Below are 250,245 nucleotides of genomic sequence, written 5' to 3'. Positions count from 1 at the left end.
TGAATTTAATGTGCCCCCTTTCGGGCTGCGGAATGCACCCGCCACCTTCCAAAAACTTGTAGATAGTCTCCTAGCGGGATTGGGAGAATATGCAGTTGCCTACCTTGACGATGTGGCCATATTTTCGGATTCCTGGGCAGAACACCTGGAACAGCTACAAAAAAGTCTTCGAGTGCATAAAGGAGGCAGGACTAACTGTTAAGGCTAAGAAGTGTCAAATAGGCCTAAACAGAGTGAGTTACCTCGTACACCAGGTGGGTCAAGGAACTATCAGCCCCCTACAGGCCAAAGTGGATGCTATCCAAAAGTGGCCTGTCCCAAAGTCAAAGAAACAGGTCCAATCTTCTTAGGCTTGGCTGGATATTACAGGCGATTTGTACCGAAATACAGCCAAATCGCTTCCCCACTGACAGACCTAACCAAAAAGAAACAGCCAAATGCAGTTCAGTGGACCGAAGTATGCCAGAAGGCCTTTAACCAGTTTAAAGCGACATTCATGTCTGACCCTGTGCTAAGGGCCCCAGACTTTGACAAACTGTTCCTAGTAACCACAGATGCATCCGAGCGTGGTGTGGGAGCAGTCTTAATGCAGGAAGGATTGAATCAAGTGTTCCATCCTTTTGTGTTTCTCAGCAAGAAGCTGTCTGAGAGGGAAAGCCACTGGTCAATCAGTGAAAAGGAATGTTACGCCATTGTCTACGCTCTGAAAAAGCTATGCCTATACATTTGGGGACGGCGTTTCCACCTGCAAACCGACCATGCTGCGATACAGTGGCTTCATACCACCAAGGGAAATAACAAAAAACTTATTCGGTGGAGATTAGCTCTCCAAGATTTTGATTTCAACATACAACACAACTCAGGAGCTTTTAACAAAGTGGCTGATGCACTGTCCCATGAAAGTTTCCCAGAATCAACTGGTTAAAATTGTTCTTGAGATGTGGAAAATATTGTTAGTCTTTAAACAGTTAGTAGTATATTTAGAGGTGCATGTGTCTTATTAACTCTGTTTTCTCCTAGAGCTCCAGGAAAAAATCACAGCCAGTGTTTCACCCTCTCTGTGATTGGGGGGGAGTGTCATAAATATAAAGGGAAGGGTAACCAACTTTCTGTATACAGTGCTATAAAATCCAAACTGGCCAGAGGCAAAACCCTTTCACCTGTAAAGGGTTAAGAAGCTAAAGTAACCTCGCTGGCACCTGACCCAAAATAACCAACGAGGGGACAAGATACTTTCAAATCTGGAGGTGGGGGGACAAAAAGGGTTGTCTGTCGGTCTGTGTGATGCTTTTGCCGGGAACAGATCAGAAATGCAAGCCTTCCAACTCCTGTTAAGTTAGTAAGTAGTCTATCAAGATAATGCATTCAATTTTCTTTTGTTTAATGGCTGGTAAAAGAAGCTGTGCTGGAGGGAATGTATATTCCTGTTTTTGTGTCTTTTTGTAACTTAAGGTTTTGCCTAGAGGGATTCTCTATGTTTTGAATCTGATTACCCTGTAAGATATTTACCATCCTGATTTTACAGAGGTGATTCTTTTACCTTTTCTTTAATTAAAATTCTTCTTTTAAGAACCTGATTGATTTTTCATTGTTCTTAAGACCCAAGGGTTTGGGTCTGTGTTCACCTGTACCAATTGGTAAGGATTATTATCAAGCCTACCCCAGGAAAGGGGGTGTTGGACTTGGGGGGGATATTTTGGGGGAAGACGTCTCCAAGTGGTCTCTCTCCCTGTTCTTTGTTTAAAACGCTTGGTAGTGGCAGCATACTGTTCAAGGACAAGGCAAAGTTTGTACCTTGGGGAAGTTTTTAACCTAAGCTGGTAAGAATAAGCTTAGCGGGTCTTTCATGCAGGTCCCCACATCTGTGGCCTAGAGTTTAGAGTGGGGAAGGAACCTTGACAGATTACATTGCAACAAGGTTCCAATTGCCCTTCAGAGCTTGGGTCTCCTCAAGGTGTTCTGCTCTTGACCTACCTTACTTAATAAACATTTAAAACTTTGAAAGAAAACAAAACTAAGGATTAAAACTTCATTTTGTCCATTTTTGATGTATGCTGTTTTATATCTTTCTTTATGTGTACTCAGTCTTAACTCCATTTTAACAAACAAGCAACAAGAGGATTCTGAAATATTACAAGAATAAATTTGGAACCAGTTCTAAAAAAAAATAAAAATAAAAAAAAATGCATGGCCAGAATGGGGAACACATCTGGTAACTTTCAAAAAAAAGTTTAAAAAAATATTCAGATTATAAGGAAAATAAAAAATCAAACAAGTTGGGTTAAAATGATGATGAAAAACATTGTGAAATAATTAAAAATGGAACATTTTCACATTATTTAAGACATTTTCTATCACTTTAGAGTACATATCTTTCAAAATTGATGTTTTTGGACATTAAAAGGCAATTACTTACCACATTCATGAAGGAATAATAATAAGCATAAATGTTTTATTTTCTAAATCAAATTGAATTAATATTAAATTTTAAAGTGGTTGGTGTCTGCATCAAGTTATACCCATAATCATATACTGTAATACTTATCAAGCCAAGGAAATTTTACCACAAACACTACATATTGTAATTAACAGCTGCTTACCTGATATTAACTGTGGATCTTCACAATGCTCTGCACGCATGGATCCCACTTATGGGATCCATGTGCCCCAGCACAGGAGATCAGAACATTTTTATTAGCAGTGTCCAGTATGGGTCACACATGTGCCCTGCATGCCCTCGCATCGTCCTCTTCTTCCCGTCACGATGGCATAAAGGGCGCAGTGATCCCAACTGCCATTCAGTTCCTTCACTGCCCAGAATCCTCATTTCTAAGACTCTAAGCTCCAGGGACAGAGGGTGGGTCGTGAGATCCACATGTGCAGAACTTCTCAAAGAACCACAGTTACTATCAGGTAAGTTAACATTCCTTCTTCAAGTTACTGCATATGTGGATCCTGTGGCATTATACCCCATATTCTTCATAGTAATATTGTTATGATAGGCTTATGACATAACTATGATGTATTTTATGCAAGAAGGTCATGTAAGATATAATTGAAAAGGTTCTGATTCACTGAATATGATCATCCTATCTGTATGCATGTATCATTTTGGTAACTGAAGTTAGGAATATTATCTATACAACTATTACAAATGTGTTTGCACCTGGGGAACTCCCACTAGGCAGAATGCAATCAGTCTAGATGGCTGGCTGGGAAGGGCCATTAGAGAGAACAATAGGTCTTTGAAGATGCTAATCTTCCATAGGGGAGCCTTCCTGAGGATGCTACAAACAGTCATGGCTGCTGTGGCCCTACAGGGGCATCTGACCAAGTTACCTGGTCCTGGACTCCATCACAGAATACCAGTGTTTTTCCACTGAAAGGCGGGGGAACTAAAGTTGGAGAAAAAGGGTTCCCGCCATACGCAAAAGCTATTTAAAGCAGGGAAGTGACATCATCGTGGTTCTTCACTGACTCACCAACCAAAGGAGATGCTTGGAAACACCTGATAAACAAGGACTGAATTCGGGAGAAGGGCTGGACGCAGGTTAGAGGGATTTCTAGCCTGTGAAAAGAATACCTGGGGTTTTAAGCTGCAAGCAAGTGCAGCTTGCCCTTAAGAGCCTGAAGCCAGCTTAAATTTCATGAGCTTACACTGTACAGTTCTCTGTATAATTTTGGGTTTATACTCCAGAGGGGGGTGCATGCCTTAGGAACTGGGAGGTGCCTTAGCTGAGCCTTCCCATCCTGAGCTGATCTCAACATCTGTACGTAGCTGCAGCTGGGTGTGTCCCTACCTGTATGTGTGCTGGAGAAGGCTTGAGGGCCTGTCACCACAGTATAGTGTAAAGGGAGCCCAGGCTGGTGGATCAGGCAGGCTCAGTGGTGCCCCAGTTCAAGGTGGCACCCCCGGGGGAACCTGTCACAGATCCCACTTATAATGATTAACTAGCAGTCATTGTCCAGGAGGTGGGAAGTAGGAGTTATTTGAAAAGAGATTGCAAAACAGCTCTTCCAAATAAGGAGTCAGATCTTGAAGTGATGACTAATGAAGCGTTTCTGGGAGTGGGATGAGCCTCCCCACCTAGTGCTTAAAGTCCGCGGTGGCAGCCCTGCCTAATGGTTGTGAGGTAGGAGAACCCAGGCCCTCCCACTTCACTGGGTTCCAATCCAGTGGCTCCCTTTAGTCCAGCTAACACTCTCCCATGGACTGTTCCTAACATTCTGCCCCTCCCCTTAGGACACATCCTGGCCGGCTGATTTCCCTGGAGACCTAGTCCATGGGTCTCAGGAGAGAAGGGAATCTCAGTTACACACAGCGGACCTCTCCAAAGGACGTCTTCCTGACACAGTCCCTCTCTAGTGGTGAATGCAGATTTGCCTCTTTCTGTCCACCAACCCGCGGTGCTGAAGAGACTCCCTTTTAAGTCCCTCCTCCAAATGGAACATGCCCTGCAGGCCGGTCAGGGTGGGGTTTCCTGAGCCCAGAGTTGTTCCTTCACTCTTAACGCTCCAGCGTGGGGTTTATCCACCCCATCATACACACCCCTTTAGTCTGGTGCTGGGGTCCGAGTCCAAGTCTTGCAGTCCTCTGTCCAGGGAAAAAAAACTCTGCATTCTAGTGTTTATTCCCTGGCCTGTGGCCTATATGGAACTGAGCTAGTGGAAGGGTACATGAACCATTATAAAGAGCAAGGGATTTCCCAGTAGGTAATACCGTAATGCTTCTATAGGCCATTTTACCACTAAGATCTCTTTTTCTATACTCAAGTAAGCCTGATGAAGAGTATTGGATATTCTTCCCCCTCAAAGTCCTGGGACAGTACCGCCCCAACCGTACATCTGAACCATCGTCATGGAATATGAACCATTATGTTACATTCAAGTGGCAGAAGACTGATTCATTGCTCAGGAGATTTCGAGGTCCTTAAGACTTGGTCACAGGCTTCAGACCAAGCACCTTCTTGAGGCTAGAGTTCTTCACCAGGTACGTGAGGGGTGTGGCTATCATGGCAAAGCTAGATATGAACTGTCCATAGTCCTTGGCCCATCCCCAAAATTGTCTAACTTGCCTCTTTGTTGATGGGACAAGGAAGTCTATCAAAGCCTGGACTCTCCTGATTGAAGGCCTAAGTTTTCCCTTTCCGACAGCGTATCAAAGATACATCACCTCATGAAACCCCAGTCAGCACTTGGCTGTGTTCACTCTGAGGCCAGCATCCTCAAAGGCCTGTCTAACTGCCAATATATGCGCAAGATGTTTCTCCCAATCATAACTATTATATCTATGTAAGTTGCTGCACACTGATGGTACAATCGTAGGATTGCGTCCGTCAACGTTTGGAAGGTGGCAGCAGCCCCATGAAGGCCAAAGGGTATCATCTTGAAGTGTAACAAGCTGAAAGTTGTTGCAAAGGCCGTTTTCTCTCGAGATCCATATGTTATAGGAATCTGCCAGTAGCCCTTGGTCACATCTAGGGTTGCAATGTATTTCACGGCCCCCAATCACACTAAACAGCTTGTTGAATTGGGGCACGGGATATACCTTCCTAAAGTCAATACAACACTGAGTCGTTCGATTCGTCTCAAGCGCCAGGACAATAGGGCTCTGCCACCTGTGGTGAGATTCCTCTACCACCCCCCAGTGGAGCTAGTGGAAGGGTACATTGCCTGAAGCTCCTGATGTACAGTGCCCCACATTTTTCTGGCCAGGGGCAGTGGCTGTCCAGGACCTCCCACCCAGGCTGTTATGATGTGTTGAGAAATCAGCGGGGTTCTCTGGGGCTGTGCTGAGAAAACAGGGGACAGATCAGACCACCTGCAACATTGGAGCCCATGGGGATAGCTAGAGCCCTCCCCCCTGAAGAACCATGTCTGAGTCCTTGGATAACAAAGCCTGGGGGCCCAGTTCTGGAGGGGGTGGGAAGGATGTTATGAACATGATCTCATGGTCCTGCCAGGCCTTTAGAAAGCTTATCTGATAAATCTCGGTCTCTTTCCTCTTCCCTGGTTGCTGAATCTCATACTCCACTGTTCCCACCTGGCATACCACCTGAAGGGCCCTTGCTATCTAGCCATTAACTTTGACTCCAAGCTGGGCAGTAGTAGCAGTATTCTGTCACCGAGTTGGAATTCAGGTGGGCGGGCGACCTTGTCGTAGATTTATTTTGACATGCTTGGGCCCTTAAGAGATTTTCATTTGTGAAGGCCCCTAATATCTTCAGCTTTTCTCATAGCCAGAGAATGTACTGTACTACCCTGGTCCCAGATTTCCCAAACTAGATCTCAGATACCCTGGGGTTGACTTCTGTACAACAGCTTGAAGATCAAAAAACTCATGAAGGCCTGGGGGACTTTGCACACTGCAAATAGGACGTGTGATAATGAATGCTCCCAGTGGTGGGGGTCTTCAGCCACACACTTTCTTAGAGTCCCCTTCAGCTGAAGCATTTGACTAGCCCATCTGTTTGGGGGTGATAGATGAAGGTTCTCAGAGATTTGATTTTCAGCAGCTCACATACATTCATCATCAGTCATGAGATGAAGTTTGTCCCCTGGTCTGTTACTATTTCCGTGGGGATCCCCACCCTTGTGAAGACCTTCATGAGTTCCGCCACTATGGTCAACACATCGGTTGTGCAAAGCAGAATAGTCTTAGGATACAGTGTTGCATAGTCTATGATTATCACTGTGTGTTGGTGTCCAGTCATGCTCTTCTCTAGTTACCCTATCAAGTCCACATCAATTCTCTCAAAGAGTGCGTCTATTACTGGCATTGGGATCAAGGGAGCCCTTGGAGTGTTCTTGTGTCCTGTCAGCTGGCACTCCAGGCAGAACATGCAGTAATCTTTCACCTCTTTGTGGATGCCTAGCCAACAGAACTGGCTGGTAATCCCTTCCATTGTTTTCTCCCTCCCCAGGTGGTTGGCACATGGCACTGAATGCACAAGCTGAAAAAACTCCCTCCAAAAGGGACGGAGCACCAGGAGTTAGGCCCAGACTTTACTAGTCTGGGGGGTCACCCTATACCACGCAGTAAATGTGTTCCCATCTCAACTCAAAGTTTGGCCATCATACTGCCCTCTGTGGGTTAATTACCTCCCTGTTGACAGCAGCCAGCTGTTCATATGCCCGGCTCATGGTGCGATCCTTGTTCTGGGTCAGCCATTCCGTACCCATGGGGCTTTGAGTTAGTGGGTCCAGCTGGTCTTCCAGGGGCTCCCCTGTCTGCTGTGAGATCCCTTCCCTGGGATTTTTTCCACACTCCTGCATTAGCCAGTTCCACTTCTCCCATGGTCTCAAGCTCACGATCAACCCCTTGGGCTGAGTCCCTCTCCCACACCTGCAAGACTTCAAAGTACTTCCAGTCTCAGCCCAAAACTATGGGGGTAGGCAAAGGCAGCTCTGTGAGATTCTCCACGGTCAGCTGTAGCTTCTGTGTGTGGCATGGACATACGTCCCACATGTATACACTGAAGGAAGACTGCGTCAGACAGCTTCCCATGGGCCTAAATCAGCTTTTCCCTCACAAAGGTCTGACTGCAGTTAGCCTGTGTGGTTAGCCTCGCCCAAGTGCGAGAAGTCACGCTACAAAGCCTTACCTAAGTTAGTGTATCCTTGCTGATGCTGTGTTCCCCAGTGGGTTGCTAGGGCTTCTGGAGTCAGATCCCATGGTTCTGTGTGCTGCAGTAAACTGATCTTCTCTGTGGTTCTTTCCCAGTGAATTGTGGGAGAACTTGTCTGTCCTTCTGGGCACATGGAGAGGGGTGTGTGAGAATTACAGGAAAACATTGGAAATGATTTAACTTGTGTCCTCACTGCAAGGTGGGTGGCTTATCAGCCCACGTGAAAGCAGAACAGATACTCTAGCACCCCTACCCGCAGCTGTGCCAGCTAGCTGGGATTAAAAGCACCACTTTTCTCAGAAGAGAGGTTTTTATGTATGCATAGAAGGGTGACCTGGAGCAACATCTGAGCTTGAGCCCACACTAACTCTGCAGTGAAGATATACCCATAATAAGTCAATTTTATAAAAGAAAAACATGGCTTGAAAGAGAGATCAATAAACTAGGCCCCTGGTTTCTTGCTATGCTACTTGAGGGTTGATACGAACTGGCAAAGGAAACCACAAAACATCAACATTGATGCATGAAATCTTAGTTTTCTATTTTATAGCACTGTATATATCAGTTATCTGAGAAACAATTAGTATCATAAGAGCACCTGGGCCTAAAGTTTCAAGTTTCTGGAGAGTTAACATTTGTGCAGGTGCTGCTCAGAGCTACTAAAAAAATATCCAGTAATGATTCTGTACAGTAGAGTCCATCCCCCTGGTTGCCAGCAAGAAGTTACTATTATCCAGCAGTTGCTAATAAGTGAAAGATAGGTTTGTAGAGCTCCAACCAGGGACAGAAGTGCTTGGAAGCCTTCCCTGCCTGCAGCCCTGCAAACCTGCCTGCAGGGAAGGCAGCAGCCTAGCGGTTGGGACTTTCTACAGGAAACGGGAGTGCTGGGGCCAACAGAGCTGCACACCCATACCTCTTCCTGCACACTCCAGGGGGTTGGGGCTCAGCAAATCCTTCCTTGCGTGAAGTTCCCCAGCAGGGCACAATCTGGAGAGCACAGGTAGAGGAACCACAATGTTCCAGCATCAAGACTAAAGCCCCTCTCCCAGCCTGTATCCCCTTACTTCCTGGGTGCAGGCAGGTTTTCAGGGCTGCAGCCCCCTCCCTCCTATTGCCCTTCCCACAGCCTCTCTTCCCAACCCATAGCCCCTTACCTCCTGTGTGGTCCCTGGGGGCAGACAGATTTGCCGGACAGCAGCCCCAAAAGGAAGGTCTGGGGCAGGCTGAGCACTGACTGCGGGCAAGTTTGCATGGCAGCAACCAGAGAAGTCATGTCCCAGCACATCCTTCCCTGGCTGCAGCCTCCAAACTTGCCTGCAGGTGGCACCTTTCTTCCAAAAAAGGTTGCTAATAAGCAGCATGCCCTTGCCAATATCCAAATCCTGTTAACATTGATGTTAATGATATGGGATTGGTTCCCAGCAACATGTTGCCATTAACTGGAAGTTGTAAATATCAGGCTTTCTATTAAGTAGAATCTACTGTAGTTAGGTATATCAGACTACCCCTAAAAAGTCATTTTCAGTCAATTGTCATGCAATACATAGATTTTTAGCAGATTGTATTTGCTTCTGCTGCTCCATTTAAAATGAGGAACTCCGAGTATGGCTGGATTAGCAATACCTTTGTCAGATTTTCTTGTCTTCCACCCACTCTTCTCTTGGTCAAGCACAAAACTGAGTGAAGCAAGTTTTAATTTGATTTCCATTAACCAGTTGTAAAGGAAGGTGTTCATCCTATATGAAAACATCCAGACAGCATGAAACAGACTGTTAGATGAAAACACAATACAGTTACGTAACTATCCTCACTGTTCACTGATTTTTGCCCTAGTTTTAATCATGACCAGGAAAACCTAGTTGTATGACAGTTACATATAATCAGTAGCTGATAATTTATGAATTGGGTAATTAAGTGTAATACCCATGGTCTTCCAACGTAGTTTTATAAACAAAGGGAGGAGATCTGCATAACTTACACACCATGTAGTCTTTTCCTAGCGGCAGGATTTTGTGTGTCCTTTAAAGTTATTTCTCCCTTTCAACGGAAAAGGTTTAAGTACGGTGGTGTGCTTCACTTTGGCTTTTCTAGAGGAAAGAGCTAGCACTGAAACACTATGCTAAAGGAACTGCTCTCACTTTGCTTCAAAAAAGGAGAGGGCTGCAGATAATGAAGATATATCAGGCCAATCTTCTCAGCAGGAAGGTGTTCTTCACCTCTGGGTATCTCAGTACAGGAAGAAAGAAAGAACAAATCAATATCCCTTTCCTGAAACAGTTAATCCTCAAAGCTTAGTTACGGGAGTTCCATTTAAATCCTCATCCAGCAAAATCTTCCATTGTTCCAGACCGAACGGTTGTGCGCTATTGGTTTCAAACAGGTTTTTTAAAAATGCAGATAGTTCCTTGAAAATGAATTTGCCTATAACCTTGAGAAGGCAGAGCAATGAAGACTAGAATAAAGAAGAGACATACCATCTACTGAGCCCCACATACAGCTATTGTGTTTGATAGGAGTTCACATTTGCTAAGTGTACAGTAATGAGAACTGATCCAATAACGAAAAGGTGGACAAAGAGTGATGTTCTCCAATGGCAAGTGCATTTCTAAACGCCACATTTAGTATTTTACATTATACTGAAAATAAAATAGCACAAGGGAGTATATAATGCCCCAGGAGGTTGAGTTGACCTTTTGGGAAAGGCTGCTACGGGAGCTTTATAAGCCACAAGAAAGGAGGAAATCCACTGGCTGGGTTAACTGATTATCCCTTAAAAGGGTGTGGGGGCAGAGCCAACCGGGGGGCGGGTAGGAGAAGAAATGCTTAGCACACCACTTGGGTCTTCATTCAGCAAAGCATTTAAGCATATTATACAAAGGTAAATTAGAGTGAAAAGATTTTTGGAGAAAACTTCAGTCTCTTCCCTCACTCTTTGCACTTCTATCACTCACATGTACAAGAGGCATGAGTTTTTTGTTTTTTTTTTAATATTAGAAATATTAGGTTCTATTTCAATCTGTAGAGTCAAAGCTAAAAGGGAAGGAATGACAGCAGCACTGTGGTTGTTGCCCTAGCCATTAGGAAACAGTAAATGTCTATAAGCCTGGAGGAGAACAGGAAAGAAAATGGGTGGTGACTGAGATCATGGCTAGTCCGTAAATTCAGCTGTCATTACATAGGGAAGAAGAAAGAGCATGAGTTGTTAAATGTTTGGGGGCTGGGTTTTAGAATCTAGAAGTTTTTGGAAGGTGGCCTGTATACCTGACAGTAATGATCTATAAATATAAAACATTAACTCATTTTATTTTTCCCTAGGGCAGAATTCAGTAGGTGGTTTCTCATCCTAACTGTAGTAAGAGAGCTGCTGCTCAACACAGCGAAAAAAAGTTACTCATCTTCTCGTAACTGTTCACATCCATTCCACTCAGATGTGTGTGCGCGCGCACACACACTCAAAAGCTGGAAGATTTTTCCCTAGCAGCATCCTTCGAGTGGGCCTGGGCGCCCTCTGGAGTCACGGCTTCACGGTGCTCAGTATAGAGCCCTGCCGACCCACCACTCCCTCAGTGCCTTCTTCCTGGCTACTCCAACAGAGGAATAGGAGGGTGGGTATGGGAATGGACGTGAACACCACATCTCTAAGAACAGTTAGGAGAAGGTGAGTAACCATTTTTTCTTAGAGTGCTTGTTCATGTCAATTCCAATCAGGTGCTTCACAAGCCTAGGAGACGGATTGGCGCACTGCTCGTCCGAAGACCGCATTGTCTCTGGCCTGCTTGGTAATCACATAACACGTGATGAAAGTGTGGATGGAGGACCACGTTGTCACTCTGCAGATTTCCTGAGCAGTGACCTACACCCGGAATGCTGTTGATGAAGCCTGCGCCCTGGTATAGTGTGCAGTGATTGAGGGTGCAGGAACCCCGCCAGGTTGTAGCACTCACGAATGTAGGATGTGATCCATGACGAAATGTGTTGTGATGACACTGGCAGACCTTTCAGTCTGTCTGCCAGCCACGAATAACTGGACCAAATTTTCTGAATGGCTTCATTCTCTCGATGTAAAAGGCTAGCGCCCTGCGGACATCCAGAGAGTGAAGTCTCTGCTCCATACTGGTGGAATGTGGCTTAGGGTAGAACACCAGAAGTAAAATGTCCTGGTTGATGTGAAACTGCGATACAAGCTTTGGGAAGAAAGCAAGGTGAGGCCTGAGCTGAACCTTGTCCTTATAGAACATGGTATAAAGAGGCTCTGATGTTAGGGCCTTGAGCTCAGATACCCTTCTGGCCGAGGTTATTGCTACCAGGAATGTCACCTTGTAAGAGAGGTGGAGCAGGGAGTAGGTTGCCAACAGTTCAAAGGGTGGTCCCATGAGCCTAGAAAGGACCAGGTTGAGGTCCAGGTGGGGACCGGCTGACGGGGTACAGCCTGTCGAGCCCTTTCAAAAATAGTCTGACCATCGGGTTAGCAAACACCGAGCGGCCCCCTGCACCCGGATGGAAGACTGATATGGCGGCTAAATGCACGCTTATTGAAGACAACGAAAGCCCCTGCTACTTAAGGAGGAAGAGGTAATTCAGAATGAGCAGCACTGAGGCTAGTATCAGAAGTGAATGGCGCTGCGCTGACCAGATCAAAAATGTCTTCCACTTGGCAAGGTAGGTGGCTCTAGTAGAGGGTTTCCTGATGCCAAGCAGACCTAGTCGAACCTGTTCTGAACAGGAAAGCTCCATCAGGTTCAACCACAGAGCTTCCATGCCGTGAGGCGAAGCAATATGAGGTTCAGCTATTGAAAATGACAGTCACCTTGCATTAAAACATCTGGGAAGAGTGGAAGGGTGACCGGGTCTTCCACAGACATGTCTAGGAGAGATGTGTACTAGTGCTGACAAGGCCAGGCTGGTGCTATCAATATGACCTGAACTTGTTCTCTCCGGATCTCGAGGAGCACCTTGTGAACGAGCGGTATGGACAGAAAGGAGATGGCCTCCCCATGGAAGGAGGAACGTGTCCGCTCTGGATCCTGCGCTGTGATTCTGGAAGGAGCAAAAATGCTGGCATTTCCTGTTGTGTCATGTGGCGAACGGGTCTATCTAGGGAAAGCCACACCTCTGGAAGTTTGAAAATGCGACATCTGGGCAAAGGGACCACTTGTGGACCTGAAACGACCTGCTTAGGTCGTCTGCCAGCTCATTTTGTACATACACATTTTGTACATACTTCAATCCTCCTGAGAGATCTTGATTAAATGTTCACAGAGGTACTCTAATCCTCAGCCAAAGGTGTAAGGGAGGAATGCATTATTTTGTCTTCCATGGAGGACACTTTCCCAGCCATTCAGCAACAACTTCAGCAGGCACCATTACAGTACACAAGCTAGTAGCATTTGACCCAGGTGGCTTTGGGACACCAGCAGCAGCTGTGCTGACTCTGCCTGTGTTACCTTCAGGAGTGCTATATCAGCTAAAATCACCATTGCCTGTGGGAAATGGTGCCAGTATTCAGTGCCATCTACTACTAGAATCATGCAACCCAGCAATTTCCTCATTTCCCAACTCCTGGTGGGCCATACTCAACCAGGCTCATGCTGTGACTGGCACAGTACATAGGCAATTCCAAGCAGACACAAGAATGTAGTCTTAAAACTTTAGGGGAGCAAAGAGAGCGAGTTCAGCATCTTAAGTTTGTTTCTATTGTCACTGTAGCCTCCAGGGTCTCTCCCTTTACTCCTCTAGGATGCTTGAGCCAATAAGGAGAAAGAAGAGGACTTGGGATGACCTGTTCAATGAGATCTGCATGCCCATGCTGATTGGACCATGAGCACAGGGCCTGGATGATGAATGCAGAGGACAGCCTGGAGAAGGGGAAAGAGTGGGCAGGAGAAAGGCCCAGGAGTCCCAGCAGGAAAATAAGGAAATGCACCAGGACATAATGGGGCTTCTCAGGCAGCGAACACAGATGCTGTAAACTCTGGTGGACTTGCAGGTCCAGCAATCCCAGGCTTGCGTCCCTCTACAGTCCAATGAGAACTCAAATCAGGACTACCCTATTCCCCCCCTGCCCCCAACTTTTCACATGACAGTGGAGGTCACTGCACCACCCCTATCACTGCTCCCTGGGGGCCATTAAAGACAACCACAGCTTCATATGAACTGTGGCTTCCATATGGCAACGTGTGTATGTGTAAATGAAATAGAAATGAGTATCCTTTCCCTTTCATAAGTTCTGTTCTCTTAAGGTATTAAGTTTGGTTAATATTTTAATGTATTTGTTTTAAAATTGCCCATTTCGTGCACTGATTGTTACATAATACAATTTATTATTTGGAACATAATTCATCTTTATTAATTCAAGGCATGTGCTGCTGAGGGATCAGCAGTTCTGATCAATTAGCTGTTATTGCATAGCATCACACAACTCATAGGATCATTTACAAACAAAATTAATAGGTGCACTGACACACAGCAATCACCACATGACTCCTATGAGGCCACCAAAAAACATGGCCAGGTAAAGAACACTCCAAAACCTGGCTCATTGTTAAAATGGCCTTGCAAAGGCTCTGAGCCATATAGCTCTAAGTTGAGCTCTTCTAAGGACCCCTGTATCTAGCCCGTCTGCCCTCCACCCTGGCAGAAACTTTTCCTCATCCCTTCACACATAGCATGCAGGACACAGCAGATAACTATAATCAGTGGGATATTTTTCTCACCAAGGTCCCATCTTGCAAGTAAACAATGTTAGCAACCCTTCAAATAGCCAAAAGCACATTCAACTGTCATTCTGCACTTGCTGAGCCAATAGCTGAACTGTTCCTTGGTGCTGTTGAGGTGGCTGTTGTATGGCTCCATGAGCCAGGGGTAGGCTGGGTCACCAATGATCAATATTGGCATTTGAATGTTCCCAGTGCTAATCCACTGGTCAGAAGAGTGTCTTCGTGTAGCTTTCTGAACAGCCCTGAGCATCATGTGCCTTCCCTGACCAGCCCACACTGATGTCAACCAACCAGTGATCGACCAATGTTTCCATAACCATAGAAAAGTAGCCCCCTCTCCTGATGTACAGGGGCAAAGTGCTCTGGTGCCAAAATAGGAATATGCATGCTATTACTCCACTGCAGTTTGGGAACCCCACTGCAGTTTGGGAACCCCACTGCTGAAAATCCATCCATCAGGTCCTGCGCACTGCCTAGAGTCTCCATCCTGCAGAGCAGGAGGCAATTAAGGACCCCTATGATGGATTTCCTCACTCCAAATTGCTATCAGTCAGGAATCAATTTGGCATCACAAGTTTCACAGTGCAATTGCCACTCACTTTTCCACCATCAGTGCAGTTCTCATTTTGGTGTCCTTGCACTGGAGAGCTGGGGGGAGCTCAGGGCACAGATCCAGGAATGTGGTCTTGCACATCTGAAAGTTCTGCAGGCACTGCTCATGATCCCAAATCTTATGATCCCACAAGTTAGTGCTTGTATCTTGAGCCCAGAAGCAGCACTCCGCCATCTGCAGCTGCTCCATGAATGCTAATAACTTTGAACTGGTTCTCACTATGTCCCACAGCAATCTGTCCTCCAAGGAATCGTCATGTTCCCCACTCATTTGGGTCTTCTTGTGGCTCTGCAAATATTCCACGATTGTGTATCCTCTGCTTGCAATGCTCATGAGAACAGAGCTGAGTCATGTAGGCTCCATGCTACTGTCAGATGGCAGACAGCAAGTCAACTGCAAACTGTGAAGTTGACCCCATGCTCCTAGTCACCCCTGCATGACTTAATTTAGCCCCCTCATTCATTGCTAAAACTTCCCAAAACACATTGCACTGGACAGTGGTATAGCTACATTGCACTCTGTATTGATACAAGCCCCCTGGTGAGTATGTGCACCTCCAACACAAGGAGCCAAATATGCATATGCACAAGCAATGTACTAAATGTGGTGGGAGTATGCCGACGTAACATGAGTTGACATAAGTTTGTAGTGGAGACGTGACCCTAGAGCCACCCAGAAATTGAAATCAGAACTACGGGATTGTGCGCATACATATTTTCTCAATTACTTTTAAAGTTTAAGACATTAAATAACAAGGAGAATTTTTGGCAATATATCTGAAGCAGAGGTAACTAAAGACACTAGGTGACCATTTGCTGTGTTACTATTTGCAGTTAATCTGTGTTTTTTTTTAAAATGTCACCAATTAAGTGTTTTTTAAACTTGCATGCCAGCTTTAACATCTAATATAAGCCTTTTACTATTGGTGCACGTTTGACATACCTTTAAGTCAGAAAATCATCTGATTTGATATAACCAAACTAGTCTGTTCTCATACTTAAGAATTGTTGGAGTATTTACTTCCTTTGTACTTGTGATGGAATCTCTTAACTAAGTTACCTAAAGGAGACTATCAAGGAATTGGGACTACAGTGGTATATCAGACCAGAGTGTTAGTTCCACTTGAATTGACAATGCCTGTGCCCTTGTTGGCCAAGCTACTGCTCTGAATGATTCATATTAAAATAACTCATTATTTCAAATCCATTTTGCAACACTGATTTGCCTATTACACCACCATTCCCCACATCTGGCTCTGTGGTGACATATCTAGATTAGTTTGTTGTACAGAAAAAGTAATTGATCTTTGTGGAGCCTTCCTTCTCCTTCCATTCCACTTTAATAAAACGTATTTTTGTTAACTTTAAAAAGGGACAATGAATATATTGCAAAAGGGTTACCTAAATCTCCATGTTTAAAAATAATACAAAAGCTCCTAAATAGGGCAAATTAATTTTAATATGAAAATTTAGTCAAACCCATCTCAAATTAAAACCTGCAATGTTCTTAGAGGACACAAACGCTACAGCTAAAATAAATACTACTGACTGTGCCGTGGAGATTACAACTGAAAGATTCACATGAAAAACTAAAATTAACAATTTTACCTTTAACAGATCTATGCAAGTTTATTTCTTTATGCAATATTTTGTAAGCAGTTGTAATTAGAGCTGCAGAGATAATTTGTGATGTATACAAATACCTTTCAATTACTACTTACATGTTGTCTAATATAGCAGTTTCTATAATGTAGCAGTAATAAGTAATTTTAAATAAGCATCATTTCTACACTTTTCTTTACATGGATTTAGTAAGAAAGTCTAGTTAATACACGCTGGTTTTAAAGTTTCCCTCCCCAAAGAACAAGTCAAGCCAATTATTATTTAATTTTCATTTTCTTTGAACATTTTGCTTAAGTGTTCAACTAGTGCTACAAGTTCAGGGTTTCCCCCAAGTGACTCAATCTGTTTATATGCTTCAGATTCAAGCTTTTTCAGCGTTTGTCGAGTGTACTCAAAGGAACCTACATTCTCAAGGTAATGTACACAGTATTTTTTGATGTCTACATTTTCTGTCCTTTGACGCAAAATATTCTGCACCTGAGTGCTTTCAGGTCTGGACCAAATAGCATGAATAGTTGGGAATGAGAACTTTCCCTCAGTTAAATCTTCACAAAAACTCTTGTTCTCACTATATTCTTTGGAGTGTAAATTAGCATAGTCGTCTCGTATTTGGAAGAAGAGCCCAAGTGTATTAAGGAGTGGTTTTAAGTCTCTTTTATAATGGGAAAAGAGCTGCATGAGGCCCACAGCTAATCCAAAGAGACCACCTGTCTTTTGTAGTACCATGGCTTTATACTCTGCTTCTGTAGGACAGGTGTATGTATCTCTCCAGTAAATATCCAAACCCTGGCCCTGATGGAGTTCCAGCAGCTGACGAGTGAACACTTTCACAGCATCTGGGTGATCAAGTGTTAAAACCTTCTGTAGGCCAAGGAAATACACATAATTAGCAGAATTTATTACAGACGGAATTCCATAGATGCTATGAGCCACTGGAAAGCCCCGTCGTAGCTTTGAGTTATCTTCAATGTCATCTATGAGTAAGCTGGCATTGTGCAACATCTCTGTCACTTCAATAATAACCTAATAATACAAGAAGAGAAAAGTCTTACATTGTAAAATAAGTTCTAAATTTGTGGAATATTTTGCATTTGCACAGCATTAACTAGTATTTTGCTTATTTTTAGTTGGTCCACCTCCTCCCTCTGTTGAGAGGGGCTCCCTAGAGCTCCGTTATTAAACAAATTTTCATGCAAAAGGCCTTCTTGAACATGAGTGACCAGAACTGTACACAGTATTCCAAATTAAATCTTACCAATGCCGCGTACAATGGCATCAATACTTTTCTCTACTAGAAATGCCTTCCTCAATACAACCTAGGATCGCATTTGCCTTGGTTTTTTGTTGGTTTTTTTTTTTGCAGCCACATCACACTGGTAGCTCACTGTCATCATGGGATCGACCAACATATCCAGGTCTGTCCTCCTCTGTTTTCAACTGATGTGGGTCCAGACTGTAGCAGAAATTAGATCTTAAATTCATGACCTACATTTTTGTACTATTGAATTTCATCCCATTTCTGTCACTCCAGTCTTCAAGGTCATCCAGATTTTCCTGTATAACATTCTGATTCTCTTTCATACTGATGAGGCCTCCCAACTTTGTATCAGCAAGTTTCGTTAGTACACTCCTACCTTTTGTGCCAAGGTACTCCGAAAAATATTGAACTGGATTGGTCTTGGAACAAATCCCTGAGGAACTCCCACTAGTAACCTCCCTCCAAAACGATAATTCACACCTCAGTACAACTCATTGCCATCTCCTCTTTAGGCAGGCAAGGGAGAAGTGTGGTTCCAAGATGAGATGTTTGGAAGCAGATGAACAGTCAGTGGGAAAGCAAGTTTAAAATGGCAGAAACTATAGAGAAAAGACACCAGCTAGCATTGAGACTGTATGAAATCAGAGTACATTAGATGGGGGCGTGGCCTGCGAGGTAAGATGGAACAACTATTTTATGAGAGAAGACTAAGCAGTTGGCTTGTTTAGTCTAGCAAAATGAAGGCCAAGAAGAGAGAAGAATTGCTCTCTATAAATAGGATCAGGAGGTAAAAACCAGGGAAGATGAAGAGCTATTTAAGCTAAACAACAATAGTGCCACGAGGACAATTGGATATAAACTGACCATTAATAAATTTAGGCTGGAAATTATAAGGTTTTTAACCATCAGAATAGTTAAGTTTCTGGAATGGCTTCCCAATAGGACTGTGGGGGCAAACAACCTAATTAGTTTTAAGAAAGAGCTTGTCAAGCTCTATGAGTGAGACTGTATAACATGGATGTTTGGGGGGTGGGGGGTGGGACGGCCGGCGCAGGGCTCAGCCATCCTGGGCTCCCCTTCCAGTTTGTGTCTCTTATGTTCCTAAACCTCATGCTTCAGGGCTTCAGCTGGTCACTTGCAGGGGTCAGGAAGGGATATTCTCTCCCTTGCCGAAATGCATTTTTTGGATCTCCTTCCTCTGAAGCATCAGATGGCTCCAGCTGGAGATAGGACACAGAGCAGGGTGGGCCAGTGGTCTGAGATAGTATTGAGAATTCTCTCAGGTTCATGCTCACATGCTCAGAATCTGATCACCATATGTGGGGTTGGGAAGGAATTGTCCCCCATATCAGACTGGCAGTGTCCCTGGAGGGTTTTAGTCTCTACATCTTGGGCATAGGTAATCTGTGAGGATCAACTCGGTATCTTTCACTTAATTCCCTGCCATTGTATGGGGCTTAGGCATTAGTACATCTCAGTCTCTCCTATTCTCTTCCTATGAACATAGTAAGAGTCTCCTGAGAGTTGTAACACTTTGGTCTAATTTCAGTTGTTGAATTTAGATGTGTGGATGTCTGGATGGTGTTGGTGGCCTATAATATACAGGAACTAGGGCTATATAATCTGATGATTTCTTCTGGAGTTGAACTATGAACACCATGGAAGGTGTTTAAAAAAAATAAGCAGCAGCAGCTTTCAACTGGATCCTCGCATAAATAAGGAGACAGTGGAATTGACAGGATTGGGTAGCGTGGAAGTGTTTCTTTGTACTAGAGAGAAAAAGAGAAGAACATAATTTTGCATATTCTGAAATCAGACAACTAGGACTTGGGGAAGCCCTAGAGGAGAGAAATGGCAATAGTCTAGAAGAGACTAATAGAAATGTTCATCCATCCTAACCGGTGGAGCTAGTGTAGTAGCATTCACAAGCAATGGGGCAAAGGTGGTGGGTGAGATGTTGACTTGGAGATGCAAGATGCAGCATTCCTGAAAAAGGATGATATTTTCTGTCCAAACTTTAAGTAAGGGAACAGTTGTTTGACTGTGCCACTTTTGATCAGAAGTGATTCGGACATTTAGCTGACTGGTGAAGAAATTAAATGAATCCACAAGTGTATTTGGTCAAGACAGCCAGTGTGGTGCCAGTGAAGAACAAAAAGGTGTCAGAAGATGTAATTTGATTGTCAGTGGCTTAAAAGTGATAGCTAAGTTAGGGAAGAGGTAAACAGTCAGGAGATTGAAGACTGCAGTGCTCTGAGAAGTTAGCCTTGTAGGATCCCTTACTGGAGCCAAAAGAAAAACGCTTAATACAGGGGTTCTCAAACTGGGGGTCGGGACCTCTTAGGGGGTCATGAGGTTATTACGTAGGGGGGGGTCGTGAGCTGTCAGCCTCCACCCCAAACCCCACTTTGCCTTCAGCATTTATAATGCTGTTAAATATATTAAAAGTGTTTTTCATGGGGGGGGGGGGTCATTGCACTCAGAGGCTTGGTATGTGAAAGGGTCACCAGTACAAAAGTCTGAGAACCACTGGATTAATAGAAAGAGCTGAATGCTGCGGACTGCCCCATATTACAAGGCTTCATGCAGTTAGAGTCACAATGAATTACAGAGAGGTGGCAGCTGCTCCAAGCTAAGGCTGAAGCCAGCTTTCCATTCTAAGCAGGATTTTCAAATCTACCCCTTAAATTAAAAACAAAAACAAAAAAACAAAAACCCAACTCCCTGATATTTCATGTACTGTATAATCCCACTATAGAATCTCTGGAAAGTTTGGTACACCCAAAAAAAATAAGAAAAATCACTCAGAAGTTTGTGTTGTAGTTTTATTTCACTCATACACTGCTGTTCATTACGTTTTTGGGCTAGATCTCTCTGAAGTTTCTGTGAACCACATTCTCCTAAGGAGTCTTAGCCTTCCCTAAATTTTAAGATGATATCTGCAGGTATTGTGATAACATTTCAGGATGTTCTCTCAATAATAAAAAAAAGTCTATGTCTATATGCCCAAAGAGTATACTACACATTTGAAAGTTATACATTTTAATGTACTTTTCAAAACATGGATCGCCCATGGGCAGATGCTCATGAAGGGTGGAGAAGAGTAGCTGACAGGGAACTAGATAGAGTGTATGTGGGTTTGGAGTGAACGAATGCGATGAAGCCACCTGGGCACAAGTAGTATTGGGAAACGGAAGCCACATGGAAGAAAGGTTGGCTCAGAAGGAATGTGGCCTATTCCTGCATTGCTTCAACACTTCACTGGAATCCCTGTACTGCTTGAGGGGCCTACAGGAACAATCACTGACTAAGTTAAACATTTAAAATCCAAGGATGTTGATAGGACTTTTAAATTGCTAACTTTGAATGGAAACAAATATTGTTTCAGCAAACAAGAATACTGCCATGCTTTATATTAACACAAGAAAATGGAAATCACAAAATAAAGATTACACTACAGAAACAGCACATCTGAAGGTAGGCAAATACATAAAGTTCAGGTCACCCAACCAAACTTCATTCTGTCCCTAAAATACCACCCTCAGAAAAACCAGAAACAGATTTCTTTATCCACACACTGCATAGGAACTAGGACTGTCTATTAATTGCAGTTAACTCACGTGATTAACTAAAAAAAAAAAAAAGGCAAAAAAATTGCGATAAATCGCAGTTTTAGTCGCACTGCTAAACAATAGAATACCAATAGAAATTTATTAAATATTTTGGATGTTTTTCCTAAATTTTCAAATATACTGACAGGACAGGTCACTGATTCGAGCGGTCTGGATTGCCTGGTAAACTGGGTACAAGCAAATAATATGCGTTTTAATACAGCTAAATGTAAATGTGTACATCTAGGAACAAAGGATGTAGGCTATACTTACATGATGGGGGCCTCTATCCTCGGAAGTAGTGACTTTGAAAAAGATTAGGGGTCACGGTAGATAATCAGCTGAATATATAAGCTCCTAGTGTGGTGCTGTGGCCAAAAAAGCTAATAGGATGCTTGGATGCACAAACGGAACTTTTGATTATGAGTAGAGAAGTTATTTTACTTCTGTTTGGCACTGGTGCAACTACTGCTGCTATACTGTGTCCAGTTCTGGTGCCTACAATTCAAGTAGGATGTTGAGGAATTGGAGGGGGTTCAGGAACACCATGAGAATGATTAAAGGATTAAAAACTATGCCTGTGATAGACTCAAAGAGCTGAATCTAAGTAGCTTAACAAAGGGAAAGCTAAGGGGTGACATGATTAGTCTATAAGAATTGACATGGGGAACAAATATTTAATAATGGACTCTTCAGTCTAGCAGAGAAACATAACACAACCCAATGGCTGGAAGTTGAAGCTAGACTAATTCAGACTGAAAATAAGGTGTACATTTTTTTTTTACTGAGGGTAATTAGCCATTGGAACAATTTACTAAGGGTCATGGTGGATTCTCCATCACTGGCTATGTTTTTTTCTAAAAGATCTGCTCTAGGAATTATTTTGAGGAAGTTCTGTTATACAGATGGTCGGATGAGATGATTGCAATGGTCCCTTCTCTCCTTGGAATCCATGACTTGTCTAGTATAGTGTATGTCTTTCCCACAGTGTCTGACCTGTCATATGGATGAATTTACCATTTCTGCAGAATAGCTCTGTGATACTGTCCATTTGTTTGAAATACGAGTCTGAATCATGATTCTCCCAGTTAGTAGTGCCACATACTATTACTCAGTCATTGAACAATTTCAATTTGAAGCTGGGACAAGAAGTTAAAAGCAGGTAAGGACTGCGGTTCTAAAATCTTAGAGACTTGCACAGTTTAGTGTGGGAAGAATTGTGGCTTTAGCATTAATAACAGTAGTGTTTTGGTGATGTGGTTTTGTTTTTTTACTCTTTTCTTCATTCCAAGCAATGGTATCATGTGGCTAGCAATGTTTACTCTTTTATTCTTCCTCCAGTGATGATTTATTTCAAGCCAAGGACAAAGGCCTTCGTCAGATGTTGTCTAGCCTCTTGATACAGGCTGCTGTTTTTTGCCAGTTTTCTTGCTCTGGCAGTTAGAGGGGCACCAGAAAGTTAAGCCCAACTGGTTTCTAATTGCTTGTCCTATGAAATACTATTTTCTCCTCCCAAGTTACCGAAATGCAGTCAAATAAGAAACCTGTCATTACTCAGAGAGCAAAAGTCTCATGAGTTGCCATGACTGGGCAACAAAATGGCAGATGAAATTCAGTGTTGATAAATACAAAGTAGTGCACATTGGGGGGAAAAAAATCCCATCTGTACATATAAAATGATGGGGTCTAAATTAGCTGTTACCCCTCAAGAAAGATTTTGGAGTAATTGTGGATAGTTGTCTGAAAACATCCATTCAGTGTGCAGCGGCAGTCAAAAAAGCAAACAGAATGTTGGGAATCATTAGGACAGGGATAGATAATAAGACAGAAAATATCATAATGCTTCTATATAAATGCATGGTATGCCCACGTCTTGAATACTGCATGCAAATCTGGTTGCCACATCTCAAAAAAGATACACTGGAATTGGAAAAGGTACAGAAAAGGAGAACAAAAATGATTAGGTATATAAGAACAGCTTCAATATGATGAGAGATTAATAAGATTGGGACTTTTCAGCTTGGGAAAGAGATGAATAAGGGGGGATATGATAGAGATCTATAAAATCATAACTGGTGTGGAGAAAGTAAATAAGGAAATGTTATTTACTCCTTCTCACAACACAAGAACTAGGGGTCTTCGAATGAAATTAACAGGCAGCAGGTTTAAAACAAAAGGTAGTATTTCTTCACACAACGCACAGTCAACCTGTGGAACTCACTGTCAGAGGATGTTGCGAAGGCCAAGACTCTAACGGGGCTCAAAAAAGAATTAGATAAGTTCATGGAGGATAGGTCCATCAGTGGCTATTAACGAGGATGGGTAGGGATGCAAAACCATGCTCTGAAGCGTCCCTAGACTCTTTGGGCCAGATGCTGGGAATGGGCGACAGGGGATGGATCACTTGATGATTACCTGTTCTGTTCATTCCCTCTGGGGCACCTGCTGTTGGCCATTGTTGTAACACAGGATACTGTGCTAGATGGACCATTGGTCTGACCATTCTTAAGTTCTTATTCATGGTCTTTTCCATTGCCTTTCTAAGTGAAACATTACTCTTGTGCTACCAGCTTATCACGTTTCTTATTTGACGAAGGAAATTGCATCATCATTGCTTTTGTGAAAGGCAGGTGTACAAAAGACCTATGTATACCTCCCAAAAAAGAATATGAAGGGACTAGGGCTATCAAGTGATTAAAAAAATTAATCTCGTGATTAAACAGAATACCATTTATTTAAATATTCTTGGATGTTTTCCACATTTTCAAATATGTTTTCAGTTATAACAGAATACAAAGTGTACAGTGCTCACTGTATATTATTTTTTATTACAAATATTTGCACAGTAAAAATGATAAAAGAAATAGTATTTTTCAATTCACCTCATACAAGTACTGTAGTGCAATTTACAAATGTAGGTTTTTTTGGTTAGATAATTGCACTCAAAAACAAAACAATGTAAAACTTTAGAGCCTAGAAGTCCACTCAGTCCTACTACTCATTCAGCCAATTGCTAAGACAAACAAGTTTGTTTACATTTATGGGAGATAATGCTACCCATTTCTTATTTACAATGTCACCTGAAAGCGAGAACAGGCGTTTGCAGGGCACTTTTGTAGCCAGCATTGCAAGGTACAGTATTTACGTGCCAGATATGCTAAACATTTGTATGCTCCTTCATGCTTCAGCCACCATCCAGAGGATGCTTCCATACTGATGCACATTAAAAAAAATGTGTTAATTAAACTTGTGACTGAACTCCTTTGGGGAGAATTATATGTCGCCTGCTTTGTTTTACCTGCATTCTGCCATATATTTTGTATTATGGCAGTCTCGGATGATGACCCATTACATGTTCATTTTAAGAACGCTTTCACTGCAAATTTGATAAAATGCAAAGAAGGTACCAATGTGAGATTTCTAAAGATAGCTACAGCACGCGACCCAAAGTTTAAGAATCTTAAGTGCCTTTCAAAATCTGAGAGGGACAAGGTGTGGAGCTTGCTTTCAGAAGTCTTAGAAGAACACCACTCTGATGAGGAAACTACAGAACGCGAACCACCAAAAAAAAAAAAAAAAAAAATCAACCTTCTGTCAGTGGCATCTGACTCAGATGATGAAAATGAACATGCTTCGGTCCGCACTGCGTTGGATTGTTATAAAGCAGAAACAGTCATCAGCATGGATGCATGTCCTCAGAATGGTGGTCAAAGCATGAATCTTTACCACATATGACACAAATATCTTGCGACCCTGGCTACAACAGTGACATACGAATGCCTGTTCTCACTTTCAGGTGTCACTAAACAAGTAGTGGGCAGCGTTATCTCCTGTAAATGTAAACAAACTTGTTTGTTTGAACAACTGGCTGAACAAGAAGTAGGACTGAGTGTTTTATTTTTGAATACTAGTATTAGGTGAATTGAAAAATAAAATAAATAGTATTACAGTGCAAATATTTGTAATAAAAATATAAAGTGAGCACTGTACACTTTGTATTCTATGTTGTAATTGAAATCAGTATATTTGAAAATGTAGAAAACATCCAAAATATTTAAATAAATGGTATTCTATTATTCCTTAACGGTGCGATTAATTTTTTTAATCTCGACAGTCCTAACAAGAACCTCAACATCGAGGTACAGAAGTATGGTCACTAATGAAATCAACGTAGGGACTGGCTGGATAAGACTGTCAGAAATAAGAGTTGGAGAATTGATCTAGTCAGATATTTGGTGAGAAGCTTTTATACCTTAGATTTAGTTAATTTAGAAAAAATGCACTGCAGACTAGATTTCTGAAGAGAATGTTTGACTTGACAGACTCACATGGCGGGGGCACACAGCCAGACACCAAGGGGTTACTTTTTTGTGTCTAACATTTTGTGTAATGTTAATAAGCAGATGTTTTCCTTTTTATTAACATTAAATTCATAAGGCTGCAAGCCATAGCAAACTGCTTTCCAACAAGTCAAGCCACCTTCAGCAAAAAAATAAATGGAAGTGTTTGGGATTCATCAGTATTCAATACTATCTAAACTAACGGTATCCATCATCTCTATCTCTTCTAGTTTTAAAAATACCTCCTTTTTTAAGCAATACAGAGAAAGTAACTGGTACCTGTATTTTATCTTCTGGAACATTCAGCCAGTGATTAAAGGCCTGTGACAGTTTGGTTCTCACTTGCTTACCTGTAAAAAAGGTTTAAATATTGAGGAAGGCAATTCCATGACATCGAATAGACAAAAAGTCAAATACCAGTACAATTCCATGCCTCTTGTTCTTATAGTGGTGGCTGGTAATTGTTAGAAATATTGGTTCAATAACAACGTTGATCAGTAACAATGTCCCCAATGAGTTTTAACTTAAGAGGGCAGATTATAATAGCATAAGTACTGCAGGAAATAGGAAAAGGAGGACTGCTTCCATAACGTATAGAACAAACAGCATCTTGCTTAGTTATATCAGTGGCCTCACGTTAAACTCTCATGGTGCTATCTAGAAACAATGCTACACCACATATTGCTACCAGTTACAGTAAGTTATACTTAGACATTGCTGTAATTAAATTGGTAAAATGGTTTATAGTTGATCATGGTGGATGAAGGCCAGACTGCAAGTCTGTAGCTTATATAAATCTGACAGCAACTGACAAATATTATAAACCTAAATTTAATCAACATTAAGGACTTCTTTGGGTATGTAACAAGTTATAAAACAAGGTTTCAGAGTCAGACCAATCATTTAACTATCAAAACACCTTATCTGCTAGTGCAGTGGTTCTCAAAGCCAGTCCGCCGCTTGTTTAGGGAAAGCCCCTGGAGCGCCAGTTTGTTTACCTGCTGTGTCCGCAGGGTTAGCCGATCGCGGCTCCCACCGGCCGCGGTTCATTGCTGCAGGCCACGGGGGTTGTGGCGCCCTTCCCGCAGCCCCGTTGGCCAGTGGGAGCCGCGATCGGCCAAACCTGAGGACACGGCAGGTAAACAAACCGGTCCAGCGCGCCAGGGGCTTTCCCTGAACAAGCGGCGGACCGGTTTGGAGAACCACTGTGCTAGTGCACTGATCTCAATGTTTTATTTATTGATCATCCCCTTCATTTGCAGCTGGTCCTCCCACAATATACCAGGTCTTATTTTTTCCCCCTGGCTAACTGCCATCATAGCAGCCTGTATTCCAGCCAGGACAACAAAAGTGAAGTTTGACTTATTTCCGTTTCTGCATCGCACTGGAAATCCGCTAACTAGTTTGTTGGCACCAGAAAGGTGAGCAACAAGGCAGCAGAAATAGTCTGACAGAGCCAATACCAAAGAGATCCTTAATACACATTTTGAACAGAAGGGAAAATATTTTCAAAAGTTTATAAAACTATTTGTAGGCACTGATCCTGTGTTCTGGAAATCTCTCCCAAAAAACACTAAGCCCTGGTCTACACTAGGAGTTGAGATTGACTTTAGCAGCGTTAAATCGATTTAACCCTGCACCCGTCCACATGACGAAGCCCTTTTTTCCCCGACTTAAAGGGCTCTTAAAATGTATTTCTTTACTCCACTCCCGACAAGGGGATTAGCGTGGAAATCGGCCTTGCTGGGTCGAATTTGGAGTACTGTGGACACAATTAGATGGTATTGGCCACCGGGAGCTATCCCAGAGTGCTCCATTGTGACCGCTCTGGACAGCACTCAACTCAGATGCACTGGCCAGGTAGAGAGGAAAAGGCCTGCGAACTTTTGAATTTCATTTCCTGTTTGGCCAGCATGGCAAGCTGCAGGCGAGTGCAGAGCTCATCAGCAGAGGAATCCCAGAATTGCAAAAGAGCTCCAGCATGGACCGAATGGGAGGTACGGGATCTGATCGCTGTATGGGGAGAGGAATCCGTGCTAGCAGAGCCACATTCCAGTTTTCGAAATGCCAAACATTTGTCAAAATCTCCCAGGGCATGAAGGACAGAGGCCATAACAGGTACCCAAACACTGCCGCGTGAAACTTAAGGAGCTGAGGCAAGCCTACTAGAAAACTAGAGAGGCAAACGGCCGCTCCGAGTCAGAGTCCCAAACATTCTGCTTCTATGATGAGCTGCATGCCATTTTAGGGGGTTCAGCCACCACTACCTCAACCGTGTTGTTTGACTCCTTCAATGGAGATGAAGGCAACACGGAAGCAGGTTTTGGGGACAAGGAAGATTATGATGATGAGGTTGTAGATCGCTCACAGCAAGGAAGCGGAGAAACCGGTTTTCCCATCAGTCAGGAACTGTTTCTCACCCTGGACCTGGAGCCAGTACCCCCCGAACCCACCCAAGGTTGCCTCCCGGACCCACCAGGTGGAGAAGGGACTTCTGGTGAGTACCTTTTTAAATAGTATACATGGTTTAAAAGCAAGCGGGTTTAATGATTAATTTGCCCTGGCATTCACGATCAGTACAGCTACTGGAAAAGTCTGTTAATGTGTCTGGGGATGGAGCAGAAATCCTCCAGGGACATCTCCGTAAAGCTCTCCTAGATGTACTCCCAAAGCCTTTGCAAAAGGTTTCTTGGGAGGGTAGCCTTATTCCATCCACCCTGGTAGGACACTTTACCATGCCAGGCCAGTAACACATAGTCGGGAATCACTGCAGAACAAAGCATTGCAGTGTATGTTTGCTGCCGTTCAAACAACATCCGTTCTTTATCTCTGTGTTATCCTCAGGAGAGTAGTATCATTCATGGTCACCTGGTTGAAATAGGGTGCTTTTCTTAAGCCGACATTCAGAGATGCCCGTTCCTGCTGGGCTGTTTGCCTGTGGCTGAACAGAAATGTTCCCCATTGTTAGCCACAGGGAGGGGTGAGGAGTTAGCCACATGGTGGGGGGCGGCAAAATGTGACCTTGTAACAAAAGCACGTGCCATGTATGTAATGTTAACAGCAAGGTTTACTGTGGAAGAGTGTACCCATTGTTCTATAAAATGTGTTTTAAATATCACTGTCCCTTTTCTTTTCTTCCACCAGCTGCATGTATTTCAAGGATCACAAGATCTTCTCCTTCCCAGAGGCTAGCGAAGATTAGAAGGTGAAAAAACCGCATTTGTGATGAAATGTTCTCTGACCTCATGCTGTCCTCCCACACTGACAGAGCACAGACTAATGCGTGGAGGCAGACAATGTCAGAGTGCAGGAAAGCACAAAATTACCAGAAGAGGTGGCGGGCTGAAGAGAGGGCTGAAGCTGATAGGTGGTGGCAGTGTGATGAGAGGAGGCAGGATTCAATGCTGAGGCTGCTGGAGAATCAAACTAATACGCTCCAGCGTATGGTTGAGCTGCAGGAAAGGCAGCAGAAGCACAGGCCACCGCTACAGCTCCTGTGTAACCAACCTCCCTCCTCCCCAAGTTCCATAGCCTCCTCACCCAGACACCCAAGAACGGGGTGGCGGGGGTTGGGTGGCCTCCTCTGGCCACCCAGTTACTCTCCCCAGAGGATTGCCCAAGCAACAGAAGGCTGGCATTCAATAAGTTCTAAAGTGCTGTGTGGCCTTGTTCTTCCCTCCTCCACCACCCCTCCCGGGTTACCTTGGCAGTTATCCCCCTATTTGTGTGATGAATTAATAAAGAATGCATGAATGTGAAGCAACGACTATTGCCTCTGCAAGCGGTGATCGAAGGGATCAGGGGAGGGTGGTTAGTTTACAGGGAAGTAGAGTGAACCGGGGGGGGGGGGGGTGTTTCAATCAATGAGAAACAAACAGAACTTTCACACAGTAGCCAGGCCAGTCATGAAACTGGTTTTCAAAGCTTCTCTGAGGTGCACCGCGCCCTCCTGTGCTCTTCTAACTGCCCTGGTGTCTGGCTGCGCGTAACCAGCGGCCAGGCGATTTGCCTCAACCTCCCACCCCGCCATAAACGCCTCCCCCTTACTCTCACAGATATTGTGGAGCGCACAGCAAGCAGTAATAACAATAGGAATATTGGTTTCGCCGGGGTCTAAAAGTCAGTAAACTGCACCAGCTCGCTTTTAAAGGTCCAAATGCACATTCTACACTTGCTCAGCCTGTAGTTGAACAGCTCCTGACTACTGTCCAGGCTACCTGTGTACGGCTTCATGAGCCATGGCATTAAGGGGTAGGCTGGGTCCCCAAGGATAACTATAGGCATTTCAACATCCCCAACAGTTATCTTCTGATCTGGAATAAAGTCCCTTCCTGCAGCTTTTGAAACAGACTATAGTTCCTGAAGATGTGAGCTTCATGTACCTTTCCCGGCCATCCCATGTTGATGTTGGTGAAATGTCCCTTGTGATCCACCAGTGCTTGCAGCACCATTGAAAAGTACCCCTTGCGGTTTATGTACTCACTGGCCTCGTGCTCCAGTGCCAAGATAGGGATATGGGTTCCGTGTATGGCCCCACCACAGTTAGGGAATCCCATTGCAGCAAAGCCATCCACTATGACCTGCACATTTCCCAGAGTCACTACCCTTGACAGCAGCAGCTCAGTGACAGCGCTGGCTACTTGCATCACAGCAGCCCCTACAGTAGATTTGCCCACTCCAAATTGATTCCCAACTGACTGGTAGCTGTCTGGCATTGCAAGCTTCCACAGGGCTATTGGCACTTGCTTCTCAACTGTGAGAGCTGCTCTCATCTTGATATTCATGCACCTCAGGGCAGGGGAAAGCAAGTCACAAAGTTCCATGAAACTTACGCATGTGAAAGTTTTGCAGCCACTGGGAATCGTCCCAGACCTGCAACACTATGCAGTCCCACCAGTCTGTGCTTGTTTCCCGGGCCCAGAATTGGTGTTCCATCGCATGAACCTACCCCGTTAGCAACACGAGGCCTGCATTGCCAGGGCCCATGCTTTGAGAGAAGTCTGTCCATGTCTTCATCACTCTCGTCACTGCGCTGACGTCACCTACTCGCCAGGTTTCGCTTTGCCAGGTTCTGGTGCTGCATATACTGCTGGATAATGCATGTGGTGTTTAACGTGCTCCTAATTGCCAAAGTGAGCTGAGCAGACTCCATGCTGCCATGGTATGGCGTCTTCACAGAAAAAAGGCGCGGAACGATTGTCTGCTGTTGCTCTGACAGAGGGAGGGGCGACTGATGACATGGCTTACAGGATTGGCTTATAGGGAATTAAAATCAACAAAGGGTGTGGCTTTTCATCAGGGAGAAACAAAAACAACTGTCACAAAGAATGGCCCCCTCAAGGATTGAACTCAAAACCCTGGGTTTAGCAGGCCAATGCTCAACCCACTGAGTTATCCCTCCCCCAGTATTTCAGGCAGGACTGAATCTCCATTAAACTTTTCAAGGTGCCCCTGACAGACCTCACCAAAGCGATTGTCGACCGTTGATTTCAAGGAGGGAGGGAGGGGGGAGCAAATGAACACCAGATTTCTTTTGTACATTTCCTGTTTTGATTCACTCCATCTGTCTTTTACATCTTTGGCTGGCAGCAGACAGTGCAGTAGGACTGCTAGCCATCCTCATCTCCTGGCTGCTCACCAGAAGACGGTGCAGTAGGACTGCCAGCAGGACTAAAGAGAATAACCTGGTTGAGTGTCTTCTATTTCAGTCCCTGCGCCCATGTCTGCCCAGGCGCTCCTGACCGACCTTACTGAGGCGGCCAGGAGCACCTCGGACATGACAACAATGGTTATCAGGCCTATTGCACTGTCTGCTGCCACAAGGCAATGGGCTGCTACTGTGTAGCAATGCAGTACCGCATCTGCCAGCACGCAGGAGACGTACGGTGACAGTGAGCTGAGTGGGCTCATGCTTGCCGTGGTATGGCGACTGCACAGGTAACTCAGGAAAAAAGGTGCGAAATGATCGCCTGCCATTGCTTTCATGGAGGGAGGGAGCGAGGGCCTGACGACACATACCCAGAACCACCAGCAACAATGTTTTTGCCCCATTAGGCATTGGGATCTCAACCCGGAATTCCAATAGGTGGAGGAGACTGCGGGAAGTCGACGCTAGCCTTGATACCGTGGAAGCACTCCACCGAGTTAATGCACTTAGAGCATTAATTGACTATATAAAAACGCCTTCTAAAAAACCAACTTCTATAAATTCAACATAATTTCGTAGTGTAGACATACCCTAATAGTAATACTTGATTCTCAGAATGAATCAACATAGAGCAAGCAATCACCACTTTCTCAGAAAGATGAAAGAAGATTTAGAGTCCAAATTTCACTTAGAGGAGCCAAACTAGTAAGTCTAACTGCTGTTTTATCAGAAAGTAGAAAAATAAAATTTTAATCAGTTTAACGCACATTAATATGCATATGCCTATACTTTTTAAAAAAAATTAATAGTAACTGCCAGATCAATTAGTGATAACACTAAAACAGAGATCTTTTAATATAAAGAGAGAGTTCAGGTTATCCTGAGCTCAGCTTCCTGAAGGAACAAGTTTGTTTAAGACCCTTGACAATTTCAAAATAATATTAAGTCAGTGCTTACTAAGAGTTCCTGTGAAAATAGCTCTATACAAACCTCAAAGCTGGGCATGCCAGAATCATGTTTCAGGCTGTTTTTACCCTATTCTTTGCAGAGCAAAATTAAAGAAAGGACAACTTGAAACTGATCAATTTCACATGACAATTAGTTTTGGGGACAATGACCAACCTCTGAGCATCCTGCAAGTGTTTTAAAAAGTTTGACTGTTTAAGTTAAAGAGTGTGTCTCTCCTATTGCTGTGTGAAGGACCTACCCAGAACAGGGAGTATGAACAGTATGGGGCACCGGGAATTTTCACGAGAGGGTCAAAGCCCCTTGCTGTGCATGCACTCCCAGGAGGCAAAGGTCAGCCACCCCTTTCTTTAAAGGCCCAGCAGCTCTTGGCTCTTTTATTCCCATGGAAGATGAGTGGATGTTGGGTATGACAAAGTCCTTGTGCCCACCAGCCCTCCCAGACTAGCCTGTGCTGGCGGGGGGCACTCTCAGTGGTCTTCCCAGCAGGCAGAGGGCAATCTCTCCTGTCTTCTCAGCCTATCTGCTCCAGGCCACAGATTTTGTGGAGCGAGTTGGGCTGAGGATCCCTACTAGCATGCCTCTTCCAAACTCAACTCACATGGTCCAGGTTTCTTTATGGGAACAGGATAAACAACCCTGCTTCCTGGTCTCAGCCCAGATGCTCCCACTGTCCTGTCTCCTCAGGAGACTAGGACCCCCATTACCTCCTGTGCCCTGCTCCTTCTGGTTCCTCTTGTGAGTGTGGTCCCTTCCAGTTCCAACACTGCCTCTCCTCTGCTGGGGGAGACCAGTGCCGGGTTTGGCTTCTACTTTCTCCTACAAATCCACAGTCTCTTGGCTTCTGGACCTGTCCTGTGGTAGGGATCTTACTCAAGATAATCTACTTTTCAGGGGGGCTTGCTCTCCCCCAAACTACCTCTGGAACCTGTTGATGAGCACAGGGGCAAAGCACTAAATATAGTGCCCCATATCTATGTTGAGAGTCCTGGGGAGCAAAGAGAGGAGTTCTCTCTCCATCCTGTGCAGAGGTCCAGGAAAGTAAACGTCCTTCTGGTCCCAAACTTCAAAACAGCAGCAAAAAAGTTACCATGGTACTCACACTGCAGAGCCTGGAGAACAGCATACAGATGAGTTCCCCTCAGAGAAGTTCACAAAAGTAATCATCTTTCATATTGAAATAGCAACATTTATAAGTTAATAGAAAGGTCTGAAATCCATTTGACGGCCTCAGATGACGCGATAGCTCTTTTTCATTTACAGGTGGGGCACTTGGTTCACAGTTTGGAGGTCTCCACATTCATGCTGTGGCAAATCCTTGATTCTTCTTTAGTGCAGCAGGTGCACGCAATCCATGTAACGTCTCAATACGGCTGATACTCATCCATTGTCTTTAGCAGACCAAGACACCAGGAGAGGTTTAATGGTGGGATCATCTACATGGTGCATGTTATTTATGTCAGAGCCTGCCCATTGCATCTGCCAGGGTTGAAGTTGGATAACAGAAGAGCTTCTCTAGATGCTCAAAATGGTCAGCGGGGCTTAAGAGGAGTGTGAGGCAGGTGAAAAAGTTCAGGTTGTCATGGAGCGGGAGCTTTGGTTAGTAACAGCTTTCTTGTACTTATGCAACATATTCCTCTCTCACTGGCTGGTTGGAGGAAGGATGTTTGAGAGGCCTGGAAACCAAGGCATTACAATGGACTTCAGGGTGCCAGTTACAAGTCTCAGACACATTTAGTTGGATATCAACAAGGTCTGTGTGCAAGCTTTTTCCCTGAACAGGTACCCACTACTTGGCTGGGGAATAAACGGATCCCTTGGGAGGCCATTGTACAGATTCGCCTTTTTGCCAACCTGACTGCTGATGGAAATGGAACATTCTGTCCAAAAACCACTGACCTAATGAATCAAAACCATCTGATTGCACTGACCAGGTTGGATAGCTTCAGCAGAGCCCCTTATGCCAGACAGCATCACAGGCGGATGACAAGTTGCACTTGTTTAAAGTGCCTGCTGAAAGCTGGCCTCAATATCTGTAATCAGTGCAAACAACTGGTCACAGCAGCTTTGCCTTGCCCTGAAACCTGATCACTTTGCGGGAACCGTGGTCTGCCTTGCCAGGATTGCCTGCTCCAGTAATTTTCTCTCCTCTGTACAACATACACAGGGCAGTAGCTTTTGGGGGTCATCAAATGCTTTTCCAGGTGTGACATTGTGTAATTAAAATATAACCATGCAAATCATTATTTCTACCACTGTTATATACTTGCAACGATTCTTATAAAGAATGTAGCCCATGACCGGAAAGGGTTAAGTACCCTGTAGGCTAATTAACCCAGAGTCAGCCTGTAGAAACATGTTAGAAATGGTAATTAAGGCTGGATAGGCTAGAACTTTGAAATGCAAACCTGTATTAAAGAATTAGAGGTTATACTAATTGCATGTATCTTAGAGAACAGCCACATAAACAGACTGTTCCGGTCTGTCACTATCACTATTAATTCAGAGATCAAAAGGGAATATTAACATTTAGATTAATCTTGAGTGAAATAATGTCATTGTCTATATCTCTCTTTGAAGTCTGTAAAAGACTGTCTAATGAATAAATTGCCCTATGTTAATTTTTGTAACTAATTACTGGTGGTGTTCAGGAAACAGAATCGAAAACTTACTGTTTACCTAGGACTGTATGGGTAAACAGGCTGCTAGAAAATGATATAAAAAGACCTCTGGGTCCTGATCCTGTCATCTCAGATCTGCTTGAGGCTTCAATACAGGAGAAGCTTAAGCCACAAGATTGAGATCCCAGTGCTGACTGGTCCACCCTGAATATATTGGACATTGGACTATAACCTATGGACTAAAATAAAATAGAACTTTCCATCTATAAAGCTTACCATCTCTGCTATAAATCTGAACCTCAGGAATTGAACTCATGTCTGTATGTATACTGTTTTTTAAATAAATTTTAGTTTCATTAATAATTGACTGTAAGCGTGTATTTGGATAAGATCCGGAATATTCATTAACCTGGGAGGTAATGTGTCCGATCCTTTAGGATTGGTAGAACCTTTGCTTTTATATGATGAAATAAGAGTCTCAGAAATAATCATATTTGACTTGGGTACCTGGATGGAGGCCTGAGGCTGGGTTACTTCAAGGGAACTGTGTTGTTGGCTTCTGGGCAACCACTGAGGTAATAAAGAAGCTGTTTTGTGCTGGCTTGGTAAATGTAAGTACAGAAAATATCCACCAGCTTTGGGGATTATCTGCCCCATTCTTTGCAGTTCACCCTAATTGAGTGACCTCAGCAGCGCTCCCGGGAGTCCAGTCACACCAGGTTTTAAAATGGCGATGACCTTGGTGGCGATGGAGGACTTTAATCCCAGGTATCTGTTGGGAAAACAACACAGCAGGACACAGATTATCCAACAGGTTCTTGGAATGGATTGGAAACAATTTATTTTAGAAGGTGGAGAAAGCTCCTAGGGGAGAGGCTGTTCTAGATTTGTTTTTGACCAAACAGGGAGGAACTAGTTGAGAATTTGAAACCCGAAGTGGAAGGCAGCTAGGGTGTAAGTGATCATAAAATGGTAGAGTTCATGATTCTAAAGGATGGTAGGAGGGAAAGAGCCCAGTGGATTTCAATGGATTTCAAAAAGGCAGACTCAGGGATTTGGTAAGTAAGATCCCATTGAAAGCAAGTCTAAGGGGGAAAACCGTTCGAGAGTTGACAGTTTTTCCAAGAGACATTATTAAAAGCACAAAAGCAAACTATCCGAATGCATAGGAAGTATGGCAAGAGACAACCCTGGCTTAACCAGGAGATTTTCAATGATCTGAAACTCAAGAGAAGTCCCACAAGAAGTGGAAACTAGGTCAAATTACAAACGACGAATATAAACAAATATGCGTGTAGCGACAAAATTAGGAAGGCTGAGGTACAAAACAAGATTAAACTAGCTAGAGACATAAAGGGTAACAAGAAAACATTCTACAAATGCATAGAAGGAAGAGCAAGACCGAGGACAGGGCAGGCCCATTACTCAATGAGGGGGAGAACACAGTTACAGAAAGTGGGGAAATATCAAAGTACTAAATGACTTCATTTCAGTTTTCACCAAAAGGTTAGTAGTGCCTGGACATTTGACTGTGAATGCCAGTGAAAATGAAGCAGATTCAGAGTCTAAAATATGGAAATAAGTTAAAAATTACTTTAAGTTACAAGTTAGATGTCTTCAAGTCACCAGGGCCTGATTAAATACATCCTAAAGTACTTAAGGAGCTGATTGAGGAGATATGACCATTAGCGATTATCTTTGAAAAGTCAGGGAAGACAGGAGAGATTCCAGAGGACTGGAAAAGAGCAAATATACTACCAATCTATAAAAAGAGAAATAAGGACAACTGTAGAATTACAGACCCCAGTCAGTTTAACCTCAGGACCCAGAAAAGTAATGGAGCAAATAATTAAGCAATTTGCAAACACCTAGAAGATAAAGTGATAACAGTCAGCATGGATTTGTTAAGGAAAAAAGGTCAAAACAACCTAATAGCTTTCTTTGACAGGTTAACAAGCCTTGTGGATGGGGAAGCAGTAGATGTGGCACATCTTGACTTTAGTAAAGGCTTTTGATACTGTCTCACATGACCTCATAAACACACTAGGGAAATACAACTAAGATGAAGCTACTGGAAGGCAGGTGCATAGCTAGTTGGAAAACCATTCCCAGAGAGTAGCGATCAGTAGTTCAGAGTCAAGCTGGAAGGGCATACTGAGTAGGGTCGCACATGGCTCTTTTCAATATCTTCATCAATGATTTAGATAACGGCACAGAGAGAGTACACAAAAATTTATGGACGATACCACGCTGAAGCGAACATGATGAAATTCAATAAAGACAAATGCAACGTACACCACTTAGGAAGGAACAATCAGTTGCATACATACAAAATGGGAAAGGACTGCCTAGGAAGGAGTACTGCAGTAAGGGATCTGGGGTTCATTGTGGATCACAAGCTAAATATGAGTCAAAAGTGTAATAAGTGCAAAAAAAAAAAGCAATCACGCTAGGATGTATTAGCGGGAATGTTGTAAGCAAGACACGAGAAATAATTCTTCTGCTCTACTCCACGCTGAGTAGGCCTCAACAAGAGTAGTGTGTTTAGTTCTGAAGGCTACCTTTCAGGAAAGATTTGGACAAACTGGAGAAAGTCCAGAGAAGAGCAACAAAAATGATTAGAAGTCTAGAAAACATGACGTATGAGGGAAGTCTGAAAAAAGTTGGTTTGTTTAGTCTGGAGAAGAAAAGATGGGACATAACAGTTTTCAAGCACATTAAAAGGCTGTTACAAAGAGGAGGAGATAAATTGTTCTTGTTAACCTTTAAGGATAGGACAAGAAGCAAGGGGGCTTAAACTGCAGCAAGGGTGGTTTAGGCTGGACACTAGGAAAAACGTCCTGTGAGGGTAGTTAACCACTGGAACAAATTGCCTAGGGAGGTTGTGCAATCTCCATTACTAGAGATTTTTAAGAGCAGGTTAGACAAACACCTGTCAGGGATGGTCTAGATAATGTTTAGTCCTGTCATGAGTGCAGGGGACTCTACTGGATAACCTCTCGAGGACCCTTTCAGTCCTAAGATTGTCACAAAGTAGTTGGGAGTTTGCTGGCAGCGAGGACTACAATAAGTAGCGCTGCCATTAATTGTGCCATCTGTCAATGCCAGCATCAATCTCAGTTCTTGTAAAGACTGACAGACTTGATGAAGGGGCACTTTGTGGGCAGAATTCTGTAAGAGGTGTTTTTGCCTCTTTGTTTTGTCAGCTTACAAAAATTTTGGAATTTTTTGGTAGGTGGCTGGCAATGCTGCTAACAGTGACATGTGGTATGCGCACTACTTCACCTAGGTACCACAGAAGGCTCCGTGCTTTCCAGCTTGAGTGCACTAAGTTTGTGGCCTCCACTGTTGCTGTCCATTGTTGTCATCTTGTAGACCTGGGTGCCCAACCTATAGCCCGCCAGAGCATTTCAGAAGGCCTGCAGCCTGCTTCAACACAATATACTAAAGGGAGATTTATTAGCATTGTGTCACGTTTAGAACATTTTAGTTTACACAGGTGTGTAAACAGAAACAAGCGACGTACAGTATTGTCTATCTAAATACACACAAAATAAGATGAACTATAAATCAGTACAGGCAACTTTAAAGCTTATTCAAATATGTAGAATCTGTTTGGCCCACACAAGGTTGTGCTTAGGTTTATGTGGCCCTCTTGTGTAATAAAGTTGGGTACCACTGTTGTAGACTCCATTGTCAACTCCAGTAGAGCAGTGGCTAAGTCCAGGTCACCAGTAGCTTCATACTCCCTTAGGAGTTTTGCTCTCTCGACTCCATCATGACATAAAGAAGTTCCTGTAACCAAGGGTGATATTCTTCTTTGAGGCTTCAATAAGCAGCTTTGTGAAAGAGTCAAAGTTTTTAGAATTTTTTGGTATGATACTGATGTTTGAGACACTGGTAGTGACAAGAGTTTAAAAACAATGTATACCACCACTACTGGCCAGTGCTGACTGTGCAGGAAGTGGTCCAGGACAGTTTGAAAGGCAACAAGTGGTGATCTGCTGGAGTCAATGGACACAAAATGTAAGTCAAGTGTCTATTCTTTTTTCCTTCTTCAGGCTGAATGGAAGGTACCCTTTTGCTTTGCATTGAACAGCTCACTGAGCTGCTCACCTGCAGCACTATCTGTTAAATAGCCCCATGCTATATCGTGGCTATTAAAATCACCAGGGTACACAGATGTCTTATGATTGATATTATGATTAAGAATAAAGTCATCATGCTAATGCATAAGACGAAGTGCAATTGACTAGAGACAATGAAACAGTGCACAAATTTTAAAAAAAAGAGTCTCACCTTCTACCTCTTGTTATAAGACATTTCTGTATTCACTGTAACAGTAGTAGGTACACACTTAAGGATGATTTAGTTGGGGATTGGTCCTGCTTTGAACAGGGGGTTGGACTAGATGACCTCCCGAGGTCCCTTCCAACCCTGGTATTCTATGAAGTGCAAATACAATTTTCAAATTGGTCCTCAGTCACATTAAGAGGACTTGAGTTATAACAAACTTATCTGTACCAGACACTCAACAAATGGGACAAGCAAGCACATTTCAGCTATGTGCTGTAAGTTTTCACATTTCCTGATAAATGAGCTAAGAATTCTCCAACAAGGTGCTTTAAATTTTCTAGGAGATTTTCTTGGAGCAGATCAAACTGGGGAAAAAAAGCAGCACCAAGCCTGCAGTTTCAAGATACTGAATATATCCTACAACTGTGTACATTTAGTGAACAGTGTTGTCTGCTGGTGAAGTATTAATAAGTATTTCAATACTTCTATGGGGAGGACTATTCAAAGGTGATACTGCACTTGAGTAATTTTACTGCAATGTTGTAAGACACCTACTATACCAAACCCATAGCAACACTGTTTACTTGGCTTCCGCCTTAGTGAATTACATGCCTACGGAGAGAACAGTTGGTTTTAACACATTAGACAGCTATTTCTGCTGTTATAGCAGGTTTCCTAAAAATAAGCTTACAGAACATTTAATGTTCAATAACTGATTTAACCATGAGGTATACAGCTCTGCGTTAATATGAAATCTAGATGGACCCCTACATTATATGAAGGATTTAGCATATTTTAGTCACTTGTCCTAGACAAGTATTTGAATTGTTAAGACTAGTCTACCCTAAACAGTAAGGCTGTCTAGACACTGTATTCAAGGAGAAAGAACACTATCTGTACAGAAAAGCATTCATCTTTCCCTTTATTTTCAGATTTCCTGTGACCCACTTTTTGAAGAAACACTATCGCATCTCTCCATCTTGTTGTTCTAAGGAGTCAGTAAAGTCAGGGATACTGGTGTAGTTTAGTTTGTGTACTTGCTCTATTTCCCTGTTTTTGAAAACTGCTGACAGCTATAGCATAAAGGCAAGGAACGAAAAGCCTCTGAAAGGCCATACTAATATAATGAGTATATGCACAACAGCATGCCACTACCTTCCTTGCCGCCTGCCTGGACAATCAAATAGAGGAGAAAAGACAGACATTTAAGGAAAACATACAGATAGAAAACTGACAGGTCTGAAACAGATGTTTTAAATGGCACTGGGAATTTATCTGCGGGAGAGTGAAAGGAAAAGGAGTGTAGTTTTAGATTTTAAAGTCTTTACCAGATGTGTTCAGTCTCTTTTTTTTTTAAAAAAACCCACCATTGTGTATTATTACTGCTCTGTCAGTCACTCTGGGAAAAGCCAGACACCAGAGCAATTATCTAGCTGAAGGCATACTGTGGTCTACTCTTCAGAGTAGAAAGAGCTTATTATAAAGCAAGGCAGACCACAATGCATTTACAGCTGTAATTCTTGATGGCAACAAGCTGATTTTAACCAGAACACTACCAGCCACCTAATTTTATTTGCAAAAGAAAAGGAGTACTTGTGGCATCTTAGAAACTAACAAATCTATTTGAGCATAAGCTTTTGTGAGCTACCGCTCACTTCACTGGATCCACTGCATGCATCCGATGAAGTGAGCAGTAGCTCACGAAAGCTTATGCTCAAATAAATTTGTTAGTTTCTAAGATGCCACAAGTACTCCTGTTCTTTTTGCAAATACAGACTAACACGGCTGCTACTCTGAAACCTAATTTTATTTGAAAAATCAGAAGGCATTATTAATACTCAAACAAGTAGCAGCTCTGGATAAGAAGACAACCTTTCCAATGCTATTATTTTAAATACAAATTTTGAAAGAGAAAGTTAGCTAGCTTAAATAAAAATCAAACATATGAAACATCCAATATCTGGGAAGTATTTCCTTCTCCCTCTACCATCACTACTATAACAAGATGGGGCCCGGTAGGAATAAAACCTTAGCATTAAGAAAGGAGGATTAAGTTTTCCAGGTACTAGTCTAACAATTGGATGCCCATTTCACTCACATTTTCTATGAGAGTTTCCCACATCATCTTTTAGGGTAGATGTAGCACAACTTGATTGGCATTTCTTGATTCTTGCTCCTCATGCCTCCAACCCCCATCTTCCTCTCCCTAGAAAATCATGGGATATATTGCTAATGTGTGGATAGTTGCAGCACTTCAGCAACTTTCATATAACTTTGAAGAGGACAACTGAATAACACCCCCACACAGAATTTTCCTCACTGTCCTTTAGAATTAAGCCTCCAAAATAACTCTTTAAAGCAGATTTCTCCACTAACTGAGGCAGCTACCCAGGGTCATGGTCTGGTTGCATAAGACGCATCTATAGGATTCTTTTCCGTGCATTTGGTTCAAATCAGCAACAGCATTAAAAAAAATTAACACCTCCATTCTTTTATAACAGCAATCTAGAGATAAACTTAGTATTATATACAAATACATAACTAAGTTGGCATATGGAAATCCTTAAAGCTGTATTAACAAGTCCTGCTACTAGTCGCTTTCTTCAAACCTAGTGACGTTGATCACATTATGGTTGATGCTTTTCTACTGTCTTTTCTTTTTACTTGATAGTATCAGTTGAAGTCTCATCTCATGTTTATCTATAAATTTTTGCTTTTCTTACATTTACATGTGTGACCTGTTTCCTATCAAAACTCTACAGATGAAGCTTTTCTCCTTCTGCCTCCTTCTTTATTTTAATATCTTAATTTTGAGTTTAACTTTGGCTATTGTCAAAGGGGTTTCTCCCTTCATAGTCAAAAGTTTGTGTCTATGCCTACATCAACTTTTCATCTTTTCATTAACATAGCTATTTCCTCTAAGCTAGAGATTATATAGAATGGAGAGTAATCCTTTGTGTTTCACAGATGTAGTGAATAGTTTTTCAAATTCCATCAGTTTTCTGCTTAGGTTTGCCTTTTTGTGTGGGTGGGTATGCAAATTTCTCAATTATTGGTATTGATATATTGGAATTCTGGTGTCTTCTGGCAAGTTGTGTACCCTCAAGCAATCAAAATGTGTGGTTTCAAAACAGCTGGCCAAGTTGATATACCTATAAATTCCTAAACATCAAAACTTCCCAGGCTTTTACTGGGGTTAAATTCCGTATTATCTACTATGAGCAGTGGCTTAGCTTTCTAAATAAATTATCCCAAGTTTCTACTATTGCTTTCATAAAAGGGTGATTAAATAAATCTCTTATAGGTCAAAATCAATGTTTAACCAGGGAATCAGGTGAATCTGATTTCTCAAAATGAAATCATTCTGTGTCTACCTGCTGCTTATTAGGGTTTGGCATTAGCCAGTACATTAGGTTTCTAATTTGACTAGCTTTATAAATGGTGCTTAATGTTTGATAGAATAAATAGTTTTTGCCATGGTTTCTAAACTAGACTGCTTAACCCTGGATTTCTTATTTCCTCAATTTAGTTTAATCAGGAATTGCACAGAACTAAAACCAAAACTGTTTGGAAAAGGATGTTAATTTAGGGTAAGATACTCATCTTAACTGATGCAATTTTGCATAGCTATAGAATTCTGTATTTTGACCAATTTTCCAGATATGTTTTGATACTCAAATCAATGGAGCATAATTATGTCTTGCTAGCTTTTAGGAATGTGTATTCCCAGGTATTTTACTGAAGTAGTTACCAATTTGTATTTGGAATTATCTTTCATATCTTTCCATAGATCAGAGAGCACACTTATGTCTAGGAGCTCTGATTTGCCAGTTTTTTAATATCCTGATGTTTTGCCAAACCTTAAGATTTCTTCTTGAAATTCTAGTAGCGTTAATACCATAACACCATCTGCATAAAGTTTACTTGTGTTCGTTATGGTAACTTTATTTATATTAGGATTATTTCTGACCAATTAGATGAACGACTCCATTACCATGGTATGAAGAGATGAATAATGACATCCGGGGGGTGGGGTGGGATGTGTGCGCGCACCAGAAAAAAGGAAAATTTAATGATAAATATCCAGTTAGTCTTACAGTAGACTATCGGTTGGAAAATAAGAAATCCAATTTTGAAATTTAGGGCCTAAACCAAAGCATTCTTTACTTACAAAAATAAGAGTTAAACTAGCATGCTGACTATTGCTCTGCAATGTTAAAGGTTTAACAGATGGTGAAATAATTTTTAAGACTGTTAGATCAATGTGTCTTAATCCTAGTTCTGTGTTATGCCAGGTTTATTATAGTATTAAAACACCAGGGTGTCTTTTTGATTTAATAAATGCATTGTGATGGAGACAAAGCCACAGGCAGAGCACCAAACACCACCAGAAGCTTATATTAACAGTTCACTCCCTCTCATGTCTTAAGAGTTCTAAAAGTTATTTATGGTACCTTTTTTCCCCTCAACATACTTCAGAAGAGAGATTTTAGCAGACAGTATAAAGGTAACAGGCCTGTTTTCCACACTACTGTCTTAACATTATTTAATATTGTAGTACTTATCACATCACATTTTCAATGTATTATGATGACTCTACAGTTCTGAGAGTCAACTAACGGTCAACCCTCTCCCTCAAAAACAAACAGGTTTTCACAGGTACACCAAACTCCTTCCAATATTCATATTTAAAAAACACGTTACACCAAAAAAACCCTCTGGGCTACAGAGGGAAGTGAAAGTGTAAGGATCTGTGGACTATAACCTGGGACTGCCGATGTTCCACTGTGAGATCACGTGGAGCCACAGCCAGGGAGCACTATGGATCATAGGTGCCACAGGAAGTACCATGCAAGGAACCCAGGAGTGACAGTAGCCTGCAGATCTGAGTGGCCAAGTGCCCTATTTAATCTAGGAGGGTGCCCAAGGAAGTTGTCTGGGCAACCACACAGACTTTTGGCCTGTCGCAACTTCAGACCTCACCTCATCCCCCTCTCCGACCCCAGCTTGACTATGAACCTGACTCTTGCCTCCTGACTCCATCCTGGTGCTACCTCTAATTGGCATATGACTCTGACCCTGGCTTACTGAACCCGGCTCTAGGAATTCCTCCGACCCCTGCTCACCGACTACCATCCCTGATGTGCGGATCCTTGCTGAGCTGTAACTGCTAGGCCAGACTTCCTATGCCCCAGTCCTCTACAGAACGCAATTTCAAAGTCAACACATCCTGCTGGCTGCGTCCACTCTAAGCTTTTTCTGAAAAATCACCTAACTCTACTGGTAATAAGGAGCAGAAGACTAGTGTGAACTAGCCATTAATACTGGTGAAAAAAAACACTCCAAAAGAGGTGACCAACAGCACTAGGACCAATAGTTTAGTGCTTCTACTGTGGCTCATCCCAGTGGAGAGGACCTAATGCAAGATTTTTCAGGTGTGGCTCACTGCAAACAAGATCATAGTGCTTTCAGGAACATGGTGACAACCCTAGGTAACTTTCATACCAAGAAAGAACAGCTGGAGGCGGGGTAACATGTAGTTTTCTCCCAAATATCCAGCTTCCACGCTGTCATGCTTAACAAGAACTCCCTGTTGACGATGCAATTTTCACCATTTCTTTCTTAAACAATGGTAACTAATTTGGCACCATCTACACAACTTCCAACTTAGTTCCAAAAGAAAGTTAAAAGCTCCTAGGCTAAGCATACACTGCTAGAGAGCTGGAGAGTTCAGATTTGGGGATCGGGGGTAAAGAAGTAGACTTCAAAGAAAGGGATAAGAGTACCCGCAAAGGGAAATAAAATGGGTGTGTGCCTTTTTTGATTTATGATACAAAGCCTCAAGTTGGGTTTTAATGCTTTTAAATTAGAAGTGGCTCAGGTCTTGCCCATCATGTCTCCTCCTTTCCCACACCCACCAAAAAAAGATGAGAGAAACCATGCAAGTGAGGTATGATTGAGAAAAGATGTCTAAGAATTTACCATCACTCTCAACTGAAGACAGATATAGACTGAAGGTCTCAGAAAAAGCATACAAGTCCATAGCGAAACATCCAAGCCTTCTTTACATAAAATTTAGTGTCATTCTGTGCATGTAAATAACATTAAAATTGCAAAGTCAAACACATGCCAGAATTAAGGTTGCCTGTGCAACCTTAACTTGGCCCCTTTATGCATAAGAATACAGTCTAACTGCATATACTCCAAACCCTTGCCTCATTCAGTGCTCAGAATGGATCTGCTTTGGAGACGTATCATGGTGGTGTAGCGCAGGAGGCTCTTGTCTGTAGGACCCCTACCTCATTCGAGGAAGTCAGGTGTGTATCTGTTGTGGCAACTGGAACAGGCAGGCCTAAGCCTATCCACAACTAAGGTCCAAGCCCCTCAACTGAGGCTGTTAAAATGCCCGTAGGAAAGATCAGACTGCTCAGGCAACAGAGAAACAATCATGGACACCAAAAGTTGGTCCAAGAAGGGGGCCAGATGCACACTGGAGGAGTGGGCCCACAAGATGTTAAAAAACGGGAAATGTAAATGTGGTCCAGCAGGGAGTGGGAAACAGATGATTAAAGTGTGTGTGTAGCATGAGCGGGTTCTCTGAGGCCTTCTCAATTAGAGACTCCAGAGGATGGGTAAGTATTGTCCTGCTTTGCTACCAGAGTCTTCTTGGCCAGCTCCAGCTGCTGGACCTTCTCCTGGAGTGTGGAAGTAGGAACAGCAGTCCCTCCTCCCCCTTTTAACAGAGGGAGTTGCTAGGCCTGTGACTCGCATTTGCCACACTTGCCTCCATTCCCCATCACCAGTCTCCAATCCTCATTGCTGTTTGGAAGTGGGCTCACAAGGCAAGGGCGATCAGATGGGGACCAGATAAATGAGGGATAGGAAGATGGGAAAAGGCAGTCTCCCCTCAAGATGAACTGGCTCCCTGACATTGCTTCAACCCAACCTTCTGAGTACCCCACCTGATTTAACAGCTGAGTGGTCTGTCAGCTCAGTTAGAGGCAACTACCCCAGTGCCAGGGTGGATTTGATTTAAATCAAATTTAAATTGTGATTTAAATCACTAGTCAGGAAGACTCAATATAATCGTGGATTGCTACATAGAAGTGCATTCTTGTTGGTTATAACCTTAATACATATTCTTCACGACTCAGAGATAGATGTAGGTTTCATTTTTAGAAGGTACACACTATACATTTTTAAAATGATTTTGAAAGCTTTTCAGATTAGTTTTACAGCTATATCAGAAAATGAACGATTGTTTGGTTATTTCATTTACCAAAGGTAATTGAAGCAGATTTATGAAGTCATTGGGAGGTGAACGATCTCCAATTCAACAGCTTAATCATTAATATTTAGAGGATTTTCTTGCCATGCTGTATTAAGAAGAGACCACCACCAGACAGACATTTAAATTGTTTTATTCAACTAAAACAACGTTATGTATTCTGGATTTTTTCCTTCAACAGCAAACATAATAAATATTTTAACAAAACAAGCATATGAATTTTTGAATTTTGTTAAACATTAAAGTACTTTAAAATCAGGGTTGTTTGTTAAAATTGTTTTTAACTAAAATAATTTTTTTTTTTTTAAACCCAAGAATTAAAATAGACAATGTCAGCCAGGTCAACATGAGAAACTTAAAATACTGGCTTCTGCAGCTAATTCAGTCGTCTTCACCTTCATTTTCCTGTTTGTTCATAATCTGGAAAAGTAAAACAAGCTTGCCTGCTTTTTCAGGACCTAAACAATTTCTCAATTTGTAATGAATTCGTCCAAAGGAAGAAAATATTCTTTCTACACCAGCAGAAGCAGCGTTAAAAAGGGAGACCACCACTTCAACAGTCTCTGAATCCAAAGTGCTCAAGTGACTTCCACCAGTTCACTGGTGTGACTTTCTTTAAAAGAAACGTATTTCTTGAATGGTTCACCCTTAGGGCTGAAGTTTATTATAGTTGGATGGATGGACTGCTGGATGTCCATGTCATAGCCAACTCCTCTTCTTCAGCAGTTAAGGTTTGACTCTGATACAGAGTATTGAGAATATTTGCAAGAAAATGAGCTGAAGATAGTGCTTGTCCCAGTCGTTTTTTAAAATGCTTGTAATTGAACTCTGTCATTGCATATTTCTCTTTTTAAGAACTCACTCAGTTCCTTCCAAAATTTCAACAGCGTCAGCAATAAAACAGCTATTTCCCTGCATTTTCTTCAAGGCTACAGAAGTAGGCTTCAGGGTACCCAGCAGGTGTTCAACATTTCTCTTAAGCCCAATGTTGAGATCTTTGTGAACAAAATTGTGAAAAAATAAGTGGCATTGTCACAGCCAAACTGTCAGATTAGGCCAGTTCTTGATGTAGTGCTCAAAACAGTCCACTACGGAGTTCCATCGCATGTCTTGTGGGACAGTTAACAACCACTCTGCAGCAGTTAGCTACAGAAGTATTCTGCAATTTCAACAATATTAGCCTTTATTTCTGGAACACTGAAGTCTTTGGCTAGGAGGTGCATCAAATGAGCACTGCAATGAGAGTAGCTTGGGACTCTCTTCTAAATTTCGTCTCATCTTTGATATATTTGCAGCATTGTCTGTGACCAACCTGCGTACCAGACATTTGAATTTTTTTTTCCCCAAGTTTGTTATAGCTTTTACTGCTACTTCTTGTAAGTATTCTGCTGTGTGCGCATCCCTGATGTATCAATTGTTTCTGTAAGGAAGACATTCCCTTCTGTTACACAAGCACATACAACAGGATTGTGGAAAATGCTCCACCCATCAAGACTCAGGTTAACAATTTCACCCTCTAGACCTTTTGCAAACTGCTCAATTTCTCTTTCACACACACTGTATCCAGCAATTTGCCTGTGACACCAGCTCTGCTGGGTGGACTGTATCCTGGTCTTAATGACTGAACCATGTTAATGAAGTGTGGGTTCTCAATCATACGGAAAGAACAGCTTATTGCATAAACAAACAGGGCAATTTTTCCAATCAATCAATCACCTCTTTTTGTAATCTGCTGGTTCTTATCACAAGATTATCTATGGGTGGTTTTTTTTGGATGATGGAGTTTTTTCTCCTTTTTGCTACAGGTGACATACTATGGCTATGTAACATACATCATGTGACTGAAACACTCTCACTGGCAGATAACTCTGAAACTATAGAAAATGGTGATCTTGAAGGTTGATAATCTTCAGAATCCTGTAGGTTGACGATGGATTCTCCTAAACAAAATAAGTCAATGCAGTTATTTAATTACCACCATACTGCTCATTTAGTATCACTCATTGCGTTCACTGACACTCAGTGCTACTTTAGAGGTGAAATTGTAAAAGGAAGATCTGCCTATTTCAGCTATTTTTTAATCACAACTGCATTTAAAATGATAGTACCACAGAGTAACAACTGTATTTTTTGCTCAAACATGAGAATTCAAGAATGGCCAAGAAGGAAGACAGGCAGTCCTTAAGAAGGAAGTATGAAACAAAAAAAAAAAAAAAAAGTTTACCAACCTGAAGATCCTGCATGTTCAGACATGTTCCTTTCATCATCTTCAAAGCAGTTTTCTCCTGAGAAGGAACACTTCTCATAATGTTGTTTCATTCGGACAACCAGGGCTTGCATTTCTTTGTTGCACTGTTTGCATTTTGCACGCATGCCGGTCTTACCCACAGGTAGAGGAATTTCATTAAAAAATTCCCAAATTGGGTCTCTCTTACAGCCTGCAACCATTATAGGTTTTCCCTTTGAGTGAGAGAATGGTATGGTAGATCCCAAATCAATGAAGGCTACACTGAAAGACCACAAGACATCTGGAATATGCTTCTCAAACAGTTTCACATTTGTTTCTACTGCCTGTCCACCCCTTCTCACATTTATCTCCAGACTTCTTCTCTTTGTCCAGATCTATTTGTCCAAATCTTCTATTCACTGAACTTTTTGAAAAGTTTGCACTTTTAGAGAAAGGTAAGAGATTGACTCCGTGTACACAAATTTGCAGAGGGACAATAGGGTTGAGGTCTGTTATTTCTCACCTCTATATATATTTATTTTAAAACATTATTGCTGTTAACAAGCATGTTATCTCTGGAGACAAAACCAGAGTTTGAGAACTGCAAAACTAAGCATCTTTGATGGTATCTTCTAGACTGAGCACTGAGTTCCATTGGGTAGATAGAAAGATTAACCTAAATAATACAGAAGCCACTGGAACCCCATAAAATTGGGTCCCTAATCCATAAGCTATTGGAACTCATTTACAAATTTTTTTCTTAAGCATTACATGAATATATTCTCATATGACAGAATTAGAATTTATAATCCCTATTCCATGATGAAATATCTTTGAGCTATAACATATCTTAATTAAAGCTATCTTTTGATAAGTTTTCCTCAAAAAAAATCCAGTTTTGATTTTTTTTAAAAAAAAGCATTGATTTTTATCCACTCTGCCCAGTGCCTAAATTGGATTTGTCAGACACACAGGAGGAGGGAGAACCAAGCAGTTAGGGTCACTGGTGGTGGAAGGGCCAGCACCCTCCTGCGTGTTAGGGGTGCCCAGCATCTTTTGTCAGGCCAAGGCAAGGGTGGCCAACCTGAGCCTGAGAAGGAGCCAGAATTTACCAATGAACATTGCCAAAGAGCCACAGTACCATGTCAGCAGCCCCCTGCCCTCCAAATCAACTCCCCCCGACCCGCTCTCAGCACCTCCCACCCATCGGCAGCCCTGCCAATCAGCGCCGCTTCCTTCCTCTCTATCAGCTGTTTCACAGCGTGCAGGAGGCGGGGGGGGGAAGATGGAGGAGAAGGAGCAGCGAGGGCACTGCATGCTCAGGGGAGGGGGCAGGAAGGAATAGAGTGGGGGTAGGACCCGTGGCAGAGCCAGGGGTTGAGCAGTGAGCACCCCCCAGAACATTGGAAAGTTGGCACCTACAGCTCCAGTCCCAGAGTCAGTGCCTATACAAGGAGCCGCATATTAACTTCTGAAGAGCCGCATGTGGCTCCAGAGCCACAGGTTGCCCACCCCTGGGCCAATGGACAGTTATCTCCAGACACGCCCCAAAGCCTGGCAGAAAAAAAAAAGCAGTGAATGAATCCAGTAGAAGAAGCCCTGATAGAGTATTACAAAAGACCCCTCCAGATTCCCCCTGCCACTCTCTACCAGTAGCACCTGGGAGGATTACTCGCCAGTAGAACAAAGGCACGCAACAGAGGATGGGATCCTTGCAACCCAGGGGGAGGGGAGTCCTGGGAGAGGTGTTTTCCCAGGGATGCAAGAGAAAGCTAAAAAGGTAGCACTGAGGAGGAAGGACAGGACAGAGCTGAGGGCCACCCTTACAGCCAAATCCTCTAAGGACTTGAGAGGAACAAAGAGGCCCCCACCCAAAATGCCTCTCTCCACAACTTTGTGGACTGCCCGAGATGGAGGTGGTGGTGGGGGCCATAGTGGTGGTAGCGGTGAATGGAGGAACAATGGATGGCAATGGGACAGTAGTCACCTAGGTACATGCCTGGGGTTGAACGGCAGATGCTCCCACAGCCGGTAAAAGGGACAATGGGGTTGAGGTGGGTGGGAGATGTGGTAGCAGCAGCCATTGCAGATTTCTGGGTAGAGCTTGTTCTTGCCTGGCCCTCCTTGCTGATTAGAGGGGACTCTGCCAGTGGTGATGGTTTGGCAGGGGGTCCCTGCCTGTGCCTTCTGCTACAGGAAGTGCTGATGGTGCTGGCAGAACTGTTATTGATAGCCATGGGTAGGGCCCTACCAAATTTACGGACCATTATGGTTAATTTCAGTCTTAGGATTTGAAAATTGGTAAAATTTCATGTTTTCAGATTTTAAATCTGAAATTTCACAGTGTTGTAAGGGGGGGGGAGGGGGTCCTGACCCAAATACAGAGTGCAGGGGGAGTGGGTGGCGGGGGTCACAAACCTGTTGCAGGGTGGGTGTGTGAGAGAGCGCACGCGCGCACACCATAGGATTGCCACCCTCACTTCTGGGCTCTGAAAGGCAGCAACTGCAGAGCTTCCTGCAGCCGCAGGAGGTTCCTGGAGGTGGAGGTGGGTGTAATCTCTTCTGTGTTGTAGGAAATGCCCCATCCAGGAGCTCCTTGCTGTTAGTCCTGGCCGGCTTGGAAGAAGCAAGACACTGCAGACACATGGGGAGGGGTCACTGTACACAGTGCATCCCCCTTCCAGATGCAATTAGCAGTTTATTTTGGTAAAATAAAGAAAAGTCATGTGAACTCGACAGAATTTATTGACACTTTACAGCAACAAACTACGCTCAGTGCTCAACTCCCTGATTGGTAGATACAGCAACTGGAGACTGCTTTGTAGGGTAGAGAGCTCAATTGGTAGCCTCAAACTTGAGAGTCACAGCCTTAAGTTAACAAAAACATGTGAAACACAGTTCTGGTTTCAAATGTCTTTGATTTAATGTCAGCATAGAGCATCCAGCAACTGTCTTTCTTCATTCCCTGTCTCTGTACTGAAAACACCTGCTCGCGTTTAGACACTGCTCTCTCTGCATCCACAGTTTGTTGGAATTGTCAGACAGCCCTTAGCTAGCCTTGCAAGATGGGGGATTCTGCGGAGTTCCAAAACTGCAGTACAGGTAAATTACAAAAATATTGCAAAAGAAGCAGACTAAGTAGGCATCTCCAGCCTACAATTCTTATCAAAGCCAGGAATTGCATTAAGTGAGGTTAAATACACCATCAACAGATGCATTTGTGCAGGGTCAAAAATACATACTGCTTTTAGGAACCTTACTGCAGGTTGTGAAACTTCTGAGCCATTTTTGCTACATTGCTTGACTCTTCCCCGTAGTAGTAGTATTGTTTGAGCTTCTTTGCCATGCAAGAATACACCTGCTGAGCACTGCCATTTAACTCAGCATTGTCAGAGCGGTTTTCATTTGACTGTGCTTCAGCCCAGAACAGCATGTACATCCATTACTTTGTTGTATGCTTGGTAAATTGTGACATGTCGAGATTCAAACCAAATGATTAAGTCCATGAGTCCTGTGGCATTCTTGGCAACAAACTGAACATCCTCTTTCAGCTGAGCATCATTTAGAATGGTTGACAGTTTTGTTAAAACCTGTGTTTTCAGTGTCAGCTCTTCTGAGAGGAGCTCAGACTAGTACTTCAGGTGAGCTGCATGGTATTGTACAGGCCAAAACTGAATCCCAACAAGTAATTACTGGCTCTGGGGGAAGTGCAATTTTTTGTTCCCCAACTTCAGTCATGTTTGCAATGTGCTGCCTGTATTGAAGTTTGAGGTTAGGGTAGTGTTTAAATATCTTTTTAATATAGCTGACCAGTTTATTACCTTTACCAAACTTGCATCTGCACAGCTCACTGACAAGATAAATTATACGTGCATTACATGTAATATGGACAGCATTTGGCATTAGATCTCAGAGAGCCAATTTGAAAGATTGGCAAAGTATCTGCTTTCATAAGTGACAATGCAGCTTGTGACAAAGTTTGCACTGTATTTTGAAACTGTTAATTATCGCTTGAGAAACTGTAGTGTAGTTAAAAGCCCGCAAATAAATGCGGTTGGTGAGCACTGTTAGCTTTCTTGTCTATACATCTTTGATTTTTATTTCTGACAAGGCCAAAAAGAACATGTAGTACGTAGTTGTCTTGCTCATCTGAAATAATTGCAAAAGACTCCCATGAGTTAATTTGACTTAATCTCCTCAAAAGCCTTTGGAAGCAAAAGCCTTTGGAAGGTAGTTCTGTCATAGCTTATTCGCACTTGGTAAGTGACCAACATTTTGTACATTCTGTTGTATTAACTCATGCAGCTTTGGGTGATCAAGATTTCCAACCATATATTAGCACTTGCAAATGCATGCACAAGTTCCATTCTAGCTAAATGATGGGTCTCCGAGCTCTATTGTTTTCTTAAAAGAAGATTTTTTTAAAAAACCTTTTTGTGTACAATGTCCCCTCCCCAGGCAGTGGGACAGGAGGTGAATGAGGATGAGGGGGTGTGGAGCTATCTGCAGCCAGGAGAGATACCCAAGAGCAGTCCTGCAGAGAAAGAGGAAGTCCTGTCCTGCTCCAGCTCTGCCTGGATTAAGCAGCTAGGAGCCCTCTGCTTGGGCACTCCCAGCAGCACAGGGAAGATCAGACCCACTTCCTGGCGCCTCCAACAGCTGCAGGAACTTCTGGGTGCCTCCCCTTGCTGCAGCCCCAGAGGAGGGTCTGGTCTCCCCTCCCCCCCACAAATACCTGTGGCTGTACAGGGGGATGGACAATTCCTGTCCCTCCCCAGCCCAGATGGAGCTCGGAACCACCTTTGCTGGGGCTCTCCTAGCACCAGGGGGAGATCCAATTTCAAGGTCCATGACGCGTTTCACGGCCATGAAATTGATAGGGCCCTAGCGCTAGAGAAAAAAGCCAAGGTAGGTTGACAGAGGTGGCCAGGGATTTCCCCCCCTTCCCTCAGTCTCTCCCACCAGATAGACGAAGGTGCCAGAGCAGAAGCCTCACCCATTGCTGGGGTCCACCAAGCAACGGTGGTGAGAACAGCCACGGAAGGGGGAAGAGAGAGAGAGAGAGAGAAGGAAATATTAAAAAAAGGGGTGAGGAAAACGGATCTTACCCACTCCTCTCAATGGGACTGCACATGCAGGGAGGAGAGAACGAATGGAAACTAGAAGTAGTAATCAAACTCATGAAAGGGAGAATGGGGATTTACAGTCAGCACTGGGGAGCAAAAAAATCTAGCTCTTTGAGGTGCACTGTAAGGGGTGTATAAGTAAGTTGAGGGGGTGCAATAAATGGCGAGATAACACAAGGGCAGGGAACACACATGGGGAGAGCGAGGCCAGCTGAGGCAGTAGGCAACAAAGAGCAAGGGAATAGCTCAGACAATGAAATGTGGGAGAGGGAACAACAAGGGGGACTGTGATGTGGTGGGGGAGATCAGGAGCAGTGAACCACGGGGTGGGGATGGGGGGACTGGACTTGTGGACAGGCAGGGGGAGAAGAGGGCCCATTAGCCCAACAGAGCGAGGGAAATCTGAGGAGGAGCACATGTGCACCCACGTGAGCTTGCCTAGTAGGTAGGTAGGTAGGTAGGTAGGTAACTGCAGCCCCAGGGCAAGTGGAGACAGGCAGGTGGTGAGCAGACTCAATGTGGGAGTGGACAGAGGGGTCCAACATACCTCCTCCTGCCCTCCCAGCAGCAACAGCAAGCAGCCTCTTCCTCCAGCAGCAATGGGAAAAGGAAGTCCGTCCAGAGTGACAAGCACATCATGTCACTTTTCACAGGGGGTCACTAATTCTGTATCCAAATTGATACTTTATAGAGTCTTACTCGCAGGAGTTTTGGCACTCACAGCTGCAAATGAAGTCAATGGAGCTGTGCTTTGAACACAAAATGCCATATAATACTACGTACTCCAAAAACCTCAGGTCTGTGTCTCAAACAGGTCACCCAAGTTTAGTGGATACTGTTAAACTTAAGCTTTCTGTACTTCAACTCCCCATTTGTAAAATGGGGATACTACTACTCCCTTTCCCCATCCCGATCTCACAGGGAAAATAAATTGATCAATGTTTGTGAAGCACTCAGCTCTTACACTGATGAGCACCATGGAAGAGCCCACAATGACGTAATTCTGTACTGGAAGAAGGGTTTGAATAACGTGCTGAAAATAAGAGACCTAGAGTCACATATCAAACAATGAAAACAAGAAGATACATGTCCACTGTGGTGTTCAGGATAATCCTGTTCACTAAGTCAGGCAATCACATGTAGGAGAAGCAGCGTGTTCAGTGTGCACAGAATCTTTGGCGATTTTAGCAGCTAAAAATCTTAAGGCTTCTATGAGCATGTTTAAACAGGTTTTCCCAAAGGCTTCTAACTTGGTCAAGTTTGGGTGGATTGTCAGAGGATCAGTAAGAGGCATATCCCTGACACAAAAGCCATCCACCAGCCAAATTTTAAGTCCCTGCTCCGAAGCATGTGGACTTTAGAGCTTATCAAAAAAAGTAAATCAGAATTTTTTGAAATGGTAGAAAAGCATATTTTTCCTTAGCCTTTTTTCACAAACAGGTGAGTTGTTTTTGGCTGAAATTTTCAAAAAACTTAAGCCTGAAGTACACAGTTTCATCCCAAATGGCTTAAGTTTGGACAAAAAAATAAGCAACTGAGAACAGTCTTATAATGGGAAGGGTTGGGCAACTTTAGGTAGTGCTACTAGCCCCACCATAAGTAGATCCCCATAGAAGCAAATCTGATATTCTCAAAATCTTTCACAAAAAAAAAAAAAGTACAATATCAAAGGTTAGTAGGACTAAAAAGTTGTCAAGAGCACTTCTTCAGTATGTTACATTTACTTTGTAGTCTGGAAGCCAGTGATGATGCCAAGGGGTAGCTGGCACCTCCCTCTCACCCAAAAATATTTTTTACCCCTTCCGCCTGAAGAAACAGAATAGTAAGGGAACAAACCGCTTCTGCTGCTGTGGTATATGAGGTGTGACTGTGGAAGTGATTAGCGAAATACAAACAGGTACTTTCTTATTTCAGAACAGAAGACTGCTGCTGAAATGCACAGCCTACAGGACACACCATCTGAAGTGAGATTTAAACGGATGACCATTCCTTTGTCCCTGCTTGGCTGGGGAATATCTCTGAAGGCTATGACACTGCAATTCACAGACAGATACCTTGTCTTCCTCTCCCCACCCCAGCAAACAGAAGTCAGAGGAGTTAGCTGGGAGACAAGCTGCTCTCAGCCTGGCCAGATCCCTTAGGATCCCACACGCAGGGGGGCAGGTGCAGTTACACCCTCCCACCCCCCAAACTAGCCCAAAACAGTAGCTTCCAACAAGAGGGGCCTGGGACCCACCTGTGAGACCCTCGTTTCTGTACACAACTGAAGGAAAAAAAAAAGCACATGGTCACTGACAATTTCAGAACTTTTCTGAAAACAAAATTCAAAGAAAAGCAGCTACTCTAAAATTTGCCTAGACTCACCTTGAACTTCAGAAATAGGCCTAACTTTGGAAAAACCAACAGAGAGCACTCTATCAACATAATCTCTGAACTCTGTACCTTAGGCTATGTCTCTACTACAGCTGGGATCAACTCTCTGAAATCAATCCACTGGTGGATTTAGCGGGTCTAGTGAAGACCTGCCAAATCGACAGCAGATTGCTTTTCAGTTGACCCCTGTACTCTAACCCCAACGAGAAGAGTAAGGTAAATCGACGGGAGATTTTCTCCCATCAATCCTGCATAGTGTAGACCCCGCAGTAACTCGACCTAAGGTACGTCAACTCCAGCTATGTTATCCACATAGCAAAGGTTGACTTACCGCAATAGTGGAGACATAGGTTGTACCTTAAAAGAATCGGAAGTAGAACGTTCAGCATCAGATTCACCACCAGACGAAGATAATGTGGAAGGAAACGATTGGGTAACATGGTGAACAGAAGCTGAAATGGAACCCAGCTGATAACAAGGTAAATCCCAGGGAATAAGATTCCACCAGGACCAAGTTATATTGTGCAAGTTGTATCTGATGGCCCAAAGCAAACACACTTAAGATCTTATCCTCAAATAAAATACAAGAACGAGTGTAAGCAGTTTCAAAAGAGCAGCTTGGTTCATGTTCACGGATTGAATGTCGCAAAATACCAAATGCAGCTTCCTGCTTCCCATGCAGATTTTTTTCCAACCTCCACTGTGATAGAAAAATCTGTGTTTATTTGTAATGGCTTCAGCAACTGAAAAAAAAAAGCTCTGGAAAAAGGATACAGGACTCTAACATGAAAATGGAATCACAAGAGCTGTCAAGTGGTATAGGTAGACTTCATTCAGTCAAAAGATGGTCTTTCAGTTCAGTCACAAATTACTGACCCGCGTTTGCTTTACTGCAAGAGAACTGCATGTATATTAAAGTTGTGGCAGATGTCCTGCAACTAACTGCAGTCTGGGGAATTGCTGAAAAAGAGAAAGCAGCAACGACAAGGGCAACTTCCTCCAGCTCCCAACGCTAACAGCCAAATACAATGATGTGTTAAAGAAAACAAAAAGTGAACCATGCGATGCAAAATACACCCATTCATCAATACAATATGAAATAATTCAACATTTCTGACATTATATTTGAATGCATAAGCCAAGAAGTGAAAGAGGCTAATATTTTCTCTATATTGGTTGACAAAATTAAGAATGTTAGCAAAGCAGTTGCGTTGAGATACTATCTGCATAGCACTGTATGACAGATTTTTTGGTTTCCATCCTGCCAAGTCATCTGATGCAAAATCTTTAAATATGGGAAGAACACTTTGTCAGTGTGGTACTGATATACAGAACTGCATTTCTCAGACTTACGATGGTGCCAATGGTATGAGTGGAAATTTTAGCGTGCAAGTTCCTACGGGAAGTAGTATGGCAAACATTACACATTCACTGTTTCAACAACAGGCTCAATATAATTATTGCTGATGTATGCAAAGAAAACAAAACACTGGATTCCCCCATCCTGGATCAGATATACTCACTAAATTCACAGCCTTTCAAAAAGAAAGCACAACCCAAAGTTTCAGAATTGAAGTTGAGACACTCAATGAGCATGACAAGTTTCTGCTTGTAACGCTGTGAAAAAAACAGTTTAATCCATTCTTGTGTCACCAGCTGTATCAAGAGGTGACAGGGCAGTGGATGCACAAGGTGTTAGTTCAGACTGACTTTATTGTCCTCCTTTGGAAAACTGAACTTCTTAAAGTTACCTGACTACCTGCAAGCAGCTAAGTGTGACTTGTCTCAGGTATGCTTATCTGTGAACATTCATATCAGTGAATTTCTGAACATGAGTGATCTGGAAGAGGCATCTGATGAAATATGGAATCAAGTCATTACAAATCGCTTAAGAAAATGCTTTCAAGCTGCCTGAAGTTTGGGGAGTACAGAGCTGTGTATGAAAGTTGCCTAAACCCTCAGGAATACATTTTGTCTGAAGTATCAAGTGAAGAATAATCCCTTCTAGATAAAGAAGGTTTCAAGGTTACACACCTTTTTGACAATGCTTGATCAAATAATTGGAGAACTTAAAAAAAAAGATTTTCTGAAAATAAATCTGTTCTTGTTGGTGTTAGGTGCCTTAATCCAAAGTATGAAAACTATGACTTTCTAAAATTGAAGCCATTTCAAGAACACTTCAGATGCGATATAAACAGTGTGGAGACAGAGGCAAGACTCTTGCCAAAACTAACTGAATGCTATGTAGAGAAGGGAAGACTTACGAGACTGACCGTTTGTTGCAGCTATTAATTTTTGGAATAAATACAAACTTGCCTTCCACAAACTACACAAGTTATGTGTGACTGGTAGGATTACTCCTCTGTCAAGTGCTGCCTGTGAAAGAATATTCTCATGCCTTCCACGCATGAAAGATTACCTGAGGAACTGCATGACAAGTGACCGGCTAAGAGACCTGGCTACTAAAAAACAAAGTTGAAGTCTCTTGAACTGAAAAGAGCTGTCGACAGATTTGCTGCTGCTCACCACAGGCTCATTAAACTTAAGAAGGTAAATACATTGTCAGACATTTATCCCCATTCTATAAAGTGTGTGTAATAAAGTCTTTGCTCCCCCAATAATGGTTTGTCACCCCCCTGCTCCTCAAACTAGTTATACTAGAGTTGCCCCTGCTGGAAGCATGTGTAATTCTGTGGATATGTTAATGATAGAAAGGTAAAAGATGTCATTTGATTTGTTTAACAAAAAAAAAAACCCAACAATCACAATTTCAAATGATGTCATCCCCTGTGGGCTGGCAGGAAGGGGGAAGAATGAGACCCATCTCTACCGCAGCTCCCCACTCCAGGTCCTTCAGCTGGAAATTTTGATAATACAATGTCATTGGAAATGGACTAACTGCAGTTTCATTTGAAAGCCCTTTCTCCCACAAACACAATGGTACCAAACATGACAAACCTAGAACAATTCCATAGATATAGATGAGAAAATGTTTATGAATGTTTTTTAAATTATACTTTAATGCAGGCACAAACATACAGTTAACACAATACTGTCAGTTGAGGGCCACAGTTTATCAGTTAATCCTCAGAACACGATGCCAGGTTTTTTTGTTTTTTTTTAAAAAAAGATTACTATAATGGAAAAAGTGCTTTAAGTTTATTTTCTATCAGTAAAAAAAGAAGCAATTCAGTATACTGATCATCATCTTAGTATACTATGCCAAGAGCTGTAATGAGGCACTGGTTAAAATGTCAACATTCAGCCAGAAATTAGTAGAATCCATCCACAAAAAGTATGCAGAGTTACAGAAACATATATTTCATAAATACAATGCTAAAATAATTTAAAATTCCCTATTTTTAAGCATCACTGGGAAGATGGAACACTGACTAATAGCTGAATCTTTAAAGAATACCACTCCAAAGGATCTGGTTAAAAAACAATGCTCGGTGGCACATCATATGCTATAACAAGCACACCCACAAACTGAATTTGGAAGGTTGGAGAGGAAGTACACTGAGCATCCAGGAAAAAGTCAAAGAGGTCAGGAAAGTGCTAGCTGTGAGCGAGACTTGCCTTATACTAGGTCTCATGGCATGAGTTTCAAGAATACCTGCTTCTTGAAGGCAGCCATTAAGCACACTGTCAACATGTGTAACAGGTGAGAAACAGCATGAAGCAGTCACTCTTGTTAAACCAACAGCCACTTGTAATGGTAGATTACACATATACCCATACATGCATCCTGCCAACCACAACTCCTCACCTCACTGATTGCTCTGGTCACTCAGAAAAACTGCTACCAACAAGGGGGGCATTTATACTTATCAACTGGGCAAGTTATCAGAATGATAACACTAACAGTAACAGAATGACACTGGGTGATTGAGTGCATGCAAAATTATCCTCCTTCCTCAGGCTTACGTGAGTCTTGGACAATGGACTGATCAGATCATTTATGTATGAAATACCATGAGCTCACAAATAAATCCTTCAGCTAATCAAATGCTCTTATGCAAACACCAGATGCTCACTAGCCTGCGTATGTTTGGCCAGCTACTTACTTTGTACAGAACTTTGCAGTGCAGACAAAGATCAGCATGATGTTTTAGCAGCGGTGCCCCTGATGAAAATGACACCGACGACTACTTTGATTAATAATGTTTTCAATCCTCCATGTCAAGGCTGCCTTCCCTAGGATTAGCCAAAACCAATGGGTTTATGTGACCAATGCACTGCTGTGTTAAAGCATAACTAAAAAAAGAAAAAAAGTTGATTTTTAAAGTTTCTCAAATATCTATATAATTGTTCTAGGATTGTCATATTTGGTACCATGGTGTTTATGGGAGAAAGTGCTTTTGAATGAGACTCCTCTGAACCCATTTCCGACAACACTTATCAAAATTTTCACCAGCCAGAGGATGCGAAGCTGGGAGGAGTAGGGGGAACTCTTCCCCCTCCATGTCACAAAGGAGGACACCATGGAAATGATGATTCTGTAGATTTTTACAGGTCAAATGACAAATCCCTTGCCTATGGAATGAGGTTTTACTATACTATGCTCCCAGACTATTGTTATATCAGTGTGTTCTACAGAGTAGAAATGGAATCATATATACATATAAATAAATAAAAAAAACATACTTGATCAGACCTGCAGTCCACTTAATCCTGTATTCTGCAGTGGCCAGGTCCAGATGCTTCAGAGAAAGATGCAAGAAACCAGATAAAAGTGGGACCAGCTGCACCTCATGAAGATCTCAACCTAGTCTCTAGGGTATTTAGAGACAAACCCTGAGCCATGAGGTTCTCTCTTCCAGAACTCTAAAAGGAGAGAAACTAAAGATCTCTGGATATTCTTGTTACCCATATAATTGTCCAAAACTAATATGAAACCTTCCTGTCCTCAGTGACATCCTGTGGCTACGAGTTTCACAGTAATTACATACCAAGTGAGAAAGCATTTCCTTATTATAGAATTTGTCACATTTCAATTTCATTGAATGCCCATTTGTTTTAGGAGACCAGGACCTTCTGTTCTCCTGATCTACCTTCTCTAGATTTGTTATATCAATTCTAGTCTAAGGTACATAATCCTTGATTTTTCAGTCTTTAAGTGAGAAGTTTTCCATACCCCTAATCATTCTCATTAAACTTTCTTTGATCTCCCTCCTTTAAGATGCAGTGACCAGCACTGCCAAAGTATTCTAGATAAGGGCATCAACAACTGATTTATAGTGCTATTATATTTTCAGAATTGTTTTTCATCCCATTCCTTACACATATTGAAATTGCCTTTTTGATTGCAGCTGCACATTGATCAGAAATCTTTATTGAGCTGTCCATAATGATGTCAAGTTTCTTTCCCGACTGGATACTGTTTAGAACTCTCTAAGGTATGTGAGTAATATTCCACACACTCCTAAGTTTGCATTACTTTGCATTTATCAACATCGAACTTCATCTGCTGCTAAGTTGCCCATTCAGTTAGCTTAGTTAGGGTCCCTCTGAAGTGTTCTCTGGACTTGACTAACCTAAATAACTATCATCTGAAAAAGGTTTTCTACCTCACCATGCATCCTTCTTTCCAGGAAATTATTAAAGTGTATGGTAACACAAAAGAAAGGAGGCAGCAAAGCAGATGCACAAACAGAGCTGTGACACTCTGCCTGCTTCTTCCATGCTACAATAGAACCTCAGAGTTACGGACACCTCGGGAATGGAGGTTGTTCATAACCCTGAACAAGACACTATGGGATGCTCCTCAGGGCAGACTGCTTGGAGCAAGGGCTCACAGCTCTGCCTGGCAAGTGGGAGTGGGCAATGGCAGCTGGTTCTAGCCCCCTGCGCTACACGGGTGATGAGGCACCCTGGGGCACTGCAGCATCAGTGGGCGCACAGTGCAGGCTGTGGCCCTTTAAAACTGAGCCGCTCCTCTAGAGCGTAGCGTGCAAGCAGGAGTTCAGGCTTCAGTAGCTTACATTCCAGGCCAGGTTTCAGTAGCAACTTGGGAAGTTTCTTTCCTGAGCTCTGAGCTTGCAAGCTTGTCCCCCTTCCAGCCAGTGGGGGAAGAGGGGAAAACAGCGTTCACCACCTCTTACCTGTAAGTGGCTGCCCCACGCTGTGGCGAGTATGGGGTGGGGACACAGCCCAGATGTGCCTACCTTTAAGATACTGTACTGCATTGTGCCTGTATTGCATTTGCTGGTTTGTTTTTTATCTCTTACTTCTTACTTCTGTTTTTTGTCTCTTACTGCTTACTTCTGGTTCCCCATGGGTGTCTGGTTGACCAGTCAGTCTGTATCTTTCAGGTTCTACTATACTCTGCTCATGTCACTGACAAAACCAGTCATCTCTTCCATAGATAGAGGACTGCAGTCCGAGATGGGTCAATCCCTCATCTTTCTAAAGTACAGAATACGCTTAAACTTTAAAAAGGAATTACTAGTAATGTCCCCTACAGACCTCAGTCATAGCCAAGACCATATGCCTCTCCACACAGAGCAGGATAAAAAAAGATGTTATATCTGTTTACACTCTAGATGACCCCTTAGAGTTTTCTTTTGGAACAGCGTTCTGTCAATCTCAAAAGTATTATGATAATAAAGGAGATCAGCAAAATGGTCGGTTTCATAGCCAAAAATGTACAGGGTGAAAAGACATCACAGTAGAACCTCAGCGTTATGAACACCTTGGAAATGGAAGCCATTGATAACTCTGCAAATGTTCATAACTCTGAACAAAAAATTATGGTTCTTTCAAAGTTTACAACTGAACATTGACTTAATACAGCTTTGAAACTTTACTAAGGAAAATGCTGCTTTAACCATCTTAATTTAAATGAAACAAGCACAGAAAGTTCTCTTACCTTGTCAAGTTTAAAAAGTTTTGTTTTTAAAACAGTAAATTTAAGTTTAACACAGTACACCACTGTATTTGCTTTTTTGTCTCTACTGCTGCCTGACTGCATACTTCCAGTTCCAAATGAGGTGCATGGTTGACCAGTTACAGTTTGTAACTCTGGTGTTCATAACTGAGGTTCTACTGTATGTTTTAAAACTATTTAAAAAGAAAAAAACTGAGCTACATTTACAAGTTAGTTTTTAAAAGAACTTTTCTAGAGCCATTTTTGCTGTCCATTTCTGATTTCTCTTTAGGATGCTGAACTCCCATTACTGAGTTTCTGATAAACTAAGCTCCAACTACTACAAACAGTGTATGCATTAGCAAAAAGTTAGTTCATCTTCAGTATTTTAAGATGTAATACATTAAATGACCTTCTGGTTATAAGGAAAATAACTATTAAGGGTGGGAAGGAAGCTACATTTCCTTTTACCTGGGAGAGGGGGCAAGTAGTGGGTGGTTCATTTGCAGGAACTACTGGCAGCCATGGGGGGGGAGGGGAGGAGAGAAGCACGCTTTGAAATACCATAAATTCATTCTGATTTACTTCCTAATGGGAGATGCCGTATCATCAGAAGTCAGGGATTTCCCCTTAGGCTGGAGCAAGGAGCGTTACTGGAAATTTCTCTTCTCCTTCCCCACTTCAACCAGAAATAGTTGATAGTCACACTGGAATTATATGTGGCGCACAGATAATAACTGCTGCACTCGTAGGGTTTAACAATTAAAGTTCACCATAACCAAAGGAAAGTTTCACTACAAGACCCTGCCTACGTCAGATATTTGGCATTCTAAAGGACCATCTGTACCCAGAGTATGCCTATTAATGCCACCTGACCACATCTAAAATTTCTCTCAAGTGTGCACAGGCATTCGCATCATCTTCATTAGACTTACTTTTAGTCTTCAAGAGTTCACAGTACAAATTGGATGGAAGTCACTGCTGTAATGCGCTAACAGTTTTACTATTTCCTTCCTGTATGGGACTAGTCACTGCTTCGGTGGCTTCTCAGATTTATTTTCTACACTTCACTGCTCAGGGATGAAAGCTACAGAAGCCACTTACCTGTACACATGGCACAACATATGCTATGCTGTTGATCTGTGAGTTACTGTCCTAATGATCAGCTTCCTTCTGCCTGAAGTGTTACCATGTCTCAGAGGAGGCCCTCCTCTGAGCATATTACCAGCTGGCCTGAGACCAATATAAAACCCCTGGCTGACCATCTGGGGAGATTAAGTGACCTAGAACAGCAGAAATTGGTCCAAAGGAAAATTCTGGTGTATTACCAACTGTTTAAGCAGCATGTTGAGAAGGGCATAACTGAGAAACCAACAGTACAGAGAGATCAAAAGGTCCAAATACACCAAGGCACAGGTCAATAGTCGGCTCAGGGCTGACCATGTCCATTTCACAAGAGCTGGACCAAGTCTTTAGCACTTTCCCTTTCACCAACCGCAGATATATAGGACCAGTGGCTCTTAACCTTTCCAGACTATTGCACTCCTTTCAGGAGTCTGATTTCTCTTGTATATCCCCAAGTTTCACCTCACTTAAGACTTATTTGCATACAAAATCAGACATGAAAATACAAAAACGTGTCACAGCACACTATTACTGAAAAAAATATTGCTCTCTCATTTTTACCATATACAAATAAAATTTACATTTCAGTATATATAAACAAATTCCAAGAAATTTTAGTTTGTACTGACTTTGCTAGTGTCTTATGTAGCCTGTTGTAAAACTCAGGCTGTCGATTAATTGCAGTTAACTCACGCGATTAACCAAAAAAAAAAAAAGTTACTATTAAAAATTGCGATTAATAGCAGTTTTAATTGCATTGTTAAATAGAATACCAATTGAAATTTATTAAACATTTTGGATGTTTCTACATTTTCAAATATATTGATTTCAATTACAACGCAGAATATGAAGTGTACACTGCTCACTTATTATTTGATTACAAATATTTGCACTGTAAAAATGATAACGGTATTTTTCAGTTCACCTCATACAACTACTGTAGTGCAATCTCTTTATGGTGAAAGTTCAATTTACAAATGTAGGAATTTTTTTGTTACATAACTGCACTCAAACAAAACGATATAAAACTTTGGCTGAATGAGAAGTAGGACTGAGTGGACTTGTAGGCGCTAATCACTCAGACAAACAAGTTTGTTTACATTTACAGGTGATCATGCTGTCCACTTCTTGTTCACAATGTCACCTGAAAGTGAGAACAGGCGTTCCCATGGGACTTTTGTAGCAGACATTGCTAGGTATTTACGTGCCAGATATGCTAAACATTCATATGCTCCTTCATGCTTCAGCCACCATCCAGAGCACATGCTTCCATGTTGATGATGCTTGTTTAATAAATAATGTGTTAAATTTGTGACTGAACTCCTTAGGGGAAAATTGTAGGTCTCTGGCTCTATTTTATCTGCATTCTGTCATATCATCCGAGACTACTATAACATGAAATATGACTTGGCACATGCTGTTCATTTTAAGAACACTCTCACTGCGGATTTGACAAAACGCAAAGAAGGTACCAATGTGAGATTTCTAAAGACAGCTACAGCACTCGACCCCAGGTTTAAGAATCTGAAGCACCTTCCAAAACCTGAGAGGGACAAGGTGTGGAGCATGCTCCACACGCCTTAGAAGAGCAACACTCCAATGCAGAAACTACAGAACCCAAGCCACCAAAAAAGAAAATCAACTTTCTGCTGGTGGCATCTAATGTTCAGATGATGAAAATGAACATGCGTCAGTCTGCACTGCTTTGGATTGTTATAGAGAAGAACCTATCATCAGCATGGACGCATGTCCTCTGGAATGGTTACTGAATCATGAAAGGACATATGAATCTTTAGTGCATCTGGAATGTAAATATCTTGTGATGCCGACTACACCAATGCCATGGGAACACCTTCTTTCACTTTCACGTGACACTGTGAACAAGAAGGGGGCAGCATTATACCCTGAAAATAAAAAAAACTTGTTTGTCTGAGTGATTGGCTGAATGAGAAGTAGGACTGAGTGGCTCTAAAGATTTAAATGGTTTTGTTTTTGAGTGCAGTTATTTTTTTGTACATAATTCTACATTTGTAAGTTCAACTTTCATGATAAAGAGACGGCACTACATTACCTGTATTAGGTGAACTGAAAAATACGATTTCCTTTGTTTTTACCATGCAAATATTTGTAATCAAAAATAGAAAGGGAGCACTGTATACTTTGTATTCTATGTTATAACTGAAATCAATATATTTGAAAATGTAGAAAACATCCAAAAATGTTTAAATAAATGGTATTCTATTATTGTTTAACGGTGTGATTAATCACGGTTAATTTTTTGAATCACTTGAGAGCCCTATGTAAAACCAGGCAAATATCTAGATGAGTTGATGTACCTCCGGAACACCTCTGCGTACTCCTGAGAGACATATACTCCTGGTTGAGAGCCACTGCATTAGACAGTATATTGGCTCCTTAGAATGCAGTGGTGAGGGGAGGGGAAGAACAGTTTCTCTGAATTGGACAGACCAGAGGAACAATCTCAGAAGTGCTAGATTTCTTCTAAATAGAAAATTCTGCTCCTTTCAGTAAAAGAATTAAACTACTCAGAATCAAAGTCCATACAAGTCAAGACTGGACAAATTCAAAAGAATAAGAGGACAATTCTGATCAAGCTCTGAAAACAAGTAGAAAAACAGAACAGAATGGTAAAAGGACACTTGCCTGGCAGTTGAAGTAAATACTTGTATGGCTCTAAAAGAATTCTTTCAGATGTTTCTTCCATTCCCTCCATTTCAAGAAGCAGTGTTTCACTCTGTCAAAGAAAGGAGACTTCTTACTACTACAATCAAGGTTATACACATACATACATACATACACACACATATATAAAAATAAAATAGAAGCCAGACCCTAATTCTAAGAAAGAAGGGAAGAAGAGATAAGCAAGCTTAAGAGATTTAGGACAAAGGCCACTTGAAAGTGTTGCTTGAAAGAAACCTATCATTTTCTATCTATCATTGGCTTTACATTACAAAATGAAGGCGTCTTGCTGTTGCTTTATATACTTTAACCAGCACATTTTAAAAAACAGGGGAACTTGTTTTGATTTTTGAGAAAGCAAAGACCATTTAAATTGAAATTCATTATGAACAATTTTAGAATCTGCTTTGATGTTTGGGTCTTTAGACATTTTAGCTATTTTGGAGAAAACGGGTATTTAAAAATTAGCTAACAGAATCCCACACTACTATCAAGCACCATTATGTAGATCTTTCTAAAAGTTAGAGTCAGAATAATTCAAATTCTAAATGTATGTATTTGTTCCTGGACATAAACAATACAAATTTAGTCTAAAGTTTCCTGATTAAAAATAAAACAGACAACCTGAATTTGAGAGGCACATTTTAAAACAAATACTCTAAATTTTTGGTTTACCCATTCTTTCATATTTGTTTTAAAATCCATACCATTATGTCTGCTATGTCCTATTCTTTTAGATCAGTTTAAGTGTTTGGTTCTCTTTATCCTTATTTTTTCTACCATGTATTCCATTTGTGTCTCAAGTTCTCTTACCGCCAATCCTGGATTTGTCTGTATAGCTTATTCATCTTCTAAATGTTCATTTCTCAGTTCATGTCCGCTCTCTCCTCTCAGGCTCTCCATTTCTGTGACTTTTTTCAGATTTCTTTCTGTAATCCATTTTCTTTCCTCTCACCTCTAACCTTTCTTGCTGCACTGCAGATGCAGCAGCTCAAAACTCAATGCTTTTAATGTCATTTGAAGATTGGAGCTGCAGTGGTAGTATGAAGTTTCATTTTACTTCAGCAGCAGCCCTTGTCTGTTTAGAAGGCATCTTGTACGGAGTGTTTTGCCCTAACAATAGCTGAAGAATGTCCTAGGCTACCAGCCAAAAGCCTTGCTGCTAGATTTATAAATGTAATGTACTCATTTTGAAAATAGGCATATTAAGGAGAGTAATCAAAATTTTTGCTAAAACGTAAATGTATTCAATTTACTATTTCCAGACCATTTTCCTAGATGGCTCTTGGTAACAGTTTTCCCCAGATGTACAGAAAGACTTGCATTACAAAAATTATAAATTAACACTTAAGGTAGGACGGCCTTCTTAAGTGTTAATTTATGGGTAATCCAGACTGCAGTACTCTTCCTCACACTAAACAGAGTACCTTGCACCACCATTAGTTGCACTAAATTCAGTGGGACTACTTGCAAAGTAAGGATATCAATCTTACCCCAAAATAAGGATGTAATTGGATAAAGAACTAGAGACTAGGAAAAAAAGAGAAATGGGGATCCTGGAAAGGTAAGAAACAATTCTATGAACTGCATTATGAGATGCTATGAGTTTATCATATTGCCAAAAAACTGTATTCAATTGGTTATCCATCACATGCCCTTTTTGTAAAACCACAGAGCCAAAAACTAAGATTCTGAAAGTTGTTAATTTCAGATAATACGAATTTGAAATTTAAGATTTCCCCCCAGATGTTTCCCAGAGCTATACAATATGCAGAGTTGGTTGTGCACAGTTCCGCTACAGTAAGCGTATTTGGCAGTTATTGCAAAATGAGATTTCTAGAGAAAAAATTATTTTTCAATATAGAGTTCTTCAAAAAGGTGAGCATATAGGTTTACCAACTCTCCAACATGGATAAAGAAGTTGTTTTGTGATACCTTATGAAGTTTTCTATCAGTTACGAGATATTCAGAAAATTCCTACTCATACATTGCAATGACTTCAAACTGTTACATACATGCCCAAATGTAATTCCCCTGCCCTTTCACAACAAGAGGTCTCTAGTTAAGACAGTTTCCCATACTGATCTGTAAGCCACTGTGTGGTCCATGGAGAAGATGCCATTGCCTCTTTCTTGTTTCCAGATGCTTCTATGGGTGTCCAGACTACGCTTGACAATCTGGTCAACTGAGCAGTCAAATAATGTTAATTATCTATCTATTATTTGATCAAGGTCAAATATTGTTATATATTCCACCAAGAATGCCCCAATGTAGGCAGTGACCTAATCTATTGACAGCACCATTCTTCAGAACTTCACTTTATTGAGTTTCACATTTTTCGGAGTTAAAATAACTCCTTCAAGTAACTTGTTTTTTGTAATTAAGCATAAGAGTCTAAAGCTAACCCTATTGAAAATCATATAGTATTCTTTTGGTACTGCTCTAATAGTTAACACTTTAAAACATCTGACCGTTTGACATTTGACAATATTTGACCAATTACTTTTGGTCAAATGCCTAGCCTTAGATTGAACTAATTTTTGTCAAGAAGAGATGGGAATCCTACAGAAGCAGCTGGAAAAAAAACAAACAAATAAAAAAAAAAAACAGCCACCGCCTAACTACTTATAAAAAGAGAACAGGAACTGCTAGTCAATGCCACAAGAAGAGTCCCATGAAGAGGAGAACAAAGCAGTCGGCAGTAGATCCATTGCAAGAGGGTCAGGTGGCAAGGCAACACATCCAGTAGCATGAAGAACAGAGTGACAAGAAAGTCTGTGCAGGGGAAGGGATTTAACCCCCCCCCCCCCCCCCATACAGGCAACAGAAGCGTGTCCTCTTGCACAAGGTGGCAGAGAAACTTGTACACGGAACAAGAGAAAGAACACCACTAGAAACTGGAGAGGGAGATGAAGACTAAAAACAAATTCCCCACCCTGCCTATTGCATTAGACATGCCTTAGTACAAATACATGAAAAAATGAGAAAGCAAGCAACTGATCAAGTTATCATAAAGAAGTTATGCAGTTGGAAAAAGGATTGAAGGTGATCGATGAAACCTGCTCTATTAACATATATGGTCCACAATATGAAGGAGCTTGAGAGCCCCCAATTAGGAAAAAAGACTTAAACAACTAACATACCCCTTGACTGTTTCCCAATGAAAAACCAAAACACGGTCTCAGTCAGCTTCATGTTATCTCTGTCACCGAACACATCTCCAGGTCACTGTGAATTAAATTTGAGCAAACTAAGGCCACTTTACTTCTGAATGAGTGCATTCACAGGGATTTAACATGCCGTTTTCAATTAACGGAAGGTGTGAATTTAAGTTAAACTAATAGCAAAAAGAAGGATAAAAAGACGGAAGATATGAGCACTCTGCGCACAAACAAAAATATAAAAGACACTGTGAATAACATCAATCAAGGAACCAAAGGCTGCAGAAGAAATTCCTGAATTGCCTCTGCACTCATGCTAGGAGCTGGGGTAACAAATAAAAGGGTCTGGAATTGCTCATTTATGAGCACAAATTTCATCTGGTTGATATTACTGAAAACTTTTGGGATTATGTGCATGACTGGCATATTAAAACAAATGGCTATAACATATTTGAGAAGGATGGAGTGGGCAAAAGGAGAGGGGGAATGGCACTATGTCCAAGATAGCATTCCCTATTTCTGAGTCACTGATATCTCAGAAGACAGTAATCTTGAATACGTACGGATCAATGCCCTAACAGATGGGGGTATTAGTTGGTATCTGGTGCACATCACCAAATCACACTACGGAATAGGATGACCACCCCGATATGAACCTATTTATAATATTTAGGAAAAAAAGGTGCATGCTTACAGGGGACATCAGTTTGACTGACATATGCTAGGAGTCTCATGTTTCCCATACTAAAACATTCTTGGAATTTCTAAACATTACAGAGAACAATTTCCTAACTCAAGATGTATTGAAGCCAACACAGGGGAATTCTTTATTAGACCCTGACTGAACAGAAGAGGAAGTGATTATAGCACTAAAATTAATGGTAGCTTAGGTACAAGTGATCATAAATGCGCAAGCAGAATAAAGTCCAGACCAGTAAAAAAAAAAAAAATATATGGTTCTTTAATAGGTCCAATTTCACAAAGCTGAAAACAATTCTGAGCCAAATCAGCTGAGAGGAAGAATTTAATTAGAAAAAATGAATGATAACTGGAAATTATTTAAGAACACCTTACTAGATGCCCAAAAAGCCACAACCAAAGAAAGCAGCAGTTCTAGTTAAAAAAACAAAACTAATCTGCTTTATAGGGGAAGTAGAAGCATGCATATAGATATAGATAAAAACAAGTGGGAAAAAAAGGGAAAGTTGATAATAATGAATATAAGGCAGAAGTTAGAAATTATAGCAAGCTGATAAAGGAAGCTAAGGGACACAACGAAAAAAGAAAAATCTACTTCCAGCAGAGTTAAGGACAATAAGAAAAAAAAAAAAAAAAGAGTTTTGTAAATATATTATGGACCATTACCAGCATTCTTTTTGTTCTTTACTAGATGAAAGAGGTAGAATCAATAAAAATGCAGAAAAAGGCAAGAAGTGTTCAATAAATATTTCTGTTCTGTATTTGGGGGAAAAACAGATGATACAGTCTCATAAGGTGATAACACTTTCCATTTCATTATCTCTCTGGAGAATGTCTACTAAAGTTAGATATTTTTACCTTGGCAGCACCAGATAGCTCTTTTAAAACCTCTGGGATACAAGTTAATTGGGGAGCTCAATGGATTTTTAATGCTGATTTTCCAAAGTCTTGGAGCAATGGGGAAGGTCCAGAAGACTGGAAAGAAGCAAATGTGTGCAAATTTTTTTAAAAGGGTAAATGAGATGACATGGGAATTATAGGCCTGTCAGTTCGACACTGATCCCAGGCAAAATACGGGAGTTGCTGATACAGAACTTGTTTAATAAATAAAGGGAGGGTAATGCAATTAATGCAAAACAACATGGGTTTATGGAAATAGACCCTGTTAAACTAACTTGATTTTTTTTTTTTTATGAGATTACAAGTTTGGTTGAAGAAGGTAATGGTGTTGACACAGTATACTTTGACTTTAAGGCATTTCACTTGATACCGCAAAACACTTCAAAGACTAGAATGATATAAAACCGGCACATGTGAAGTGGATTAAAATTGGCTAATGGATAACTCTCAAACTGTAACTATAAACAGGAAATAGTCATCGATCAGTTGTATTTCCAGTCGTGTCCAGCAGGGATTGGTTCTTGGCCCTAAGCTTAACATTTTTATAAATGACCTGGAAGAAAACAAAATCACTAACACGGCCGTTACTCTGAAACCTGATGACACAAAAATTGGGAGTGGTAAATAATGAAGAGGACAGGTCCTTGATTCAGAACAATCTAGAGATCATTTGATAAAACACATTGTTTACTTGTGCCCAGTTTAATACAACTAAATGTAAATATATACATCTAACAAAGAATGTAGGCCATGCTATACGATGGGGGTGTCTTTCCCAGGAAGCAGTGACTCTGAAAAAGATTTGGGGGTTATCACAGTGGATAACCAGTGGAACATGAGCGTCTAGTGTGATGCTGTGCCTAAATGAGCTAATGTAATTCTGGGATTTATTAACACAGGAATCTCGAGCAGGAGCAGAGATAATTTTACCTCTGTATTTGGCACGAGTGCAACTGCTGCTGGAATACAGTGTCCAGTTCGGATGTCTGTACTTCAAGAAGAATGTTGATAAATTGGAGAGGTTTCAGAGAAGAGCCATGAGAACAATTAAAAGACTAGAAAACTTGCTCTATATTGATAGACTCAAAGAGCTCAATCTATTTAGCTTAGAAAGTTAAGAGGTAACCTGCTTACAGTCTACAGTATCGTGGGGAACAAATGTTTAATAATGAGCTCTTCAATCTAGCTGAGAAAGGTATAACACAATCTAATGACTGGAAGTTGAAGCAAGACAAATTCAGACTGGATTTGCCACTGGGACAAATTTACCAAGGGTCATGGTGGATTCTCCATCATTAATCCTTTTTCTATAAAAGATATGCTCTAGGAATTATTTTGAGGAAGTTATGGCCTGTGTTATATATATGAGATCAGACTACACAGTCACAATGGTCCTTTTTGGACTTTTAATCAATAAATTTAGCTTTACTGTCCTGAACGCGCCAGTGTAGATACACCTTAAAATATACGTCATTATGCCACCTAAGCCAGTGATCGAACAAGAGACCTCCAAAGAAAGTGGCAGCAGCAATTCAGCAGCTAAGATGATGAACCAGCAGGGTTAAAAAGCACATACAAGAGAGAGGCTCTATTTCAGACCTAATATAGAAAAGTTGTTTGCTCTTACAAAGAGGCTATGGAAGCTTTTATAACAGAGGTGTTCACAACGCTGTTTTGGTCAAATCCCAATTTTGTTATTATATTAGTTTACAATGTTTAGTTTCAGTCTGAAAATTTATTCTTCACTTTGCCTCCTAGACTGCTGCATGGTGGTGTTGGTACCAAAAGAGGTATGTTCCACTCCATAGGCAGCTACATATTTCACTTGTGAATAAATGATTTCTTAAGGATGGCAAGTGTTGCCAAAACAGCTCAGTAAATTATACACTTTAATAGAGTATTTAACTTTTATCTTAATTTTTGCACTCTCATTTTATTACCACCAATTCTATTACTTGTTTACATTAACATCCACAGTATTTAGCACTTTCCAAAGAGCTCTTAATTTAAAAGACAAAGAATAGAAGTAGACATGCAGCACAACAACTTAAGTGGTCAAGGAGGTACTAGACTATATAGTAATCTAATTGGCTAGCTCAATGCATTCTATTTTGTGAGTATCCCTTGCCAACTCCTTCAACATAAGGATCACTTCAACATTTAAGGGAACACAAAATGTAGATGAATGCAACTTAGATTTATTCAAAATGTCCTCTAAAATATTTTTATTTAAGCACATCACCTCCAACATTTGCAGTGTTGTTGTAGCTGTGTCAGTCCCAGGCTATTAGAGACACAAAATGGGTGTGGTAACATATTTTAACGGACCAACTTCTGTTGGTGAGAGACAATGTTTCAAGCTTACACTGAAAAAGTGCTCTGCGTAAGCTTGAAAAAACTTGTCTCTCTGACCAACAGAAGTTGGTCCAATAAATAATATTACCTCACCGACCTTGTCTCTGAATGCTGTCTGCAATTTGTAGAGCAGCAGCATCTAAGAAAACTAGAAATTAAAACCGGACTAGTCTCATTGTCCAAAACACGTGCATTACAAGTTAATTTCCAGTTTTAGCAATCTAAGCAGTTCAAGAATGCCAAGCAGTTTTTACTATTACTGTTTCAGCAGGACCTTGAAATGGCTCCTATTGAGCCAATTTACAGGTTTATCTTAAAAGTTTTACTCAATGGCATTCTGCACAAAAAAATTAAAAATTCTGCACACAATATTTTTAAAATATGCAAAATTCTGCAAGTTTAATTTGTCAATAAATAAATGACAGGCTCCAGCATGGCAAGTGGGGAGTACAGGCCACTGGCTGCACAAAGGCGGGAGATCACCCTACAGTCACCCCCAGACACGGACTCTGCGGTAAGGCTGCACCTGACCCCGATGCAGCAGAAGACTTGGGCTTGCCCCAGAAACACCCTGAGGCCCTGCCCCTCTGCACCACGTGTGGGGCAGGCAGGCTCAACCAGGCAGGATCCAAGTGTGGAGGGTCTCAATGTGGGGGATCCAGGTGTAGAGCGAGAGGATTCTGTGTGGGACAATCTGGGTGCAGACAGCTCAGTGGGGGCGGGGGTGTAGGTGTGGGGGGAGATCTGGCTGCATAGAGGCTCATTGGTGGTGGTGGGGTTTGCAGGTGCAATCGGACTCTGCAGGGACTTCCATGTGATGGTGGTTGGGCCTCAGTGGAGGGGTCTGAGAGTGGGGGGGGTATCAGCAGGGGTGGGGTTCTGGGTGCAGCTAGTTGGGGGTCACTGGCATGAGGATCTGGATGTGGGGACTCAGGGTGGCACGGGGCATCAGGGTGGGTGTTTGAGTGCAGGAAGTTCAGTGCGAGTGGCCTGGGTGCAAGGGTGGGGTTCTGGTATGGAGTGCTAAGGGGGGTTCTGGATGTACCAGGTGAGGTTTGGCAGGGATATCTGGGTATGGGAGGTCCAGATGCATGGGGGAGCAGCTCCCTGTACAGAGACCCCTCCTCCCACAGCTGAGGATGCTGAGCTTTTTGCAGCTGGGGAAGGTTTCTGGGGATGGGTCTGACACAGCCCCAGCAACTCCTCACAGGGGAAGAAGTAGTCCCATCCTCTCCTGCCTCCAGCCCAGCCAGGACTAGCAGCTGAGGCTGGCTCAGGGTAAAAGCCACTGGCTGGGGTGTCCCCAGCCCCGCGGTGATTTACCTCTCCACTGGCTGCTCTGGGTGCCTGAAACAATGTGCCTGCACTGCTAGGGAGTGGTGCGTGACTGCTCTTGCAGCTTCCTTTCGCCTCCCTGTCAAAGGAATTTTTTCTGCAAGGAAACAAATCTGCAGTGGTGCAGAATTCCCCCAAGAATTTAAGATTAGTCATGGTCAGAGGTTACATAAAAATACCATCTTATTGCAGATTTAGTATCTATTAGTAATGACTGAATACATAAGTGCAGATTTTTACTACTTTAAAGTCACTTTTAGCCCAGCAGCACCTACACAGCAATAAGCGGTGATGTCTTGGCAAACACTATCTTTGATCCAAGCCATCATTCATAGGGTTGTCAGGTGTAACTAAGGGCAGAATTTGGTCTACTAAAGTCTATTTTCAGTGGTAACAAAGAAAGCAGAGAAAGACAGTTCTGCTTTTAAAAACCTACATTAAATTTGCAGGACTGGAAATTCAGACATACAATCTTTTAACTTGTGAACTGAATGAAACTGACGTTAGAGAAATATCACCATGGAACCCAACTATGCCACAACCACATTATTTTCAGAGCTGAACTGCATTTTAAATATCATCACAAAGGAAGATAAATACTCCCATGGAACACCAAATGGCTGAACCTGCACTGACTTAGTAGCAAAACTCAACTACACACAGTCCATCTTGCATATCCCGAGGACCATCTATTGCTAACCTCTGCCAAAAGCTGGGTACATCAACTCCAGCAGTGGCTTTGATTACATATAAACGCTGTTGTTGCTTAAATTACAGCGCCATTTCAGCAAAAACCCGAGAGAAACCAAGCAGCGGCCCCTGCAGCCCCCGAGAAATCTGGAGCCAGCTCAGCACTGCCTCCCGCGGAGGCGCCAGCCTCAGAGGCTGAGTCCGCTTTCAGCACGACCCCCCCGGAACGAAGCGAATGCGGAGTCTGGATGCTGCCGGCCCTTTGCTTCCCCTCAGGTCTCCCTGCCGGCCGAGCGGTCAGGCAGGGCACGACCCGCTGCAGGCACCGGGCTGCGCTGTCCCCGGGGGCTGCGGCGAGACCCGCTTCCGCTTCCCGCAGCCCGCCGGCCAGGACCCGGGGAAGTCGGCGCGCAGCGGGGCGCTCGTGTCATAGCGCAACGTTGCCCCGGGGGGCGCGGCGCGGCGCCGAGCCGAGCCCAGCGGGCCGGGTAGGCGCCAGGGGGCTGGGCAGGTGTCGCTCCCCGCAGGGAGCCTCCCCCCGCAGCACAGAGAAGCCGGTCTGGCGACACGGACCGACCAGCGGGGAGACCGCGCCCCCAGGGCACGGGGGCTGGCGGAGGGGACCGGCGACGCCCGAACCTACCGCCGGCCGGGGGCACCATCCGCCGCCTCCACGTTCCCGGGCTGGGCCAAGACGCACCCCGTTTCGGCCCGGGCGGGCTCCCCAACTCCGACACCGGCAGCAGGGTGTTAAAAGCTCCACCCACTTCCACCTCAACTGCTGCCGCCGCCACCACCACCACCCTCCACTGTTGGGGGGAAAATGCGCCACCAGGGCTTCACTGCGCAGGCGCTAGGTCCTCCCACTTGTTTTAATTAGCCCTCTCTTCGCCCCACCCCCTGGAGGCCCCTCACGCGCGATGCATCATGGGATTTGTGGTTCGAGTGTGAAGCTCAGCTGCTTCACGGGCGCCGAAGAGCGGCAACGGAAAGAACCGCGTTACCCATGAGCCTTTGCGGCGTCATGTCTCTGTTTCCATAGAATTGGTGGAAAAATGACATTAGCGTTTCCGATATGGGGGCCAATGGTGCAGGGAGATGGGTGGGCCTTACCGGTTCCGGGCCAATAGAGAAAGAGCAGGGCGGGAAGGGGGCGGCTCTCTATCCGTCAGTCACTTTGTGAGGTGGGGGGAGGGGAGCGAGAGGCTCGGAGCGGAGCAGCCACCGCCAGCGCCGGGTCCGGGCACGGGGGGGGGATCGGCCCCATCATACGCAGCGCGGAGCTGCAGCCGTAGCCGGAGCCCTTGCTAGGGGATTGATCCGGGGCCAGCACCAAGCCAACGGGTCCGGAGCCGGGAGGAGGCTTCGTCCCCCATCTCCTCCCGGGTCAAGGGGAGCCGCGGGCGGGCGCCGCGGAACAAAGGTAACAGCGACAGCGGGAGAAAGAGCCGCCCCGGCCCCGCCGCCAGCGGCTGAGGGAGCGGGGCGGCTCCGCTCGGGCTCGGGGCTCGTTGCTTGAGGCCGCTCCGAGGCGGGAGCGGGGTTGTTTTTGTCCTGGCGAGACTGCGGCGGCACTCGCTGATTCCCCCCCGCGTGAGGTGGGGGGTGGGCGAAGGGCTGGAGTCGCTGCGGGGCGGCGAGGAGCCCGAGGGGGGCTGCCTCGATGCTGATCGGGTCCGGCCCGCTGCGCTGGGCAGTTGCGGGTGTTGCTGTTGCAACTCCTGTCGCGGAGTCAGCGCTTTCTTTTATGGGGGTGGGAGAAGCTGCCGCCTCTGTCGGGATCCACAGAGCCGCAGCCCCTCCAACGGGGAGAGCTGCCGCCACTCCCCCCCCCAGTCTCCTCCTCATACAATGGAGGAGCAGCGGCCTTCCCCCCCCCCCCGCCGCCGCCGCCGCAGCAGCAAAGTGGGGAGGGGGTTCCAGGGCTCAGACATCGCCGCCCCCCTCCAGCCCGCAGGCCTCTGGGGAGAGGATTGAGAGCCCCGACCCCCGTGAGCTGGGCGCGGAGCTGGGACTATCCTGGAGCAGCTGGAGAGGCTGGGGGTGGGTTGTTGTTGTGGCAAGTTTCTCCTCCTCTGACAGAAATGGCGTCAATGGCAGCGAGTGAAGGGGAAGCCGAGCCGCGGTGTGTGTGGGCTGGAGGGAAAGCAGTGGCCGAGCGGGGTGGGGGTGGGGGGACTGAATGGGGAGGTATCGCAAATGGGGGGTGGAGGGATCTGGGGGAAGGGGGTTTGATCAGGATCCCGGCGGCTCCCCTGCCCGATTCCCCCCCCCCCCCCCCCAGGCTCCGGTGCAAACGGCTGGTGCGCTGGCTCAGTGCTTTGTTTTAATTCCAGGTCCAGCCTCGGCCGCTCAGCCCCGATCGGGGGCTTTTTTCCGCAGCCTGAGCTCATCATGAAGGTAAAACCATCGTCTCTCTGTCTGGGAAGGGATGGGGAGAGGGTTGCATGAGGGAATGGTGCACGATTTGTCCCGGCCCCACTCCCCGGTGCGAGGCTCGGCGCTGGTTGGGATCTAGGCTGCAGGCTGCTTCGCCCCACTACCGTGGGGTGCCTTAGATGCCTTTGGTGTTTGCTGTGCAGGTTTGGCTCTGCCGGGTTTTGCTGAGGGACTGTGTAAGTTCACTGCGAGCAGGTCGTTCCCTTTCCGAAACAACCGTTTGTAGGGGAATAAGGACATGGCTGCCGGGCCAAGCTTGACGAAGGGATAGGGGACAATCACTCCGCTTCGGAAAGTAACCTTGCAGAGGAAATGTCAGCCAGTCATGTTTGCATTAATTGAGGTTAAATGATGGATTTACTTTCTGTGCCTTAACGGGAGTTCTGTAGAATTAATAATCGTGAGGTGGTGTCTGTACAAGGGTTGCTCTGCAGTGAAGGTAGTGCTGTAGGATGCAGAATGATTTTCAAACAGCTTTTTAGTTTCCTTTTTAGTGTTGTGTGCAGTATCCACATACACCATTGTCAGTCAGAGGCATTTGTAGACCATTGATACTTGGTATAGTAGGCAAGCCCTATTGAAGTGATTGTTCCACTCAATTTAGATGTTTTTGTGAAGAATCTTGCTTTTCATTAGTAGATTTAACAAGTGTGATTATTAGTCTTTTCCCTGATTTACTCTTGGTGAATACAGTGTCTTGTTTTAAATGCTGTTATTTGTATTACAGCAGCACGCAGAGTTCTTAATCAGGATCATGCCCTCATCATGCTGCATTAAATCTGGCTTCTAAGTTTTAGAAAACTTATTAACTACATTTGTCGTATAACTGCAGGAAAAAAATACTGGAATATATGTACAGCCTGTCAGCTTTAGTATTCATCGGGAAATACAATAATCTCCAGCTAGAGTCATACCTCTTTGGGGTTCTGTATATGTGTGCCCATATATATATTATATCAAATGTATATACACCATTGTATTCAGGAAACACTAGAAATAGCAGAGGATACAAATAGTTCTATTTAACTGGATTCAGTAGGCAATACTAAGCACAGTAAAGTACTTAACGTTCAGTACGTTCCTTTTGGTTACTAATGAAAGAGCCATAAAATGTACAGTTTTAACTATTATTCCCAATATCTTTTCTTTAATGGGGGGGATAACTAATGAGACCTAAAGTAGTGCGCCAATATTGGTATTTCATTAATAGGTTGCATCTAGTAAGTAATAAAAACTATAGTTAAACTTTTACGGCAGTGTTATATGGAAGTTCCCAAATTGTGTTCATGACTTGCTGGTCTGTGGAGTGTTGGCTAAATACATGGTGCTCTTTCTACTTGTGTCCATGTGGGGAGATGGAACAGATAGGGGCAGGAGACGAAATCTAGAGCAGGGGTTCTCAACCTTTTTCTTTCTGAGGCCCCCACAACATGTTATAAAAAGCCCATGGCCCACCTATGCCATAACAACTGTTTTTCTGCATATAAAGCCAAGGCCGGCATTGGGGAGTAGCAAGTAGGGCCACTGCCCGGGGCCCCACACCGCCGGTAGGCCTGCAAAGTGAAGTTGCTCAGGCTTCGGTTTCACCCCAGCTGGCAGGTCTTGGGCCTCAAGCTTCAGCGCTGAATGACGGGGCTACGTCTTTCTGCCCTGGGCTCCACCAAGTCTAACACTGGTCCTGCCCGTCAGACTCTCTGAAACCTGTGTGTGGACCCCGGACCCGTGGTTGAGAACCACTGATTTAGAGTAAAAGGAGACAGAGTGGTGAACTTTTTTTTTTTCCAAAAGGATCTAAAGGCAGCTAAATATATAGAAATACTTTTCTAATAGTACTTTTCTATGTAAACAAATGTGTAATTACCATGGAGATACTGTTGTTCAGATACTGTGGTTAAAGGATCCATCGAAGTGCCTACTACATATACAATTGTGGAGATGAGGAAGTCTGCAATCACAAATGTGAGGGGAAAGTGTGCTATAGCACAGTGTGAAAACCCCTCTTTTAGCTCCTTTGAATAAGTAGCAAAAGGCTTAAAGCTTAAATATCAAACATGAAATCCTGTTTATAGATCCATATTTTAGACAGTATTTTAACAAAAGCTAAAAGTTTCTTTAGTTATACGTAAGATTCAGACTGCCATAGCCACAAGAATTTTAATTTTTTAGCAGGATTTTAACACGTTTTATGATCTGTTCATGATGAGATCTGAACTTCTGTGTGGTCAAGATGAGCAAACCAACTGTCTGGAGTTTCCCTATAAATTTATTTGGGATTTAAATTGGAAGATGTTAGTTACAGTGAAGCTCCTTTTTAGAGATACAGCACAAAAATAAAATAAAATTTTAGCTGGTTTTAAGCTTCCAAAGAGTAATACAGCATGTCTCATGCTAACTAAATGTATATCAGTTTACAATCTTGTAAATTAATTTGCATATCCCTAAGAATATTGCAAGGATACAAGTTTGTCTAATCAGAAGTAATAGAAGAGAGTGAACAGGGAATTCTTTTTTTCTATTCACCGGCATCACAGAGTAACTAGATGACTGATTAAACAGAGCAGGATGCATCTTAAAAAATGTGACTGATTTTGTTTATAAACTACTGAAAGAGTGTAATGATGGACATTTTTGCATTTAGAGGATGGAACTCTAAAGACCCAGTTTTACTGTGAGCCTGCCTGTATTGTGCTCATTGCAGGATTGGGGCCTAAGCCTTGATTATTGTTTTAGTGATCCTTCCTTCAGATGAGGGAGGCAGTGTATTCTGTGGTAGGGCATTAATTGGGAGTCTGGCGATCTGTGTTCTATTCCCATTTCTGCCACTGGCTCGTTTTGTGTGAACAGTTCATCTTTACTATGCCATATTCTTCCCATATGTGTAAAGAGAATAGGATATTTACTCTTCTTTGTAAAGCTCCATGGAGGAAGAATGCTATATAAGAACTAAGTAGTAGTAGTAAAGTGATACAAATGGAAGTTCACTTAACATGCTTAGTTATGGCTTGGAACTGTGTGGGGAACAACGGTGATACTGTCTCCCAACACAGGGTTTCTCATCCTTTTTTGAATCACTTCCCACCTTAGCATTTTTTTAACATGGACCTGTCCCCACATCCAGGAGGGCACAGGCACCATTTCAGATTTCAATAGGAGGGACAACTTTCAGCTGGGGTCCACAGGCCACTTAAGCCACTGGAAGCTCTTGGATATTTTTTTTAAGATAAATATGTAAAGATCAGTCTATTTCAGAAGCATTGTTGTGATTATTTCCTATACTGCCCAGCAGTGCTCCCACAAACTCATCCCCCCAAATCACCTGACAGGCCCCCCCAGCAGGGGCCTTCTATCCCATGCTTCTCCCAGATCACCTGGCAGCGCTTACCCCCCTACTCCTTGTAACCCCACCTGGCAGTGCCCCCACACGCTTTACTGCCCCAGCTTTAAATGACTAGACAGCACCCTCACTTGGTAACTTCCCCTCCCCTCAATCACAAATCCCTGGCTTCTTCCTACAGAGAGAGTAGAGGAGTTGCGGGGGGGGGGGCACGTGGAGGGGTTTCTGCCGGGAGGGAGGGGTTGCCACTCCACATACTACTCCTCTAGGTATTCCTGCTCACCAGGGTCAGTACTCTCTACCACAGGTTGGAGTTCAGCTGGTGGAGTCCCCTCCCATCTAGAGCTGCTGTGACTGACAGCACCACAGACCAGTCATGGCTCTCCTGTGAGAGTTGTGTTCTCTGAAGCAATCCTAGGGTCCACTCAGAGCACCAGCTGCAGCCCATGCTCAAATCAGCGGACCATTTGGCCTGTCTTGCCATTTCCCTGCCCCCAGCGAAAGTTTGATATGCCTCCTTGCCCTCAGTCTTGAGAAATTATGTCCTAACATGTGTACCACACCCTATAGCCAGTGATAGCAGTGTATTCCCCACAACAGCATATCCAGATCCAAGGAAATTAATCCCCTTGTATACTAATACATACCACCTCAACCTACCAAGAGTGCTATGTGCATAAGCTGCAAAGATGAAAAAACCCTACAGTTTTGTTTATATAAATGTTGGAATAAAACCAAACTGGATGTTCCACTAGAGGTAAACAAAGCTTTTTCCTTCTTATAATCACATATTGGCCTATACTAGAGAAAAGCTAGAGTGATGTGTGAATTGCTTAGCTATTTCTGAGTTCTGGCTGGGATTTTCTTAATCACACTGCATGCCTTGCACATGACTCTTAGCAAAATAAGAGTGTTTCAGATGGTTAAAGAATCTTGGATTGCTAGCAGGTACCTATTTATGAAATAATTATGTTCCAACAACTAGTTTTATGTAACACAGTTGTTGAAAAGCAGTCTGTAAGCTTTCTATTTTAAATTTTTTTTAAAGTCAGGGGATTAACTCTACAAAAAAGACCTACAACATGAGGTGTACATTTTTTTGTTTTTTTAATCTAAAGGTTAGGGCTGCAGATATTTAATTGGAACTGAAACTCTATAGTTAGGTATTTAAAAATTAGAAGTGTTTATGAAGGTATTTTCCTTTACCTTTTATTAGTGAGATCACTTAGCATAAAATTTCTCGCTGTGGCTTGGAAATTTACTTGATGCTGACTAGCTGTATGATAACAGAAGTAGTGAATATTGTAGAAACTATAGAGATGCACTGTGAACCAAGTACAGTAGAACCCCATTTATCTGACACTCCTTTATCCAACTCTCCGTATTCACCAAACAACCAGCCACACAGGTCCAGAAGTGGACGATCTCTCCTATGGCCGCTAGACTGTGCTGCAGCCTTGCACTGTCCCATTCTCCGGATTATCTGAATTTTTGATTATCCGATCTGGCCCTGGTGCCAGTTAGATTGGATAAATGGGGTTTTGCTGTGTGTCTGGTTAGATCTAATGTGGTTGTAACCTTGACCTTTAAAATTGGAGCTTTGATATGCCAAGCCTAAATTACAGTTTTACATAGTTGTGGATATATTTGTATTCCATAGACTCAGGTGTTGTGGGGTGCTCATTCAAAACCTACAAAACTATGCAACGGGAAGAATGTGTTTTTTAAACGTCTTCATTCTGAATTTACATATTGGTTTCAACAATAGTTATTTCACAGTGACCTATCTAGTTCTCCTACAGAGGTCACTGGTGCATGCTTATGCTACAACTATACTGTCTAAAAGCCAGTCTGCTACTCCAGTTCATTGTGTTGTATACACATGATAGACTAAAGTGAAATATGTCTTCTAAACTTTTAGTAACTAATTTCCATCCTGCAGCACAAGTTAGCTGAAAGCCAACGGCTCTCATGCTCATGCTACAGTCTGGAAACTAGTTTAGGAATTTAGTGACCTTCATTTTCTAATCAGCTGTGTGGGTGGCAGCAGAAGTGCTGGGGTGGCACAGGAACACTACTAGTTGGGGTCTGCTCACGTGAAGGAATTAGGAGAACAGGTAAGACTTGTGGTGTATTTTTCTCCAGAATTGGTTTTTGGTTTGCAAGAAACCACTCCATTTAAAAGTAGTGCTCCCTATATACCCCTTACTAACCAACCTCTGGTCACTTTTCAATTTCCTCATGCTTACATAGTTACGCAGAAAGAAAAGAAAACACTGCTTTATAGAACATGTCTGAATAACTTAGGCTGGATAGAATTTGACTTCTTTCATAGCTGAAATGTCAGCTGCCTTATATCATATAAAAGTGTATAATTTGAAAATCCATTACTTCAATATTGAATCATTTAGTAGAAACTGTGATACAGGAGCTGTGAGGTAACCTAGGCTAGCTTGTTGGGGGGAGAGGTCTGCTTTAACTGAGGAAAGTTTGTTACTATCACAGTTCAGGGTAAATGCTTCTGTATTTCCCCTCAGTGGTCCAGCAAGAGCACCTACTCTCAGACTTCAGCTCCTCAGCAGTTGCCTTCCTTGGACAGAGACCGGCATCCAGGCTGCACAAATCCCTGTCTTCACTGTGTTATTCCCAGCCAAGACAGGCTGTACACGTACAACTGCTTGCTTTGTCTTTAGAAACTGTTTACAGGTGTAAACACACTTCTCCTTATGCAAACCTATTTTATTCTGAAGGTTAAAAAGCACTACAAAGAAAACATATTACAGCCAATAAAGGAACCTACACATGTGCTAATAAGCTTACTTTCATCCTAACATGGATTCTGTCAGGAGCAGTCCTTCAACCCTCCACCCAAGGAGATCCCTTGTGGTTACCAGTTTGTGACAGCTTCAGCTGAGAGTAAGCTCCCAGTCTTACAAAATCTCAGTAGTCCCAGTCCTTCCAACCCTACTGTAAGGATTGGGGCCCTCCGTGGACCAGGGTTCTGTCCATTTGCTGGATCAGGAAGAAGGCCCTGAGTCCATTTAAAACTAGGATATTTACCCCCCAAACCCTATCTTTGTTTGTTGGTCCCTGAAGAATCTAGTTTATATTAGTATTTATGTAGCTTTTCCAGGGGGTGGCTTCAAAGGGCTGATAAGGGAGGAAGTACATTAGCATCCTCTCCCTACTAGAGAATGTACATACAATACTATAATAACATGTACACAGTTGCATTTTTAATACCCCAAATTTATTAACCCTCATTCAGTAAGGTTCAGTTTAATTCAGTAGACATCTTAATTCCTCAAGGTTTGTTCTGGATATTATAGGCTATTGTCAGTCTGTCGCAATTACCAGTAAATGAGCCTAGGAGGAAAGTAGATTATTTTTCGTTTGTTCTCAATCTTGGAATCAGATATATTTGGATCAGTATTTTTACAAGTAGGGTAACTAATGTACAGAAGATACTACCTAATGTAATAATAGAAGCTGCAACACTGAATATATGATGCTAATCCTCAGTAAAACATTTTTAACTGGACAATCAGTAGCTTTTATAATCTGAGAATATGATTGCTATATATATTGTTGAATTTGTATGTGGTGTAGGACTGCAAAATGTTGTGTGTTACATTTGTACATTTTAAAAAGATATGAAGTTTTTTGCACTATATTTTAAAGTCATAGAGAAGAAAATATGAATATCACCACAGAATACGTATAGCTAATGTTTTACAGTTGAATGAGACAACCTTTCAAAGGTTCAGACTTCAAAAAGCTGTGTGGCCTTTTTGTGGGAAGATGGAGGGGCAAGTCTATTGGTCTTCACCCAAATTGCTTAAGTGCCTTTACTGAAAACTTAGGCATTTTCTACAGTACACATTTTGGTCAGCAAAAGGCAACTTTTGCTGACTGAACAGTGGAGGTGTACACACTACAAAGCTACTTCTGATGGCAAAACAAAACCACCTTAATGAGAGGCATAAAGTTTTTTGTGGCAAAGTTGAAGCAACAAAGTGTCGTGTAGATCAGAGGTAGGCAAACTATGGGCCACATCTGGCCTGCGTTACCGTCCTGTACGGCCCCAGAGCTCCTGACCAGGGAGGCTAATCCCCGGCTCCTCCCCTGCTGTTCCCCTTCCCACACCGCCTCACAGACAGCGCTCTGGGGGGCAGGGCTTTGCGCTCATGCAGGGCAGCGTGGCAGCATATCTGGCTCTGGCAGGGCAGCGTGGCTTCAGACGTGCTGCTCTGAGTGACATGGTAAGGGGGTCGGGGCCGGGGTTTGGATATGGGGCAGGGGATCCAGGGGCCAGTTGGATGGGGTGGAGGTTTGGGGGGGGAAGGGGACGGGGGGGGTGCCAGGGGGTGGTTAGGGCTTGGGATCCTGGGAGGGGGCGGTCAGGGGACAAGGAGTTGGGGGGGGTGGTTCTGAGAGGGGCAGGAAGTGGGAGGGGGCGGTGGCCAGGCTGTTTGGGGTGGCACAGCCTTCCCTACCTGGCCCTCCGTACAGTTTCACACTGCGACATGGCCCTCGGGCCAAAAAGTTTGCCCACTCTGGTGTAGGTGCTGCTGTTCATTATGTCGCCATAACTGCCTCCCCCAGGATCCCAAAATGCCTCCGTTCACCACTCTGCTCACTGTTTTGAACTCTGCTGCCCAACAGGCATGCACCTCTCCCCTTTCAAACTCCTGGAAGCTTTGACATTCCTCAACCTGGAGAGCTCACAGAGCTGCTGAGGAAGCTGCTCCCGGCAGCTGAGGAGGTGGTGGGAGGAAATCACAGAACCATAGGCAGGCAGACATAGCGGGCTGCTGCAGGGTGGGGAGAGACGTTGTGTTGTGCAGAGCTGGGGACTGATGTGGAGTGGTGTCCCCCTCCTGCAGGATTGGTTGTTCAGGCTGCTGTCTGAATTTAGAGACAGCCTGCCAACACACTCTCCCCCAACACACTCACACAGTCTCTCTCACATACGTTTCCCCCCCTCCCCAGGATAGGTCACACACTGTTCCCTGTCACACACTGTTCCCCCCTCCCCACCTCAGGATAGGTCGGTCAGCCTGCTGTCTCCCCAACCCCAGACACACCACTCTCCTCTCCCTCCTTCCCACCCCAAACTTTAGTTGAAAAGCAATTGGCAATTTAGTAGTATGCCCCTGGAATGATGGGATTGAGAAACCTGCATCATTGTGATGCTGTACCTGCCCAATGAGGCATTGCAAACCCCTCCCAAAGCACCCAGCAGCCACTTGCACAGTGGGATAAATACCCACAGTGCACTGCTCTCTGTGTCAAACCAAGAGCTGCTAGTGTGGATGCGCTCTGCCAACACAAGGAGCGTAGTGTGGACATGCAACAGCAGTTTAATTAAAGCGGCATAACTTTTGTTGACAAAACTCTGTAGTTTAGACAAGGCCTTATGATCATGCACATTTTTCACAGATACATGAGTTTTCTTATTCAGCTGCAGCTTGAAAGTACACAGCATTTCAGACTTTTCTTATACAGTTGACTGAACAAGTATTTTAATGCTATGCATGTGAGAGACTAGTATTTTAATAATGAAAATTTAGAATTTAAACTTGTGTGTGGACTTAAAGAGCTGTGGAGCCTTTCAGCCTCTACGGTCCCCAGTTCTGTATTGACCAAAACTTATTCACCTTTTGTGGAAATATGATGGTGGTTCCTCTCAAGTTTCATCCATCATAATTGGCAATTTAGCAATTTTTAGAGGAAAGCAAAAATCAGAATAAGCATATACTTTGAACTACTCATCTCCAGAACAGTGGTGAAGAATATAGAAAAGTCACAGTTCATGAGCTTACACTGCTGATGCTCTTGTTGCCTGTGTATTTGAGTAAAATATGCTTCGCTTGTGCCTTTCCATTTAGCCCTTTGAATGCTGAGCAGCTATTTCTGTGGGTACACTTGAGTTGTACTAAGCCACTGCAGTTGTGCCGTCCTCTGGGTACCTCTTTCTCAGTGCCTAGTACAGCTCAGAAGCAGTGGCTTCTGAGAAATTTCCAAAGGCCTTGGGGGAGCCCAGGGAAATTATTTAGTACCATCCTAATGAGAAATCTTACTTAGTGCACTGTAACTGATATAAAGTATTTAGAAACATGCCTAACCTGGCCTTCCCATATTGCTAAATGTGGAGGATAGGTAGCTAGATGGGATGATGATGACCGCAGGGCTTCCAGTACAAAAAAGGTTGAGAACCACTGTACTACCCTAACTTGCAAAGAGAGTAACATTTCTTGATAAGAGATTTTCTGCTCGCCAGACTGAATTCCTACGTGCCCTTGTTCTTCACGCTAGCCTCCATTCTGAATAAATGTTCAGCAGTCACTCCCTGCTCTGCAAGAAGTGTTTTGCTGGAGCTTTGGAAAAGCAGCTATGAGGTAGTCACAGTGAGGTGTAATGGAGTGTTTCTGCAGAAAGCTAGAGATAGTGGCAGATCAATTCATAGTTCACAATGCAACTGCTGGGCACCAACCTCTGCCCAAGTGAATGCACGTGGACTATACTTGCAGATGGAGTACTATCTTTGAGTTCTAACCACCTTTTATCAATTTCTGCTTACTTTGCCTATTAGACCTTTTAATCAGGAGCTGAATTGTGCATTCATGGGTTCAAATATTTTAGCCTGTGCACAAATCTCAACTTGTTTTATCAACTTGTTTTATCAAGCTCAAGTGTTAAACACTGATTGCATAGATATTTATGTATACATTTACTGATTTCAAGTAAGCCAGTTATTTATAGCAGGCAAGTACACTACAAATGCACTTAGTACAGTGAGTTAGATCCTCTTTTGGCCACAATATAAATTGTTGTTGGTGCTTGTGAAGCAAATATGGGGTGCTTAAGAATATAACCCTAAATAGCACAGAATTATTTTATAATTGTGCTCTACACATGCCTTACTCTGTAGCTGGATACTTTTACTATGACTTCAGCACATTCTTTCCTTTGCAGTTTTAATTAGAAGGATATTGAATCCCATCTGCAAGTGGGATTGATCTCTGGAAACTTTACAAGGAAATGTTTGAGTACCAAAGGAATTACAATCTGTTAGTGTCTCTTTATTATAAAGTATGTGGGTACATATGAATTGCCAGTAAGGTCAGTGGTCCATCTAGCCTGGTATTCTGCTTCTTGGTAGTGACTAATATGTGATGCTTTCAAGGACTGCAAAAACCCTTATTTACTTAACTGACCAGTCATACAGTGCTCTAGGGTGGGTGAGAAGTTAGTCACCTGAAAACATACCTTACATCCTGAAGTATAAATTTAATTACCTTCTTAAAACTTGTAGTTGTGCAAGCCTATTGATCATAAAATTTAGTCTCTAAAATCCCAGCACACTAATAATGACTTTTCTGTAGTACTGTAAGAAAGATAGGGTATAAAACAAACCTTAGTTAAGCATACTGATTACTTGTACTATCTTTCTTAGGGTTCTTTGAATTTTGATGCTTAACTAAACAAAAGGACTATAAAATTACATTACAATTTTATTAACTACCCTTAACATCAACTACTAACATAAGGCATAAGAAAGCAAAAATAGTATTGGGCTTGGATTTTGCTAGCCTAAACTAGAAAATTGGTTGATACGATAACCATCCAGGTTTTCAGAATCAAACACCACAACCACAATAGAATCAACCGCTGTCCTGGGAAGGTGATTTTGTTTAGATATTAGACTGAGTCCCTCACTTGTGCCAGTTGGTTATCAACTCAGGTGTTGCGAACACAATGGAGGAAGAGCCAGCCATAGCTAAACCATAAGACAATTTGATCAATTACTTACATGCCAATTCACCAAGGTCTCCTTCCCAATGGATTTACAGTAGTCAACTCTTTTAACTTACTTCCCAATGAATTATATTAGCCCCAGGATCTGATTAAACACTCCTATCTAACATATGGTCCTACATTTAAGACAAACTGTATAGACAGAGTACAGTTCAAGAGACTTGCACACATGGTCTCATTTTATGTCTGTATACACCTAGAACTTGAAGACAGCATGAAACCACAGAGTTTCATAGTCTCAGTTAACCTGTTACAAAAGAACAATACGCTAACTCTGTGGCAATCTTTAAAGCAGATACAGAAGCATGTATGCTTCCTTACTTATCAGGTACCCAGTTTGAGGAAGTAGTCAAGTGACTGGTTTGGGACATCACATAAGAGAAAGTCAGTCTGTTTACTTATTGCCAGTTTTTTGCTCAGCCATCAGCTTTCAACTGTTCCTGTTCACATCAGGAATTGAGACTACAAATCCAGGTGGAGCAAAGGACGGACATAATTAGTCTTTTCCCAGTGTGCTAGCAGGCAACATAAACTCCTGTAAATTTGTTAGTCTCTAAGGTGCCACAAGTACTCCTTTTTTTCCCCCTATAAAATAGAAAGATAGTTAAAGGTGCCTATCTGAGAAGATACTCCATATCACCAGGACTCCCAGGTGGCTGGCCCAGGACCTCAGTCTTCTGCTTTATCGGTGTCCTCAGTTTTCACTGAAGCAATGTGCTGAAGGATGCAGGCCATTTTATTCCATTTCTTTTGTTGGTTCTTCTCAGAGATGCTGGTGTGGACAAATCAGAAGGTGCCCATACTTCTGCCAAAGATTCAAAGTGATATTTGTCCTCTCGCCATTCATTTGGGGAACAAGGCATCACCTTTGAGTTCTTGCAACTGGGACTGGAGTTTTCCACTCTCTTGGTGCAAAACATCTTGTCATACCAGCTTGCGTAAGATAAATTAGGCTATACTATCAGCTACAGCCTATCTTGGGCCATACACCGAATACCAGCTGGTTTGATTCGGTCAGCAACTTACCTCTGTGAGTCGCTTTTCATGGGTCCTTCTGTGATACATCCCTTGGCCAACTTTGCAGGCTATGTTTGCTCAAGTTGCAGTTTCTCCATCATCACTCTGCTAGTTGCTGAAATGTTCAGTTTAAAGGTCATAGTTTATACAAAGTCCATCCACATTCTTTGATGCTTTTTAGACTTATTTTACAATGTAAAGTAAATATGTAAAGTCTTTTCAGGAACTATTGTTTTCCAGCAGGCTGGAACAGATATATAAATCCTCCATTTTTATTCTCCTTATTTTAAGAACAATGATGGGACCTTTGTATGCTTGAGCTGTGTCTTATTGATCAAATAAACAATTACATATTCTTATTATTCTGTGATCAGGTGTCTGTATAAACACACTGTCTGGTTACACATGAATTTATTTATTGCCTTTTCAGCATGGGTGTATTTCACTAATTTGATAGCATAAGCATGTTTGATTGCAAATAGCCTTATTTCTTCACTTTACTGCTAAACTAAAATCACTATGAATGCAACTCTCATCTTTCTCTAACAGGATTGCTCATGAGGTAAACCCTATCATTAAAGTTTATGATATTTTCCCCAAAGCTGTATCACTTATAGTCTACTTCTTTTACACATGTAACATCATTTAATCACAATAATTGGTTGAGTTTGGTTTCTTAAATTTTTCAACTACTGTATCTGGCAACATAATATAGTATCTTAGTATTTGATATCTATATTTTAATTCATTCACAGACAAGGGGGAAAAAAAGGAAGACTCATCAGTGGCACCAACAGTACACTCTTGTGAAAGGCTGCAGAAACTCTGCATTTCCTCAGACTAGAGAGTTCGAAGAAACTGTCGTTAGACTGAGGGGTTTTTTTCTCAGCCCTCTTTGCTTTTTTAAAAGTCTAGATGCCTGCACAGTTCTTTAGTAATAATTCATAATTTTGAGGCCTTAGTTACTACAATAGCAACATCTACAAGTTGCCTATATTGTTGTGATAAGTATAAATATTTTATAAACTCACTTGTTATTAGAATGTTGTATTTTTCTTGTGGCTAGCTGAGGTCTTCTAGAAATGTCTCTTGTAGAACTTTTGATGACAAAACAGAATTTCATCTATACGGGGGGGGGGGGGGGGGAAGACAGTGGAATTGACTGTCAGTTGTGCCAAGTAAAACTAGGGAGACTCTTTGCTCTTTCAATTATAATAACCTTAGGTGTTGCTTGATTTCCCCTCCACACCTTTATTTTTTATGTTGACTGTATCCCCTAAATCTCTCTTCTCTTTCCATAAATCATTGCAACATTATACAACTATAACCCTCCCCCAGAGCATGGAGTGATTTTATTATTAAGAAGGCAGATTATCTGATCATTGGAAGCTGGTATTTTTGCTTGCTGGAATCATTTAACCCTTTAGCCAAGAGTTAAAACAGTCTTTGGGCAGAGCTGCTCACGAACACAGTTCTGGGATAATACAAAGCCAGAGGAGTTGTAAGAAATAATTGAGTGTTGCAGAATAGCTTCAGCACTTCTGAAAGTGATGATAGGAAAATGGGGCCTTCTCAGTAAGTTAAAATGCCTTACTTTTGTTGTGTGTGAGAGAGAGGGTTTGGAGCGTCATTGCCACTCCCTGGAAATGGCTGCCAGAAGACATAGGCCTCAGCAGCCAATCATGATGTACCGGAACCGGTGCAGCAGTCAGAGCCAAAGAAACTGAGGGATTCTGGGTGACTGAATTGTATAAAACATCTGAAACACATTGCTTTATATTACTGCGTTTGCTAGCTTCTGGAAGGCAGGATGGTCTGAATAGCTATACATGCAGAAGTTCCTATTTACTGTGGAATAAAAATCAGACCATTTCCTCTGTAGTATGCATAGACTTAAATTGTGTGGCCTGGCTTCTAGAATTAAGAAGCTCTGTCCCCTGATTCCTCTCTTTTCACACCTACACTCAATCAGTGAGATATTTGGAATTTAAATTCATTTCTTTATACTACCTCCAAAGTGTACATTTTCAGTTTGCTTCAGATTTGTATTGACAAGGAATAACTGCATTGTAGGAGCTATTGTGAAAACTAGAGGTTTTAATATCAGATCAATGGACAGTTGGTGCTTTTTGGACCCAAAAAGGCATCTGATTTGCTTTTGGTATCCAGGAGGCAGTAAGACTTTGGATGCTGTGGAATGTTTGCATCTCTTCCTCTTTAGGGCAGAGGTGATTTTAAATTTGAGATGAGTGGGTTTGAATTCCTCACTCCACCCACCATGGACAGGATCAAGCTACACAACTGCAACATATGCACCCCTTTCCACTATCTGCCACTACATCCACTAATGGCATAAGTCTAATTGGAGTGGTGATTCAGCTATAATAATCAGTAAAATGGTTAATACTGAATCCTGACAATAATTTTTAAATCGTAGAACTCAATTTAGTTGAATGGGAACAGTTTGTGTCTATTGTTTCAGGCTAGCTATAGACTGAGACATCACTTTATTGGTTGCGTTCAGTTCACTTTTTGAAGCCTGTGTTCATAAGCCGCAAGGAACAGTTTAAATGGACACTAAGGGCTAGATTTACGAGTGTGACTTAGGTGCCTAACTTTCACTTTAGGTGCCTAAAAGGCTAATATTTAGCTACCACTAGCATTCACAACCTTGTAGGTGTGTAAGTTTCCACTAGTAAAGTCATGTAGGTAGCAAAACTTCTGCCAGTATGCATGTACAAAGCCGCCTACATTCTGATGGAGTTGAGCAACTTGTGTACTAAACCCCAGAGGGATTCTTAAGCTAGCATTCCCCTTCATAGCTCCCCTGTGGGGCCTGATCCAGTAGACATGCTCTGAACACCCACAAGACAGGGGAAGAGGTAGTGGTTTGTCACACAGGTGACTACTGCTTTGCCTCTGTGGCGGTGGAGGGATAAGGAGGGGAATGGACTGCTAGCAACCTCCAGTTTGTTAACTTCAGCCTGTGGAACTAAATCACCAATAGATTATTGACAGGAAGTAGAGTAGCTCATATGTATATACTCTTGTTAGATTTCTGCAATTTAGGAATATTACTGTTCCTCATACGTGTTTTACAGAACAATGCTGTAGTTTTAAAAAAAAAACAAACTAAGACTACTGCTATCTAAAGATGGCATTGTCAAAATTGAATTAGATCCCATTATCTCTGTTTAAGATTATGCAGCTTGATGATCCATGCATGTTTTCCTCATGAGACCTAGTACTGGCAGATATTTCCATTAATCTGGGCAAAGCAGGGGTGCATTGCAATTACACAGCCTCCCACTGCTGGAAGTCTTGCTTCAGATCCTGATAAACTCCAGTTTGAAAAAGTTTAGTGATCTCATCCTGGTTTCTCGTATAGGTTTGTGTAGACAGAACTGGCTCGCTGATTGATACTATGTTCTGAGAAGAGTAATTTCGGTAACACTGGGAGTTGTTGCCAGTCAGGAGTAAAGTGTAGTATTGGGTCTATCTGTGGTAGACAGAAATGCTACCGTTTATTTTGTGGCACCCACAACTAGCTGGGAGGACTTTTGTTTCTTTCCCCTGCCCAGATCCAGCAGGCTACTGTGAGGAATGTAGAAGACATCTCCATTACTCTATCCTTCTTTCTTCCTGTTTTGAGAATCTCATGGATCTGATATCTTTTACCCAGCAAGGTAAATTAAGATGATTCTCTGTTTCACTGCTGCCCACAGGGTTATGAATAGGAGCTGTGGAACAGATAAGAATCCTCTTAATTTCAGTCTACTTCTGATGCTTAGAAAGGGACAGAAGCTCTGCCTACAAGATCAGTGTATCAGTTTGTAATTGTGAAGATAACCCTTCCTAATGTAAAGGTTAAGCTTTCATTAAAGATTAAAATTCTGCAAAAGTTGATGGCTTATGGCCCCCACTTGTTAGGGAAAAAGTTGCAAGTAGAATCTTTAATCTCTGCACTAAAGGTCAATTTAGTTGTGGCCCCAAAATTAGTTTGTCTCCACAAGTTAATCTATAAGTGTCATAGGATGAGTAATAATTTAAATAGGCAGCCATCAGACTAAACTTTCCCCCTCCCCCTGTGTCCTGTTTGGATATCCTTGGATTTCTTATCACCTCTCCTACTTTTTCCTGGGATCAGAAACTGAACAATTAATTGAGGGAAAACTATTAAAATTGGATTTTTAATGTGAAGTCAGTTTTTGTTCTAAATATCATTTGTATTATGTAGCAGTTCGGGGCCCTCAATTAGTGATGATGGCCCCATCATGCTATGTACTGTTGTGTGTATATATACACCATAACAAGATGGTCCCTGCCCTGAAGTGCTGCTGGGGAAGTGGTTAGTGGGTGGGCATGTGGGGGGAGGAGAAGCAAAGGCTTTGCTTATGGACCATTCTAAATATGAAGAGTGGTGTGTGGACATAAAACTGTTGCCCTTAGCATCAATATTGGTTAACTGCTGTTTTCTCAGAATTTTTCCTTTCAGCCATGCAGTGGTTAGACTAATGCCCTATAAAAAGTTAAGAATATTGATTTGGGCTCATTTTTCCATTCGTTATCTAAATAACCTTATAGGATGGAAGCTGGCCTCACTATTTGAGAAATGATATTACAAAAAAAAAAGTAAAACTACAAGTAAAGATCAGTCTAGACAAAAAATAATCTATATGGCAAGGTGGGTTTTTTTTTATATTGTAAGGTGTATTATTGTAATGTTTTGATCCTTTACTAGTCAGGTAGTTCTTTTCTCACTGTATTTCATGGGATCTGTTACTACCTAAACCTAGTTATTAAAAACTAAATGTAGCAGTATGTAATACAAATGGTGTTTTCTTCAGCTGTTTTATTATATATTCCTCTGGGTTTGTTAAAAATAGAACTAAGTCTTACACCACATGGGATTTTAGGTTTTTGGTTTTATTTTAAATGTAGACTGCAGTAGAACCAGCTGAATAGCATATTTCAACACAATGCCATGGGAGATGAATTAGGTAGCACTTTGGATATATTGTCTTCCCCAGATCAGCGTTCCCAGAAAGAAGTGTAGAGAAGAAATCTATGGTTCTCAGTATTTCCTGTAGAGATCACTCTCGGGATGAGATCTCAAAGTCCTCTACATAGCAGTGGCAGGAAGAGACTATTCTCTCTCATTGTTCTCAACACTTAAGATGAGAGATTGTCACACAATTCCTTTTGACCATCAAAGGCTTTGCCCCACTCCCAGAAACAGGTGAAAATATGGAAGTAGTAGCCCTCCAGAGACCATCATGAATGAACCAAAGACCAGTTTAAGAACCTCTGATTTAGTAGATAAGCTGTTCAGAGAGGTTCAGTCTGTTGGCTAGTTTACCTTTGTCCTTCAGTTCAGTCTCTTGTTCTGGGACATTAAGGGATTCATAGTGTAACTGTGGCACAGTGGACTCCAGGAAGGTCAAATTTTAAGGGCTTTCATTTTTGGGTCAAAATTAATTAATTTTATCTGAACTACAGGTCATTTGCCAGAGTTGTAGGACTTTAACATTTTTCCACTGGAGGCTGAAAGGAATGGATAATGCTTCATAATTTTGATGATCAGAAGAATAAAGCTAATTAGACCTGAAATGAGGATCTGAGCACATCTCTGCCCCAGCATTCTTAAATTTTTATTGTGCCATTATCTAAGGGGAAAATCTAAGGATATGGCTCAGCTCAAAATGCCTTCAGAAAGCTTGAGGTTGGTTGACCTACAGATTTTAAGCCTTAAACATCTTTGTTGACACTAAAGAAGAGGAGGACTCATTTTAGCTCTGCCCAATTCCACTCCTGCTTGAACAAGAGACATGAACCCAAAGATAAGTCAGTGAGGAAGGCATCTGCTTGACCAAGCTAGTGTGTTTGTGCTGTATATACCCTAGATCCAACAGGGACTAAAACTAGCTTGCCTGTGCCAGTTCTGAACCTTCCAGAAGTCTGACTGGAGAGGATGTAATATTGAAGCATGATATTAGGCTTTCCATTTTGTTTCCTCTTCTGTTTCCTGGTTGGACTCTCTTATTACACTCAGAAGGCTCTGCACAAATTTAATACCTGGAAGAAATTCTTATTGAAAGAGCCTTCTCAGAGGTAAATCAGGAGTAGCCTTATTGCCATCAGGGATGGAATCCGAGGCTTACTTAGGCTTATGCAGAGATCTTAGACTTGTGCTCTGTTGTCTGCCATTGGTCCTGAAATTGGGTGGAGGAGTTTAAAGTCACTTCCCTTTATGTTTTGCAGTGACTTCCACCAAGGATCTTTCCTCCCTGGCCTTCTCTAATGATCTGGGGTGGATTCACAATTTTACCGTATGCCTTTGATTCTTAGGCCTCATAGATCTATTCTTGGTGTCAGCAACCTATGGGCAAATCTTTAAACTACAAACCCAACCATATTATGCCAGGCTACACCAATTAAGTATTGAAAGGATCCTGTGTTACTGTTTTGATAAGACTAAGCCCAATTGTCAGTATAGGTGGTCAACATTTGGAATTTCCATCCAATAGGAAATGCCAAGATTTTGAAATTTTTTCCCCAAATGGGAAAAAGTTGAAATTGTGGAATTGTTAGCAAAACAAAATATTGCAAAAATGGCTCCTCTAATACACTAACAAGTGAAAATGAAGAGTTTTGTCAGTGTGACAGGGTTGGGGTAGACCCCGTCCAGTGCAGGCCGAGTGTGCCTCATCTCTCTTAGGGCACAGAGGTGGGAAGCACTTAACCTACGTTTGTGCCGCCTTAGCCTAAGTCAGTATACTCGCCCTTCTTAGCGGGGCGATGAGGTCTAATGGCCAAAGTCAGTGTACTCTCCCCTAATAGCTGGGCAGTGTGGCCCAATGGCCAGGCTCCATATATTTGCTTCAGTCGGCAGGGCAGTATTCACCCGTCTTAGCAGGGCAGTAAGGCCTAGTGGCCAAAGTCAGTACATTTGTCCCTGGTAGCAGGGTAGTGAGGCTCAGTGGGGAAGGAGGCTGCCGTGTACAAAAAGGGGGATGGCAGCCCAAGTAGGGAGGTCCAAGCCTTCCCTGTTCAGTGGGCCCCAGTCCAGGCCCTCATAATGGCAGGAGTGTGTGCCACTGAGTCAGTGGGGGGGTTCCAACCAAAACATGCTGAATCCAAATTCCAGTTCACTAACCAGGCCACTATCTAAATCCCCTGGGCTGCTTCCTACCATGGTTCCCACTTCTGTAATCTGGGCATCTTTGCAGTCTCTGGGTTCCCTGGTCTGTGCAGTCCCTGGCAACTCCAGACTCTTCAGGGCCTCTATGGGTAGCTTGGTATCTGCCTGGGTTGCAGTGTCTCCTGCATACCTCCTTCTTCCCTGGCAGTCAGCCACAACTGAGCTGAGCTGCTCCCTTTTATACTAGTGCATTTGGAGCATGCCCAGTAGAGTTGAGGGGGCATGGTTTCCTCAGCCAACAATATAGGGTTAACCCTTCCCTGTCCAGTGCAGGGTGAGTGTGCCCCGTCACAGTCAGTTTTCTGAGAAAATTGACCATCAATATGTGTGTGAAATGTTTAGATTTTGTTGAATCAGCATTTTCCAACTGGAGGGTTTCCCATTGGAAAGTTTTCCAATAGATCTATTTTTAAGTATCACAAAGAAGTGATTAGTAAAGCTGATTACAGAAAGTAGTGTCACATCCACAAAAAAATTGGAAAAAAGGAATATTCATCTTTGTTGAAGTAATCTTGCTTGTTACCGTAAGACCTGCATAATTCAGAGAGAATGAAGATGTGTCCCTTTATAAGTTATAATAGTCTATCTCTAAAGATTGGGGTTTTCTACAGACTGTACTCAAAGGAGAATATCTTTTTGTCATCACCTTCATTTATTTAAAATCACTTTTAGTCCTTCAGTTCTTAAAATAAGGATAAAGAATGCTAGGATTTAAAATTCTGAGATTTTAAACTCTTAGCCTTTAAAGTTGAGGATACACTGACCTGGAGCTAAACTGGTTTAAGCCTATTTTGACTCAGAAGTGGAAACTATAAATAACTACATCATCATGCCTGACTGCTCAAAGCATCACAACAGTATTATTAACAAAACTTTTCTGTATTTCATTCTTAGAATAATTCCATGTTAACATGACTTCTGTACGAAGCCGTTGTGCCTTGTAACTTTGAGGCGTACAGTATTTTTACAGTAATAATGGGTCTTGAGACATCATCATATTATATCTTTAGTTTCTCCATCAGTTTTACCAACATTATAGATAGTTCTAAGCGGCTAGTTTACATTTCACTATATAGAATTGTTCAGCATGACAGCATAGACCAGACAGTTTCATATTCTCACATAATAAAGTAACCCAAAGTTTGGGTTGCAAATACCGCTAGCGTGTGTTGAATTGAGTCATTTCTCACAGTAAAGAAAATGGTATATTTTTTTTAAACAATGAAACATCAGGCCTAGACAACCTATCCCCTTTAACAAGTGAAGTGTTATTTATACTACCACGTCACAACACACAAAAGCTGATAGAGCAACTATAGAAAAATTTACCAAGTTATGCTACCAGATTTTTGAAAACAATAAGAAAAACACACTGATATTCTAGTCCTCCTATAACGGGATACCCTAGATTTAAACGAGATAGCTGTGGTAGCCACATTATTGCAGGGATTACATTTACCTATGAATATAAGGAAGAGATAGTCTGACTTGGCCTGTAGAGCTGGGAGGCAAAGGGGTGAAGGGTGTTTGCTAGAGTTCTGCTTCTTAAAGCTAAAGCAGTGAACAGACTGTTGCTGAGCAAAGTGTTTGTAGTGTCTTTTCAAAATTAGTATTATGATAAGGTCTCAATTCTAAACTGAGATGCATCCACATGTGCACTGTCTATCTGTCTGCTACTGCACTGAACTCATTTCTAATGGATGGAGCAATAAGATTTGATGTATATTATCTCACATCAAAAATTATAAAGCTTGTCTCCTTTGCTAGAAAACTATAGGATGGTTGGTTCATAACCATTCTGAATATTTTAAAAATGTTAGTTGGTTAGAAATTAATCTTATTCGATCCTTTGGTACAAAACTCTTCAGAAGCTTTATTTATTTTATTTTTTTTACAATCCCAGCACTTTACTTGGTGATTCAATACTCATCCAAAATGGAGATCAAATTCCTTTGATTAAGGTTTGAAGGTACCATCATGATCTGTTCATCTGAGCTACAGATTACCTAATGCCTTTTGTGTCTAGCTCAATAATTTGTGGTTTAACATTTTAGAAAGACATCCATTCTTGATTTAAAGACTCCAAGTAATGGATAAATTTACCCCATCCCTTGGTAATCTGTTCCATTGGCTAATTACCCATGTGATTAAAGTTTATTTTCAGTTTGAATGTTTTAACTTTGAACCATTGGAGTCTTCTATGACTTTGCCTGCTAAATAGTCTTCCAGTATCATTTCCCACCCTAAGTAATTAGAGTATTACTCCTAGGGGAATTCTGTGCCAAAAAAAGATTCTGCAAAATTCCATATATTTTATTTGTCAGAATAACACAATTTTTAACACCAGTTTCAATTATTTTGGTAATTTATTTCAAAATATCTGTCAGCAAGTATGTCTGTAACAATACAGACTACAAAAAAGATTCCCCCAGGAGTAGCAAGTTTAAAAAAAACCTGCAACAATCCAGTTCCTGTTTCTCTGTTATGCTTTTGTTGGGTGCCTCAGTCTGAGTGTGTCAGAGGAGAAAACTGTCCCTCCAATCTCAGACACCCACACCCCCTACCCTCCAGAGCCCACAAATCCTCAGAGAAACAGCCTGATGCTGGGTCCTGGGCTTGTACATGCCACCTCCTTCAGGAAGTGCTGGGAACTGCAGCTGCCTGGCACCCTCCAGCTCCCCCTCCCTCTCCCCCCAGCAGTGTCCTGTTTTTGCAAGATGGAGAGCTGGTTTCTTCTTATCCAGCAGCCACTAGTGACAGCCAGCAGGTGTGCAGCACTAATTCTGTGGGGGAAAGTGAAATTCTGTGCAGATTATTAATTCTGTGTAAATTCTGCATTGCGCAGTGGCACAGAATTCCCCCAAGAGTAGAGCATGATCAAGCATCTTTTAACCTTGCCTTCAATGAACTAAATAAATTGAGCTTCTTCATGTTCTCCCTGTAGGATATTTTCCAAACTAATTCTTGTAGATTTTCTGTGACCCTTTTCCAGTTTAGACATTTATTTTAAAGTAACACCAGAACTGTGTACGATACTGCAATAGTGGTCTGACAGGTGCTACCAAAAGGTGTTTAAAAAAACAAACAAAGCCAAGTCATCACCTCCCTACTCCCACTTGATATTCCTGTTATACATTAGCCCTTTTAGCCACGGCATTGGATTGGGAGCTAGTGTTGAGCTGCTTATTCACCATGGCCCCATGGGGCTAGTCTACACTCTAAGTGCTGCAGCTGCAGCACTTAGTGCAGACACTATTTACGCCTCCCTGAGAGGTGGTCGCTATGTTGACAGAAGCCCTCTGGAACAGGGGCTTGGGTGGCTGGCTCCCTAGTGGTGAGATTGCCTGGTTCTCAGCCCCCTCTGACCGAGTGACCTTAGCCTTTAGGGCTGGGGAGAGAGGGACCTTGGCCCTCTCTCTCCACCAGGTCCCAGCCCAGCGGTCTGGATTGTGCCTTGCTGTGGTCCCAGGCTCCTTTGGGCATGGGCAGCCACAAGCTGGTGAGGACAAGACCCACAATCTCCCTGTAGGTTGGTTCTTAACCCATGGCCCACTTGTAGCCCAGTCGGCACACAGCTGCGGCCCATGTGATATTTTCAGGGCCACATAGATAGTAAATACCTAGCGTGGATGAGGCCCACATAACACAGAGAGAGCTGCATATGTGGCCCACGATGGTAAATAGATTGAGAACCACTGCTCTGGGGTTTTCCTCAGTCAGTTATCTCCCATGCTGGAGATTTCTTCAGTCTCCTTGGCTGGGAAACCAATGCTTACGTCCAGGTGGCTGCCCTGGTTCTCTGTCCCTTCAGGCAGGGAGACAGCAAGTTCCTGCCTCTTCACCAGTCAGCCCTGAACCTTTGAGCCAGGCTCCCTTCTTTTATTCTCTCTCCTTCCCTCCCCTCCCCCCTGCTCCCTCCCAGGCCTGGTGTTGGCTGCAGATATAGTGGAGTGGGGCTAGCTGGGCCAAAAGGCATTCTTTAAAACACTGGGTTTTCTGGCTGGCAGTTTTTCGGCTTCATCACATCCTACTCTCAACAGAGTGTTGTCTACATCAGGAATTAGACTGGTGTAACTGCATCGCTCAGAGGTTTGGAAAATCCACACCCTTAAGCAATAGTGTAGACCAGAGCTAAATATATTCAGATGTGCGTTAAGTCCTCTTCAGAGTCACAGTATGGGCTGTATCTTGGAAAGCAATAAATATAGCCTTTGTTCCTAGATATACAACCTTCCTGATTTTTAAAAAGTCCTTTGGAAGTTTGAACAATTAGTCACTTCAGATTTTCAGTTTCTGTGCTAGAGGTTGTAGTCTGTTTCAGACCTTGTTAAAACTGAAAGAGGTCACTCAAATTTTTGTGCTAGAGAAGCCTGATAAACTCCTTCAAAAAGCAGCCTAGAAAAGTTTCAGGTTAGTTACTTACCTTATTCTTCTGTAACAGTTCATCCTTAACATATAACCAAGCTATAACTTAACTCAGTTTATATGCTTCTCTTGAAAACTGTATATAAAAACGCAAAGTCAGTCGAATTTGCTTTTTAAAACCTTACAAAAAATGTCAGTTGGTTGCTATGGAAATTATTGTGACTTCAAACAGGATTATGGAATAGAGGTGGGGATAGAAACAGCAAGAGCAGTAATTCAAAATATCCTGCTTTCATGCAGAGTCTTTAAGAATAAAGAACAAGAAAAGAGACATACAGACGGGATTATACAGAAGCAGAATTATTTCTAAATAGAGCCATCAGCAGCTCTTAAGTGTTTGATTCAATAAAATGTTTGCTTTCTGTGGTGATACGTAATAATAATTATGAAAATACAATTTTTCTTTCCAAGGATTTCAAAGCACTTTGTAAACATTAATGAAGTCTTGGTAGCCCTGGAGATAGGTATGTATTATCCCCATTCTACAGATCTGAAAGCTGATGCAGAGAGTAGAGACTTACGGTTTTACAGGAAGTGCGTGGTGAAACTAGGACTAGAATCCAAATGCTTTGTTTTCTGGTCTGGTGCTCTGTTACTATTAAACTGTCAGATTTGTTTTATGCTAACCTAGAGTACCACATCGAATACCAAAATCTTCAAAGCAATAAAATGAGAAAATTAAATACAGTTTGAATTTGTGGTAATCACAGCACTTAAGTTCCTGAATTTGAGAGAGCCTACTTGATCCTTGATCCTGACCTGGCTAGCTTGATTTAAATCAGCAAGCAGGAAACCATGATTTAAATAATAAATTTTCATCTTGTTTTTTTCATATGTACCTTAGCTGCTTTTCTAAAGAAAAGTTGATTCTCATTATTAGCATAAACTTCAAAACATGTTTTGCAACAAAATATAGCCTTTACACTAAGTTTGGTACATTTTTGCTAGCCAGGACGATATGCTACACACTGTAAGCTATTCTGTAGCTTAATATGTTTGTTTAGATTTTTAATTTTTGCATTTTTAATGTGGTAGAAAATGAGACATTTCTCATTTATGAGTATTAACTTGTTATTTTTGTGAAGCTGCACCTGGATTGGAAATGAAATTCAGTTAAATGCACAAACAGCATTTTCATAGACTCATACAGGGTTGGAAGGGACCTCATGAGGTCATCTAGTCCAGCCCCCTGCTCAATTGAGGACCAATCCCCAATTTTTGCCCTAGATCCCTAAATGGCCCCCTCAAGGATTGAGCTCACAACCCTGGGTTTAGCAGGCCAATCCTCAAACCACTGAGCTATTCATACCGCCATTTTAAAATGGTTCTTAGTTAAATAAGACTACCTTAATGTGCTGCAATTTATTAATGTTTTTATTTAAAACTGATTAAACAGAGAAAGTATAATCTGTAGTTAGTGAATTGAACTGATTGTTTCTGGTCACCCTGTCCTTCAAGATTTTAGAAGTAGTTGTTCTCATTCTCACACTTCATTTTTATTAAGAGGATTGAAAGAGAGGAAACAAGTTTTCCTGCTTTTCAGCTCCCAATTGGTTTCTCAGCTTTGTATGAGCTAGTCATTGAACTGAACTAATTGAGTAAATTGAAAAGAAAATTTCCTCTCTGCACCTGAAGAAGAGGCTACTGCTGTCAAAAGCTGGTTGACTCTCATCTCTGGTTGGCACAAGATGAGGGAACAATGAAAAGATTCAACAGCTTTGTTTAAGGGGATAGCATCAACTGGAAATGGTTTTTAAAAAAAGGCAAATCTTAATCTTAGTTTCAAGTGTCATACCTGCTATGAAGGAGTTATGCCAATTTGTGACTTAACACTTTCTTAAACAAGTGTTTGTCGCCACTGTTGCTCTGTGAAGGCTCCTCACTTAAAGGAAACAACAGTAGAACCTCAGAGTTACAAACTCACCGGTCAACCACACATCTCATTTGGAACTAGAAGTACGCAATCAGGTAGCAGCAGGTTCTATTGTAACAGTGAAATTGAATATGCATCATGTTAGATACAAAGTTCAACAAACTGCATAAATTTATGTAGTCTGTTCTAATAATATGTGTTTCCTGAAAAATTTATACTTACAATAACAGGAACAATTAAGTTCATGTCCCTTTTTTGCTACGTTGCATAGTTGTAAAATAGGTTCCCTCTAGAGTTACTTGAAGTATAAACAGCAGCTTTCCCTATAGTATTCAGTGTAGTTTTGTTGACTGTGGCCCTGATCCTGCAGTAAGCTCTGTGAGCAGTTCTCCTGTGTGGAGCTCTCTGCAGTTGTGCTTAGCTATGAAAAAAATGAAGAAAGTCTTCCCCTCACAAGCTGGTCTGTCTCAAAACTCTTGAAGGCAGTACTTTAAGCCTTGTCCGTTTCTAATGTATGGACGCTTTATGTGGTGACAGTGAGAAGATTGAAAGTTTATTAGGAGAGCAGCAAAATAGTTTGTATTATGAGGAGGAATTTGTCAGATTTGGCTTCTGTGTAAGATAGTTGTAGACAAGTGGAAGTATATTAGGGCAGGTCTGCACTACAGTTGATATAATTTATGTCACTGAGGGGCGTGAAAAAGCCCCTCCTCTGTCCTCTGCAGCGATGCAAGTTTCACACTGTCCACACTGGCATTATGTCAGCAGGAGAGCGAGACATAGCTTCCGCTTCTTGCAGAGGTGGAGTAATTATGCCAACAGGAGAGTGCTTTCCCATTGGCATAATGCGTCTTCACCACATGCGCAGTTGCGCTGATGTAGCGCTGTAGTGTAGACTTGCCCTTAGAGGTACAAATGTGAAACTGAATGTAACTTGCAGTAGTGCAAGTAGTCATATTTTTTTGTGTTGGGTGTTAGAAGAGAAAATGTACTCTAAAAGTATTGAGCTAGATGTAAGGGGTTAAGATAGAAATCACTAGATTAAATGGTTATTTGGGTTTACAAGTGTTATCCAAAAGAAACTTGAACACCTGTTTTTCAGGGGCAATAGCCTTTATTATCACCCTGTTCAATAATCCGTCATCTCAAGCTAATCAGATTTAGTTGCATGACTTCTGCAGCATAGAGTCAAAATAGCTTAATAATTTGCCATCTCTGAAGAGGCAGTGGTTGAGACTGAATAGATCATGCTTACATTCTAACAAGTCTCAATAAAACTAAATTAAATGCTATAGTCTATCTGAATACCTTAAGCAGTCTGCTGCATAAGAAAACAAATTTAATTTACCAATAGGGGGTAGAAATCTGAATCTGATGTAAGATGATGGATTCCCTATAACCTTTAAAATTATTATTCATTTGGAGAATTGAAAGATCTGATTTAGATGGGGATTGAGTGACTGCTAGAGCTGGAGGCAGGAATTGCACAGTTGACTTTTGCTCCTCTAAGCAAACCTTGCCTCATATCTTGCTGTATTATCTTGGTTTTGGACCTTTGGTTTCCACTATTCAATTTTTTTTAAATGCTCATGGATTGGGGCAGCTAAGGCATGCTAAAATTTGAAGAATAGGTAAATGCAGCAAGTGCCAACTCAGCTGCAGCATGGGTGCATCTGACTTAAATTGTGGATGACATGCAGGGCATAAGAAGGCTTAACCCAGGGGTGGGCAAACTATGGCCCAGGGGCCACATCCGGCCCTTCAGACATTTTAATACGGCCCTCGAGCTCCAACTGGGTAGCAGGGTCTGGGGCTCGCCCCACTCCGCATGTGCTGTGGCTCCGTGCGGCTCTCAGAGCAGTGGCGTGTTCGCCTCTGGCTCCTATGCATAGGGGCAGCCAGGGGGTTCCGTATGTTGCCCCCCGCCCCCAGCGCCGGCTCTGCAGCTCCCATTGACAGGAACTGTAGCCAATGGGAGCTGCAGAGGTGGTGCCTGAGGACGGGGCAGCATGCAGAGCCGCCTGGCCACGCCTCCGTATAGGAGCCGGCGGGGGGAACATGCCGCTTCTTCTGGGAGCTGCTTGAGGTAAGCGCCACCCAGAGCCTGTAGCCCTGACCGCCTCCTGCGCCCCAACCCCCTGCCCTAGCCCTGTTCCTCCTCCTGCCTTCTGAGCCCCTTGGTCCCAGCCCCGAGCACCGTCCTGCGACCCAACCCCCTGCCCCAGTCCAGAGCCCCCTCCCACACCCTGAACTCATTTCTGGCCCCACCCCAGAGCCCTCACCCTCTCCCACACCCCAATCCCCAATTCTGTGAGCATTCATGGCCCGCCATACAATTTCCATACCCAGATGTGGCCTTCAGGCCAAAAAGTTTGCCCATTCCTGGCTTAACAGTGTTAAGGTGACCTGCAAAGGTGACCTGCAAAGTATTTTAGTTTAAAAAGTTATTGAGGAATGCAGTCTTTTCTGCTTGATTTTGACTTTAGAAGAAAATCAGGCATGTCAAGCTTGGTCTTTTTTTTTTTTTTATTTCTTTTTCTTTTTTTTAAACTTTGAGGACCTGTTTGGGGATCTAGGCATATTTGTGAGCTGTAACACATTAGTTAAAGGAGAGATAATGTTTGAATTCTTCACAGCCTGAAAAAGTTATTGAACTTAAAAAGGTGTTAACCCTAAAGGGTTTTTTAAAATTCTGACCAAAAATCTTGCCCTTTTCAACAGCTCAATTATCATTCTTTTGGCTCTTCTGAAATCATTTCACTAAGTTATGCAGTTATCAAACCCTTCCATCCTAGAAAGGACCTGAATTTCTAATGTTAAAAGAACTAAGACTTTCAGACCTCCTTTACATAACAAGTAAAAGAATTTCCAAGCCCCATCTTCCCCTCTTTCTCCCCCCACCCCGCACGCGCACACACACATTACCTTCAAAACGGCTGAGCTGGCTTTCCTCCTGAGCATGTCTGCTACGTTTGTTGGTTTAAGGCTTAATCTTGTTTCTGTGTGGCTTGCTCAGAACATCCTATGTGGTGTGTGGGGTACAATGAGGAACACAGATTAGGATATAAATTATATAATTTAGGTGAATATATAAAGCTCTTGGGAATCCTGAATAAAAGGCAGCATATAGAAGTAATATTAGTTACTATATGACATGCCACAGACTTTAGAATCATTCAGATTCAATAATATTGCACAATTGTGCAAGAAGGTACAGTGACGATCTCATCCTACATAGCGAAAGAGAGCTGACCTCATTAACAGTCCCAAAAGAAGCTATGTAAGAACAAAGTGTCACTTTCTCTTGATCTTCAGATGCTAATTTTTAAGTGTTCCTATTTGTTCTGAAGTGTTTTCAAATCTTTAGCTCCTCCATCTCATTTGAAAGATCAGAACTACAGTGCTGGATTGATGTCTAACTGTAGGAGAGATGGCTTTTTCTGTGGCATGGGTGTCTAACTGTCAATCCTATGATGCAGTGTTTCCCAAACTTGGGACGCCACTTGTTCAAGGAAAGTCCCTGGTGGGCAGGGCCAGTTTGTTTACCTGCCCTGGCCGTGGTTCGCCGCTGCAGGTCAATGGGGGCTGCGGGAAGCGGCGTGGGCCGAGGTGGCCTGGAGCAGCGAACCGCAGCCAGTGGGAGCCGCGATCGGCTGGACTTGCGGATGCGGCAGCTAAACAAACCGGCCCGGCCTGCCAGGGGCTTTTCCTGAACAAGCAGTGTCCCAAGTTTGGGAAACACTGCTATGACGCATAATCAGTTTGAAGGCTGAAGCTGAATCACTCCAAAAGGATTGTTGGGTGCCAAAGAAAATTCAGCCACTGAATTGGTGGAAATTGATAACAGGTCACCTAGAGACAGCTTGTATTTAAGTGGTAAACCAGCTTTAACAGCAATAACCTCCCCTCTATATGTAGAGGGACTATTTTCTTCAACTAAACTACATAACAGTTCATTTGAAGTTGAGGAACTAGTGAGCTAAGAGAGCAAAGAAGCTAGTCTTCCTATTTCAATTAAAGAATTAAGCACCAGATAAAGCTGTATTCTAGAAAGCCTAGTGGGTAACACTAATTACAAAAGTATTTTCTTCTTGGTTATTAGTTTCTCATTTCATTTTAAAGCTGATCATTTGTTTTGATGCTGGTCAATTTTCTGCAAAAGAAGCAATGTGTTGAGGATCAAAGAACACCATAGCTTCAAAATTACTCCAGGTTTGTTTACAGTGCCTAAATGAGGTTGTGCTGTATCATACATGTGAATCCCACTATGATGATGCACAAGACTGACACAGGAAGTTTTTAAGTTGCTGACAAAGCTAGTCCTGCAGTAAATATTCACTCTGCCCTCTTTGGGCCCCTGCAGCAGATTCCTTTCTGAAACAATGTGGAGTGCCTCTTTTAGTTAGTCTTCATCCACCTCACTTCCTTGGTTAGTACCATTAGTTTGTTTGGCTGAGGTTGATTTTTAAATTAGCCCAGATATGGAAGTGTGGAACTAATGAGCAACAGGAAGAAATCCATATATACCACCCATTGTTATAATTTTCACACACACACACGTCAGTATAAGAACCTACAGCACAATGTACATTTTAGCACAAATAGATAATCTCTGAGCAGTTGTGCATTCTCCAGTCCTCTATTAGCAAAATAATAATAAATTTAGTGTTACTGGTCCTACTGTATCCACAAGCACAGATCCAATGGCATATTAAAAGCATAGCTCCAGCAGGCCCTTGGGCCTGTGCTCTCGATAAGTTACTCTCAACAGGCCATCAGTCATGAAAAGCTTTGCCTGCAGCTTTGCTCATCAATCTCCTTAAGAGGACAAATTTAGTTTAACTACAATCCGTATTTAATCTAATGCAGTCCCTGGATTTCTCGCTGATCCCAGACAGAAAATATAGGTGTTTCCTGCTACAGCAGCCATACTCTGGTTTCAGTCAGTGAGTTAGAGAAACTTCTGGCAGACGGCTTCCAGTTTCAGGCTCCTCCTATCAGAGAGCTCTTCTTAAAGTGACAAAACTTGTAATAGGTCATTTGTCATAACACTTCCCAAGGCTGGTGGCAATTGCATAGCTATTTAATACAGTGTTATCATAGAACTGATTTATTTAATTTGATAGTTTTTAATGATCTTTTTATAAGCCCCCTAAGCTCAAGTACCTTAGTTTTAACAAACAGACTTTAGAACCATTTCTCTTTTATTTAAAGAGACTTCCATTCTGTCACAGAGGTGCATCAGTGTGTACTGCTGTTACTTTGGGAAAGTTGGATTATCAGGTCCATGCTGAGAAAAATAACTCCACATAACTATCTGGTCATAGCAGATGTCAAAAACAGTTATAATTACTTATTGCAGCACACATAGCATATCTCATACAGAAATCTTTCTTACATGTGAGTGTGTAAACTGGGAAAGTTCAGCTGAGTTTCTCTTTAATTCTTCTGGCAGGCGTGGGATTCCAAGTGTTTCAGGCTTCACACTGTGGCCCCTGCATTTTACACTGCCCTCTGGAAGGCATGACTCTTGCAGCACCTGTCACTGTGCTGCCACAGCTACTTCTAAGAACACTCACTGGGGTAGAGGTGGAAAGGATTCTGAATGCCATGGGGAAACAGGGGAAGTTACTGTAGATAGTCTGCAGTAATTTGGGCAAGATTCCCCTCTGAACTTGAGGGTTGAGGAGAGGGAATCAGATCCCCACCAGATTCTGACCCCCACCTATAGCCAATGATTTTAGTTTATTGTTCATTTACTGTGTGGTTATAATTAACTAACATGTTATGTCATATATAATCATTGTATGCTAAATAGAGTTAAACTTTAGGATTATAGAAGTATAAGATTGATCAGTATGTAGAGTAGAGGTGGGCAAACTACAGCCTGTGGGCCACATCCGGCCCACGGGCCCGTCCTGCCTGGCCCTTGAGCTCCCTGCTGGGGAGGCCAACCCGCCGTGTTGTCCCCCCTCCTCACAGCTTCAGCTCGCCATGCCTGGCAGCGCAGCTGTGAAAGCCGCAAATGTGCTACTTCTGGAGCACCAGGACTGGAAGCTGTAAGTGGTACACCCTGTAAGTAGCACATTCCTACAGGGAGCAATTTAATGCATTACACCCAGGTAGGGAAGGCGGTGCCTCCCCAAACAGCCTGGCCCCTGCCCCCTATCCGCCCCCTCCCACTTTCCACCCCCCTCAAAACCCCTGACCCATCCAACCTCCCCTGCTCTTTGTCCCCCGACTGCCCCCCTGGGACCACACCCCCTATCCAGCCCCCCTGCTCCCTGTCTGCCCCGACCCCTATCCACACCCCTGACAGGCCACCTGGGACTCCCACGCCTTTCCATCCCTCCCCCACTGTTCTCCGTCCACTGACCACCCCTCTTCTCCCCCCCTTCCCCCAAACCTCCGCCCCATCCAACTGCCCCTGTTCCCTGTCCGCTCCCTGGGACCCCCTGCCCCTTATCCAGCCTCCCCGCTCCCTTACCATGCCACTCAGAGCACCAGGACTGGCAGCCGTAAGTAGTACACTGTAAGTAGCACATTCCTATGGGGAGCAATTTAATACACCACACCCATCGGTCCATACAGTTTCAGAATCCCGATGTGGCTCTCAGGCCAAAATGTTTGCCCACCCCTGATGTAGAGGGAATACATTTTTTCCTAAATTAACACCTGGATACACTACAAAATACAACAAGGCATCAGGCAACAAACCCTTGCTCTTGTTCAAATCTATGCACAGCACGGGGACTCTGAGGTTAGGGAGGAAGTGAGTGAGTATGTTGTGGAAGTGGCACTCCTCTCTTCCTCAGTACGTCAAGAACTACGTGGGGGCTTAGGGCCTTAGTTAATGTTAATATGGTGATATCAGTCTGCCTCAATAATATTCCTTCAATAGGGTTATTTTACCAAGTGAAGCGAAATGATGCTTACTACAGTCAGTCTTCACTAATTATACATCTGTTGGTCCCTGTAAACGAGTTCAATGTTTATTGGTCAGCAGTGGGTACACAATATTTAATACTTATAGCGCTTTCTATGCATAAAGTCCTGTACACATGCTAACTGACCTTCAGAACCAATATTTATCTCAATGGTGACTGTAGGCCTGAATCCTTAACTAACAGAAGCTTTATGCTCTACAGAAGGTGAGCTTTCAAGATTGTGAAGCAATTAGCCAGCCCACAAACATGCCAGAAAACTTTTTGTGACTGGTTAAAATGGTGTGTCCTACTCCTGTTAAGAGAAGATCTGGGAAAAAATTTTGATTGGTGTCAGGATTGTAGAAACAGGTGCTTTTCATAGGAAATCAAGTTCATATAAAGGAAAGGCTAGGACTACTATGGAGAATTAAGTGTATTGAAAGTATTCCGGACACATGCTTGAAATAATGTATCAATTTAAGAGGAAGTTTTGAGACTAATCAGTGCCATAAAATGTCTATTTTAAATAGTGAGGAGTTTAAGGAATGAATGTTAATTTAGTGAGCACAGTAGGCATCAAACAAAAAGGTATGTTATATCAGAGAGCAGATGACACATTATAAAGTGCCCCTTGAGGTTTTGTAGGTAAGGTTGAACTGACTTTTCTCTTGAAGCAGGGATTCATCCGCTTCTGTATAAAGAATTCAGCATATCCTCAAATTATAAAATCTTACTGAATATATAGAATGTGGTATGTATTTGTGGCTTAAATGCTAAAGGTCCTCTTCCAGCCCCCAAAGACAAGGGCTTCAGTCTGGCTCATTCCCAGCACACTAGGAATTTATATTTTTAAGTTCAGGTTCTTTTCTGGGGCTCAGTAGAAAAAAGATCTTTGTGCGTCTTCCTCCAAGAAAATAGATTAGGTATGGTAGTCATACGTTCCCAAGACCTTCCACTGGAATATGTGGAATGGCCATCTAACTGATGTAGCAGTAGCTGATGTCAGTAGTATGTGTCTGCCTATGTGTGTTCACATGGGATAGGTTCGAGCATGGGTAGTCGTGTAGGCTTAGATAAGACCTACAGCATTTCCATAAAGTAATCTTATTAGTCTGATATTTACCTTTTTAAGTTAGGAAAGTTTGGGGGTATGAAGAAGCTGTAAACATTCCTATAATCTTTTAAAGGTATCAGTATTTGCAAGAAATTTAAGGGGGTATTTTCTAATTTAGATTTTTACTATCCGCAAAAGAGCATTCACCACAGACTTTGGACACACTTGACAAATTTAAAACAGACTAACAGTTGACCTACTGAGAGCACTACCCCAGCCACACCAAGCTTATTACTGTTGGAGGGTGTCCCCACCCTTCCCCAATTACAGCCATTATGTTTCTGTTATAGCTGTAATATCAATCATCTTGTGTTTGAGGACTGATAGTCATGGAAGTGTTTGGGAGATTAAAGGCACCTTGTGTTCCTCTCTCTTCCAGGCCATTGATGAGCCTCCATATTTGACAGTGGGCACTGATGTGAGTGCTAAATATAGAGGAGCCTTCTGTGAGGCCAAGATCAAGACAGCAAAAAGACTCGTCAAAGTCAAGGTATGTAGTTTTCCTGTTAATTTTTCAGAAAAATTAATGGATATTCTGAATGCCATAACATGCAGATACACTTTACTCATGATACACTCAAGGGGCTTAGTCACACCCACTACTCAACTCCCCTTCCATGCTGACTGGCACTGAAAAAAGGTGTGGCATTTAGGGCTCCTGCATGTGATACCTAACCATCCCTTCAGGAGCATCATGCCTATTTCTTTTCTACAGGCAGTGTTTTCAGTCGTTCTTCCTGTGATATTCCTTTATGCCTGCCTCCCACACTGTGGCCTCTAAAGCCACAGGCTGGTCGTACAGTTATAGTCTTGGGACTTGTCTAAGCAAATAGTTAGTGTATGGCAAGTTTGGGAAGTAAATGTGCCTCATACTAGCTTGCCAGACCCTAGGGGACTGTGTGGACCCTGCTGATGCTCATTAAAGGGTCCCCCATGTATTTTATCTACTTCCACTTTGAAAGACATGCTTTTGCATTCCAACTTGGCATGTACTATCTGTTTGTATAGACAAGCCTTAAGATAATGAGATGTAGTTCATTTTACATTTATTTTTCCATATTTAGACATTTACAGGTAGGTTTAAGGCAGTGCTTTTTAGGAACACATGACTTTGCCATTTAGCAGACTACTACTGCTTCAGAGAAAGGAGAGGCCTCTTCCATCTTCAGATGAAGCATCTAGTTAACTGTTAAATGCTATTCATATGTGGACAGGAATTCCTTCCTGATCCCTAAGCTGTCCAGTTGATAGTCGAAGCAATCAGTAAAAAGCAGATACAGTCAATATGTATGTTGTAGAGGGAATACACAGTATAGCTTTTAAAGACTTTTATAAAATTGTTAAAATACAACTAGAAGTATAGAGGGCAATTTCTGGACTTGTCTTGAGCAGTTAAGTCTATTATCGATGATCTAAGTTTGTGTGTTTGGCTAATTGTACTAGGAAAGCGCCTGCTCAAGTTTTCTTATCCATGCCTATGAAAAGCGCAGTGGAGAAAGCTAGGAGGGATCAAGAATTAAGGAAAACTCAGTGCTGTAATACTATCTGTTGCTAAATTGCATCTGAGCTATTGTGACAAAACACTTAATTGAATAATGAATCTTCAAGAAAATGTTTTTGCCACTATAGCTCAGCTGAAATCTAGGAGCAGAATATTACAGTACTGAGCTTTTCCAAAAGTGCTCCTGATCCCTGCTAGATCCCTCCATTGGGTTGCATGGTTGGAATAAATGAAACACCAAAGTAAGTTTTCATCGTTGTTGTAGTGAGCACTTGATTGTTTTCTGCTATTACTGACTTGGATTATAAAGTGTTTGACTCCAGTTGCATGACTTACCTCTGTATAGACAGCCACTGCCTTAGGCTCTCAGCTGGTGTCTGCTGTAATGGTAGACAGCTAACACTCATCCAAAATATAGGGTGTATTTTAAAAAAAACTTTAACGAAATATGGTGCTAACAGAACAGTTCACAAAGTTGTTGCAACATGAACAGTTTAAGGATTTCTCCTCCAGTTTAGTGAAATCTGTTAGGAAAGCCCTCCAGTGTCCCTAAGCATTTAATATAATTTGACTTTATTTATTAAAAGTGTGCATTTACAGAGTGGATTAGACATTCTGTAAAAGGAAGCTGCCTTCAGTATGAACAAACAATGGGTGGAAAGTGTAAACTTACACCTTATTGATCTCTATGAAATGATAGACACAGGAAAGGCAGTGAGGGTGGGATATAAGTGAGACCCACTAGCCTGTGCTATGAAGACCTTCCATAAAAAGTTATCACAAAACAGATTTTATGGCCTGACGATTACCTGAAGCATCTCCTGAAAGTGGTAGAATAAATCTTTGTTGCCTCTGTCTTATTTTATTAACATCTGAAAACATCCATCACCTGCCCCAGTTAGTCTTAATAAAACCGTTTTATACAAGAACTACAAGGACATTTTAATATGCATAATGTCAGGTTCACATAGGCTGAGGCAGAATTTAACACAAGGGGCAATAAACTATAATTTAGTTAATCTGAGATGTTGGTGTGCATAGTTGTGACAGGTGCAGTCATAGCAGGACCAAAGGATGCAGTAGGCTGAAGTGACTCCATCTCCACCAACTGTCTCGTGAATGTGATAAGCAACTATGTAAAAGTAGCTCCACTTGAACCCTCAAAACAATGATCTACTACACTGTAACCTGTGAGGAGCTGCCAAAGCCTGCACACATGCTCTGGTCAGATCTGCCTATAGCATGTGTACAAGGAAGAGTACTGCCCTGACCCTCTGAACTACCATTGCCTTAAGATCCTGTGGGAAGGACTAAACTCCACTCATTAGTTTTTGTGTGATTAACACAATGGAATCATAGTTACAGATCACATTCTAGGCTGAATTTTGGTTTGTTTTTTTTTTAACTTAAAGGATTCTTATATTTTTCATTCTAGTAGTCATATTTTTAAATGACATTTGCTGAGTTATTTCTTTAACAGCACCACTGAGTTTAAAACTATTAAATATAATTAAGTACAGGAATTGTGTTAGAAGTAAAATAAAAATCTTGACTTGCAGTTTCTGTAAGGTTTCCAGCCTGCCTTGATAAATAGCCACTACCACTAAGTAATATTTTCTTTGAGTGGTAGCTTTATACAGGTTTCACTGCATGCAATTCAACCACACTGGGCTAGTGCATAAAAACCTGAAAGTGAAATAGACTAGAAACTTACTATAAATAGATGATACTAACTTATCTTTATGGTCTGAACTACCATGATTGTTAGCTTCCTGGGGCAGTGATTGTCTCTTCACTACACATTTATGCAGTCCTAGGACAGTCGAGTCCCAGTACCTATTTGGGACCTTTAAGTGCTACAGCAGTGCAAGAAGTTAAAATAGACTAAAGTAAAATAGTGATGTTCCTAAGTCTATTTTAAATTTGAGATGTTTAACAAATAAGGAGTTTAAAAAGTTCTTTAATCTAACAGTGATGCCTAATTTTCCCAAAAGTTATTCAACTCTTTCTGGCACACTCTTGATTTTTAAAGATTTTCAGCTGACACTTGGCCATATGGGAATTTTTCATCACTAGCTGACTGCTTCTGAATTTTTTTTGGTTGCCACATTTTTCCCTACCCCCAGTTGTTTGTAGCCTCTTTTCCAGTCTCCTATCACACATAAGGGAGTCATCTTCCTTTTAAGCAATTCTACCTTCCTTACCAGGGAAATCAAAATTATCTTTATAACATGAATTTTAGCTTTGAGATTCTGTTTAAATGTCATCAGCATGGTCTATTTTACATAATTCGTGTAGGAAGGTAGCAACAGGCTTTTCAGGGCTAGAAATGACTTACTTGCTATATAACAAGTAGCTTTAGCTGTTCTCTTTTCCTCTCTTCCCCATTTAACTTAGACGTGTATTTCTAGAAGCGGTTGTAGGTCTTGTATAAAAAAAATTCCTATATAAAAGGCACAAGAACTTAACATAATTCAAGTTTTTTAGCAAAGAACCATTATTTCTGCATCAACTTCCATTCAACTCAGTAAACTGAATTAAATATTAAAGCAAATAATCAGTTCAGTATTTTTTGTTAATGGTATTGAAGTCATTTTTGGAATGTCTCACTTTTACACTTCCCCCAACTCTTACGGGTGCTACAGAATTTTGTAACAGTGCAACCGTATTATAGATATTGAAGTGGGAGACAGCTGAGATTTGGAGCAGTTTGGGCTTCTGAAAGGTGTAGGAGGCAGTGAAGTTTCATGGTTCAAAAAGCAGAGGCTTTTGGAATGGAGATGGTGGCTCATTTCCTCCCCCCTCCCACAAGATAGGGTTGGGCATGAACTTAGTTTTACCCAGTTCTCCCATCTTTACCCTATCACCAATATAAACTGCTGCACCCAAAGCTAAGCATGTTAGTTGAAGGTTTTAGTGATCATTTTTTAAGTAGTTATGACATGTAAATAATCTTGTTAGTTAGTGCCTAATTAAGTTAGTTAGTGCCTAATTAAGATGAATGAGGGCAGTTCATACTTCGAGCTATTTTTCCAGCTAGTTCAGTTAGACTTGACACACCATTGCTCAAGTAATTTTCTTCCCAGCAGTGAAGGCTAGAAACTTAATTTTTAAAAAAAAGTTAGATTTTTTTCTTCCAAAATCTCTGGCAAGGGGTCGTTTCTTTAACTAGTTTGTTAGCATTAAACACAAGGCCTCCTGCATGTCAAGTTCCTGGACCATTAATTGTTGGTACATCTACACTGAATTATAAAAAACCCAAATACAGTATTATGTATACAGATAACTTCATGACTATCTTCCTTCGTTTACCCTTTTGTAAGTAGGATACAACAGTTTAAGTTCCTCCGGGTGAATGTGGTGTTTCCAGTCTGTCCAGATACCTGCTTTGTCTGGAACTACAGTCTTAAACAGTCACAACTGAAATTAGACTGCTTGCATGTTGAAGTACAAGGATCCATCCTATCATTCATACTTGTACAGAAGCCATAGTACCTGAGTTTCTCCAAGTTTTACAAATATGGGGTTAAGAATTAGTCTTTAAGAAAGCTACCTGCTTCAGAATATTTCCATCTTACACAAAGTGCAGTGGGTATGTGTGACAGAGTTTGAGGGTGTAAATCCAGGCCATTAAGAGGTTGTATCACCACTTGCCGTTGCTACTCTTGGTGCCTGTCTGTGCTTTGCTGCTGTAGCTCCCAGCCTGGGATGCTCACAATCAGCCTACAGGCATGCAGATCACACCTTGAGTGTCTGTGTGCCAGACAGCCCTGGTTCAGCAGCTCTGACATCAGCAGCCTGTCTACAATCCCACTTTGACTTCAACTGCAAGATGACCCCCACACACCCCTACACCCAGATTTCTCCAAAATCATGTGCTCTGCAATGTCCAACCCTCTCCCGAACATTTTAGAGGAACAAACAAACCATATTATTTCTCTGAAGACACGAAAGCATATCGCTGCTCAATAACTTTATTGGGGTAAATACTCCCCTTCATTTAAATAGTACACTGAGTTGGTTTATAGTAAAAATAAAATTTATTAACAACAGGACATAGGTTAAGTGATGCCAAGTAAAAAGAATAAAGTTAGAAAGGATTAAAAACCCCCAAAATGTGAAAATATACATCTAAAAGTCTGAAACTTAATCCAGCAAGATGTACAGGCTTTGTGCAAGATGGCTTCTCTCACCAGTCTCCCTTCTTCCTAGCCATGGCTGACTTTCTCTCAGTCAGGAAGTTCCAGAAAAGCACAAGGGGCTGACTTCCCTTGTCTTCCTAGGTGAAAAGATCTTTGCCTAAACAGGTTTCTTACCTATATTTAGTTTCAGAGACTTCAACCCCCCTTTGGTTGAAGGACCCATCTTTCTCAGTTCCTAAGAGTGCCTTTCCCTTGTGTCTGTCTAGTAATGGATGCCAAAGATGGTCTTTGGTCTTTGCTTAACTTCAGGGTGGATTTGATTTAAATCAGATAGATTTAAATCATTATTAAATCACTAGTCCGGAAGACTCAATTTAATCATGGATTTCGGCATAAAAGTGCGTTCTTGTGGGTTGTTATAACCTTAATACATATTCTTCACAACTCAGAGATAGATGTAGGCTTCATTTTTAGAAGGTACACTCTGTACATTTTTAAAGTGATTTATTTTGAAAACTTTTCAGATTAGTTTTACAGTTATATCAGAAAATGAATAATTGTTTGGTTATTTAATTTACAAAAGGTAATTGAAGCAGATATTTATGAAGTCATTGGGAGGTGAACGATCTCCAATTCAACAGGTTAATCATTAATATTTGGATGATTTTCTTCCCATGCTGTATGAAGAGGAGAACATCACCAGACAGACATTTAAATTGTTTTATTAAACTAAAACAACAACATTATGTATTCTGTATTTTTTTCTTCAACAGCACACACATAATATTTTAACAAAACAAGCATATACATTTTGAATTTAGTTAAACATTCAAGTATTTTAAAATCAGGTTTGTTTTTGTTAAAATTGTTTTTAACTAAAATAGTTAAATGAAATATTTAAAAAAAAAACAAAACCCAAAAATCGACTATGTCAGCCAGGTCAACATGAGAAACTTAAAATATTGGCTTCTGCAGCTAACTCAGTCGTCTTCACCTTCATTTTCCTGTTTGTTCATAATCTGGAAAAGAAAAACAAGCTTTCCTGCTTTTTCAGGACCTAAACAATTTCTCAATTTGGAATGAATTAGTCCAAAGGAAGAAAATATTCTTTCTATACCGGCAGAAGAAGCTACTGCTGTTAAAAGTGAGATTATCACTTCAACAGTCTCTAAATACAAGTGCTTAAGTGACTTCCACCAGTTCACTGGTGTGCCTTTCTTTAAATCATCATCAGCAAACATATATTTCTTGAATGGTTCACCCTTAGGGCTGAGGTTTATTATAGTTGGCGACATGGAGGGATGATTTATGGATGTCCATGTCATAGCCAACTCCTCGTCTTCAGCAGTTAAGGTTTGACCATGGTACTGAGTATTGAGAATATTTGCAAGAAAATGAGCTGGAGATAGTGCTTGTCCAATTCATTTTTTTAATGCTTGTAATTTAACTGTCATTGCTCATTGCTCTTTTTAAGATCTCACTCAGTTCCTTCCAGATTTCAACAGCATGAGCAATAAAACAGCTATTTCCCTGCATTTTGTTCAAGACTACAGAAATAGGCTTCAGGGTACTCAATATGTGTTCAACATTTCTCTTAAGCCCAATGTTGAGAGCTTCAGCTGTGACTGTGAACAAAATCGTGAAAAAATAAATGGCACTAACTGTCATCAGATTAGGCCAGTTCTTAATATAGTGCTCAAAACAGTCCACTACTGAGTTTCATCACACGTCTTGTGGGAGAGTTAGCTTGGTTCCTTCCACTTTTTTCAGAGCAGCTGCTGCAAAGTGGTAGTTACGGAAGTATTTTGCAATTTGAACAACATTAGCCTTTGTTTCTGGAACACTGAAATCTTTAGCTAGGAGAAGCAACAAATGAGCACTGCAACCGTATGTTATTAGCTTGGGACTCTCTTCACTCTCTTCTAAATAATTTCTTCTCATCTTGGATACATTTGCAGCATTGTCTGTGACCAAGCTGTATACTAGACATTTGAATTTTTTTCCACAGTTTGTTATAGCTTTTACTGCTGCTACTTGTAAGTATTCTGCTGTATGTGCATTTCCTGATGTATCGATGATTTCTGTAAGGAAGACATTCCCTTCTTCTGTTGTCACACAAGCACATACAACAGGATCATTGTGGACATTGCTCCACCCATCAAGACTCAGGTTAACAATTTCATCCTTTAGACCTTTTGCACACTGCACAATTTCTCTTTCATACACTTTATCCAGCAATTTGCTTGTGACATCTGTTCTGTTGGGTGGACTGTATCCTGGTCTTAATGACTGAACCATGTTAATGAAGTGTGGGTTCTCAATCATATGGAAAGGAGAGCTTACTGCAGAAACAAACGGGGCAATTTTTTCATCAGTTACCTCTTTTTGTAATCTGCTGGTTCTTATATCTATGGTTGTTTCTGGATGATCGAGATTTTTTTTTCTTTTTGCTACAGGTGATATACTGTGGCTATGTGACTATAAGATGTGACAGAAACACTATTCATTGGCAGATAAACTCTGAAACTGTAGAAAATGATGGTGATCTTGAAGGTGGATAGTCTTCAGAATCCTGTATGTTGACAATGGATTCTGCTAAACAAAATAAGTCAATGCAGTTATTTAATTATTACCACCATACTGCTCATTTAGTATTACTCATTGCATTCACTGACACTCAGTACTATTACTTTAAAGGTGAAATTGTAAAAGGAAGATCTGCCTATTTCAGCTATTTTTTTTTATCACAACTGTATCTAAAATGATAGTACCATAGAGTAACAACTATATTTTTTGCTCAAACTTGAGAATTCAAGAATAGTCCAGAAGGAAGACAGGCAGTCCTTAAGAAAAGTATGAAATAAAAAAGTTTACGAACTTGAAGATCCCGCATGTTCAGACATGTTCCTTTCATCATCTTCAATGCAGCTTCCTCCTGAGAAGGCACGCTTCTCATGATGTTGTTTCATTCGGGCAACCAGGCCTTACATTTCTTTGTTGCACTGTTTGCATTTTGCATGCATGCCTGTTTTACCCACAGGTAGAGGAACTTCATTAAAATATTCCCAAACTGGGTCTCTTTTACAGCCTGCTGCCATTATAGGTTTTCCCTTCTAGTGAGAGAGTGGTATGGTAGATCTCAAATCAATGAAGGCTACACTCAGAAAGACCTCAAGACTTCTGGAATGTGCTGCTTAAACAGTTTCACTTTTGTTTCTATTGCCTTCTCACATTTATCTCCAGACTTCTTCTCCTTGTCCAGATCTGTTCCACCCCCAATAATCTTCTATTCATTGCACTTTTTGAAACTTTGCACTTTTAAAGAGAGGTAAGGGATTGACTTTGTGTACACAAATTTGCAGAGGGACAATAGGGTTGAGGTCTGTTATTTCTCACTTTTATATATTATTCATTTTAAAATGTTTTTGCTGTTAACAAGCATATTATCTCTGGAGACACAAATCCACAGTTTGAGAACTGCAAAACTAAGCATCTTTGATGGTATCTTCTAGACCGAGCACTGAGTCTCATCGGGTAGATAGATTAACCTAAATAATCTATACAGAAGCCCCTGGAACCCAATAAGATTGGGTCCCTAAGCCATGAACTATTAGAACTCATTTACAAAAATTGTCTTAAACATTATATGAATATATTGTCTCATACTATAGAATTAGAATTTATAATCCCTATTCCATGATGAGATACCTTTGAGCTACAATGTATCTTAATTACAACTATCTTTAGAAAGATTTTTTCCTCAAAAAGCATTTTATGCAAAAAATCTGATTTAAATTAAAAAAAAATCCGACTTTTTTTTATTTTTTAATAAAAATCATTGATTTTTATCCACCCTACTTATCTTCCAAAGTTCAATGAGTTTTTTTCAAGAGGCAGGATGATCTCATGCTGTTTTTTCCCTCCTGTGGGTTTCCCATGCCCTGCAGATAAATGGAGCTTCCATTGTTTAATGCCACCATTCTTAATTTATGTAGGAGACAGGTAAATAGCTGCCTTCTCTCCTATCTGGAAGACTGTGCAACCTAATATCAGTGAATATCCATAATTCTTTGTATGGTGTTAATACATATAATTCACGGTATTAATCATTAGCACGCCATAGGCTCTGAGAAAAGACCTCACTCTGTATACAATATTTCTGTATTATAAAAAGTGTATAGTCTGCTGATTTAGTTGTTCATCAGTTGAGGTTCATCCCCTGGCTGTATAGACTAGTAAATCTTTACAACATATTCTTTGAAAGGTAAAACCGAGACCAAACTTCTTTCTCTCCAGCTGGTTGTAGACACAATGCTATCTCCTCCCCCATTTGTTAGTATGAAGTTTGCCTCCATCCCTTGTTTGCTTGATGGGTCTGTTTAGGCAATATGTAAATACATTCTCATGGTCTTTCAAAGTACTTTGGAAGTAACTCCCAGGTGGGGAAAACACATTTCTTTGTCTAGTTCACACCTGTTTACCAACTCCTCCTGGCATGACTGGTTTAAAAACACACTTCAGTCATAACCCTAGTATATATTCATAACTAAGGCTACGTTTTAGTCACAGGTATTTTTAGTAAAAGTCACGGGCAGTAAACAAAAATTCACGGCCCGTGACCTGTCCATGACTATTACTATATACCCCTGACTAAAACTTGGGGGTGGGGTCTGCCTGGAGGCACTGCGTATGCTGGGGGAGGGCAGCCCAGGTGGTGAGGGGAGGCGGGGGTCGGCACGCTGACCGGAACCCCTCCTGGTGCTGAGGGGAGAGGTTGGCAGGGCCGGCTGGCTCCTTACCTGGCTCAGCGCCTCCTGGTCTCCATCCCCTCGGTCGCCGACCAGGGTCATCGGCAGACTCAGGCCTCGACGGCTCCACCCTGGTCACTGTAAGGGCAGTGGTCGGCCTCGGCCTGGGAGTTCAACTCCTCGCCAAGGAGGGGTGACTTCCATGACTTCCAGGACAAACTTGCAGCCTTATTCATAACTCTTAATACCCACAGCGTATATACATTACACAAGAATATTAATGATCAGTGAGTTATTAGTTTTTAAATGATACCTCAAGGCATATTCTGTATAAAGATTATTACAAGTGTATGTATGGTCTGAATACAGGGGTGCTTAGTGTCAAGGTGCCAGACCAGTGACACTCAGCATGAAGAGGCAGAATGCAAAGTAGTTTGATTCACCTGAACTATACATTTCTGTGCTTCATAAAGTCTATTTAAATGTTTTAGTGTTTGCAGTTAAGAAAACTGCACTACTCATGATTCCCTACCCACCAAAAAAGAAATTAACTCTAGCTTACCTAAGTATTTTTCCCCTGAGCAACATATGAATGCATGCATAGAATAAAACATTGTTGCCATACACCCAAACAGTCCTCCAAGATTGCATGGTATTTACCTTTAAAGGGACAATGACAACTTAACACCCCTCCGAAAGTTTACCTCGGCTTTGTCTTCACTACACAGCTTTTAGCTTAAAAGTTGGGCAGTGTAAACGCTGTTCGTGGGCACGTGCTTCCACCCCCTACGAGCGGGGTTTGTGTTGTCAACAAGAAAGCACTCCTGGCGGCAAAACTTTTGTCTTTCGGGGGGGGGGGGGGGGGGGAGGTGCTTTTTTAAGTGGCAGTGTAGACAAAGCCTGACTGTTCCAAGTAACACTTAAGATCACCACCTGAGAGGCTAGAGAATTCTGTTCAGCTTGTGCATAAAGCATGTTGTCTATAGCCACTTTTACCACGTCCCCACATAGTTTCCTCTGTTTTACATGTATCTTTCACTCAACAGTGGGGAGAGAAACAAAACAAAAGTGAGATTGTAAAATCATAAACTGAGGCCAGGAGTACAATCTGAAGCTATTTTTTTAAAGTTATAAATTTAAATAGAACCATTGCTTTAAGGACTATGTTTTGGGTCTAAATATGTTGACTTTATCCTTTTATTTCACTGATCAACCATTTTAGATTGCACCAGTTAAAATCTTCATGCAAAGTTTTATTTTTTTTACGGTGTTTCTTTGCACCAAGGTCACTTGCAAAATAACTTCTTGGAAGTGTTTAAAGTTATCTTGTAAAAAATATCTGAGTGACAGAGCTTCAGGAAATTGAACAGCTACAGGAGACTGGTTGAATACAAGGTGAAAATTGGAGAAAAAGGAGTGCTTACGCTTTTATGTACTTGCGCTGTTCAACTGTATCAAGTGATTGTTAGTTGAATTATATTTTCTAGGTAACATTTAGACATGATTCTTCAACAGTGGAAGTTCAGGATGACCACATAAAGGGCCCATTAAAGGTAATACATTTTTTGAATTTCAGTAGAATTCATTCAGTCATTTATTAAAATGTGTTGATAGTTATGCCTATCTAAGGTTACACTTTTTTCCTTTTTGGGAATACTGATTAGCCAGTATCTTTCTATAGGATAGAATCAGTGTCTTTCTATAGGAATGAGAATTTAAAGAGTTTTTAAATATGTAGGGTATGATATGGAAAAATGTGGGTGGTCTGAACATAGTCCTGCTATGACATAAGCCTGTTCCATTGCCCATTGCAAAGAGCGAAACCCAGCACTGCCAGTGTAGAGTGACAAGGTATAAAGGTCATTTGTTTAGCAGATTCCCTGCTAACCACAGGGGGAAGGTTAACAAGAAACTGGCCATCACCCTGAATATTAAGTAGTTATAGCTGATTCATTTAAGATTTCTTCCCTGCCTCCAGGGGAGAAAACAAAGCTGGTTCCTCAGTTTAAGTGCTTGGTCACAAATCTTTTTTGACCAGCTTGCAGATGTTTTGATGCCTTCCTACCAGAAGTGGAGTAATTGTTAAATCACACACCTAATTTCTTTTTTTATGTGGGCTCCTTTAAGAGCATGAGGGATGTCCCTGTTTCCCTGGAGAAATCCTAGAGCCACACTTATTAGTTCCCCAGTTTTACAAAAGCCTTATCCAAACAAAGTTGCATGAGTTTGTCTGTTTAGACTCCTTTTGTTAAACTGGTGCAAATGCCTGTGTGGACACTCTTAAAAAAATTAACCCTTGTTTATGTTGATTTAACTTTATTCTCTACCAAATCAAGAGATGTTAAATTGATAAGTCAATGTTAAATTGATTTTAGTATCCACAGGCATTTGCAGTAGTTTAAACCTGTCCTTACAGATTTTAGTATCTATATCTATATCAACTTTGTTTAGTTCAGCCCTAAATGCTCTCTAGATTATGAAAGTAAATCATGTTTATTCACAATTTTAATAGGGTTGGGTCCTGCTACTAGGCGAGAACTAAGACTGACATGCTTATGCCCTAACTTTTGTTGAAGCTTTGTGCATCTATACAGAGCCAGAATTGAGAATTGGCATGTCACAAGGCTTGAAGGTTTTTAAACATTGAAAAAGTTTCAAATATCATTCAGGGGGTGGATGTCAGCAAACTAGCCAGCTTTCTGGCTAAAGATGATGCAGAAACAAACAATCAAACAACTTACCAAGGATCACATACTGGTAACCAACCTTGCAAGAGGAACCAGGCCAGTAATCCTAGGTGAACATGACACATTGATAGGTTGAATTTTTAAAAACTGAACAGTGCAACAAGACACTCTAAGGGCTTCCACACTACAGGCAAGGAATTTAAAGAAATAGATCTTGTTGACTATTTTACTGAGTCAATTTACTCAATTTTTACTAGAAGTAAAGACTTGTATAGTAGTGGGAGAATGAACTTATGTTTTAGGGATGGGACTTTTGTAAGAAGTACAACTATGACCACTTGCCAAAGTTTAAGTACAGGAATTTGTCAAAATATAAAATACACATTAGTCACATTCTTTCAACTTTAATATTTCAGTGTAAGCCGGTTTATATGGATTTTAGGTTTCAAATACCAATTCAGATAATCTTCCTCTGGAAATATTTAGTGACAGCTTTTTTTTTTTTTTAAGAAGATCCTACTGGCTCAGATCTTCCAATGAAGTGTTGTTTGATGAAAGGAAAACCACTTCTTACCTCTACCTCATAGGGCCTACACCTCCCTCTCTGTGTTCAACAAAACACAGAAGCAGATAGGATAGTAAAGAGAAGAATAAAAGTGGACAGAAGGCATGAGTAGTAGAGGAACAGTATTGAAGGAAGCTGCAAAGCAAAAATGGTTGACGTGATTTGTCTTTTGCAAAGACTAGTGGGGAGAATAGGCTTATAGTGCTCTCCATCTCTCGATCTTCATATTGCCGCCTTCCTCTGGAGGTGAAGGGGATGTGAGCATTCAGTGCATAACTGTTAGGCTTTTTGGCTTGAAGCTAAGACGTTTGATTGGTTCTGATTTTAGTCACTGTTGCTTTGGAAAAAACTCAGCTGGATGGTTTGAACTGGCAAGCTGTTATACAAGAGAATGACATCACTCAAAACAGTTCTTATTCCCCACTTGCTGGCAGCAAAGAAAGAACCATATTCAGTTATCTGGATTGGTTTGGAAAAATAAAGTAACAAATTTACAAATATAATTTTGAGCGAAGGTAAAGTATATTTAACTGTGCAAAACTAGAAATTCCGTGCACCTGAGGAACACAAGATTGCACCTGTTCTAAGCAAAGTATTTTTAGCATCTTACCCTTATTAAGATTTGCTGATTTTAAAATATTTTTCAGTCCTAATTGAGATGAATTGTCTGTTTGAAAGTTCTCAAAAGTTAAGTAGCTTTTATATTATTTTAGGTAGGATCTGTTGTAGAAGTAAAGAATCCAGATGGAACTTACCAGGAAGCTGTCATCAACAAATTAACAGATGCAAGTTGGTATACTGTAGGTAAGAGAAATGGATAACTATGTCCTCAAACTGGAAAGTACACATCAGAAAAATATCACCACTTGTCCAAAGATTATCAACACTTGATCTGTTTTAAATTTGAGAAAATGCCTTTGGGCTATAAATGTATTTAGAGAATATTGTCGATGGGAAGTAGTTAATAAAAACAAGATTTTGTATCTGTAGAAGCAGTTGTTTAACAGCGTTCCCTGTGCTGCACACTTTTGTCAAGATGATTTGATACTAGCATATGGACAGGCTTAAGCTCACGCTTTATGTACTGCAGGTAGTCCTATTTGAAGTCAATGGAACTGTGTAAAATTAAGCACATGCATAAATCTTTACAGGATTAGCACCATATAGAAAATTACATACTTGAGTACTTTTAAATAGCAAATAAGTAAATACTAGACCAGTAGACAAAGTTATTCAAAGTTGAGTTGTCTTATATTTAAAAGAGATTCACTCTAAAAAATGAGTTTCCTAACAAGATATGTGTTTTATTAGTCTAAAAAAGCAGTCTTCAAACTGTGGTACATATAGGTTGGTTTAATCAGAATAGAATCCAATCTAACTATGCTGATAAATTGTGACGGTTGTACACCAAATACTTTAGTTTTAGATGTGGTTCATTAGGTCCTCGTTTGAGAACTATTGGTCTGGACTCTAGAATATCTAATATGCTATATTGTAGCATGTACCTGCTTTTGACAGTAGTTAGAAATAATTCATGGTGCTTTTAAGTGTTACAACAACTTCAGTAACAGTTTACAGTACTTATTTTCCCCTAGTTTAGAACAAAGATAAAAGCTATCATAGCTCCTTTAAACAAGCACATAACAATGTTGATTTTTACTTTAATTTTTCCATTATCTAATCAAGTCCTAAAACATTTTTTCTGATGACTTAATCCAAATGCGCTAGCAAAGCTTGCTTTTCGTATGCCCAGTTCAGATGGCACTGGCTTTTCAGTGCTGTTTCCATGGCACGTCAACCAGTAAATGAGAGGTAGAAGGGTAGAGTACATGTAAAACTAGTTTTTCAGGTCTCAGGAACCAATACTCTCCTTAACACAGCCCTAATATAGGCAAATAGAAAGTACCAATTAAGGGTTTTTAAATTTTTTTTATTATTATTATTTATTTCTACTGAGAAACTTGTCCTCTCCCACCCTGAGCTCCATAACACAAAGAGATTAGGGGGAGACTGACTCCCCCTGATTGGCAGTTTTTTAAGGTGAAGGCTGCCTTTGACAGGTAGTCTCTCCCATCACATAGGCTAATGTTGGTGTGGGGATCTTGTGCATGGACCATGTTTTTGGCTAATCTAAATGAAGCTTATTTTGGACTCCATGACCTCTAAATTGGTAGACTGATTTGTTACACACGGGCGCATAATATAAAACAAGATTGAAAATACATTCATGCACATCATTAGCTGCAATTATGGGTAAAAAAAAATATTAGCAATTGTGACCATTTATTATTAAGGGTTGCTAATTGTAAACTGATGCTGGAGAACTGGCAGAGGAGAACTGACTTCAGGAAGCATGTGCTAAGTGAGTTCTGAGCAGAGTGATAGTTCAAGTGCTTGTCATGTCCATTCCATTCTAGGTATGTGCGCGCTTATGTGCAAAGTCGTTGGAGAGTTTTGCCTTAGTGGTATCCGTAGGGTCGGCAGTGGCACCCCCTCGAGTGCTGCGCCCAAGCGCTGGTATATAGGGGCCGCTGTTCCTACCCCCGCTCAGCTCCTTCTTACCTCCTGTGACGGTTGGTTGGAGCACCTTGTCTTTCCCATCGCAAGAGCATTAGCGGGTCTTCAACAGCCCATTTTCTGGCTTCTTTGTATATAGCAGGGGTGGCCAAACTGTGACTTGCGAGCCACATGCAGCTCTTTTGCAATTAAAGTACTGCTCGTGGAGCCCCCCATGCTTACCCCTCATTCTCCACCTATCAGACTTGTCGGGGGAGCTTGGGACCTCTGCCTTATATTCGGGTAGGGCTTCTGCCCAGTGGGGAGGGAGGTCTCGGGGCCTCAGCCCCACAGAGAACATGTGCCGGGGCTTGGGACTTCAGCAGGAGCAAGGCTGAAGCCCTGAGCTCCGGCAGGTTCCTCCTGCGAGGCAGAAGCCCCGGCAGGTATGCTCCAGCTCTCAAACTTCTGAAGATTGTCGTATGCAGCTCGGAGGGTCCATAAGTTTGGCCACCCCGGTATATAGTTTAGATACGTAGTTAGCCTTTAAGTGTGAAGTAGTTCGGTAGTTAGCGTCCCAGCTAGGACTTCACCCCGGAGTGGGGCATGCCCCGCTCTCCTGGTTTCAAATCATGCTCGTCATATAACAGGCAGATGCCTATTAGTGACCCCCACGACAGTTGTCTGAAGTGCTTGGGAGAGTCCCATAGAAAGGACAAGTGCAGAATCTGTAAGAACTTCACCCTAGACCCAGAAGGAATGGGATATCTGCTTGAGGGCACTCCTTATGGAGACTGCGCTTTGTCCTGCAGAGCCCTCCCACTCTGATCCCACAATGAGCAGCTTGGCATTGGTGCAGAGCGCACCTCCAGCACTGGCTCCGTCAGACACCGTTCCCCCTCATTGGTGCCGAAGAAGTGGCAAAAGAGGAAGAGCACCCCGGCACCGGAAGGAAAAGGACGTGTGTCAGGTCATGTGCCTGCCCCTAGGCTTCATGAGGACACTGCTGAGGTCAGACCCCCGAGACTGGCCAGGGATCCGCCTTCGACTCCCGGGAGCAGAAGGAGACCTAAGGCCCTCATTGCCTGAAGCGGCCCCAGTGGTTAAAGAATAAGCAGGCTGACACCATACCAGGTGCTAGACTCGGCTAAGGCCCCAATGCCTAAGGGCAAACCGGTCATGGGACTGCCCCATAGGGCAGTGGAGCACCCTCTGTCCCCGGACCACAGGCTTAGATCCCCGTCTCCGCAGCCTAGGACCCCTGCACCACATTCCCAGTCTCTGGTCAGAAGACCCAGGTCCCCGACGCCACGCTCTTCCCTTACAACACATGGGACACTGGAGTTGAAGCACCAGTCCCCCACCACCAGTACCCGTGAGCTGCCCGCCAAAGATCACCACTGTGCAAGTGACCCTTGCCCAGATGGTCTCCAAGAAGTTGGTCCCCACTGGGACGAGATCGCTTCTGGTCGCAGCACCGGTCTCCATCCCCTCGGTTCCACTCGTCAGGCAGGCACCGATCCTCATCCTTACCTCGCCAGTCACCAACCAGGGTCAGTTGGCAGACTCAGGCCTCGATGGCTCTGCCCTGGTCGCCATAAGGGCGATGGTCAGCCTCAGACTGGGAGTTCAGCTCCTCGCCAAGGAGGGGTGATTTGTCACCAAACTGTGAAGCTGACGCAGCACCTGCAGTGACGGCATGGCAGCAGGGACAGTGGTCCGCTCAATGGCCACACTGGAACTCGTGGCCGTGCCCATAATGCCGGTCCTGTATTCCCACCAGTCCTCCCTGACTGCCTTGGTCAAACCGCCGCAGGCACCAGAGTCGGAACACGGTACTGAATCCAACACGGGGGGCAGCACATAGGGATTCCAGCACCTAAGGAGAAGGAAGGGGAACCCGTCCCTCCCCCAGTGGTGCACTCGTCATCTCTGGACAAAGCAGTGGCGGGTCCCTCCCAAATGGGCAGCCCCCCCCGATGACTTTAAGGAGCACCAGGTTCTCCTTAAGAGGGTGGCTACCAACTTTAACTTAAAAATTGAGGAGGTCCCAGAGGAGTCCGATGACCTCTTTAAATTTATATCCACCGCCACTCCGGCCTGGGTCGCACTGCCCATCCACCCAGGAGTCCTTAAGATTGCTAGATCGCTGTAGCAGACCCAGTCTTCAATTCCGCCTACTTCTAAGAAGGCAGGAAAAAAGTATTATGTCCCTCTAAAAGGGTTTAAATATCTGTATACACACTCTCCAGAGGCATTACTAGTTGATATTGACCGCTATTAGTGAAAGGGACAGGCAGGGCCAAGTCAGTGGTACGCTGAAAAACAAAGATGCCAAGAGACTGGCATTTGGCAGAAAGATTTATTTGACGGCAAGCCTACAATTTCAGGTGTCTAACAGGCCCTGTTAGGCAGGTACAATTTTAACCTGTAGGACTCCCGTAGCAAATTCAAGGCGGACCTTCTGTGGGATCGAGCCCAGGAGTTTGCTGCTTTGGTGGACGAAGGCACAGCTGTGCCCAGGGGGGCCCTTCAGATGGACTGGGACGCTACTGACTCAGTGGCCAGGGTGCTTGCCTATGCGGTGGCCATGAGACGTACCTCCTGGTTGCAGTCCTCCAGGTTATCCCAGGAGATGCAGGCCACTATACAGGACCTCCCATTTGAGAGAACAGGTCTTTTCTCCGAGCTCACAGACTTGAGACTCCATGGCCTTAAACACTCCCGTGCCACCCTCCACTCCTTGTGCCTCCATACTCCTCACCAGGCCAGGAAGCCATTCCTCCCTCCAACTCCTCTGCCTCCGCAGTCTAGGTCCAGGGGTACCCACTGGCTGGGCACCTACAGGAGGAAGGATAGAGACCAGGGGGTAAGCAGCGACACCTGTCATCTTCCCATTCATTTGCTCAGCTTGGGTCTTTCAGAAGCAGTCATTTTGAGGGTGCGCTCAAGGACGATGCCCCAGTCACCTCCCACTCTTTCCTCAGCTGCCTTCACCCCTTCCGGTTGTCCTGGTATTAGCTGACCACGGGCCATTGGGTGCTCAAAGTAATGTCCTCAGGTTACATTCTGATATATCTAGAATGGAATCAACATGAACAAGCACTCGAAGAATTAAAAACGGTTACCTACCATTCGTAGTTTTTGTTCTTCGAGATGTGTTGCTCATGTCCGTTCCATTACTCGTCCTCCTACCCCTCTGTCGGAGTTGCTGGCAAGAAGGAACTGAGAGGGCTTAGGGTCGGCAGTGCCTATATATCAGCTTATGGGCGGGGCACTCAAGGAGTGCTGACACAGCCGACCCAACGGATACCGCTAAGGGAAAAATCTCTGATGACTGCAAGTGGGCACGTATACAGCTACAATGGAATGGACATGAGCAACACATCTCGAAGAATAACAACTACGAATGGTAGGTAACCATTATTTCTCTTTTAAAAGACATTGAAATTTTGTGAGATGAGTATGCTTTTCCAGGTAGGTATTACTACAAAGAAATTATCTGATAGAATAAGAAAGTAGGATGAGGGAGAGACATGGACAGAACAGAAGCCAAAATAGAATGAAGGGGTGGGAAGAGGCAGAATAATAGAGAAGGGTGTGGCCATGAAGAAGAGGTTTTCATAAGCAATGTAGAAGTAGACATGGGAATTAGTGAGCATGTGAGGTGGTGAAGCAATAGTGTATGGACATGTAAATAAAAAAAGTATACTTCTAAGTTCCAAATAGCCTGAAATTTGGATAGAATTGTAAAATGTGATGTGACAAATGCATGAAATCAGCAGTTTGCCAAAGTAAGTGATGTAGAAATAGATACAGGCTAAATAGTGGAGGCAGCTGGTGCAAGGAGTTGCAATTTGAGATTCAAAGTGACATATGCAGCTGTCAAAGATTGAGCCTGAGAAAGAAAGGGAAGGTGGAAGTAAAGAAGGGAGGAGAGAGCTGACCTGGAGATGTGATTGAAGATACTGTGCTTACCAGATTAGATGATACCCATCTTGTGGGATCAGTGAAAATTGGTATCACAGCTGCAACTTCATCGTGTCTAATACAGTTCTGGAGTGAAATGACATTCTTAGCAGCAGAAGATTAGGAATATACTTTATCAGGTGGGTGAATAGAAGCAGGACTGAAAAGAACTTTGGATATATTGGTATCTGTGGATCTGAGGAAAGTCTGGTTTAGAGCTAGGCATTCCTGTCAGACTCCATAATGATCAGTTTCCTTGTTCAGCAAGTTTGTCTAAGTTTACATTAGCACCCAGCCATCTTGAAGTACTGGGTGACATCACTAATTCAGAGAGTGACCTTGCTCACAAATTCCTCTGCCGAAAGCTTCACTTGGCAAATGGTAAACACCGTAGCAGTTATACAGCAAATTGTTACACCTTGGAGATTCATTCAGTTTGTGGCTCAAAGTCTTTATAGCATCATGCATTTGGGAGCTGCTTGAAAACTGTATGGTCTACAATACCTAGGCACAAGTGGAGAGCAGTTTAAAGGCACAAGTGGAGAGCAGTTTAAAGGCATGTCAACCTTCCTTGCTTTTGTGGGGCTAAGGCCTTGCCTACACTCAGGTTTTGATGTGGGTGTATGATTCTTTCCTACCAAAATAATCAGTACAATCCCTAGCTTGGGTCCAGTTTATATTACTATTATAACAAAGGTGCCTTTTACCAGTATGGGTTATTCCCTTTGCTATAGTAGTATACAGCAGTGGTTCTCAACCAGGGGCCTGGGGCCCCCTAGGGGGCCACAAACAGGTTTCAGGGGGTCTGCCAAGCAGGACCAGTGTTAGACTCGCTGGGGCTCAGGGCAGAAAGCCTAAGCCCTGCCATGCAGCACTGAAGCCAGGGGCCCTGATCCCTGCCACCTGGGGCTAAAGTAGAAGCCTGAGCAACTTAGTTTTGCGGGGCACCCTGTGGCTTGGTCGCCCGGGCAACTGCTCTTCTTGCTACCCCTTAACATCAGCCCTGACTTTTATATGCAGAAAAACACTTGTTTTGGCACAGGTGGGCCGTGGAGTTTTTATAGCATGTTGGGGGGCGGGGGGGGGGGGGGGGGGGCTCAGAAAGAAATGGGTTGAGAACCACTGGTATAAGGCACCTTTTATATACTGATAAGAGTCCACTCTGAGGTGTGGGGTTGTTACCATTTTACATGTTAACGATACCCATATATGGTTAAAGCAGTATTACTGGTGTATGGACAAGGACTAAGTCATGCCCTTGACACTTCTGATCTTTGTAACATCATTTGTGTATGTACAGGCACCTGACTTATTTGGTGTCTAGAGCTTTTGCATAGAGTTCTACATGTTCAAGAAAAAGCCTGCTGCTGGGCAAGTTCTCCTTTCTCTAAGATCTTGGAATAGCTGATTTGCATTTCAGTGACTTTCTCTGAAACCTTGACCTCTTGGTTTCCTTTGAAGTTTTCAGTTTCAGGATAGTTCTTTTAAATGCACTACACTACTGTACTTCTGTCTGATAGAAGGCTGGAAAGGTTGCCTTGCTGGCGTATTTTGAAGGTTTCCCACTGAGGTAAAGGAGAAGAATATGCAAGTGTGGCAGAGCTAGCATCTGCTTTCTATAGATCACACACGCTTTTTGGCCAGATAAGACATACCTCTTGTGGGGACTTCATGATGTTAAATGGCTTAACAAAAGAAAAGGAAGATGCTCTCTATTATTAGGATGCCCTGAGCCAGGGGTTGGGGAGGAGATAAATATATTAGGCAAAATAAACACAGTATACAGAGCCCAACTGCCCAGGATCCATAATGCAGGTACCTACCAAATTCGGAGCTTACCATGGAGAGTTTTCTCCTGTTGTAATCAGCTTGTGGAAACACATATGTTGTGGGGTTTGGGGTTACAGCCTAACTACACAAGTTCCCTGGAATAATAGGTGATCTCAATCCTCTAGTTCCCTGAAACACTTCTAGAACTATAGAAAAGTACAGTTACCATCTAGTTTGGTGCTCCCTCTTAGTGACGAAACTGGGGTTGGGTATGTCATGTTCAGAAATGGTGGTTCTCAAAGCCCTGTCCCAGAGAGTACTGGATTTTATACAGGAAAAATATTCAGGGAACTGAGCAAAGGATATTTCTGTAGCAGGAAAATACAGGGCAAGTATTTTTTTCAGTTTATTAACTAATAATTTGCCTTTCCTTTTTTCCCCTGGTGACAGTATTTGATGATGGGGATGAGAAGACTCTTAGACGCTCTTCTCTTTGCCTGAAAGGAGAGAGACATTTTGCTGAAAGTGAGGTAAGTGATTGCTGTCAAAATGAATACATCTTAATTCCACAGTGTTTATATTTAAAAATAATCAAAACAATGTCTTTCATCCCAATTTCATCAGTTTAATTAGTGCCTCAGACTTTCAAAGGCTAAATATATTAATGCTGCTAAAATGGTGACTATGCAAAATATAATCCACAAAATCTAGTTCATTCCTTTACACCCAGAAATAAGATTTGAGGAGTGACTTCTCCAAACTAAAAGTTGCCATCAAAATTGACATTTCATATTTATTTTTTGCATAATGGGGTTCAATAGTGATACTGCTTTATAAGTTGAATTATTTTTGCTATAAATACTTTTCTTAGCTTTCTCTGTAAGCATTGATTGAAGAAAGATACTGCGGTATAGTGCATGACACACATCATGATTTGTATCTTCTCACATAATTACACTTTAATGGGAGCTGATGCAAGTGACCATGTTAATTTGCAAGTGTTGTAATAGCTAATAAATTTGAAATCTGAGATACATCTGTGTACTGTTGTTTTAGGTAAATTATAGCCTCTTGTCACCTGTTACTTTGAAGAAATGTTTGTCCCTCCACAAATCAGAAATCTTTTCATATTTGTTTGATGGTCTAGCCTACAGACTAATTACTTCTAAAATATACACATACTTTCTAAACAATTACAGTGTTAAGTCAGACATTTTTCTGCTTATTACACAAGACTGTGTGAAAAGACAGACAAGCAGATGGACCAATATATGTGAACATGTTAAATTATGAAAGAGCTGTTTGAGAAAGAATTTTCCTGCTGAGCAGAATGCTTTCTGTGCTATACTCAATTGAGCATGTTGCTCAAATGTTGTGAACTGGGCATTTTTACTGTGCCTTTGTTAAGGTGCTCAGATGCTCTCACTAAAAATTCCAAGTGTATGTGCCAAACATTAAGCTCCTAAATACCTAAATATGGATTTAACTATAAGTCGCCTAATTTTCAAAGATGATGAGCATCTGCTGTTCCTGTTGAATTTTAGTGATTTGTAGATGCTCAGTACTTCTGAACATCGGGCTGCTTATATATATTAAATATGGGGTTCGGAACCTAACTTTGGGAATCCAGATTTGAAAATTTTGGCCAAGATTATTATATAGGTTAATCTACCTCCCTGCTGTCTGAACAAGAATGTCCATCAGTCCAGATTATTGTATCTGATTTGCAGAAATCTAATTAAGGTAACCTCTCCTACTTTTCATTTTGCTAGTCCGTTTTCTTTTCAGGTATCTGAGCACTTGGTGTTTAGCCAAAAAATCACTGATTTTCAGTTCCCTCACTGTCATTGGGGGTTTACTCTGCAGTTCTACAAATTGGTTCATGATAGTATTCCTTTACACTTGAAGTTAAAATTGCACCTCCACTTTCTTCAGCACTTAGGCTATGTCTAAGCTACAGTAGAACCTCAGAGTTATCAACCCCTCAGGAATGGAGGTTCTTCATAACTCTGAACAAAACGTTATGATTGTTCTTTCAGAAGTTTGCAATTCAACACTGACTTAATACAACTTTACTATGCAGAAGAAAAATGCTGCTTTTAACCATCTTAATTTTAATGAAACAAGCACAGATAGTTTTCTTATCTTGTCAGATCTTTTTTTAAACTTTCCCTTCTTTTGTTTTAGTTGTTCACCTTTAACACAGTACTGTACGTTACTAGCTTTTTTGTTTTGTTTCTGCTGCTGCCTGATTGAATACTTCTGGTTTCAAAGGAAGGATGTGGTTGACCAGTCAGTCATAACTCTGAGGTTCTAGTGTACATCATTTACAGCGGTGCAGCTGCACTTCTGGTCAAGATGCTCTAGGCCGACAGGAGCGAGCTCTTCCGTTGACTTAATAACTCCTGCCTCCATGAGCAGTGGTAACTATGTCAGTGGGAGAAGCTCTCCCACTGACATAGCACTGTCTACATCAGTGCTTAGGTTAGTGTAATTTACGTTGCTCAGGGTTGTGGATTATTCACCCCCCTAAACAAGGTAAATTACGCCAAAGTAATTTGTAGCGTAGACATAGCCTTAGAATTATGCCACAGTGCTGTTCTCTTGTTCTGAGCTAGGGTTTTAATTCTGTCCATGCCCATCATTCTGTGTTGGGTAAATATGCAACGTCTATCACAGTAACAGACAGATGTGCGTTTGCTTTTTGGTTTGAAGGTGGGGGGGCTTCATCAGCTGCAGTGAGTTCAGTCTGACCTACTGTGATGGGGTTGGGACTCACCACTGCAGCGCCTCCTGCTGGTGACTCTGGGAATTTGCTCAGTCCATGTGGAGCGCCCTGTACTGGTGGTGTCCAATCCATCTCACGCCTTCCGCTGGCATCTGAACCTGCATTGCTCCCCGCTTGGCAGTGTCCTCTTCAGGACACTGCCCTCCAGCAGTGCCCCTTAGTCCATGCTCACCCCATTCTGGGGTTGTGGGGGTGTTAACAGCAGTCTCCTGGTTTGCCCCTGTCACAGTGGCCAACCACACCCCTAAAGTCTAACCCCTTCCCTCAGGGGTCTGGTGCAGTCCGTTATGGCCACTTCCCACAGCCAGGTGCGAGATAAGAGGGAAGGGGGGACCCAGGCCCGCCCACTACTCTGGGTCCTGACCCAGGGACCCTCTAGCAACAGCCTCCATACCCTCCTTCTCTCCCCTCATCTGTCCGCTGTCCTTGGGTCACTTCCCCTCTAGGCCCTTCTGATCAGGGCCCACAGCCCGGCAGGTAACAGGCTGGAGCTCTCTTATGCTCCCCTGACCTTCCCTGCTGGAGGTCTGGGAGAGACTGACTACTCCTCTCATGGGCAGCCTTTATATAGGGCTGAGCCCAGCCCTGATTGGCCACCTCTTGCCCAACCCTGATTGGCTCTCTAACAGGCCCTCCTTGATTGGCTGCCGCTTTACGCAGCCTTTCTGGCCTGTCTTTGCCCACTCTCACAGGGGGGTGGGGCCACCACACCTACATAATATTTTTTAATGAGAATCTGATGTATTCTTCATAGTTTGAAACTAGCATAGCATTGAGAATGGTAAGACAAAGAAAGTTTTCACACTTCTTGAAGTGTAATGTGGTAACATTTGTTTATTGTGTAACTAACTGGGGGAAATATCTCATCTCATATTTTTTGTGACTATGATTCATGCCTTTATGTGTGTAGATATGATGGGCTACTTGCTATGGAGTTAAATCAAAAGGTTAAAGGAACCAAGTAGGAAAGGTATAATAACGGCCTAGATAAGGGCATCCCAAGGAAAACACAATAGTCAGGTTTATTATCATGAATAGCGACTCCTCAGCCCCAAACCTGGTGACATAGCTGTTTTGCCAAGGCTAGGAAGAGGGAGAGAAAAGGGAACACTAAGACATTACAGGACCCGGGATATAGAAAAGGATGAGGGTTGTGTGAGTGGCCAGAAAACTGCCCAGGAAATGACAGGAAGAGCTGACAGGCTGGCAAGGGGACACACACAAAGAGAAAGAGCCTGCTGCAAGCAAGACAGTTTGTTATTTTCAGCTGGAGATGGAGGTTGGCTGGAGTGAGGGAAACTTAAAAATCTGACAAGGAAAGATTAGGGTGTAAGTAAGACCCACGTGTATATGCCTTTTATTGTTTTTACCCTTTAATCTGTGTGCTTTGTACCATTGGGGGAGGAATAAAAAACCCTGTATTTTGAAGATGTGTTCTTGAGTCACTTTAATCAGCTCCTGGGTGCCAGGAGTGAAAGAGCTTACAGGCATCAACTGCAGTTGGGCCTATTTCATTTCTACAGTTGGGAGAGGTGCACTGATGCTCAGAGACCAAATCCCAGAGTAGTTGGTTGTATGGTTCCATCCAGTGATGAGCTGCCAAAATCTTAACAGGTTCCCTCCTCACCCTATGAGAGGGTCGTTGCCCACCCCCACACCCCGGGACTCCTGCCCCATCCAACCCCCCCGCGTTCCTTGACGCCCCCCCCAGTACCCCTGCCCCATCCACCCCCTCCCCTGTCCCCTGACTGCGCCCAGAACCAGGCAGGAGGGTCTCGTGGGCCACCATAGTGGGTGCTCACCCTATCCTAAGAGCTAGAGGCACCTGCGGGGGGGACGAGGTGGGGAGTCCTGGCGGTGCTTACCTGGGGCAGCTCCCAGGAAGCATCCGGCAGGTCCCTCTGGCTCCTAGGGAAAGGGAAGCGTAGCTGGGGGGGAGCATGGGGAGCAGCTGTTCCCCCACTGGTCACATCAAAAGTGGCGCCTTAGGCGCCGACTCCCTGGGTGCTCCGGGGCTGGAGCACCCACGGGGAAAATTGGTGGGTACAGAGCACCCACTGGCAGCTCCCCACCCCTTGCCCGGCCCCAGCTCACCTCACCTCCGGCCGAGCTCACCTGGGCCTGAGCAGGAAGCCGCTGCTTGTTTCTCAGCCTACCTCGGCTTCCCGCGTGAACAGCTGATTCGCTGGAAGCCTGGGAGGCGGAGAAGCAGAACGGGGCGGCACGTTCAGGGGAGGAGGCGGAGTGGAGGTGAGCTGGGGCCAGGGGTGCGGCGGGGAGCTGCTGGTGGGTGCTCTGGAGCACCCATGGAGTCGGCGCCTAAGGCACCACTTTTGGCGGGTTAAATTTAGAAGCCCTTTTAGAACCAGTTGTCCCTCGCGGAACACCCTGTTCTAAAAGGGCTTCTAAATTTAACAACCGGTTCTAGCGAACCAGTGCGAACTAGCTCCAGCTCACCACTGGTTCCATCTAGAGTGAGGTACAAGACACAGGGCCTGTCACTTGAGGGTATACTTGAGAAGGACTAGAAGGGCTCTAAGAGGCAGTTTGCCCCTTAACTGTGTCAACTTCCATTGTTATTCAACTTGTTATTTAAATAACAATAAAATATGCCAATAGAAAAAGCTCTAGGTGCCCTAAAAACCAATTATTTACAATTGTGAATGATAATAGAGAACAACTTCTCCATAAGACTCCAATTTCAAAGGCTTGCTCTATAAGGTACTGTAGGTCTCTGAGATCCTTTTTTTTCACCCTCATGCAGAAAAGACCTAAATTAAGATCTGCTCTCTCAGCCTTTCCAGCCAGTACCCTCTTCCTAAGTACATCTGGTTTATAATCTTTGAGAAACATGTTGTTCTTGCCAGACTCTGTTCTTCTTTCTTGCAAGAACATAGTTGTGGAATATTTTGTCATTAATTAATAAGAAAGTTAGCTTATTTTGGTTTGCCGGTCTCTGTTGGTCAGCCTTGCTAACTTCAGTTTTTCTACGAGGGACCTTTGTCCATTTCCCTTACATGTATAATTGGGATGTGGATCTGCGGGTGCTTCAGAAGCAGAATGTGCTTCATCTAGCAAGGGGAAAGGAGTATCTCATATCAGGATGTCAGTCCCGCTGCCTGAGTTTGTTCTCCTTTACTGATAAGTGGTCTCAGAATAGGGCCTTCAGGGTGTGTGTGTGTGAATGGGCACGTGGAAGAAGGTAGTTGCTGTGAAATGTTAATTTCTAAAAGACAAGGCCATTGTTTTTAAAGCAGTGTCTCTGCTCTGAGTACATTGTCTGTAGGGAGACTTTCCATTTACAAAAAATACATTTATTAAAGTATATACAAACTTAGACTTGGTATAAACTCTTGAAAAATTATTGGTTTGAGTTTTAATGAGTTTAATGATCTTCCAACAGACATTAGATCAGCTCCCACTCACGAACCCTGAACATTTTGGTACTCCTGTCATAGGAAAGAAAACAAACAGAGGAAGGAGATCTAATCATATGTAAGTTAAATATCTTTTCAATCATTTGTTTGAGCTCTGCATTAATTTACCTTCTTATATTGTGTCATTAATTCCAGAAGTTTTTGTATATTTCAGACTTCTATAAATTTTTAAGATACTTAGCAAGTTGAATGAAAAGTGACATTATTCTAAAGTTGAAGAGTAAGTCAGGAAATAATTTCTCCTGCTTTGCTGTACTGCAAGGATTGCAACAAGTACTCAATGTGTTTTCCAGCTAGCACAATTTCACTGTTCATTGTGGACAGGAATTTTATAAAGGGGGAAAAAAAGAAAAAAACATGCAATAGATTTCCCTCTGGCAGGATACTAGCATAGGTTCTGAAAACAGTAGCTGAAATTGTGTTCGGCTCTATCTGTTTGAAAACTTTTTCAAACAGTTACAAATCTATAGCTGTAGCTGACAAGAGGGCTTTTTAGCCTCTAGGCTCCCAAAGCAGTCTTTTGGGAATTCTTTACATAATTCTTGTCCCATGGGTAAAGATTGTTCACCCTTTTCAAAAGAGTACAACATTTGCAACCAAATGTGACATTGAAGAATAAACTGCTACAAATATGGTGGCCAAATTTCCGTGGAACCAAACATCTTGATATTCATGATCTACAGAAAATCTACATTAAAATCTCGGTTGAATAATTCCTCTTTCTTTTGCGTTAACAGCTCCAATGGTGAGCAGAAGTTATTAACACAGTTATCAGAAGTTGTTATTAACCCAAGTTACTGCTCTTTTAGCTTTGTAATTGGACCTTTTGGATAGTATCTGCAAAGCAATGTTCAGTATTTTGCTCTGTGGAATTCATTTGTCAGCTTTTACTCCTGGGGGAATTCTGCACAAATATTTTAAAATTCTGCATATTTTATTTATCAAAATAACACAATATAATTACGCCAGTTTTAATTATTTTGGTCATTTATTTTGAAATACCTGTCAGCAAGTATGTCTGTAACAATACAGACAACCAAATAGTTTCAGGAAATGTTTTCTGAGAAAGACATTCATTACTAGGCATATTAATACAAAACTTTGAGTAATAATTCATTTAAACTACAATCCAGAAACATATTTCCTGCTCCCCTCAGAAGCAATGCAAAGGCTTGGGAGTCAGGGGTAACAGGGAGCTGAGGGAGAGGGAAGTAATTGCCAGGAAGGAGCCTGGAGTGAACCTGGAAGGTGGTTGGGTACGGGTGGGAGAAATATGAAACAGTTGGGTTTTTTTTGGAGGGGGTAGGGATTGTTAGGGAATTGGGGAGTCTCCCCCATGCAGACCCAGGCTGACCCCTAGCCTCTCCCATTCAGTCAGGTACATCTATCCCCATTCCCCATTTGTCCTTGCACTCCCACTCAGCTACCCCTCCTCCCTGTTCCTATGTGTCCCTTCACCCCCACTCAGCCATCCCTCCTCCCCCATCCCCATGTGTCCCTACACCACCACTCAGCCATCCGCTTCCCTTTGTCCCCATGTCACCCTGCATCCCCACTCCCATTCAGTCCCTGGTTCAATGCTGTCACCCCACTAGCTCCTGTGCTCCCACCTCAGTCTCCCCCCCCCCACACTAGCCCTTCTGAACCCCAGTCTATGTGACCCACCAGCAGCCCCATGTGCCCCGCTCTGTCCATCCCCTCCATACCTTGAGGTTTCTTACCTTAGTCCTGAGGGCAAGGCACTGTGAGGAATGCAGTCTCACATTCCCTGTCCGTGGCTGGCTGAGCTGACTACCTTCTCTTCTGGTGCCATAGCAGCCCCGATGGGGAAAAGGTGTAATTTCAGTGCCTCTCCAGCAGAATGTATTTTTTGCAGAGAAAAAAAAATCTGCAGGGGACATAAATTCTGCATGTGGTCAGTGGTGCAGAATTCCCCCAGGAGTAAGCTTTGGACTAGAGCAATTGACTGAAGACATTACCACAACCAAAAAGGCTATCCTAGTGCTTCAGTGTTCCTATTAAAAAATGCACTTCCTTCCAAAAAACAGAGAAAAGGGGATTTCTGAAGATTTCAAACTGCAGAATTGACCATCTGGTTCTACTGCAAACCGTACTTCTTGGAAGCAGACTAAAACATTTTGTGCTGTAGTGGGAAAAAAATAACTATATACAGTAGAAGTGGGTTTTATCAAGAATTTCAAAAGGCCTTATGATTCCTTTTTTAGACATTCTGTTATTTTTCAAACAGTAAAATTGCCGATCCCTGAAGTCTTCAGCAATAAATTTAGTACTTAAGAAAGATGTGCTTCACAAGAATACAGTAGGGTCACTTTCGTTCTGACAGGTGCTTAAGAAGACATTTAAATAGTCATTTTTTTAAAATACTGCTTATATTAAACTCTTCCCTTGTTCATAATACTCTTAAATGTGTTTGATTTTTATACATTTTATTCTTTTTGGTACATTGAGCCTGCCCCATTGGAATAACAGAGCTTGAAATTAACACGTCTTTTCACTTAACTTCCTTGTTTGCACCAGCATCATCAATGATGTTTGGAGGGCTCTGTGAATAAAATTTTACTTTAGAGGCAGCATATTTACACATGAGCCCAAACCATTGTTCTTCACCCTCAGTACATTAGTTTGTGATTGATTGCTTCACCTTTTGCTTCCAACTGACTTATGGCAGAGTCAGTTTGATGTACTTTCCTCAGTCTGTCTCTCTCTCACTAAAACTTATTTTCTCTGGGTGTTTGTCTGTATAGACATGGTCACAGCAGAGACAGCTCCCTCTGTTATTTTTATCTTATTGTCGACACTGACTGAACTGAAGTAAAGGAAAGGCAAATTGTGCCCACACTGACGGAAAGCTCAGCAGCAATTTCTCTATTGCCCCACTCCCCTGCTGTCCCTCCACCATACTGACTGATCTGACAAAGACATTGGGGTTACCGACGACTCCTCCTCTTTCTACAAGAGGTTCCAAAGTCTTATGAAGCAGCCTGAAAGACTTCTTTAAAAATATTATCAATGTATGCAATTGCTATTTAAAAAAAAATGGGGAAAAATGCTTAACAACATGATAAAGAAGGAAACGAAAAGATATATTTGGGAGGGAAATTGAGACATGTAACACTTTTTTTAAATCCTCCAGTTATTCACCTTATCTCACACTTCAGTCATTGGAGAACAGACCACTAAAGAATAGCAAAATTGTATTGAAAGGTGACACAGAAGAAGGCGTCTTTCCTATCTATCTAGCCATTAAATCCTCGGCCCTTTCTAGTTGTAAAACTTTGCTTATAAGTTCTCCTAGCAGCCAAGTCCAAATAATACAGATTTCCAAAGGACAAGATTTGTGAGGAGTCTGTCCCAAAGGCAGACCTTTTCTTGGTTTCAGTTCTACCAGGTTCTCCATTCTAGTTGAAAGAAACTCTATTCCTAAAGAGACACTTGAGGCCCCTGAAAATGTTCGACTATTCTGATTTCTGGCTAACTGATTCAGTTCTCTCCCTTCATGTAGCCTGAGCATTGCTGGACACTTCAGTGTCACAGCTAAACACAAGGGTTGCTGTTAAGCTTTGCTTCCTTTTCTTCATGCTGTGGAGTTTCCATATGTGTTAACTACTTAAGTTAAACAGTCTGTTCCACCTGCGTTTAGCTGTGGCACGCTGAGTACATTTCCCAGACCTGAATAAGAGCTCTGTGTAAGCTCGAAAGCTTGTCTCTTTCACCAACAGGAGATGTTCCAATAAAAGATATTACCTCACTCACCTTGTCTCTCTGGAAAAAAAAAAAGAAGGCATTTAAAGATTTAATAAGTTCTGTGATTTGGGTTTTTATGCTGTGGTGATCAAACTGCATCCTGAAAATTCTTTGGAGTTACAGTATGTGGAGCCTTTTCTATTTTTGTAAATTTCCTATAGTAAATTGAAAAAAAATCTCCTCTTATCCATGCTTTAATTTCGTTTCAGATAGTTAGCTTTGTACCCTCTCTGATTGGCAGGTTATAAACCTATACACTATCATGAAGTTTAGTTTAAGTCTCTCTTGTTTCCCATTGTAGCCCAGAAGAAGAATCTTCATCCTCATCCAGTGATGAAGATGAAGATGATAGGAAACAAACTGATGAACTACTAGGAAAAGTCGTGTGTGTAGACTATGTTAATGTGGATAAAAAGAAAGTTCTGTGGTTTCCAGCCTTGGTAAGTGTTTAATTTTTATTTTGTAGAGGCTTTTAATCTTTTATAAGCACCAAATGAATAGTAATTGTCCTTTTTTCTTTGTCCTGTGTGGCTCACATGCAACCAATGTACACAATAGTATGTTTCTTAACATTAAACAGTATCATAGTTGTCCAGGGGAAATATATATCAAAAAAGTTTGCTAATAAAAGCAAATGCTAATGTGGTTGTAATCTTTCAAATAATCAGACTTACTGATTTTCTTAATTTCACTTGAATAACTTGTGTTAATTAGGGCTCACTGCTAAATAACCAATGTTAGCTTTTCTAGATTACTGTGATTTTTATTTCAATACCAAGATTCATTAAAAGGGATAATTTAAGAAATGCTCAGTAACTGAATAAGTACCTTATTTTGTTCTTCCATGATCTTTCTAGCTGAATACAAAGATAGATTACTATCATGTTTTAAAGGAAATTTCCACTTAACTATCTTTGACTAAATATCTGATTTTAACTAATGCTTTTTTTTTTTAACTGAAAACACCTAAAACACCTAAAACTTCATTTGCATCTGGCCGGTATACTTAGAAAATGGTTTTCTCATACATAGTATAAGAATGGCTATGAATTTTTCATTGTGAGGTATTCTGCTCATTTCTCTTTGGCTCTTGGGGCAGACTTGCTGAAGACTCTTTATTTTTCTTTTTAGCAAAGAGGCCTGTGCACTCCCTCTGTTGAAAAGTTGCTGTACTGCACCAACAGCCCTGGTGAGTGCAGTAGCTGTCATCTTCTGCTCTCACTCTGAAACTTGCTACTCCCCTCCTCCTGTGGCTTGCTGTGCAGTCCAGTGGCTTTCCGAGGGAGTGCAGCAGTGCCTGTTGAGGTCGGGGTGAGGAGGCTCGGAGGGGAGAATCAACAAAGCCGGCAAAAGCTAGCCAAAAAAGGGCAGAATATCTAGCAGTGAGATGTTTCAGAGTAACAGCCGTGCTAGTCTGTATTCGCAAAAAGAAAAGGAGTACTTGTAGCTCACGAAAGTTTATGCTCAGATAAATTGGTTAGTCTCTAAGGTGCCACAAGTACTCCTTTTCTTTTAGCAGTGAGATGTTCTTGTCAGTGGATGGTAGCATTATGAAAAACTAAAAATAAGTAAAGAAATAAAACATTTTACTTAATTGAAGGCTGTACTTAAAACTATGGTGGCGTATCCCCATACCTCCTGTTCAGTACCTCTTGAGACAATCAGTTCTATTAGTTTAAACCTTTTTATGTCCCTTTGGTTGGACAGGCTTCCTGGACACACTCATAACTGATCAACAGGTTCCCTTGATTGTACCTTCGGCACCCTCCAGTAGGATTGGGTTTATCTGAAAATCAATGGTAGTGTTACTCAAGGTAGCTGGGAGATAAGATCTTCAAGTATAGCTGGATTGGTTACAATGCATCTTTCCAGGGTCTTGGTGAAGGCAGGAGATGTTTCTTTTGGCTTTTTCTTGGAGATTAAAATAGCTTGGTATTTCTTGGAAATTATTAGGTAAACAAAATAAGTATTCTCTGGGGTATTTGTCCTGTGGATTACAAATCGAGAAGTTTAGCAATATTTTTTAATCACCACATATCCCTCTCTCACAGAGACCAAAGGGGCAGTCATTATTTAAAACTACAGCATACTTCAAAGTTAGTTCAGTAGTGCAGCACGGTTTGCAAATAAAACTTCCCCACCACTGTGACCAAAACCCAGCAATTTTAATCTCTCAGGTTGTTGCCAGTGTAGCCAATAACATTAGCCATAATAATAACATAGTGTTGTCTCTGTTGCTTACCTGGACAATCTGGAACTGAGAAGAAAGTCTCAAAAATAAGCCTCTACTTGAATTGGCAAAATGAAAACTTCCATGCTTAGGACAGGTTATTTTCAGAGTTTTTAGTGCTGTCCTAGTCAGCACAGATTATTTTACACAAAACTTTATTCCACAGAGATCTACCCTTTGCAAGCCACTGTCAGAGTAATACATATGGAGGGGAGGGTTTGTAAGTAGTCATAGTTCAGAAGCTCTGTCCTACTCTCAAGTATGAAGTTTACATTTCCCCACATAGTACTGTTGTGCGAATTTCCCACGGGTTAGAAAGTAGAACATCACTCTTACGAAATTTCATAGGACAACATAGTTGTTGTTCAATGTACTTAATTTTCTTAAAAAAAGGTTTCAGAGTAGCAGCTGTGTTAGTCTGTATCCGCAAAAAGAAAAGGAGGACTTGTGGCACCTTAGAGACTTAGAAATTTATTTGAGCATAAGCTTTCGTGAGCTCACGAAAGCTTATGCTCAAATAAATTTGTTAGTCTCTAAGGTGCCACAAGTCCTCCTTTTCTTTTTAAAAACAAGGGTGTGTGTATGGTTTTTTCTCAAAAAAGTAATCTTAGTCAGAAGTATTCTGGTTGGTTGTGGGTTTAACTGCTTCAAGCTATAACCCTCCTTGAGCAAACAACATCATTCTCTTTCAGTAGATCATACTGTTTTAACCAAACCTAATATGGCTAGAAGTAAGATCCCTTTTGTATTTATACAACTCTCTTCAGTATAGAGAACGTAAATGTTGTAATACAAAAGTGAAATTGAAGTCTCTTTCATTATCCAAACTGAGTAAATACCAAAGCAAATGAAGAGTATAAATAGTGAAAAGCAAATTAGATTTTAAAATTTTTTTCATAATGTAAGGTGTTAATGCAAACAGTGGATCTACTTTAATATAATTTTACAATTTGTTGTTACTGTCTCTTGAAAAAACAAGATGCGAGACTTGTTCTGCTGCTCACCCTTCCACTCATTCTTCTCCAGTTTAAACTCTTCTGTTTCATACATCATTTTCTACCTAATCATGTGCCAATACAGAGTATACTGTTGGTGCTCAACAAATGATTAATAAACTCACTGCTGCCTTTTTGCTGCTATTTTGCTGTAGTTTACTTATTCTCACAATCTTGCAGTTAAAACTTAAAAATGTGTAATCTGTACAAATTACAGAAACATACCCTGTCTCAAATTAACCAGAGGGCATTTTTAAAATATAGTTTAAAAATAAAGTTAGTCCCCATTGTGGCTGTGCGGACTAATTCTTCCCAAGTACTATGAAGTATGTACTTTTTTCGGTGCCTTATCAGGAACCACCCTCAAGTTAACTTTGTAATCGGTTATGCGGCTCCATAAATATACACAGCACATTGTGTATAGTGTAAAGTTAGTGCCAAAAAGATAAAATGCCTGCCTCCAAGGGTTTATTTTCTCAGTTTGTGAGCCAAGGATTTAGTGCCTCCTTAAATTTAATCTTCTAAATAACGTTATTTTGTTGTAGAGAAACTTTGGCTTAATTTTATTGTACATTATAGTTAATAATGACTATATATTGGTATGAATAACAGAGACATATACTTAAAATGCTGAATAATACACTTCACAGCATGTGTTTTTTTCACTCTGTTATACTGTATTTGGTATCATAGTACATATTCTCTGGACCGCAAAAAAGATGGAATAGCTTTGATGCTTCTGAAATGCTATGCTTAGTCAAGATACTGGGCAAACCTTGACAGGTTTCAGAGTAGCAGCCGTGTTAGTCTGTATTCGCAAAAAGAAATGGAGTACTTGTGGCACCTTAGAGACTAACCAATTTATTTGAGCATAAGCTTTCGTGAGCTACAGCTCACTTCATCGGATGCATGCGATGAAGTGAGCTGTAGCTCACGAAAGCTTATGCTCAGATAAATTGGTTAGTCTCTAAGGTGCCACAAGTACTCCTTTTCTTTTTGGGCAAACCCTAATTCTCAGAATATTCCTCTGTGGTAGGGAGAGGTTCATAGGCTTGTTTGAACCTACACAGTGAGTCAGTAAGAGAGCCAAGGTTAGAAGTGAGGACTCTGGCTCACAGTCCTGTGTTTAAGTGCACTAGACCAGAGGCAGTCAATAACTGGACCATGGGCCAAATCTGGACCACCAGGCACTTTTGAACGGACCCCAAAATCTTTTTATTTGCTTACTATCATTGTTATTTTTTATTATTGTCTCTGGCATCTGGACCTTGCCTGTACGTTGACCAAGAAATTTGGACCTTGCGAAAAATAACTGACTACCCCTGCATTAGACCATATTGCCTTTAATTTAAAGACCTAATTTTGATGAGGAGTATACTAGAGGCTGCTCTTATATAGTCTTGATCTAACCTACCTGAATGTTGTTAGAGAGGGTGTTCTGTAGGGCTCCATCTTGTCATCCCTCTGGTTTAATGTGTACATGAGACCTTTGGAAAAGTTAGTGAGGTGGCTTGGGTTGCATTATTTTCAGTCTGCTGATTCCCTGCAGCTTTATAATTCCATCTCCAGTGACTCATCTGGAGCTATTGGTTTGCATTACTTATTATCTGGAGATTAGAGCACAGAGGAGGGCTAGTTGGCTGAGATTTGATCCAGAAAAGACTGAAGTGGTGTTGGTTGAGGTAAGTCACCTGAAGTGATAGTGTGTGAGTGCTGTTTCTTCTCCTTTGAGGATGTGCATTTGCCTTTGATTGACCAGGTGTACAATTTTGGGGTCCTGGATGCTATTAGAAGATCAGGTAACAGCTACAGCCAAGATGGCCTTTTTCAATTTGCAGATGGTTGGGAGGTTGCATCTGTTTCTTGGGCCTAGCAACAGGGATCCATACCTTTGTCGCCTTGAAATAAGACTGCTGTAATGTTCTCTGCATGGGGCTACTACTTAATCTATTCAGAAACTGCAGCTGGTGCAGAATTTGATGTGCTGCTTATTTCCCCTTGTTTTTTCCTATCCCCCCCTCCCCCCCAGATGTTCTGGTTTAACTTGGATTTAAACTTGGAGAGTGGTCAGTTTGGATGAGCTATTATCAGCAGGAGAGTGAGTTTGTGTGTGTATGGGAGTTGGGGGATGTGTGAGAAAACCTGGATTTATGCTGGAAATGGCCCATCTTGATTATCATGCACATTGTAGGGAGAGTGGTCACTTTGGATGAGCTATTACCAGCAGGATAGTGAGTTTGTGTGTGTGGTTTTTGGGAGGGGGGTGAGGGAGTGAGAGAACCTGGATTTGTGCAGGAAATGGCCCAACTTGATTATCATGCACATTGTGTAAAGAGTTGTCACTTTGGATGGGCTATCACCAGCAGGAGAGTGAATTTGTGTGGGGGGGTGGAGGGTGAGAAAACCTGGATTTGTGCTGGAAATGGCCCAACCTGATGATCACTTTAGATAAGCTATTACCAGCAGGACAGTGGGGTGGGAGGAGGTATTGTTTCATATTCTCTGTGTGTATATAAAGTCTGCTGCAGTTTCCACGGTATGCATCCGATGAAGTGAGCTGTAGCTCACGAAAGCTCATGCTCAAATAAATTGGTTAGTCTCTAAGGTGCCACAAGTACTCCTTTTCTTTTTGCGAATACAGACTAACACGGCTGTTACTCTGAAACCTGTTATTAAACAGTATTTCTCTTTGTGAGCACATGGAACCTATGCTCTACAAAATGCACCAGCTATCTCTTGATTTCCAAATTGATTGTAGATGTTCATTTGACCTATAATGTCCTACATTGCATAAGATATACCTATCTAAGAAATTGTCTCTATCCCAGTGATACCCTGGGACAAGTGCAGTCAGTAGAGTCGCCTGCACTGAAGCTCCATTACTGTAAGAGGTGGGGGTGGCTGGCAGGGCACTCTACTTTAGGTCCCAGATGTTTGGAACCCCTTTCTCCTCAGGTCCATAACATCCAGAGTTGCCAGCCTTCATGGCATTCGCCAAGGCCCTCCCCTTGCATATAGAATCATAGAATATCAGAGTTGGAAGGGACCTCAGGAGGTCATCTAGTCCAACCCCCTGCTCAAAGCAGGACCAGTCCCCAGTGTTTGCCCCAGATCCCTAAATGGCCCCCTCAAGGATTGAACTCACAACCCTGGGTTTAGCAGGCCAATGCTCAAACCACTGAGCTATCCCTCCCCCTCAAAGTTGGGTAAGGCTGGTTGAGGTGCTGTAGGACTTGGGGGGTTGATTAATTTGCATTATATTTATGCTGTTGCTGGGTTTATTTTTAAACATTGTTTTGTGGGTGCCAGTGCCTTTGCTTGGCACATATTTTATAGTTTATTTTTAAAAAATTCAGTCTGCATAATAAAAATTCTTCTTCGAGTGCTTGTTCATGTCCGTTCCAATCAGGTGTGCACATGCCACATGCACGGTCGTCAGAAACTTTTCCCTTAGCAGCTCCCGTTGGGTCGGCTAAGGAACCCCCTGGAGCGGCGCCTTCTTTAACTCTTGGGATGATATGTCCAAGTACAAAGAGACGCTCCCTGAAGAGTCAAGAGTGGAGTTCTCAGCTCTGGTTGAGGAGGGGAAGGCATTGGCCCTTCAGCCTCCCTTGATGCGGCTGACTCGGAGGCATGAACCATCTCCTAAGGGATGGTCATGAGGAGAACCTCCTGACTCCAGGCTTCAGGTCTTCCCCCAGAGGTCCAACAGACCCTGCAGGACCTTCCCTTTGAGGGTGCAGGGCTGTTTGCAGACCAGACAGACTCGAGGTTCCATAGCCTCAAAGATTCAAGGGCAACAATGAAGTCTCTGGGGATACATACACCTGCTACCCAGAGAAAACCTTTCAAGCCTCAACCACAGCAACAGAAGAGGCAATATCAACCCCACCCAAGGCAGGATCCTCACCACCATAGGGGCAAGAACAATAGGCGTAGGCCTCCTAACCAATCGTCACGCCAGGGCCAGGGTCCGACTAAGCCACAGTCAGGATCCAAACAAGGGTTTTGATGGGGCGCCTGAGGACAGCGTGCCAGACTCCATACTGGATCCTTTCCCCTGCTTTCTGAACCATCTATCCCACTTCTACCATGCATTGTCCCTTATAACATCGGACAGTTGGGTCCTTCGCATGGTAGAGGTGGGATATTCTCTCCAATTCTGCTCCTCCCCTCTCTCCCACCCCTGTTCCCTGTCTATCTTCAGGGACCCTTCTCATGATCAACTCCTTGTCCAGGAGGTGCATCGCTCCTCGCCTTAGGGGAAGTGGAGGAGGTTCCTCAGGAACTAAGGGGCAAGAGGTTCTACTCCCATTACTTGCTAATCCCAAAAGCTAAGGGGGGGACTGAGACCCATCTTAGACCTGCGAGGACACAACCAGTTTATGGTAAAGTTGAAGTTCCACATGGTCTCTCTGAGTTCGATCATTCCCTCCATGGATCCGGGGGACTGGTATGCTGCCCTCGACATGAAAGTTGCATACTTCCACATAGCCATTTGTCTGGCCCACAGACATTTCTTTGTTGAGGTTTGTGGTCGATCACAAGCGCTACCAGTTTACGGTGCTCCCATTCGGTTTATCAATGGTCCTCCGGGTGTTCACCAAGTGCATGTTGGTGGTCACGACCTTTCTCCAAGAGGCAGGTACAGGTGTATCCCTATCTTGACGACTGGCTGCTTCGGGGGTGTTCCAGGGAGGAGGTGGAATCCCAAGTCTGGTTAGTCACAAATACCTTCCAGAGACTGGGTCTCCTCCTCAACATGGACAAGTTGACGTTGTCACTGACCCAAAGAATAGAATTCATTGAGGCGGTGCTAGACATGGTTGGTTCAGGTGAGAGCGGTATTGCCGGGGTCCAGATTCCAAGCACTAACAGGAATCATTCAGACTCTCAAGCGGTACCCCACCACGACTGCAAGGGTATTCCTGAGTCTCCTCAGACACATGGCAGCATGCATCTATGTGGTCAGACATGCCAGACTGAGACTCAAGCCACTCCAGGCTTGGCTCGCTTCAGTTTATCACCCAGGCTGACATAGTTTGGATTCGGTAGTAACAGTGCCAGGACGAGTCCTTGACACCCTATGCTGGTGGCTGGACCCTCGCATGGTGTACAAGGGAGTCCCATTCAGCGCTCCTCAGGCATCCATGACCTTAGTAACGGACGCATCAGACCTTGGTTGGGGGGCCCACCTAGGAGATCTACAGACTCAGGGCAGGTGGTCACAGTCCGAGATCCCGCTCCACATCAATATAAAGGAGCTCAGAGCGGTGAGACTAGCCTGCCAGACCTTCAAGGACAGACTTCAAGTGCACAATACCACCGCCATGTTTTACATAAACAAACAGGGCAGAGCCCGCTCCTCCCCTCTCTGTCAGGAAGCTGAAGGTGCCACTCCAGGAGCTGCTAAGGGGAAAATTTCCAACAACTGTGCACGCAGCGCATGCACACATGATTGGAATGGATGTGAACAACATAACTCAAAGAACAACAGTTACAAGAAGGTGAGTAACCATTTTTTCCTCACTAAGGGCCCCTAACACTTTTACAGAGGAGCAGATTTCCTCTCCTAAACATTTGCAAGATTGGCCCTTAAAGGTGAAATCCTGAGAGTTGCTCAGCACCCTCAACTCCCATTGAAGTCAGTTGGAGGTAAGGGTGGTAAGCGGCTTGCTTGGTTAGGCTTTAAATAATTCCTCAAAGTGTTATAAATGCAGCATATCTTTTTTTTAATGTTTACCTCTTTCTTATCTTTTTGTAGGTGGTTTGTCCAGATTGTAGTGATGATATTGCAGTGAAAAAGGACAATGTTCTAGTTCGTTCTTTCAAGGATGGTAAATTGTGAGTAGAAACATAGAAGCTACCAATTAAATATGTGCACCATCTAAAGTGTGTGACACCTGCTGTTAAGCAAATGCTTTCCTGAATGTGTTAATGAATGGATGCTCATGATTAAGGCTACGATTTAGTCATGGGTATTTTTAGTAAAAGTCTTGGACAGGTCATGGGCAATTATCAAAAATTCATGTCTCATGACCTGTCCATGACTTGTACTGTAAATACCCCTGACTAAACCTGGGGGAGAGGGGGTGGGCAATGGCACTAACTGCTGGGGGCCACTTCCAGAGCAGCTGCTGCTCTGGCTGCCATGGGCACCGCTGCTCGGGAGGTTCCTAGGACCAGCTGCCCGGGGCCGCCCGAGCAGCAGCCAGTACGGCTGGCTGCGAGGCCATCTGAGCAGCTGGCTGCAGAGCCGCTCCAGCAGCGGATGGTGTGGCTGTCCCCGGGGTCACCTGAACAGCTGACCCTGAAGCCATCTGTTTGGGCAGCCCTGGGGTCAGCCACACCGGCCGCTGCAGAAATCACGGCAGTCACGGAAAGTCATGGAATCCGTGACTTCTGCGACTTCCATGACAGACATGGAGCCCTACTCATGGTGCACCCAAATTTTTAAGGCAGTTGGATTTTTTCAGCTCCATTTTTTTAATACTGTACAAAACTATAATAGTGAAAAGGGTATATTTTAATTAACTGTCAGCAATATTTAACTCGCTGAAGAAGATATTGTCTTATTGAAATAAAATTGCATGATAAATCGTGATTTATTGATTTATTGTCCAGATACATTTCATATGCTCTTTCTACACATTTAATAGCTCTGTGTATTGTTTGATATTATCCCTTTATAACAGGGCTTGTCAAACTATTTTTCTTCTCTGGGCCCTCCCTTTGAAAATATTTCAGGCAGTGATGACCTTACCCCCCCACCCGCCACCTTGTTTCTGGACATAGCTTTCATGGCATCAGTGCACATCCCTACAGAGCTAAGTAACCATACCATGCCACCTTTACTTCTGCGCTGCTGCTGGCAGTGGCTGTGCCTTCAGAGCTGGGCAGCCACAGCTCTCCAGCTGCCCACATCTGAAGACAGTGCTCCCGCCAGCAGTAGTGCAGAAGTTAGGATGGCAATACCATACTATTCCACGCTTACTTCTGCACTGCTGCAGAGTGATGGCACTGTCTCCAGCGGTAGGCGCCCCAGCCAGCAGCCGCCGCTGTCTGACCACCCAGTTCTGAAGGCAAGGAAACAGGATGAGCCAGGAAAAATCACGGACATTTGTTTGTATTTCAAAAACCTACGCGGACAGAGATCGGAGGACCAAAAAAAAAGGTCAGGTCCGGGAAAATCTGATGTATGGTAATCCTTGATCTCACGACCTTAGCCTTGCGACCCCCCCTTTGGGTCAGGATCCCCAGTTTGATAAATGCTGGCTTTTAAAAATATGTGATTTTTAAGAAGTATACTTTAAATAATTGTTGCCTTGTCAACACTCTTTTAAATTCTTTAGTGCTTCTGTACCAAGAAAAGATGTTCAAGAAATTAGTGAAACTTCACCAAAGCCTGATGCTTTGTTAAAACAAGGTAAGAATAGCCTTTAAATACAAAAAGAGCATTTTTTTCTTGATTAATTACAACTAGCTAGTGGTATATATTGCACCAAATATGTAAGAAAGCATGCTTTTGCATTCTGTAAAATTACAGAAATATGGCTTCCCTATGACGTTGTCTACAGACTTATAGAAATTTTTCATTTCTAAAAGTCATCAAGCACAATCTTTAAAAGCATAAAAACTGTAATGCATTGATTATATATGCTGGAACAACAAACAAAAGGAGTAGTAATGTAGTGGAAACCAACTTCATGGATTTTGTCTGAAATCCGGCCTCCCTGTGTTGCACCTTCATAAAGTTGTTTGCACCATGGTGCACTCATCAGGATAGCCTTGAAAGGGTTGCCTCCACACATTCTGCATGCTGAAGAGGTGGGCTCTTCGGCAAGCTACATTGTGTGCTCAACTAATCTTTGCAAAATAAATGCTTATATTGTTGTTACTTCAGTCCTCTTTATTTCCCATTCCTACCCTTTTATTTATCCACAAGTTGCATCTTTTCATTAATTTGGACCCTAAATTCTTTAGGACAGGGATGCCTCTTAATTATGTGTTTGTACATGGCCTAACAGAGGGGGTTGGTGCCTTTAGGCATCACTTCAGCATAAATAGTAACAACTGTAAATAGCTTGGAGTGCCTGATGTAGAGACTACTGGGTATGCATGGCTGAGCACCTCTGCATAAGGATGCAGATAAGGAGTGGCTGCGGAACAACACTGCTAAAGTCCTATGATTTGGATTCTCACTCTTCCCTTGCCTTCCCCTAATCTTTCTTTTCTTTTCTTTTCTTTTCTTTTCTTTTCTTTTCTTTTCTTTTCTTTTCTTTTCTTTTTGGAGCAAATGGATCCTTCTTCTAATGCTAATAAATGCTGGTCTTCTTGCAGCCTTTGACCAAGCCCTTGAATTCCGTAAAAGCAGAACTGTTCCCAGTAACTGGAAGACTGAGTTGAAAGAGGAGAGCTCCAGCAGTGAAGCTGAAGAAGAGGAAGAAGATGAAAAAGAAAAGGAGGATAATAGCAGTGAAGAAGAGGCAAGTATAACATTGCAAACTGTCTGTTTTCATCAGCTGTATATTGGCACTCTGCTTAGAACTCAAGAGCACAGATTTTCTTGCTCCTTGTATCTTTAATACACATGTCTTTCTTAGATGAAATTCTTATTTGTAAAACCTCTCTGTGGAAACCAAATTAATAACCATGAATGGACTCAGGAAGCTACCTCTTCACACATGCAGTCAAAGGACTGAATCAGTAGGAGCTAAAGATAGCTGAAAGACCAAATCCAAAGATTGAGCTTAGGATCAGATATAGCCCTTACTGCACCTGAAGCAGTAATATGTAAGGGCCAAGAGCTATGTTGTTGGGATAGGGCAGGGTGGGGCAAGGGGTGAGATGGGAGTGAGAGACATGTGCTGCCAAGTGCATCTTACAGTTACTCGAAAAAAGAACAGAACATGCCCCTGACTAATACATGTTCATGACTACAGCATGCTTACAAGCTAATTGTAGAGACTGAATGTCTCCTAGCTGTGGTTAAAAATACATATTTATTGTACCTATATTTATTGCAACAAAAATGGGTAGGGAATAGCTTTCATATGTGGAGCGATTAATAAGACTGGGACTTTTCAGCTTGGAAAAGAGACGACTAAGGAGGGGGATATGATGGAGGTCTATAAAATTATGACTGATGTGGAGAAAGTAAATAAGTAAGTGTTAATTACTCCTTCTCATAACACAAGACCTAGGGTTCACCAAATGAAATTAATAGGCAGCAGGTTTAAAACAAACAAAAGGATGTATTTTTTCACACAACGCACAGACAACCTGTGGAACTCCTTGCCAGAGGATGTTGTGGAGGCCAAGACTATAACAGGGCTCAAAAAGAACTAGATAAGTTCATGGAGGAGAGGTCCATCAATGGCTATTAGCCAGGATGGGTAGGGATGGTATTCCTAGCCTCTGTTTGTCAGAAGCTGGGAATGGGCGACAGGATGGATCACTTGATGATTACCTGTTCTGTTCATTCCCTCTGGGGCACCTCGCATTGGCCACTTCCGGAAGACAGGATCCTGGGCTAGATGGACCTTTGGTCTGATCCAGTATGGCTGGTCTTATGTTCTTACCTGACACTGCAAAGGAAATGTAATATTTAAGGTAGTTGAAAATTGTCTTTAAACACATATCTGTTTTTATCTTAATGATTAGTTTTCAGTTGCCCTCCACCCCACGCCTTTGGAGGCAGCTGTTCTAAAGGAGGTTTTAAACGCTAAGGAAATTCACATTCCACCACCATTTGCATAGGGGTTCTGCTGGGGAAGCAGCGTATACAGGCCAGTATGGGAGTCTCACTGGCAGAAACTCCTTGGGAGATAAACTGAACAGCATGTCTCCTAGTTGGCCGGGCTGGCACATCCCTAGCACTGCTGGGCTAGGCCTTCTTGCTCCAGGCCTCCTTGTGGAGAGGAAGTTGCAGGTAGCTTGTACCATTTCTCAACCTTCAGGTGGACTTTCTGCTATCAGCCCTGGCTTCCGCTAGTTTGTGGTGGTGAAACATGAGGGATGAATTTGTCCTAATACTTTTTTAATCTTTCAAATAATTACAAAAAATGTCTAAGTTGTTGTATCTCTCCTCTTTCCTCTCCTATGCTAGAATTGGTTCACTAGACGTTATCTCTCTCTGCCTACCCTGACAAAAAGAAGCAGAAGAACTTTCAGGCAAGGCGCCAGCCCACCCACTCCTCTTCTACCTCTGTCTCCTTTGTTTTGGAAGTATGGAGTGCAGTCCTGTGCCTATCTTCTAATTAGCTGTTCTTTCCCCCGCCCTCAGTCTCCAGTCCAGAAATAAAGAAGACGAGAAAAGATGAAAGTCAGAGGAAAGAACTCTGCTTCACAGCTGGCTCTGAGGCTGTGTGTGTGGAGGGGGTTTGATTCTGTTATTTCCTCTGTACTTTCTCCTGGTGCTCAGATTCTGGCTCTGTCCAGAGGACCCCTCCTTTAGCCAGGGAGTGGGGGCTGTTTCTCTTGACTAAGTTATTCATCCCTGCAATGCTGACTGCAATGCAGCAGCCTAGTGCTCCCAACCCTTTGGAGCATTAGACACAAGGTTGAACTGTCTGGGTCCTAAACGACTACTGTACTCTGTGTCTCAACCCATCTTCCCTGGTTGGGGCTTTTCAGGAGGCTGCAGGTGTGTGAGGTTGGAATTCTGCCACCTCTCCAGACTCACTTACTCCTCATATGGTGCCCTTCTATGGTCCTTTCAGGGTTTGCCAACTGCAACAATATCTTTCTCTGTCTTTTATTCTCACCTACTTATGCTCACTTCTCCTGGAAGGTCCACTTGGGAGGCCATGAGTGAGGAGAATCTGAGCTCTTAAGTACTACTGTTTTTAAGGGTTTGGCCTTTAGAGCCTTTGCCTTTGGGAGGTAGCTACAGCTCCTTCTGCCAGCCTTGTCTTCGCTTGTGTAGCATGAGTTGCTGTTCCTTCCCCATGCAAGCTCCCTAAATGCCTTGGTGAACAAGCCTGGCTCTGGACACCTTCAAATCTAATGGGATTTGCTATGGTAGTTCTGAAATTGCTTCTCTAGTGTCTCTGGCATCTACTGGGCTGGAGGTTTGCAAAGTAACGGCTAGAGTTTCACTTTCTTTTTTTGAGTGGGAGCAATATGATCCTGCCCTGTTTTTCTCCTGTCTCCTCTTTCCATTTCAGTTGTTATGCTCTGTGGGTTCCCTGCATGGCCTTTCTCCTCCAACAAAATATGTGAGAGAGCACTCTTGGAACTAGACAATCTTTCCCCTCCAGATTGCTCTAGCTCATCCTGGGCCATGAAGAATTTCATTGGTTCCCTTATTACTACTTACATGGCCTCTCTAACTGTGCCGTTCAAGGCATGGGTAGGAACAGTTTTTTCATTTCCATCATCTTCATTTCACACTTAGATACCATGGTGATAGGTGCCATAGAAATCTGAGAGATTAGATTTTTTTTTTTAAAGCTGCTTTCCGTCCTGTGTCCCCCTCCAAATGGGCCTCTGCCTCCCAGTCTCTTCTCCTTTACTAGTATGATGGGAATAGGAGGACTAAATCTAGCTTCAGCCAAATATGGAGGTGTGGACCAGGATCCACTTTGAGTTATAATAAAATATTTATAGTATGAGTGTTAGCAGGGAGCTGCTTGCTTCCTCAAGTTAGAAACGAGCTACTTTGCTAACTCCTTTAACCTTCATAATGCTGACAGGTACACTGGTATTCCCAGAGTGAACACCGATGAGATTATCTAATGTAGCAATAGGCTGAGATAGCAGAATATTGAAGGTTATAGGTCTGCATCTAACAATCTCCCAAGATGCCTTGGCATCAAAGTACAGTCAGTCTGGTTCTTCATGAGATTCTCAGAATAGCAGGGATCATTAACTCGCCTTGCTACAGTGTCTCACTTCAGTCCCCCTGTGAAATCCATTGAGTCTGCACACTCTGAGAATGTACAAACGCTCTTCTGTAGATCTTGGCATATCAAATCTTAATTCTGTCCCATTAGCACATTGTTCTAGAATCTAGTGGGGAATTTAATTACAACAAGGGATATCTACTTGCAGTTTTGGTACTTGGTGTTACAAGTATCTGCTTTGTGCTTCAAAAATAGTATCTTAGGGTGTGTCTACACTGCAGCTAGACACCCGCAGCTGGGCCGTGCTAACTGACTGGAGCTCATGGGGCTCGGACTAAGGAGCTGTTTAATTGCGGTGTAGATGTTTGGTCACAGGCTGGAGCTCTAAGACCCCACGAAGTGGGAAGATCCCAGAACTCAGACAGAAGCCCAAACTTAAATGTCTGCAGTTTAACACTGCAGTTAAACAGCCGTTTAGCCCAAGCCCCGTAAGCCTGAGTCAGCTGGCAGTGTCAAATTGCAATGTAAGATACCATAGGGTCCACAACGGATGGTAGCAGTATCTGCAGCACTCTGCTCAGTATCTACAGCACCTCTGCTTTTTGGCTCTCTTAGTGCTTGAAGGAAATTGTATACATGATACTTCTTGAAACCCTAGTTAAATTTCCTGGGAACATCTGGTCAGTGCTTTCCTCCCTGACCTCTTACGGTTCTATGTCGTCACTCTCTTGTGACAAGCATTTTCTTGGTTGTGAGCCACTTGCCAAATCTAACTTTTTTTCCTTCTCTTCTGACCCAGAGTACTTCAGGGAAGGAAATCTCCTGAATTTCCACAATATATGAGACTTTTGGTCTAAATAGAATACAGTCCTACTTCTCATTTTGCAAAATATCCCTGGCTGTTATTTTGTTTCTTCTTTTCACATGCGAGAGAAGGTATTTATTTCAGTCAGACCCAGCACAACCTCCCTTATTTCACCTTGATGTCAAGAAAGATCTTTAGCTATGTCAGGTTCCAGAGTAGCAGCCCTGTTAGTCTGTATCTGCAATAAGAAAAGGAGGACCTGTGGCACCTTAGAGACTAACAAATTTATTTGAGCATAAGCTTTTGTGAGCTACAGATCACTTCAGCGGATGCATCCGATGAAGTGAGCAGTAGCTCATGAAAGCTTATGCTCAAATAAATTTGTTAGTCTCTAAGGTGCCACAGGTCCTCCTTTTCTTTTAGCTATGTCAGTGATCACATTAGTAGTTTGGTATGGGAATTTCTTTTCCCTCACTTTATACTAAAGATTAAGAATCTTTAGCTGCTGTCAGCAACTTGGGCTGACCCTTCACCCATACGATCTGCTAAATTACTATATGGCCCTCTTTTATGCAAGTTTTTGTTATTAATTAATGTTAAATGGAGAATATGCCAACACATCAGAAGTATGTTTTCCTCTTGACTTCCACTGTGTATCCAATTAGTGTATTTGTTATAGGATGAGGGAGAGGACACGTACAACAAGAGAAAACTTCTTACTGGTAATTCTGTTAATTGTAGCCTTTGTCAGTCCTACTTTCATCCCTCCACCTGTTGAGGCTATTAAGTGAGGAGTTATCTTTTTTATCTATATCATATTCTTAGTAATTGTATTCAAATTTTGTAAGTTTCTCAGCTGAGCTCCGGTGCGTCTACACAAATCTTGATGAATAATACTTTTGTCTCCTTGCTTCTGGATTGGTGAAGTCATAATGCTTAGGGTAAGAAGTAGAATGGGAAAGATGAAGCTGATATGGTGACAAAGTAATTTTTCTTTATTTACAGAAATGATATATCAGTTATACTCACAGAAAGTCTGCTATGGGTCAGAATTAAAAGGAATACAAAGAATTGAAACTAACTCTTAGTCTGCGTGCCTCTTTGAAATATCTTAAACTTAGTGATTAAAATTCATAGAAGTTCTGATTACACTAGAAGTAAGATGATACTCATATGGGAAATATTAATTAATATCCGTTGAGGCACATGGTACTTCTGGGGATTTCCTAACTAGCTTGGGAGGAGCTGTTGGACTGAGCCACAGTGTCTTGCCATTGATCTCTGCTGATAGTTATTCTATGTAGGGGTTTATTACTGTAATAAATTTAATAGCCACAAACATTTTTGATGTACCTATTCTGCATTTGTTCGTTTCTAATTAATTCTGTGTATACTATGTACTCTGCATGCACATTGCCAGAGGAGTAATGTCATTGACCTCAGCGTGTTACTAGTGGCTTGTGGAACCACTGAAGAAAAAAGTGCAGGGACAATTTTACCTTCCACTTCATCTTTAAAAGTGACTTAATCCATCCAGGCATTAAAGAATAACCACATCTAATTATAGGACAAATGAATCTCAAAATTGTGTGTAGTCTTTTGAGGAGCAATACTCGTGTCTACCAGACTCTGTTTTCTGCCTAATTCAACACAGTTGAGAGCTTGTGTTGATTTATAAGAATTCTTATGACATTTTGATGATGATCTATTGAAAATCCATGAAGATCAAACCATATGTTTTATAGTTTTTATTAGCTGGAAATAGCCTTTCCTGCTTCCAGATGGCTTAACAATCAGAGACCATATGCCCTCTGTATAGCATGCTGTCAGTGTCATTAAATTCTACAGTAAATCAAACTTTGTAATGTAAACTTCATTTGCAACAATAGTTTTCCATATTAAAGTCTGCTAGTTAGAAGTGCTTAACAAGACAAGTGATAAATTTTCTTTTCTTGTATTACTTATATTAGGAAGAAATAGAGCCTTTTCCAGAGGAAAGGGAGAATTTTCTACAACAGTTATACAAATTTATGGAAGACAGAGGTGGGTGTTTTATCTTCAGTTATGCAATGTATATTGAAGCTTTGAGCTATGACCCACTATTGCTTTGCAATTCATTTTTGGGAATGAGTGTGGCCATATCCATCTTTTCTTCCTGTGATCTGGGAGATTGTAGTCTGTCACTTGACCCTCTTTGTCTTCTCAGCATTCACGAATGCTAAAATGCAGACATATCCCTGCTTTGCAAAATAAGTGGATATGCTCCATATACCCCTGTATATCACACACTATATTCCTGTGTTGTAGATAGCTGTGCATTTAATGCCTAGTTTTGTTCTTAATTCTATTACTGCATACATTCCATTTCATAATTTTAATAAGATGCCTCAATAAATGCATTTTAGAATGACAAATATCATTTGAATGGTTTAATTCATTCTGGTTTTAGCTTGTGCCTTGTAATACCACCTGAATGTTTGTGTTACTGATAAGGGAAACTGAAATGCCTTTAAAAACATATCCCTTTAATATGTCAAATCCTTAACAGATATATAGGTAGAGATTACAAATAAATATGCTTTCAGAAAGCAAATAGTTTCTCTCTTAATTGTGTGGTAAGACTTGTGTTCGGAGGCCTCTGTTTCACCTACACACACACACATATGAATTGTAATATCTTTAGTGGATTGAGATAAAAGTGAGCTTTTAAATAAAGCTGTAGAGTTTGATTATGATATTTATTATCTTATTGTTAAGAGCCTATCAAATTCACGGCCATGAAAAACGCTTCACGGACTGTTAAATCTGGTCCTCCCTGTGAAATCTGGTCTTTTGTGTGCTTTTACCCTATACTATACAGATTTCACGGGGGGAGACCAGTGTTTCTCAAATTGGGGGTCCTGCCCCAAAAGGGAGTTTCATGCGGGGTCACAAGGTTATTTTAGGGGGGTTACGGTGTAGCCACCCTTACTTCTGCACTGACTTCAGAGCTGGGCTGCCAGAGAGCAGTGGCTGCAGGCCGGGAGCCTAGCTCTGAAGGCAGAGCCGCCACCAGCAGCAGCGCAGAAGTAAGGATGGGCGTGATATGGTATTGCCACTCTTACTTCTGCGCTGCTGCTTTCAAAGCTGGGCAGCCGGACAGTGGTGGCTGCTGACTGAGAGCCCAGCTCTGAGGGCAGCAGCGCAAAAGTAAGAGTGGCAATACCATACCACGCCATCCTTACTTCTGCGCTGCTGCTGGTGGCGGCTCTGCCTTCAGAGCTGGACTCCCAGCTTGCAGCTGCTGCTTTCTAGCTGCCCACCGCTGAAGGCAAAGCCGCTGTCAGCAGCAGCGCAGAAGTAAGGGTAGCAGTACCGCAACACCCCCGCCCCCCACAGTAACCTTGCAACCCCTCCACAACTCCTTTTTGGGTCAGGACCCCTACAATTACAACACCGTGAAATTTCAGATTTAAATAGCTGAAATCATGAAATTTGTGATTTTTAAAATCCTATGACCGTGAAATTGACCAAAATGGGCCGTGAATTTGGTAGGGCCATACTTATTGTATAAATAGAAAAATAAATAAATACTGTACTACGGACATGATATGGTCAGAGTCAAAGAGCTTGCAGTAATATATTTAGTAACGTGAAATAGTATAGGTATAAATTTCTGGTCTTGTGCTCAGTAAAAAGACACACTTCAAAATATTTTAATAATTGTATTCTTCCACAGGGACTCCTATTAATAAACGACCTGTACTTGGATACAGAAATTTGAATCTCTTTAAATTATTCAGACTTGTACACAAGCTTGGAGGATTTGATAATGTAAGTATTAAAGTTAAGATGGAAAGTATTTTAGGTGCATAAAGTCTGAGGAAAAAATATGATAGATTAGATTTAAGTCATAGTAAATAAGACTCCTATACAAAAACTCTAGGTGAACAGTAAATCCTACAACATAATACACCCAGCAGCATTATTAAAAAAACAAACATTCAAACAAATTATATAATCTAATTTCTTTGTGATACATGCGGTAGATCTAATTATTGCTGTATAATAATGTAGTCAGTCAGAATACTTCCTTTTTCTCTGAGGATTCAATGAATACCGGTCTGAGAGAGCCTTTGTTTTAGACACTGAGCAAATAGTAGACTTCTAAATCACTGCACAAGACCTCAAATGCAAGCAATCTGAGTTAAGGGTTCTATGGCATCCTTAACTCCTCCCCATTGTGGATCATATATAGAAGACTGTGCTGCCTGGAATTAGCTGAACTGAACTTGAAGCAGCAATTGGATCACTTACTTGGAATTCCTGGGGAAGTAGGCACTATTCCTACTTTTGACATCTTCTTATAAATTAACTTACAAATTGGTCATGTATATTTATGCAGTAAAATGCAGTGTCATCTTCTGATGCTAAGAAAAGGTCACATACTTAGAGGACAAGATGTGTTACAGTGCCTTTTGAGGACTGTTGGAACTGAGCATACTAAACAGGTTACAAAACTTGAGCATATTAAGAGTGTAAAAAGGCAGTGGAAGAGCTGATAGAGGCAGTTTCTGGGGAACCTGGGTATAGCACCATTCAGGACTTTAAAAATTGCCACAAACAGTTTGAACTGCCTTCTTTATTCTAAATTAAAACTCTGGATTGGGTAAATAAGGTTACTATCAAAGTAAGTTTTTGCTATAACCCACTTGGCTGACTCCTGCAGTTTAAGACTGTGGCTTACTGAAATGCAAAATGACAGAAGTTCTAAACTGATTATAGTAATTCTAGGTTTCAGAGTAGCAGCCATGTTAGTCTGTATTCTCAAAAAGAAAAGGAGTACTTGTGGCACCTTAGAGACTAATCAATTTATTTGAGCATAAGCTTTCGTGAGCTACAGCTCACTTCATCGGATGCATGAAGTGGAAAATACAGTGAGGAGATTAAATCTCCCCACTGTATTTTCCACTTCATGCATCCGATGAAGTGAGCTGTAGCTCACGAAAGCTTATGCTCAAATAAATTGGTTAGTCTTTAAGGTGCCACAGGTACTCCTTTTCTTTTTATAATAATTCTGTGCAGCAGAACAGTGATTTTTTTTGTTGACTAGATTCTTTTGTGGATCTGAAGACATTTTTTTAAAATTGTTAGCATTCATCTATTATTGCAAAGATAATAGACTTAAGTCAGTCTTGTGTTTTGTACTAGATTAATGTGCACAATTGTATTTTGCTGTGTGTAACAGATTGAAAGTGGAGCAGTGTGGAAGCAGGTGTATCAGGATCTTGGAATACCTGTGTTGAACTCAGCTGCAGGATATAATGTTAAATGTGCTTACAAAAAGTAAGTGATACAGCACGTGTAAAACGAATGAAATATGAATGGTGATACCATTGTGGGGTGTTTATGTATAGATTCCAGTGGAAACACCTCTTTTATGAAAAATAGTTACTGTAAATTGTGTATTATTAATTATTTTGGAATTTTAAGACTCAGAAATATAGGACGGGCAGGGACCTTGATAGGACATCTAGTCCAATCCCCTGCACTGAGTCGGGACTACGGCCTTGTTTACACTACAAAGTTATGCACTTTTAATTAAAGCATTTTAATTAAAACCACAGTTGCATGTCCACACTAGCTCTTTGTGTTGGCAGAGCGCATCCACACTAACAGCTCTTGCACTGACAGAGAGAGCAGTGCACTGTGGGTATTTATCCCACTATGCAACTGGCTGCAGGGTGCTTTGGGAAGGGTTTGCAATGCCTCATGGGGCCGGTACAGTGTCACAGGCTGCAGTTTCTCTATCCTATCATTCCAGGGGCATCCTGCTAGTTTGCCAGTTGCTTTTCAACTGAAGTTTGGGGTGGGAAGGAGGCAGAGGAGGTTGGTGTGTCTGGGGTTGGGGAGACAGCAGGCTGACCGACCTATCCTGAGGCAGGGGGAGGGGGACACCCCCTCCAAGTCAGCCCCCGGCTCTGCTCGGCACAGCAGTCTCTCCCAAAGCAGCCCACTCTGCCTGCCTGCCTATGGTTCTGTGATTCCCTCCAAGTTCTCCCACAGCCTCCTCAGCTGCTGGGAGCAGCATCCTGAGAAGCTCTGTGAGTTCTCTATGCTGAGGAATGTCAAAGCAGCACAGCAGTCCTGCTCCCAGCTCCCCGCAACAGCAGTCTGCCAGCTGCTGTATTCCTAGTGCAGGGCAGAACAGGAGCATTCCACCTTAATGGTTAGTTCCCAATCCCAGAGCAGAGCAGCAGGCTCAGCTGTCAGATACTTCCTGGAGCTTTGACAGGGGAGGGGGTGCATGCCTGCAGGGCAGCAGAGATTAAAACAGTGAACAGAGCCGTCACAATAGACATTGTGGGATACTGGTGGAAACCAGTTATGTCAACAAAACAAACAGCAGTATGTACGCTGATGCTTTGTCATTTTAACTTTGCCGCAAAAACCTTTGTGCCTCTCGTTGAGGTGGTTTTATTTTGTCAGCAAAATAGCAGAGTTTTACAAAAGGCAGCTTTTGCCGACAAAACTTCGTAGTGTAGACAAGGCCTAAGTTGTTGTTTACCTCATGCTACACTTAGGATTGTATCTCTTCTGTTATGTATGTTCTTCTTCTCTGTTGTGTCAAACATAAGCTACTTGTCTTTACTTTCAGGGTCCTTCACGACCTCTCCGCACCCTATCTGTCATCTCTGATTTAGCATCAAAAGGTCAACTCTTAACCTCTTATTGACCCATGATATCAGCCTCCTTTACCCACTTGTGAAATTTTTCAAACCAGCGCCTTTGTGCATTCTCCCATTCTGCCTCTCATGCTTGAGAGAAGATTCCTGTACACATCTGCAAAACTAATTCACTATTCTTCTCCCCTTAAAATTCTCCTCTGCCATTAAGCCTATGAAAAACTTGACAATAGCTGGGCCACTGGTGTTCTGAGACTGCTTCCTACCACGCTGACCAATCTGTCTCATGATTTCCTTGTACTCCCTCTTTGGTCTATTTGTATCCATCTGGTGTCTCTTGTTTTACACTTAGATTGTAAGCTCTGTGGGGCTGGGACTGTCTTTTTGTTCTGTGTGTATAGTACCTAACACAATGGAGTCCTGGTCCAGGACTGGGGCTCCTAGGCACTATGATAATACAAATAATAAAAAATAATAATATATATAAAAACTTCTCCAGTGCCAGAGGAACTTAAATCTGTGGGTTTTGGATGGGGGTTCGTTTGCCACAATATCTTAAAACATGTATATATTTTGATGCATTTTTGCTCTTTTTTAAAAAAAAGTACAGTAAAAGCTTTGTTATTCGGCATGTTGGGGGAATGGGGGGTGTTGGTTAGTCAAAAATTCCAGTTAACTGAGCATTATACTTACCAATGGAGGGAGGGAGTTTGGTTGTGGGAGGGGGTTCAGGGCTGGGGGTTGGGGCATGGGGAGGGAGGGAGTGCAGGCTCTGGGAGGGAGTTTGGGTGCAGGAGGGGGCTCGGAGCAGGGGGTTGGGGGTTTCTGGGTGCAGGATCTGGGCGTCGCTCACCTCGGGTGGCTCCCCGCAAGCGGCAACATGTCTCTGCTGCTCCTAGGCGGAGGCTCGGCTAGACGGCTCTGCATGCGGTCTGTGCCCGCAGGTGCCAACTCCGCAGCTCCCATTGGATCTCCAGTGGGAGCTGCGGAGCCAGCGTTTGGGGCAGAGACAGCGCACAGAGCCCCCTGGCTGTTCCTCTGCCTCGGAGCAGCAGGGACACGTCGCCACTTGTAGGGAGCCACCTGAGGTGAGCGCCGCCCAGATCTGGCACCCTGAAATGCCAGTTTCTAGAGCTTTCTGGTTGGCAAAGTTCTGGATAACACAGCTTTTACTGTATTGGGAAAAAACAAAACAAAAACAAAAAACAGAAGGGTAAAACATATAGGAAGGTAAATCAGAGGAGTGGAAAAACTTGCATTATTATACATTCTATACTGCTGTTGTCAAATGTTGGTCCACAAAGCCCTTGATGATGTCCACAGAATGAAGTAATGGGGAATCAGTAGTAGGGGACTGGGATGGTAGGAGGGTGGGAGGTGGTTTGTGAAATGATCTCTCGCTCTGTTATGAAGTGGTCAGTAGAATTGAAGTGTTTGGGGATAGCTATGTGGTATCATGAGAGAACCTTTCACATATGTATCTTTTTGATACTGATATTCCTAGATAAATGAGTAAAAGGTAAAAGATGGTGGATTTAACAAGTTTTGGTTTATTTTTAATATTTATTGTAATGGTAAGACCCTACTTTTGGTAGGTATTAGCCTTATGTTAGTCCAGTGCTTAAAATATTGTGGATTTTCTTTAGATGTTCTGGAGGAGCTCTGTAGTGTAAAGATAAAGATATAGAATAAAATGGTAAAAAGGTGCAAGAATGAGAAGAGGATAAAGGAGGATAAGTACAACATACAAATAAATGTATAAAAGAAAAAGCCAAGCATTTGACTTGTTTGTAATGATATTTATACGTTACTGGGGTAAGGTTTCTGGAACAAGGAATCTCAGCACAGTGAAATAATCTTTGGTAAATATTTAAGTATGGTGTTACCATTAGTATTCTCCAAGAACTTTAAGAAGTCAGTTCAAATTCCGTAGTATTAAGCTAGTCATTGCTAATGATATGATTCGTTTGAATGATCTTCTTTCTGATGCAGATATAATAGCATTTGAGAAAGGAAGATAGAGGGATATGTCCGCAGCAAAATAATAAATGCTTAATGCAGTATTGCAGTAAAAAGTCACTTTGTGTTACAGGGTGACGTACCCCAAATTCACTGAAACCAGGGAGTATTATCAGTTTTGAAGTTTGGAGTGTATTTGTTTCAAGGCAAACCACTATCACTTGTATTGCTTGTTTCTGTCAGTTTTTATAACGTGCCATCACATGTGGCCTATGTCATAACTAATAATCAGAATCAAGTAGGCTTCTTTCTAGGAGGCTCAGAAAATGCCAGTTGTAATGATAAGCATAATTTTCAAATTGGTTTGATAATTCATTCAAGCTGAGAAGCACTTATTGAGTTTCCATATTGCTGGGCTGAGCAAACTGGACACTGCCTTACCTTCGGACTTTTCCTTTCCTGAATTGGTAGAATATTTTTATTCCTGTTTGTGTTCTTAAATGTTTTCTGAATTTTTGGTATTTCCGTAATACTGGTTGATTAAGAGGTATCATTTGCATTTGTTTAAGTATAGTAAGAAGTAGAAACAAAAAAAAAAGAAAAATGGTCAAACTGATACCAGATTTTCACAAACAAATTTTATTAGACAGTTTTAATATAACCTATTTATTGTATCCTATGAAATACATGTACCTTTTTTAACAAAGGTATAAAGAGCTCACTAGGTTAATAGATATGTAAATTAATGTTAGCATGATGTCATGGAATGTAATTTTTCTTCCTTCAGATATCTTTATGGTTTTGAAGAGTACTGCACATCGGCTAATATCGAATTTCAAATGGCATTGCCAGAGAAAATGACAAATAAGCCCTGCAAAGAGTGTGAAAAAGAAAAAGAATTGAAAATGCTCGAAGAACCTGACCAGGATGTAAAAGAAATAAAAGTTGTTAAAGAAGAGCATAAGGAGGAGGAAGACGTGATCATACAACAGGAAGAAACAAAACCAGCTGAGAATGATAATGAATGTAAAGAAAATGATAAACCCACCTTTCTGGTAAAATACTTTGTTTATGTTAAGCCCAGTTGCTAAATTGAGGTAGTGTTTGTCGGGGGAGTAGGAGGTAGTGTATTAAGTAGGGCTGAAATCACCTTGGTTGAGTTAAAAAAGCAAACAAACACCTAAACAGTTCAGCACGTTGTCTTGATAATGCATAGTTCTTTCCTTATTATTAATACTGATCATATCACAGCTTGAAAATAGGGTTTGGTGGCTGACAGCAGCTGCATAGCTAAAGGAGGATAAGTACAACATACTGTGGGCCAGATCCATCTCTGAATGTATGCTGGCTGCTACAGAGGGTCTTGGAGGCAAAACGTCCATGACCTCCTACAGAACAGCTGCAACCTCACAGCTGTTGGGGAACCTTACAGTCAAATCATACCAAAATGTGTGGCCTACTTTGGCCTGAAAGGGGCTGTATCCTCTCAGCAGCTGTAATAGTAGGGTTTCTGTTTTGAACCTGGCTTTAGATTTAGGTCTCAATCCTACAATGCATTGCGTCTGCATGGACACCTTCTATTCCCATCCCCAACCCAAAATCAGTAAAGTTCCACAAGAATTCAGGGGGTCTGCCCCAGGGCAATGCATTGCAGGACTAGGACCTATGCACTTCAGAGGGATCTTCAGGCACACGTTTAAGCCTTTAGAAAGCACCATTGAGGTTGTTGGGATTCTATGTAGACGTAAAGATTTGTCTGAGTGAAGTCATTTGTAAGTCAGGGCCTTAAGATACTCACACACCACCCCACCAAAGACACCTGAAAAGGGTGGCAGGAGCACTACTTGATATCTGTTTTTAAGACCCACTGCATTTAGTGTAAAATCTTTAAAAGGAAACCATCAAAGAGAAGCTTTCAGTTTAAAAATTGCATTTCATAAAAACACTAGGACCTAAGATTATTAAGATGACTACATGTAAAATATTTTTATTTTTCATTTGAATGCTGTTAATTTTTTTTAGTGCTGTTCAGCTTGGAGAATGAAAATTGACTAGTTGGTTTTACTTTTAGTTTAGTTTCTAGTCAGCTTTGCTTTTGGATTCTCATGAATTTGGCACAATGAAACAATTTTGAGTCACATAGAAAAAAAATAATGTTTGTTTTTTGTTCAGAGGTTGTTTCCATTGGAATTGAAAGAAATATAATTGAAACTAGAATTTCTAAAGTGTTTTTAAAGCTTGGTTTTTTTAAAGAAATTTGGGTGCAGATTTGTTCTGGCAGCTTCACTTTAAATGTTTCTTCTATTTAAAACATTAATGGTAGATTCTGTGGCTCTGACTCAAGCAATCCTTCTGCAAAAGTTAAACCTCATTTAATAAAGCAGTATATACTGGGAATGGTAACAATCCTAAATTATTTGAATTATTTCTGCCAGTTGGTTAAGTGTGTTTTGTCTGCCTTTTTTCAAATGTTTGTCATGTTGATTTCTATTGTAGGTTAACTGCATTTTTATATTTTCTTAGGAAAACAAAAAAAACTTGCAAGAATCTGTATATACTCAGTCTGACCAGGAAAAGGAATTCAGTTCAACCAAAACAGAAGATGAAGCCAATCTGGGAGATAAAGAGGAAGAGAATATTAAAGAAATGGAAATTCTTAACACAAACATGGAGGCTGAAGAAAAAGAAAAATCAGGGTAAGAAGGGTTTTTGTAAGTTAAGGAACCTGATGTCACTGATTTTTTAATTAAAAGTATGTTTGAACTTCAACATCAAACGATATTGTGAGACCCTGATCCTGCAAAGACATAAGCATGTGCTTAACTTCATGCATCATGAATAATCCTGAAGTTTATAATAATAATAATGAAGTTAGTGGGGCTACTCACATTGTTAAAGTGAAACATTTGTATGAGTCTTTCGAGGTTCAGAGACTAAATATTTAAAACCCAGTGAGCAAGGGGAAACATACAAAGTGTAAGTAACTTAAGTCTATTTGATGAAAAAATAAGGTGGCCATCCTAGTGGCCTAGTGTTTGTTCAGCTCTGCTACCTGTATGGGATGGATTTCTGGTTCCCACCTCTTGCTCTTGGGAGTGTTTTGGAGATAGTGTTATGGGAAGGGAGTATCTTGCATCTCTCAATAGCAGTCTTTGGTTGAGTAAGGGATGATTTTGACAGGATCAGAAGTTACTCCTATCCAGTTCTCCTCAAGAGAAGGTGTTTGCAAGTGAATTAAAATGAAGTAATATTGGTGCCGGGGCCCAGCTAGTCAGTGGATGAAACAAGGAAGCAGAACATTCCTCCCTGCATGCATGGCTGTATGTGTTCTCCATAAAACAATGGATAGAAAGGTTTTCATATTTAAACGCAAAAAGCTTTGTTCCATGTATTACCTTCGTATGTCTGCCCTGAGGTCAAAATGGAATGGACAGTTCTTAATTAGGCTTAGCATAGCTAACAACTTACATCCTTGACAAGAAATGCATATACATTGTCGTGTGTCTGAGCGCTATTCAAAAGTTGGAAAATCCTAAAACCATTGTGTTTTGAACACACATCCTGCCCCTTCCTCATCTGAGGGTGAGGACAGCCCAAAAGATGATAAAACTTGTGTGGTTGTGCTGCAGGTGGGAACAAGGTGTGCAGAAATGCTCTAGAACTGTGTTTTATGGAGATTTCATTCGCTATACGGTCTGGAATATAGATGTGGCCACTGCACTGGATTTGGCCCATAGGAAATTGGAGAAACCATTGTGTAAATATTGCATCATTGACACATTTCACCATGTAGAAAGGGGATAGTAAATAATTGATTATACAAAAAATATATTATGTAGGGTAAAATAATTTGCATAGTTAAAATATAAAATTATACATTTTTAATTGGAAATCTACCCAGACAATAAGAAAAGTGCAGTGAAGAGAGTTATGCCACTTACTTCAGAACTAAATTTGGCTCAGTGTCTTTAAAATGTCACCTGGCAAGGTCTTTTAAAAGTGTGGGACATCTTTCTAATACTGATGTTAACCAAATAACAATGTAAATGAAATAATAAAGTTATAAAACTATTCTCAAATAATAATTTGTATCTGTTTAACTTGGGACCAGATTGGTTCCTCTACATGAGGAGAAGGCTTGCCTAGAGGATAAGAAGCTCCATGAGTTTCTCCTTGCACAGTTTCCACCAGACTGCTCCATTGTGGGGAAGGCAGGATTTCAGTCCCAGCTTCCAGATTTTAGGATATCTCCTGGAGGCCAGGAGTGTCTTTCTAGAGGTCCTGAACTCCACCTCCCAATGTCTCATCACTCATTCCTTTTGAAACAGGGTTTCCCTGCTGACCTCCTTCCTGTAATCCCTTCTAAACTGGGTTCAGCAACACAATGGGGCTCTGTGCAAAAGTTAATACAGAATCAGGTGATATTAACTTTTGAGCTTTTCACTTCCATTTTAATTTGTGTAGAGGGGAAGCTAAATGTGATATCTGCAGCTTACTAATTCCTCTCCAGTGCTATTCCCTGGCTACTCTTGTATCCTGACCATATTAAGTAGTCTACACAGATCTGAAGACAGGGAGACAAAGCAGCCGAGGTAGCTGACATCTCCCCACCCCTTCTCTATGGGCAAGGATTGATGTATGTGTTGGGTCTTTGTGTGCTGATTGAGAGGTGGACAATCTCTGGGCCAAAGAAGATAATGAAAAATTGGTGTCTTAGTGTTCTTATTGAGTATGTGGAGCATCACTCTTATGTTGTCTGTTTCAAAGAGAACTTTCCAGGGCTTTGGAAACTCATCCTTCTGCTTAAATTAGAATTCCCTCATAGTTAATGTCGCCAAGAATAAAATGGCGAAAGGCTGGCAACTTCAGGACATAAATTTAACACCACTAGTGTCAGGAAGAAATGTCCCCCAGCTACCTCAATGTAGTATTGCATAATTAGGTACCTTCCTCTGTTGTGTGAATTGAATTATTCATTTTGTAATTATTGAAGGCCAAATGGACTATTTTTCTTCAATATGGCATTTCTTATCTTCCTAGAAATTGAATCATTTGACAGAAAAAAGTCCTTTAAGGATACCTTATGTGGAGACATGCCACATATATAAAGTACAATTGAAACAATCTGGCCCAACATTCTTTTTTGTGAGGGGATTTCTCATGGATAGTCAATTAAACTGAAAGGCAACAAGGTACTGAAAGGTGCTTTTCCACACACAGAACAATTAGTCCATGGAACTTACCCCCTCAAGATTGAGGCCAAGAGCTTAGCATGATTTTTTTTTAAAATTGAACATTTATATGGATAACAAGAATACTGACTTTTTATCGTAAGGATTAAAAAACCAAAGAAGATTTTTGAAACAGATATAAGACCTCATGCTTTAGGTCATATAAGCCAAGCTCTAACTAATCAGAATTGGGAAGAAGCTTTCTTTGTGGATAGTTTATTCCATAACAGCCCTCTGGAGGGGTTTCTTGCACCTTCCTCTGAAGTATCTGGTACTTGCTGCTATTTTAGGGCTAGTCTGCACTACCACCCTACATTGGCACAGCTGCACCGATGCAGCTGCGCTGTTGTAGTGCATCTGGTGAAGATGGGCTATGCCAACAGGAGAGCATCTCCCCCCGACATAGTACAGTGTGGACACTGCTTTAAGTCAATGTAACTTATGTTGCTCAGTGGGGTGGTTTTTTCACACCCCTGAGCGACATAACGTAGATCGACTTAAGTGGTAGTGTAGTCAAGCACAGAGACATGACAAGAATATGTAAGAAAGTAAGTCAGCAGCTGTGTTTCACATATAGGAGGTAACAGGTTAACAGATGTAGTGTTTTTCTTCTGCCCTTTGCAGTTTATTCTTTGAGTACTTTGAAAAGTAGCATAATTTTTTATTTAATGTTGTAGCCGTGTTGGTCCCAGGATATTAGAGAGACAGGGTGGGTGAAGGACTTGAAGAAGAGCTCTGTGTAAGCTCCAAAACGTGTCTCTCTCACCAACAGTAGTTGGTCCAGTAAAAGATATTACCTCACCCACCTTGTCTCTAGTTTTTTATTTGTCAGAAGAGGTATATTTTGAGGGCTTTGTGATGAATGAAAGTAAAATTGTAGGAGAGGGATTTAAAATATCACAGGAAGATGTAGGTTAGTGTGGTTGGCTGACAGTCATATTGATTGGCTTTGGACCAAATAAAGCACTATACATTAAAGTTAACTCATACAGTCAAATTTAATTTTGTGTAAAGTAAATTATTTGAGGGGGGGGGAAATGCGTCGTCTTCCTTGCACAGTTGGTGTGAACACCAGTTTAAATTTTGCACTGTTAGTGTAAGCACAAAAAGATCAATTTATACCAACTACATTTGTGTAGCATCATATATAGAGACTTACCCATTTTGTCTATGCATTGTATTTTTGTGTGCATGTGTCATGGGGGCATGTCTCTCTAGCATATCCTCTTTTGGCTGTTGTGGCCCTGTAGGTACATTGCACTCAGCACCTCTTGGGTCTTTTTCAGCAATTACCCAGAGCAGGTTAGTTCAAACTGTTTGCAGAATCTGATTTATTCACAGTTCCAACATATACCCCTTCACATGGTTCGATCTATTAACTCGTTATACAGACATAACTCACTTGTTTAGCCTCTCCAGTTCACACCCACTCTGGCTCCATGTAAAAGTCAGTTTCTCCTCCTGTTCTGGAGGTCGCAGCCCTCCTCCCAGAGCTGGGTTGTACTTCAGACAATCCCTCTTGAGCTCTCCTTACTACAGGAGTCTCCTAACTCTCCTCCTTGACACTAGAAGTAGATTTGAGGTCAGCTGTAGAGCTCAGGCAGTTTCTCCCCAAGCTGGCCCTTTTCCCAATTTAAAAGTGCCGAAAGATACAATTTTAGGCTGATACTTTAACCCCACTAATTTTAATAACGGGTCTTGTGAGGTTATAGCCCAGTACTTCATGTTGAACAGGCTATTCCAACTTCCTGATGTGTAAGTGTGCAAAAGTCTTTTTGTTTTCTTTTGAATGACCTGTCCAAAAATTTCTGAAAAAACCATCACACAGCAGTTCTTCTTTGAGTGTTTGGTTCCTATGTGCATTCCAAACATGGGGGTGAGCATGCATGACATGGCTCTGGAGCCGGAGGGTTTTCTTAACAATGTCTGCTGACGTGCACGTGTGTCATGCGGTGGCTTATGTTCACAGCTGAGGGTATGATAGTGCCGGTCGATGCCTCTCCAGTTGCCTCATACCACGTACCCAGAGTTGGAATCACTGTTCCTTCGCGCTCTTAGTCCTCCATCCATCACAGGCAGTGTGGCATACTCTGCCTCATATGCCCCCACACCAGAGCAGGCAGAGTGGAGGTATTGTATCCCAGCTAAGGGGGGTGGACTTCCTCTTTTGTCACCTACCTCTCTTGTTGTACATGCAGCAGAGGAATGGGTGCCCCAGCACGCACAAAAGTTGACCGTCTCCAGACCAGCCGGCTAAGCGATTTGACCTATTGGGAGAAAGGTTTATTCCTCAGCAGCACTGTAATTTAGGATTGCAAACTACCAGTCTCTGCTAGCCAGATACGATTTTAATAACTATGTGTGGCTAGCAGAGTTCCAGATGAACTGCCACCAGACCAGCAGCAGCAGTTTCAGGCGCTGGTGGACGAAGGGTTCCTGGTCACCAAGGTGGGCCTCCAAGTGGCGGTTGATGCAGCCAACATGTCCTCTTGCTCCCTTGCAACTGCTGTCCTCATGCGCCGGGACTCATGGATCCAGTCATCTGGCTTTCCTTAGGAGATCCAAACTATTATCAAGGACCTTCTCTTTGACAAAGACAGTTTGTTTTATGTGAAGACAGACAAGTCCCTTCACTCTTTGAAGGACTCCAGCGCCACTTTACAGTCTCTGGTGATCTACACCCCAGCTCCACAATGCAGGCACCAGCAACAGCAGTTCCTTTCCCACCAGTATACATCCTACCTGGCCTACTACGAGGGGCAACAGAAAGCCCCATGCAAGCAACACCAGTCCCAGCAACAGAGACCCACAGCCTTTGCCATGGCCATCTCCTCGACCCACCTGAAATCAAAGTCCCAGTTTTGATGGTTTGACTGAGAACTGCAAACGTTGCAAGGGGGGGTCAACCATCATGGCCGCCAGTTCGCTGACTCACCTAGACGAGGTAATGGCGACTAAGGATATTACTTTAATGGAGAGATGGGACAGGGAGCATGTTGCCATTGGCTTGAAGGGTGGCTTTGTGAGGGCTGATAAAATGAGTCCCACGGGGGTGTGAGCCAGAGTATTGGTGGCAGTATGATTCCATTTGAGTCCCACATAAAGGACGCTATATTAATGTGTAGTAATCCATGTAGTATTGAGTATTGAGGAAACCTTTCCTGAAATGTTGGTGTGGTTCATAAACACAGAGGTACCAGGCTGTGAAGTGAAGAGGGCCCAGATTGGGATGCCATACTTGGCTCTGATCTTGCGTGAGGAGATCAAAGGTGGAGTCGTGTACGGGTGGAGAGTCTGAGGAGGTCCATGAACCAAAACTGACGGGGCCAGAACAGGACTATAAGTTTTACGGTAGCTCAGTCCCAGCAAAACTTGCAAAGCACTTGCGGGCGTTGAATGGGGAGAAAAGGATAGTGGAGGTCGCCCGTCCAGGGGAAAAGAGCTTTGTCCTGCAAGTCCTCCCATATGGTTCCCCTGGAACAATAAAGAGGCAACTTGCAGTTCTCATGAGTGATGAAGAGATCCCAGAACGGGGTGTCCCATTTGTAGAAGAGGTATTGGAGTATGGCACTGTGCAATTCCCACTCATGGTTGAGGAAGAGTATCCTGCTGAGGCATCAGCTAGGGAATTTTGGGTGCCTGGGTGGTACATGGCTTGTAGTGTCACATGGTTAGGGCCCTACCAAATTCACGGTCCAATTTGGTCAATTTTACAGGCTTAGGAATTTAAAAATTGTAAATTTAATGATTTCAGATACTTAAATCTGAAATTTCACGGTGTTGTAATTGTAGGGGTCCTGACCCAAAAGGGAGTTGTACGGGGGGAAGGAGGGAGGTCACAAAGTTATTGTAGGGGGATTTGCATACTGCAACCCTTCTGTGCTGCTGCTGGCGGCGGCGCTGTCGTCAGAGCTGCCAGAGAGCAGCGGTTGCTAGCCGGAATCCCAGCTCTGAAGGCAGAGCCGCTGCCAGCAGCAGTGCAGAAGTAAGGATGGCATGGGATGGTGTTGCCACCCTTACTTCTGTGCTGCTGCTGGTGGGGTGCTGCCTTCAGAGCTGGGCGCCCAGCCAACAGCTACCACTCTCCGGCAACCCAGCTCTGAAGGCAGCGCAGGAGGAAGGGTGGCAATATTGCAACCCTCTAAAATAACTTTGCGACCAACCTGCAACTCCCTTTTGGGTCAGGACCCCCAATTTGAGAAACCTTGGTCTCCTCCATGAAATCTGTATAGTATAGGGTAAAAGCACACAAAAGACCAGATTTCACGGTTCATGATGCATTTTTCATGGCTGTGAATTTGGCAGGGCTCTACACATGGTGTTTGATGCACCATTTCCAAAGGTGGATGGGCTCGGAACAGAGGGAGGGAGACTTGGCACTGCCCTGCTTATTGATGTATATCACCACTACAACGCTGAAGAGTAGTTGAACATGGTGGGACCAAATGAAAGGAAGAAACGTCTGGAATGCAAGAGGGACTGCCCTCAGTTCTAACACATTTATATGCATTCTGGCCTCTTGTGGCAGCCAGACACCCTCAGCTGTGTGATGGTGTAGGTGGGCTCCCCTGTTGTGATGGTGGCCTGTGGGTTGGGGTGGTGAAGGGGCTAATAACCATGATTTTGGCAGGGTTGGTCCCCCAGGTCAGGGAGGCAAGAATCGTCTGGGGGACAACTCTGGCCTCCAAATGGTCCATATGGGGTCTGTAGGTGGAGAGGAGCCACAGTTGGAGGCACCACATGCGTAGACATGCAGCAGGGTCACAGAGGTACAGGCTGCCATATATCCAAGGAGGGAGAGACAATGGTGGACCGTGGTACGTGGGTTGTGGCATAGGTCTGCAATTATGGCCATCAGCATTCCGAAGCGATACACTGGAAGGAAGGCCTATGCCACAATGGAGTTGAACAATGCCCCATAAAGTTGATCATCTGTGTAGGTATGAGCACCAACTTCTCATTGATGCAGATACCTCTAGAGATCAGGAGGATGATGGATGAGAATGGTGGAGATGAGTTCTTGTTGGGATAGCACAACAAGGAGTCAATTGTCCAGGTCTGGGTACACCAAGTAGCTGAGGCGGCACATTTGTTCTACCATGACAGCGAAGACCTTACTGAAATCTTGCAGAGCCATCACTATGCTGAAAGGGACGACTCAGAATTGGTAGTGGTGGTGTCCCATCCCGATGCAGAGAAACTTCTGGTGGACCGGGTGAATGTCAATATGGAAGTAGGCATCCTTCACGTCGAGAGCCGCGAACCAAGCCCCATAGGGGAAGAATGGGATAATAGTCGACATAGTCACGATGTGGAATTTGGATTTTCTGATAAAGGTGTTTATTAGCCAAAGGTCAAGAATGGGGCAGAGCTCTGCACCCTTCTTTGGAATGAGGAATTACAGGGAGTAGAAACCTCTCCCCATGTAGGGAGTTGTCACATGCTTTATGGTGCCCTTTGCAAGAAGAGCATCTGTATTTTGTTGAAGAGTGCATTGATGGGAAGGGGAGATGTCCAGAAGGAAGGGGTCTGATGTGGGGGAAAAAAAGAAACTTTATGGAGTATTTGAGATGGATGATCTTCAGTACTCAGTGGTCCATGGTGCTTTTGCCCCAATTGTGAGCCAATGGGGCAAGATAGCCCTCAAAGATGATATAGGACACCGCTTCTTCCTTCCTTGTTTTGATATTTTTGTTTTCCTGCCTTTTAATCACATGACAATCTTTCCATATTATTACTCCTGTAATTAAACCTGCAGTAAACATGATTCCTTTTGAGTCCCACATAAAGGATGCTATATTAATGTGTAGCAATCCATGTAGTTTTCCTGGGTCAAACAAAATAAGGGCCCAAAAGCTATATTCCATACCAAAGCATTTGTATGAAAATGAACAAGCTGAGAGACAAAAATCTAAATATTAAGATTTAAAAACAGCAAACTAAAATTATGTGCAGTAGTAATAAGTCGACGTTCAGCATTTATATTAGACAGCCTGTCTCAAGTATATCTAATATCCAGTCCCCTGATGCATCATCATATTTATAGAATTACAGTTGGAGACCCAAAGACCTATTTTGCAGATGTTTTATTTTTATAGTAGCAGCTAGAGGCCCTAACCAAGATTATAAAGAGCCATTGTGGTAGGCACCGTATATAAACCCATAAGAGACAAGTATCAGGGGGTAGCCATGTTAGTCTGTATCCACAAAAATAACAAGGAGTCTGGTGGCACCTTAAAGACTAACAGATTTATTTGGGCATAAGCTTTCGTGGGTATAAAACCACTTCTTCAGATGCATGGAGTGAAAATTACAGATGCAGGCATTATATAATGACACATGAAGAGAAGGGAGTTACCTCACAAGTGGCGAACCAGTGTTGACAGGGCCAGTTCAATCAGGGTGGATGTAGTCCACTCCCAATAATTGATGAGGAGGTGTTAATTCCAGGAGAGGCAAAGCTGCTTTTGTAATGAGCCAGCCACTCCCAGTCCCTATTCAAGCCCAAACTAATGGTGTTAAATTTGAAAATGAATTTTGAGTTCTGCAGTTTCTCTTTGAAGTCTGTTTCTGAAGTTTTTTTGTTCAAGTATAGCTACTTTAAAATCTGTTACAGACAGTCCCTGCCTCAAAGAGTTAGTACTCTAAACAGACGTGAGAGATAGGAAGTGTTCTTATCTTCATTTAACTATAGGAACTAAGGTGCAAAAAAGATTAAATGTCTTGCCCACTGTCACATAGGGAATCTTTTGCAGAGCTGGGAATTGAACCCAGATCTCCTTGAGTCTTAGTTCAGAGTCTTAACTAAAAAGCCAATCCTTTCAAGCCAGATAATGTGTTCAAATAATGAAAAATATTTCCCACTTTAGGAGGGCCATTCTGATTTTGACCAAGCGAGGATAAAAAGGTTGAGAGAAGATTCAGCACCCCAGAAATCTACAGATCCCTATATTAACTTAACACTTAGTTAGATTAGACTTACATTTGTTTATTATTCTTATTTATATATGCTGCCATGTTGTTGGTACTGTACGTATGATTAGATTTGGTTTAGACCCCATCCTGGGGTTGTGCAACAATCCTAATCAAATGAAGTTTTATTGGCTAAAGATGCTCGGAAGAACTTTTACAGTAATGACTAGTAACACTCTTTCTGTCAGACACAATGGCCCTAAAGATTACAAGGTGTAGCACTTTCCCACATAACACATACTATTTCATGCATTCATATTTATTTATTAATATACACGCACAGTGGATATGTTTGTATTTGGCCTATGTGCCTCTGTATTTACTGAGAAATGCTACTCTAGAGTAAATTATGGTACCTATAATTTTAAGTAGTTTTCAAATATTTAAAATGTTTTAAGTTCCCTCACTGTATTGTTTGAGCTTTGTGATATTCATGTATGTGTGTGTGTATTTACACATATTTTAAAATATTTGCTTTATTATTACCAGATATTTTAGAATTATAAATGCTCCCTCCTGCCTTTGATTTTCTGGTTCTAAGCAAGGGCTGAAGCTTCCACTCTGTGGAGTTTGAGGGTGTCTTTAGCTGGTTGCTGTAATGTAAATAAGTGAGCTGCTTGCAAACCAGTCCTTCTTACCAGCTCCTTGGTATTGTTTGGGTTGTTGGAACACAATTATGGTAATGCTCCATTTATGGTGGTGCTCCATTGTCTGCCTTTTCGACATAAATGCATCTCTCCTGCTGTGCAAGGGAGGGGGCTTTCATATTGCTGCAGCTTTGTCATAACTATTGGTTGGTTTGTTTTTGTTTGCTTTTATTTTTAAGATTGTGATTGTTGCCAATAGTCTTGTTTTTTTCCATTTTTATTAGAATTTGAATGAACAGCAATGCAAGAAATCTGACATTCACATGCATGCATAGATAGCCAAATAAGATTTCTACCATGCTCACTGGACTACCATGGCCACAATTTTCTCTAAGAACTTCTGCTTCACAGCATTCAGTTCCTTTTTCTTCATCTTCATGACTGGGTTTGAGATCTTGAAACAGGAGTTTATGGCCTTCATAAAACAGATTCCACTCTTTCCTTGCAACTTCTGGAACATGCTTTTCCTTTCACAGAGTTCATTCAGGGATATAATCTGGCAGTTCTACTATTCCCAAAATACGAATATTCTTGGCTTTTGTTTGGTTTTCTAGATTCTCCAACCTGCGATCTAACCAGGCCACTTCTACTGCACTCTTAACTGCAACCATCTCTGATGATATTTCCTTATGCTTCCTGGCATTTCCCTCTCTACCTGTTACAGTCCGCTCTCCACCTTACCTACTTGACCATCCAAGTTGCTCAGCTTTACAATGAGGGTTTCAGTATCCCTCCAGAGAAGTCCTGGTAGACTGTTGTAGAGTCTGTTTTCTCATGAAATCCATTGATGCACCAAGAAAGCCACCATATCTGGTGGGTGATAAGAGGAGACTCCAGACTAGTCCAGGCCTGTGGGTTGCTTCACAGTCGGCTGCACCGTAATTGGACAAACTTTGGAAGAGTCCTTGTTTTTCCTTTTCAGGCATGATTTTCCTCTTTCAGAAATCATTAAGGATTCTGCCATCAGGTTTTGAAAAAATTCTCTCTAATAAAGTTTATTTCATTAAAATTGCCAGAAAATCTCCATGGCACTGAAAACTCTCAGGCATGTCTTGCTTCTACAGCAGCTTGGCTCCACCCTCAACCCCTGTCTGATACTTTTGTTTCCATAACTTTTTTTTTCTTAAGTCCTTAAAATTACTGTAATCATGAGCTGCAGTTTGCTAGGATTTGTAAATTACAGCAGCACTGGAGCACTTTGAGAGCACCTTATTGAAAGCTAAGTACCAGACAGGTCTAGGTCATGATTGTCAAGGAATTCTCCAGCCTATGGGCCAAATCCTGGTCTCAGTGAATTTAGTGGGAGTTTTCCTGTTAATTTTTGGGTCAAGTATTTGACTATATGGGAGAGATTGGAGAGGAAAAGAGTTGTAAAGTAGCTGTTTAGTTATATTTCAGTTTAATAACTTCGGTGGTTTTAATTACATAAGCAAAATAGACCATTTGAAGTATGTTGTATAATTGATGTGATATTCATTAATACAAAACTCTGTAGACTTTTAAGGATGGAAGTGTCTGTTTAGTAGAGTCCTCTCTATCCTTGGTGTGTATTGAATGTGACAGATATATTTTGGGTTAACTGATAACATAGTACATCGGCACTCTGGGAGGTTTAATTTTTTTCTTATGGCACATGCATGTATGCATGCAATGGGCCATATCTATTCCTGGTACAAGTTCATTGAAATCAGTGCAGTTGTGCTAGGGATGAATTTGGCCCACTATTTGGAAATCACATGGCAGCTAATTAAAGAATTGTGATTTGATATCGGCCAATTGCCTTTGGTAGAAAACAGTAAAATGTTGTTTGATTCCTTTCAAAAGAGAAAGTGGCTGTGTTAAATGAATATTTTTGCCTGTACAGTCATATGGAAAAATAGACTAATATCAATATTAATATAGACTTTCTTATGTGTACTGTATATTAAAAACAGAAGTTGACTCAAAGGCTGATAGCTGTATCTCTTTATATACAGTTTTTAAAATGTGCAAGAATATTTGTTCTGGTTTTTGGGTTTTAACTGATTAGGAACCTATGATTTTTAAGAACTCCATGGATGGCATGGATCTATTATAGGTTGTATATGGAGGAATAAGGACAGTCCCAAAATCCAGTAAGAATGTGCCTTAGAGAATGTTTAGAGGTTAAGGCCAACATTTCAAAAATAGCCTCTATAGTTTTGAGCACCCATCTCTAGAAACTTAGCCCCAGATTTTCAGAGGTGCTGAACACCCCGATAGCTGTCATTGATTGAAACCAACAGGATTTATCTGTGCTCAATACCTCTGAAAATCTGGCCCTATGTTTCTAAAGTCACACCTGAAATTGTAGAGACTTCATGTGAAATTTTTCGGTCTCAACGTGTGTGTGTGTTTGTGTGTGTGTGTAGCTTGGCTATTTTATTTTTGAAAACCTTTAGCAAAGAATAACAAGGTCATAAATTGGATATTTTTTTAAACCCTCATATTTAGGATTTGTTGCACAAAACCTGCTTAAATGGCAATCCTTTCAAAATAGAATTGACCCATATACATGGCCATTGTGAGGCAATGGATGTAACAGAGCACAGATCTTTATATGGTAGCCAGTGTTAGAAAGTTACCACTTGTAAAACTTGTATCTTGAAAAATGAAACTTAGGAATGTTTTCTCTATATTGAGAAGAATGGGTCTGAGGTGGAAACATACGTATTTTAGCTAGGGAACGACATGAAGGAGTTGAGAATTGAATAATAAAAGCTAAGAACATAAAACAATTTCTTTACCATACAATACAACTTCACTTCTCAGATGTTGATGGATTTTTTTCTCTAAACCGTCGTTTTTTAATCTTCCATTGCTGTAAAAGCATCTTAGTGTCATTATATTCTATGTGTGCTTTGCTCTATTCTTTTTAGTTGATAATACTAATATAACACTGAGGCAATTTCACATATATGGAGCCTGCTGTTTCCAGCCTCTAATGCATCCGCAGTATTTATCAGTATATGTGGTTTGGAACTGAAAAGCTTATGAAGTATCTTTTATTAACTCTACAATTTTTTAAACCTTTCAAGAGATGACACGAATAAGGAGGAAGATGAAGATGAAGAAGAAGCAGAGGAGGAGGAGGAAGAGGAGGAGGAGGAGGAGGAGGAAGACAACAATGACAACAATGAGGAAGAAGAGTTTGAATGCTATCCACCAGGCATGAAAGTCCAAGTGCGGTATGGACGAGGGAAAAATCAAAAAATGTATGAAGCTAGTATTAAAGATTCTGATGTCGAAGGTGGAGAAGTCCTTTACTTGGTGCACTACTGTGGATGGAATGTGAGGTAACTTAAGTTTTAGCTAGTGATTACTTCCGTAAAATACTTCTAAAATACACTTGTGTATTTTAAAAACTAACTGAATATTGAATTCCGTACTCTTAACTTTCAGTACTGGTATTCTATGAAGGTCAAGGTACTGTATGAAATTATTTCGATTTTTAACATATATAAATGCAGTACTTCGTGACTTACAGCTTAGGAAAAATCTTCTTAAGGTTGCTTGTCCAAGGAAAACCTCAATCCTGTCTCAGTTTTCTTTTAAACACCACCAAACAACAAAGGAAATGGCAGTTAGCATAGTTCTTTGATAAATTTCTTCTGTGGCTCTGTTCAACCAGTTTTACTGGATACCATATTTGAGTAATCATATACTTGACTAAATCTGTATATGCACTTCTCAAAGTGCAGCACAGAGTACAAAAGCAGTTTGGTGGCATTTACCAGTAAAAAGAGATAGGAGGCCAGTTTTCATTTAGAAAAAAGATGTATTTTTTGCTGGACATCCATACTTGAGAAACCATATTTCACTTTCAGCTTTATTAGACATATCAATCACTCTGTGCACCCAGGATTCTTAATTGCATATCAGTAAATGGCAGTAAATAATTACACTTCACTTGTTCAGACCTGTTTTTTCCAATTGCCGCAATCTTCTGAACAACAAGATTCTTCTTAGCCTGGTGGCTTGTTATGCCATTCTTATTTTATTGGTACCATACCTGAAGTTTGTTCTTAATATAGTATTATTGAAAAACTGTTGAGGCTTAACATATTTTTGAAGTAAATCCTGGAGTAGAAACTTTAGTGGGAATAAGATACAAGATACTTTGAAAAAGGCAAAAACCTTAAAGCTTCTTGAAGTCTTTTAAGTCAATTATCAAGTCTTCTGCTTTTTTGTCATTTCAACCTGTCCTTTTCTGATAACTGTTCTCAGGCTGTTGTCTTCTAAACTTTGTTTTACTTAGTATGAGATTAGCAGGGCTTTAGAAGCAAGAGGTTTGAGGCAAATCTAACTTTCTTCATGAAAACCCTTATGAACCTCTTATCATCTTCACCTATCATCTGGACTTGCATTACTTTAGTACCTCTAGCCAAGAGACAGAACACAGGTTTCTTTGGACCTTATACAGTGCTGGCCGGATCAGCTGGCAAGGGTCACAATTGTAAAAGCAGGCCACTTTTCTCCTTCCGTTGTTTCCACCAGTTTGGATCTGATTTCACTGAATGCGTCACCCAAGCCACTACTGATCTGGGGAATTACCATTCATTATTGAGGCCTCTGACTTCGGTCTCTTGCAGTATTTGTAGCTTGTACGCCATACTGGAATGGCCTCATTTTCTTGTACATAAAAAAGAGTCTTCAGGAAACATCAAATAGGCATTTCAGAGAAACAAGGCTATAGGATCCATTCCTTAAATGTCAGTATACTGGGGGAAACACAGTCTAGTTTGGGGTTTAGATAGGATCTGGAACATTACTAGTATTTCAGTCATTGCCACAAAGGACTTGCCTTAGGAAGCCAGACTGATGAAATTTGCACCCTGGGCCTTTGACAGTTGCTGCATATACATCAAGAGGGATTTGCATTTTAAAAGTCCTTTTGAGATGTCTTCATTGTTTTTTAATTCAAAGGAGAATCTTAGGAAGAGCTTTACGAATAAATTATCTGCCTCTTCAGAGTAAATGTTATCAAACATGCTACCAGGTGAAAGAGTCGGAGGGGTTTACTCAAGCAGCACTACTTCTTAAATCTGGAAAAAATCAGAAGTTGAAATCCAACCTTCCTCTTGCAGACCTCAGCAGCTTCATTATTAAAGGAGAAGTCAAGATTGTGTGTTTGTGCACTGTGAATTCTGAATTTTAAACAAATGCATAGATTGATATCAAAGGGATCCTTCTTATAGCTAGGATGTATTAGATATTAAGGGCTCCTTCAGTTAACTGTTGTACCTTGGTGGAGGTGGCGGGGGTCAATGGTTATTTTCGGCGTTTTGAAGTCTTCACTTGCTGCTGTTTGATCTTTTCTGCCAGCTGAACTGCATGTGTGTTCCTTCCTAAAATGTGGCTGATTGGGGACAGTCTTTTTGGAGGGTTGAAAGATAATATATTTTACCAAAAAGTGTTTAATCATTTTGGGCCTTCAGAAATTTTCGTAACCCCATACAATTGCTATTTAGCTACTGGAATTTATAAAGACTATCACACAGGCTAGTTTAATTCAAATGAGGTAGCAGGAAATGTTGGATTAGACAATCAATTGCTATCAGGGCAGGTGAGTTTACTGTACTCCATGTCTACAAACAGCATTTGTCACAACTGTGACATGCTTCACTTAAGGTAACATATTGGAATTTTTGTGGTGTCATATGTAGTCTGTCCCATATTCAGCTTGACAGCTATCTTTGAGTCAGTTCCAGACTTGAAAAATAGTTGTTTTTCCTTGCTGTTTCTTGGTATTCTATTGTTCCAGGAAGATTCATCTTAGCTACATGTGTGTGTGCGCGCATGCATATTCTTTTTCAGTTAAGTTTTGGTTTTTACTCAATTTCTAAGTGGAACAAGTGATTTAAAAACCTTAGTTCGGGTAATAATTGTCTTAGCTGGTTTGGAATCCATGGTCTTCTTATCTCTGTTCTTTTTTCTTTAAGTTTCAAATTGTTTTTTTCCTCTATTCTAAACACTGTATCATTTACTATGTATTCCTCAAACCAAAAATAGTCTAATCAAGAATTCTTCAACACTGATGGCATTTACTTAGAAGTTCCCATTCCAAGAAGATATTATCCCTTCTTCAGTCCATGCCTTGTATCAGTATATCGGGGATGAAAGTAATATTAACTGTTCAGATATTCAGAATATTTATGCTTCGCTACACTTCTTTGAAGAACCATTTAGTGATACTAAGTATAGTAGGTTTCAAAGTAGCAGCCATGTTAGTCTGTATTCACAAAAAGAAAAGGAGTACTTGTGGCACCTTAGAGACTAACAAATTTATTTGAGCATAAGCTTTTGTGAGCTACAGCTCACTTCATCGGATGCATTCAGTGGAAAATACAGTGGGGAGATTTATATACATAGAGAACATGAAACAATGGGTGTTACCATACACACTGTGAGAGTGTTCACTTAAGGTGAGCTATTACCAGCAGGGGGGTGGGGGGGGGGGGAACTTTTGTAGTGATAATCAAGGTGGGCCATTTCTAGCAGTTGACAAGAACGTCTGAGGAACAGCGGGGGGTGGGGGGGAATAAACATGGGGAAATAGTTTTACTTTGTGTAATGATTCCCCCCCACACACCCCCCACTGTTCCTCAGACGTTCTTGTCAACTGCTGGAAATGGCCAACCTTAATTATCACTGCAAAAGGTCCCCCCCCCACCCTCCACCCCCGCTGTTAATAGCTCACCTTAAGTGATCACTCTCCTTACAGTGTATGGTAACACCCATTGTTTCATGTTCTCTATGTATATAAATCTCCCCACTGTATTTTCCACTGAATGCATCCGATGAAGTGAGCTGTAGCTCACAAAAGCTTATGCTAAATAAATTTGTTAGTCTCTAAGGTGCCACAAGTACTCCTTTTCTTTTTAAGTATAGTAGGACATTGTCAGCTTTCTTGTATTAATTAGGGAAGCCTTGAAACTGAGTAATTTCCTAGCTGCATTTTATCTTGTGAGGGAGGAGATCACCATTACTATTTATATGGATGAAGGACATGGGTACTGCAGATCAGGGAATCTAAGTTGGGTCTCTTAGAACAGGAATCAGACTGTCTTTAGTGGAAGAAAGAGGTAATGATACTAGTACTAGATGCATGTTCTCTTTTATTAGAAAGAAAATTGTTTACATACCCCATATTTTCTAATATTAACCAGAAAGCTCAAGATAGAGAACAATCTTAATATCCTTTTTGCCCCTGAATAGGAAACTTTGGTTTACTTTACACTAGTGACGACGCTGGTGTTAGACCAGGTAGCTAAAGCTAATCCCAAAAGACTCAAAACCTTACTAGTTTTTAATGATTAGAACTAGATTCTGATGACATCTGTTTGAGGTGGGGACTAGTATATTTAACCATTCTCCTGAAATGTGGGGGAATGTGTCTTTTGGGAAGTAACAGTCCTAGGGAAGAAGATTATTCTGTATTCAGTTTGAAGATTGAAAGCGGAGATGAAACTAACCTAGTGGAATTAATGAGAATGAGATGCTCTCAGACATAAAATTGCAAACCTGCTACCATGTTGACCTGCGAAAAAGTGAAAAATTCTCAGTTGGAAAAGACATTTCTCATAAGATTTTTGCATTCTGGAATTGCTGATATATAGTTTTATAAAGTTACTATAGTCAGATGCTTAGAGGTGTCTGGGATCCCCTTTGTGGTTTCAAGGGTCACTTGCTGAATTTAGCACAATTTCTGTGGATCTAAAACTTCCTTGGAACTTGCAGTGCAAGTCCCTCCAATTGTGGTATTTGCAGTTTTCAGCTGACAGCACTATGCAGATAAAATAAAATACATCGAAAGGTGAATTACAGAGGGTTTTGAAATATGAATTAACCCTGCAATATGTGCAGAATGCCCCAAATAGAATGGTGCAGAGGGGCATATTCAGCACAAATTCTAAATTAACAATCTTTGTAGGACATTTAAACTCTCACAGGCTGGCTGCCAGATGCTCTGATACCCCAAAATGCACCATTCTTGGACGTTACAGCTATTCTGAAATTATACCATATCCCTTTTTCTTTTGGAAATTTGGTTGGGGAAAATATTAGTTACTGACTTAATTGACTGTTTTAAGTTTTTTGTGCTTCACAGTTAGATGTTGAAGCAAAAGAGGCTTGAGGTACTCCAGGTTTGAGGAGCCCCTGAACAGTGTATGTAATTGAGAAAAGTTATGAATATTCAGAGTGAAGCCTGCCTGAGGGCATCACTTGAGACCATCAGACCCTGGTTAAGTAATATAGGAGGCTTTAGCTAATGCTCCAGGCCATTTGGAAACCAGCTTTAAAGCACCCTCAATATGAGGGTTGCTCTCTAAATAAAACTCCTGCCTAACAGTCATTGGCATTAACTAAACTGATACTGAGGACTGTTTATTTTATTCATTTTATATGGACTCATCCAGGGCTTGAAAAATCCACTTCCCCATCTGGAGTAGGACTCTGTTGTGTGAGTGCCATTAGCTTCTGCAGAATTTTAGCTTTCGTTTAATAAAAAAAAAAAAAATCTAATCCTTATGGTTGTGAAGATAATCTTCCAAACACAAACTGAGTGTAAACCGATGCAGTTATGTCTTCCTGAGTGTGCAGAGACTGCTCCAGTACTGCCACCGTTGCTGCTAGGGTGGAAGGGGAGCCCAGCTGCTGCTCTTGCTGCTGTGGCAGTCTCACAGGATAATCACTCCTTTTAGGAGTAGGGTGCCCTAGACGTGCCACCTTCCCAACCCTTTGCACCATGGAGCACTGAGGAGGGGACACGCCATCGCAGCAGAGAGCTCTGTGTTTGTATGGGGGCCTCACTGACATTTCGTTTCCCCATCACCACAGCAGAAGGCCAGCACACATACACAGAGCCCTTTCCTGGGGTGCAAAGAGAAGTCCTATGTACATGTGACTAACTGGCAGGAGGGGCGTATGGTTCAAGAAGGGCTGTGAGTAGGGCTACCATGTATTTCAGCTTGGAATATAGGCGTAGTGCTATCGGCTAGCTTTATGGTAATACCAATAATTATTATTAATAATAACTAATAGCCAGTATTGGGTATGTTTTTCATGGCTTGGGCACATAAGTGCACTGGATTTTGGCACACTTTGTCAATAAATACATTCTTCTCAAAATGTAGCTGGTTGTTTGATAGTGTGCAGAATTCAAGAGTAAAGAGAAAAGTCTTAAATGGAAAAAGGGTTGCTAAATGTGCAAAACTAATTAATTTTTTTCTCTGTGTTTTGAAGAAGTAAAAAGAGGAAGTATGAAAATTGAATTTGTTCTTTTCTGTATTAGTGTAGCAGAAGCTTTGTCCCTTTTTGGCAGAAAGCTGTGTGCGGTTGTCTCTACGATGGTATAGGCTGCAGCATCTGTCCTTTCAATTCTCGATGCATTGATGATGGTCAGGGGGTTAGTTTTGTCCGTGCTCTCAGGGCTTTTATTAAGAAGGTGAAAAGAAAATATCTTCCACTGATACTGCCTTGTCAGACCCTAGCCTGTCTCCTGAGAGCCTTGCAAGCAGAGAGAGCCATCTCAAAGGACAAAATCCAGAAGTTCACCTAATAGTTACTTATTAAATCATTCAAGAAAGGTACAAAAATGTTTTCAGCTCCCTTACCTTCTTAACAAAAAGAAATACTTTTACAGATAGGTTGTGGAACTCATTGCCACAATATGTCATTGAGGCCAAGAGTTTAGCAGGATTTTAAAAAGGATTAGACTTCTATATAAATAGCATACTCTGTGTTGTTATAGTAAATATTTTTTTTAAAAGCTTTGAAAGGGATATAAACCCTCAAACTTCAGGGCATAAGCAACCTTCTTGCTCTCAGGAATTAAGAGGGCGCTTTCTTGGTGACCAGCTTACATCAGATCTGCCTACTACAGAGTTTTTTCTAAAGCACATGGTACTAGCTGTTGTTGGAGACATCATCCTGGAATAAATAGATTACGGTTCTGATTTGGTATGGCTATTGCTATGTTCCTAAAGAGAATTTACTTTATTCAGTTGAGGATTTGGTCTTGTATCCTGTGGTCCATCTTAATGGCATACTCAGTGTGGATGAATACCACAGGACCAGCAAGGATCCCCCTAGAGGGATATGAATTCTTTATCATTTCTATGAGTGAGTGTTCATTTTTATTTCCTTCTTTTCATTCAAAACAAGCTTTCTGAAGGCAATCATTTTAACCAGAAAGATAAAGGAGCTTCAATCCCTCGTGGTTTAATCCTCCAGTCTTAATTTTGATAAAAATGAATGGACTCTTCTTCCTTGTAATAGATTTCTCCCTAAAGTATTTCACATGAATTTTACCTTTTTTATCCTTATACCATTCTGTTTTTAATGAGTCATTTCATAAAGATACCTTTCCTTCCTTTTGGGCATAGAGCCAAAAGAGAACCTGTCTCCAAGCAATATGATTTCAGATAGTAAACTTTCCAAAGAGAATCATAGAAATGTAGGGCTGGAAGGGACCTCAAGAGGTCAAATCCAGCCCCCTGTGCTGAGTCAGGACCAAGAATACCTATCATAGAATATCAAGATCTATTACGTCCACTAGGCCAGTAACCCTGTCAAAGATGGAAGTTCGTTTGGTTTGACATGATTTGTTCTTGACAAATCCATATTGGCTATACTGACTACCCTCTTTTCCTTTAGGTCAGTGTTTCCCAAACTTGGGATGCCGCTTGTTCAGGGACAGCCCCTGGTGGGCCAGGACAGTTTGTTTACCTGCCATGTCTGCAGGTTCGGCCGATCGTGGCTCCCACTGGCCGCGGTTCACTGTGCCCAGCCAATGGGGGCTGCAGGAAGTGGCGCAGGCCGAGGGACATACTGGTCCTTCCCTTCTGGTCTTTCTCTTGCTCCTAATGTATTTATAGTACCTCTTCTTACTGCCTTTTATGTCCTTTGTTGGGTGTAACTCATTTTGTGCCTTAGTCTTTCTAACTTTGTTCCTACATGCTTGTGCTATTCTTTCATACTCATACAAATACTTGTACCATATACAGTCAGTTGCCCATTCTGGTAGGTATTTAGGATCCATTAATTCAATCAGGGCCCTGGTGGCTTCTGAGGTATTTTTTTTCTAACTCCCTGTATGTGAGTTGTTAGATTTTATAGAACTGCAAGACTAACACTGACCTTTCTCCACTCCTCACCATCTCCATCCATCCCTGAGCAGTCACTACTTCACAGTTCTCCAAAGGGTGATATTTTGTGGCTAGAATCCCAAACTGGAATAAGTAGGTTTTATTTACCAATAACTGGTATTCGCCTTCAGATGCATCTATCTATTTTCAAATGCCTACTATTCTCCGATCACACGCCAAGTGAGGGGAGGGGCTACATTATGCAGACATGTGAACAGAGCGTGTCAATAGGCAACGATTCATGTTAATAACTTGAATATTTTCTAATGCCAGTGTCTGTGAGGAATTATGTGCTGTACACATAAATCTCGAAATACCATGGAACACTGAAGATGATGGTCCACTTGGGGAATTTCACTCGCAGCATAGTAACCCAGGTTTTTCCCTTATTAAAAGTGTATGTTTCTTTTAACCTAGAACTGAAGGGCTTCTTTTCACATTCTCAACTTTTGTTCTTCTTTTCTTGAGTGAGCAAATCATTTGAAGCCCCATTTATGAAGTAGAGATGGTTCAGTTGTGTGACTTGAAAAATGTTGCAACTCTATAGGGCAAAATATAAGACCCTGCAAAATCTATAAATTCCTGAATGTCCTTTTGTACTTGTCCCTAAAGACCATAACCTCTGAGTGCTTTAAAGGTTTATGATTCTCAAATTTGAAATGTGTGTGTTGGTATAGATAATGCACACAGTAGCATTTTCCACTGAAAAGCCACTTTGGGGATTTGGACACCCAGTTCCCATTTAAAATTGAGAACTATATGACCAAATCCTCTTTTTGAACATCTCAGTCTAATGTAGCTATAGGTATTTCCTACCAGAATATTGAATTTAAATGACACAAACTGGTATGGCAGCATTCCAGTGTCATTCATCTGCCAGTGATGACATACTAACCTTTGAATATCGATCTACATCTAACCTAACATTGAGTGTTTTAAGTCACTGGAGACACATGCAGTGTTTAAAGTTAGTGTCTTTATGTGGAAGATTATTTTTGTTGGGGGCGGCATGTAGAATCGGTGAATAAGGCTGCAAGTGGTATAGTGATATAATCAAAATTGAAGTGAAATTTGTAGAGTACTCAGTTTTCTCTGTGAACATGTTCAATCCTAGTGCTGCTTTCTTTCATAAATTTAGATCTAAAAAAATCCCTTAGCTTTGGAGTGCAAGGTCCATTCAGAATTCTATTTGGTTTGATTCCATCATGTTAACATGAGCTTGATCTAAAGAAACCTTATTTTAAACCACTACAGTTATGAATTTGCTATTGGCAGGTTTTCCTATTGCCTAAGGATCTAGAGAAAGAAAGAAATATGGATCTCTCTACCTATGTCTAACCTGGTCATTAAAATTAATTTAATCAAAACCATGTCCCTGATAGTGTGGTTGCTCTCAGTACATTAAGATTTTCTAGGGAAGAAGACTGAAAATTTGTGAGCATTTAGTAAAGAGAAAGGTCCATATGTTACTCTGTAGAAAAACAATATCGAACATTTTTGGGTTCCAGTATGAAAGCAAACCTTACCTCTCTCCTTTCATATCATTATTATGTTTCTGAATGTCATTCTTTGTTTTATGAGTGTGGGGGATGTGAATGGGTAAAGCACTAAATTTATCTTCTGGACTCCTGTGTTCAAATCGTGATTTAGGTCATAAATGAAAATGAGTTTGGTGGCTTCTTCAATCCCTACATTGGTCAGTATCACAAAAGTTACTAGAGTTAGGCACTTGTGTCAGTGGTTGCTAAGACGTGGCCTGGGACTGTAATAGCAGAGTCACTACAGGTCAAAATAGAGGTGTAATGTCAGATCTGTGTGAGAAAGCCTAGCATGAGATCTAGCTCTGCCCTGTTGTGCTAGTTGCATACTGTATTTTCATGATACTGCACGCACATTTTCATGACTACCAAATGAACTCCGTTTATACACACACACACACTTATTTGTTTTTAATTAACAAATTTCTTATTCAGACACTTTTTGAATTCACAGTGTAGGCAGGCCAAGGTATTGTGTTAAGAATAAAAAAATGAGTTTATTATAAACTTTACTTAGTGGGTTTTTTTTTTTAATTGTTAGTTTTCTAGTCTGAGCACATTTCTATCATGAATATTCTTAATGAGAATATATTTGTTCAGCAGTCTTGGATTTTGTACTTCACCAGTACAGTTTCAGGAGGTGGGACACATGAGGCAGTTGATGTACATATATTAGTTCTATTTATAGAACAGCTAACTGCTGGTACCTTCTGATATCAAATAAAAAGTTCCTATTGCAAAAATCCTTCTAGATCTCAAGGGGAGCTTTTATAAAGCTGTGGTTCTCAAATTAGGGCCGCTGCTTGTTCAGGGAAAGCCCCTGGTGGGCAGGGCCGGTTTGTTTACCTGCCACATCAGCAGGTTCAGCCAATCGCAGCTCCCATTGGCTGCGGTTCACCGCTCCTGGCCAATGGGGGCTGCGGGAAGTGGCATGGGCCGAGGGATGTGCTGGCCGCCCTTCCTGCAGCCCCAATGGCCTGGAGCAGCGAACCACGGCCAGTGGGAGCCACGATCGGTCGAACCTGCTGATGCGGCAGGTAAATAAACCAGCCCAGCCCACTGGGGGCTTTCCCTGAACAAGCGGTGGCCCTAGTTTGAGAACCACTGTTATGGAGGATACTGATCCCTTCACAGATTCAGCTACAAGGAGTTTTTCTTTTTTTTACCAAGCAGTGAGATTTTATATTATTATAAGAATTTGTTTTTAATTAGTAAGATGATATACTATATTGGCAACATTTACGTTACATATCTGTACAGCAGTATATGACTCAAGTATTCTGCTTTCCCTATGGGCATGGATATCTCATTATTATTTTATATAAATTTTATGCACAAAAGGAGAGCAGAATATTAACTTTGAATACTACCATCCCAGTATGAGAGGAGAATTTTACCCTATATGCTAAGAAAGTAAAGATTTGAGATTTTGCAATACTTTACAGTACATAACAATATAAGAACAGCCATACTGGGTCAGACCAAAGGGCCATCTAGCCCAGTGTCCTGTCTTCTGACAGTGGCCAATGCCAGAAGCCCCAGAGGAGTGAACAGAACAGGTAATCATCAAGTGATCCATTCCCTGTAACCCATTCACAGTTTCTGGCAAACAGAGGCTAGGGACACCATCCCTGCCCATCCTGGCTAATAGCCACTGATGAACCTATCCTCCATGAACTTATCTCGTTCTCTTTTGAACTAGAAGATATAGTAGAAATATATTCATTACTTTTCACTCTTATGTACAGAGTCTGTCTGCATATGGTTTCCATTACATGTTTTACTACTTTTTCTTTCCCCTATAGAATGTGTCTTATGAAAATTTGCTTAAAATTCTGTTTATATATATATATTTTAAATGCTTGCTTTCACATTTAGATATGATGAATGGATAAAAGCAGACAAGATAGTGAGACCAGCAGATAAAAATGTGCCAAAAATAAAGCATCGGAAGAAAATAAAGGTAGATTTTTTTTCTATTATATCATTTTGCTGCTTAATTTACTTTCATGTAAACTGATTTTATAATTATAGCCTTTAAATGGACTTGGACATGCATGATAAATTTAAAATGAGTTTCTGTTAGCCTCTTAGAAGCATACACTTTTTTAAGAATGATTTTTGTCCTTCCCTTTTGAAAAATAGCTTTTTCCTCCTCCTCTTCCCCCGCATCCCCAATTCGTCTGGTGCACCAACAGGAAACAGAGCCATTCCCTCATCAGTGATGGCAGCACAGCTCTGGGAAATGAAATTTGCTAGCTACCATGCTGGCTTTGAAGCACAAACCTGTGTTGAACCTACATAAATGTGGCTTGTATCTTACTTTTAGCTTCTTGCCGACTGTGGGGTTTTAAAAAAAAACCACAGATATTTTGGCCAGATCCTGATCAATTCCTTGTGCAGGGCAGAAAAGTGTGAACAACCTTCCTCCCCCTCACCAACAAGCTCCATGGCCATCCCTGCACTCTGAACACAAGGACTACTAGAATCCAGTACCTCTGATAGAGCCAGACTTGCCTATAGCCTCTCCTCCTTCTTCATTAGCACAGCACAAGGGTGTGCCATTCAATCCAGGCTGTCACAACAGTCATGCCTTCTCTCTGCAGTATCTCTTACTGCGGGGTCTAGCATAGTGGAAGAAGAGTTTAGCCCTTAAATGCTGAGAATATTCCTCATCAGATATAAGTGTTAAGGTAATTCACATTTTTGGTGTTCATACTTGTGTATAAGACAAAATACAGTACTTGCATATTCTTGTAAAGGAACAAAGAAAAAACTTTTATTCTTAGGTTGTGTGTTCAAAATCACTGTCTGCATTGCTAATTGTAATACACCTTAAATTATATATGTTAGCATTAGAAGAGTTTTTAAAATGGTTTTTTCCTTAACCTAGAATAAAACTGACAAAGAGAAGGATGAGAAGTATTCTCCTAAAAATTTTAAATTGCGACGCTTGTCAAAACCACCCTTTCACACGAGCACATCACCAGAGACTGGGTCCAAATTTGACAACACTGAAGCCAAAAACTCTGAACAAGCTCCAGTTAAATCCATAGAAATTACTTCTATCCTTAATGGGCTACAAGGTATTGTACATGGACTTTCTAATTCAGTATGTAATCATTTTACCAGTATTTAAAAGTGACAGTACAGAGCAATTGAAACAAACTATAAATAAGGCTGCGAGTTTGTCATGGAGGTCACAGATTCCATGACTTTCCGGGACTTCTGCAGCGGCTAGCCCAGGAGCCGCGTGACCACCTCGGGCAGCCTAGCCACACCAGCCACTGCTGGGGCAGTCTCAGGCCACCGTGCCCCTCCCTCCCAGCAGCAGCAGGAGTTTGGGTTTGGGAGGGGGCTCAGGGCAGAGGCAGGGGGTTGAGGTGTGGGAGGGGGAGAGGGCTCTGGGCAGTGTTTATCTCGGAGGGCAGGGGGCTGTCCGGCTCCCAGGTGGAGGCGCGGCCAGGTGGCTCCATGCACTGCTTCTGCCCAAAGGTGCCGCCCCTGCAGCTCCCATTGGCTGCTGTTCCCAGCCAATGGGAGCTGTGGAGCAGTCACTCGGGCCGCGTGACCACCTCGGGCAGCCTAGCCACACCAGCCACTGCTGGGGCAGTCTCAGGCCACCGTGCCCCTTCCCCCCAGCAGCAGCAGGAATTTGGGTTTGGGAGGGGGCTCAGGGCAGAGGCAGGGGGTTGAGGTGTGGGAGGGGGAGAGGGCTCTGGGCGGTGTTTATCTCAGAGGGCAGGGGGCTGTCTGGCTCCCAGGTGGAGGCACGGCCGGGTGGCTCCATGCACTGCTTCTGCCCAAAGGTGCCGCCCCTGCAGCTCCCATTGGCTGCTGTTCCCAGCCAATGGGAGCTGTGGAGAAGTCACTTGGGGTAGGGGCAGCACGCAGAGCCCCCTTGGCCACGCCCCCTCCCAGCACCAGCAGGGGCCATGGGCCACTGCCCTCCCCCCAGCAGCAGCAGCACCCCTCGGCTGCCGCCTCCCAGAGCACGTGCAGCCCCACTGGGCAGCTCCCCCGCACCCCGCAAAGCATCGAAATTTTAGTTAGGGGTATATAGTACAAGTCATTGACAGGTCACTGGCCGTGAATTTTTGTTTACTGCCTGTGACCTGTCCATGACTTACTTAATATACCTGTGACTAAAATGTAGCCTTAACTATAAATTGAAACTTGTGGAAGAAGAAATTTCTTTCAGAGCATTAGGAGATTATTATAAATTCAGAGTCTGTCCGTACATGTCTTTTTATTTATAAATTGTTTTATATGTATTTTGCACATAAATGCCATATTTTTGTCTAAAGTGCTAAAACATACACAAACTTTCTGAATAGATATTCTGGATTCAGATGATTTTGTGTAATCTTAAAAATAATCAGTTCACCTATAAAATAATACTTTGAAAAGTTTTTCTGATGTGTTTTCCCCTTTTTGTTTTTGACAAAGTATTTTTGGCTATTCTTTTTAGAAATAACAAAATGGAAAAATGATAAAATTATACAGGAAACTAATTCTACCAGTATAAAAAAATACTTAGGAGCCATGATAGTGACATCATTAGTGACTCCAAAGTTAGTTATAATTGGCTTTTAATCACAAAAGCCAATTTGACGTGTACACAAGTACTTTCTCAAAATAGATGCTTTTATCTGAAATCTCTAACTTTTTTGAAAATCTTTAAAAATAATGCATCAGATTCTGGCCTGGTTGTAAATCTGCATAGCTCCATTGCAGTTGATATAGCTATACCAATTTACACCAGCTGAGGATCCATCCCCCACTTGCAAAAACATCATAGCCTAGAAACTCCATGTTTGTTTCATTCAGTTTTCCTTGGTAATTAGTACCTTAAGTATTTTTAGGATATTTGGGTGGTTTTATAAAGTTTTGGAGCTGTTCACTTCAAGCTTTTGAAAACAGTCAGGTTCCTGTAGAATTTATGAACTTGGTTGGTTGACTCTTTCAGATGACAATATTAATCTAAGGTTTCATTTAAAGGTGACATAGAAAGGAAAAGTGGATTACTGCTCTTATTTATGATGTATAAAAAAGACCTGAAAGAGTTTTGAAGATTTTTTTCTGCTGGAGCTTTAGATTAGAAATTCAGGTCCTGTCTACACTGAAAGACTCTGTGGAGAACTAGCAGGATTATGACAGCACAAGTACTAAAAGTGAAATCTGATTAATTGGGGGAAAGAGTGTTTTTAGATATACAGTCTAAAACAATGTTTTAATACCTATTTAACTAAAGTAATGCGAGAAAAGTTCTTTGAGAATTCAATATCTTAACCCTTCATTTAAAATCTGAGAAAGTTCCCAATATGCATTTTGCAGTCATCCGGGAAGGGCTTCTAGCTGAAAAAAGAATGAAGTGTGACAAGCAGAGAAAAAACAACTTTGAAAGATAAACAAAATCCACAAACCTTTCACGCCTCCATCATAAAGAAGAAAAATCTACATTTATTTGTAGTTCGCTGTAGGCTAGTGGGCAGATTCACCAGCCAGGCAGTCCAAACAAAGCCCAAACCCCTCATGTTCAGTTCCCCATCCTTTTCATCTGAGCAAGTTCTCTGATAAACAATGAAGATGCAAAACTTTTCAAAACAATACAAAACACCTGGTAACTCAGATCTTTCTGCAGGTGAGAAGTGGCTGGACCATCTTTCTTCCAAGCCTTCTCTTTCCCAGCTACTGTGGAGACACACACACTAGGACTTCCCTGACACTGGGTTTCTCTAGTCTGGTATCCCTGCCTGAGACAGGAAGCTTCCTGTAGGTCACATGCTTGCACCTAGCCATGTGCCTAAAGATTGCAGCTACCTTTTGTAAAGGGCCCTAGGATGCTAAAAGGCACACTAGGACATGTACATCTGCCCCACAGCCAACTGGTTTGTTAGGGTACATCTACACATCAATAAAAGACCTGCAGCAATGAGTCTCAGAGCCCAGTGAAATGACTTGGACTCATGCTCTGGGGCTTAAAATAGCAATGTAGATGTTCGGGTACTGGGCTCAGGCCAGAGCCTGGGCTCTGACATTTTTTCCCCTTGCCAGGTTTCAGAGTCCAGGCTCCAACCCAAGCAGGAACATCTACGCTGCTATTTTTAGCTTGAGTCACTTTACAAAAAAGGGTCAAGTCTGTACCCTGAGTCACCTAAAAAACCCTTCCAAAAACACACACCACAAGTTTCCAGCCTCATTGTGAAGATAGGTTTCAGAGTATCAGCCATGTTAGTCTGTATTCGCAATAAGAAAAGGAGTACTTGTGGCACCTTAGAGACTAACCAATTTATTTGAGCATAAGCTTTCGTGAGCTCACAAAAGCTTATGCTCAAATAAATTGGTTAGTCTCTAAGGTGCCATAAGTACTCCTTTTCTTATTGTGAAGATAGTCTTCAAAATGTAAACTAATGGCTCTGCTTGAAAATTTTTGTGAAATGTTTATTAATAAATAGTCTTCAAAGCTTCGAACCTCTATCCTCTCTCACATGAGCAAAAGTGACAAGCCCTCATTTTGGAGCAATACTGTGCCCAGTTTAAAATTTAAAAAAAAAAAAGTTGCAAAACAGCACAAAAGAATAAAGTCTAAAAACAAACAAAAACACCCTCAGCTCTTTGTGTTGTTGGAACTTGTAGGTGACTGAATGAAACTTAACTTTTTTTTAAAACTGGGGTGTGATATGAGTGTTTTCAGCCAAAAGTGAATATGTTTTGCCCTGAAAACTAGCAACTGGGATGAAAGCCTAGTCCCACTGAAGTCCATGGGAATTTTGGCAAAGAGTCCTGTGGCACCGTATAGACTAACAGACGTATTGGAGCCTGAGCTTTTGTGGTTGAATTTTGTGGGCTAGCCAACTACAAAAGCAGTTTCTCCTCCCTTGGTGTTCACACCTCAACTGCTAGAAGAGGGCCTCATCCTCCCTGACTGAACTAACCTCCTTATCCCTAGCCTGATTCTTGCTTGCATATTTATACCTGCCTCTGGAAATTTCCACTACATGCATCCGACAAGTGGGTATTCACCCACGAAAGCTCATGCTCCCATACATCTGTCAGTCTATAAGGTGCCACAGGACTCTTTGCCGCTTTTACAGATCCAGACTAACACGGCTACCCCTCTGAAGCTTGACATGGGAATTTTGTCATTGACTTCAATGCGGCTATGATTTTGCCCTCAGTTTTGGACATAAAACTTGGTACAACTTTTAATTTAGATGATGCTAGCTAAAGGTCAAGGATATTAGTAAAAAGTGAGCTTTATTTTGTGAGATGTGGACATAGAATGCGTGAGAGTGCAAACCCAGATTTCAGACATATTAAGGTTTTTAGAAGTGAGCTTCTGATGGTAGTGATCCTCAAGTAATAGTAATAGTAGAAATCATTAACATTTAGAGATGATAAACCAAGCTGGAATTTACAAGTCCTATGCAATTAGAAAATGTCCTAATCTTTTCTTCTATACATCTACATTTTTCAGTTTTGGGATTAGGGCAAATAGCATTTGTAAATTGTAATTATTAGTTAATATTAAAGATTTAGTGCATTTAAAGTCTAATATTAAACATTATTTTGGGCTGCCATGTCCATTTGTGTTATATAGAAGATTCATATATGTGTGGATTAATAAAACAGAGTTTATTTAGACTTGAATCTGTCACTTCATGCTTTCTCTGGTTCTTCAAAAAAGTATGCAAATCCCTTAAAGGAATTCCCTGGAGATGTTTTATTATATGGGATTTGCAAACTGACAAACATTGCTGCTTATCTAGCTATTACACTTCCTAATAAAATGAAGTTTTTGAAAATAATCTGTTTTTTTTTCTACTGGGTACATGAAAACAAAGGATTTTAATAGTACTAGCTTTAGTGTGTATTGCTAACTATTTATCTATAATATGTTTGTATATTAGTTGTTTTTTTAGTATTACTTGTAACAGATTTTTTTTTAATAGCTTCAGAAAGTTCTGCTGATGATAGTGACCAGGAAGATGACCAAAGTGCCCAGAATGTACATAATGATGACAAGGAGGAATCTCCGGATGAGACTGTGAGCCAGGACAAAAATGAACTCTGTCCAAAAGAAGAGCAGAGCAGCTCATCTCCCCCAGAAGAAGGGAAAGCCCTTGCAGAAGTAGCACCACCTAAATCAGTATCCAAATCACCCGAAAGATTGCGGAAAGAGCTAGAGGAATTATCTGATGATACAGACTATGAAGGAGAGGATGAAGCTACAAAGAAGAGAAAGGAGGTCAAAAAGGAGGTAGTAGATAAAACAACAAAGCCACAGGTAAAACGTGGTAAGCGAAGGTATTGCATCACAGAGGAATGTGTAAAGACTGGGTCACCTAATAGAAAAGATGAAAAGTCCAAGAGCAAAGACTCACATAGCTTAGAACATAGTAGTAACAGCTCCTCAGATGAAGATGAGGAGGACAAATCTAAACTAAAAATAACACCAACTAAAAAATACAATGGGTTAGAGGAGAAAAGGAAGTCTTTAAGGACAAGTGGTTTCTACTCAGGGTTTTCTGAAGTGGCAGAAAAAAGAATAAAGCTTCTAAATAACTCTGATGAAAGACCTCAGAATACCAGAGCTAAGGATAGAAAAGATGTATGGTCCAGTATTCAGGGACAGTGGCCCAAGAAAACATTGAAAGAACTTTTTTCAGACTCTGACACAGAGGCTGCAGCCTCACCCCCACATGCTTCTGAGGATGCTGCAGTAGAGGAGCAGCTGCAGACTCTTGCAGAAGAGGTTTCTTTGCCCAGCTCTGAACTAGAAAAGCCTTTACTAGTCAACATAGATGTTAAACCTGTTGAGGAGAAACCAACTGAAATGAGTGACAAGAAAGTTGAATTTCCAAGCAGTGGGAGTAATTCAGTGCTAAATACTCCTCCTACAACCCCTGAATCACCTTCATCTGTCACTGTAACAGATTCTAGTAGACATCAGTCCAGTGTAACAGTCTCAGAGACATTGGCACCAAATCAAGAAGAGATACGAAGCATCAAGAGTGAAACTGATAGCACAATTGAAGTGGATAGTGTTGTGGGGGAGCTGCAGGACCTTCAGTCTGAAGGAAATATTTCTCCAACAGGCTTTGATGCCAGCGTCAGCTCTAGCAGTAGTAATCAACAAGAACCAGAACATACTGAAAAAGGTAAAGAGAAAACCTGTTGACGAACATATATTCCTCCTCTCATTTCTTATAATGCTAATGTATTTGTGTTTAACTGTTGCTACATTACTTGGAGATTGGTTTAAGAACATTGGTCTGACCCAGTAGGGCCATTCTTAAGGTCCATCTAGCCCAGTATCCTGTCTTCCGACAGTGGCCAGTGCCAGGTGCGCCAAAGGGAATGAACAGAGCAGGTAACCATCAAGTGATCCATCTCCTGTCGCTCATTCCCAGCTTCTGGCAAACAGAGGCTAGGGACACCATTCCTGCCCATCCTAGCTAATAGCCACTGATGGACCTATCCTCCATGAATTTATCTAGTTCTTTTTTGAACCCTGTTATGGTCTTGGCCTTCACAACATTCTCTGGCAAGGAGTTCCACAGGTTGACTGTGCATTGTTGACAAGTTGACTTCCTTTTATTTGTTTTTAACCTGCTGACTATTAATTTCATTTGGTGACCCCTAGTTCTTCTGTTACGAGAAGTAGTAAACAACACTTCCTTATCTACTTTCTCTATACCAGTTATGATTTTATAGACCTCAATCATATCTCCCCTTAGCCGTCTATTTTCCAAGCTGAAAAGTCCTAGTCTTATTAATCTCTCCTCATACAGAAGCCATTGAATACCCTTAATCATTTTTGTTTCCCTTTTCTGAACCTTTTCCAATTCCAATATATCTTTATTGAGATGCGGCGACCACATCTGCACACAGTATTCAAGATGTGAGCGTACCATGGATTTATGTAGAGGCAATGTGATATTTTCTGTCCTATTATCTATCCCTTTCTTAATTATTCCCAGCATTCTGTTTGCTTTTTTGACTGCCACTGTACATTGAGCGGATGTTTTCAGAGAACTATCCACAATGACTCCAAGATCTCTTTCTTGAGTGGTAACAGCTAATGTAGACCCCATCATTTTATATGTATAGTTGGGATTATGCTTTCCAATGTGCATTACTTTGCATTTATCAGCATTCAATTTCATCTGCCATTTTGTTGCCCACTTACCCAGTTTTGAGAGATCCTTTTGTAGCTCTTCGTAGTTTGACACTCTTAAAAGAAGCAGTAGCCTGCTGTACCTTTTTAAAACTGTAAAAATAATGCCGTAGAAAGGCCTGTAATCAATAAGTAAATATATATATAAATATAAGTAAATATATGACACTCCTTCAGAAAGTTTCAGAGTAACAGCCGTGTTAGTCTGTATTCGCAAAAAGAAAAGGAGGACTTGTGGCACCTTAGAGACTAACCAATTTATTAGAGCATAAGCTTTCGTGAGCTACAGCTCACTTCTTCAGATGCATATCGTGGAAAGTGTTTCTTGACCTTTTAGTCAGCAATCTAATATTTTAAAAATCAGAAATGCAACATAAGGTGTATCCTGGAGATTGCATCAGAACCCCAGACCAAACTGTAAAGCATTGTACACTTGATGTCTGTGTGTCATAAATTGTCTGGATACCTTTTCTTAAACTGTATTTGAATATGCAATGTACAGTTTCTCATTAACATTTTTATTTACTGTGTGTTCATGGTTTGGAACAACCAGCTATCCAGGATTGTTCCTCAGGCAACTATTTCAAACTTATTTTTAAGGTCTGACTAGCGTGAGTTTTGTAAAGGAATTTGCTGCTCTCTTAGGCCACAAACTGAAGAATCATTATTCATATTTATAACTTAAAACAATCAACCTTGACTACAATTTTATTAATAGAATACATTTTCAAGGAGCATCTGTCAGAATTCACAATTATTATTATTAATACTCCCTGAAGACGTAGATGCTTTATGTTGTATTTGTGATCCAGTAGATGTTTAGGAGCTTTTCCTTGATAGACTGCCATTTTCAAATATCAACAAATCAGTTGAAGACAATTTCTGTAGACTTAAATTTATCATACAAGGTCCGCTGTGGAAGTAATTTAGAATTTTTAAGGCCACTAGTGCTGAAAATAGAGCGTGGAATTTTTTCACTAAGGTAACTCAAAAATGGGTTTTCTTTTTCAAATTTAACCTGCAAAAATGTAAATCCCTACTAGGACTCCACAGTGGAAGAGGGGAAAGAAAAGGCCCAATCCTGCTAGCACTTGTTTACGTGTATAAGTATTTTCAAGGTTGGGTCCAAAAGCTGTTTTGTTAAATCCATTAGCTATATATTAGTCCAGTCATATTTATAGTCTAGCAAATATTTTTTAGTTTACATGGCTGCCTTTGGATTCATGGACTAAAAGGAACACATTTGTTTTTAAGGACACTTACTCAAAAATTGTCATTCCGAAGTTTTGTTTGTATTGCTTTCTGTAAAATATACAACTTAATAGTTCAAGTGTGCCATATTTTCTCCCATAGATAAGCATAGTTACTATAATATGTGTAAAAATTAATAAGCTAAAGAAAACAATTACAGAGATATAAACAGGATTCTGAAATTGCAATATAATTTTTTTTTCGTTTTAGCAATTTGCAACTACTTTTAGGAGCAAAATGCTTAACTGAAAGTTTTCTCAGTCCACTGCTCTCAGAGCACTGTATCCTCTTTAGTTCTGCTCTTGTTATGCTTCTTGCAAGAGAATAATTAGGATTAGAGAAAGAAATTGAGTTTTGGAGCCTGTAATAAAGTCTTTACAACTCTCTCACACTTAATAATGAGTAGGTTGAAAACTTTTCTGTTCTGCTTCCAGGTACTACGTATAAAAAACGTGTACTGTGTGAAATCCAGGATGACTCCTTTCCCTTTCAAGTTCTGTTTTGTTTTGTAGTATCAGTCACACATTATCACTTTTTATATATTCTATTCTAAGCGCCTCTCCAATTTGTATGCTTCTCCATTTGTAAAATGCAAGGTGCCCATGTTTAAAAACAGGATTGAGTGTGTGTCTGTAGTTCCTTAATTTTTGAATGATTTTGCTACACGAGCCCATGGTATCTGTAAATCAGGCAGTTTCTGAGCCTTGTACAGTTCCCATTGCATTTTTTTTTTTAAAACCAGATGTCCTAGGATATATTTCAGTTTTCCCTTCCTCTTCTAATTTTATTCCCTATAGCCATAAATACCAATAGTTCTTTCAGTTTTTAAATCTGAGAAAGAGAGAGGTGGGGAAAAGGCAAAATGAAAGGCTGTTGGTACTTCAGAATTGCCTGCTAGACTTTAAAACAGAAAATCATTCAAGCAGGTTTAATGCACTGTGGCTTCATTTTTTTTCCTTGAAATTAAGCTGTAACATGCTGTCCACATCTAATTACACTGATGAAGAGTTTCTAAGTGTTTTTTTTTACTATGAAAGAACAAGTGTATGGTTGACATATGTTAATGGACTTTATTCACAGTGTGGTGGGATCTTACTTTATTATGGTATTGCTGGATGCTTCTGATTCACCAGCCAGAGGGATTCCTGAATTTTAAAGTTCATACTTACCCCATCTCATCTGAAAAAAAACCAAAACAAAACACACCAAAAAATACACCTGATACTGTTGATTGGTGCCTTACATGTTCTGTGAATGCACTCTGATAACATTGTTGGTACTGTTGGTTTCCAGAGTTTGCAAGACTGCTAAGGCCTTTTAAAATCTATATTATTATCAAAGAGAAGTGGAGGTCTTTTCTGATTCTTTCACTTTTAGTGAATCTTGATAAATTTGCCATCTGAACAAATGCCTGTTTAATTTGGAGTACTTAAACACCAAAAGGTCCATATGTGTTAGGAAAAATTGTATTGAATCATATGACCTATTAGTTACTTGCAAACATCTAACACATTTTCTCTTTCTACTAGCAAACTGTCTGCTTCCCACGCACCCTCCATTATCAGTTACCTGTGTGTACACATAAAATAATTAAATCCTGCTAATGGCCGCTGAGAAGAAAAGTCACGATTGTCTGTAAACTTAAATCTCAGAGGATCTGCCTGAGGCTTTAATATAGATAGATATGCTTTAACACCTAAAATACAAAGTTGTATAGTGTTTTCACCAAGAATTTAATGATTTGTTAAAATTGGAGTCTGTACAGGTCAAAAAAGACTTAAAGATGCTCAGGGAGGAGGCGGTTCCTCAAAAAAGCAGAAAAGAAGCCACAAAACATCAGTGGTGAACAACAAAAAGAAGAGCAAAACCAGTAAGTACAGCAACTTGGTGCAAAATGAAACCTAGACTTAGAACATCTTGTATTTGAGTGACAAGTGAAGGAAGTGTTTATATAAAGATAACATTTTAGAAAAATGTGCTAAGTAGAGAATTCATAATAAATGTTAAAATGATTAAGCTGCTTTCGCTGAGTGCAAGAGTATTTAAAATTTCTTGCTATGCTGTTTCTCTGACTGAGCCTATAAGGTGCTCAAAGCTTTCAGCTCCCATTGAAATAAGTGGGACTTGTAAGCACGTGGCACTTTACGGGGCCTGTTTTTGTCAAAGAGGGAAGGAAAGAAAATATTTTGGGGTGTGGAAATGCATACATTTTAAGGAAGGGAATAGGAACTCTATGCAAAGTGAACTTACATACTATGCAAGGTCAGTTTTCACACAATTTCACATAATTTAGAGGTCGTATTATTTACACAGTACTGCCAGTGTAATTACACAGGACCTGTATTCATCCACCTAAACTATTTGCTGCATATTGGAACACTTCACAAGTACATCTGACTTTTAAAGTAAACCAAATAAAAAATGAAGAGGTAACATCAGGATATCCTCATAAGTAGATGTTAATTAATGAATATATAGATCTTTTTCCTGCCTGCACTATGAAACTAGACAGTTGCTTTGCATTATCCTCTAATGGAGGCTACATCTTTACTGAATATACTCTGATGTTACCTGAACAATTCTGGAGGTGAAATTCACTCTTCCCTACACAAGGCCCAGGTAGTCAGTTTTTGTGCAGGACTTTCAGGGGCCAAAATTTGACTTTTATTTCTTCACACACACCCCACCACCCACCCGTTTACTTATCTTAAGGGCAGGTCATGCGTCACCTTAGATTTATATGTTCCCCCTTAGTAATTTAAAAATAACAAATAAAACCAAACTGAATTCTTTATGGCTCGAGCCAGCAGGGTGGTTACAGATAATTTAATTTATTGGAGGACTCTGAACGACTCAGTAAGTGGTAAAATTAAAAACTTTATTTAATATAAAATAATTAAGCAAACAGGCATTACAATATAATCTATACTGCATTTATACTCACATTTGATGGGGAAACAATGCATTATGGGGTGATCAATACCTAAATGACGAGAATGGACATAATCCTTTCTCTAACAGTACCTTGGTGGTGGATGCGTGTGCCTAATCTAAAATTAGCATGCTACCCTTTTAATAATTAATTATAATAATACTCCTTAATTAATTAACATTAAATTTACTTTTTTTACCATAATTAAATATTTTCTACTTTTTTATTGGCTATTTAACATTGTCATCTTAATTAACATCTGCATAAATGCCATAGCAATATCTATTAATATAAATAGCATTTTCCAAAACATTAACACTGTATCTAAAACACTTATAGAAACCAGCTAGGACCAAACATATTTACAGTATGACCTGGGGTTGTGTCCTAACTTATCTTCAGCTTGCTTCTAAATTGTCTTGGTTCACTTTATTCATATTTTACCAGGCCTAGCTTGACTATTTTCAAACCTATTTTTAAGAAATAGATTTTTGGGCCTACTTACAAATCAATGTTTCTGTATTAACATAAGCAAGCACCATCTCTATAGGCAACACATGGGGTTGCAATTCAGATCCTACTGCCCACTCTGTACCTCCCTCTCTTCACCAGGGATGCATTTAACCCTTTATATACTGAAAAAAAGGTGTAACCCCTTTTCTGATATTTGGAACCAGTACTTGAGGAGTTAGTGGTTTGAATAATAAAATAAACCTATGTTGTGTATTTTTGTGTTTCTTCAGCAAACAGCAGTGATAGTGAAGAACTTTCTGCTGGTGAAAGTATGACCAAGTCTCAGCCAGCAAAATCAGTTTCCACAGGAATGAAGTCTCACCATACCAAATCACCTGCAAGAACACAATCTCCAGGAAAATGTGGGAAAAATGGAGAGAAGGAATCTGATCTCAAGGAACAGAATAATCGTTTGCCTAAAGTTTATAAATGGAGTTTTCAAATGTGTAAGTGCCTTTTTTTAAACTAGATCTAGTTTGTTCTTGTAGCAAGACATAGTAAATAAAATACTAAAGTATTTTCTTTCAGAATTACTTTCAGTCCTAACGTTTCTGAATTTAGTTATCTTTCTCTAAGATTAACTTTTAATTATTTTTGGGTGAAACTTACTGTGATCAAAATGCAGAAAGCCCACCCCTGTGCACTTTCTTATATACCACTTATTTTTTTACACATAGGGTTTAAAGTCATTCTTAGGTTTTTGTGCAAACTGTCCAGTACTGGTGTGAATTTCATACTTCTTATGTTTAAGTTGACTTGCGTACCTTTTTTTCCCCCCTGTGATGATCCCTCAGAAGTAGTACCTAGTAGTAGTGACTTGGTGACTTGGTAGTCAGTTAAATTTCTTTGTGTTCCATTTTACCTTAGCAAAACTGGAACCAGAACAGATTTATATCCTGTTATAGCAATAAACTTCTCCATTTTGTGTATTAGTCAGCTGTTCTTGGATAACTTCGGTGTATGTGAGGCATGAAGTTGGAGTGAATGTACTTTAATCCACATGAAAAATTCATCAATAACTGATTAATGCAGACCCTGCAGTGCCTTATTGCTACTAGAGAGCAACTTCATTTTAACTTTTTTTTTTTAAAATAATCCTTCTTTTAGAAAACAATTTGGGAAGGGGGCAGTTAATGCAACACTATCCTTCTACTGGGGAGAAAAGGAGAGCAACAGAAAACACATGGGGAAAGGCTTCAACACCTCTTATTTAATGTAACAAACATATTTAAGACCCTTTTCCCCTCATCCTGTCCTCCATACGTCCATCTGCCCTTTCAGCAATAGTTTGTGGTCCAACAGCCGTTTTCAGCTCTGTTTCTGTTGTAAACTCAGACTTTAGGTTTTTGTTGTTTTTTTTGTAAAGTGGGAACTAGAAGTGGCTGTTGGGCTACAAGCTACTGCTGAAAGCATAGCGGGGCTTAAGGGGGATAGGAGAAGAGGGCAGTTTAAAATTGTACTCGCTCCCTTCTGACTTTTCTGCCAATCCTCTCCTTCCCTTATGTTCCTACAAAATAGAGCTGGGAAATCAGGAGCCTTTAAATCAGCTTCCAATTCAGGTTCCTCAGGCTTCATGTCTTCAATTTTATAGAAAGGCAGTGCTTTCTTGCACTCCCTGAAGTGGCTGTCAAGACTTTTCTCTTCTTGGTGATGAGGTCTCATTTGTATACCTTTCCATGGCTTTTACGTCCATTTCAGGAGCTCCACTGGTCAAGTTAGAATGTCACCTTGGACAATTCAGAGCCAGGTGTTACGGCTTTGATTTTAAAAGTCCAGATAATTAGGTCTTGGTCATAAAACCGTCCATGATCCTCTCTTCTCCCCCAAGCACACATGCATGAATAAAAAGGAGCAGAGAATTCACCTGCACACAGGGAATTCTTCACTTGCCATCTTCAGTCATTTTAAGGACCAGAGAATCTGATGCTAAACCTTTGGAGCCCAATCCTAAATCTGTGAGTAAAGCTTGAGAGTAAAGAAACTTTGCTTGCTGAAACTGTGAAGAAATTTGAGAGGACAGAATCTCAGGAAAAGGAAAATCTGTTGCAACTTTGTGTTTGTATAGTGCTGAGCACAATGGGACCCCATTCTTGGTTGGTCCTTGGGCACTACTGTAAGAAACATAATTAAAAATAATTCCTTCGTCACACCAGGGTCACATTCCACTTCTGCTGCTGATGGGAGAATAGCCGGCATAGCTTTCTGTTTTCCTTCAGAAGTTTGTAACTATGTGGCTCTGTGCTGTGCTTTCATCCACCTGTCATGCCCCTGCTCTACCCAAACCCCACTCAGTAATCCGCTCAAATGAGATGTGCAGATTTCCCACACAGCTCCCATAAGGGTTCTTTTTTTATTCCCTTCTTCCCTACCCTCCTGCACATTAGACACAGGGTCAGATCTGTTCTTTTTTGCATCTCTCAGGTGGCACAAAGGAGTTGAATTTTAACCATATCTGGTCACCTGTGAATTTCCCTACAGAGGGGAACTCTCAGTGAGAGTAAAACCATCAGAGCCAGTGCCTGTTCCTACCAACATCCCAGGATAAAATGCCAGGGGAAGAAGAGGCATATTGGGAGTAGATAGGGAAGGAGGAAGAGCTCTGTTATGCTACACTGATCCTCAGTTATTGTACGGTCCCTCACTTAGAGCAGCCCCCTAGTATGTTCTAATTCACATTGGAGCGAGCACAGACTGTGCTACAGAATCATGAAGCCATAACTGGCTGGCTCCCTGAAGGCCATGCTACTCTCCTTGTCAGAGCTCTGCTTGTCCCGAATTAAGACTCATGCCCACCTGTTTTTGACCCCATTTGTGCCCATCTAAGGATTCAGTTCTGGATATTTAATCCTGAAAATGCTTATTAATCTTCATAAACATAAAACAAAAAACCTTGTTTGTTCGTTTTTTCCCGTCTCAAAAATATTTTCCTGTCTGCCATTCGTGGTGTTTGAGGAGAAAAATCTGTATTGATAGATGTTGGCTGTGTTGTAACTATGTGGTTCCAAGATACTGTATTAGAGATATAAGATGGGTGAGATAATATCTTTTATTGGGCCAATTTCTGTTGGTGAAAGAGACAAGCTTTCGAGCTACACAGAGCTGAAGAAGAGCTCTGTGTAGCTCGAAAGCTTCTCTCTTTCACCAACAGTGATTGGTCCAATAAAATATATGACCTTACCCACCTTGTCTCTCTATCGTGGTAGATGGCAACTAAAGTTGCTGTGGTTTTTCGCTGCTTTGTCCTCTATCTTGATACTTTTCCGATACCCTCCCCATAGGATCTGAACATCTCCCAAGAATTTACAACTAGAAAGTTTTATGGAAACTTCAGTTCTATATTAATAATTAACTGAGGTGTTATTTAACTCACAGCTGACCTGGAAAATCTGACAAGTGCAGAGCGCATAACAATCCTACAGGAAAAATTGCAAGAAATTAGGAAACACTACCTGTCCTTAAAATCTGAGGTAGCTTCCATTGACCGAAGAAGAAAGCGCTTGAAGAAAAAGGAACGGGAAAGTAAGTACTTAAGGTTAAATTCTGTCCTCTGTATGCCATGCAGTGGGATTACCCATTGTACCTGAGGAATGTGGCCCTTAGATCTCTGCCAAAAATTTCTAATGCATATACCTGTTAATTTCCAACAAGTTAAACTAAAAGTCCAAAAGAATGTTTTTCTTGGGTTGATCTTTGTAACACATGTAACATTTATGTTTCCATAAATGTTGGGTAACTCTTCATGAAAAATTGTTTTTCCAGCATACCATATAAGTACATTTGTCATTTTAATAGATGCCAACAATAGAAACCATGATACTGTAATCCAGTACACAAGTTCCTTTTGTTTCACTACTAATGCAGCCTTTATTTTTTTTAAAGAATACTGTCAGGTTAAAAAAAATATGTTTTGAAAGACAAACGTCTATCTTTGGCCCGACTCCAACAAAGCATTTAGGTAGGAGCTTAAATTTAACCACATAAGTAATCACATTGACTCTGATTACTCATGTGCTTAAAGTTAAACACTTGCTTATGTGATTTACCAGAATGGGATGCTTTTTTTTTTTTTTTTTTTTAAGCAATGACAGATTAGTTGGGAGTTTTTTAATTTCAGTTTTAATTATCTAATGTACTTTTCACCATTTATACTGACTTTCTTACTGTTTTGCACCTTGTTCAGCTAATGAAAACCTAATAAAATTAATCTGTTTCTATTTCATACACTAGCACAGGACTGCTGTGTTTGTATTATAAAAACTGTAGGGGAACATTTAATGTGCAAAGTGGTTTTCACTGAAATTCATGAAAACATTTCTATTTAATATTAGGTTTATATAATCATTTAAAATACAAAGCCTAAATGTTTGCACTTAAACTACCTGACAATGCCACATGACACTGTTTCTAGGGATTTCAGTGTAGCCATCTGAGAAGTATGGCAAATTCATGCAATGTCCTGGGCTAGCATTCACGTTAATAGCATTTGTAAAGTTGTCAGAAAAATGTTTGTATAGATATCTAGAAATTCTTCAAGAATTCAAATAAAAATAATCCCACAAAAATACAATTCAGGTATCCAACATTTTTAGTCAACAGCACTCCATATGAAAAGAACATTTTCAGAGGGATGTATTCTGTTTTATTCTCTAAGAGGATCTACATTTTTTTGAAGATTTATAAAACTAACTTTTTCTAGTAAATGTATGCAAAATTCAATATTAATAGCTTGATTTTTTTTACAAATAAGTATAATAATTTACTATAAAATCATTTATCATGATTTCCATGGTAAATTATAAAATATTAGCTCTCCATTAGCCAGAGTCATTACTTCATTAACTACTTTTAAAGGAACACCATCTTAAGTCACACTTCTCTCTGAAAATGTTATACATACTGTTGTTATAAATAATATATATTATTACTGCTGAAAGATATTGGAGAGAAATAGTTTTCTCTATTCTTCATTTGTTCACTTTGTACGTTTGACAACACCATGATTATACGGGGAAACAATGAAGTCATCGAAATGTAAAGCTGGAAGCAACAGGGATAGGTTATCTTGTCCATCCCCCAGCACCGAAGGCATGACTAAGTATACCTAGGCCATCTCTGACAGGTGTTTGATTGATGTCTTTTTAAAAAATCTCCAATGATGGGGATTATATAACCTCTCCTGGTAACTTAATCCAGATCTTAACTATCCTTATATTAGGGAAAACTTTCTAACTATCTAACCTAAATGTCCCTTGCAGCAGATGATTTCTTGTTCTACCTTCAGCGGACATGGAGAACAATTGTTACAGTCCTCTTGGTACACCCCTTAACATATTTGAAGACTGTTACCAGCTGCCCCCTCAACTCTTTTTTTCTTAGGACTAAACATGTCCATTTTTTTAACCTTCCTGATAGCTCAGCTTTTCTAAACCTTTTATCATTTTTGTTGTTCCCCTCTCTCCAGTTTGGCCACATCTTTCTTAAACTGTAGCACCCAAAACTGGACAGAGTACTCCAGCTGAGGCCTCACCAGTGCCAAGTCGAGTGGGACAATTGTCTCCTGTGTCTTATATGTGACTTTCCTCTTAATACACCCAAGAATGATATTAGCCTTTTTCACAGCTTCATCATGTTCTTGGCTCATGTTCAAATTTTGATCCGCTATAACTCCCAGATCTTTTTCAGCAGTACTACTGCCCAGCCAGTTATTCCCCATTTTGTAGTTGTGCATTTGATTTTTCCTCCCTAAGTATAGTACTTTGCATTGGTCATTACTGAATTTCCTCTTGTTGATTCAAATCAGTTCTCCAATTTATCAAGGTCATTTTGAATTCTAATCCTGTCCTCCAAAGTATCACCTCCCACCATGGTGTTATCTGCAGATTTTATAAGCACATTCTCCACTCCATTATCTAAGTCATTAATGAAAATATTGAATAATACCAGGCCTAGGAGAGACCCCTCTGGGACTCCACTATTTGTATCCTCCCAGTGTAACAGGAACCATTGACAGCTATTCCCTGAATATGGTTTTTCAACCAATTGTTTGCCCACCTTATAGTAATAGTAATGTATAGTAATGTAGTATAATGGACCATACAGTCAGTTTCCTTGTTTGTCTTGGTCTTTCACACAGCGACAAGAAATTGTAAAGAATTAATTATTAATAAAAAAATTTGTAGTAGTTGTTGGGGTCAGTGGATACCGACCTTCTTGTATTACAGGGTTAGAACCTTTTGTTAACCCCCCACCAATGGCATGTGACAAGAGCCACAAAATAAAATTAGCTTCTGATCTGCACTACTCTTGTTATATAACATGATGGCAAAATCACAACAATTGGCAGGGGCACTTGGGAGCGGGTGAAACTACTTTTAATTATTTTTATTATTTTAACTGGCTAGGTTTTAAGTTGATAGTGTCCCTTTAATGTTTATAATCTGCTTTGAGGTCGTCGGGTAAGAGATGCTAATGTACATGCAAAGTATTTTTTTATTTTATTTTAGTACATTTATTTAAACCTTTTTGTTTTTCTTTATGTCATAGGTGCCACTATTACATCTTCTTCTTCTTCCTCACCTTCCTCCAGTTCCATTACAGCCGCAGTTATGTTAACTTTAGCAGAACCATCTATGTCAAGTTCATCACAAAATGGGATGTCAGTTGAGTGCAGGTGACAGCAGGACTTGCCAAAGCACTTTGCACTTAATGGCTGCTGAGGGCCACTTTTTTTATACTGCACAGTGGCACAAAATTCAGACAAGCACTATTTTGTATTTAAAAATTGTTTCTTGACAAGCTAACTTTGCACTTAAGTGCACTTTTATGAAGAAAAAGTACAACAAACTGCTTTTCCTCAAGCAATAATTGTTTCCAACTTGTCTGGGAATTGTATGTCTAGTGACTCGAGGCCTTCCACTGTGGCAAATGGAGAGGCTGTTCACTGCCTGTAGAGACAGTACAGTAAGCATACAGTTGTTGGTTGGGCCTAATTGATGTGTTAAGGCTTACTGTACATGTATTCCCTGGTATTTTGTTAAAGCTGGAACATTTGATATTTTTCCATTTATTTATGACAAATATTGAACCTATTTTCATTTGTACAAACTAATTGTTTTTTAACTTCTAAGTCACCTCATAGTGGCTTTAATTGTATAAGTCAAGCACATGTATTAAATTCAAAACCTGCAGTTAGTAGGATGTTTTGACATCAGTCCTGATAACCAAATATGAAGATTCTCTTTTAAAAAGACTGACTAATGTTTACAGGTTTGAATTAGGCTAATAGGTAACTATGGGTTTTAATAACCCATTAATTGGAATGGAACTACTGTACTTTGCCATTTTTCTATGAATCAGTATTTTTTTTAATTTTGATAAAATACATTATGACAAAAGGAAGAAAATGGCTATCAAACTGTATTAAATCTTAAACAATGTATAAAGATTGTATTTAGCCAGTTTAAAGTGTATATTTATTCATAATGGATTATAACAGTTATATTTTTGTGTTTTCTTGTAAATGTTTCTTTTCCCTTAAAGCAACAGACATTTCATTTGTAATGCTTATTTTATTACGAGCTGCAACTGAGAGGACTTCAAGAAGGAGAAAGCTGTGTTAATATCGTTTGTGGTTGCTGATATGAACACTGCCACAAAAGGATAGTTGTTTTTAATATAAATAGCTAGCTGAGTGTTAGACATTCATTTTTTTTTAAAAATGCCTTGTACAAAATCCAGACTCAACTCAAAACTGTTTTCACATGTATTGATTTTATGTTGTATGAATCCCAAGCTCTCTCCTGTTAATTATACATCTTTGTAAGACATTTGTATATTGCGGAAGTGTTCATTCAAGCTATTTAATACCTGGCACTGTTAATACACAGTACTTTATTGTACAGATTGTTTTACTGTTTTAATTGTAGTTCTGTGTACTTCTTTTGGCTGGGGGAAAAAGGGGCTGGCATGTTTTTCTTTGTTTTTTGGCAATACAACATGTAATTTCAAAAGGTTTTGTTTGTAGATGCTAGAGTGTCAGAATCCTTTACATTCGACTTTTCTAAGAAAAGCGTTTTCAGTCTTCGTAGTGTGTGCTTACGGTAACTGATTTTATTGAAAATGGTTTCAAAGTATTCAGATTTGTACAAGACTGTAAAAATTTGTTGACAAACATTGAAGGAAAAGCTTATAGAAAAAAGCTATAAAATATATATTAGGTTCTGAAGACAATGGAGAACTATGTAATATATTGTACAAATGTAAGCAAAGGCCTCTGAAATAAAATGCCATAGTTTGTGAATCCCTGATTTTGTTTCTAACAGTTTAATTAAGTAATTTTAGTGTGTTCATTTAAATGACACACAATTGTAGAATCAGTTAAGTTAATTGTATTGGTTGTGTTGTAAGAAATAAATATATAAGGAATAATTTTGAGAAAAATATACTGGGCCAAATTCTCTTCTCAATTTGGCCAAATTCATCCTCTACAGAGCCATGCTACTGATTAATTTGGCAAATTGACATAAATGAGGTTGCATCAGTATAATTAAAGACTGGATTTGAGCCACTTTAATTCTGTTAGTTTTGAAAATGTGAAAGAAAAGATGCTTAAGGTATTTGCTGACCTCTAATATCTATTGGCCAAGTTCAGATGAGGTGAAAGCAGAACTCCAGTGAAATAATTGGAAATGCTCCTGCTTACCCTAGGTCTGAATTTGATCCTATGCATACAGACTTCACTCATCTGATTAAAATGCTATTGCATGTGCAAACTGATGTATTATCAATGAGACTTTGTTAAATAACAAATAATTAATATGCAGTTTAGCAAGGCTTGATCATTTTTATTACTAACATTCTGCCATCTGAAGCCCCGATCCTCCAAACACTTAGGCACATGCTTAACTTTAGGACCATGAGAAATCCCATTGATTTAAATGACTTAATTGACTGGTCATAGTAGTAAAGTTAAACATGTGCCTGTGTTTCCCCATCAGTAGATGTAACTTGCATTGGTTTCATTGGGAATTGCTCCTGTGGAACTGAGGGCAAAGTTCACCCACTGGACTATGCTTCTGCATCTGCTTTTTGGACAAATAGCTTTTACTCTAATAAAACACTTACTGGATTTAGTGGAAGTCAGTCTCAGTAAGCAGGTCAGGATTCTATCCTTCCTGTATCTTTTTTGGTCTAATTACTCCTTGTTATCTTCCCCCCTAATCCATCTTCCCCAGAAATATGATTTATCTATTTTTGGGAGCTTTCTCAGTGAAGGGAATTTTTTTGCTTCTTAAAAGTGGAGAGGAAAACTAGAAACCACACATTTTTCATTAAGGTGAATGATACTCTCACTAGCAGTAGAGTAATATTGCAGGCAACCTGCCATCAAATACAGATACTATCCCTTTCTTTACTGTATTTCTTTCCATGTGATTTAATGAATACTTTCAGTATTATAAATTGCTCTAGAGGTGCTAGAGTGAAGTTCCATTCTGAAAAGCAATTCTCTGTAAATGGTACTCTGCAGCTCAGTATCTCACGAATTCCAAGAAAAAAATGTTTTTACCTGTCAGATCTTCAAATTTCCTAGACTCTTTGAATCATTTGAGCTTTTTCTTTCTCTCATATCACAAGTAATAAAAATTCTTCAAGTGCTTGTTCATATACATTCCACTCTTGGTGGGTCTCATGCACCCCAAGCACTCAAAACTATAATCTTTTTGCCTGCAGTGTCCGTTCGGCCACACCTGTGCCTTGTGTGTCCTTGCACCCTCCCCACCCCCATCCACCCAGCCAAGAGCATAAAGGGAATAATGGGCCAACCGACCTGCAATTCCTTTTTACGCCTGTGGCTGCGAGATGGAACTGAAAGTTGTCCCCCTGTCCTTCTCACATTTGCGATTCCAAAACAAAAATGTGAGTACACAGTTACCAATTTGACGTAGACTTCTACTTAGGATTTGATCTGGGCACAGTTCTTCATCTGAAACTTTTTTGCACAAAAAAAAAAAAAGTTGCAGATTTGGATTGACCAAAAACACTTCGTGAATTTGTATAGAATTTGGCAAATTATCAGGGGGAAAAAAATTGAGATGCCAAAATGATTGATTTTTTTTTAACAAAATGTTTCGATTTTGTATGGATAGATTCTCAAGCAGACTTAGAGTGCCAGTCATAAAATCAAGGAGGAGCTCCTGCCTTATACAAATAGCCCAGGGGTTAGGGTACTCACCTGGGATGTAGGAGACCCAGATTTGAATCCCCATTCTGGAGCAGGAATTGGAACTCTGCTGTCCCAGTCCCAGGTGAGTACTCAACAACCAGGCTATACTGTCACTTTCTTACTGTGACCAAATTAATGTTTAATTATTTGAACAGCTTCAACAGGAGAGGTTCTTTCTTGGCTTTGAGATCTGTGCCTAAGTCCTCTGGTGATTCTAGCCTTTCATTTCCAAATTTCCTTTGCTTTTGTTAAATAGTGCCCAAAATCAAAATGAAACATTCTGTCCAACCCAAAACATTTTGTTAACTTACTGATTTGCCAAAAATTCCCCCCAAAAAAGTTTTTGGGTTTACCGACTTTTTTTTTTTTTTTTAATTTAAAATTGACAGCAAATCAAGTGTATCAGTTTATTTTCTAGCCACTGCATGCTGCACATGTAATTTACACATAGCTGAATTTGGTCCAGAAACTTCCATGAGAATGCTGGCTGCTGAAGGAGGGCAACATCATCCCCCGACTTGGAGACTCAGAAGAAGTAGAGAGCAGAATTTTCAATTCATCTCATGGCAAAGAGTGAATTCTTGAGTCTTTTTATTACCCAGCAGATCATGGGTGTGAGAAAATTGAACAGGCAGTTCAATCCTTTTCATATCTAAAGGAAAACCAACATTCTGTAGTAAAACCCCCCATCCCCGAAAAAACACTAATGTAGCAAACTTTTCTGAGTTTCCTATGGTTCTATATCCCAATATTTCCTTGAAAAGAAAGGTTTCCTCTTCATAATATGATACAATGTGACATCATAACACTATTGGCTATGTTTATTCAAAATTATATTACTCTTATAGTAGCAAACACATGACATATTTGGGCCCTTAATATTCCTATGAAGAACTAGGGCCCTAATTTTTAAAAATGAGTAAATATATTGCTTCAGTTTCTGGGTGCACTGTTTGACACCCTAAAGGGGGCTTGATTTTTGAAAACTTCTGAACAGCCCACTCTCTGAAAACCAAGCTCCTTTACGGTGTGCCATCCTAGCCACAGAAAATTACTAAACTTTTGAAATTGTAGGCTGAGAAGCAAATTTTCTCCTCCACTGCAGCACTTTTCAGTTGGGTCCCACAACACAAGAGTTGCCTAAATCCAGCAGATCTAGTCCCTTGATCATTGCCCTTGCCTGTGGAAAACCTGGGGTGCCACAGAGCTGCAGTTGAGGCTCCTAACCAAGTTCCTCTTGGCCTCTCTAGCATGAGCATGGCCAGGGCATCCCTGGTAGCAGAAATGTCCCATTGGCAACTGGCACAAGAGACATCATCCTGAAATCAGTTCTAACTTGCAGCAAGGGCATGGAACAAAACTGACACCTGGATGGCCCCACAATCAGGAGACTGTAAAGATACCTTTAAGTCAACTGCATCCCTGTCATTCACTTAGGCTATAGTGTATACATTACATAATCTTCCAAGAACCATCTTTTCTTCGTACTTGCTATCTATACTATATACACAGCTGTGACAGCTTATATTTTGTATACTTTTAGATGACTGTCAATGTCATATGCTATAGTTAGGCTTGTCTGAATTGGATTTTTTTAAAATAACGTTGACATATTATTTAAGCATTTTTTAGATTGTCAATTTAAATTTTCAATTTTGCAAAATTATGGTGGGGGAGACTGACGACAGTAGATGGTGAGATTCAAAAAGTTAAAACTTTATAACTTTAAACACAATTTGTCAACAGATCAAATATACAAAATAAATATCCTTAAACTCAAATGAATTCTCAAGCAGCATATTTCTTACTCTGCTTATATGTAAATTTCAATTATTGATATAAATACCTTTCATTGGTTTGTGTGTATGGCAAAATTGACATTTACTAATAAAATAAATCCCTTCAAGCCTAAATATAGCGTAACATAGCAAGTACAGAAAATGTAATATGTATTTGTGCAAAGGAAGTGAAGTTGGTGTATAAATGAATCCTGTGCAAGTTTGTTTCCAGGAGATGAGTTTTTGTGTTATGGTAAGCGATCTGATAGAGTATAATGTTTGTACTGGAAGACTGAGAGACAAGGATTTGTACTTACTGAATATCTGACAGTCTTGTAATGAAGAGCCTTATTAAGAGAGCAGGTTACAACCCTCTGGTAGTGGGATCCATATCAAAAATTTATTCAGTGGGTGCCAATCATTTAAAATAAGTGTTTTGAGGACACAGGTTATGTGTAATAATGTGAATATTGTGTTTGAATTTCCAGGAATACCTGTTTTCTCATGTGTCAAACAGACGTGAATATTCAAATAAAATGATCAAAGCAAGAAATTAACATAGGTAGAAAATTAACGTAAGTAGTTGACTCTCTCCAATCAAAACATGACAGAGTAAGGGAATGGTCCCCTGGTTCTGAAGACCTTAGATCAGGGGTCGGCAACCTATGGCACACGTGCCAAAGATGGCACACAAGCCAATTTTTAATGGCACACTGCTGTTGGCCGGTGACCCCGGCAGACAGCAGCATGCCACTAAAAATCCGGCCTGGCCCAGCCTTCTCTGCCCCCCGCCCTCTCCTTGCAGGGCAGGCAAGCTTTCCCCTTCCCCCAGCCTCTTCCCCAGGCATTCTGGGTTCCTGCCCCTCCTTCTCTCCCTCCCTGTGGCCGATCAGCTGATGGCCCTTGCTACAGAGGGGGAGAGGGAAAAGCGGATCTGCAGCAGCTCTCTGCTCCGGGGACCTTGGGGAAGGGGGTGGAATCGGCATATCCCCTCCAGCCCCCTGCCGTGAGCCACTCAGGGCAGGAGGCTGGGAGCACCCCCACAACCCCAGCCCACACCCCCAGCTCTCTGCCCTGACCCCTGCACTTGCTTCACACACTCTCTGCCCTCACCCCTGAACCCCCCAGCCCTCTGCCCTGACCCCTGCACCCCCCTCACACACACCCAGCCCTGTGCCCTGACCCCTGCACCCCCCTCACACACACCCAGCCCTGTGCCCTGACCCCTGCACCACCCACACACCCTAGCCCCATGCCCTGACTCCGGCACCCCCCCCACATACCCAGCCCCCCCAGCCCTGACTCCTGCACCCCCCACATCCCCACCCTGAGCACCAAATGGGAGCTCCTGCACACACCCCCACATTCCCACCTGCACCCCTTGCACCAAATGGGAGCTGCCCAGGTAAGTGCTCCACAGCCAAACCTCCTGCCCCAACCCTAAGCCCCCTCCCTCATTCTAGCTCCTGGCCAGACCCTGCACCCCAACCCCCAGCCTGCTCCTTTACCCCCAGCCCTGTTCTCAGCGCACTTCCACCCTCATCTCAGTGCAGAGAGAGGAAGAGAATGGCTAGAACCAGGAAGAAGGTAGGTACTTTATGTGGACAGGGCCGGGACCCCAGACTGGCAGTGGGGCTGAGCGGGGCCGGCAGCTGGGACCCTGGCTGGCAGGAGCTGGCGGACAGACCCCCAGACCGGCAGTGGGCTGAGCCGCTCAGCCCGCTGCTGGTCTGGGGTCCCGGCCACCGGCCCTGCTCAGCCTGTTGCCAGCCTAGGTGAATGGAACCCCAGGCTGGCAGCAGGCTGAGCAGGCCGGCAGCATAAGATCAGCATTTTAATTTAATTTCAAATGAAGCTTCTTAAACATTTTGAAGACCTTGTTTACATACAATAGTTTAGTTATATAATATATAGACTTATAGCTAGAGACCTTCTAAAAAACATTAAAATGTATTATTGGCATGCAAAACCTTAAATTAAAGTGAATAAATGAAGACTCGGCACACCACTTCTGAAAGGTTGCCAACCCCTGCCTTAGGTATTAGTGACAGGTTGCGATCTTTCCTTTTACAGTTCCTTGTTGAAGGACGCCTCATTACAATACTTTTTATTTTCCGTGTCCAGTAGGTATTTAGTTGAGAGTTGTTTTGTTCCACATGCTACCACAGGATCATCCTCCTTTACCCAGACGCCAGTCCTAGAGTCTCTTTCAGGCTGAGAGAAGCGCTAGAAATACTGGAATAGATTTGTCCTAGGTCAGATAGTAAAAAAACAGTGAATCGTCCCCTCAGCCCCCGGCCAGCCCGCGATTTGTTAAAGATGCTCCTTTACCAGAGCCACCCACCCTCCTGCGCATTTGTCAAAGGGGGCAGAAATTTAACAAAGCCCTCAGAGCCCCAAAGAAACCACAGCCACTAATGAGGGCAATAAAATAAACCCGCCCTGCCGCTGGGGCCAGGCCCGACGTTGGTATCGCGCCTTCAGAGGCGGAAGGCGAATGCGCCGCTGCATCTCGCCACGGGCACATTCCCCCCTTGGGCCCGGGCAGGAGGCGCCGCCAGCCGGGCTCCCCAGCAGGCTGCTCTACCAGACAGACCCACGCGTGCCCCGCGCCGCCTCATCCGCCGGCTGCTGTGGCGCCGGACGGGCCGGGCGCTGCGCCTGAGACAGCGAGTGAGAGGCGGGTCTCCCCCCCGTGCCTCCGCTCAAGCGAACGGCCCCTGACGGGCGAAGCGGGGACCCTGCTGCGGTCGGGGCAGCCCACGGACGCGCCGGCGCTCACCACGGGCAGGGGCGCGAGTCCCGCGCACTGGGGCAGTGCCAGGCACCCTCCGGGCCGGTGGCCTCCGCTCCCCACGGCCAGGGGGCCGCTGGCGGGGCCTGACAGCGCTGTAGCAAGGCGTCAGGCGGGCGGACCGCACCCGCGGGGTCCAAGCAGGGCCCCAGAGCAGAAAAATCCCGGGCCCCGGGGCTCAGCTCAGGGCGGGCGCTGCCTATGGGCGCGCGCGGCTCCACCCCCGGGGCGGGCCCTTTGGGAAGCGCGCTGGCTCACGCCCATAGCAGCCTCGCTTCCCCTCCCCGCTAGGGGGCGCGCGAACGCTTCAGCCTGACCTACCAGCACGCCGGAAGTAACGTCATTTCGCTGGGCCTGGGTCGCGCGCTCCGCGGCTCGCTTGCCGCGGCGCTTCCCGGAGCGAGGGTCGAGTCTAAATGGAACTGCCCCCCCCCACCCAGATGAAAACTTCTCAAGCGGCGAAAGCTCCAAGGCCCGCGCCGCGCGGAGCAGGGTGAGAGCGCGCGGCCCGCACCCCTTCTCAATCACCAACCGTCGCCCGCCCCTGCCCTGCCCCGCCCCGCCCCCCTCCCCCCCGGCTCCCGCGCGTGCGCTCCGTGTCCGAGGCCTCCACGAAGCAGCGAGCGGGGAGCGAGCTGGAACGGCCGCTGCTTGCCGCGGGAGCGGGGGTTCGGGTGCCCCCCGTCCCGCCTGTCCCTTGTCCGCTGCCTCCTACCCGGGGGTGGGGGTGGGGATGGCGCGTCACCGTTCGCAGCCCCGGGGAGGAGAAATCCAGGGACCCGCCCGCTGCTCAGCCCCATGAGGGGGAGGAGAAACCCCGTCGGCAGGGGGCGTCCCGGGTCACGTCGGGGCGAGGGTGAGTCCCGCGTTGGCACGAGGCGCCGGGCACTGCGCCGCAGCGCGCCCGGCGTGAGGCGCCTCCGACCTGCGTCTTTCGTGCAGGTCTTGCTTAGGTCAGCACTGCACGGATGGTCGCTGCAGAGTCTCAGAGCCCCGGATTCCCTTTCGTGCTCCCCGCCCCCCCACCGCCCCCCGATAGTGTGCAGGGTGCTGTCACTCCGTCAGTCTCAAAGCCCCACTGAAACTTTGCACAACTGAAAATTGAAATTGATCTGGGAAAAAAACCTGACAACAAGCGTGTCAAATTACGTTTAGGAAAAAAATCAAATGCTGCTAAGCCTAACTATAGTATATGACTTTAACTGTCATCTAAAGATATAATTTGCCAGCTGTGTATATGGGATCGATAGCAAGCACAAAGAAAAGATGGGTCTTGGAAAATTATAGGGTATAGCCTACATAAGCTACAAGAATGCAGAGTTGATTTTAAAGTGCTTTTACAGCCCCCTTATTGTGGGGCTACCCAAATGTCAGTCTTGTTTCATACCTTTCCTGCAAGTTAGAAGAGATCTTAGAATGCTGTCTCTTGTGGCAGTTGCCTACGGGACATTGCTGCTGCCAGGATGCTCTGGCAATGCTCCCTATGCTAGAGAGGCCAAAAGGAGTTTGGTTAGGAGCTTCTGTTGCAGCCCTATGGCACCCAAGGCTTTCCATAGTAAAGGGCCATTACTGAGTAACTAAATCCACTGGATTTAGGGATCTCTGTGCTACAAGATAAACTCTAGTGTGGATCGACTCCTTAGTATTTGCAGTGTTGTAGCTAAGGTGGGTCCCAGGATATGAGAGAAACAAAGTGGGTAAGGTAAAAAAGCTCTGCTAAGCTTGAAGATTTGTCTCTCACCAACATAACAAAAACCTTATCCTCTCTGACACATCAGTGGACATTTGTAGCTATACCAATAAGAACATAGCATAAGAATGGTCATAGTGAGACACACCAATAGTCCATCTAGCCCAGTATCCTGGCTTCCAACAGTGGCCGATGCCAGAGTGAATAGAACATAGAATCATAGACTTTAAGGTCAGAAGACACCATTATGGTCATCTAGTCTGACCTCCTGCACAACGCAGGCCACAGAATCTCATCCACCCACTCCTGTAACAAACCCCTAACCTATGTCTGAGCTATTGAAGTCCTCAAATCGTGGTTTAAAGACTTCAAGGTGCAGAGAATCCTCCAGCAAGTGACCCATGCCCCACGCTGCAGAGGAAGGCAAAAAACCCCCAGGGCCTCTGCCAATCTGCCCTGGAGGAAAATTCCTTCCCAACCCCAAATATGGCGATCAGCTAAACCCTGAGCATGTGGGCAAGACTCACCAGCCAGACACCCAGGAAAGAAATCTCTGTAGTAACTCAGATCCTACCCTGTCTAACATCCCATCACAGGCCATTGGGCATATTTACCGCTAATAGTCAAAGATCAATTAATTGCCAAATTTAGGCTGTCCCATCATACGATCTCCATAAATTTATCAAGCTTAGTCTTGAAGCCAGATATGTCTTTTGCCCCCGCTGCTCCCCTTGGAAGGCTGTTCCAGAACTTCATTAGAAACCTTCATCTAATTTCAAATCTAAACTTCCCAAGGGCCAGGTTATATCCATTTGTTCTTGTGTCCACATTGGCACTGAGCTTAAATAATTCCTCTTCCCTCCCTGATATTTATCCCTCTGATATATTTATAGAGCGCAATCATATCTCCCCTCAGCCTTCTTTTGGTTCGGCTAAACAAGCCAAGCTCCTGGAGTCTCCTTTCATAAGACAGGTTTGCCATTCCTCGGATCATCCTAGTAGCCCTTCTGTATACCTGTTCTAGTTTGAATTCATCCTCCTTAAACATAGGAGACCAGAACTGCACACAATGTTCCAGATGAGGTCTCACCGGTGCCTTGTATAACGGTACTAACACCTCCTTATCTCTACTGGAAATACCTCGCCTCATGCATCCCAAGACCGCATTAGCTTTTTTCACAGCCATATCACATTGGCAGCTCATAGTCATCCTGTGATCAACCAATACTCCAAGGTCCTTCTCCTCCTCTGTTACTTCCAAGAGATGCGTCCCCATCTTATAAAATTTTCTGTCATTAATCCCTAAATGCATGATCTTGCACTTTTCACTATTAAATTTCATCCTATTACTATTACTCCAGTTTACAAGGTCATCCAGATCTTCCTGTATGATATCCCGATCCTTCTCTGTATTGGCAATACCTCCCAACTTTGTGTCATCCATAAACTTTATTAGCACATTCCCACATTTTGTGCCAAGGTCAGTAATAAGATTAAATAGGATTGGTACCAAAACCAATCCCTGAGGAACTCCCCTAGTAACCTCCCTCCAGCCTGACAGTTCACCTTTCAGGGTGACCCATTGTAGTCTCCCCTTCACCCAGTTCCTTATCCACCTGTCAATTTTCATGTTGATCCCATCTTTTCCAATTTAGCTAATAATTCCTCATGTGGAACCATATCAAATGCTTTACTGAAATCGAGATCCACTGTGTTTCCTTTATCTAAAAAATCTGTTACCTTCTCAAAGAAGGAGATCAGGTTGGTTTGGCACAATCTACCTTTTGTAAAACCATGTTGTATTTTGTCCCAGTTACCATGGACCTCAATGTCCTTAACTACTTTCTCCTTCAAAAATTTTTCCAAGACCTTGCATACTACAGATGTCAAACTAACAGGCCTATAGTTACCCACATCACTTTTTTTTTTTCTCCTTTCTTAAAAATAGGAACTACGTTAGTAATTCTTCAGTCATACGGTACAGCCCCTGAGTTTATGGATTCATTAAAAATACTTGCTAATGGGCTTGCAATTTCATGTGCCAGTTCCTTTAATATTCTTGAAGGTTATCTGCCCCCCCCCCCCCCGATTTAGTCCCATTAAGCTGTTGGAGTTTGGCTTCTACCTCGGATGTAGTAATATCTATCTCCATATCCTCATTCCCATTTGTCATCCTACCATTATTTCTAACCTCCTCATTTAGCCTCATTAAAGACTGAGGCAAAGTATTTGTTTAGATTTTGGGCCATGCCTAGATTATCCTTAACCTCCACTCCATCCTCAGTGTTTAGCGGTCCCACTTCTTCTTTCTTTGTTTTCTCCTTATTTACATGACTATAGAAGCTTTTACTATTGGTTTTAATTCCGTTTTGAAGGTCCAACTCTACATGGCTTTTGGCCTTTCTCACTTTATCCCTACATGTTCTGACCTCGATAAGGTAGCTTTCCTTGCTAATCCCTCCCGTCTTCCACACCTTGTAGGCTTTCTGCTTTTTCTTAATCAACTCTCTGAGATGCTTGCTCATCCTGCTCGGTCTACAACTCCTGCCTATGAATTTTTTCCCCTTTCTTGGGATGCAGGCTTCTGATAGTTTCTGCAACTTTGACTTGAAGTAATTCCAGGCCTCCTCTGCCTTTAGATCCATGAGTTCTTCAGGCCAACCCACTTCCCTAACTAATTGCCTTAATTTTTTAAAGTTAGCCCTTTTGAAATAAAAAACCCTAGTCGCAGATCTATTTTTGTTTATCCTTCCATTTAGTTTGAACTGAATTAGCTCATGATCACTCGAAGCAAGGTTGTCCCCTACAACCATTTCTTCTATGAGGTCCTCATTACTCACCAAAACTAAATCTAAAATGGCATCGCCTCTTGTTGGTTCAGCAACTACTTGGTGAAGGAATCCATCAGCTATCACATCCAGGAAAATCTGAGCTCTATTATTATTACCAGCACTTGTCCTCCAGTCTATATTTGGGAAGTTAAGTCTTCCATGATCACAAAACTCCCATTAGTATTTATTTCATTAAAAACATTAAAGAGGTCTTTATCCATATCCAAATTGGATCCTGGTGGTCTATAGCACATCCCAAGCACTATCCCAGGGGAGGCTCTTATAGTTTTCTTCCACAATGTAATTTTTGCCCAAATGGACTCTGTCTTATCCATTCCATCGCTTCTTGTTTCTTTACAGTCTACTTCATCATTGATATACAATGCTACTCCACCACCTTTGCCTTTATTTCGGTCTTTCCTAAACAACACATACCCTTCAATACCTGTATTCCAGTCATGACTACTATTCCGCCATGTTTCTGTTATCTCTATAATATCTGGTTTCACTTCGTGCACTAGGAGCTCTAGTTCCTCCCTTTTGTTACCTAGGCTCCTCACATTAGCGTACAAACATCTTAATTTTTGCTGTTTGGCTTCGCTCACATTCTTTATCCGACTGGGCACAGACATTCTACCACCAGTATCACCTATTAGACTGGTATCTACACTACCCTTCCTCCTTATGTCCATTCTCCTACCCACGGCTGTATCCTTTCTTACTTCGTTTTCTTCCCTCTCAGTGTTAAAATCCGGCATGGAGATTACCTGCACATCCGCCAACTATCTCCCCCAAATTCCTAGTTTAAAGGTCTCTTAATCAGTTGTGCTAGCCTCCATCCTAGAAGTCTATTTCTCTCCCTACTCAGGTGAAGTCCATCCTGAGAGAACAGTCCTCTGTCCATGAATGCTTACGGTTAGAGTGATCCATCCACTGTTGTCCAGTTGACCTTCTGGCAGTCAGAGGTTTAGGGACATCCAGAGCATGGGATTGCATCCCTGACCATCTTGGCTAATAGCTATTGATGAACCTAACTGCCATGAATTTTTCTAATTCTTTTTTAATGCAATTATACTTTTGTCCTGGGCAACATCCTCTGGCAACGAGTTCCACAGATTATCTATGCATTGTGTAAAGAAGTACTTCCTTACGTTTGTTTTAAATCTGTTATTTTCATTAGGTGACTTCTGGTTTTTGTATTATGTGAAGAGAGGTAAATAACACTTCCCTATTCGTTTTCTGTACACCATTCATGATTTTATAGACCTCTGTCATATCCCCCCTTAGTCATCTCATTTCTAAGATAAACAGTCTGAGTCATTTTAATCTCTTCTCATATGGAAGTTGTTCCATACCCCTAATAATTTTTGTTCCCCTTCTCTGTACTTTTTCCAGTTCTTTTATCTATTTTGAGATGGAGTAATCAGAACTACAAACAGTATTCAAGGTGTGGGATTTATATAGTGACATTATGATATTTTCTGTCTTATTATCTATCCCTTTTCTAATGGTTCCTAATTCTGTTAGCTTCTTTGGCTGCCACTGCACATTGAGCAGATGGTTTCAGACAATTATCCGCCCTGACTCCAGGATCTCTGTCTTAAGTGGTTTCAGAGGAACAGCCGTGTTAGACCCCATCATTTTGTATGTATAGTTGGGATTATGTTTTCCAGTGAGCATTACTTTATATTTATCAGCACTGAATTTCATCTGCCATTTTGTTGCTCAATCCCCCAGTTTAGTGAGATCCCCTTGTAATTCTTTGCAGTCAGCTTTGGACTTGACTACTTGGAGTAATTTTGTATTGTCTGCAAACTTTGCCACCTCACTGTTCACCCCCTTTTCCAGATCATTTATAATGTGTTGAACAGCACAGGGGACCCCACTATTTACCTCTCTTCACTGTGAAAACTGACCACTTATTTCTGTCCTTTGTTTCCTATCTTTTTAACCAGTTACTGATCCATGAAAGGACCCTCCCTCTTATCCCATGGCTGCTTGCTTCGCTTAAGAGGCTTTGGTGAGGGACCTTGTCAAAGCTTTCTGAAAGTAAACTATATCCACTGGATCACCCTTGTCCACATGTTTGTTGACTCCCTCAAAGAATTCTAATAGATGGGTGAGGCATGATTTCCCTTTACAAAAGCTGTGTTGACTCTTCCTCAACATATTGTGTTTATCTATGTGTGTGTTAATTCTGTTCTTTACTATAGTTTCAGACAGTTTGGTACTGAAGTTAGGCTTACCAGCCTGTAATTGCCAGGATTACCTCTGGAGGCTTTTCTAAAAATTGGTGTTACATTAGCTATCCTCCAGTCATCTAGTACAGAGGCTGATTTAAGCGATAGGTTGCATATCACAGTTAGTAGTTCTGCAATTTCATATTTGAGTTCCTTCAGAATTCTTGGGTGAATACTGTCTGGTCCTGGTGACTTATTACTGATTAATTTATTAATTTGTTTCAAAACCATCTCTACTGACACATCAATCTGGGACAGTTCCTCAGATTTGTCTTCTAAAAAAGAATGACTTAGGTATGGGACTCTCCCTCAGATCGTCTACAGTGAACGCTAGTGGAAACAATTCATTTAGCTTCTCTGCAATGGCCTTATCTTCTTTGAGTGCTCCTGTAGTGCCTTTATCCTTGGTGGCCCCTCCGATTGTTTGGCAGGCTCCTTGTTTCTGATGTTATTTGCAAATAACGTTTAGCTGGAAGGTTTTATAGAAATGTGAAGTATTGTTAATGCTTACATTTCCTGTATTATTGACACATCCACATATTTATGAACAGTTATGCCCACTCTGCTCCCCTGTCAAAATGTCATTCAAGATGTAGTTGCTTAGCTCTTAATTTTTTTCTTCAATTAATTTCTTCATCTACAAGATTATTTGTCTTAAGAAATTCAGCACTAAGTTGTTTAATTTCTTTTAGATTTTTGCAGCTTTTAACACACGGTATAGTGTGTTGGAGATAACTGATGCTTTAATTTACAAAATAGTTTCCCTTAAAGCTTTTGAACAATTAGAAAGTGTTTTAGTCACATGACTCCAGTTTGTTATTGGCTATGGTGGTTATTTCCTCATGCAACATTTTGAAAATTTTTGTCTTTACCTGTATTGTTTTAGGAAATAGTTAGAATTATAACTGTGCAAGTGATCTATTTTCATGAAAATATTGGAGTTGGTTCTCTAAATCTGTTGCACCTCCTAAAACCTAAAGTTAGACTAGCACTGGCGACACTGAGACCTTTAGCAGTATTGAATGACACCAGATGAACAATTTCTTTTCCTTTTTTTAATAGCAAGGAATGTGAGCGAAATGAAGCAGGTGCATCATCTGAAGACTATGTCATTGGACAAGTTGTCAACAGTTTGTTTCAAAATAAGTCCACAACATGCAGCCCACACCCCTTGGCACATCTTTTTAATGCTTCTGAGTCTGAAACACAGCCAGTGTTTGTTGCTGTGCCAAGAGTAAGTAACTTTTTAATATATATGTATATATAGTTACTTCATTGTAAATTAATGACCCTTCTCATAGGAAATGATTTTGGTTTTTCCTTTAGGCCAGGCAGAGTCCATTGAAAACTTCTTGGAACACTGGGATCTAACTCCCAGTTTTCAAGTATCTGACCAGTGCTCCTCGTCTGATGAGGACTGTGAATATAAATAAAATCCATATATCAGAAAACTAACTTGTCTGACAGTTGAAGGAGGTAGTGGCAGCTTTCCATATATATCTTCTGTTCCCACGAAGGAAGCAAGAGGGCTAATAATGTCTTCATCAAAATAAAAACAAACAAAACAGTACATGTAAGTGGGGAGAGGGAACAAATAATTTAAATATATAGATATAATAGTGATGAAGCACTCCTTACAGGTCCTTTGTCAGTTCATTAAAGACCAGTAAGTGCCCTTGGCTTCACGGAGTTAACCATATCTGATTATTAGATTAATAAAAGACAATATGTTGGGCTTTTGTACTTAAAACTAGCTAAGGGCCTGGCATATGATAGAGTGTAACTAATACACTGTTGTGGTTATTCTGCATGCCATCATATTTCCTCATTTCACCATCCCAAATGTTAGTATTTTTGGCGGGTGCTGGGGTAGTCGTGGTATCTTATCATTTCCTCAGTAATTATTTACAAGCTGTTACAGAACTTGTATAAAAGATCAAATTTTATTTTATTTCCACAAAAAGAAGAAAATGGAATGAAAGAATTACAGAAAACTTTACTTGCTAAACAGCAATTTCTGCCCTTAATTGCTTTGTAAGACAACTCACATTCAGATGACTCGTACAAAGTAAGCAAACTGGCTTCTGGTTTGTTGTCAGATGGTCATCAGTTGAGTGATTTGAAAAACCTTTGACTCTTTTTTGACATCTATGCATTATGAGCATTTGATTGGTATATGATACATCCAGACTGTTGTCCAATGAAAAACTTTCCCTATTGAATCAAATCATTAAGGTTTAGAAGTTATATTAGACATACTGTCAATGCACAATCTGATCAGTTTTGCTTGTTATCAGATCCTTTATTAATTTAGCATTTGCTACAGATCTGTGGTTTCAGTTGAATTTGAAAATGGTGGTTATGCAATAAATAGAAGTTAAGTAATGTTTTAGTTTACTTTTAAAACAATATAAATGGGAGCTGACAAAGTGCTAGGAAAAACTTTTATCAAGTTTTTAAAAGGAAAATAAACATACAATATAAAAATTAAAGTAGTTGGCAGTATTTAATTAATCAGAGGAGGTAAAGTTCTGCTTACATATATAGTGCAAAAAATTTCAATGACTGTGTTCATTTCTTCAAGTGAATTTACCCCAAAACCAAGATGAATTACAAACTTTATGGGTTCTCCAATCCAATTGTAAGCTAATGTATAAACTAACCTTTGCAGTAATATTGGCACTACTACTACATCTAGATTAAATTATCACAGAAACAACAATACTTCATCGGCATGACAAGCTGTAGAAGTGATGCCATTTTTACTTTTGTCTGCTCATGCATGTATTACAGAGACTGAGCGATAACAGTTTAATGACTTTTCTTTATCTTAAGATGGGAGTAATGTCTGTTTCTGACATGGACTTTTTTCTTTAAAACAATCAAGGAATAATCTGTAGATGCACAGCACATTAACATTCTTCCATATTTGCGAGTATTATTTTTATTTATGGTCCTATGCAAATTGAGGAAAATCAGGTGACATTAAAAAAATTTAGTAAACAGCAGCTGTACAGTAATGATAAGCCTTAAGTGTCATGTAATACATTAGCGATTGTTGTTTCTTTGCAGACTTGCTGAACAAAAAGGCTTTTAAAAATACCTATGCCAGCTTCATCAGAACTGTTTAAGCGGTTTTGTGACAGACTTGGGCCAACACAACACTTTTCTTTCTTGTCTCCAAGGAGCATGAGATACAGTTTCTCAGTGATCTCTTATCCATGAATCTGCCCTGATTTATATTTTACAGTATGTAAAGGAAGGATTTGGCCCCAAGAAAAGTATGGGTCACATCATACTCCTATCAACTGAGCTTGGTCCCTTCATGAAATCACTGTCTCCAGTGGTCTGAGGTGTGGGAGTTTGAGAGATCACTTTCAAACCTCATCTTGAGTATCTGTCAGAACAGTATAAATATCTACGTCTGTGCCACCTGAAATGGCCAACTTAGAAATGAGCTACCAGAAGTTCATGAAAACTTAAAAGTTTACTTAAATTTTATCTTGATTGAATAGTTTTGATCTTCACCTTGTTCTTGATGGTAAAAACAGTTGTACTAAAGAGACCTTTGTACTCTAGAGAGTATTCTTGTTCTGAATTCATTTCTGTGCTGCAAGACTGCAGACATTTTTATTTAAATTTAAGAACCCTTGATTGCATCAACGTTCTGGATGTCCTCCAAGACCTCAGTTAAAATAAAAAAAAAAAATGAAGATTCTGCTGTGTACTTAAGTATTTCGTCGTTGAATGTACTTGGATGTCATATAAAATATTCTGTAGGTGTTGTAAATGAATTTTCTTTTTTTTGATCACATGGTAGAAAACGTTGGAATGGCTTTGCAGGGTGTCATAAAATGAGGAGGTTATTATGTAATAACTTTTCTGTTTTGTAACAGGTCATATATTAAAGAAATAAACTTCTATACACCATACCTTTTTTTAGGAGAATAAGAAACGAAAGCATACAGAAGTGGAAAGGGCAACAGAAGCTCAGAGCTCATCTACTAAACGGGAACCTCCTATAAAACTGAAGAAAGCCAAAAAGAACAAACTGTCTATAGCAGAGAAAAAGTTGGCAAACAGGTACGTAAAGATTTTTTAAAGACGATGTAGCCTAGCTTCACGTAGATAGGTCAGAATCTTGGTGTTATAGTTATGTCAGAGAATAAAATGCTTATTTGTTCTGTTTTACTATTTCTAGTCTTGACTTTAAAGAGACTATGGATAATTTCATATAGACTGTCCCAATAGGGAATAAAATGCCTCGCCCTTTGGCAGTTAAGGGCAGAGACTGTCTGGAACATTAGTCCCCTACCCTGAGAGGCATGGACTAAGGTGTCCTCTTGCAGGAGGTGTGTTCCCTAAGGTTACAGTCTGCTTTATACAAGAAAGAAGCCTAAATCCCAAAGAGGAGATATGCTGGTAGATGAGCAGGCTGTCCATGACTTTCTTCTCCTAGCAATCCCATACCCGAGAGGCAGAGCAACCCTCTGTTATGTTGTCTATTCCCTCAGAAATGTATGTGTGAGCGAGGTACTACCATTCCAGTGATGAAAAAGTTATTCTTTGTATTAGCCTGGTGACAATGAAATTCGCTCAGTTCCAGCATTTAGAAATACAGTTACCATCCTATATGCTCTCTGACGCATCTGTTGCATCTTTAACTGACAGCTTCCATATCCAAATCTGCAGTCTTATATTTGCTGTTTCTGCTGACGTCATCCATAACATTTGAGAGGCTGCTTTTAAAACTGAATAGATGTCAGTTATTGTTCACATAACCTTTTTGGTATATGTCTTGGATAGACTAAGAACTAGTAGCATGTAGACAGAAAACTTCCCCAACGAATTGTGTGTGCCCTGAATGTTAGAAAGACAACAACTCACTTTTAGTCTTAATTTAGGTAAAATAATTCAGTTTCTTTCAAAATTTTAATTTGTATCAAATTGACTTACTTTTGCTGTCTACTCAGTCACACCTATCAAATTGCAATAATGACCAGTCAATACACTGGTAAATAATCACTTTCAGTGTTATGGGTCAGTTTGTTTTTTGCTTAGTATATATAACATTTCAATCCTTCCATTAAAAATGGAAGTTGTCTTGTTATTGCACCTGAACAATTTCATTTATAAATACAATTTAAGAACACTTACAACTTCTCTTTTGAGACTGAAAAAATCAAAGCTTTTCATAACAATCATCCGGTTGTGTTTTTCACTTGTGCCAAAGAGAGTGTGCATTGGAACAGGCAGATGAAGAGGAGGAGGAAAAAGGGATCAAGGTCAAACAGAAGCTAAAAAATAGAACATCTCAAGCTGTCACCAAAAGCCTTGCTAGTTCAGCTAATGAAATGGATGTAAAACAGTGCTCGAAGAAAAGTCAAATTAAGGAAGCTGAGGAGATACTAAAGAATCAGAGAACTGTGTTTGTTGGGAATTTACCTATCAGCTGTACTGTACAGGTAAGTGAATAGTTTAAAGGTACACGCTCAACTTGAAAAGGACAGTTGTCTGAAAACTGACACTTATGACTGAAAGATGCTAGAGAGAAAATATCTTCATGTATTTTCTGTATTAGGCACTACTTTGTATATAATTACCCTGCTTCCCTGTACAGTTAATGAATTTCTCCCTTGCTGAAATTAACCAAATGGTCGTTTTCTGGACCATAGATACTTCTCTTAAAAGAAGAATATATATCTGCATTTTCCTATATATAGTTATATTATATACTCACTGGTTGTCTAGTTTTTTACTAAATATACAATCTTCCACTGTTACTTCTAACAAATTGTGTATTTTAAATTGATACGTGTTTTGCTTCTTTACTACCAGTAGCAGAGAAATAGGAGAAATTAGGATTAAATAGGTTGCTCTATTATATATGGGTTTTTTGCATTTGAGTCTAGAAATTCCTGTTATATGAAATAAAATGTGCAAATTTCAAATAAATACCAGGAGCGTGGAGCGAGGCGGGTGAGAGAGGCTAAATCCAGACCAGCTTCTTTTTCTTTCATCATCTGGAGTCTGCAGAGAATTTGGAACCCAAGGAATAATTTTGATGGTTAAAGAAAATAAATAAGGATCATACTCTTACAATCTTATAGATGTTCCTTGTATTTGAACAGTCAGAGTGCTGAATTCAGTTTTTGCACTCAGTATTTTTCCTGCTTTTGACAGAGCAAAAGCTGCTCTACAAGATATTTTGAACTTTTCCCTTATCTATCTTATAGTAATAGTAATTCATAGAAATAATAGGGTTATATGAGTGAAACAAAAATGCTTTCTTATTCAGCAATAATAATTCATATTACTGGGTTGAAAAAATGGATTAAAAATACATGTAATTTCTGTTTAGATGCTGAAGTCATTTTTTAAGGAATATGGACAGATAGAATCAATTCGATTCCGTTCTTTGGTATGTTCTTTCCTCTTACGTTATATGATAAAAGCAGCTGTGTAATCGTAAAGGATAGCATTCATAAATCTTATATCTTTATTAGTTCACAAGCAATATTTCTTGACTTAGAAATACTTAAATTAAGCCTTTTGAGAGCTGGCTTCTGTGGTAGACCTGGCTATCAACACACATTGTTCTTCCTATAATAACACTTGATTACATTGTAACCACATTCTCCTTGGGAGAAAAATGTCTGAAATATTGTTGCTTGTTTTGCTAAAGATAATCTTTGACTGAAGTACCATAACACAGATTTAGAGGACATTTTACAGAGATAGCAATTTCATTGTAAATCAGTGCTGTGTATAAATTAAAATCACCATGCTAGAATGCAAGAAACAAACTAAACCAACTGAATTTCAATTCTTTATCATTTTAAGGTTTTCCTTGGAATTTCCCCTAATTGTTGTTAGAATAATTTTGTCTGATAGAGCGGCTATATTACTTTGGGTGGAAATACCTGTTGAACTTCCTCCACAAATATTTGAAATAGATTGATAAGCACAGTAAGGCATTTCAGCTAATGCTTTTTTTTTTGTCTTGAAGGTTCCAGCAGAGGATACTTTATCCAAAAAGTTAGCAGCCATAAAGTAGGTTCTCCTTTGAGTTTCAGATTTTATTGCTAAAGGGGAAACCTTTTTTTTTTTTTAAAGCTTTAATGATGTTACACACACACACGATTGTTTCCTTCCTATCTTTTATTTTGTATGGTTTTATCTTTTAAAAAAATAATCAACTCTATGTGTATGTAAAATAGACAAGGTGGGTGAGGTAGTATCTTTTATTGAAACAACTTATGTTGGTGAGAGACAAACTTTCAAGCCACACACAGCTCTTCTTCAGGTCTGGGAAAGGAACTCCCAGTGTCACAGCAAAATGCAAGGTGGAACAGATTGTTTAGCATAAGTCGTTAGCACATATTGTAAGGGACCATTCAAGGTAGAGTGATCCATTACTACCTGTGCAGTTATAGGACAAAAAGGAGGGGTATTGGGTTACAGATTGTTGTAGTAAACCACAAACGCAGTATAAATAGGCATTCCATGATTTCCGTGATACAAACTTCTTAAATTCCTATAAGTAGTTTTTTCTGCTGTAGATAATCACTTGCCCCTACACAAGTGTTTCTCTTTACTAAAGACCAGATCCTGCAAGGTACTAAGAATTCTCAATTCTTGGGGATTTCATTAGGGGTTGAGGATGCCCAGCAAGTTGCAGAAACTGGCTCTGAAAAAGATAACTGTTAAAGAGGGGGTAAAGGTCTTTTGGCTACTGTGGTAGATACTGCTGTTTGGGGCACAATCCCCAGGCTAATTGTATATTTGAGAGAACTGAGGTCATTACCTTAAATTACATCAAGGCTTGCAGGACATGTGCACAGGACCATGGGGTGGGAGGGTGGGAAACATAAGAATTGCTTAAATAGGCTAAACTTTCTGTCTTTCTCTTCAGGCATAAGATGCATCCTAATATGAAATATATTAATGCTTATGTGGTTTTTAAGGAAGAAGGTGCTGCCACTAAAGCTCTTAAAAGGTATGTTTCATTTTTGTTCCTCATTAATGGCATTATATTTTGTGAGAATGGGTTTACCAGATGTCAGATTACAAGTATGAATTGTCTAGTTTATTGTGTTTGACTCAAAATAAAAGCACTTTTGTCTAACGATTTTTTTAAACTGCCTTTGTTAAGAATGTTATGTTTGAGACCAGTGATAGGTTGTAATCCAAACATTTTAGTCATTCATTGGCCATTTCTGTTTGCGTTCTAATAGCTTTCCTTTTTTTCTTGTGCTACAATAGAAATGGAACTCAAATTGCCAATGGATTTCACATCAGAGTTGACCTTGCTTCAAAAGCCACTTCTGTAAGTAATATACAAGATTTCAGAAGAACTTTTCTGTATTTGCCTATAACCTAGTAGCTTATTGTTCTTTTTTTGTTGTTGATTTTTAGCATGACAATAAGAGGTCTATATTTGTGGGAAATCTCTCATATGGTAAGTTTAAATGGATGTTCACATTCAGTCAATATTCCATAATTTTATTTCTTCAGTAAATGTTAAATAATTGACGCTTATGTTGATTGTAATACTTCTTTACTTGTTAAGATTTAGGGTAATGTATATAGATACCTAAATATTAAAAAAACTTCAACATTAGTTAACCTATTCTAAAACTTAACTGTGAAATGGCAACATTATCGGTGGTTATACATTTCTAGCAAACTATGTAAATACATTGTTTTTCACCTTTTTTGAGTAATGTCCCTGTGGGTGTTGCACCTTTTGTATCTTTGATCAGGGATTTTTGGTAGCAGTACCCGTCTGGTCTTCACGTGCACCCTAGCTATCCTCATGCTCTGTATTGAGAGTATATAGGGCTGTGATAGACAAACCACACTGAGTTCCTTCTCAACCGTCTTGGCCTCAGACATAGTGTCTAGTGGTGCCTGTTTATTTAGCTATCTACCTAGTTTGTGCTTTATAGTGTAGTTAATCTTTAGTTTAATACTAATAGATTAGATTTAACAGTTTATTTTTATTGGGGGGGGCAGGGGTGATAATCTGAGAGGCTTTTAGTTTCTTCCTGTGCCCTCTCTTTCCTAAAGGAACTCTCCTTCCCCTTTTTCCATGGGGCATGCCTAAATCCCCAGGGTTCAAGTATTGCCTCACTTGCCAGTTAATGACAGCCATTCAAACTGTATCAGCTGCTTGGGGATACTCACATGCCATGTAAGTGAAAAATCAGCTCGGGATTCTAGAGTTCCAGGAAAGAGAGAGAACTGATGGCTCATGATGGAATGCCCCTGTGAGCTGCATCAGACCCAGGCCCAGATACCCTCCCTCTACACCAGCCTTCAAGTGACTACAGCATCCCAACAACCTCTTCAGCTGAATCACCTTCCAGACCTTCACAAGAGAGATCTACAGGTGATAGTGCCAAATCACCTACCAAGAGGAGCTCCAGATCTCCTCAGAAAGAAGATGGCCCTAAGAGACTTTCTGTACTGGAGACCTCCAGTCCCACAAAGGGTACCACTGAGGCTTCAAGTGGCCTCCGAACCCAGGGTCCCTCTACATCTAAACCCTTGAGTACAGCTAAATCGCAAGGGTACCGAAGCATACCTTGGTACCATCTAAGCATGATGCAGGTGCTAGGGACTCTAGAGACTCTGCACCAAGGAAGACAGTACTGACTGCAACTCCACTTCCTCATTGCTGACTGATGGATCTGGGAACCACAATCAACTGGTACCAGCGCACTCTGCACCACCCTTGGTACTGCAGGTTGTTTCCACTGCTGAGACTCATCAAGTTTCTACACAGATCCGCCTGGTACTGCCTGAATTCAGATTCTCCAGAGACCTCTTAGTCTCCAGTGAACTTGAGTCTCCATTGTTCAGTGCAGGAAGAGTCTCCCAGTAGCATAGCCTAATTTGTCCCTGGTAACAAATCACTCATTGGAACCAACTGATTTTCCAGTGTCCATGGGAATGGACAGACAACCTACTACTCCACCGTTGTCTCCCCCTCTCCTCTCCTCCATGCCACCCCTCTGGACTGTGGAGACAACAGTTCTTCTGACTCCCAAATTTCTATACAAGGTTCCTTCTATGATCAATCCAGGCCTGGCTCTCTTGGAACCTTCTCTTCAAGGGACCCTTTAGACACAGAAAGCCTCAAGCCGTTCCACGTCCCCCTTGGTATGAAAAACCTTGGGTGCCTCATTCCCTTTATTTATGACCCTCTCTAACAGCCATATTGGATCCTTGGGTAGCCTACCATCAACATTTCTCCAGAGCCCTTAGCTCTCAAATTGAGGATCAGAAAGAGCACTCTTCTGTCCCTTCCTTCCCCTCACATCAATCCCCACCACAGGAGGAGGAGTTTGAAGACGAAGCAAAAAGAACTGATAAGGAAACTATCCCTCAAACGGATATTTCTTCGGACCTCCCAGATGAAGCAGTTACGCCCTCCTTTCCCCGTGGTAACACACACACATGATTTCAAGCAATTTCAAGATTTGATGAAGAGAGTCACTGACATTCTCCATATCCCCTTGGAAGAAGTCCAAGAGACGTAGCATAGACTTTTGGGCATTCTTCATACACCATCTTCCAATCAAGTAATTTTTCCCATAAATGAGGTATTGCTGGAGCCTGCCAAGATAATTTGGCAAACTCCAGCTTATGCACCTCCAATTTTGAAGAGATCAAATAAAAAGTATTACTTTCCCACTGGGGGCTCAGACTTCTTGGTCATGGTGGCGATTGGTTACTCAAAGGAAGCTCTTACGCCCAAGTCCAAGCTACTGTCTAAAAAGCTACAACTCTATTCGGCATGCTTGGACTTCAGCTCAGTACCAAAAAGTCCACTCTCGTACCTGTTTAGCGAATAGAGTTCATGCTTCAATGTGCAGAGCTTGCCTACCCAAGGACAGATTTCTTACTGTGGCAGATTTGATTATGCAAGTCCATGTGAGCCCTCAGGTAACTGCCAGGTCTTGTCTGCAGCTCATCAGTCACATGGCAGCATGCACCTTTGTCCCATGACATGACCGGTTACAACTATGCTGCTTCTGGGTCTGGCTCAGAATGGTTTATACTCCCAACAGACACAGTTTGAACAAGCTCTTCCTATGTGCTAGTCTCTCTCGACTGGTGGAAGAATCCAGGTAAAGTCTGCTTGGGAATCCTCTTCACCCCTCTACCTCCCACCATCACCATAGTTTTTGGTGCATGTCTTTTATGCCTCATCTTCAGGAACATACTATTGAGGGTAGGGGGACTGCCTAGGAATCTTCCCTCCATATAAACTTTCTGGAGCTCAGGGCTGTCGAGAATGCCTGCCAACACTTTCTTCCTATGATCAAAGCACAATCTGTACTAATAATGACCAGACAACAGGACCAGTTCGTACTACGTAAATTGTCAGAGGTGAACGAGACCCCTTTCCTTTGTGCAGAAACTATAGTTATGGAACTGGTGGACAGCCCACCACATTTTCAAGCTGTTTATTTACCTGGCCTCCAAAGCATGGTAGCAGAAGTTCTCAGCAGGAACTACTTTCAGGATCATGAGTGAGAACACAATACCAATTACTAGAACAGATTTCTCATTTGGGGTTTTCCAGAAATAGATCTTTTTGCCACTACTACCACCACCAGGAAGTGTGCAAAGTTTTGCTCAAGGGGAGGTCAAGGTTACCATTCCTTGGGAGATGCCTTTCTCATGTCCTGGTCGAAGAACCTAATGTATGCCTATTTTCCGACATCGCTCATCCTCGGAGTTTTAATCAAAATCAAGCAGGATGGAGCCATGGTCATCTTAATTACAACAATTTGGCAGGGACAGGTGTGGTTAGTATACCTAATTTGTCTGTCCTCTCGCCCTTCTATCAGTCTTCCATTAACACGCAACCTTTTCATTCAGGACTCAGGAAACAATTTTCACCCCAACTTAAGCCTTGAGTCATACAGTGTTCGTTACCTGGTTGGCTTCTGGGGACAGAACTTTCCTGTTCCAGAGAGGTTCAAGAGGTTCTGTTGAACAGTAGGAAAGAATCAACTAGAAAAAACTTACCTGCAGAAATGGAAGAGATATTACACCTGTGTTCCACTGACTCTCCCCTCTTGGAGATCCTAGAGCAAGTGCCTTTTTGATCTGAAGAAAACAGGCCTTTCTCTGAGTTCCGTTAAGTTCGCCTATTGAACGTCGTGGCATTCCATTCTCCGGTGTTTGCTCACCCTACAACTTCTAGGTTCATCAAAGGGTTATCTAACCTGTTTCCAGACATCAGTGAGCCCACCCCAGCCTGGGATTTGAACTTAGTCCTTATTTCTCTGCTGAAACCTCCCTTTGAACCTTTGGCTACGGGTTCACTCTTACACTTCGCCACCAAGAAAACTATCTTCATGACCATCACCTCTGCTTGGAGAGATGGTGAGTTTTAGGGGCTTTGATGGCTGATGCCCTCCCCGCAAGTTTTCCTTATACACAGGGTATCCATTCAACCACATTCCCCCTGGTTTTATGTAAGATCATCTTGGATTTTCAAATCAGGCTGTTCATCTGTCAGTTTTTTCACACACAATTTCATTGGTCTAGGGAGGATGCCATCCTAAGTTCCCTCTAAGCTGCATGACCGCACAGCTGCCTATTAAGCCCGAAGCCCTCATCCCCCCACACCTCAACTCTCTGCCCCAGCCCATAGCCCACCCCCACCACATAAATTTTATGTGCACCAATATGAAGGTGATGTGTCACACATCACCTCCATTTTGGTGAACGTAACAAAATTCATTCTGCGCATGGACATAAAAAATTAGAGGGAATACTGATGCCATCCTTTATACCTTGGACATTAGGCAGGTGTTAATAGTCTATTTGAACAGGAGTAGACCCTTTTGGGACTCTCCTCGATTATCTGTTTCCATTGCAGACAGAGTTAAAGGAACACCTAGGTCCGCCCACAGATTTTTCCAAAGGGGTTGCTGGTTGTATGTTCTCCTGCCATGAAACTGCTGCTATCCTGTGCCCTCTTAGGGTTATAGTCTGTTCCAGCAGATCACAGTCCACCTTTGTTTCCATATTAAAGAACATTCCTATTGCCAAAATCTTCAGAGCTGCCACGTGTGCCTCAATCCACGCATTCTCAAAGCACTGTGCTCTAGTGCATGCATCCCAGGCAGGTATTTTATTTGGGACTGCCAACCTCCAATCAATTTTAGATCCTACTTCAAAGCACCCAGCTCCTCTAAGAAGGATTGCTTGGGAGTCAGCTGAAGTGTAGCATCGATAGGGACGTTATTTGACGAAGTTATTTACCTTGCACGGTAACTGGAGTTCTTTGAGATTTTTATCCTTATGGGTGCTCCACTACCTGCTTACCTTCTGCTCTGTAGTCTTGTGTCTGTGGGACTTGGCAGTAGAGAAGGAACCAAGGGTGGTTTGTCCATTGCAGTCCTGTATGTCCTCAGTGCAAGGCACAAGGATGGCTAAGGTGCTTCTGCAGACCGAACGGTGCACCTTTAGTGGGACATCCATCAGGACAGACACCTTGAACTCCAGTTACTGTAGATGGTAAGTAATCTCTTCTTTAGTGCTGCTAAAACATCATTTTCAGTTCTGGTTGTTGAGTGAATTTTTTTTGAGAAGTACAATCAAGTTACTTAGATCTAAAAGTTGACCTGCCTTAAAAATCTAGATTGCAAAAATTATGTTCTGGTAACTGTTTTTAAAGTTTGTTTAGTAAGACTTACAAAAATATTTTTTCTTCTGCTTCTGCAGAAGAACCAGTTCAGTTATTTCCAGAGTGCACTGACATGGACTTGAAGCCTTGTCTATATACACAAATTTTGTATCCGTTTAAGTTTACCTGTATAGTTAAAGTAGTACAGTTCCCACTAGTGTGGATGCAGTTATACCAGTATAAAGAGGCTTAGAGCAATATAGCTTATTCCCCTACAGGAAGAGAAATAACCTGTACCAATTGAACTGCATCCACACTAGTGATTGTATAACTATATCAATTCAAAAATCTCACACCTAACAGGTATCATTATACCAGGAGCACCTTCAGTCAAGTATATTATGTTTGTAAGAAGTGTCACATCAGACCTATTATCATTTAGACTGATTATCACTTAAGCACAAGTCAGAGCTATAGAAAGTGAAATAACTGTTTCACGTTTTAAAAAATAATAATTTTAGCTCCGTTCAAACCACAGATGTAAATTGTTTGATAAACTGACATTTTAACCTAGCCTTTGTTTCTGCTTAATGATGTGTTCGTATTGTTTCTTAAAACTTAATCTGCACTTTTCAAAATACATGTCCTAGTTTATGTATTCTCTATTGTTAAATGTGTAGATAATTTCCTGTCAGATCAAATTTACTTGCCTAACTAAAGCATTTAAAATATATGTGTATGTGCATATGAATTTTAAACTATAGCAGAGTTTTTGGTAATACTCCTAAAGCTATGTCTATTTCATTAACATAACGCTAACCACACAGTGACTTCTCTTGCTTGCAGAAATTGAAGACGATACTGTGCGAGAACACTTTTCTGAATGTGGAAATGTAGTAGCTGTTCGAATTGTGAGAGACAAAAACACTGGCACTGGCAAAGGGTTTGGCTATGTTCTGTTTGAGGTACGGAAAGATAATGTTTGGGGAGACCAGGAGTTCTCCAAATACTAAATGAAGGTCTGCCTGAATCTTATGTTTTTGACTTTTCCACAGTAATGGTAGTATATACACTGCACTCTACAGACAGATAGGGAGACATGTCGCTTCTCTTAGCCATTTAATGTAAATTAAGCAGATATAACACAAACTGCTAAGTGTTGTGCATCAGAGGAGTTGTGGACTACTGAGTGGAAAGTGAATTTTATGGAGTGATTTGAAGGTGGAAAGGGAAGTCTTTTCCAGTTACCAAAGGAAATGTTCCCTCTGCCCAGTCCCCTTTTCTGAAAGAAAATACTATCAAAATATTTAACTTTGATACAGATATAAGAAATATAGTGTTACATTTCCTGACTCCTATGGAACCTGCTTCATTAAATCATAGAGAAGACTTTTACAAATAGGCTGACACCAAGCTGTAGAAACCTGTATAAGGCCTGATCCTGTGGACTGCACAAAGAATATTGTTACTTATCTGTTTGATTTCAGGACTGGACTCTTGGTTGTCCTTGCAGGAGCCATCACATGCTGTCAGATTTTTAAGTGGAACTCTGTTGATTTCAGTGGGAAGTTCTGTTTAATACTAGTGGCATATAGGCTATGGAATAAAGTCTCTGTTTTGCTGAATCAGGCTTTCAAAGCTAGTATTTGTCAGAGAGTAACTAGGTATTGCACAGAGGTCTGCTCGTGTTCCTGAATACAATACCTATGCTCTATTATCCAGACTGATTTCTATTTTACAGTTTTGCATAAGAAGAATGTATACAAAAGATTTCTGGTTTTATAGGTAATGTCTGTCCAACCTTTAAAACTGTGTTTGGTTTAATAGACTACAGATGCTGTACATCTTGCTCTGAAACTAAACAACTCCGAAGTGAATGGAAGAAAGCTTAGAGTGAAACGCTGCGTTGAGAAGGAGAAAAACCAGAAAAGTTCAGACAACGCAAAGAACTCTGGTCCAAAGCACAGATTTGGTACTTCATTAAAAAATACAAAGAGATATACCAATAATTCGTTTGCTGGTGAAAAAGCAACCCCATTGAAAAAGAAAACAAAGAGACCAAAAAGTGTGACTAAAACAAAAGGTGGGAAACACAAATAATCTTGCTACATTGCTAATTTTGGAATTTATAAAAAAAAAAATTTTTTTATAAAATAAACTCCAATGGAAACGTGGTCTGTTAGTACTGTTTCTTACATATAAAGTTGTACAGTGGTGCCAACTCATCTCGCTCTCTCGTGTGTGTGTGTTTTTATCTGCAGCAGCCTAATTGCAATATAACTCACTAGAAGGACACTTGTGTCCATACCCCTTGACTGAAATAGTAAGAGGGTAGAGGTTCCAGACACACTTTACTCTTCAGCCGCTTCCCTTTTTAGAGGTGGTTCTTCCTTGGAGATGTCTGTGTGAAATTACTCATACAACAGTTATCTTAATATAAACAAGATTTATTATAAGCAGGAAAAAGGAAATGATTTGCTTATCTTCCAGATTTACACTTCTTGTAAGTTAAGGTTGTCTCACTCACTTTGTGGGATGTGGGATAAAGAGAGATCTTGCATATCTAAAAAGCAAGTTCCTGTTCTGATATTATCAGTCAAACCTTTTTCTGGCTAGAGGAAAGTATCTCTGCTGCTCAACTAGCACATCAAGACCCCAATCAAGGCTCGCCACCACAACCTTTCAAACCACTTTTCTTATCTACAGTAGAACCTTAGAGTTACAAACACCTTAGGAACAGAGTTATTCCTAACTCTGAACAAAACATTATGGTGGTTCTTTCAAAAGTTTACAGTTGAACACTGACTTAATACAACTTTGAAACTTTACTATGCAGAAGAAAAATGCTGCTTTTCCTTTATTCTTTTAGTAATTTACATTTATCACAGTCCTGTACTGTATTTGCTTCCCCCCCCCCCCCACTTTTTGATTCTGCTGCTGCCCAATTGTGTACTTCCAGTTCCAAATGAGGTGTGTGGTTGACTGGTCAGTTCATAACTGAGGTTCTGCTATATATGCATAATGGTTTTCAGAACTACTTGTATTCTCTTAACAGCCACTGATGTACAGTAGAACCTCAGAGTTATGAACACCAGAGTTACAAACTGGCCAGTCAACAACACACACCTCATTTGGAACCAGAAGTACAGTCAGACAGCAGCAGAGACAAAGACCAAAAAAAACCCCATATACTGTACAGTACTGTGTTTAAATGTAAACTAAAGAGAAAAAAAAGTTTAAAGTAAAAAGATTTGATAAGATACAATGGAATTCAGGCCCAAAGTTTCCTTATCTATTTAGATCAGGGGTGGGCAAACTTTTTGGCCTGAGGGCCACATCTGTGTGGGGAAATTGCATGAGGGCCATGAATGTAGGGCTGGGGCTACATTCAGAAGGTTGGGGTGCTGGAGAGAGTGCAGGGTGTGGGAGGGGGCTCAGGAGGGGTGTGGGGTATACAAGGGGGCTCAGGGCAGGGGGTTGGGATGCAGGAGGGGTGACGGGCCACAGGTTGCCCACCACCTCAGGGACTTGGCAGGAGGGGTGTGGGGTAAGGCAGGGGGTTGGGGTGCAGGAGGGGTTCAGGGTTCCCCATTCCCAGCCAATGGGAGCTGTGGGGGGCAGTGCCTGCAGATGAGGGCATTGAGTGGAGCCCTCTTCCCCCACCTCCCCCAAGGGCTGCAGGGACATGGTGCTGGCCACTTCAGAGAGCAGCGTGAGGCCAGGCCAGGCAGGGAGCCTGCCATAGCCCCACAGGGGTGGCAATCTCACGGGCCAAATCCAAATCCCTGATGGGCCAAATCCAGCCCACGGGCCATAGTTTGTCCTGCCCTGAAGGATTTACAGCAGTGGTGGGCAACCAGGTAATCTGCTGGTGGGCCATGAGACAGTTTGTTTACATTGACCATCCGCATGCAGGGCCACCTGCCGCTCCCAGTGGCCATAGTTTACCGTTCCTGACCAATGGGAGCTGTGGAAAGTGGCGGCCAGCACATCCCTCGCTGTTCCTTGCCAATGGAAGCTGTGGGAAGCGGTGGCCAGCACGTTCCTGTGGCCCACGCTCCTTCCCACAGCTTCCACTGGCCGGGAACAGCGAACCGCCGCCACTAGGAGCTGCAGGTGGCCGTGCCTGCGGATGGTCAATGTAAACAGTCTTGCAGCCTGCCAACAGATTACCCTGATGGGCCACGTGCAGCCCATGGTCTGCAGGTTGCCCACCACTGGTTTACAGTCTCAGACCTTATCTGCATAGCTACAGAGGAAAGTTATTTTTTTGACTGAAGGTGTGACTTTTAAGTAATCTATATAACACATCCCACCCATTTGTAGGTACTCTTATTCTGGTATAAGAGTAGATTTCTTAAATTTAGCACATGTTGCTTGAGAAGAGGGTTAAACTAAACTCAAAAGGGAACCACTCCTACTGGAATAAGTGTGTCCACAGTTGGAGTTATGCCAGTATAACTATATCAGTTACAACTGGTAAAACTTTCCCAAGTAGACAAAACCTTACTTTTCTTTGTATGGTGTCTACCACCTCGTCATGCCAGTGTGTTACCACACTATAAGCAGTAATCCACAGTTGAGAATGATCATAGACTGGCTTCATCAGATATGGGCTACATGCCCAACAAGCCAAAATGAGATAGACAAGGGGAAAGAAATTATGAAGCAGACCCTTTGAAACAATAATGCAGTTAATTTTTTGTAAACAAAATTTTCCGTAACTGATAATTTGGGGACCTCCAAGCCCAGTAAGGGATTCAGTCAATGCCTGCCCTGGAAGCTTGGGGGTTTGTGCTGTGCAGCTATGGTTTGGATTCCTGACACTAGTAGCCAATCCATAAGCATAAAGTCTCACCCTGGCTCTCACTAGCCTAATTATGCTTTGCAGGATGACACCAACAGTCCTTACTGTCCCAAGTCTCCCCAAATACATCCTCCCCAAGTTCTTAATTACCTACCAGACTCGTATTTTTTCCCTCTGGTTCATCACCCTTGAGGCATGAAACCAGCCCCCAGAAACCAGCTTACTTTACCATATGCCCTCCATACAATTTGCACACCAGAGACCTGGTTGAAATATAAATGAATGAAAAGTTTATTTGATAGAAGAACTACAGATTCAAAGATGAAGGGAAAGCAAACGTACAAGTTACACAGAAAATAAACATAAAAATGCACCGTATGGGAAGGAGGTGAGCAGCCCTCAGTGGTGAAAGAACAGGTTAAGGACTATTTAGAAAAGCTGGACATGCACAGGTCCGTGGGGCTGGATGCACTGCATCCGAGGGTGCTGAGGGAGTTGGCTGATGTGACTGCAGAGCCATTTGGCCATTATCTTTGAAAACTCATGGTGATCGAAAGAGATCCCAAATGATTGGAAAAAGACAAATACAGTGCCCATCTTTAAAAAAGGGAAGAAGAAGAATCTGAGAACTACAGACTGGTCAGCCTTACCTCAGTCCCTGAAAAAATCATGGAGCAGGTCCTCGAGGAATCCATTTTGAAGCACTTGGAGAAGAGGAAGGTGATCAGGAACAGTCAACATGGATTCATAAGCAAAATATGAGGGCATACCAAGGGCAAGTCATGCCTGACCAACCTGATAGCCTTCTATGATGAGAACTGGCTTTGTGGATATGGGGAGAGTGGTGGATGTGATATACCTTGACTTTAGCAAAGCTTTTGATAGGGTCTAGCACAGTATTCTTACCAGCAAGTTAAAGAAGTATGGATTGGATGGAGTATAAGGTGAATAGGAAGCTGTCTAGATCGTTGGGCTCAACGGCTAGTGATCAATAGTTCAATGTTCAGATGGTAGCTGGTATCAAGCGGAGTGCCCCAGGGGTCAGTCCTGGGGCTGATTTTGTTCAGCGTCTTCATTAATGATCTGGATGATGGGATGGATTGCACCC

General features: G+C 41.6%; 3 protein-coding genes and 1 long non-coding RNA gene across 17 annotated transcripts; 2 read left to right on the top strand and 2 right to left on the bottom strand.

The window, feature by feature from the left end:
* Positions 1–13,928: 13,928 nt before the first annotated feature.
* GGPS1 (geranylgeranyl diphosphate synthase 1) lies at positions 13,929–77,005 on the bottom strand. Of its 10 annotated transcripts, XM_073338139.2 has the most exons (5): positions 76,812–77,005; positions 70,172–70,256; positions 66,990–67,080; positions 26,068–26,138; positions 13,929–17,602 (listed from the first exon to the last, which is right to left on the bottom strand). In XM_073338139.2, exons 3-5 carry the CDS (start codon positions 67,057–67,059, stop codon positions 16,841–16,843), a joined length of 903 nt encoding a protein of 300 aa, XP_073194240.1. In that variant the 5' UTR covers positions 67,060–67,080; positions 70,172–70,256; positions 76,812–77,005; the 3' UTR covers positions 13,929–16,840. The 10 variants fall into 10 exon arrangements, with proteins under 10 accessions (XP_073194240.1, XP_073194238.1, XP_073194235.1 ...); XM_073338137.2 differs by lacking the exon at positions 70,172–70,256; XM_073338134.2 differs by lacking the exons at positions 70,172–70,256; positions 76,812–77,005 and adding an exon at positions 75,467–75,780.
* A 503-nt stretch (positions 77,006–77,508) lies between these two features.
* Positions 77,509–217,422, top strand: ARID4B (AT-rich interaction domain 4B). Of its 4 annotated transcripts, none has more exons than XM_073338148.2 (24): positions 77,509–77,591; positions 78,505–78,568; positions 112,698–112,808; positions 124,197–124,262; positions 126,675–126,765; positions 134,647–134,726; positions 140,388–140,479; positions 144,488–144,626; positions 153,176–153,255; positions 154,764–154,837; positions 155,752–155,897; positions 162,033–162,105; positions 163,781–163,875; positions 165,290–165,387; positions 169,474–169,741; positions 171,210–171,382; positions 184,593–184,742; positions 196,121–196,205; positions 197,136–197,328; positions 202,198–203,406; positions 207,433–207,546; positions 209,352–209,567; positions 212,494–212,640; positions 215,665–217,422. In XM_073338148.2, exons 2-24 carry the CDS (start codon positions 78,563–78,565, stop codon positions 215,793–215,795), a joined length of 3,837 nt encoding a protein of 1,278 aa, XP_073194249.1. In that variant the 5' UTR covers positions 77,509–77,591; positions 78,505–78,562; the 3' UTR covers positions 215,796–217,422. The 4 variants fall into 4 exon arrangements, with proteins under 4 accessions (XP_073194249.1, XP_073194248.1, XP_073194246.1 ...); XM_073338147.2 differs by having other exon boundaries at positions 184,593–184,850; positions 207,442–207,546; XM_073338145.2 differs by having other exon boundaries at positions 184,593–184,850.
* A 5,014-nt stretch (positions 217,423–222,436) lies between these two features.
* LOC140909261 (uncharacterized) lies at positions 222,437–224,208 on the bottom strand. 2 transcript variants are annotated; one of them, XR_012158159.2, is made up of 3 exons: positions 223,904–224,167; positions 222,942–223,356; positions 222,437–222,881 (listed from the first exon to the last, which is right to left on the bottom strand). It is a non-coding gene; the product is annotated as an uncharacterized LOC140909261 (long non-coding RNA). The 2 variants fall into 2 exon arrangements; XR_012158158.1 differs by lacking the exon at positions 222,437–222,881 and having other exon boundaries at positions 222,997–223,356; positions 223,904–224,208.
* Positions 224,209–224,229: 21 nt separating this feature from the next.
* Positions 224,230–246,504, top strand: RBM34 (RNA binding motif protein 34). Its single transcript, XM_073338132.2, has 11 exons — positions 224,230–224,408; positions 231,739–231,910; positions 234,620–234,759; positions 235,910–236,141; positions 237,038–237,097; positions 237,686–237,729; positions 238,592–238,675; positions 238,942–239,005; positions 239,095–239,137; positions 245,177–245,295; positions 246,158–246,504. The coding sequence occupies exons 1-11, from the start codon at positions 224,332–224,334 to the stop codon at positions 246,428–246,430; spliced, it is 1,308 nt and encodes a 435-aa protein (XP_073194233.1). The 5' UTR covers positions 224,230–224,331; the 3' UTR covers positions 246,431–246,504.
* Positions 246,505–250,245: the final 3,741 nt, after the last annotated feature.

This window comes from Lepidochelys kempii, chromosome 3 (assembly GCF_965140285.1).
Source record: "Lepidochelys kempii isolate rLepKem1 chromosome 3, rLepKem1.hap1, whole genome shotgun sequence".
In the NCBI taxonomy this organism is placed as follows: Eukaryota; Metazoa; Chordata; order Testudines; family Cheloniidae; genus Lepidochelys; species Lepidochelys kempii.
The sequence above is the reverse complement of the archived record's forward strand: the minus strand, read 5'-3'. Positions and strand labels throughout refer to the sequence as shown.

Excerpts from the sequence above, each read along its gene's own strand:
- ARID4B (XM_073338145.2), top strand. Across the intron at positions 124,263-126,674 it reads ACATAAAGGGCCCATTAAAG|GTAGGATCTGTTGTAGAAGT; the intron begins GTAATACATTTT and ends ATATTATTTTAG. Across the intron at positions 212,641-215,664 it reads GAAGAAAAAGGAACGGGAAA|GTGCCACTATTACATCTTCT; the intron begins GTAAGTACTTAA and ends TTTATGTCATAG.
- RBM34 (XM_073338132.2), top strand. The coding sequence starts at position 224,332 with ATGGAACTGCCCCCCCCCACCCAGATGAAAACTTCTCAAGCGGCGAAA. Across the intron at positions 231,911-234,619 it reads TGTTTGTTGCTGTGCCAAGA|GAGAATAAGAAACGAAAGCA; the intron begins GTAAGTAACTTT and ends ACCTTTTTTTAG. Across the intron at positions 234,760-235,909 it reads GAGAAAAAGTTGGCAAACAG|AGAGTGTGCATTGGAACAGG; the intron begins GTACGTAAAGAT and ends CTTGTGCCAAAG.
- GGPS1 (XM_073338134.2), bottom strand. The coding sequence starts at position 75,634 with ATGACTAATCTTAAATTCTTGGGGGAATTCTGCACCACTGCAGATTTG. Across the intron at positions 67,081-75,466 it reads CCAGAGCAGCCAGTGGAGAG|AGTGAAACACTGCTTCTTGA; the intron begins GTAAATCACCGC and ends TTTCTTTGACAG. Across the intron at positions 26,139-66,989 it reads GTATTTACTTCAACTGCCAG|GTAAGCAAGTGAGAACCAAA; the intron begins GCAAGTGTCCTT and ends CCTTTTTTACAG.